The sequence below is a fragment of the Pungitius pungitius genome, chromosome 21, assembly GCF_949316345.1.
Source record: "Pungitius pungitius chromosome 21, fPunPun2.1, whole genome shotgun sequence".
In the NCBI taxonomy this organism is placed as follows: domain Eukaryota; kingdom Metazoa; phylum Chordata; class Actinopteri; order Perciformes; family Gasterosteidae; genus Pungitius; species Pungitius pungitius.
The window spans coordinates 12583430-12826950 of NC_084920.1; the positions used below are offsets into that span (position 1 = coordinate 12583430).

Genomic DNA, 243521 nt, shown 5'->3' on the forward strand with positions numbered 1-243521 from the left:
CCATACATTCCTTTGTTTTCTGGATTTTGTCTTACACATTCTAAATGGTACCTGTGTACATCAACATTTCTTAGAACAAAATCTGATTCACTGAAGTTCATTCTCATCTCAGAGTGAGTAGCCATGCAGTATCTACATATTCGACCAGCACCAAAAGACATGGTAAATCCACCTATCATGTGAGATGACAGATTGTCTCCCAATATTGCAGCTACAGCTCCAAAAACATGCTTCTCCATGCCATTAACAATGATAGTTAGTCCCTCTGATGACAGTTTCTTAAGGTCATCCAGTAATGGTTTCAAAATTACATCTAGACCAAACTTTTTGACATGAATGTAACGAACAAGCAAAGCTAGATGGATATGTTTTAGCTGTGAGCAGTACTTTGAACCTACGTTTCCAACAGTGTAGTAAAATGCACAAAGTTTGTGCTTGTTACGTTTAGAACCCAGTGGATTACACACCTCAAATTCATCCTCATACAGGTGTAACCTTAGAGCATCTGGATTATCTGCAAATACCTTGTGGTCCCTGAAATATAATCCATCTCTATAATCAGTTAAAACATGTACATCTCTTTCACAGTTTCGCTCTCTCTGCATAGAATCCCAAACATCTTCACGGGAGCAGTATTTCTGAAGTACATCACAAATGGGTACATAAGAGTAGCTTCCAACTTTACGACCACTTGGGTCTCTCAGTGCGTAGTCTACAGGTTCAGTCATTGCAAGGTTGGATTTGCAGTAGTTTTTCAACATATGCGGAGACCTAACAAGTTTTGATGCCTCTGAAAAAAAGTCAGAGCACTGCAGAACTTCATAAAGTTCAGGACAAGATTCCACATTGAAGCCATTTTTTTCAAGATGATATTTTAGAAATTCATCATAGTTTGCTTTAAAGAAGTCAAACAAAAAATTTACGTCATCCAGTATTTCTTGTTGAACAGTCTGAGGAAGGTGGTTTTTTTCCCTCGTTTTCAGAATAAAGCCAAAAAGATTCTCTCTAAACTGCACTAACAGTTTATTCATCTCCGGAGGTTCAGGAGGATTGACAGCATCACTGGGCCCCTGCTCCTCCTCGCCCACTACTGTTTCCTGTATGTCATGAGCAGTGGCTCGTCTGGCTATAATGTCTTTATGCTTCCTGTAAATATGTCGTCTGAAGGACTCATATTTAGAAAATGTTGATTGACAATTGTTAAGGCCACATTTTATGGTAAAATGTGGCTCATGAGCATGAACAAGTCCGATGTGCTGGATTAACTTCACCAATGTGAAGGCTCTTCGAGAGCATTTAGGACAGCTGAATGGTGTACGCATTGCTGTTGTTGATCAAGCTAAAATGTTGATGACCCTGGTCACACTAACAGGTAGAGGCTTGTCACCAACCTCAGACATTTTTAGAACATATCGTTGAATGAATATCAGGGTGTTCTTCAGGCGAGATGGATATGCCACGTTGTAGATGAAGTAAGCACAAAAAGCAGCAATAACACCTTCCTCCAAACCAAGCGCCATGCAGACTGACTGTCCATCCAGTTTGACCACTGCAGGGACCCTTCGAGTGAGCACAGTCCTCCAGTCAGCGACAGCGTCAAGTTGTACAGTAGGATATGGCGATGGTGGCTGATCCTGCAAGAGATCATAAAGTAGTTAAATTAAAAAAATCTACCACAAAATATTTATTAAAAAAAAATACTGTTCATATATACACACCTTCCCAAGTATGACGAGAATGTCATTTTTCTCCCTGAACAGGATCGGCAACAGCAGGATTGCAGCTCTGAAATCAATCCCTGAAAATTAAAAATTAAGTAAAAAAAGAAAAAAGGAACTGTATTACGTGAATGTACAGTGTATTTTTTCTTAGTTAGACCTTATCTTGTCTAAAGAAAAATAGAAAAGATATTAAGCTTAAATGGCTCCACAACACTAAGGGTGACCATGGCTAATCAGCGAGTTACTTACCAGGGACATCTTCGGTGAGGGCAGCCTCTCTTTCCTCCAAAACCAGATCTGCAAGGGGAGATTTGCTTTGAGTCAATCTAAGCACTGTGGGTACTAGGACCCTAAAGCCATCTTCGAATCTTCGGCAGATATTCATTTCATCATGAAGCCGGCCCATTTCCTGAAATAGCTGCAACACAGTACAAACAAAAACCATGTCACAACATTATTATAGGATTTTAAAATTAAATTTCAAAGAGAGCCTTTAGTAATTTAATATGAACTCCCAACAAATGTAAGGAAATAAAAAATGTAGACAAACCCCACATGGACTCTTAAGGAATGGATATTTGTTAATGGCTTCTTCGACAGTCATCCCATTGGCGATCTCTCGCCTTCTCCAAGCGAATGTCCTCATCATCCGTTCCTCCACCATTCGGGCATCTGGCTGTGTCTTCCGGTACTGGTCCTGCAGGACTTTCACATGGCTCGCTACTGAGGTATCATCCTCCCCAATAATATCCACCTCCTATGACACAAAAGGATGACAAACCTTTGCTCATTTGACAGTTGCTTTTCCCCTTTTTAATGTTTATGAAAAATGAGCCCTTGATAATAATTTATTACATTTTATAAAGTGCTTTATCATAGCTACTTAAAGGCACTTTACAGGGGGAACTATTCTATACCATGCTGGGTTAAGGGGCTAACCATTGGGCCACACTGTGTGTAAAACATGCACACATAGATATACAACGAACCAATGAAGATGCTCTGACCTTTGATGTCTTGGCTCGTTTGCTTGTGTTTTCTTCGTGTTGCAAAGGCTTTTTGTGATGACCAAATTTCAGTTTCATTCTTCTCACCTCCTCATCATCTATCAGTGGCACTCGCTCATATTTGAACTTACGTTTGAGAGACATGTGCCAGGTATGCTATTTAAAAGAATATAAAATTGAACAATTAAATAGGCATACAAACCACTTGCAGAAAACTGAAAGCACAAGCATGAAAATACATGCAGGAAAACAATGTGTGCATAAAAAAGCAGAAAACATAGTTAATATCTGGACTGCATTAGTACTCTAGGTATAATAAAGGTTGGCAATAAATAATCTGTCAGCTCACATAACCATTGCCTTCTTTGTCCTTTAAGAAAGGGTACTTCAAAATCAGGGCCTTGCACACTTTCACATAGTCATCATTGGTCGGGAACCTGTAACCGATGCAAAAGAAGGTGAGGAATGTAACATCAGACATAGTATTAATAACTCGATTGCCGTAATAAATTTGGGTTTCAAAACTTACATTTTGATCAGGGCCATGGTTTCATACAATGTTCTCACGATTTTGTTCCGATCGGATCTCTCAATATTGCATGGCGGTTTTTGGTCCAATTTTGTCTGAACATCTCTGGGAAATTTAGGAATGATGAAAACTGCTGGGAAGGCTGATGATGGGATGGCATGACTATGGTGAAATAAAAGAATAGTCTTAAAATGTATGGAAAATTAACCACACTGTAACAATACAAGTTTAATTCCTGCAGTGTAAAGTATCATCAGGAAAATGTAGATAAAGTATTAAACCAGTGTAGTGTGAGTAAAGGACCCAACCAGGCATGTTTAATGGTCTCATCATCTCAGCTGGACCGTTATATTGTTGGCTAGTTTACTTTAGAATCAAACATCAGATTTTATAAACTACATGTGTTATGTGTGCAGTAATCTTAATGTGTAAAGTAACTAAAGTAACTAGTAACTAAAGCTGTAACAGATGAATGTAGTGGAGTAAAAAGTCCAATATTTCTTTCTGAAATGTAGCTGAGTAGAAAGTGGCATGAAAAGAAAAGACTCATGTACCTCAACATTTGGTCTGAAGTACAGTCCTGGAGTAAATGTACTTAGTTACATTCTACAAGAGTGTGTACACACTAATGCATAATGTTATACTACATAAATTACCAGAGCCAGGTGAATTCAGATCCAGATAAAAACATTCAGTAGTAACCGTAAAGATAGATTATATGGCTATGAGATTATAGTTATTTTCCATGGTTTTTAGGCCTGACGTTATGACAATCACATAACATAACAGTTACAGGTACCTTGATTCCGCTGTAGCCTTCTCTGAATGTACCGGGGCAGGCTCAAGGGTTAGTGTCACGGTTTCTTTCCACTGCTGAACAAATCGGTTGAATTTGGCTTGCTTCTTAAATGATCCTTCAAAGAGGTATGAAACCATCCTCTCAGTCAATCCATAGTCCACTGCTTCTCCGTCAACTTCATTGTCTAACATACAATATAGAAGAAAAGAAAAAACAGCAATGTTAACCACAACTGTGGTAACAGCATTCAACAATTTAAAAAGGTACATTATGTCAGACTGTAAAGTTAATGTAAGTCAATGGAATAGTTTTGATCCAGTTTGGTTCATTGGGTATTTTTCTCATATTCAGAGGCTTGCCGTTTGGTCCGGACTTTGAGAAGCCCTAATATCCATATAAAAAACACACTGAAAGTATTTAGGCGTAGCTACGCTGGAAATGTGTGTCTGTGTGACACACACACACAGACACACATATATTAATATCACGTAACGTTAGGCCTATCTTGCTTTTTTTCCAGGACAGCGGGTAAAGTATTGAAAAAAGTTAAACCCAATAATGATAGTAATCGGTTTATTTTTTATAACGACAGCTAGCTAACTAGTTAAAATTACTCGAAAGGGAGGTTAACCGTTGGTCTGTTCAGTCAGTTAACCTGACTGGTGTTGTAATTTAAGGTCGGTCTTAACGACATGGTTTTACGAAAATGCTCTAAGACAGTTTGACAACAAAATGAAGACTAAATCATAATTTCAAACCCTCACTGGCAACCGATAGTGCCATTCAGCCCAAATGGCTTTGCTTTAGCACTAAAATATTTCGGAACAAAAGACTGTTCGGCGGCAAAAAGTTTTTTTTTTCCATCGTTCTCTTCTGATCATAGCCTCCATCAGCTAGCTGACGTAAGTCAGAATAAAAGACTTTGGGGCGCCAAAAACGTCTCTCATCCTCTGACGCAGTAGCTTTATAGCTAACGTTAACGTTGTGGAATGGCAATAGGGGAGATAATACTGCTAATGCTTTAACTAACTAGTTAGTTAACGTTAATAATGGCAATCATCAATGTTGAGTCTAGCTAGCTAGCTAGCTAGCTAATGTTGTGTATGAACTTGGCTAGCACTAACAGTAGCTAACGGAAAAAGTTAACTTCCAACTTTGAATATCAACACCACAGACACTGATTAAAAAATCAAATAATTTACCTTTGAATTTACTCCTCTCCTCTTCAGTGACCTCTACTCCAAAACGAAGTAACTCCGTGATTAAATCCTCCGTTGATAAATGGCCAAGCGCCATCCTCCCGACTTTGATCGACGCTGACAGAGACTGATAGTTGGATCACTGTGTATTCACTCATGTATCCTTCCGCGCTGCAATTTTTATGTCTCCGCCGAGTCGAGCTCTGGTTAGCCTGTAGCTAGATCCTTTCAATAGAACACAACTTAAAGCATAAACAATTATCTGTCAGTTTTATTCTAATATAACTAGGGTAACGGGTTTGAAAATCAAATTCTTCAATACTGTTTGTGAATATAAATAATTACACACTCCACCTTAACATGATTAAAAATGATTCAATGGCACACTCCACCAAAAAAACTTTTGCCCATATCTAAAAACTTTAGGCTACAGTAAATAAGTTTGAAAGTATAGGTTAACTTGTGTTTCTATATTGAGAGATTACATTTTCTGCTGAGATGAGCATCCACTAATTCCTGCAGTTTTACATTTAAACATTAAGGTACGAATATGTAAGGAACAAAAATGTACCTTAGACCTTGAAAAGTCCACAATGTACAATGGAAGGTGTGTAATTGTACCTTAAAAGGTGCGTAATTGTACCTTAAAGATACATTTTTGTACTTTTAAGGGTACATTTGCAAAGTTTGTACCTTAAGGAACAAAAATAGACCTGTATTGTACCTCTTTTTCTGACAGTGTTGGAAGTTGGCTGCGGGCCCCAGAAATAGACCCCTTATAAACCGGAAAACTAACGGGGGGAGGTTTGAAGTGTTTGTGATACCCCCCCACCCCCACCCCCATCCCCCATACACCGCCTCTCCCTCCCCGCCCCGCCCCGTGGAGAGCCTTGGACACGGGAGACCGGGGTCTTGGGCGCACCGTTTCTGCTGAGGAAAGGACGCGCGCAACAGCGCACCACCTGGAAACTATACGCTCCGCCAAACGCACCCCCCCCCCCCCCCCCACCACTACATTCTCTCCTCTCTTTGCCCGCTGCCACCCTCTCACCCCTCGTCCCCATTCGTCGTTTCTGCTTCAAACCAACAGGGTTCTTTTTATTCCACTTCAGGCTGGTGTGGACTTTATCCGCGACATAAACTGATCATGCGATGACTGAGCGCGCTTTTGGACATTACAGGTAAGGAAATCCAACGGAGAGATTCTCTCTGCGCTCATTTAGAGAGAAAAATGCATGACAAATAGCTGCTGAAAGAATCCCTTGGCGAGGAATGTATTGTTGCTAGGTAATAGATTCAGCTGAAGTTTGGAGACGTATTGGTGCCCAAAAGAGAGACATTTTTGTTTTTGCAAGTCCCTCGAATTTGGGTGGGCTCATAATACGCTCTTTTCTTAAATAGCCAACTTTTGTCAGCTAATATATACTTTGATATTTTCTATCTGATCTAATCTATTAAAAAAACGTCATTGTAACATCTTGTAACATTTCGTTTTCGTTATGATTGCGTGACGAAGGGTGCGCGTATTTTCATGAAACGATTCGTTCACCACATCTCCCGCCTCTTCGTATACATACAATAGTGGAATTCTAATTTATTTGGAATTTTATGTGAAAGTTGGCAGATCTAGAATCGGATTTAGATTCTAGAATTGCATTCACTTTATGCTCGTCGACTCTATTTACTGAGTCTAATGTTCGATCGCCTACCGCCTGCAGGAGGTGAATGATGGCCGAGGATGGGGGAAATCTCTCCGGCACCCCCGACGCCCGGGGCTCGGAGGGTCGCTCTTCGCTGCCGAGGACTTTCATCCGGCTCAACGACCTGTCCGGCGTCGGGACGGGCGCCGGGGAGCGCGGCGAAGCGGCCGTGGCGGCGGAGGTGGCTTCGGCGGCGGGGCCCGCGTCCCCGGCGCCCGACGGGATCTCCACAGCCGGGGATGAGACGTCGGCGAGCGGCGACGAGAACCTGCCCTACCCGGCCATGGCCCCCGTGATCTTCTTCTACCTGAAACAAACCACCCGGCCCCGCAGCTGGTGTCTCAAATTGGTCTGCAACCCATATCCTTTTTGTTTTACTACTTCATGCGCACACTCCTCCCACCTGTGGCAGGTAAGCAAACACCTGCGCTCCGGTTGACCTCGAGCGGTTTCGGGCTTTTGGAGTCGCCTAGTGAGCGCGTTGGGTGGGCATGCGTGTTGGTGCGTATTGACCTGCTGTCATCGAGCGCATCGGATGCCATTCTGAGCTGAACGTCCTGATCCGAGGTCTGTCTGTGTGACTCCACTGTGCGTATTGGTTCCCTGTGGAGCGGCGCTCACATATTTTACCTGACAGCTTTATTGCTCCCACAATGCGCTCGGGTTCCTCTACGCCTCCCCCTCTCCCTTACATAATTAGTTTATTGACACACACACCTGATTGTGTCTGTTTATTAAGTCTTGCTCTCTTGGTGTGTGTGTGTGTGTGTGTTTGGTTTTGGGGGGCTGTGCTGTAGGAGCGGGTGTTGCCTTTTGGCTCTCTGCCAACACCATCCTTTATATCTTAATTTTTTGGTGTTGGTTGTGTGTGTGTGTGTGTGTGTGTATTAATGTCGTTTCAAATTACTTCAGCACGTTCCTCCCTCTGTTCACTGCCCTCCCACGCCCCCCCCCCCCCCTCCATCCATTCATCCCTCGGGCCCTGCCTATTGCTCGGGCTCCCCTCCTCTCTCCTCACTTGTCACCGCTATGATTGAGATGCTGAGTAAGCCTGTCCTCCTCCTCCCCAGAGAAACAATGTCCGCTCTCCGGCTGCCTGTTGTTCCATGGTCCTCGGCCCGTCGGTCTTTCCCTTTTCTTTACTCTCACTCGGTCTCCGTAGCTGATTTCCATGTCTGTAAATGTCAAATCTTTAAAAGGTCATTCAAATAAACTTTTTTTTTAAAGCAGTCCCTTGTGGCTCCTCGGGGAGCAAAGGCAATCGTGATACTGTTACTCAGGGGTTCTCCAACATTTTCATGATCCCCATGTGATATTCCTCTTAATCAGTTTACCTCCAAGGTTGGACAGTGCAGAGAGGCGTAATTATTGGATCGATGCAATCATTCTACACAAACAGGGGTTGTGAAATCGAATGAATTCTCCATTAATCGCACTGCTTGTCCGGTAGTTGCTGCATTAGAAAAACCTGACACAGGTGCTGTGAATGATCCCGTCAAATATCACAACCCCTCAAAAAGGGGGTTTTAACATGCACTCCATTGCAGACCTTTGCAATAGTTTGCCCTGAAATTGGACCATTCAGAAGTGACAAAGTTAATCGTTTTTGGGCCGTCTGATTCTATCCAAGTCAAAACAGTTTCACGACCCCCCTCTTTGACATTTTTAAGAAGGATTTGCACGCGCGTTTGTCCACGCGTCCCCGCGGCTGGGTCTTGCCCGTAGTGATTTGGGAAAAGGTCACCGCTTCAGTAAGGCACAAATACCGGGATCGATCCGGCTCTGTGTGCCCTCCCGCCCTGTGCATGCACGCGTCCTCTGTGTGCACGCCGTTGCCTTGCGTCTGGAGAGCGAGGCGCAACATTCTTTGAACCTGTCCCCCCCCCCCCCCCCTCCCTCTCTCTCTCTCTCTCTCTCTCTACCTCTCTCTACCTCTCTCTACTCCTCTCTCTCTCTACCTCTCTCTACTCCTCTCTCTCTCTACCTCTCTCTACTCCTCTCTCTACCTCTCTCTCTCTACCTCCACGCTGCCTCGCTCCCCCTCCGTCTGATGGTGGTAGACCCACAGCACCGAGGGTGGCCTGACCGACCAGAACCCATTCTGAACAGGCACACCCTCAACAGGCCCGCGGCCATTTTCAGCAGTCTGAAGTAATTAGGACCCCTGAATGCTAGGTATTTAGAGGTTTTTAATTGAAGACCCCCTGGCGGCGAACGCTGCGAGCGATGTTTTTTCGCGCGGCGCGTTGCCGGTGCAATCTCCCCTCGGCTGGCTCCTGCTAATGATCCCTGCGGCACGATTAGGCAGCGAGAGCCACACACACACACACACACACACTCACACACACTTGCCCAGGACTCCCGTAGGTGTCTCCTCTCTGGTGTGTGGGGTGGGGTGGGGGGGGGGGGGGGGGGAGCCGGATGTTAAGCCAAGACGGAAGGAGGAGGGTGAGGAGGGGAGTTTTGGGAAGGCGTCCAGCGCTCTGTGTCCTCCTCAGAGGATTACACGACTCAGGAACAAGGGCACCTGGCCGTGCTTGGTGGGTTTCTGTCGTACCTTTCGGCTCTGCATGTCAGCGAAGGCTCGTCAGCAGGGAAACGCCACCCTGCCCTCCCTGTTCTGCTCAGAGTTCTCCTCCCTACCCCTTCTCATCCTCCTCCTTCCTCCTGCTTTTTCTCTCCGCCTGTTCCCCTCTGGGCTTTGTTTTCTTCCTGCTTTGGAGTTAAAAGTGCTCATGCTGGCTGGAGAGGGAGTAGATGATCGGTGTGTGTGTCTTTGTGTGAGACATCACTGACAGTCTCCAAAACCAGTTGAAGAAGAAGAAAAGAGGGGAGGCAGGGAGGAGGGAGAATAATACATTTTAACCCCCCCCTTCCCCAGAAGTGAGGCTGTTAGAGAGCCGAGTGGGATTTCAGAGAGCATCCCTTAAGGGGTGAAAAAGTAGGCCCACACCACGCCTTTAAATTTCACTCACCCGACCCCCGGTTCCTTGGAGAGCTTCAGATATTTCAGACTTTTTTGCAGTTTCGAGAGTTTCATCATCAATGACAATTATATGGGATGTTGGTTGGAGGTGTTCTGGTGCGGAGTTCTACCTTTAATAAGGTCCATATGAGTGTGCATTTCTGATAATATAAGAACTGAATATTTTCCTTATCTCACTGAGAGGCTGACATGAACTCTGCACTAAAGGATATATATATATATATATATATATATATATATAATGTGATGTATATATTTATACGTACAAGTGTTGGCCGGATGATGGAATGGGGCTCTTTGTTTTTCACCCATGATTCATGCGACTTGAGCATGTATTTTGCATGTAACTGGCTGCAGCAGGGATGTGTATCCTCAACGCCTACTCGCCCAGCCGACATATTTGTAAGCATCAGCGCCGCCCCTGGTCTTCATATCGCTTGACCCTCTCCTGTAACAGTTAATCAACCCTTGGATTTATCAATGGAAATGACCCAGCATCGAGTAGTATTAAAACCCTTTGAGGTCAACCAAAGTGGCCTTTCATCCTTTCTGTACCCAGATCTAGAAAAAGAGACGAGCACGAAGCTCCACTCTGTGTGGTGGTGGTGGTGGTGGAGATGAGCAGACTAGCCTACACTCCTGTGTCATCGGATGAAAATAAATGCGGGGGTGGCGTCACTTCACCAGGTGAAAGCTTCCATTCACACGATCGCTATGAAATGGAGTAGAAAGAAAAGTATTGCATGAAGTCTTCTGTCGGGATCAGTATCACATCAAGGGTACTGGTAATGGCATCATCAATTTTTTTTTTTGCCTTTCCTGCATGTTTGATCCATGGCTAAATTGCCCAGGGGCGTTGCTTCAAGTTGACCAAAGGACGTTCTGTGAAACAAAGCAGAGAGGGAAAATGGGGACGATCCATAAGTATCCAATGGCACCTTTCTTAGGCCGCACCGTTAAATGTGTTGAACTTCTGGGCACTTCTGTCTCGCACTGCTCTCTAATCCTCTTTCAGATGAAATCGCAGACTTTTAATGAAAGCACAGCCATACAGTGAGCCATACAGGGCGTGTGGGCGTCGGGGCATTCAGAACTTGGTGCTAGTTAGAGGAGATTCATCGCCAAGCCTCTTGCTCTTGGCTTCTCGGGCAGAAGGGAAATTGAGCAAGTGTTCCTCGCATCCTAATCCAGATATCTGCTTGATTGCCGGCCATGTAGCGCGTGCTGAAACCTGCATGTTCCGCGGGCACCACGGGTGTCCCCCACCGTTCAGTGGCGTGCATGTTGAGTCACTATATCTTAAGAAGGATTGATCTTAACTCAACCCGATTGAGCTATTTCATTGTAAACCAAAAGTAACCAATAAAAACAGATGGAAATGAGACATAGAAGAAGACGCAATCCTTCCACTACATTGTTCTTGGTGAGCAAGCCGAAGGGACACAAAAGGGGAGGCTCATTTTGGATGATACACGTCGATCGCGATCCAAAGGCTCTCTGACTGATGATCGATGAGTCGGCTTGGCGACAAAACACTCCCGACGCACTACAAACCATGTGTGATTCAGACACGTAGCAAAGTGCCAATAATCAATGAATAACAAGAGTGATGATTACGAAGCGACGGTAGGAGAGAGAGAGAGGAAGGGAGGGAGAGAGAGAGAGCTCAGACTGCAGCAAGGTGTGAGGAGACGACTCAGTATGAGGCCCAATCTTCATGAGGAGCAACCAAGAAACCCCTTCTTTGTACTCAGCCTGCTGCTTGTTTTTTCTGATTGCCGCACAATAGTTTAACCCTACAGTCAGCTCATTAAAGCCCTTCCGTTCCCCGCGCCGCACGCTGGGTAAAATCCCTTCCTTTGGTGCACACAAAGTGACGTTATTACATTTTACCAAAGGAGCAACATCCGCAGAGTGCGATTCAGGCCAGAAGACCTGGCACAGAAAACCTTAGCACCCGGAAGGCAAACTCTTGCTGCCGTGTAGGAATTGGCTCCTCACGGAAATCTCACTCATAGTATAAATCTGTTAAAAGGTTTGGATATGCGTCTGCTGGGGCAAAAGGCACCCTGTGGTGTATCGATGTCTACTGTACAGTTTCTGGGCGTCACTGCTCCTTTAACTGCTCGCCCTGGTTCTATTGATTTTTCCCGTGCCTCAATATTGGAGACCGAAGAAACAGCACTGTGTCCGCAAGAGAGCGAGTACTGAAAACACATGTACACCGCTGCATTAGTATGTTTACGCGTCACAATGGAAGGTCTGTCTAAAAAAAAAAAAAAAAAGAAGCAAAAAGTGTCAGGTTTCATCACATAGCCACTCCGTGGCTTGTTGTTGCACAGGAAGAACGGTGCAGTGGAAAGACGGTAAGCAATTAGACGTAATGACGACTATTATTTGTGTTGAAAAGAGAGCGCGGGAGCAGCAGCGAGTATGATGTAACTGTGCTGGTGGATCATCACCGCCGTGAGAAGGCCCATCGCAAATGGGTCTCCCATTTGAGATTCCACCCATCCAGTGTTTATTGTGGTAGGCAGCATTTTGAGACACGTTCTTGGTATTCACTCTAGATGAGCATGGAAAGACCATCATGGTGCTCCAATCACTGCTTTGCCAGTGACCAAAAAAGAAAGAAATCTCATTATGCAAGTGCTTAAGTGATTCCTCAGAGGTGTCTGCCTGTCTGGCTTTTACGTCCAATGGAAAACCTCAGCGGCTTGAGGAACGAGGTCTAGTCTAAACACTGAGAACAGATCCCGACCAGCGCTGCCTGTTTTAAACCCGTGATGGAGCCGTGTGGACCGGTGAAGCCAGCGAGGGGTCTATCATTACCCACGTAACTGGGTTACTCTGAGTAACCCACTTTAAGGGCCCAAAGTGACTGAGCTTTAGGTGCCGGGGCTGGCAGCGGTCTGGTGGTGTGTGTGTGTGTGTGTGTGTGTGTGTGTGTGTGTGTGTGTGTGTGTGTGTGTGTGTGTTGGCAGGGGAGGACTGGTTAACCTGATGCACACCTGGTGAGACTCCGACCAAAGTGATTCAGGGGAAAACCGCTAAACTCTGTGAACCGCCAGACAGCAGGAAACCCTCTCACTGTCTCTTTCTCTGTGTGTGTGTGTGTGTGTGTCTGTCAGTTTATGGTGTGTATAAATCTACTCTGCGCTCACAGTTTGATCGTTGGCGGGTTTGTGTGTGTCCGTTTCCAATGTGCCTGTTTGCTTCAGCGGTGAGAGGCCTTTTTTTTGTGTTAAAAAAAAAGTTGTATTCAGGGTTTATTTTTCTTTTTTGTCAGACTACGTTGTACCCGCCCAACTACCCCCCCCCCCCACCCCCACCCCCCCTCCTGTGACTCTAGTGGCCTAGTTAATAAGTGAATGTGAATTCTGTTAAAAACAAACCACAGGCCAGCTCCAAAACGGAGGGGAAAGAAGGAGAGTTTGAGGAAAAGAGGAGCGACGTAAGGGGTCTGAAATGAAGAGTGGGGAGGGTGGGAGGGGGGGGTGGAGGGATAGACTTCTGCAGATGTGTGTCTTACTTGCTAGTGTTGTTTGTTGCTACAGTTGCCTCTCGTGTTGTCTCATCTGAGATGTGCAAAGTCAGCCGTGCACGTTGGTCTCCAGACAGCTAATTTGTCCCTGATTTTCAATTAGTTATTTGTACAGAGAGAGCAATTAGTGCATATAAAACCCTGGGATTAATGACTACTTAAAGAAGAGAAACAGCTTGCCATGATTGAGATGTCGATAAAACAAACGACATAAGATGCAAAGCAACTCTGGTTGGACGACTGGTTCGGTGGACGGGCCGGACGTGATGATGGTCGGCTGCTTGGTTAGCCAGTTGTTCACTACTTAGATGGTGGCCTGGCGGGGGGGGGGTCTGAGAAAGGTAAGTTGACTGGGAGGGTTGGTGATCCGTTTGTTATTCCTTGGCTTGGCCCGGCTGTGGAATGGTAGTTGGGGGTTAACTAGATGGTTGGTTGTTCGATGGGTTGGTAGATCTGACGGCTCGTTGGTTGGTCACGTTGTTGGCTGTAGTGTTTCAGCCTCTTTTTCATTATGGTTTGATGATTGGGTGGTAGATATTTGTGTAGACTGGTTTTGTATTTGATTTGTTAATGTGTTTGACTGGTTTGGTAACTGCCCCCAGACTAAGTGTGTGGGTTTTTAATTAAAGGGTTAGTGGACTTGGGAAAAATACTTTTTTACCCTTTCACATGAAAGTGGGTTTGTAAGCTACAATTTACAGCTAAAATATTTTAAATTGTACAATCAATATATATACTCAGGCTGAAAAAAAAACATTTAAATAAATACAATTTCTAAAAGACCAAAAATACAAATGGCCTGTGCTAACCTGTTAAAAAATAGTACCTAGATCTCCTTTAGTCCTGGAAATAACAAAGGTGTTTCCATTTAAAATGTAGTCTACTAAAGAGTCCACACAAAGCGTATTGAAAGAGGATCTGACCTTTCTAAATTTGTTTTATTTTCCTTCTCTTGCGATGAGCTTCTCTTCTTCGTCCTCAGCCCCCCCCCCCCCCCCCCCTTCTTGGGCTGTTCCGTGAGATGGCTGTAAGTTTATGTAGGACTTAGTCCAGGATTTTTCTACCAGCTTTTTCTCATTAGGGTATTGTAAAAGACTCGGGCTTGGCTGAACAGAGTGACAACAGAAGGGAGGGGTGGGGGCGGGTAATAGAGGAGGGAGGAGCACGGGGGGGGTGGTTGGGGGAGAAGCTGTACACTTACTCTTACACAGCAAAATATCACTGGGTTGTCATCAACTGTCTCACGCCGTAGCCTATACCCCCTTCGCTTCATTTCCTCCTAGACCTCCTAACAGGCTTCCACTTCTTCTCCCCTGCTAGGACGAAATCAATCCGTCACTCTTTCCCATCGCCTCGGCCTTTTTCTTTGCCCCACATTCCCACCCCCCCCCTCTGCTCATACGACCCACGATAACCGCATCTACTCCTTTGAAGCTTCTGTTTTGTTGTGTTCGCTTGGACAGATTAGAAATATGGGCGAACGAGTGGGGATGACATGTCTGACAGAAAGCCTCCTTTTAGACCCTGTGACTAACCGGGGGGGGGGGGGGGGGGGGGAGACTCAGGTGGCTTTGACACACACCAGATCTGACCGCTTGCCTTATCGCATGACCGGCGCACACGCATACACACACTCTCACACACACAAACACTTCTCAAGAGCATCCGTCAAATCGGAGCGCTGAGCAATTGATGGCAATTTCAATAATTCACGCACACAGGAGCACATCTTTCAGGCCGTTTTTGTCTCTCCTTCCGCTTGTGTCCTCGTCCCTTCTTGGCCTCCCCATCTGTATCTCTATCGGTGGCTGTCAAATCATCAGGACACCCATCAAAGATTTTCCCGCAGCAAGGACCAAGGAGTTTGGTGAAGCAGCAAGAAAAGAAAAAGGAGCGGGAGATGTCTTATCATAGATAACAAACGAGGGATATAAATACCTCTTGGGGTGGGAAGCTTACATAAGAGTCATGATTGGTATGTTGGCCTCTCAACTCGCCTGTGCACAATATTTTGTTGGTGTGTGTGTGTGTGTGTGTGTGTGTGTGTGTGTGTGTGTGTGTGTGTGTGTGTGTGTGTGTGTGTGTGTGTGTGTGTGTGTGTATCTCCATCTGTGTGCATATGTGTCCTGACCATAACCATGTTGAGCTATATAGCCCCCAATAATCCCCCTCCACCCACAGCCAGGGCCTTGATCCATCCTAGTAACCATTAAAGCTACATTCTTAACCCCCTTTCCAGCAAAAAACCCTCTTGAGTAAATATACTGAAGACTTAACTAAGCCCAAAGAACAAAACAACCAATCAGTGGCGTGGATATGAAAATGCACAGTTCTTCTTCTCATAGTATTTTTGCCATGCATGAGTATGTGCTTTTGACTTGAGGGAAGCTAATGTATGGGAAGGCCTGTGTGTGTGTGTGTGTGTGTGTGTGTGTGTGTGTGTGTGTGTGTGTGTGTGTGTGTGTGTGTGTGTGTGTGTGTGTGTGTGTGTGTGTGTGTGTGTGTGTGTGTGTGTGTGTGTGTGTGTGTGTGTGTGTGTGTGTGTGTGTGTGTGTGTGTGTGTGTGTGAGAAATGACTGTGGTACATTGAGACCGGTAGATGGGTCACTCAGTGGGCTCCATCACTACGTGACAGATTTCTTTTTTTTCCAATGTAAATCAGAGATCATTTTTTTTCAGAAGCAAAATATTACCCCAAAACATACAAATGATTGCAATGGGCACTAATATTTACTTTACCTTACCTTATCCATTCATGAAGTGAAACCACAGACCTAAGTACCACAGACCTAAGTGGCCTTTAACAAAGTCAGCAGACAATCGGCGGAGGTTATCAAGATTTTTGTGTTACTTTGCCTTAGATGTCCAGTTCCCTTTTATCAGCCGTTCAGTAACCACATCGCCGCACTTCAGTGCACCTTCCCTCCGATCCATTTTGCTGAGGCAGTGCCACCGACATGACGAAAGAGACACACACACACTTTATTGGGCTGCCTCCCTAATGTGCTCGGCCCAAATCACTGTGACATTTACAATTTCGCAGCCATTAGCGCTTAATATCCCCGGGGGGGGGGGGGGGGGACTCGGTGATAGTGGTTGCTCTGGAATCCGATCGCATCACTTTGTCAGAGTGCAGTGCCGGAGCGTCCTTGTGATGAGGCAACACCTGCGGCGGGATCAGCCCGGAGGAGGGCGTGGGATCAAGTCCCGCGAGCCGGAGGCCCACTGGGGCTCAGGTTCGGGTGGAACAGCTGTAGCTGTGGCGTGGTGTACTGGGACGCCGAAGTGGAGCACAGGCCAGAGTTATCTTATTACTCTGCTGTGACCAGTCAAAGCATTGATGAAGCTTTACAGATGCTGGTAGAAGGATTCTGTTACCTTGCCTGTCTCCTAGGTTTTCTTCATATTCATGGATATTAAATCAATTACTCACTTGATCGGAGTCATCTCATTTGAACAAGTCTGTCTCGAGCAAAGCGTGGATTAAACACAGCAGGGTGGGGGGCGTTGGACACTCGGAGCTGAATGAGTTCATCTTTTGTGTGGCTAATGTGGTGTACGTAATATCCACTCTCTTTTTATATCCACAACATACAATGACGATTGATCATGTGAGAAACTGCAGTGTGATTGGCAGGCCGGGCAGCGTGCGGCGACCTCGCCGTTCCCGCTTTGCTTTAGACGGCTGTCGATATTTTGCCACATCAGGCTGCGCAATACTTGGGGTTGGCCGGTAACGGCTGACTTCCCATTGACCGACTGCTTCTCAAAACCTTCATCCGTCTTCTGGAGAGCTTCATCCAAATAACCGCCTCAACGCGAATCTCACGACCACTGCTCAGCACCGCCGCTCCAGAGGAGGTCACGCTGCATTGGTGATTGAATCGCGGGGCGGCCAAGTAATGAAAAAAAAGAATAAGATCCATATATCTCCAAAGCCCACCAGCTATCCCCCCCCCCCCCCCCCCAAAAACACTCCCACGGCTCTCTCGGAACGAGCCGGAACTCCTGCATTACCTGCGTCCCACGCGCGCATGATACCTAAATGCAAGCAGATCCTCCATCACACGTATCGCTTTCCCCCGAGACGCCCGCGCGTTCGTGACAACGGGACAAAATTATTTTTTCTGGGAGAGAGGAATGAATAAAAAATGCGTCGGCTCCACCCGAGGGTGCAGGCCGTCCCACATGCAGGATGACAGAAGAGAGGGCGAGATCTGCTCTTCGTTTTGATTAGTATTTGTTCTTAGTCATTTCGTCCTCCCTGTTCCAACCCCCCCCCCCCACCCCTGCCTGTGTGTGTGTGTGAGTGTGTGCATGGGTTTAAACAAGTGTGCGCACTGCATTGTGTAAGACCTGTTCTTTATTAGTCTTCATATTACTGTAGGCTAACTCGGCATAGCTGGGCCACAAGCTCATGGGGAGGTCTCGCTGCTCTGCTGCGTGTGTTTGTGTGTGAGTTTTGCAATCAACCCTGGGGGGGGACGGCATACTGTTTGCAGATGTAGACAGAGAGGGAAACCCTGTCTGGTCCCTAGAGAGGTTTGTGCGTGCGTGACGTGATGCGAGCTCGCGCTGCCTGTTTGTTTGTGTGATCCGTAATCCGGCGCGAGTGTGTTTACCTGTATTTATGCACTGATTGCGTAGTTGCCGTTCCTTGCCATGTGTGTGTACAGTACGCTGTTTTTTTTTTTTTTTTTTACTTCTTTCGCCGTGTTGTCAGTGGTGGCTCGGATGGCACATGTAGTCTATGTGAGAGCAGGGCCGGGTCCAGACAGGCATGTATGACGGGGCCGCCACAAATCTTGAGGTGGCATTGTGCTCCAGCACCTTTTATGATTTAGTTTGAGGGGGCACAACATTTATTTGAGGGGGCCAGGCCCCCTCTTGCCCCTGCCTAGACCCGGCCCTGCGTGAGAGTGTGTTTTGTACTATTACACCCCCCCCCCCCCCCCCCCACACACACACACACACACACACACACACACACGCTGTGCACACACACACACAGGGTGCAGAGAGGGGAGCCTCCACTCTCGTGGTTTTTGGTGTCCCTTGTTAACGTCCTCTGTTCAGGATTTCCTACAAGATGTGGCTTAAACCATTTCCAGACTCTCTCTTCACTTCCTACTCTTTGCGTTGTCTTTTGAGAGAGAGAGAGAGAGAGAGAGAGAGCAGACTTCTGCTTCTAATTTAAAGTGCTTCTCGACTGTCCCGCGCTGGGTCCTAACTCTCCTCCGGTTCGGGATAGGCCGCCAAGTGCCTCTTTGAAAGAAAACACTCATTCAATTCACGAATAAAGCCGCGATGCCTGCGGCTCGCTTCTTTTTCCTTTTCCCGTCTCACGTGCTTGTACGTGTGGAACAAAAAGCTGCTTTTGTCTTCCCCGCTCTTGATGGAAAGCCCTCGTATGTCATATGAGTGTGTTCAATCTTGTATAGTCATGAGTATCAGATAGCTGGGAGGTCCCTGATGATTGTTACAGACCGCGTGAGGAATGTCTTCATTGACATATGTCACTGTCGTAGGTCTATGGAATGAACTGTGGGACTAAGGAGCCCTTGTGGTCTCAGGGGTGAAACTCTTGATCCTGTGTACAACCATCTCTCTCTGTGCGGTACCTGCAGGGGGTTTGTGTTTCTATTTCCTGTAAAAAAATCTATTTATTTCCCTGATAATATTAAACCTATTTTCCAGGAAACATGACAACATGGAACTGCAAAATCTCAGCAAACACGTTTCTACCATCTAATTGTTGACATTGGCACCATGAATATTGCTTTGCTGATGAATTAAAAAAAACGCTCATACGACCCGCCGTCTCACATCTGTGGTCGGCTCAATGCGGGAGATTGCGAAAAAAAGAAAAAAAAAAACACAAACGTATTTCCTGTCCATCCCATATTCTTGCTGCCAAACATTCATTATTCATAAACTCATTCCGTCACGGCTTTGGTGTTTGGCTTTGTTAAACAAATTTGCCGTATGCTAACATAACACTACTTTTTCGTGGCAATGGTGGATATTTAGTTTGATCTGACAGAGTGGTTTTGCTTCGCTGTCGCATTAACATGTTGCTCACAGGTTTTTACCCGGAAGCTGGATTTGTACCACACAAGTGCTCCATGAAGAAGAGCTCAGATGAATAAACATGCATGCTGCATGGACGAGTCGTCCGACATTGTTTGGATCATGCAATTTTCCACCCAGAACAGTAATTTCCTCCATCTATCTTATCGAAAAAAAGACGAACTCTAGGTTTCCCTGCGCACACTCATCCCATATATAGTGTATATGGCTTTTGTTTCTCCCGGTCTCTCGGGGTGTTTTGATCGATCCCTCTCTAATTCCTTTATCCTACTGCGCCCTCTGGGCTTGTGTATTGTTTCAAATGCGCAGCATGCTGGTCTGAAATTGCTTTGATTTACATTTTTGGGTCAGAGATTGAGGAACAGTGATGGATTCGGCCTTTTTTGGTCTGTCTTACTAGTACATTTTGACACTTTAGCGAGAGAGAAAGCTGTGCGGTGTTAATTAACATGATCAGAAACCCGTTCCTATGAATGCATTATTGATGTCGGCCTGGAGCTCGTTTCTGCCGGTTGAATTCGGTGGTTCAACACATGGGTCATTTCTCTGTAGAGGCCCCCAGGTATCAGTGAGGCCCCTTCTGTACCCTCATGCTGCCGAATTGCTGGGGCCATGTTGCCAACTCGTCCGTGCAAGCAAACCTAACAATTAAAGCGACCATGTACCACACTGTACTTTCCAGTCCTAAAGGACTAAAGGTATCCCAGAAGTATCATCTTTGACGCCTGATCCAGGCTGAGGGAACATGATATTACGACCTGAGTATGATTCTGACCTTCTTCTGACCTCAACAGCCACACACTTGCACGCACACTCGCAAAATGGATTTGTATGTCATTGTGGTTGTATAAATTGAATGAATGGTGCTCTGAGATTGCTGCGAGATTAAAAATGTTAATACAGGTGCGGGCCTTTGGTCCGGCGAGTTTCCCCTCCTCAGCCCCCAACGCAAGCTTTCAGGTCTCAGTGGAATATTTTGACCCGTAGTTTCTAGAAAATACTGAGAGCTAAATCGGAATTAATTCCGCGAGGGATTCGGACCAATTGAGTTTGAAAGGATGGATTCAACTATGGATTTTTGATTTAACACAATCTTATCGAGCCCCACATCTAATTAGGGCGTTTTGTCACATGTCTGTCCTTGTGTGATGGCTGCACACCACTAAACCTAACGCAGCTGTGTTTTAACATTTCTATGCATGCATATACTGTATATGGCAGTGCTTTACTTGGTGACTCTCAGGGGTAGCCTCGGTATAATGAGTATTTGTTTGCTTTAATTAAGTCATCCCATTTCATGAGTATAGGAGAATGGCTTTTTTAATCATACCTTTCCATCCCCCCACTTTAATGCCCCCACGTACAAAGCAGATAGCCAACCTAACTTTGTCAAATCCGTGGTGTGTTTTGGTGTCTCTGAATATTTGGCTTACCATTCCGCACTTGCTTCCTCCTCTCTGTTTGTTGGGGGTTCACAGCCCGGATGGCAGAATCTTTAAACCCGGCAGAAGGCTGCAAAATACCTCTGCTGACACTTCAACGACCTGATGTTCCTGCTCTCGACCCCAGTGATGTCTCATTCGAGGGCCGACGACGTACGGAGCAGGAACAGATTGTGGTTCACGGTTCGACCCCCTTTAACCTGCGCTGCTTTCTGACGTTGTGCAGCAGTTCAGGGACTGGGGCGCCCTGTTGGGTCTAATAAGCTTCAAACTAAATCCTCCGGTTAAATCGACCGTTGCTCAGGAATGTATTATGGGATGCTGAAGTATGGACCCAAACGCACGCTCACACAGCAGGTTAAATCCAACCAAGGGACTTTACTCTCAATGAGGTGAAGAAATCAAAAGAATAATCGAACAAAAGTTGTAGCAAACTGTCCAATGAAATAAAGACGCTCCTCTGGCTCAAAGACGGGAGGGAAACTCCACCAATCTTTCACCAGGACACGGTCTGGTGGACGAGACAATAAGCAGCAGCTGGGGTTCTTCGATCGGAGTACTCCGCGCTACTACACAGGGATCAACGCTAGTAGAACACACACAGCGAGGTTAAAACTCAATTGGTGTTGAGACACATGTGACCTGAGGCCAATCTGGTAACCGTACAGACACACACACTGGGAACAGATTCACAATTTGAGATCATACTAGTTAATTAATTTTTTCGTTTTTGCTGCTTTTTTCAGCCATGACAACAACAGGCTTTAGGGAAACCTTTACAACAGATATCCATGGTCCCTCAGAGGATGGAACCCGCCAACTTGAAGGCAGGCCAAAAATAGGTTTTGGTGAAAAGACCCACCCCTTTGGGGTAAGCTTTACTTGTGATTGACACGTGGCTACGGTTGTGTTGTGCGAGTTGTCTTGGTTTTCTTCCCAATTAGCGCCAACCCCCCTTTAGAGCAGCTAGAGACACCAAAGACTCCTGATATAAGCTGCATGATTTGATTTGGCTTCAACTCCCAACCTCCTTTAGCCTCTCAACCCTATAAATCCCATGTGAACATGATTTACCTTAAAATTACAAAGAAAATAGCTACATTGTTAGTATGGACATAAACCGTTATATAATGAGATCATTATTTTTATTTTACAGGATTTGAAGATATTTTAAGAAAACAGTAAAATAAATCGAATAATTACACTATTTCTTTTGTAAAATATTAGAGAAAAATGTAATTTTACAATTGGACTGTTATAGATAATATCTTTATTTCTTTTTTTTGTACATAATTTAAAAAAAAAACAGAAATACTGTAAAAGTTATTTCCCGTAAAATCTAAGATCTTTTTTTTACAGTGTATTTATTTTCTTAGTAGTCTATATTTCATTTTTCTTCCCCATCTTTCTGGTATCCTACCCACCCCTCACTCAACCCGAGTTGCTATGGTGATGAGAGTTTTCTTTAATTCTTCTTACGATGTTCTTTCCCCCCATCTTCCATCCTGGTGTTTCCCTTTGTGTTTTTTGTCAGGGGCTGACAGCTGTGATATGCAGAGGATGCAGCCATTGTTTGGTGTTGATGCGCCCCCGGTGTTCATTAGCTGTGTGTGAGAAACAGCCTGAGGGTGGCTGTAGGGACTACCAGTACTGGATCTCTTACCTCAACACTAACCTCGACACCCTCCTCCCTTTCTGTCCTGTCACACCCCCCCCCCCCCCCCCCCCACCCAACCTACCTCTATCTCCCTTGCCTCATTTTAGCTACATATCTCCTCCCCTGAACCCTTCTCCACCCGTCTGTCCGCCCACCTAAAGGCTGCTTTCTCTTTCGCAGTCAGCTCACACTCACACCGCGTGTGCAGGTGTGTGTGTGTGAAATTCCCAGGGAGTGCCCAAAGGCGGCCTGCGTTAAGCTATCCGTGTTGCTGGCGGGGATTTTCGCGGGCGCAGCATGCCCTCCGTCGCCACATGGTGAGCAGGTGGTGGAGTGAGGGGTTGAGCAGCGAGGGGAGAGAAAAGGGAGTGCAACGCGAGGGAGATCAAAGGATTTAGGAAAGGAGGGAAACCCCGTCTGTGGAGAGATGTGGGAGACGTGCATTGGCACAGAAAATGAAATGAAGGGAGCTGAGTCATAGAAGATGAGAGTGAGATGAAATGTATTTCTTCCCATCGACGAGATTTGTTTGCTAGCAGCAACAAAAAGAATTACACGGCAAGGAAACTACTGAACAAAATTATTAAAAACCGAAAACATCAGGACATAGAGTAAGCAATAATCTCTAAATGAAATTCATCGGGGGATTAAACAGACTTCAGACACACAAACGCCATGCATGTCTAAGCCCCGCCTTTCCCAAAGCTACTGCCGCTGCGCCTGTCCGTCAGGCCTTTGGTTCTGGCATGGCACCCAAATCCACTTATAGTAAGTGTGCATGTAACATAATACAGTCGATCTGCTGAAATTTGATTGAATTTGAATCTCACGTGTTCTGAATGGTGTGCGTACGCGCCCCCGGTTGGAGCAGAGACGTTGTGTGCTGGTGCGCTGCGAAGGTGAAGACGATGATCCGCCTCTCTGTGCACAATGTTTTACTCATCTCTGCTGCTGCTGCTGCTGCTGCTATGCAGACAGCCGAAACAACATGAAAGGCCTTCTCCCATCAGGCAAACACATGAACGCACCCACGCTGGCACGTGGAAACACACACACACACACACACAAAGAGGGAGCAAGAGCCCGTGATCAAAGCCTGATGCTTGTCTAGAAAAATAAGTTACGGCAGGTGTGGAAACGAAGCGCACGTCCATCTGTTCCCTCAGGTGAACTGTGGTTGGTTTTGCACTAGTAATGTGCGTGTGCGTGTGCGTGTGCGTGTGCGTGTGCGTGTGTGTGTGTGTGTGTGTGTGTGTGTGTGTGCGCGCGCGCAGTCAGCCCATTCAGCAACACTAAAGGCCCTTTAACCCCCCAGGAGGCCTGAGTCAGCAAACCGCTGTCAATGCGCTTGAATATTATAGCGTGTGTGTGGGCGGATGTTATCTTCCTGTGTGTGTGTGTGTGTGTGTGTGTGTGATGGGAGAGAAACTAGTTTCATGAAAAATGCATTATTGTCATGCGAGGGCAGGAATTGAGTACATGTTTGGCGGGATTGCTCTGTGTGTGTGTGTGTGTGTGTGTGTGTGTGTGTGTGTGTGTGTGTGTGTGTGTGTGTGTGTGTGTGTGTGTGTGTGTGTGTGTGTGTGTGTGTGTGTGTGTGTGTGTGTGTGTGTGTGTGTGTGTGTGTGTGTGTGTGTGTGTGTGTGTGTGTGTGTGTGTGTGAGAGAGAGAGAGTCAGGGATTCTCTCCTGTTCCTTTGATTATGCATATTATTTGCTCCACTTCCAACAGGCTGCCCGCACACACGTACGTGCGCGCGCACACACACACACAGTAGCATCAAAGCGACAACAGGCCAAGCAGCATCTGTTTCTGCATAAATTATGGCTGATATGTTGAGATGGATGGGAAGGGCTTTTGTGTTAAATCACGAGGAGGATTTGCGTTAAACGGATGGCTACGCGGTGACTTCAGGGAGTCTCACTGCTGTGCCGGGGCGCCCGCTCAGCGCAAACGAACGCGGGAGATTAGCAAACCCGCCGACTCAGTCACACATTTGTGACGATGAAGTTAAACATGAAGGGGAAGATGGCGTGCTGCTGTATGGCCGCCAAGGCAGAGCTCAACCGGCTTTTTTTTTCTCCCCCTCGCTGATTAACTTAAATTATCATACTCTTATGTAAGGGCTAGTCTGGCAACCTGCTTTATTTTGGTCAAATAAATGACAGAGAAAACCTGGAATGAGATTTCACTGCTTTCAATTTCGTTTGAATGAATAGTTTGAGTGAAGACATTTAGTTTATGTATATTCTGTTTCGGTCAAAGATCATAGAATCTCATCGCACTAATCAGGCTAATAGGTCATATGTTGTTGAAGGTGTTAAGGTGTAAGAAAACATTGTTGCTAGTTGAGCCCAAGTAAATTCTGCTTTATAGACCGACAGATATTTTCTTATATGACAACACGTCCTACTTGAGCTAGTTTTGGAATCTAAAATCTGATGGTAGAAAGTAAAGCGCAGCTGTACTGAAAGAACAAGTCAACTTTCCCCCTAGAATGAAAATGGTATATGGTGGAAACGGTGAAGTAAAGGACAAATACCTCTGGAGTACGCAAACTTTCTGACAGCTAAGAGTTGTGTTACTCTCTAGAAAGAATAGAGCTGTTAATGTGAGATATTGGTCTAGTCTAACGTCATGGGAAAACTATCTGAACCGTGTGTGCGTGTGTGTGATGGATGGCCTCTTCAAGGGGATAACGTAAATCACCGCCAATGAAAATCTGACTCGAACCGCTGTTCCACTGACAAGATGGCTGCAACTGTTCTATACGGATGAGTAAGTATGGAGTCAATTCAGTTCCCTTGAATCTGTGTGTGTGTGTGTGAGGCGACATAATGCTCCATCGCTCCCCACCATGGTACACGTAGGTGTGCGTGTGTGTGTGTGTCGTTACATCCTTCCTCGGGTGTCCCTTGCTGAATGTACCTGAGGGAAGTCGTCGCCGCGTAGGCCCCCTTCACCACAGCAGACATGCCACTATATTTATTTAGAGGGGGGGGGCGGGCATCACCTGCAGACGGCCCTGGTCGACCCCTTGACACACTCGCGCGGCTCAGCGCTAAATGCTACTGCTGGGAACACCGTCATCCATCACACTTAACTACATGCTCACACACATGCGGATACTCAGGGAAATATATATATATATATATATCTATATATCATTCCTATAGACCACCCAAACATAAAGCAGTACTAGGAAGCACTATAGGATGTAACATTAGTGTAAAAGAACACATTCAAAGGCAAATTTTTTTTGCAGATATTAAACAGGCTTCTATTCACTTTGTTCAAAACAAATAATTTAGGTGACTTGTTGTAAGCTGACATACACTTTTGAAACACTATATATATATTTTAAGTAAATGAGTTACAATTTCTGCTCAATTTTCCAAGCCCCCAGAATCTGAGTCGGGCTTTGAAGTGATGGCGTAATTACCACTTCATATCCCATGCTTCAGCACAGAAGCAAAGTACGCAAAACACTCAATATGTTCCAATGACATTCCCAAACCCCCCAAAGTGAGTCTTTTGTATTATCTGCATTTAATCCATTTGGACCGTAAGAAGTTGAAGGGTCTAGAAATGAGGCGTTACAAATGGGAAGCCAGCCAAGGCTCTCAGCCCACTCAACAGGAGCTTAAGGAAGTCAAAGTATTTGAGGAAAGTTAGGGAATTATTGCATAAATCACCTGTTTGATTAATGATTTATTAGGGTTTAACTTGATGCATAATTAAGGGGATTGACACCTTGTGATTGAGTCGCTACCATGGCTTCATTCAGTGCTCAGTTGGACTGAAAGACATGAAATGGTTGTCTGAATAGTAGTTCTGCCCTAATTTGCATTCCAATTAATATCACAATTCAATTGCAGATGAACCTACCAACCAGGCTCGGTAAAAAGTCCAACCCGAGGCAAAGGACGGTCCTACAAATCCCTTCTTATATACTATCGATCCTTTCCTCCCATGACCAATCAATTTGGGAAAAAAACTTGTTGGGCGAGTATGATCCAAGCAGCAAGTTAGGGCAGTAGAAATGAAGGGGAGATATTTGCTGCTGCTGCTGCTAGCCCACCGCTGCTCTGTGTAACACAATAAAAGCCGATGCATGTCTACATTCCTCAGCTGGTTGTAAAACCTGCCTTGCTGGCTTTAAACGAGGGCTCTGCCCGTCGCTTCCCCTACATAGGCCTCTTCTTCTTCTTCTTTCTCCTTTCCTTTGTTGTCCTTATATCTATTCCTGTGTAAGTCCGCCAACAGAGTGTTAAACTCTTTGTACGTGTGCACGTCAGGGTCAATACCCTAACCCTCCCCCTAACCCTAACCCTACCCCTCCGTCCTCTATTGCCCTTGTGGCAATCTCAGTATACCCCCCCCCTCTGTGATATGTGAACGTCGGGGGAACAGTAGGGACCTCGTCCAAAGCGAAAGACATCGAGCGGGTTCGGGCCCGGGCGCGAGTATCACAAGCCGCTTTGGTGTTTCCTCGCTGGGAGGGCGGTGGGCAGCGGGTGAAATACCCTCCAGCCTTGTTTGGGCTCCATTAATGGCCCGGGCTCACTCGTTTGAACATTCCTCTCCTCTCCACTGGCTGCAGCTTCATAATCGGATAGCTATTAAAGTCATATCCCTTCACGGGGATTACGGAGAGTTGAAGTCGTGAATGGAAGGTTTTTTTTCGCAGGTTGTTGCATAATGCCGCTTCTAACCCTGCACTGAAATCCGTGTGGTTTTCTGCAGCTCTTTTTTCCCACAAGCATTTAATTGTTCGGAAACCCAAACCCTTACTGCGTGGTGTCGTTTACTGCGCGTATTGAAGCGAAATGGGAATTCCCCGTTCAAGGCAGCGCATTGAAGGGATCCTCTTGGAAGTCAGTTTACTTGTCAGTGGAGAGTTCGCAGCCCCTCTTGGTCTTGGAGAATCTTTTCTGCTCTCCGAGTATTTCTTTGTCCTGCAGCTGCGGTCTGACATCTCCATGGTCAGTGGTGGCTCCATATGCTTCCTGGTTGACCGTTAAGGGGGGCGGTGCTTGTCCAAAGGCAGCTGTGCCTAGGATCGCACGGTTATCACAACGGGAGCAAAGCATAGCCCACTTTGTGTGTGTATATGAGTTCATGCTTATTTTTGCAGCAACCCCCACACCCCTCCCCCCCCCCCCCCCCATCTTCTCACCCCTCTCCCTTGCTATTTCTCTCCTGTGACCATGCAGCCTTAAATTACTGCTTGCCAATATCCTCATCTCTCTCCTCCCTCCTACCCATCCTCCCTGTACTCTTTCATCTCACTTTCTGCCGTCACCTCGCTGACCGCTCTGGATCCTTCTCTTTCATTCAGCGCTCCCCCTGTCCTTTAGCCACCCTCTCTCTCTTTGCCCCTCCCTCCTTTCCCGTCCCTTTCGTTCCTCTGTGGTTCTGTGGCTTTGCAGGAATTCCTCCTCCAACTCCAATGCACTAATCAATTCCCCCATGAGTCAGGCGATGTCTTTCTCTTCTTTACTCTCAAACCCCCATCTCCTCCTCTCCTCCACACCTATCCGATGTGCTTCTTTCTCCCATTTTCTGCATGAATCTGCAGAGCATCCCATGCCTCGCAGCTCACCTGTATCTCTTTCTTTGTAGCCGTCACAGCTTCCCCCTCGCTGTCCACGCCTCTATGTGCTCTCCCGCTCTCTCGCCCAATTTCTCTCATTATGTCAGCGTTATCCGGCGATTTGCTCCCTCCCAAACCTCCCACATCCCTCTCCTCTTCTCTCTTCTCCGCCGGCTGTGTCTTTTATGGGAACCAGTGGGAGGCTGTGGTGGTCCATCTTGAGTTATAGTTTGTTTTGATGTGCTGGTATAGATAGAGATAGAGGCTCAAGGACCGGAGCACTGGGAGAGGAGAGGAGCGTAAGAAGACAGGAATAAATACATTTATTATAGGGAAGAAACAAGAAGAGAATGACAGAGCAGACCAAAAGGAGAGGAGGAGGTGTACAGTGTGAGTGATGGCTCACGAGTTGACCCTCAGGTTTGACTGCATTAAGGCAGACCTCCAGAGATGCTCTGGCCGCATGGAGGGATTAAAGCTATGGAGGGGAGAGGAGAGGGAGGCAGTGCCCTGCTTGTCTGGGGGACAGAGGGGAAAACCCCCTGTAAGGTCCCAGTGTGGCGTGAGAACCATGTTAAAGCTGCAAATGGCTGCCTGCGAGGATTGTGTAAAGAAGCCAACAAAGCAGACGACTGCGCACAGGGGACAGGCTTTGTTCCAAGGCTTTCGAGGGAATGTCTGACGATGCGTTTTGGTCAATAATTAATGAAAAAATTAGGGTTGGGCACTTGATTAATTGCATGATTGTTCTGTGATTAACAGCGATTAATTGCATTATGAGCTTTAACAGGTGTTCTCGGAGCAACGGCAAGTTCACGTCTGTCTTCTGTTTTTTAGACCGGCAACATTTGTATTTTCACGCGGAGCAGCGTATGCAGCATGCATTTAGCCCCGTCCCTGTAAGAGTGAGGGAAATAACCACTTGTCCACTTGTTATTGACCAGCAAGAGAAAACCCCCTTTTTACAGGGCGTCCACCGGCGTTAGGGTCCTTTTTTCGCCACCGGTTAAGCAAATTCTAACTTCTTCAGAATTACATTTCAAAAAAGTAAGGAGCTTATGCTTTCTTTAATATCCTTTAAATCACTTGAATACATTACACCATCATTTTTATTTTACAATCTAAAAACCAAATTCCCATGTCTCGCAGCGGCCTGATTAGTCCCAAACTGTGCTTTTAGAGAAAAGTCTTTCCCCTCGAGGGCATTTTATGTTTCGGTGCCTTAGCAGTAACTTCATACAAATATTATACGGAGAGCGCTCAATGAACAATGCGCCGTCTATAAACGAGATTGAACTTACTGCTCAAAGGCGGAGCATTTAGGAGAAATTCTCTCACTTTCTCTCACTTTATTTCCAATATTTTTTCCACATTCCACATGTGGTTTGAAATCTTAGCTTTTCAAAGTTGTAAAAAATCTTTCCAACAGTTTTCTTTCTCTGTTAATTCACTCAGTGTTTTTTTTTTTATTTGAGAAGATTTGGAAGTGTAATCCAAACTTTCCCCCGCCTGCCCTTTATCTATCTCCCTCCTTTTTTGGGATATGTTCGTTTCCCCCTTCACTCTCCCCCCCCGCTCCTTCGCTCCATCCACACGCCCAACCCCAGCGATTTGCACCGTCCGTCGCCACCAAAGTCGCTAAGTTCAGTCGGATTTGTGTCCCTAAGAGGGTCCATTAAGTCCCAGCCGCTCTATCTTATTCTTCTTACGTCCCCCCCCTTTCTGCTCTCTGTCTGGCGATGTGGCTCTGCTCTTTGTCAGGGAATTGACATTTCTGCGCCCCCATCCGAGCCGATCCTTTTTTGTCCTCTTTTTTTCCTTCTTCTCTTTCATCCCCCGTCACTGTCTTCAGTCAGTCAGCTAAGTAAACATGGCCAGTTTTTTCATTCTCATTTTTTTTTTTTTTTACGTCAGAGGGACGTTCCACAAGCTGCCTCTAGGGTCACGGGTCATTATTTCTGGTTCTCCCTCCCCAGGAGACCTCTGAGAAGGGGCAGATGGCCCGTGGCCCGACGGGAACAGCCCCTGCCGACGCAAAAGCCACAGCAGACAGCTTCGAAACCAAGTCACTGTGCCCAAGTGCAAAAAGGGGGTCCACATCTGCTTCAGCGCAGCGGGGGCTTTGACAGTCTGAAACAAATCTGTCGACTTGACGTACGGAAGGCGAAGGCGTTCTTTGAGGACCACAGGGAGGGGGAGACTTTCTGAATGAGTGTGGATTTTGAATGGCTTAGTCCGTCCAATGATAGCATATTGCATGACGCAATGCCTAACAATGTATATCATGTTAAGGCATGTATTGGCTTATTTCATTTTTCTGTTGAATTGAAATCTAAACTTGTCCTACAGCCTTTGACCTTGAAGGCAAGCTAAAGATAGTTACTACTCTCAGTGTGCTGGGATCTGATTTATGGGTCCGATTCCCTGGTTTCAATTCTTCTTCAATGCATTTCGGCCCCATTTAGAGTCAAATGAAGCATCGTGTGCCAAAGGGCAGGGCTAGCTCGAGACAGGTCATTGATGCCGTGGTTTTGTTCAACTCGGTTCCACTGGGCCCAAGAGGCGAGGTCGTTGCCGTTGACCTTCCCTGGCGGATGAAGGTTAAAGCAGTCAGATATGAGGGAGGTGTGGCGCTCCGTCGCTGTGTCTCATCACAGGCCTGTCGCCTGTCTCCCGCATGCTGCTGCTGCCGTTTATCTCTTTTCTTTAATCACGGCGGCCTCGACTTAAGTCCTCCACCTCACTGTCCAGACCCGAGAGGCTAGCACAGAGAGACCCTCTGAGCGGGGGGGGGGGGGGTCAGTCTGTCTCCGTTGTGAGTGAGCGAGCGATAAGTGAAGTGGACGTAGAAGTACCGTCCTAATCAGTCGTCGCCCTAATGGCTCTCTTCAGCATCCACTCAAAGTGCCGCCATATCTCCAAAACAAACACGCAGCCTCTGCAAAGAAGGGCAGACGGACCGGGATGCTCGAAAAAACCCAGACTCGCGCACACATCCACGCGGATACCGACGGAGAGAGTGGAATGCGGTGGGGGTTTTCAACAGATCACCTGCAGGGTCAAGCGGATGGCTGCGTCATAGCAGGCGATTCAAGCAAGTCTGAAGAGGGCGGCTCCTTTTAGGCCCATTTCGTCGGCAGTGTTTGTTAGCATGTCACATTATTCATGGCCTTGTGGAACAGTTGCTTGGTTCCGATTTGTTTCAGCTCGCACCAGCGTGATGTGTCACTGCATCTGGGATAAAGGAACCACGATGGGAACAAAGGGTGCAGTCCTCTTTCACGCCAATGGTCAATTATTCGGGTTTCATTTTTTAATACGAAAACCCATGACTGAACATATTTGAAAACGACCCACGGCACAAACTATTAAATTACAAGATTGGTGGAAGACGTGGCCCAAATTTTGCCCAAACAAATGAAGGGAAGATGAAATATTCTACAAGCAAGCTCGTGCACGAGTAAATAAGAGCGACTTGTGTTCGGTTATTTTGGTTCCTTCGCAGTGCTCAGAGGGTGGAGCGTAGATTCTACTGGGTGAAAACAGCATTAGATAATCCTCAAACTGTAACAATTATAGAACATTCATCGCCGAAACCCTTTTGCTGCTCACACACACACACACACACACACACACTCAGACGCACGCGTGCTCACGTCCCCGTCCACCACAGATCAGTGTGGGAATGTTTGTCCCAGCCCCCAGCGTCCTCTGCTGTGTTGATGTTGTGATTATAAGGGGTGTTTAAGGTTGAGGATGACTCATCTCACACACACACACACACGCACACGCACACACACACACACATATCATGCACCCACGGTAATCTAGATAAAGATCATCACTCATTTGCCCTCCCCCCCCCCTGGTCCTCTGACAATGCTTACAGTTCACCAGGATTTATCCTCACCGTGTCACTGGTTCAAACATCTCCGTGTAAAACCTTTTAATTCCGTCACGCCGCTTCGGGGGGGGGGAGGTAAAATATCAGCCAAAAGCAAAGAGTCCAATTGATTTAAGTCGTTAGCGGGGGCAGTTTTAAGGTGGTATTTTATGTTCATAGCTCACCCTAAAGGGAGAGGGTGAGCATGAAGTCCTCCCGCTCTGTTTTTGTCCCCCACACGTACGCCTCGTCCCATTTTTTTCCCGATCATGGGAGGCGCATTATTCACAGGCGAGCCTAAACGCTGTCACAAGGGCCCGCGCCCAAGAAGATGTATTGCGTCCTCGCGCCGGACACTTCTATTTCTGTAAGGCTCTTGTTTTACTTCGCCGATCACGTTCACACTCATTGCGGATCGCGGCTTTATCCAGGCATGTAAACACGGAGCCCTCGCGCTCGACTGAAGCCTCTGGCCTCTGGAAAATCAAATAACAGCTTCAAACATCTTTCCATCTCTTTGTCACCGGTTTTCTGAGCTTCAAAGACGGGTCGGCCTTCTGGAAACACCTGGTTCAGACCCACTGAACCTCATCTCAGAGCCAGCCCTGTTAGCATGGAATCATAGTAGCAAACAGTTATTTACAAGTGGAGCAACATCTGCGTTACATTTTAGTTTCTGCGCATTTTCACCTGCAGTTGCTGATGCTTGGTGTGCAGACTTTGAAATGTCAACTGATTTCTTGATGTGGGAGATCACAGAAGGAGCGCCAGCCTTTCCCAATATCTCACATTTTTAATAACGTTGGCTGAACAGAATGAAGTCGAAAAGGTGCAGAACACAAAGGGAACGATTCCAGGGACCTGGGATGTCCCAAAAACACTCGTGTGATCCAACTTGTGTCGTCGTACGGTTGCAAATGCGTGTGCTGTCTTTTCTGTGTGTGCACGCCCACACCGCGCTGACCAGAAGCATTTGAAAAGGCCCGAGAGGGCGATTCCCTCGAACAGAACCATGGCCCAAAGATCGGAACAGGTTTAATATCTGCTGCGTAGCGATTCCTAATAAAACTACCGTTCTAGTTACCAACTTCCGACTGGGGCTCGTGTTTTCAGAACACTGTTGGCTCATAGACTGCATACGACAACGTTGGACCTTGCCCCGTCACCGTCTTGCTTTTTTTTTTCTTTTAAACAATCGAACCCTGACCACCCGTGATGGCCATGAGAGACACTGAAAGCGTAACGTACTTTTCAGAGCCAGATGTGGCCGCGTGTTGCCAGCTGCGGGGCAGGAACCTCAGCGACTGAGCTGCTTTGTGATGCTGGCGGACATCACTCTAAACAATGTCATCCCTTGTCCAGCTTTTTCTTTCCCTAAATCCCCCCCCCCCCCTTCCTGCGGGCCACAGCCCAATAAGTCCAGCTCGCTTCACTGTCAAGTGCTAAATCAGCCGTGTTGCTCTTTGGAATCAAAAGCAGGCGAGAGGAGAGGAATGAAGGAGAAGGACGATCGGCGCCGCGGTAGCAAGTTGGGGGGGGGACTGGGCCGGGCCGAGTCCACGACAGTGGGGGAAAGTCCACAGGGAGAGATGTGTTCCACTCTCCTCTTGGCGCCCCCCCCCCCCTTCTCTCTCTCTCTCTGTGTGTTTGACTTCCCCGGCTGGGCTGTGATTTGTTTTGGTCTCTTCTAATGAAATGTGCTGCTATTCTCAGAGGCTCAATGGCTACGAAGATGGAAGGTGGGTATACACTAGCCTCGAGTGCGCTGTCACATCAACGCTGCCATGGCTGAGTGTGTCTGTGTGTGTCTGTGAATGTGTCGCGGGGGGGGGGGAAGAGGCTGGAGAGACTTGAGCTGGCTACACTCCAATCAAAAGAAAACTTGACTATCTACTTGTTGACAGTAAATCACAAGGCACCCTGGGATAAAACAAAAAAAAAGACGGCAGCCTTCCCTTTTGCGTGCAGAGATAACGGCGCGTTTTAGGGCGACGGCGAGAGCTCAGCAGCAAGGAGCTCCCCTTCGCGGTGGCAGCCATCTTAGAGCCTCCCCTCTTCACGGTGGCATCGCGGCGCGGTCGGTAGCTGTGGCTTCTTCTCTCTCCGCTCGCCGTGGGCCACTGTGCAGAGACAAGACACCGAAGTGTGTAATATATGACTTTGGAGACCTGTGATGGCTCAGAGCGCACTACTTTATTGCATGTTTTGAATCCGGTGCACATGGTTCCGATTTAGGCTTTTTTTTTTTTTTTTTTTTTTTGCTGGAGAGCAGACACAGACATTCAGCCACACACACACACACACACACACAGACGCAAGCAGGCAAACATGGAGAAATATGCACGCTCATGTACACTCACACACGCAGACACACACATGGCAGATACTGTACACACTTAAGCAAATCAGCCCCTGCAGCATGTTTTCCTTTTAGGATCACGTTAATCCCAGATCCCTGCTCTTTGGCTGTCTGATCCCGCTGTGGCTTTATTCATGATGGCTGCTCCTGCAATTCATTGCCGGTCATGGTCAGTGTGGCCGATATCGAGTGGGCTTGATTGTGTATTGTGTGCAGTCTAAATAAGGAGGAGGAGAAAACAACATTGAGCTGGTCAAGTGAGAAGCAGAGATGTTCAGTGCAGCCGCTAGGAGGGCCGCTCCCAAACATAAATCAAGCAGGCCTTGGAACGGGGGTTTGGATCCGACTATTGTGGTGGCTCATTTTCCTCGTTTTGATGCTAAAACAACGCGACCGTTCACGCGATGAGCAGAAATGTTGTGATTTCTTAGTGCAAAGACAGTAGCTGTTTGTTGTTTTACACAGGCACACATTCCTTATTCATCAGGCGCACCAGAGGTGCAACGTTACTGGCACACAACTACGCCAACGTTGGACCATTTTAAAAGACAACCTCCGGGCCGAGGCTTGGCTAGGTTTTAGGTAAATAAAGCACTGGGCCCTCTAAAGCGTACGCGCGTGGTGGCTTTGGAGGATTTGTATCGCAACATGTCACTGTGAGCATCAGTACAATTTGGCGTTTGATAAAAGAAAGTGAGCGTGCATTGGACCTAGAATAAACCAAGAGAAGTAATTGGTGGAAATGGAGACAGATCGGGTACCCAAAGTCTGACAGCCTCCTTTGGCTCGGACACCAAGAAGCTCTAGGGAGGGATTTTTGAAGAAGAAATACACACGGCTGGGATGGTTTTCACAGAGTGGTCACTGTACGCGCCTGCACTGTTCGGGTATGCAAAGGCACCGGTGCCCACCCAAACTGGGGGGGACAGAGACGGCTTAAAGGCGACGATGAGAAGCACTGCATTCACGGTATGCAGAGCCAAGCCGCAAAAACTTCACACAAAACAGAATCCTGAAACTTGTGCAGCAGCTGCCGTGAGAAACGACGCAAGTGGCACACTCACTCACACACACACACACCAGCACAGCGTGGGATGAATTCCACGAAAAACCAATGCCTCCATAACCGTTGGTGAGTACATTTAACAATGAAATGACAAATACTGCAACTTCAAATCATCTCTCGTCTGTATTCATTGAGTTATCATTTCAATCTCTTAATAATAAGGTATATAATTACATTACATTATCTTATATACATATACACACACATATAAATCAACTGTAAAATATACAATGTCAAATAATGACTATGAATGTTGAGGTTGCTGCTGAAGTATAACAAATTATCCAATCCAATTAGTACACAACATACATGATATATAGGTTTGCTGCATTACTTTGTGATAACCACTTATTATGGATTATATAATAAACCTTATGGTATCCAGCAGTCACATATCACTAAATTAGAGTAATGGATAAAGTGTTGCAGACTAAAAGTAATGCACATGCTTAAATTTCAGTTCGGTAAAATAGCCTAAATAATAAGTAAAGGGTGGAAATAGTTGTACTGTCATGCATGAACAGATAGTAATAGTAAAAGTATCCTTTCAATAGCCCTACAAATACCCCTTCAAATAGTTTTGAAAAGCAAAACATTTGCTAATAATTGATATGTACTTGAAGACGTTAGCTAAAAGTGGATGAACAGCTAAGTTAAGCAAGGTTGGCGGTTCGAATCCCCGCTGCCCCATGTGCCATGTCCCAAGTGTCCCTGAGCAAGACACCTGACCCCTAACTGCTCCCCAGGCAAAATGTAAACCATGGGTTATAATGCAATGTAAGTCGCTTTGGATAAAAGCATCAGCTAAATGACATGTAATGTTCAAAGTAATGAATGTACGGGGCCCATTGGAGAAATATTCAGGTAAAATTAGCAGACAAATTTAATAATTAAATGAGATAGTACCTAATAATCGGTTGATACAGAATTATAATGAAGATCATAAGTGTAAATGAGAATAGGTTCTCAACTGATTCTACCTGGTTAAATAAAAGTCAAATAAAAAAAAAAGTGTTTATATTCCGACTATTTGCATGGAAAATTTAATGAATTTTTTTTAGTGTCAAATAACATGATGGGTGGTGTTGATAGTGGGAACTACGAGTACATCTGGGGGTAATTAAAGAACCACGGATGTACAACATCACAAGCGCCTCACCAGCGCACGCTTTCAGTAAAAAGTTGCGATGTAGCGAGAGTGACGGCGCTTTGGAAAGAACAACGAGAGGTCAACGATCCACAGGCGTGTGAACACCTTATTCCTTGACTTATTCATCTAGGCCTGTGAAATGCGAAGGGGAAGTTTGTTGTTTACCCGACCGCTGATTACCGCGGTGCAGCCGAGTTATTGGCGGGGGAAGCTGTCGCCGTGCTCATTCATTAACGTCTGTCAGCTTCAGCCGACCTTGTTTCCCGGCATTTTCTTGTCAAATATCAGGCCTCTGTTTCTGCGCCCAACAAAGCCAACGCCAACTTCCTCATACAAGTGTGTATTTGTGTTTGGGAAACTTGAGAATACGCGTGACGCATCAGAGGAAGCACACACACACACACACACACACACACCCACACACACACAATCAATGGATAACCGAGAAGTTCCAAAAGCCCCAAATCTGTAGTTTGTTTAAGTAACCCTTGTTTGTCCTGTTTATGAGGAATATAGAGCCGCTGACCTCTTGAGCTGAACCATCATGTCCGCTCTTGAACACACAGCCGGACCAGGCCTCGATGCATAATGCACAACGCCTGCAATATCTTGGTATTATTTGCTTACCTGACAGTCGAAAACGCCCAACCTGCTCTGCTCGGGACGCCAAAGGCCTGTTTCCGACATCCGTATGCCTCTCCACTTCCAACCCACTTTTAAGTCATTCCTTTGTAAATGTCTACCCCCCCCCATTGTTTCCCCTTCACTCCTGCATCTTTCCCTTTGCTTTGAAATCCCTGTCCCCTTCTTGCCTGCCTTTCTCCTTCTGATCTCGACATTACACCAAACCCGCAGCCTCATTGTATTAGAGTGCTCGGAAAGGGCTTTAAAAAACAACACCCCCTGCAGACCCCGGGGGCATTCTCCAAAAAGGCAACAAAAAGAATGCGAGGGAAGCAGCGCTATAGAAAGAACGCGGCTCCGTAAGTATCAAGAAAAGAAACCATTCTCAATAAAAAAAGAAAAGAATTGAAGGAATTACCTTCAACCCTGGGAATTATCTTTAAGAAAATATATAATTGTAAGAGTCTCGGCGCTTGGATAAATGATTGTGTGAGATGCATTGTCTCCCCAGGAGGAGGCGGCTGCTCATTGCGGCTCCAACAGAACATCCGTTTTTTTCGGGCCGGGCGTCACCGCTAAAAGGCAGCAGCACTTACTCGCATTTGTTGGGCGTCGGGGGGGGGGGGGGGCGAAGCGGAAATGGGACAAAAAAAAATGGTTGTCTGCGAAGGCTGGGGCGTCTGGCAAAGCCGCGGGCTACCAGCTGCTGCATTTTTCTGCTTTTAATAAAAAACCAAACAAAGAAAGAGATTTTTTTTTTAAAAAGGCGCCGTGTCGGAGTCAGCCTCCATCCTGGGGGTCCTCCGGCCCTCCGCGGCCCCTCGGCATATTTTGGCATGCGTGCGGATCTCATGGTTTCTATTGGCTCTAATTGGCCGAGGCTCATCCCTCTGGAGTGGGCTCTGATCGTTTGCGTGTCAAGGTCTCGCCTCGCTCGCCGAACCCAAACAAATGAATCAGTACTTGTCTCCATTTATCTCATCCATGTTCATCCACCTGCCCTCTTCTCTCTCTCTCTCTCTCTCTCTCTCTCTACTGCAAAGTGGCTCCACTCGCAGAAGGCCATTTCATGAAACAGGCTTGTGTCATTGTGACGGGGCAGCTTTTTAAGAATAAAGGGAACAGTTTTTAGTGGTTCAGCGATTGAAGGAGGCCCGTGATGCAGGGACAGCTCGTGTGTGGTTGTCGGAGCGCTCGGTCCTTCTTTTGTTTTTGTCAACATGTTGTTTTTGTTCCAACTATACCGTCTAGCTGCATTTTGCTGTGTATGTACATGCGTGTGTGTGTGTGTGTGTGTGTGTGGGGCTGGGGAAGAACGACCATTAGCATGCTCACACCACGTCACAGCAGCTCTCCTCTGGGGCCGATGCCTTCCTAATTCTCCTTGACAAACTCTTGAGTGGGGGAAAAAAAAAGTGTTGAAGGAAAACATCATCGGTTTCTTGTAGAAGCACGTCTTTCACGGCAGTTTCTTTTCATACATAATACCACAGCCGTTTCGTCCCTTTATTCACATAGTTGATTGATAAATCATTTTTTCTCTTGATAGTTCACTCTTTCTTTTACCACTTATCTTCCGCCCCCATGTGCCCGATTTCACCCGAGAGTTCAGCAGCCCGTCTCCTACGTGTCACCTCTCCTTTGGCTCCAGAGGTCAGGAAGCGTCTGCCCAACGGTCCACCGACAAATCACCCACCCGGATATGGATGGCAGGGGGGCGGGGGGGGGGGTCACGGTGTGCCAAGCGAGTCAACTGCACCGTGGCACTCGCTGCCCATCTGCCATCTGAATCATGGCGCCTCAGTAGAATGTAGGGCGGAGCGTTACATCACCGCCGTGTGTAAGTAAGACAGCTGTGTGTCTGTGTGGGAGGAAGAAATGTACCCTCTTATGCTTGACTGCAGACGATGCGTCGGCATGTGGGAAAACTGCATGTGCTAAAACACATGGCAGCAGCGCCCCTTAAATAACTAAGAGTAAGTAAAAAAAAACAACAACAAAAAAAACAAGCTCCACTTGTCGTACATCTTCCTGGAGTTTCATGCAAATGAAAGACCCATCAGAGAGTCGTATCGATATCGACTGAATGAGAAAAGCCTCATTAACGGCACAACGCATTTTTGTTTTGCGTTGTATCCTACTTTACCCTCGACAGATGACCTCCGCGAAGCAGCGGGCTACAAATGTCTCAGAGGAACCAATGCTGTCGGCGGCCAGGGTTGATGCTCAAAAGCCATATTTGTGAGTGCAGTAGGCCTTTAATAAATGATTGGTCTTGCTTGGTTTCATTCAAATTCAGACATGTGCTGATGGATTAATTGGGATATCCAGGTGGATTTGGGATGTAATACTCATTAACATGTTTTCATTAGTGAAACTGAAAAGCTTTGTAATGTCGGGACCTTAAAACGAGCGCTTCCGATCAACATAGGGAGTCTACTACTCTATTCTCTACTCTTGGAAAGGCAGTCTGTAATCTCACTGTAGGCCACTGAAACCTACACACAGTAATAATTCCAATTAAAAAAAAAATCTTTGGGAAGTGTAAGTAAATACTTTATTCAATTTGGTCGGTGTGTCCGGCTGCTGTTGGTTCACACGGCACAGCCTGCAGGCAGCTGTAACGGAGCTCTCAGGCCATGCCGGTGGCTTCCACCTGCACACAGGTAAACTCCTGTCAAAAAGCGGGAGGAAGTCATTTGATTTTGAAATGGTTATTGTTTACATTTGTATACTAAGCAGAGGATCCATCACAGTGGTTCATGAACCATACACACATCTTCATCTCGAGCCTCAGAAACTAAACACACTCCTTTTTTTATTGGCAATTTGAAATTTTGGTCTGGTGCAAAACACGCACCAACGGGCCAATTCCTCGCAGCAGCCACATGTTCTTTCTTGTTTTAACGATTGTTGTTTTTCCCTCCTTTTTGCAGGAACAAATTGTACCATCACTGCAGAAGGATTGGATTAGCAACAAAACGGTTGGCAAAAAAAAAAAAAAGATCTTAAAAAGTCCCGCAAGTTGCTGACTGACATGACGCGAGCAGTTCGTAGTCAGGCCGCAGGTCCCTGACGAGGTATTTTGCTCCCTAGTGTGTGTGTGTGTGGGCGCGTTGGTCCGTCCTGACGACACGGAGCTGTTATTCCATCAGAAGGGAAATCAGGGCCAAATCCGTCAAAATCCAAGCTCACCTGTCGGAATGACTCAAGAAAAATAGCAGTGGCACAAGGGGTCGGGAGGGGGGGGGGTGTCAATGGAGCGGGGGGGGCCTGTAAGAAAGAAAATGAAAGGAGCGCCTCAGTTGATGTATGTGTATTTTCTTCCGTCTCTTAGAAGACCTTTAGAGCTCTTGTAAGCTGCCCTGGTGTGAAGAGTCGTCTGTTACCCCCCCCCCCCCCCCCCCTCTCCTCTTGTTTTCCCCACCATGAATCTTAACATGATTTCCTATATTGGTTTCATCTCTTTCGCTGTCCCCTTCCCTTCTATTTTCTCTCCTCAGTTATCCCCTGCATCCCAACACTGTGTGTGTATATGTGTGTGTCTGAGTTAGGAGGTGGCGGGAGGGAGGGGGGGGGGAGCCGAGTCTGTGCAAACGTCAAATAGATTTAGGCATTTTTTGATTGATGTTGACCCGCGGTGACAACGCCCCTAAATTCAACTGTCGTAGCCCCAAGATGAGAATAGTTTGGGTCCAGCAGACACAAACTACAAGGCATTTTACCTCCTTTAGTATGTGTTTTGTTGGTGCTTTTGAGTGTGAAATTACAGGATTATTATATGGGAATCACAATCAATTGCATTGTGTGCAACCTGTGGCAAACAGTTCTTTGCATCATGGAGTACTGGTGCACTTAATCATCTTGGGGCGAAAAAGGGTATTAAAAAAACAAGAAAAATGCAAATAGTAATTAGCAAAGCTTTTTTTCACATAAAAAGCCAGGAGAGATAACTATTTAGATTGGACGTAGAAAGGTTTTGATCATAATAGGGTGGCATGGATTAGTTTAAGATGTCATAGATATAGCAGATAACTATATGGCTGCTCAACGTTGTCTATATACGTGTCAACGTGGGTGCAGCCCGTCTGGTCGTCTTTCATCAAGATCAAGAAGTGTCTTGATGTTGTGAGGATGTATGAACTGTGTGTGTGTGTGTGTGTGTGTGTGTGTGTGTGTGTGTGTGTGTGTGTGTGTGTGTGCGCGTGGAAACCTTGACTCTGATTCCCTCCAATTTTACAAAGAAAATGCATATTTGCTAAGGCTCCATGGCCAAACGATTCTACCATAAATAACTATAAACGATATAGCATCCTTTCTGATAAATAACATCCAAATGAGATAACCACATTGTAAAGCTACTGGTTTATCTGCTCACTCCTGTGTCGTTCTACTACTGATACTGCAAATCAAAAGCAGGTATAAGAGTATTTAGTCATTCAATGAGCACATGCATTCACACAAATGCAGCCTAATCAGATTAAGATTAATTCATCCATTCACATCTTCGGGAGGATGTTTTTCAGTCTGAATTTTTTTCTTTTTCCTTTGTTGAATCAGTTCAGACGACTTATGTTTGAGCTACACACACTGTAACACAGGACAGCATGGAGGGGAAAAGGCACACACACCCCCCCACACACACACACACACTCACATATTACGGATGCACTTGGGTGAAGGCAGCAGTTATGACCAGTGATGGTCTAGCGGCGGTTCTGAATCGTTCCCAGTGTCTCTCGGTCTCCTCTGTTAGCCTGCGCTGCGTCCCGCTCGCCGTCCACATGTGCCATTATCATACTTTCCATCCTTCTTGGATTAGTAGTGATGGTTCTGACCGTGTGACGAGGGCCGCCACCGGTTGCCAGGTTTGTGGCCGCACTCCGTGAACGTGTGTGTGTGTATTGGTGGTTTTCTAGATGACCTCAGCATTGCGTGCTTTGTGGGTGTTGTGTTGACGTTGTGTGTGGGTGTTTGGAGCAGGCGGGTCTGTTGTGGGGCGAGCGTGTTGTGGTGTCGGATGGCCTTCCTCCAAGGCCTTGTGGCTGTTGAACTTTTATGGAGAGTCAAACACTGCACAGAGCTTCCAGTCAACCCAAGCGCATCGCACACACACACACACACACACACACACACACACACACACACACACCAGCAGCAACCGGGCCACCAGTGGCCAGGCCAGCCTGCAGCCTGACACTTCAAAGCGCTCTCTCTCTCTCTCTCTCTCTACACTCTGGGCTCGATCTCCGATTTACGCTTCTTGGTTTGCTTCCTTTAATATTCTCCCCCTTCTTCCGCCATTTTCATCTTCTCTGTCATTTTCCTGTATTTCTGTCACAAGGACGTTGCACTCGACTCGCCTGTCCTTTGAGATTTAAATACCATTCACCAGACAGGTGGGAATAAAAAGCGTCAGCCGAATGCGCGTTGTGGTGATAGAACAGATGGAGATGGAAGCTGACCTCGATCTCTATTCAGTCCGATTACTGAATGCAGATCACGCGGCACTGATATTAGACAACTTACATGCTAGAGGTGAAACGGTTCATCAACTTAGAACGATTGGTTGGGCCTTTTCTGAGCTTGCAGTTTCTTCCTTTTTTCTTTCAAGGGAAAAAAAAAAAACTGTTTTATTATTACTATTTTATTGTATTTCTGTTTTGTTATTTGTCTCTTTTGAGACCAAGTCATCTTTTTATTTTTTCGCTCTGGGAAACAAGTCCATATTTATGATGTTGATTCATTTGGAAGGCAGCTGAAAATCCAATCAGGGACCATTTGCTATAGACGCTGTGCAAATGAGTGCGTCCCGGGATTCCAATGACAGCTTGAAGTCAAAAGCAAAAGCCGTCAAAATGTCCAATTATCCATGAGGATTTTTCAGCATAATTCACTAACCCTGCCACCCATTCATACGTCCACCACACTCTCACGCGCTGATTGTGCATCTCCGGTGGAACTTTGGAGCCCAACATGGAATGCGGCGTGCGTAAATACGCGGTGGCGGAGCCGCCTGCCTTTTGAACGTACTGATTAAAAGCAGACAGTGAGGCTGGTTTCAAAGGAATATGAATATCTGTTTCTTTTCTGATATGCTCCTGGAATCCATTCACCTTTTACCGCCCACTGGTAGCAAACCTTTCATGTGCCGCTGCTATGCAACTAAATGTGATCAGGTAATGCGTGTCATATCAGAGGACAGAAGGACATGGCTGGATGTCTCCTCTTCCGGTCGTGTTCTCTGGTTTGTTTTTGTTACAAGCACACACACACACAGACACACACACACACACACACAAAGGGAGACAGAGTCACAGGCTGCACTCCATGCATCTCGCTTTAGTAGCCGAGTAGCTGAGTCCTCCTTGGCAGCAGACCAGGTCCCCGATAGCGATTGATCCTGGAGTGGGTCGCTCCCCGAGTAATGGGGGCTCTCAGGCGCTCTAATTCCCACCCAGGGGATGGGTCGGCCGGGAGGGGACGCACCAAGCATGTTGGAATTCGGCACGCATTTTCTGATGGATTTCGGTCCGATTTCCGATTTTGGCGTGGCGGCCCGTGGGTTGTGACTCTGTGCACGATGTTCGCGCCGTTTCTTTTGTTCCCGCTCGACCCCGGTTCTGCCCTGAGCCAACCGCCATGTGGGCCTCAGCTGTGGTCGTCCCTTCGCAGCATCCCTCACACCGAAAGGTTAAAAAAGAGAAAGAAAAAACTCACTCAGGCTTAGACGCAGGGAGACCCCAAATGAGTGTGTGTAGGTGTATCTAAAAGGGGGAGCCGTGCTTCAAATTTGTTCTTTCATTGCAGGAAGCGTTACGCCCACTTTTTTCCACTCTTGGCCAATTCTAACCTAGTGCTCTTTTCTGCGAGTACGAAATTTCTCTCTCTCTCTCTCTCTGTCTCTCTCTCTCTCTCTCTCTCTCACACACACACCTGGGGATATTAATAGTTCTACTAAGTGTGCAAAATATTGAGTCAAAGGCCCATGTCGATGGTACGGACGTGCTGAAAAGGCTCCAAATCAGCTCAACTTTGGAACTTTGAAACTATTTGCTGTTTTTTTTCTTTTTTTCTAAACGTTCCCCCTCTCAGCCCCCAGCTAGGGGTATGTGTGTGTGTGTGTGTGTGTGTGTGTGTGTGATGTGGTGTGTGGGTGTGCTTGAGCATGCATGAGCTTTAGGGTTTGGCACTAAGTCGCCCAATTAAAACCAATGCCGGCAGCAGAGGACCAATGGGAGCAGGGCGCAAAGGCACTTCTCCACCGTCGACGTGGTAACGCAAACCAGATGCAGTTAGGCAGTGTGAGTGTGTGTGTTCGTGCGCTCAAGTCTACTGTATGTGTTTTTGCAAATGCCTCTTTGCTGATACACACATTCTGCTGTTGCATGTACCAGACATTTTTTTTTTTTTCGCTCTTTGGAAAAAAGAGATGCAGAGCTTGCAGATTTGTTTGTGCGAGAACCGACTGGTGCAAGAAAGGAGTGGGATAAGAAAGAAAGAGAAGTATCCCGCTTGCCTCTGACATATCACACACACATGCATTCATATACACACACACGCATTCAAGTTGCCATACTGAGCATTGTTCTGGAGCTTTTGGTCTCACCCAGCGGGTTCATGCAGATGAAAAAAGGCCAGAATTCTAACATATCAGAGGATTTATGAAGGGAAAGGCCTGACAGGGGCAAGATGCTGCTTTGGTGTATTTAAAAACAAAGCACATCGCGTAAGAGAATCCCACCACTTCTCCAAATAATGACTCGGCCAAGACACAGCTGTGACAAACGTACCGTTGGAACCAGGAGATCTCTTACCGACCGACAACCTCTGTGAGGGGGTACATCGGCATCAATCCCCCCCCCCCCCCCCCCCCCAAATGCTAGCTAATAGGTTGGGCTTTGATTCAAACAAAATCTCAATTCAAAGAACCAGTTTGAAGTATTTGAAGGTACCGAGCAGTGAGGTAGCAGGTCACAGCTGACTGAACACACCTGCGCACACCAATCCCCTTTCCAAGTGTGTGGTTTCTATTCAGGCACCGAATGTATGAAAGCATCCCAAACAACGTCCCATTAGCAAATAAAAAATAGACAACAGCATCCCAGATAATGGATTCTATGCTTTTATTTTAATAATAATTTAATACAATAGACCCTTCGTTAAGCCCCCCCCCCCCTCCGACTCAGTCAAACTTGGCACATTTCATTTTTGGGAAAACATAAAGGAGATTTTACACACAAGTAGACAGAAAGCTCGGCAATATGCAATTGAAGAAAGTATACAGGAACGCCAAACTTTGTTCAGCGGAGAAACCGATCAGAGCCAAGAGAGAACACAATAAAACATCTGGATCACGAAATAACAGCATATGACATGAATAGCTACGGCCAGGAGTAACTAAGGTCCGTTTCAGAGCTCTTGGACTTTGCTGTTTGATCAAAACCAAATGTACTGATGTGGAGCTCCCCCCCCCGGGCCCATGAATCTGGATCAAACCACGGAGATGTAGAACAACAAGGTGGTCTCCCTATGTATGGACCTTTCTCATGTAGTTGTGGTTTTTGACTTTGCATACAAGGTCACACAAGGTACCTGAGACTTGAGCTGCACAACCCTAATGAGAGTAAAATACATCAACTTTAGACTACACAACAAATGAAAACCATTCCTATAAAGGCCAGAAAAATATGCTCTTACCTTTTCCAGTAGCAGTATTAATTATTCTGGCAGCATAGGGGATGAAAGTCAAAAGTCTTATCCATTTTTCTCACTCTAGTTTTACTCTTTTTCTTTGAATGTATCACACACCAAGAGAAAGAATTTGACCTCCCCCCCCCCCCCGCCAGACTTTCATTCTGATCCAAGATGGTGTCTGGAGATGCTTTCAGCACCGGGGTACTTTGGGAATGATTAAATCCCTCTTTCTCTCTCTCTCTCTCTCTCTCACAAACACACAAACGCATCAGCTTTCTACTATTTGATGGATCTTAAAGTCCCACAGGGCAGCCAGAATTGAAATAAAGTATATCAATCTGTGTGCGTGCCAGTGTGTCTGTGGATGCCTTTGGCTCCATCTCACCGCCAGTAACACGGGAAGCTGTTTCGGATTACGCCCATGGCGACGCGTCGCGTGCTTTGATTTGTCTTCTCTATCGACGCGCACCATGAAACCAAATAACCTCTCGCAGGTTCACCCCGCCTCGCCTCATTAGCACCGCTGACTGACTCTGCCAGATGATCGATGGGCCGCAGGGAGTCAGGGACGGAGGTTGTCCAAGTCTGAAGCATGCGTTAGATACTGAGCCGGAGAGGGATGCACCGAGAGGGAGAAGGGAGAAGGAAGAAGGGAGAAGGAAGAAGGAAGAAGGGAGAAGGGAGAAGGGAAAAGGAAGAAGGAAGAAGGGAGAAGGGAGAAGGGAGAAGGAGATGCCAAGCGACAGTCAGACGAAGGGGCTCCGGGACTCTAGACTTTGTCAACTCGTGACCTTTGAGAGTAGATGGAAGACATTTTCCTTTACGTCATTTGTGTGTGTTAAGTGGGGACCGTTTGCATTCCTACCTTTTTTGGTGCATTCCCAAACGAAGGGTGTCCATCCGTCCAATACTATGGAGCAAATTCGATATTGATCACAGGGTGCCATGATTCCATAAAGGTGTATTATGGGATATTGATCTTTTTAGGGGGGGTGTAAGCAGTGTGGCTTCATCTTAAATAGCCTGGGTTTTATTAGTGAAGTGTAGTCCTGAATCCATGTTGTAGTCGATAAGTGTGCGTACACGCAGTTTGTACTTGAGCCTCCGTAGAGCTAAGACTAAGAGACTGGATATCAACATAATACTTCTGAAGAGTTAAAGCCTTGGATGGCAGATTTTTTTTCTTGGCCACAGGGGAGCAGCAGAAAACAAACCAACTTTATGTCGAATGAAAGAGTTATTGATCCAACATGGAATGCACGCCGATTATTAATTAGCACTGAAAGGGAGCAAAAGCAGGAGGAGATATGCAGCGTGTGATGAAAGGCTAACAAGGCGTGGACCTGCGGCCTCATGAGACCCCTCGCTCTAATGCAAGTGGTTGATTGATTTGCGCCACTGCAAGTGTGGAGATAATTAACTCTGGGAAGAGCAGTTGTCAAAGCGCTGTCTCTTCCGTCTTCTGTAACTGTCACTTCTTGAACAATATTTGGATGGATTTGTGAAGTTGTTTTTTTGGTATTTTGTTTTACTACGTGCATGTGTTTTTTTGTGTGTTATTCTTAAATTCCCCTTACACCGAGAACCACCAGAGAGGAACGCGGGTACCTACTTGTGAGCGGGGAGGCGGCGGGTGGAGGGTCGCGGGGCAGATAAGCTGTGGCCCCCGACGGGCCCCGTCTGGCATTTGGACGGTGTGCGGTGGAGCGGGGCCACTGTCAATCGATCGGCTCCTTTCTGCCAGCACAAATGAACAGAGATCCCCGCCATTAGACCAAAGACAGTAGGAAGATGACTCCGGGTGTGTGTGTGTGTGTGTGTGTGTGTGTGTGTGTGTGTGTGTGTGTGTGTGTGTGTGTGTGCCTGTGAGAAAGCAGCTGATGAATGTAATTATGTGGCTAATTAGATGAAGAGACCTATTACTGTAACCAAGACAGACAACGTATACTATTTGTTTGTTTGTCATTTCAACAAAAAGTGTAATAAATGATGAGCCCCGCTGGGGCTCAATCAACTAATGCGTTATTAATAAATAATTTGTTAAATTGTTCTTCACACAGCACCCTTATTATAAAAAATTATCTACAAAAAAAAATAACCTTGGTTTGACTGAGTGTGTTGCCTCCTTCTATTCTCTTTTAGAAGTTTACAAAGTGGCCATCAGCTCTCATTTGCGGATGGATCAGTCATCAGGAGCTCCATTAGTGTCTTACGCCGTGTGATCCCTGTGAATTAGCTGCAATCAAGCCGTCTTACTGATGCTAATCTGAATCAACTTAACGGGGTTAGCCTAGCTGCTGCTGCCGGTGCTCCAATTAAGAGCTCTGTGAGTCACACACGCACAAAAAGCAGCAGGAAAAAAGGAGGAAATTGTCACGGTTTGGGTCTGCTCTATGTCTTATTTTGTAGTTTTCATGTCTCTTGTGTTCCTGGGTAACTTCACTTCCTGCCTTGTCTTGTGATTGCTTGGTTGTTTCCACCTGTGTTCAATCACCTGCACCTCCCTTGTGTATTTAAGCCCAGTGTGCCAGTTGTCCTTTGTCGCGTCATTGTCTATGTTCCCGTCGTCGTTGGTGCACCTTCCTCGGTTTTTGGTTCGAATAAAGAGCACCTCTTCGTGAACTCTGCATTTGAGTCCTGCCTTCCCTCCGCACCAGCTACGCTACCTGACAGAAATTGGTGGTTTTGGCGTTGCTGTCCCACAGCATGTGTCCAGTTGGTCAAAGGTGGGGGGTAACCTGCACCTGTAGCATAACGAGCAGTATTTACCTATAGAACAACAGAAAAATAGGTCATGATTTCCCCAATGAAGCCAATAATGGCTGTGGAGTTGGGATCCATCAGCACGTAGAGGAGGACGTGATTATGAGCCGTGTAGAAGGTAACTTACTTCAAGTCCCACCTTTTGTTTATTCCAAATTCTGTGCGTTCATTAATGCAGACAACCGCGCTCACTGCAAAATAATCCCATATACTTATTTCACCAGCTGAAAATGGCCCTTATCCCTGGAGAGAAGGAATCGGACTCTCTCCGTAGCTGCATTCAGCTGGCTGAAGGACGTTTGGATCGATGCATGGAAAACCAGGTGACCAATGGTGTTTCACACAAACGTAGGTTGGTTTCTGCGGTTGATCCAGGGACTCTTTGCAACTGTTGTAAGCATTGAATGCAACAAGAAAAAGTCATACGCGCACCAACCAAAACAGTTCTGGCGTTAGGTGCCAATGCCACTGGTCTGCTGTTCTGAGATGAACGCCGATGCAGATGTAAATAGGTGGTAGATCTGTTCAAATGGTGCCGAAGGAGCCTGAGTGAACAGGCCGTAGCCGAGACTCGAGTGCCTCCATTGTTTGTGCGTGTGCCATTTGATTGTTCTGGAAAACACGGTGTTTATGCGGAGATATGCTGCGCCTGACTGTGCTGTAGATGTGACTCTCGGTCTCTTTGTTTTCTGTGCGAAAGGACGCATTGTTTGTGCCGTGTGCACCTGGGAAGGCGACCAGCTGCTTCCCGCTGCCCCAGAGAGCCGACTGCTCCTCCTGCCTCCCGCAGCGTTTCATTCTCCCACTCAACTGTTTGCTGATGAGCCTCACTGACTCCGTATTTTACTCCCAGTCCTCTTGTCTTCTAGTCCTCCTCCATGTTGAAGTACCATCTATATTATTTTGTTTGTTTTACAACAAAGAGTTCCTACTAGCTCTGTTTGATCGGTTTTACCTCCGACCATAGGCTGTTTATGAGAAGGGCATCACGCTGATCCCGACGTCACTCGTTGCTTTGTGTGTTGCTGTATAGAAGCCTCGAATTCATCTTGGATTACGGAGCCGTCGGACACAGTTCTAGTAGCAACAACAACCTGCCAATCACAGTATAATCTGCTTTAATGGTCCATTTCACGCCAAATGGGCCGTAATTCATCGGACTTCTTTTTGCTACCAGAGTAGTCGCTCCCTGCTGGTCAGTAGAGGGAAGGCACATTTTCAAACACTTCTGCACTGACTTCATTCAGCAGAACGTGCAGTTCCCACATGACTTCAAAAGTGCTCCGGAATCATTTGAGTATCTTACAGACACCCCACCTCAACAATTCCCAGAAGCAGACTGTCTTTTTAAACATTAGTGTACATTACACCCTTGCTTCCAGTTAGCGGTTGGTTTGTAGTCCAGTAAATGACCAAAAAGTTCTCTAAACAACACATTGCCTGCATTAATCAACATAGAATGAATACACCCTCCAAGTGTGCTTGTTGTGGTCCATTTTAGCTCTTTTTATTAATTATTTAGTTGACAGAAACACATCAATACTGTTAGCGTTTTTGGCAATGTTAGCACTATCGTCTGCTAGCCCCATGCTAGCCCCATGCTAGCAGCCCTCTCCACGATGACTGCCACTCACTTGGGTGAAAAAAGGAATTCAAAAGTTCAAAAGAGTAGGTTCTAATTAGGTTCTAATGAAGTTTGAAAGCCGGAAAACAAGTCTTCCTCATTCGTGCATTCAAGCACTTTGATGCATCACTTGGAAAATGTCCTGGAATTTTTCATTTGGACGCAAGCTGCACTACATGACGCTTTCATTTTCATTGCACGAATATTGATTCCACCCACTGCTTTAGAAACTCATTCTCGTCCAATTTCATTTACTCTCTTCTACCTCGATTTTAAATTGGGGTTCTTTGATCCTTTCCACTGGCTTCAGCTTCTCTGTGTCCATTTTTCAAGAGAGCTGTTGTGTTTTGAACCTCCTCACTTGTTAGTTTCCTATTGTTTGGATTTTCCTTCTTTTCCCCAGCTTTCTCCATCCATCTTTATTTCCATGTGCCTTATTTTTTTCCCCCTGACGCTCACTGGTGTTTCCTCATTGCCGGCGGCTGTTTCCTTCTGCACTACCCTCTGAGGAGTGAGTGCGGATTAAATTTGTGCGCGTGCATCTGTGATGTGTGTGTGTGTGCTTAATTTCTTTCTTCTAGTGGAGCTGTTGGCAAAAAAAAAACCATGAGAAATCCTACGTGATTTTCAGCCTTTGTTTTGATTTTCTTACATAAGTAGATGCATGTTCAGGAGGTTTAACTGTAACTACTTGAATTATTAAAAAACATCCCAGTATTTGTGATAGTCTTTCTGTTAAACTAAGAATGAAAACAGTCAATCAGAACACTCAATATTCCTGCCGCATCTCTGCGTACGTGCATTTTTGTGTAATTGCAGCCTTATGCGGCCGCATTCCTGCACTGTACATGTACATCAACATAGTCACAGCTCACGGTGCCCCAGCAGAGAGACGCCCACTGCCGTCACCATAGAAACCGGATCCCAGCAGGGAGTGTAAACATTTTCTCTGTTGCCATTGGAGAAACGGACCATGTTTGCGTGTGTGTGTGTGTGTGACCGTAGTTGCGCTGCCTGAGCACGTGTGTGTGTGTGTGTGAGAGCGAGAGAAGGTCGGTGGGCATCGTGACGTCTTCACACCAGCAGCGATTTCTGGTGCTCACGGTTTGGTTGTCTTGGAGGTCGGAGGAATGGACCCCACATGTTCCGGGGTGTAGGAGGTCTGGCAGAGGTTCTCTCAGGTTGGCGTTTCAGTAACCGTTCGCTCTCGTTGGGGTTCTTCCGCACACACTTGAACCGTGTTGCAATGCAAAGACTGCTCAAAGGAGCTTACGGTTTGAAGAATTAAATTCGCACTTCAAGTCGAGGAATATTTCTTATTTTGAAAGTCTTCCTCCTTTTCTTCCTCTCTCTTTCTAATGATAAATGGGAGAGGCGAACAACAAAGACCTTTTATGTTTTGAAGCTGCGGAGAAAGTTTCAAGTCATCCAACACTTGATATCCACAAGGCATTCTCAGAGATTGGAAAAGCTTTTAGAGTCACTGGGGTTTATGGGCCTTTTCGCCTCCTCAAACACACTCGCTGCTTACCTCGCTCTCCCCTTCTGAGAAGCTATCAGGGCCTATAGCCATGGATTATTTGCTTTGTATAACGGGACGCTCAGTACCAGAGGATTGAGCTGAGGGAGGGAGACAAAGCAGAATTCTGCCTCTGGAGGAATGCTGTTCTGTCTGGGCTTAAGGTTCCCCACGTCTCCATTGTAATGACTGTGTGTGTGGAGACTGACACTTTGAGTGCACTGAGAACCAGATGAGATGCAGAACTCGCCAGACGCTACATCAGGTTAACTGTCCCACGTATTTCAAACTATTAGAATAGCAGAGCGTGTGTGTGAATGTTTGTTTGACTGATGTTGTGGGGACTTCTGCTGGTAGAATGATGAGAAAGAGCAAGTCCCTACAACAAAGTATGTTCCAGGGTTGCCTTCTTGGTCGAAGCTAAGATGGGTTTATGTTAATATCACTGATGTGTTAGGAGTAAGGGATGAAGTTGTTATGATTAAGGTGAGGTTATGTCTTCTTTATGGAAGTTGAGTCATTTCAAAGTGCTCCTAATTGAGAAAACAGCAGTTTTTTTGCGTTTTTTTTGTACAACCAGGAGCATGATGACGACAAGTGAGATTATTACCTGCCAGTCAAGGTATCTTAACAACGATCCGCAATGCACGGATAACTTTGGAAACGATGACTCCCGCACACGTGTTTGCTACTACTCTTATCACGGGAACGTGTATGTCATCTTCTTCCTGTTGACACTGTCACATGGTGTACGTTAAGTAGATGCACTGCTGGCATCGTGGCAACTGGGACATAATATAGCTTCCCTTGAATTGAACCAATAGCAATAATAGACAGGAATCATTATGGACTGTTATGTATTTCTATTATGTATTGCTATGTAGATCTACGTGTCTTTCAATAACTTTTTTTCACATTGTATTAATCAAGAAAATTAGGTGTAGTAGCCATATCTATTATAATATTAATTCTCAATTATATTCAGTTATCTATAACTGATTTCTATATTTAATATCTATAATGATCCCTTCCTCATCACTTTAGGCTGGAAATCAGCCTCATGTCAGTTTTGAGCCTCTGAGTAACCATTAACCGCTCACATAAAGTTCCCCAGAAACTGTCACGAGACCAGCCTGAGCCCATATCTAACCGTATTAGTAGATTAGAAGCTCTCGAGGATTCCCAGCAAAGTGCAAATGTAACGACTGCACTGGGCGAATAGTCTTCCAAAATGATTTTCATCCAGAGAGATAAAGTTAACCCAGGTATTTGCTGATGTTTTCTCACACACACACACACCCATATACCTGTCCATCTTTTATGTGTGACTGTGTGTGAATGTGTGTGCGCTTGCTGTGGTAGTTTGTGCATTTGCAATGTATTTTAGCACCAGTAATAAAAGCAAACCTCCCCAAAGTCTGCTGTCTGTGAAACGTCTCCTCGTCCCACACCGGCCAATCTCATCACGTCGCTGAAAAAGAAAAAAAGAAGAAAAAAAAAACGCTTCTATATCTTCCTTATTTGAAGGGGGGCAACAGAAGGGCCGCTAGAACAAGTTGTTCTGTGTTCCTATAAAAACGCTCAGCGCTTCAGCACTCTGTGTTTCCGTCTATACAGGGTTTTTGTTGTCCGCCACGTGCAGACTGGTCCATTACCACAGTCTAACTGGATGCATTGCACAAGCAGCAGAGAACAGTACGTATTGTAACAATTATATACCCGTTATTTACTGCCTGCATGCTGTTATCGCACAAGCAAAGCTATATACCTGACGTGTGAACAAACCATTGGTGTGTTGCGTTGCCGTGTGCGCGCGTGCAGACGACAGTGGCGTGCCATTCCTTCCCTGATATTAGCCGCCGCCGTGTTCCGGGGGCCCAGATTCGCTGCGTTGATAAGAGTTGACCTCGTATTAATCACGCCGATTCTGGCGGCGCCACTGCATTTTTCTGCTCTCCTCGCTTCCCCTTTCTATTTGCATATTTTTCAGTCGTGGCAAATCCCCCTTCCACTTCTCCGTCTTCTCTCACTGCGTGCGCTGGTTGGCCTCTCGCTGACCTGTCAACGCAGCTTGCGGCGGATTGTTTTTTTTTCTCTTTCGCTGAAGAATGGAGAGCTTATTTGTCCGTTAAACTGGATCTCCTCGGGGCACCCCGCGCACGCGGGGCGGTTAATGCGTTTGTGGCTGTGCATTCAATGCTAATTTTCTCTGAATGGAAGGAGGTCTCTGAATAGCTTGGCTCATGAATGAAATGGCAGCGGTGTTTAGACTCGAGATTCAGATGATGGATTCAGTTGATGCTTAATTAATGAGAGGTTACGGGGACCTGGAACACCGTCTCACCTCCGCCCCTGCATCCAGTCTAGCACACACACACACTTTCTGACAGACCACTCCTGAGAATTTATCTCAGTGCGTGTGTGTGTTGACCCACATCGACCAAAAACAAAGTGGTGAAAAAAGCGATCGATTCTTTATTCCTCATCTCTCCTTCGTTACCTCGCTTTTTGCATGTTTAATTTGCTCTACCCTCACCTCTCAAACTCTGCTTTCTTTGCTTTATTCTTTTATTTTCCATCCACCACCCCTTCCCTGTCTAGTCCCCCTGTGGACACCAGAGATGAGTGTGTGTGCGCTCCAAAAAACGAACGAAATACGCGCACACTTATCGGAGAGATTTCTGTAGGAAATCATCCTCTTTTTTTTTTTTTACACTTCTAATACGCTTTTCTGTTCCTCGGGGCTGTCAGGAGTTCTCAATCACACTCAGGTTTACACGCACACACACACATACAATCTTCACAACCAAACACCTACACGCAATCAAAATGTCAATTAGGATGACGGAATCTGAAAAACACCCGTTTTTTTTTAACTCTGAGCCTTCAGAGCAGCACTTCTGTGTGTTTGTTTGTGAATTACAGTATTGTATATTTCCTTGAGTTTTTAATAATGTGTCTGGACATATTGCTGTTTATTTGGAGAAAAAAAAACTATCCTTGGCTGTCGCACCAATGGTGCTGCTCTTTGAGTTGCTAAGTCTGTGCGGTTGTCATGGTGATAGCCGATTTAGACAGGGAAGCCTGCTTTTACATCTGTGGTAATTCGCCACGAATGGAAAATGTGTCCAACGGCGCAGACATGAGCACAGTTCTGGGACGGCTCAGCCTCTAATCGGACCATCTCTAACTGTTTGTCAATGAAGTAGATCCATAATATGCCAAGAGAAGCCTGAATTGCATGTGGCAAATGTGAGTCTCTGAGCTCAAAATACATTTTTTTTATGATACATATCTCACCGGAAGGTCCAATTAGTAGTTTCTCACATATGAATATTTCTGTGGTTTATCATCAAGTGTTGATACATACAGTTCTGTGACATTTCCTTTGGTCTTATTTATAGTTAATATATGCTCAGGAACAGCGATTCAACTGTAAGATCTATTATTTGAGGGCCAAATGTATCTCCAAACCCAGTGCAGGAAGCAGTGTGCCCTCCACACAGCAGTGTATTATTGACCGTAACCCATAGCCACCAGTAGCCCAGTTTGCGTTTTGATGGACGTTGCTGAGGGAAGTGCTCCCTGCTATCTGCCTCCTGAGTGTGAACAGCGGCTCAGCATCGTCACTACTGAGAGCGCTATTACATTTGCTTGTGAAGATTTCCCCCCCACGATGAAATGAGAGGAAGCCAACGCTGCTGATCCGACAGTTATATAAGCGCAACGGACTCTTTACTGAGCAAATATTGTACTTCATAAAACTATACTGCAGAAACACGCATATTTTAATCTCCCAATGACAGCAGCGTCAGCCGCTCATATCTTGTAGGGGTAGTCTTTCACTTCCACCCTCCTGCTGCCTGATTTTTCCCTAATATTACGTCACCGCGGCAGCTCGGGCTGAAGTGTGAAGTCTCTCTCCCACTCTCTCCATCTTGGCCTGTTGCCCACCCTCCCTTACAGGAGAGTAGAGCAGGTTCCAAGGCTTTCGACACTTGTATGTACTTTACTTCCGCTCCTCAGTCACAATCCTGCTTCTGCGGTCACCCCGCAGACCTTTTCTATGTCGGGCATTTTCGGGCTAGCGGGCTCACGTTGTGGCCGGTTTCTGTGCTTTGACGGTGCCGCCGCACGAAAACACCAATGCGCGTCGGACCACCAAAGTCGCGCCCTCCGTAGCTGCAGGCAGCCAAAGAGAGGTGACTTCACCACACTTTTCCCTAGGAAAAGCCGCCGTTGCTTAGCAACTCTCAGTCCGCAGTGGCAAGAGATACAGGGGTGTTTCCTGGCTTATGTGAGGGATGTGTGTGTGTGTGTCTCTGTGCAGGAAATCTTTTCTCAAGGAACCCTCCAACGCACACATTTCATATACGTTACATCTGAACGCACATAAGGCCTTGGATGCACCGTGCATGAGGACACGATGAAGATGCTTTGATTGTTGACAAGACCCCTCCCCACCCCCCACCCCCCTGAAGATGGATCTCCTCGACACATAGTTCACCCAGAGCGTCCCCATTGTGCCAGCGGTTTAGCCCGTGTTCTGCTCGTATCCATATTGATGAGCGTGAAAGAAGCAAAGTTGCCGTCAATGGGCAGCATCCCCATTAATAATGGAAGGCGGTAAAAGTTTAATGTGGGAGGCTGTCTCCCCTGGGGATACACTCTGTCAGTGCGACTGAGATGGAACAGTGCGTGTTCAGCTCCAGCTCCCTCGCATGCTCCTTCTTCTTCTTCTTCCATCGCCGTCTTTCACCTGTCGCTCAACGTGACATCTCTCGTGCACCCTCCCCCCCCCAACCCATATGGTCGGCACCGATACAGCCGGCGGTAACAATACGCCGCTGTTTCCCTGTGCCCCCTAACTCCCCGGCTCCTGACTCAGGCTACTGATAAGCCGTGTCAGCGAGCAGTTGGGATATGCAGTGTTATACCAACCGCCCCCCCCCCCCCCCCCCCCCCCTTGAGTCGAGGCGCTCCGCTGTGTCGCTGAGGGCAGCTTATTTACAAGCTTAATACTCCATTTAAGCGGTGCAGTTTTAATTAAACCCGCTGTCACTTATTGACAGCCGTGTCGGAGCATAAGCTCCAGCATTTGTCAGGTTTCTGCGCTTCTTCCTTTTGCCTTTCTGGTTTGTGGAAACACGGCAACAGGGGGACACCAGATTTAAGCAAAACCGGATATGCAGTCGTTAAATCAAAATGAACGGGCTGATGTCATCACCCCTTTAACTCGCACGCAAGGTCCCGAGCAAGCCATTTAAACCGCCATTCGGTGACAGCTTTGTATTTCATGAGATGCTTGTGTCACGGTTTGGGTCTGCTTCCTGTCTTATTTTGTAGTTTTCATGTCTCTTGTGTTCCTGGGTAACTTCACTTCCTGCCTTGTCTTGTGATTGCTTGATTGTTTCCACCTGTGTCCAATCACCTCCCTTGTGTATTTAAGCCCTGTGTGCCAGTTGTCCTTTGTCGCGTCATTGTCTACGTCAGTTGTCGTTGGTGCACGTGCTTCGGTTTGGTGATTCTTGTTTTTTGGAATAAAGAGCACGTCTGGAACTCCTGCGTTTGAGTCCCGCCTCCTTCCGCCTGCACCAGCTCCCGCCCTGACAGCTTGAAATGACCCATGTGAAGGTTTGGAGGTGTGGAGGTCGCGTGACGTTGTTGCAGTCCTGCAAAACACCTTGGGCAGGTTCTGCGTGTCCCGTAGGGCCCGTTAACTCCGAGCGGTTTAACGGTGCACACCTGACTCTGAACGTTGAGACGGAATCCCCTGGCAATTGCAAAAACCTTTCATTTAGTAGGAATCTATGTCCTTGAGATTAAAGAATAAAGGAGGAGGAAGCAAATTTGATGCAATTTGGCTTTGAACTTGAGGGAGAAGAATTTGAACCAGCAGCTGGTTGAGATGATTCAGTCAAGATGGACTGCGTTGCAGCAAAGATCAGTATACTTTTCATATCAGTTAATCAGGACTTCCAACACTGATGCCTCTCTGATTACATGCGCTCTAATCCATCTGAGCGGATTGGATTCATTTTGTATCCCAAATCTAGAGACTTTTAGAGTCTTTCAACTGCTTGGCTCTGATTTTTGGCGTCCGTAGTGAAAGCATTTACTGGACCAATCAAATCAAAGAGTCATTCTCAACTGGATAATACTGGTTTGCCGGTTCTGCTGATTAGAACGGGTCATCCAGCCATCAACTTTTCTGATCAAGTGGCATTTCTTCACGGTGGGGGGGGCAAAACGCAGACAACCTGAATATAGACGTGTGACCGTAGACTCGTGCCCCATTATGCGTGCACACATCCAAGCGCAGCGACAGATCCCGCGTTACAAAGGGCTGCGGCAGTCGCCCTTAATATTTCATGAACTTCCTTCTGCTTTCAGTTCTCTTCCCCCCCCCTTTTTTTTTTTTTATTACATTCTGGCATGTTCAGCATACTAGTTTCTATTCTGACAATCCCCGCCCTGAAAATAGCTGGCGTGAAAGGAGAGGGAAAAGAAAGTGATGAGAGGAAAGGAAAAGCTTTGGAGTTTTGGTAAAAGGAGGGATTGATGGGAGATGAGCAGCACAAGGTTAGGAGGCATCCGCCATCTCCGACTCGAGAGATGAAGCTCACTTTCGTCCCCCCCGAGCTACGTTTTTTTTTTTTTTTTGCACACCTGCAGTTGCTGCACTTTCTTTGCTTTTGGGAAACTTTGCCGTTGCTTCTCTATCTGTGTTGACTTCTGGCTGAATCGAGCTAACTGAGCGTTCGTTGGACAAATGGCTCTCGTGGTTGTGGAACTGAGAGAGCGGACCGTTTGTTTGTCGGGAGAAAAGAAGCAAACTAAGTTTAAAAGCGTGTTGGGGGCACCATACCATTGGAGCTCCACAATTGACGGAGCTTCTTCACGTGCCTGAACATAGCCCAACCTTGACCATAGTGGTGTCACAGCGGAAATCCACTTTCCCCTGTGGTTCGTAATGGAACAAACCATGTCGTCGTACTAATGGGGGTATCAACCCTTTATTGTCTCTAGGGATGTAGCAAAAGAACCGCTTGACTTTCATGAAAGCCTGGATTTTTTCCAGATAGTCAGCTGGTCATTCGAGCCTTCACACCTTTTCTTCGTGGGCCTCTCCTCCATCATCCTCTCCTCCATCATCCTCTCCTCCCTTATCTTGTCAAACAGCTCCTCATTTCCTTTAGCTGTGTTCTTCCTGAGGTTCCAGAGTCCGGCGCTGCTCTTTCCTGCACGTCTCGCCGTTCGCTGCCCCCCCCCCCACACCCCCCCGAACCCCTCTGGCCCAGCGTCCCTGCGGCTTCCCGTTGGATGGAGCGGTGGCTCGCCGTTGGTCGTTGAACTCCAGGGCCGAGCGAGTGTTGGGGGCAAGAAGTGGTGCCTTCGCCCATCCGCCGTGCTTTGATCTGGATTCCTTTCATGAGCGTAATGGGGCGCTGTGAAGCCAGGATTTCACCTGGTTGCATCAAGCTGTCTCATTGACTGTATGGAGTGAGCAACAGACATGTGGTTTTCACTTGGGCTCATACATGTTTTTCTATTCCAATGAGTATAGTTCCGAAGCCACCCATTGTTAAGACATGAACCGTGGAGAGATGGGAACATAGAGACGAGCCCAGATGTGGAAAGTTACTGATTCAAAGATTATTGTATTTCAGCTGAAGAAATTCAGGTGCGGAATACCTCTGGTATACATAATGATTGACAGATCCTTCTCTCATTCGGTTCTATATAATCTTCGCTTTACATTTTCAATCTAAAAAATAAATAAAAAATGATCTTGATGCATCCACCAATATTTCACTCTAAATACATTTAAGGAATTCCGCTCTGTTGCGTAACCGTAATGCGAACACCTGGCTTCAAGTTTTAAGTCGTGTACAATAACCTTTCACTGAAGATTCCACTCGCAGTGGGCTTGGGGAAAATAAAGAGCGGATTTGTGAAGGCAGTAAAAGTTCTGCGGTTTCTACGGTTTCGGCGAAGAGTCAAAGTCGTGCGTGTGTGTGGAAATGCAGAACCACGTCCCATGTGAGCTAAAGTAAACACAATGAATAGGATCCATCCAGAGAGGCTGGTCTGTATTGATCGGCCTCGGACTGCGCGTGAACCTCATCTCTTGCCACTGACGATTCATTCCCTGAGACTCATGAAAGATTTAAGAGCTGAGAGCAGAGTTGAAACTTCACCAAAACTTTGCTCTTCCGAGCCACAGTATCACACACGCATATACACATACAGTATACATTATACGCTACACACAGTGGTTTCATTCTTCATCGTTTGTGTCCTACTGTCTGATGTCAGGTGATCATTAGCGGACAGAATCAGAGTAAATCAGCAGCGCGAGGACAGAAGGCTCACACATGATTTTCCCTTCATCAGACAAGACGATGAGGAACTAATGTGAGTGTGCGTGCACCTGTTTGTGTGAGAGAGAAGCAAAAGCTGAAAGAACCCATGGGAGCAGAATTCCTTTGGAGGTGTTGAGGGGGTTTGATAATGTTGCCTCTCCGATGAAAGCATCCCTGTGTGAGTCTGCATGTTTGCGATCACACTTTTGACAGAGCATATCCTTCCGTATCTTTCCTCTAATTGAATCCATCCCTCAGGGCGTCACCACTTGCTGACACCATGGAGGTGTGTGTGTGTGTGTGTGTGTGTGTGTGTGGCAGAACACTCCTTATTGTTTAATTTTAACCCACCAGCTGTAGAGGCAGAGGAAGAGAATTAGGGCGGAGAGAGTCACAGTTATTGATTGGATCAGTCCCATTATTCAAATGTGATGTTTTGCTTCGTCTCCGGCCGCCGTGCCGAAGTTCTCTTCTGTTTCTGCCAATAAATACATTTTATTATCAACACCTTATCGGTTGACAGGGTCTGAATAGCACCAGTAAAGCATGTCTGCGTTGCTCATGCGTGCCTAAAGGGAGAGGGAGGCTGCCGTGTTTGCATTACTTTGCATTCTTTGAAAAAAAGTCCCTTTGTCTTTTCTGCTCTGAAGTAATGTAAAAAAACATTTTCGCCTTTGGTATTTGCCCGCGTTTCCTATCTGGCGCAACTAAGTCCCGGCATTCCAACAAATACCTGACTCGTAGTGTTGGGTGTGCAACATATTTCACAAATTGTCCAAAGTATTGTGCTTCTCAGCAGTCATTTCTCATTCTGTAACATTAGCATTAGCATTAGCTCCCTCAGAGCGAGCCTCGGCGGCCAGTGGCCATTTTTGTTTGGCAGTGGGGCGAGCAGTGGAGCATCTTACCCCCCCCCATAAAGCTACTGCTGATCAAAGCCGTAGCACAAAAAGCAGATTCATTCAAACCGTGTCTTTGTAATAGGAAGTTGTGGTATTTCTTTTCTTTATTCCTGTCTTCGTGGGCCTGTCATCTATATCTATTGATTGTTGTTGCGGCGAGGTAGCAGCGTTGCTAACTAACAGGCCGTATAATGTCTCCAGTCAACCGCTCGGCCCAAAGCAGGTGACGCTAAGGATCCTCATCAGTATCGCCGTTGACGGTTCACCGTGATCACTGTGTTTTTTTTCGGTGACAACCGTGCCGAGTCCACGACACGCGTCCAGCGATGTGAGTGCTTCCCGTTGGCCTCCCGAGTGCCGCACTTGTGCTGCTTGTACATTGTGGCTGTCTCGTTTTCTTTGTATGTATTCTTCTTTGTCTGAAAGCTGGACTTCTGAGAAAAGTCTCCCTAATGAGGAGGGCTTTCGATCGTGCTGCAGACAACGGAGGAACCAGTTTTGCTTTGGTATTGTAAAATAGGGACCAATTACTCCATGGGTTCTTAAAACTCTATTTGTATCAGCAAATTAGACGTTTGTGTTCATTTTTCTTTTTTTAGGAGGTGATTACCGAAGTACACGGTCTGCTTATTATTCCGGTCTTGTGTGCAGAGCTTGGGGCGAGCCAACGCTTCACCAGTGACGTGCTCAGACGAGATCTGTAAAGATCTCCAATTCCACTTGTTCAGTCCCGACGGTGAGAGCGGTTGAAACCGATGTCGGGTCATTCCCTCAGGTTCAAGCGTCAGGTTTTGCCGCACTTTGTAAGCCAGGCATCCGTGGACATGTAGAACTCGCAGTGCACGTAACCAAGAACACGCCACTCTCATTGCCAGATCCAGGCGTTTGAGTCATCAATTAATTACACATTGAACGAATATTTTTATCACCTAGCGGAATTTGAGTTTTCTGGGCACCGATCTCTGCCTCCGAGGAGCTTACATCATCATAACATGGATAGTACACACAAGCTAGCGGACACGTGTGAAGTTAGCTATACTTCATTAAGCAGAATATATAATGATAAAATGTCTCCCCGATTCACTTTGATGGAGGAGGAAAAACAATTACTTACCAAACCAATTTTACGGGATAAGTGAATCTGTACAGAAATGTGACATTGTGTCCAGCGCTGATGGAGCCACGTTAACACAAAGACGGAACATGCAGCTCATTATTTTTAATCAGGCCCATCATCTTAGTCCTCAGCACTGAAGTTTTTTGCCCATTTCAACAACTGTTTGCTCCCATCTAAAACCTCCGGTGCCGCCACTCTCCAAATTACGAGCCTGGAGCCTTTTGTTTCCTGTTTAATGATCCCATTCTCCGTGCTGATTGATCTTTTTAATTGCATCCCTTTGGACCCGTGTGGGACACGATCCCGTGCTGCCTTCCAGACGCAACGTTCATTACCAAGCGTTCACTGTGCTGCAGAGGGGTCTCGTGGTTGCAGTCTTCTCTCCCCCTCCAGCCTGCATCTATTATTCAATATTCCTGTTCAATACTGTATTGGAACGACCTCAGAGTTATCACAATGTAGCCCGGTATCCCTGGGAACCGCTTTGAAAATGGCTGATTCTGCGGCAAATGATTTATGTCCCATGCCGGTGATCAGAGCCAACGCGGGAAGCAGTGTGCGCTCTCTTTAGTGAGATATGAAGCAAACGCTGGCGGAGGAGCACTGACTTTCGTGCAAGAGACAGTAGTTTTCTTACAGTTCGCCACTTAAGGGGAAACTCCTGTGATTTACCACGGCTATAACGTTAGGAGGACAGAGAGAGTGGATGAGAATGATGCAGCTGCATAGGTTGTTTTTTTTTGCTGAACCCTTCTCGGTTGGAGAAAAGGCTTAGGTCTTAGTATCCTTATAATAAGAATGTTCTGGTCAGGTCAGGGTGTTTGTCCTCACAGCCTGTTTGCACACAACATTAACTGGTAAAAAAGAAAAAGCACTGTTTTCCACACTCGGATGACAAAGAGCCTTTTCGGGGTCTAACATTGTGAACCAGGCGAGTGAAGGATGCTGAAAGTGGATCTTTAATATAATTGGGTTGTGTGTGTGTGTGTGTGTGTGTGTGTGTGTGTGTGTGTGTGTGTGTGTGTGTGTGTGTGTGTGTGTGTGTGTGTGTGTGTGTGTGTGTGTGTGTGTGTGTGTGTGTGTGTGTGTGTGTGTGTGTGTGTGTGTGTGTGTGTGTGTGTGTGTGTGTGTGTGTGTGTGTGAGAGAGGGGCAGTATCACTAATCTGCTATTGGTCCAGCTCAGGCTGGCATTTAACCCGAGCGCATTAGGAATGCTCCATTCCACCCCGAGCTCAACGATTCCCACGCGCCATGCATCAGCATGTCTTCACGTGCAGTCCACTCCTCCTGCTCTCAGTCAGCCTCCCGGCCCCTCAGCATCGGCCCCTCTTCTCTTTTGTCTTTGTCTTTTTGCCTTTGTTGCCTCACACAATCTCCTGTTCGTGTCCATCCAGCTCCCTGAATAACAGTTTGAACTTCTTACGATACGATAGTTGGAAAGCCCTTTGCCGCAGGAGTTTGGGCTCTTGAGGGGGTCAATAATGAGGTCATTGGAGAGCACCTAAAGAAATGTCATTTGTCCGTTACTTTTGTCGCCTTTGAGCTGTTGTCACCTGTTGTCTTCGGTGTGTGTTCCTTAACTTGTTGTTCTCTACGTGGTTCGAGCGAGCATCCATGCTGGTGATCCTGCTGAACTGCGTGACGCTGGGCATGTTCCATCCCTGCGAGGACATCGTCTGCAACTCGGAGAGGTGCAAGATCCTACAGGTAAGACAGTTTATAGACTCTAAAAGGGATTTCTTTGTTTTTTTTATGTGAAAACATCTGGTTGTCACTCAACCGGCAGACTGCTGTTTGTGTCATGTGTGAAACCAGAGGTCAGATGCGATTGGTGGATTAATGAGAGGGTGTGTACATCTCTACACACGTTGGATTTGGGACGGGGGTTGTTGCTGTTGTTGGGGGGCGTTTGCGATGTGATCAGGCAACTCATCGGAAGAACTACATCCGCTTTCAAGCATTAGCCACATCCCACGTCTGACCCTCTGTCCCAGGTCCAACGCCCCCCCCCAAAAAATGGCAAATGATTCCCTTTAAGAGACATGCTGACATATTTCAAACCAGACATCACCAGTACATACTCCACTGCTGCTTTCACTCCCTGGTTAGCTCTCCTCTCGGTTATTTGATAGACTTTGACATGCAAAGAGGTGGAGTGGCCTTTTTTTTTTTTAAACCGCGTCAGTCAGTGTTCAGTAAGGCGTACACAAATGAGCATCACTACAAATGAATGACAAATTACCCGAACGCAGAAGCAACATGTGACGCTGGTAGATAAGGGCAACAAATGCCGGGCCAACGGCTGGGAAACGTCGCGCAATGCGGCCGAGCAAACGGCACGCCGGATTATTCACACGCGGCAAAGCAGCAGCAGCAGCAGCAGCAGCAGCAAACCCTGAGCGTTACGGGGGACAATTTTCTAAGCCATTGCATTTGAGGGAGCCACAGAGCGAGAGCGAAAGGGAGAGCTCCTGAAACAATATTCTCCGTCCTATCTGGCCTTCGCAGCTCACATTTGCATTATCTCAGACGGTAAAATAAACAACAACATTATGTGGAGGCGTTTCCACCAATTCATCGACCTCTTTTAACCTGACCAACTCTAATGGGGTGGGGGGGGGGGGGGGGGGTTGCATTGTTTTTTGTTTGTTGTTGCTGCTGTTGTAAAACACCGAGGATAGAAAGTCCTGTGTTTTTAGTTTTTTTTCCGGAGGTGGATTAGGGAATGAAGCGGACCGAGGTGAGGCAGAACAGATGTGTGCTGTCTCCTGAACAGAATGGATTATGTGCTGGCAAAGTGGTTCCGAATTAGATTGAATCAAAACAAAGTCCGCTTATTTTCCCGTCCAGTGACAAAGAGCATTTCAGCAATTTAGTTCCAGAATGAGATAAATCCATCTCTTAAAAGAAAAGGAGCTCTGTCTCAAGGGCAACAACTCATAGCACGAGAGTGAATTTGTTGGGTAAGACGTCTAATGATCCCAGGCATCTTTTTTTGGGGGAAGTAATCATACTTTCAGCTCCTCTACAAGTTAACATGGAAGCATTTTTATTAAATTAAATACATTACATTTGTGAAGGAAGGCAATAATTGAGAAGGAACAAAAGGAAGAAAAAAAAAAAGTCAAGAGGAGTTGGAAGGCAGAGAGACCAATGAAGAGGAGGAAAGAGGAATCCTGAGAGTTTGAGGCTGCTGTTGCTGGGCAGCGAGATGGTTGTTCTCAGGAATATGAGATGTGATGTGATTCAGTGGCTCTCCGCTGTGGAGCGCACATGGATGTACAGCTCAGAGGTTTAACGCATTCGAGTCGCCCCGTCACTCACTGTGCCGATATGTTCAGAGATCGCAAGGGAACTTAAACTACGACCTTTCTTCGCTATTGTCCATGTTTTCCCTTTTTTACATTCAGGGTGTGGACATTCAAATTGATTATAAGAACAACTGTGCCAAGATGGTTTCATGTTGTGTGTGTATTGTGTTTTGAAATGCTCACTACATCGGTCTCAGCTAAAATAGAACGTCTTTGTACTTTAACAAAATACATATTATATTCACCGCATCAAAGTTTTTTTGTGCCATGATCTTTTTTCCATCTCCAAACCTTCATATTATGAAGCTATATTTTGTATATTCCACCATATTTCTGACAGAATCTTCTCCAAAATGATGTCATTTTGGTAAATCTTCTTCTAGTTCAACACATATCTGCACCGGGCCAAAATATATTGGGTTCTTTTTCTTTTTCGGTCAGGGCCTTTGTGTTGGATGACTTTCATTATAAATCGCTAATGCTCTGATTAAGAAAATAAATCTCTTTACTTTTCAAGAGTTTCATTACATTCTGTAAACATATTTTTAGGTCAATTTACTTAAAATGTTGAAATACAGTGCGAAAATGAATATTTTCACCAAACCTTTGGTGTCAGTCTGTCATCAGTCATTGGAGTTTGGTTCACAAAATTCCTGCAATCTGGCAGCGCCACCAGCAGATTTTCATTTGGGGGGGTTCGACTCCTACTAAATAGAATACAGTCCTTTCGTTGGTAAGTGCATGTAAAAAATGACATATCGTGCATTCATGTACAGCAGTTTCTAGTTATTTCTTAGCCACACATATCTGCTAAATTGAAATCGTTGAGGCTCCAGTAACACCACAATGTGTATGTCTGACACCAAACAGCAAGAAGAAAACAGTGCCAGTGTTTTTCCCTATCAGTGGTGTAGCCCCCCTCTAACACTTCATCACATTACGAGATGATGAACAAACCTGGACCGACTGCAGATTGAAGTGTGAAGGAAGACGTCAGTGAAAATAAATTAAAAAAGTTTCCATGCAGCACGTTGTGTTCAGAATACAACAGCAAACACTTAACCTTCCGCCCCCCCCCCACCACCACCCCCCCCAGATACACTAAAGGGACGAGGGAAGGAAAGAGGGAGGAGTTGGCAGGCAGATGCCATCTAAGTATAAATCAACGCGTTTCTTTGTGCGTCCTCCCCATATCTCAGAAGCGCCATCGAATCGACGACGCGCTTGAAGGGCGTGGAGCTGGGGGGGGGGAGGGGGGGGGGCGAAAAAGCAGCGCTGTGTCCAAGGTGGTCGACGCTCGCTGACTGCACTTAGCGTTTGCTGCTTGATGAACTGCCATCACTGTAGGAGCCTTTTTATGCCTGCTCAGGGAAACACAGACACACACACACACACACACACACCCACACACACACACCGGTTCAACCTCGCGTCGGCCCGGCGAGTCCCCCCCCCAGGAAGACCTGAAGCGATGTCACATCTCGTGTGTTTACCCCGGGTGCTGTGAATAGCTTCTGTCACAATGGTCTGTCCCCTCACCTGGGGAGGGGAGGATCTCCCCGTCCCTCACCACACGAGGCGCTGCGCGGTGAAAGCATTTGACCCCTGTGATAACGGCGTTCGGGCTCGTGACAGGCGGAATTAGCATACATAGTGGATGAGATTCATTTTGCCCGGGGGGCCGGCAGGGAAGCGTTATTGCGGAACGGATGGCACCTGTTTCAGCGAGAGAAGAATATATGATGTTGACACAACTTTACAACGTCTGTTGTTGGAGTGCGGCGATGGGCAGTCGTCCAGCTGGGAGGTCCTTTATGCTTAGGGCAGACATTGACAATGTAACACCTGCAGGAGGGATGCTTGGGATTTGACTACAAAATGTAAGGTTTTTTTGTTGGAAAAATTGATAACATTAAATAACATGAAATAACATAACATGTAAATAATTTAGAAAAATATTGTTTCACTGTGGGTTAGTCTATGACTGTGTGAAAGTAGAAAGTAATAATAAGAAAAAGCCTTCATAATTGCTGTAAAGGGTCTGGTTGCCTCCTTGTGAGTTGCAAGAAGACAATCTGCACACTCGGTTGTTGTTGTTCCACTCCATCTTTATGTTTTGCCGGCAGCAAATCAAACTTTGAGACCACGGCCGCCGCTTGATTACTGTGGGTCATGTTAAGCAACGTTGCACAACGCAGGCCCTTTAGTCCGCAGGGGACGCGGCGTGCCGACATTGTGCTCGCCGAACCGCTGGCCCGGGCCAAAGGTCGTGGCCCGCCGCCGGGCTGCCCGCGTGCGACACGTGCTTCGACACTTGATGATTCCGAGTGATCCCGTCGGGAGCCTTTTAAAGTGCACTCGGCATTGGCAATTAGGAAAAGCACTCGGAGCGCAAAGGGCTCCGCTTCAGGAGGCGATGAGAGGGTGCGTGATGTTGGCACTCGCGCCGCGCGTCAATAACACGCGATAGGGCTCGCCGATGTCTGCGTGTGCCTGGCGAACACGTGTGTTTACGCTTGTTCTCAGGCGATGTGCGCGGGAACATAGGCGTCCACACACACACACACACACACACACACACACACACACACACACACACACACACACACACACACACACACACACACACACACACACACACACAGTGCTGTTCAGCTGGCGTGCAGTGTGACTGTTTAGGCCGAGAGGTTCACGCAAGCCTCACGACACATGGATGCTTTATGTGTGTAAATACAGCGTAATGGTGTGTGAGAAACAGACACGCACACGCACACGCACGCACACACACACACACACGCGATTGTATTATAAACATGCACACGAGGAATGACACATGGCAATTGCACATGAGCGCCAACACACGCAAAAGGTCATTAGGGGTGCACCCAGTGGGATGTTGCAAGACGTGCAATCACAGTAGCGGGCGGGGGGGGGCGATACGCCACCGAGGGAGGGAGACAAGGGAGGGAGCCAGTGGGAGAAAAATAAGATAAAGGGAGGATTGGAGAGACTGGAGAGGGAGGACTCTGCTGGTACTGCAGCGGGAGATTAAAGCAACAGAAGGCTAAACACATCATGAATACCCTGATTCGTTTTTTTGTAATTGGCATATAAATGTGCCCGTGAAAAGGAATACAGGAGTGTTGAAATCATCGGCCGGTGGCACTCTGTTGCCAGGCTTGTGAGATCCGCAGGTGTAGGTGGGTTCACGGTTTATCATGATCTTTGGAACTCTCGTGTGTGCTCTGGTGAGCACCAAATCGTATGTAGTGCCCCGCCCTGCGTCTCTGCTCCCTACACTGCTATGCACTAAGGCTTTGGTCATATGGAAGTGAGCATAGTTCAATCCCAACCTTTTTCATAAAAACACGCACGTAGGCTCAGACGTTGGGGTTCAGTTGGACTTAAGCAGTGATTAGTTTAATACGACAATTTTAAAATGGCAATTGCTGTTTTAACCAAGCGTCTGGCAAGTAAGGCTTTTACATTTCTTGCAATATCAACAGCGGTTTGATTGGAATAAATATAGAATAGCCGAGCGGTGCTGTCTACCACCTACACACAATCAAAACACAAATAGTTTACCGTACCGCCAACCTGTTTCAACTGATCCCTGAGAGATGAGAAAAGTCTCAAACCACGCCAGCAATGAGCAATGGACCCTCTCTGCCGTCACTATTGTGACTGTCACACTGAATTAAAGTACATTTTCTAATGAACTTTTTCTAGTTTATTTTTTTGGCATAATGGGAAAATCAAATTATCTTTGGGGATATTCCACAAAAAAAAAAACAATATCCCGTCCCTCTGTGAATCTGCTCACAGGGAGAGAATGCAGTGGAGGGGAGAAATTACAGAAGCGCAGTGAGCCGTTCAGAACAGGTCACTTGTGTCTATTCCCTCTGAGCCCAGTGTGTGTGTGTGGTGTGTGTGTGTTAGTCTTCTCTGGCCTGAACATGGAAGTACAGCACAGTAAAGCACGGCAAAAGTAAAACTCATCCCATACCAACCAATTTCCCTGCTTGGTGCACTCTCAAACACCAGGAGACCTTAGCGATCTAAGCCTTTTCCTCTGCACTTGGATAATAAATCCAATACATGTTCATCAGGCTCAGACAATCTGCTTGAAGCTCCAGGAAATCAATATCCCGATCGCATGGGCTGAGAAAGGCCTCGGGCAGCCATGTCACGTTGACTTGCATGCATTGGAGCCGCAGCTGGGTGCAGGGCGCGTGCTTGTTTGGGGTGAGACTCGCGTGTCGTGTGCGTTACTTACATGCACGTGTAAGGATCGCAGTGACTGTGTGGTCCCCGTCAACCCTGAAGTGGATTCCTACTTTCGGAGGTTCTGCGGGTACGTGGGTTGGAGATAATGCAAAATAGATGAGAGATGTCGTCCTCTGCAGAGACGAGGCGGGACACAGAAGACAACAAAGAGTGCATTCAGGGTGCTATCAGGAGAGAGAGTCATTTCATGCTCGGCATGGCGGCAAACACTTTGTCTCTGCTCCATTCCGCACAATGTGAGCCCTCTCTCGGCCCTGCATCCCGGTCCGTTAGGCGCATCCATAGCGGGGTCCTCTTGTTTTTATTCCAACCGACTGTTTTTATCCATCACGCAAAGCGTCTGCAGAAGGGCTGATATCAAAGGGGGAGCACGGTGCCGCCCCCGTTGGCCCCGCAGGGCGTTTTCATCCAGACAGAAAGCCCTCACACATACTTCATCGGTGTATCTTGCATGAAAAACCCATATTCATTGTAGCAAAAAGATCAGCGAAATGCTGTTTCTTGGTTTTGTGCTGCGAAGATTGATAACGTTCTCATGTCTGTGTGTTATTGTTTTAAATTAAACTGGCGTCTAAAGTTGAACTCAAAGTTATTTTAACATAAAGGTTAAACGGTACACATATCTAAATTGTTTTTGTAAGTGTAAGAAAACAATTAGAGGAATTTGAGTTATTAGCTGTAACAACAGTGGTTTCACAGTTAATTCATGGGGTCTCAGCTAGTTGCCTGGCAACCTCACAGTGACTACAATATTAGGACACTTTTCTTATTGTCTTTGCCTCAACTTTCAAGTCACCCAAAGTTGAATTTGAGGTTAAAAATTGAATGCAAATTAATTTTTCATGGTGTTTTTCTGCCTGCAAAAAAAAATCGCTTTGTTCTTCGTTGGTACAACTAAACGGCTGCCCCCACCCAGTCTTTGATTCCCTCAAATACAACCCCCCCCCCCCCTCCTACACTTTTCCAAGGAGCAGTTTCAGCTGCATTCTTTTGTGAGCTGTCCTGATATTACAATAACACATTGCAAGCAAAAGAAACCGTAGTGTTAGCAGTAAGGACTAACGTGCTGGCATGTGCTTTCTACTTAAATATAAAATATGATCACGTTACATTTTTCAATATCCAATTGACTATGAAAGACGTATTTTCAGTATTTAACCAATAACACCCGTATCATTGTGTCACTTACGTTGTACTATGGCAGGTAGCTGCAGCACAGACAGGTCAGATAACATTTAGGTCAAACACTGAGGTCAGTGCCATGAGAGTAGTGGTGAGGCATCACATTGCGTGAATCTTTGGCGATTTTTTTTGACACGTTGGAATGGAGGAGCACTTTGAGTTGGACACACACACACACACACACGCACACGCTTTCCCGTGTGAACCGCTACATTTCACACAAAGCAGCGAGCAGGCTAGCCTCGTCCTCAGCGTGCAGGATTTGATGTATTTGTACTCTTCCCTGTTCTTGTTTGGATGACTCATCCATCAGTGGGTGTCCTGTGCCTTGATCTCCTTCCAGAATGTTTCTTTTATTTCCTTATTTTTTACTTTGAGCTGCATTCTTTTCCCTCCTCGTCGCCAATTCTGTCTTTTTGAATTATTTCATTGATTTTCATAATTAAGGTTATCTTTTTGTATTTTCTTTAATTCCTGTCCAACTCCCGGCCTCACTCTTCGCCCTTATATATTTTTTACAGTCCAGTCTGATGATGATCGGGAGAGAGAAGCTTCGCCTGACATTAACGAGGGTGGGAACACTGAGCAGTGCAAAATGAGGCTTGTTCCGGGTTATTAGTTTATATTCCTTTGGATCTGGGTCCATTTATCACTTGAGTTAAAGCAGCGAGGTGGCCTTATCGTACATCCAACCATCCTTAAACTAGAGGAGCAATATTACTTAAGTGTCCTCAAGCAAGATACCAAATCCTGTTGAATCCGCAATGGGTCTCTTCTCTTTTCTCCTTTTCCAATTCGGATCCTTCCCACCCAGCAGCAAGGCAAAGAGAAATGATGATTCCTCTGCAGGGTTTAATAAAGTCAAAGGTTCTCATGAGCTGTTTTTACAGATCAAATAGGAAGATATTAGAGCGTGACAAATATATGGATACAAATGCTAATCTTGTAAGCCCACAATCTTATATAATAAGTTAAGAATCATACGTTTCCCCTCGTTAGACGAGTACAATCTTTGACTAAATCAATGGTGGTACATTTAAAAGGACGTTGCAGCTGCCTCCTGGGTGAAAGTCCTGTGTTTGTTCCGCACACCCGACTAAGCGCTCCCGACTGAGGCACACTTTCTCGCTCTTTATCCTAAAAATAACACTGTTTTATTCCTATACTCGCTTCAAAAGTCACTACATCAGTTGATTACGGTGTCTAATAGTCAGTTGACAGCCTGGTGCGCCAATAACAAGCTGCCGTTAATCGACGATTTGAGACTGAAGCGGGGTACGTTGCCTTTTACATAACAAAGAAACTGCAGCGTTGGAACGCAAAAACGTTGCTCCAATGAAAGCAAGGTCTGTCGGGTGGTTGGTCAGTTCACCGTCGTAGTTCAGGCTGAAACATCTCATCAACCATTGGACGGATTACCATAAAAAAACAACAATTATGAAGCGGTCGATGGTCACCATAGGATGAAGCCGACTGACGCTTAAGTTACCAGCGGGTCAAACTTTGAACACGTCCATCTGAATACACATAACATATTTTGCAGACATTTTGCAGACATGCATTGGTTGCCAGTTGTTTAAAGTGAACCAGCAGCTTTCCTCCAAGCGTGGTTTTGTAGATACATTTGTGTTCCCCTCAGGATGAACAGTGATATGTTTATTACCTATTTAGCACCATCATTGTATAAAAGTTGGACATTTTGTTTAAGCTTCTAGTTTCACACCTGCAGACATCAGGCTCTGCTGCACTTTGAGCCGCTAACTTTACGCGACGATGCTAACTCGCATTTTCTGTGTCCGTCTCCTCCCCCAGAAATTTGATGACTTCATCTTCGCGTTCTTTGCCATTGAGATGGTCATCAAGATGATGGCCCTGGGGATTTTTGGCAAGAAGTGTTACCTCGGAGACACGTGGAACCGCTTGGACTTCTTCATAGTAGTGGCTGGGTGAGTTACGCGGTCAGACACACAAAAGCCCCCACACGAAGACACGGGTGGCCAAGCATGGCCATGCTTCAACACCGGAGGCCTGCACCAAAGGCTGCAGACACACATGCGGCACATTTGATTTGCTGTCACACTGCATGGCGGGAAGTGAAACTGATGGGAAGGATTCATGAAAGACAGAAACTAGTTGATGTTTTGCGTAATTGTGACCAGATTTCAACTAGCTGTGGGCTTTTCTTTGCTCGATGCCCCCCAGCCCAGATCAGACAACACAGGATTTGAAGCAGAAACCTGCCACAAGCAGTCCCCTAAGTAACATCAGACTCCTTCCCTGTGCGCTCCACTGACTTTTTCTTCAAATGAATTCACCCAATATCCAGTGGAAGCCATTTAAAATACAAATTTGTAGTAAGTACCCGCTTAAGTTTTTAAGAGCTCAAGAGAGTGAGCTAAAGAGAGTGAAATCATATCAAAGGAGTGAGGCTGCAAATGCAAACTTATGCTTCTTTTTAAGTTGTTCATGTTGCTTTTAACTGTCCTAAGTTTACTAAATAGTCTGTACTTTACTATATAGTGCTTTTCTAGTCTACTTTGACATCATTCAACCATTCACACTCATTCACACACTGATGACAGGACCTACCATACACAGTGGCACCTGCCCATCAGTAACTAACATTCACACACTGTAGTCGCAGCTACAGGAGCAATGCTGGGGCCATGTGCCTTGCCCAAGGACACATCGACAGTCGGGTTAGCCGGGATCAAACCGCCAACCCTCTGATTGGAAGAAGACTGCGCTCCCCACTCACCCACAACAGTCGCCCCCATGGCAGATGGCAGATATTTTGTGCAATGACATGTGCTGAAATGCAGCCACATGCACATGAGGGCTGTGTGCACAAATCTAGACACACAATGCATTCACACATTGCATCGTAACAGACATCCAATATGCATACGGCCTACTAATGCTGTGGGCATAGCGACTTACAAAGTGAGATACACACACGCGCACACACACATTCATGTACACGCTGTAATTTGATTAAAACATGTAACAGAACTCAGCCTGCTGGTTTTGGTCTGACATTTTCATCACACTGCATCCCCTGCTGCTTTTTAATGCCATCCTTCTGCCACAGCTTCTGTTGTCCATCAGTGGGAACATGGCACATCTCAATTCTGTGTGTGCGTGTGTGTGTGAGAGAGAGAGCGTGTGTGTGTGTGTGTGTGTGTGTGTGTGTGTGTGCATGATAAAGCATGTCCTTCAGCAGGAGAGAGGAGACACATTCCACCTACTTGCTATCTACCACTGCCTTCGCCATTTTTCATGCGATGGCAACCCCGGCTTCCCTCCTCGCGTCATACCTCCGTGTGGAAACCTTTTCGGATGGCAGATAGCAAAAGCTGCTTCCCTATTGGCCGTCGGAACACGATGGGAAACACCTTCATGTTTAATAATCAGGCACTAATCCAGTGAGTCATGAGAAGGCCACCAAAGGGAGCCTCTAATTAAAACCACAGCATCAGGAAATGAGAGCGGCTCTAATTTCATTGAGTTACAGCTGCGCTGACTATTATTACATATTCTAGTTTGCCTTCAGATGAAACTATAATGTGCTTGTGGGAAAAATCGGGTCATTCCTGCTGTGGGGGATAAAATATGCATGAAGAGTAGACAATAGACAAACAGTGTTTCAGTGGAATTTCCCAATAAAACACGATTTTTCTCCCACAGCTGAGTTTAGATTAGTTCAGAACCCCATCTCTCCCCAATGTTGGCTCCACTTGCAAAGTACCTACCATCGTTTAGGAGTGATTTTCCATCCAAAACAATGTGGTGATTTTGTAATCCCGTTAATGCCTCATAACCCTTCGTCTCGCTGGATTCAACGATGTTTCATTGATGCAGCCACACGTTTAGGCTGTATTTCCGTCTCCTGGTCTGCACGGCAACAACCATGGTGACTATGGTGTCTCGCTTTGAAAACCCAGCCCAGCAGTGTTCTTGCAGACCCCCACCCAGCCCCACTTTTCTGTCATTCTTCACTGGAACTTGGACAACAATCATTGGCAGAGCTTCTTGTGTGTATCAGATCATGAACAACCTGGAGCGTGACAGAGAACGTGGCACATTTAGTGAAGTCTATCTCTGAATCTACTGGCGTCATGTATGTTGCCATATGAGAGTGTGTGCATGGCGGTGATGTGTTTGTGTAGGTGCTCACGTGTTGTTGTTTATTGGTTGCCATTTAGATCAGGACACAAATCATTTTAAAAGAAGGATCTCATCCGTACAGAGAGTTCCCAGCGGCAAGGAGACAATGGTAACCTAGGTAACGGCTGGTTGTCGAACATTTGCTATATCCCGGCAACAGTAGCAAAGTCGGCGGAAGAAGGCTCTGATCAACTGTTTGTTTCTTTCCGAGAGGGTAATTACAGCGAAGCTGCTTTTTCAGCAGGTCTTTGCCGTCTTCCCATAATCACCTTACTGTCAAGAGGGAAGGATGGAGGGATTAGTGCACCAGGCAGGTGGAGTGTGAGAGGGAGAGGGAGGCACACAGCGAGCCCTTTGGCTGCTGAGTGATGCACTGAGTGCACCATGGATGTCCTGCAGCAAACACGCAATAAAAAAAATCAGAAAGTTTTCGTCTTTCTCGTCGTAGAAAATTGAAAATAAAAAAAAAACTGCCATCGCATGTGATTGAGCAAGCGCTTGATGTCTCATTTTTGGAGTTGACTTTGTGATGCTCGGTTTGCTCTCAGTCATGAGTGTCTTCGGTCCTCATGTGCGAGAAGTGTGAAAAAGCTAAAGACAGCACTCAGCGTTGATGGAAAAATGCACTGCGTGATGACTTGTCAACACTTGTTATTACATCGCTTGCTCTACCCGTTAAGAGACTTGTATCCAATCATCTGTCGGAGCCTAGACTACAGTTGGTATGATATCTGACTTGTTACTTTATGTAAGATGTCATAAGATCCGAGTCAAGGTTTGCGTTCCCATCTCTTTCTCAACCTGGCAATGCCTTTTATCATTGTAGCAATATTACAACAAAATACCTTAGATCATATTCAGAAAACAGAGCCCAAATCTTCTTGGACATTACACAGGGGGAAAAGGAAAATACAGCATGATACTAAGAATACACAAACAAGGAGAAACAGGGATATATCTGTTTTATTGCAGTTTATTTTCAGCAACTCCTGTAGCATGAGTCAGGGGACACTCGGCCCACCACTTTTTCCCTCAATGAAATATCTCATCAACTGTCGGGTGGGTTGCCACGGAGCTTTGTGCGAGTCTGAGTTCTTGGTCCCCAGAGGATGAAGCTTGTTAACTTTTAATGATCCCCTGACTTTCCATTTACAACCATCAGCCGCTTTGAAACTATTTGTTCTTTGTTTTTAAGACCAGTTTCAAATCATTTCATATCCTCCCAGCGTCAGCTGTGTTTTGTGTTAAGCGCTCATTAGGAGATATTAGCATGCCGACTCGCTTAAGTAAGATGGTGAAGTTGGTAAACGTTTTTCCCCATCGTTCATGCAGTGGAGTTATTGAATTCGGCACTAGGAATGCTCTTTAGGCCATTTTTTTTGTCCGGCTGACCAGCTGTGGTACTATAAATGCATGTTTAGCATGTTTTTTTTAATTTCTCAAAGAGGGCAGTTCCCTGATCGAAGCCAAAGACTGAAATACAAAACCAAATTGTGATGAGGGGAACTATTCGGCCACAGAGTTACCAATTGGAAAGTTTATTTGTCTCTAATGCTGTTACATTGATCTATTCAAATTAGACTAGAGAAAATTTTGAAGTCTAAAGTCTAAAGGAGCAAGACTGAACTATTCATATCAAGAAAATGAAACTGTCTTCCAAGCTATTTGCATTAAAAAGAGCTGATTGTGCCCAATTGTTCGGGAGCCAACTTTCTATCTGGACTCATCCCTATATTGACTGACTGGTTAAACAAATGTTTTCATTTATTTATGTATTCATTCATTGATTTGTGCAGCGGAGCCCCTTTCAATAGCCAAAGGGGGTCCAAACAGGGGAGTGTACCAGCACTTACTGTGGGAGACAGACCAGCCCATCCATAGTTCATCGATTTGGCTTAACGCTCCCTCTGTGGCTGGATTACTCCTGGAGAGACACACAAAGGATAACTGAGGAAGAAGGGAGGGGGGGGGTGGATAAGGGAGATGGATTGATAGAGAAAGGCAGACGGGGAGAGGAAGAGAAGCCGAGGCGGTCAGCTCGATAGCGTCCCCTTCGCCTGCGTCTGATATTTGAGGTGATAAATGATTTTAGTCCATTGGTCACTTTTCCTTAACCTGTATATTTCACAGGCTGCAGGTGAGTCATAATGCGTCAAAGATTATAAACCTGGCTACGGCAATGTTCTCAAGATGTCATATTCCTTGTAAGCCTTTAATAATCCCCTGCAGTACACTGCTATAATTCATGGTAATCCATCCAATAGTTGTTGAGATTTTACCATCTGGACCAAAAGTGGCGGATAGTCGTTGCCCAGGAAAGATGTGGCAACAAGTCAGGAAAAAAAACCTATCAAAATTGTGTAACAGTCTGTCTTCAATTATCTGGTGACCCCTCAGAGTTTTTCTGGGACATATTTTGGGCTTACGAAACCAGCCGTGAAGCATAGAACATTCAAATAACAGGCATTTGATGCATTGACCGTTCCAGGTCAGAGATACAGAGTGGACAGAGACTGTGAAAAAGTTACTCTTGTCCAAAAAGGCCTATAGAGTCTGCGAGTTCTTTTTGTTTATCAATGGGTCCAGAACCCAAGGTCTTCCTCCAAGTAGTGGAGGCAGAGGAGTTCAACGATCGATAGTCCTGTGAGAGGAAGCCAAAAGGAGTAAAGGGAGTGTATTCAAAAGTCGAGACGGATACAATTTGGCGGAGGCTGCGTAGCGTATCCATCACCGTGGCACCAATCAGTTAAGGTAATTATATAAAAGCATCACTATCAATTACGGCCTTGATACATTGATATTTAAAGCGCAAGCTTAGCGACTCTAACTGGCTTTAAATATTTAACAAGTCCCCTTGTCCCTCAGACCTGTGACTGAGTCACACTGAAGGAGGTGAGAGAGAAGCACTCAGCCCCTTTTCCCTTCATGATTTATTGATGAACACCTTGATTCGGCTCCAGCCCTGTTTAGGTAACAGCGGTTTGGAGGAATAGGATGCGAGGGTGGGGATGGAGAAGTGGCGAGGGGGGGGGGTGGGGATGTCAAGTGGAAGTGGGAGGTGAAAAGGGAAAATATATTTATTTATTTATTGTGAACAATGAGAAATTCTTATAAATACAACAATGCAATTGCTGTGTAACTACTTTTATACGACTTCATCAATTTCACGCACAGTCCCTTTGAGAATAAAATTTAGGTTGCATTTGGAAGGTTTTAGGAAAACACTGAGGTTTCACTTAAAATAGGTGCGTTTGTTACATAAAATAACTCGCTTTTACACAAAAAAAACAAACCACAGTAAAATTTGAATTAACAGAACAGTGGTCTCCCGGGTTACAGTCCTGTGCTTTTTTTCAACCCCCCCACCATCCACAGTAACCACATGGAGTTCCATTTGAAGTTATTCTTCATGGTTAGCTTAGCTTAGCATAAAAAAGGCTAGCCCTGCTGTGTGCTGAGAGAGAGACAGACTTTTTGAATTAATAATTGTGTTCTTGACGAGAGGGTGAGGACACGGACAAGGACACAGCATCCATGGACAGCGGCGTCCATTAAATAAACTGTCAACTGTCAGGAGTTGAACGATATGTCTCCCTCCCTCCTTGTACTCTACAGCATCTGCACTGGGACACTATGTTTCTCTTGTCCTGGGGGGTCCTTTTCTAGCGTGTCCCTTCTTCATTAGTTAGATCATCGCCCCACTAAGTGGGTCACCGGATCGGCCGTAGATTACCAGCAAGGCGGAGGAAGGGGATGCTGGGGAGATAAAGGGAAGATGAGACATGCCAAAGCTCCAAGCTCAAGTGCAAGCGGAATATTTAAAACCTTTGTGAAGTGGGATGTAAAACTGGGTTTTCATTACCAATCTGGATTACAGTGTAGTAATAGAGAAGAGCCTCCCGCAGCCTGCGTTAATCCTACTTTCATAAGCAGTTAGTGGGAAAGCCTCTCCGCACGCAGGGAGGCACAGCTTGCATACAGCAGGGCTCTTCTTACCGAGAGCGTACTGTGGATTTAACTTCTCACAATCTTGCTGCCTTCAACCTAGAAAGGACAGGGCTGGATTTTTGTCTAAAAGAACACCAAAAAAAAAAAAAACCCACATCACTAGGCGCAGTAACTGCTGGTAGATCTCCGAAGTATAATCAGATGCATGAACAGGTGCTCTTGTTTTTGCATTTTGATGAAAAAACAAAATAATTATCTCTGCAGAGCAGTGACATCGCCATTATCAACAACAACAACAACAAAAAGTAGAGTTTTGAAAAGTCCCCCCAGAAACGCTGCAATCACAGGTTTTGTGGAAGCTCATAACATTTTCTTGTTTAGCGTTCATGTTTAATTTCTGTGTTCCACTGAACATTAGAGCAGGAGGGATTTTGAGTGGTTTCAGATGTTCTCTCTTGAGGCTCAAAGGTATCACGGAAACACAAGGGTTCACGTTGATGGACGTTCTACGCTAAATTGAAAAGCTCTCTTCTTTGCCGTTCTCTGCGGTTAACAAGAGATAAAACGCACTTTGTCGCAATTCCCTTCAGGCACAATTAGCATACTCGCAAGAAATATAGTTTTGTTAAGTCTCCTTTTGATTCTGCTCCTGGGCCAAATGGCATGCGAGAAAGTCACATTTTGCGAGCGCTTTTTTTTTCCTCCCGTCTCACTCTCGCGTGCGACGGGCGCCGTGTCCATGAAACCTTGGCCTTCTGAAGGAGAAGAAGGAGGAGAATCCCCCTCACAAGATACAAGAGATGAGGATGAGATTCAGCCACGGGCCGTGACTGGGACGAGTAAGTTGGTTAACATTTGGGTTGGATAAGCCGAGTGGGTTGATGGCAGAACGTGTTGCTGATGAAAGGCTCTCACTCTGATTCAGCATGAAAACACTCCATCTGTCTGTTCTCTCTGGTGTTTTTTCCCTCCCTCCCTCCTCCTCCTTCTCGTCTCATCAGACTACACTCACTTTGAGAATATCAGACTGCCACCGGTCTGAATATGTGCGTTTATGTGTTGTTGCATTACAGATCTGGGGACAGTTTGCTGCTATGGTGGACGTACTGTGGGGTTTGCTCCTCAGCGATGTTCTTTGTGGAGATGGACAAAAATGAAAAAGAGCCAACAATGCGCCATGAAAAGCAATATCGCCAGAGCGGACAGATGACTGGTTAGTTCATAATAAGCGATACATCATTAAACAGATTATGATGGAGCAATTTGCAGCTACGGCGGTAAATTGGTATAATCCAATAATCCAATAACAAAAAGCCAATTTCTAATTGTAATAATATAGCAGCCATTACCCAATATTTAACTGATGGACTGTACTGTTTAATAGTACTGATAATAACGGGTATTGGAAGGCCTTTTTACTACAAATAATTCCAGTGATAAAAACGGCAACAGGAACAGTGGAGGCAATAACCGCATGAAACAAAATGGGAAACAAAGGGAGGTGTGCTTGTGTGGCAATGGATCACATGTTTAGAAGGTCTGTGGAGTGCAGAGGTTGTGCAATCCGAGGTGCTGGAGTGGGTGAGCAGACTGCAGCAGACTTTTTTTGTAGTCATTTGCGAGTTTTGGTGTCTTGGAGGAAAAGTGTTGCCTCAGTTTGTATTTTTCGAATGCAGATATTTGGAGGTTTTGGACAACGATGAGGCTATTGAAGCGTTAGTGTTCATTTGGTCTCTGTGTTTACTCTTTTTTTTTGCATTTTTTTGGGTGTCCGTTAACTCTTAAAGGAAGTTCTTCTTTAGCCGGAAAATGCTCCACTATGTTCCCCAGATGGTTGCTCACTTTTTAAGTCAGTTCGCATTCTGCTAAAAACTGCAGAATCTGTTGAGTCGTCGTGACCCAATTGCTATTAAATGCATTTATTAATGCAAAATTAAGCACCTTGAAACTGTGTCTGTATTTTAAATTCACATTACTCTGCGCAACCAGACAAACAATATACGGCAGAGTGCCAAGAAATGATCAGCCCTCTATGTGGGATGATCAATGGGCCACTACCATACTGAATACCTTGCAGAATATCCCAAAGCCATTTGTCTTATTCTGCAAACCTCTTTCCAACATTGTTCCCCCACGTAAATTCTTTCATGATACAAACCAACTCACCAGCCTCAAAACCAAGGATGAAAGCTGAGGAGACTCCCATCAAACTTAGTCCATTGCACTTTTCTTTTCTCACTCCATCATGATGCGTAAGGAAAAAAACAAACAAGTGAAGAAAGACACAATGACAGTGTAATAGCGCAGGGAGCCAGATGGATGGGATGACTAGCACTCGTGTGGACGGGACAGGTTTAACATTGGCGGCCTTGCGTACTCCTTATACGCATTGTGTCCCGTGTGAATGCGTGTTCCAAGCTGCCACGTCTTTGCCCTCTAGCTGAAAAAGTGTAAACGCATAACATCCATCATGGGTCCGGCAGCTTTGGCACAAACACCAGCGTTCACCCTCTGCGATATGAGAGGACGAGCTTAGAAGATACACGCTGTGTGTGTGTGTGTGTGTGTGCACTCTTCATAATATATGCACTTTTTTTTCTCAAATGAAAGTCATGACATTCCTTCTACGGATGTCCCCAAGTCGAGATGTATCTTCTCCTGGTGTGCGTGTCAGGATGTAGCACATCATGACGAGATGTAAAGATGTTTTTGGTTGCCCTTGCGTGGCTTTGCTTCGTGCGCTTTTCGTTTGGGAATTCTCCTCACGCGAACCCCCTCCAACGTCGCCCCCCCCCCCCCCCCCTTGTCGGCCTCCAGTTTCTCATTTCTCAGCCCCCACTCCGATTGCCCTCCCCTTGTATCAGCACCATCAGCACTGGCACGGGCTCAGAAGAAAACAGTGTTTCCACCGTTTGTTTGATCCACTTCGTCTCTCCTCGGCCGTTCTCTCCATTTCCAGATGAGGGGAGACGGGTCAGTTTTCACTGAGCACGCCGAACCTCCTCTGGCTCTCATCAAGGGGGGGGGGGGGGGGGGGCGGCGGATGTTTTTGCATGGGCGCCGGTCACCGGCTAATAAGTTTGCTTATGCTACTCTGTGTCTGACAAGAGATGATTCTAATATCTGTATAATATGGCTCTGGGGATTTTACTCAAGCAGTTTTGCCATTGGTATCCTGATGATGTCACCATACATTTCTCGTAGTGACCATTCAGCACTTAAATGATGGTCAATCTGTTGAATCACTTAATTACCCAGTCTTAAAATTCAACAGACATCGCCATGAATAATGTTTTTCGCTTAACGAGGATTCTCTACCTCGCATCTTATTCATTCATTTAATCTTCTCTACCCTTTTTGACGTTACCACTCCATTTTTTTATGGCATTTGTTTGCAATAGTACCGTTACAAATGGCCACAAATCTGACCATCAGGCTGCGTTGATCCAAATGGGAACGTCTGTCCTACTCCAATTCTGCTTCCCTCTTTCCAGGGTCCGACTGCGATTTGCTCTTGCATGTTACTTTTTCTTTAAACTGCCAGTTGATGCCTTTAACCGGGATTGCAGACTTTGCTGAACATCACACAGCCGCTCATGTGGCGCATCTCCTTTCTGTCAACCGTTTACCCATTAAACTCTAAGCTGTGTGTGTGTGTGTGTGTGAATATACCAAACATACAGTATGTGTGTCTGCTGCAGGAAAGGCTTTTTACTAGGACACCCCAAATGCAAACTTTCACTGAAGGAGTTTCTTGCACTTAAGGTGACATGCACGCACATACTCAACTGCACATGCGCTCTGCCGAGATGTGTTGCACATTTGGCGGACAGACAGACAGACAGACAGACAGACAGACAGACAGACAGACAGACAGACAGACAGACAGACAGACAGACAGACAGTCGGACGGATGTGGAGGGAATTCCTTCATCTGAATGGCCGTGCAAGCTGCACATGTGCTCAGCAGCTGCTTCACTCACACACACACACACACACACACACACACACACACACACACACAGAGTGAGTGGGAGGCCAGATGACGACAAACACCAATCAAGGAGCAAGAAAAAGCTTTTCTCAAGCATTCCGCCGTTGCTCGCCTCTCTCAATGCTGTCCTTCTGACCTCGCCTGAGAGAGGCCGCTGAGACGCGTGCGTGCGCTCCGGCTCAAGGTTTCGTGGCCTAAGGATCCGAAGCCGGCTCTTTCATGTACTGCTGTATGCCACATTCTCCTCCTTACTAACGAGTGATTTACCCGCTTTAGACGTCCGTAAGCGGATGCACACATGCCGCAGCTCGCTCCTTTGAGAGGTTGATTGCGCGAGGTTGCATGTGCACGTGCGAGTTTGCATGTGCGCGTTTGCCGCGCTCTGCACACACTCACAAACACCGCAGTATGCCCCGTTGGCTACAGATGTAACGGATGGGCATTGTTTGCCAGAATACACTACACCACTCGGCTTTAAATGCAAAAATGTAAAACAGGACTCTGAACATTAGAGGACTGATTACGGGTTACACGGTGAGAGGGGGAGAGAATGAATTACATTGAATATATAATTGGCTTCACAATATTGCACTCATTTTCTCTGATTTTTATTCCCACATGTTGACGCCGGGCCACGTGAGCTGTGATAGCAATTAAAGCATGTGGTTTGCTGCGGCTGTACCAACACATCAATCTCTCTCTCTCTCTCTCTCTCACATGTTGCAGGATGCTGGAGTACTCGCTTGACCTGCAGAACGTCAGTTTTTCGGCGGTGAGGACAGTTCGCGTGCTGAGGCCCCTGAGAGCCATCAACCGAGTGCCAAGTGAGTGAGAAACCTAAATGAAAGGCCTCTGGGGCGATGACACCCATGACCTGGAAGTGTCTAAGGCTCTTCACAGCAAATGTTTGATGTAGGACTCGGATTGAGTTGTGATGTCCATGCAAACGTAACTGTGTATTTATATAAGGTCTTGATGCTTCAAGGCTTTTTTTCCTTCATCATCGAAGTATAAAGGTGCAAATACAGTCCTCCAACAGTTATATTATTTTGGAAAGTGGATCTAAGAACAGGAATTACCAGCACCAGGATGCCAGAAAATCCTTTATTTTCTGTGTTTTGAACATTTGTAATGTGACGGAACTATTTCGACATGTTCAAAAAATGTACTTCACTGATGTCTTGCTGAGAGTTGATGAGAACATTAATGCAACTCTCGTGTCTGTCAGCCAATGCAGCTGGGGCCAGCTGCGTCTGCAGTCTTTATGCCAAAGCTGCTGGCTTTTATATTTACATTTCAGGTTGTATCATTCATGTATCTCTATGCAGCAGCAAAACTTTTACCTAAACCATTAAGATTCATGAGACCGGACCTTCAATCCGACGTGCGGAATATCAAGACCAAGCTGGTTCTTCATCAACGCTAAGGCTCCACTCAGTTGATTGCTTTCCTAAAAATTTGTCAGGACTCCTGCTTAGCCGTGTCTGAGACTTCAGTTTGTGCCAGTGAACCTTCTTTTAAATACTCTCGTCGATGATGAGTGGCTGATCAGTGTCTTGCCTTCAGATTGAGAAGAAACTCAAGCGTATTAAGTATTAATCAAGCGAATTGTCAGTCTCCCCAAACCATTTTTCCGTTATCTGACATTTAACAACACGACCCAAACATGAGGTGTTGCTTATCTGGATTAATCATGCTTGGTAGCAGGAGACGTTATCAGTATAAATTGACCTCATCCTAATGTATTGGAGTTCAGCTCCTCTGGCGTGGTACTGGCAACAAGTGGCGATCACGCATATTGATCGTCTTCCTAATGTAGGTTAGACACAAGCCCATCCACATAATGCTGCCTCGATTGAGTGTGTGTGTGTGTGTGTGTGTGTTTTGGCTTTTACCAGCCAGTCAGCTTTCCGACAGGTTTATTTGCAGTTTTCCAACTCACCGAATCTACACTCACTCACTAAAAGAAAGTTCCCTATTCCACTCTGCTTTCTTTCATCAGTCTCCATTAGAGTCTGATCAGTGCTGATTGAATTTCAGTGCACACATTAAACATTTATTGTTCAAATAAATCATGAGCATTTTCATACCCACCCTGTGGAATCAGCCTCACCTCGATTGCACCGCCTGCAAAGTGTCCTTAAACACACACCCTAATGATGTCCTCAGCACCCTCAAGTGCTCAAGAGGAAATTGCAGGCAAACTGATCAATGATCCCAGGATGTGTGTGTGTGTGTGCGTGTGTGTGTTTGTGTGTGCATGTGTACACTAAATGCAGGTGTTCTCTCCTGTGTAGATGCGTGAATGGGACATCAACCTCCCATCCTTCTACTGACGACACTATCAAACTAGTTCTGCAATCTCGCCATTGTGTCAATCAAAGTTGTCATAGGGTGCTCATTAGGCCACACACACACACACACACACACAGTCATGCACAGAGACTCGCTCATTATATAGCCAAGCATTCGTCATCCTAATCAGAGGACTAATAGCAGCATTAATGAGTGGATGATTTGGTGTGGTTCTGGCCCTGCTAGGACAGTGTCATGGGGTAGATTTCACCAGCCGAATCAAGTCAAGCGGAGGAGCCTGCAGAATTCGTCATACCCTCCGAGGGAGTTTTTTTTGTTTTTATTGTGTAACTTGACCTACTTCAGGGAAACACTTTTGAATACATAGGCACTGAAGTTCTTGTATGTGGTTAGTTCATTTCCCCACGATAGACTGGATTCATGCCACTGGCTGAGGTGTTTTTCCCGTCTCCATTATTAAGCACTTGTCGGGTTGGTACTGTGGGAAACAAGGCGGAAAGAATTGAACAGTTGCCCTTTCAGAGTTTGCCAAGCGTGAGAGCTTTGACCTGCCTAATTGGCACGGCGACAATACAAAAGACCTACAGAAGCATAGACGTTGCAATGTAAAATATGACGCGCACCCGCAGGTTCACAGTGATGTCGATGCAGTCATACTTGGTGGAGGACAGTTGCCCTGCGACACACACACACACAGCAATAGATCCTGTCTATGCTTGTGAAGAGTTCATCTCTCCTCTCAAAAGGATAGTTTAATCTAAATCCTTTTCAAAAACAATTGTTGTGATGTGGCTTGTGAGGATTGTTTCGAGACGGACCTTAAAAAAGAAAAGTGAACCTGTTGTCCAACCCTGTGTCAAAGACGACAAGTCTGAAGGCATAACGTCAGGCTAACTTTTAGCTTAGCCTACTAGCATTCTATTCAAGCATTAACCTCAAAGTTTGGCATTCAATCTGTTAACACGTGTACTCAGTGCTTGACTAGTGGAGGAGTTGAGCTATTTGTGGTGCTCAATGAGCGGGCCAAGTGATCGGCGTGATCACAACGCGGGTTTAAGCGCTTCCTCTCTGCTTTAGCATAAGTGCTAATGTGGTGTGCAATACTTGGGTGTCGAGCGCCTGCATGCTCCACGGTGTTGACACAGAGCCACTTGGCACGCAAACGGCATTTACTGACACTCAATGAGCGTCCAATATATATTCTACTGCGATGTAAATGAGGATATATTTCACCGGCCACTTGAAAAAGCACAAATGTGCTGTCATCAGCATGGATAGATTTACTGCCAAGAGAAGGATCTCACTGTCGTGAAGGAACTGTTCATTTAAAACCTCATAAATCCCATAATGGGACACGCTGCGTGTATTCATCTCCGTTTTAGAAATGACAAGAGGAAGGCGTTAGTTATTGTGTGTGGTGGAGATGTAGCTTCATTTAATAAGAACAGTCAATTAAATTGTAAACAGACACAGCAAAGATGCGCCTGGCGTATTAAAGCCTGGCTGATTCGTAGACCCGTGAAAGAGCTTAGCTCGTATCTGGGTGCATGTCGGCAGGTTTGGCTCAATCCATCAGTCCAAACTTTCCAGTTTCAGCCCGTTGGTCCCATTTCCTGTTTTTATTTGTGCACCGCTGCCCAGAATGAGCGTCATCGGAACAGGGTCCAGCGGATGTTTAAACTGTTGGTGCTCACATCCCTCCACCTCGCTGTCTGAAGCCCCATGTTTCCCTTTTCACTGACTCTCTGTATTGGAATTGAAGGCTGGAGATCATCTAAAAACACACACACACTCAGACTTTTTTTTACCAAACACATCGTTCCTGGACTGGTGTCCACGTCCTGAGGTCTGGCATTGATGGATTTGGGCTCTTGCTTTCTCGAGGTGACGGATACATTTTTCAGTTTTCGTCCTCCAGCTGTCAACAAAGCCAAAAATCTCCTGCAATGTCTCCATCAGCTCCCCACCCACTGTTCATCCTAACGTCCAGTACCGAACCATATGGACCTTGTGCGGGTCATTGCCTGCATGAAAGCAGACACAATCATATAGGGGTTACCTCTTTGTGAGTGTAAGTATTCAAAGGGAGCGGTTGAACACATTGTATTGTGTTTGCCTGGGTAACATAGGAAGATCCCTCTTCTCTGGAAGACAGAAATCATGTGCTCATTGCATGGAAGGAGATCTGCTGCTATAGAGAGGTTGTATTGGAATGAGTGTATTGAATCACTGAAAGTAGAAAAGAGGGGAAATATATTCTAATTCTAGATAAATTATTGATAAACCCAAATGACTTTTTCCCTCTCTTTCAAAGCAACTTGTGCTTCAAGTGATATTTAGATGAAAAGCAAACATTAACATTTAGAACCTATTGTCAGCAAATGCCTATTTTCTAACTTTAAATCTTCTGCTGCAATATGCAAAGAGAAGTGGGGATCGGCTTTACAGTATTGCGTTTAGTTTCAGACCTCAAGGCAGTTAAACCTAGAGAACCGATTTAAAAATGCTGGAATTAAATTGTTCTGTTTGCTGTTCATGGGGGTGAAAGTGTAATTGTTATTCACACAGAAAGGAAATTACTGTTTTTATCTACGCGATAAAGTGACACATTTATTTCACCGTCCAGTAGATCCATGCTTTTTTTCAGTCAAACACATTTTGTTATTTAATGACTGTGGCTCACCTGGTTGCGTTGCCATGCTACCCAGCTGCAGTCATTATTTTCCGGCTGACTTTGGTTCACGTCTTTCCGCCTACTTTGTTAATAACAATGTCTTAACAACACGACCAGTTCGAGTTAAACAAGTACCAACAGTTTGAAGTGACAGTTCAATGAGAAAACAATATGTCTTTAAACTTAGATGGGAACCCGGCCTGACTAAAGCCAACGACCAAATTTGAGATCTAAACTCAATGCTGCCCATTGGGATCAATATCTTTGTAATCCTCAGATGGAGGCAAATGTCTATTGTTTCTTGAGTCTTGATGAAACTCACTGTGAGCCACGTCTGAGCGAAGGAGCGTTGATTGATAAGCCGTAGGCAGCAATCAATAGGTGATTATGGCAGGATGTAAACCCACACACACACAAATTAACTCACTTAGACACCTCTCCGCCCTAACGAGACTTGGACCAGAATAGCCGTTTCACTCTTCTTTATTGTCACACGTGCCCTTTCCCCAAAGCCTTATCAAATCAACACAAGCGCAGGCAGCGATCGCACTGTTTCTTCTCCTCATACTGTCCTCACACTCTTTCATTCACGTGGACCTCCAACGCGGCGTGTGCGGTTGTTTTCACGCATCAGCAACCTAAAGGGGTTTCATCTTGTTCTACATGCTGTTGGACCTGGTGTTTGAGCAGCGCCTGGTTTGCACGCACCGTCTTGCACATCCACCCAGATGAGGCCCTTAAGGCGATAACGTCAGCTCCCTGCATGCTGATGCCCTCCTCCCACAGTTCTTCTTCATTTTGTTTTGCAAGCCTCAATACTGTAATTAAAAAGTTGGCAAGAGCGTTGTAGCTTCTGTTCTACCAACGTACCAGAAGGTAGCCCTTGACTTGTTGTATTGCTATGCAAGGTTGCGAGGGAGAGCCCAGAGGAGTCAGGGGATGGGTTTATTCCAGGGGAGGCTTCTTATTTGTGAGTGGAGCTGAGGAAATAAGACACTGAGAAGGTTAAAAGGAGTTCAGAAAAGAAAGCAGTTCGCCATAAGCAAAGAATCACAACAGTTTTCTGTTTTACTTGTAGTTTCAGTCTAAATTCATTTTAAGCTTATTATTCTTGAGTAGCTTCAGATTGTTAAAGCTTGAAATTCAAGTTCTTTGATGACTTGCACTTGTGCTGTGGTGCGATGTTCCCGCATACCCTGTCAGGTACGCAGCCATCTCCCCAACTCAGCTGTGGTTCTTCAGAGTGACGGAGCTGTTTTAAGTACTGCTTTTGTGCACCTTGGTGCGCGAAGGTGGAAGGCACAACGGATCATTCTTTTTCGAGTGAACGCTTTAGTCCAAGTGGGATGTTGTAAAAACAGAAATGAGGTATCTTTTGGGGAATTTTATGTATTTGTCGAACATGTATGCTTACGTCTTTACAGAGTGAACAAAGGGCTTCCAACAAAGTGGCTGCTGCTCAGGTCCCATGTGAAACCAGACGTCAGCATCGACTACATCTAACTTGTTGCCTAAGCACCACAGGGGGCTTATGCAGGCACACTGGTTGCTCAGATTTGCAAGTAAACAAAACATAAAAAATACCAAAATGATAGCTTGTAAAGATACAGTTGCATGATTATATGGTGGGAAGCTACATAAAAGCTACTCAAGTAGGGGGACCAAAGTAGATCCAAGAAAAGCACAGAAAAAAACATCCATCCATCCATCTTCAAACGCTTCCAGGGGTTGGGTCTCGGGGGCAACAGCTCCAGCAGGGGACCCCAAACTTCCCTTTCCCGGGCCACATCTACCAGCTCTGACTCGGTTTCCTGCTGAGAACCATGGCCTCAGATTTGGAGGTGCTAATCCTCATCCCAACCTCTTCACACTCGGCTGCGAACCGCTCCAGTGAGAGTTGGAGGCCGCAGACCGAGGATGCCAGCAGGACCACATCGTCTGCAAAAAGCAGCGATGAAACCCGCGGCCCCCCGAACTGTAGACCCTCCTCCCCCCGCCTACGCCTCGATATCCTGTCCATGAAAACCACAAACAAGATTGGTGATAAGGCGCAGCCCTGGCACAGGCCAACCCCCACCGGAAACACCTCTGACTCACTGCCGAGCACAGCTCTCGCTTTGGGCGTACGGGGATTAGATGGCCCCAAGTAAGTAAAGAAAATGTGTGAGGTGCTGCGGGAGTACAGGGTGAGAAAAATCACTATAAGGTTACGATTGTTCAGCAACCAGTTTCCATCAGTGCGTAGACTTATGGAGACAAATATTGTATTTAATTATGTAATATGGAAATGAACATCACCAGTAAATCTCTTAGTTTTGATCACACGTGATTGGAAGTAAAGTTAGAGATGCAATGTTTGTGCTAAAGATTACAATCTCTAACATTCTCTCCATCAGTTTATCATCTTATGCTCTGCATGTGCTCTCCTCTTTGCGGGTCACATAGATCGCTCATGCGATTTCACGTTTGGTCTTCGGGGTCATTTAGTCGTCTCCATCTGGAGCTGCCGACATGGAGCTGGTGACCATCCGCTCTGAGCACATGAGAAGAGACGCAGGTGTACATGGGGCGCCTCGACTCAGAGAGCCCGTTAGTTCACGGAGCTGGACCTCGACAGGTAAGCAGAGGAAGCAGAGCTAATCTGCCTGAAAACAGATGGCTCCCTGATCACGCGCGGCCTCCCGCCCACCGGCCCCGTCGGAGCGGGCGCCCACAGCGAGGTCAGAGAGGGCGCGCAGGCGGAGGTGGAGATGATTGTTATTGAACATGAAGTGCCGATCGGTTGGAATGAGCACGCCATTCAGGTCGGGAGAGGATGGATTCGCTTATCTGGATGAACAGAGGTGCTCTCTGTGATATTCATGTTTGCCTGCGTCCCTGCATGGCGTGCCGTCTTCGCATGGGACTCTAGTCCAGTTGATTTATTGTCCGATGCTTTGATCCCCATCGGAATAGGGTCAGATACAAAATCATTTTTGCCCAGATACCTCCTATCTATAAATCAAGAGCACAGACTCTGCATATATAACGACGATGTGGTGCATGGAGTAGAAAGGGTGTGCTGGGAACCGAAAAGTTCGAACCCGGGCTGGTGCATGTGAAACTGTCCTTTGGGAAGACTCTCAACCCCTAACTGCTCTCCTAGCAAATTTCAACCATGGGTTAAAAATGCAATGTAAGTTGCTTTGGATAAAAGTGTCAGCCAAAAGACATGTAATGGAATAAAGACCAAAGAGCAGTTTGCCTTTCTTTTTGTGACCAAATTTGCAATTAAAGGGATTAAAAGTAGCAGCATGATGGATTCAACACACTTGTTGACCTTTCAAAATACAATGCACTGTATTTTGTTGAGAACATAACTTTTAATTGGAAGTGTGACAACGTCAATCACTGAGTGTCAACACAGCGAGATTTTGCATTACTGCTTATTTAGCCCATCACAGACCAACCAGGCAGCGGTTCTAAGGCAAAGCCTTTCACATTTTTACACCACCTGCAGGCCAACGTTTGGACTGGAATGGAGTCTGTGGAGGGGTAGGCAGTCCAACATTACTACTCAAGGCAAATTAAGTTAGAATTGTTAGTTCTGTCAGATGTGGGCCGCAGTTCAAGTATTAAACCCTCGTTGCTCCGTCGTATCTCCGCTGTGAATGGTGGTGCATGGAGCCAGTTAGCGCGCCTCGGCCCACTGCGGTCGCTAATCCCAGCTGCTGCCACTCAGGCCCGGCTAAGCAGCATCCTAACAGCTCAGCACATTAGGGTGTGTGTGTGTGTGTGTGTGAGCATGTACTGCTTGTTAACGCTTTAGAGAGAGAGATAGCGACGAAGCCGCTCTTGCGGGTAGCGAGTCAGGTCTTTCTGTGCTAAATGTCTGTGACAGCGGCTGCATCGTCCCTCTTTCCCTGTGAGTTCGGGGCAATTAGTTGAACAAATATCCCACAAAAGGGCAAGTGGCGACAAATTGCTCCCTGCACTAGGTTTGGTACCCTTGAATGAACGGCAAGACGATTCCCTCGCAAACAGAGCCGTAGCACAGCATTTAACAACAGTGGCGCTATGAGATATGTTGTCTTCATGACTCTCATCTCACGCTGATTGTATACGCTGTATGCTGTGCTGGTAATTGAGCACCCAGTGCATAATGTGGCAGCTATTACAGGCTTGAAATAACTTGAAAACAGTGCCGTTTGTCATTCAAGAGTTTCTGCGTTCCGACTGCTGGCATCCTCTCACATCAAGACCTTTCTGTTTGACGGAGCGGCGGCGTATCCCTCACTCATTCTAGGGGTCCTTCAGTGGGTTGTGTCCTCCTCATTTGTTCCCCACATCTCGGCGGATTTGCAAATTCCTACTTGTTTTCCATCCATCTGTCAACACCAAAAGTCTCAGTGTGTAATCAGAATCTACAAATAGGAAAAGTTCCTCATGCAGCTCCGTGTGACACTGCCAGATGGCACGGTTGAGTTGAAAGGTGTTAGAACATGAGTTCTTTTTTACAATTCTTTCTGAATAAGCACTTTAAATGCATATAAGGTAACAAGCATTACCATAAGATATGCATTATTGAGTTCATCTGAAGGGGTACCCTTCATCTCTCTCTTTCCTTCCCGCCCCCTCCCCGTTTGGCCCTCTTTTTCTCTGTGTCCTACGCTCCGTCTCATGTGTTTTTTCCCGTTGGCTGTCAGCCTGGCAGAGGAGCTAAGAGATCGCTCCTATATGGACTGTCCCGGCCTCTCCAATCACCCAGAAAACCCCTGATCAGAAGCTATGGTTCTTGTTATCGATGCCTGACTAGCAGGGTGTCTGCCCTGCTGGGTAGCCTGCAAGGACGGAGAGGGAAAGAAAAGTCAGATATATAACACAGTGGATGGATGGATGGATGGATGGATAGATACGTTCAGAGATGAATGGATACATAGATGCATGGATGGCTTGATGGATGAACGCAGTAATGGATACGATAGAAGGATAGCTAGATGGATGAACTGTGCCGTTCACCCGCTGCTATCAGCTTTCTTTTTTTGCTTTACATTCCTTTTTAATTTCTACAAATTAAATATTTGTAAAAAGAACCCCCTATTTATGCTTCACTGGATACCGTTTTCCCATTATACTCTACCTCTGCTAGATGAATCGTTATTAAAAAATGAAGAAACCCAGTGCAAGAAGAGAAAATCTAAGATGCAACAGCGCAGGGACAGATTTAGCAGAGGGAGCGTGTGGGCGGCAGGAAATGTGTGTCTACTTGTGTGTGTGTGTCTTTTAGAAACTTGAGGGAACACTATTCAGAGATGACAGACTCAGGGATGTACTGTATGAAAGGCGGAAAAATAAGCGGGTCTTTCATTGGGCTTTCATTCAGAGCAAACTGTAGATGCATCGCTGACACACTCACAGACTGCTATAACAAATCTCTGCACTTCGGTTTGACTCAGGACTCGTGTTGTGCTATCCGAATGTATTTCAAGGCTTTATTTCTCCAAAAAAGCATGTTGCTGAGCAAATGCTGTTCTATACAATGCCCTGCTTCATATCTGCTCAGTAACACAGTCACACGCACATCTCGTGCAGTGAATGCATGTCGTTTTTAATGGAGCAATAAGCACTACCGTGTACCATTTGCCTGTAGCTGACACCACAACATTACGCTGGAAGGAGCACTGTCATGGGATGTAAAGAACAACGCCCTTTTCTGGGTGCTATTAAAGCAGCAGTGAAAGCCAAAGGCAAAGCAAAGCAATAGGAAACTAATAAATTAAAAACATGAAATGAACTGTATTTTTTCCTTTTTTGTTTCCTGTTGTGTGAAATCTGCTAAATCACCTCCAGTGTTGTCATTTTAGCCAGTGACGTTTGGCCAGTGGGCTGGTCCATAGAGGGCAATGGGTCCCCACCATGAGCGACGGAGAAGAAAAAAAAATTTTTGTTTATTATATTATATATATTGTATTTGTGTTTTTGAACCGTGAATTATGTACCCGGTAATATTTGTAAATTTAGATATCTGCGCAAAATATATGCTTTCCTTTCACTCTCCAATTGTCTCAGCTGGGCTCGGGCCGTGTCCCAAAAGCGGCGGGGTGAGTGAGCCATCACCGATGAAGTTAATGATCGACATTATCATTTATCAGCGTCCTAAAATACGTCGCCGCCCTACGCTGCGCTCACGTCAAGGCGAGTCTAAGAGCGAGGGACGAGACCGGGACCGACCCGGCACTCGGTACGAGAGAAGAACTTTGTCTTTGCCGGAGAAACTAGAGGGAAAAGGGTCGGGAAGCCGCACATATGACACGTGAGATAGCTGGTTAGCTGGTTAGCTGCGTGCTAACGCCGTATAGTCGCACACGTTGCGTCGCTGCCCAGCTCACGGCACACGGGACGGCGGTGACCAGGACGTGGAGGAAAACAGGCACGTTTGATCCAAAATAATTCATTGTGTTGAGGAAAGACCAGGTCAAAAGCCCCACTCACTGATCGGCCGTTTCCCAAACAAACTAGCCTCATAGGTGCATCTCAATGTATACGCATACACAGGGGTTAAATTCGTTGTTATTTCTTGGTGGTACTATGATACAGGTTTAATGCGCGCGAGCGAAAATGTCACTTGGCCTAATTATTTATTATTTAATTATGTGTTTATTTACTGTATTATAGTCTGCTTATCAAGCATTCACTAGGACTTCCTATCACTCTTTAACACACCTGTATCTGTGTTTTTTATTCTGAATCAATTGCAAACACTTGATTTCAACATTTATTTATTTATTTTTTTAGCTGAATAGTTAGAACAGAAACGTGGAACAGAACAGGAAAGGTAAAACACTTAAAATAAATTCCAAAGAGGCTTGAAGTAGCTGTCCTCATCTGCTTGACGACGAGCCATGCCTTGGGTTGAATGAGCAGCTCTTCTTCACATGAGGAAGGGCATCCCACTCCTTACATGGAGGTCCCACTGTGTTTATGAAGAGGAGGTTTGCTGCTTTTTTTGTTGTTGTTGGTTTGTTTCTGTAATCTGTTTATAATGGTGTTCATTGTGCTGAACCCCCTCTCACAGTCTGCATTACTTGCCGACAGTGTGTCCACGGCAATGACCAATTTCCCCCTCAACCTGTTGGGAACGCTTCTTCCTCCACTTGCCTTGAATTCAATGAACCCAAGGTGTGCCTCCTTTTCGTTCAGGTGAAAAGCGTTACACAGATCCCTTACCTCTTCTTCGCCATACCGAGGGCTGTCATGGTCCCATTTGTCAGCACTGCGGCATGTTAAAACCAAGTCTCTGTCTAACGGACTATTATAAACATATTTTTGCTAGCCTCCCTGCTGCAAAATTACACCAAGACAAGTAGAGCTTTTTTTATCCAGTGTAATTTATCACTTACCACTATCTTGTTTTTTATTATCCTCCTGTTCCTTTCTCTTCTTCCTTTTCTGGCTTCCTGAAGCATAATTCCGCCTCATGATGACTGCAGACCGACGAGGTTTTGTATTTCTTTTGTACAGATCATGAGAGGGGCCCCTTGAGGGGGATCCCGATAACGGTGTCATTGCACTTTACTGCATTGACTATCAAAGGGGCGCTCACACAGTTTGTCGTTGCATTTTATTCTTAACCAGTCGCAAGCAGTTGCTTGTTTTGCTTGCCTTGTCGCGACGGGCCTGTGCGCGTGTCGTAATTTCTTCCCGGTACGGCGTACCGGCTTACTTTCACCCCTGCGAATACATGTGTACATCGGTTTGACACCCCTTTTTTGCATTGAATCATACTGGGATTTCTACTGAAACTGATTGGCTGGCCCTACCAACCAAAATCCACCAGCTGCCACTGCGTTTGTGGGCATCAATAAGGGTTCGCACATAGGAGTGACAGGTGTTATTTGGCACTGGAGCATGACTGACAGGCTGCAGAATAGCGGCGGCTTGCCGCTCACCATTCGCTTCGTTTGTAGCAGTTTGTTCAGGAACGTCCACCTGACAAATGGGTGGAGTGAATAACTTGTGTTTGTTAGGAGGCGGACCTCGTATTGTTTACGAGAAACCCACAGCCGCGCTCTTCATCTGCCACAATTATCAAACTGGCTTTGACAGCTGTTTAACTAATGTAAAACACAGGGGGGGGGGGCATGGATTGAGTTCACTCGACTGTTGTGTATTAGGGTAATATTTCCACCGTGCATCAATTTTATTTTATTTTTCCACTTTTAAAAAGCGAGTTAGCATCTGCTGGTAATTTCAACGAATGAAGACACTCAGTAGTCCCCTTCTTCCAGCCAATATGGACGGAAATAAATTGAGAGGTACTTGGATTGGTACTCATTTCAGCCACTCTATTAAACATAACTCCCACTACTCGTATCCGAGTTGAACTACACTGCAACAAACACACCGATCCACACGAGTCCACCGTGTGTGTGCGCATTGGTGAACAGTGTGTTTGACCTCTCCCCCCCCCCCCCTCGTCTCTCCTCTCAGGTATGCGCATCCTGGTGACCCTGCTGCTGGACACTCTGCCCATGCTGGGCAACGTGCTGCTGCTCTGCTTCTTCGTCTTCTTCATCTTCGGCATCGTGGGCGTCCAGCTGTGGGCCGGCCTGCTCAGGAACCGCTGCTTCCTCGGAAACTTTTCCTTGTGAGTTCCACGCTTTGCCGTGGCGACGTTGTGCCGTGTTCCTGCCACTTTGTGGAGAGTTCGGTGCATTTTGTGCTCTGTTTGATGTGAAATGCAGGATCGACGTGGCTAGATTCTTGGCCGAACTGTTATGACCATCCAATATATTTAAAAGTGGACTCAAAATCCTCACGTAAGCTCAGGGGAAAATGTACTGCAGTTCTACTGCATGTTTATTCATACTTTCTACTAGATATGGGTTAAAAAACACTTGATTGTCAACACCAATCAACAACGTTATTTGGACTAGGTGTCAGAAGGCATTAACTGTTTGTCCACATTGTTATTGACTTTGAATCTTGCTGGCATAATGTGCGCTTCCTAGCTCGGAGCTGAGCCAAAGGCTTCCATGAGCTGAGCGCACTAGAAAAATCTCTAGTTGCCAAATTGTATCAAAGGTCCGTTCTATTTACAGGAGCAGTGAGTGTTTTCATTGCATAAGAAACGGGATAGTAATGAGTCCTCCATGTGTAAGCAAACCTTCAGGTGTTGCAAGATCTGTCGTTCAATCATCAACTCTGCTATACATATATCTATATATATATATATATATATATATATATACCTTTATTAATATAATTCGGCTTGAACAACACTCTATATTCCAAAGATACACAAATTGATTGCATATAATCTTTTTTTATCCATGTTTGTCCTATTAGATCTGTGATTAAAAAACACACGATTGCAAACAGGTGCTGGAGGTCCAAGGTAGCCCTGAAAAGTAAAAAACTGCACACAAACTGGGTTACATGTAAAGGTTGACCACGTATCATGATGATGATGAATGGGAGAGCGACGAGCCACCGAATAATGGGAGAGATCATGGAATGTGGAACATGGGCCCCCCATGACTTATTCATGTTCCCAGCGTCACCGTGGCCTCATTACTCTCTGTAGGATTTATGAGCGCATGCATAATGGTTTCGGTGAGCTTTCTTTTTTTTTTGTTATCTTCTATTTAACCCCTGCAAGAGAAAAGGTCTGTATTATAGCATGGGATGGATGACGTGGACATCTGGCTCGATGTCCAAAGACTAAAACCCATCTTCGTTCCTGCCTGCCTTTTGATATATCTTTGTGATCAAATCTGTTGTGGTCCTGAAGTGGAAATGGTCTGATCCCCTCAAGTATTTTGACAGCGGCTAAGCAATTAATAAAAGCCGCCGGGCAGAAGGATGTGTGTTTACAGGCAAGCCAGATATCAGACAATCAATAGACACACAACCACACACACACACACATCACAGGTATTCCAGACAGCGGAGGGCTCTGTAGCAGATGAGCCAAGAGGTGGGGAAGCAAGCAGGCGAACAAACAAGACATTTTTTCTCAACTCACACAATGCACACATGGGGGGAGGGGTGGGGGGGAGTCTCCCTTGTCATTTAGCCCCCAGGTGTATCAACACAATTACAGCTGGCTCCGTTGATTAGTTCCTTATATCTGTTAAAACGGATGGTAATTAAAACCATTAAAAAAATGTTACATTTTTCCAATCGATGCCCAAAATCCAAAGGCAGAATATCAGCAGGTCGCGTTTGAACAAAGATGGTCCTCCCAATGAAAGACATCGTCCTTTTTTGTTCTGGGGAGGAAAGGAAACTAATATTTCAGACTTATTATAGATTTTTATTTTATGGTGTCACAGCTTGTAACTCCTAGCTCTACATTTCTTTTAGATGAATGTATACAAATGCTCTGTTAATGAAGTCCTTTTAATATGAGAACTTTTCTGTTTGTCAAGAGAACCACACCCAAGGATATCTTCTAGCGATATTTGAGTTGTTAGGCAAAACTTCATTCAAGACAATCTACCTCTCAATGAAGACATTCTTGACATCATTGTCCTCTCTTTTTTTATCCCCGTCCCCCAAAGCCCTCTCTCTGTGGAGCTGGAGAAATATTACCACACCAAAAACGACGACGAGAGCCCCTTCATCTGCTCCGAGCCCGGGGGGAACGGCGTGCGGGACTGCGGCTCGGTGCCCGAGGTGTACGAGGAGGGAGGCCTGCGGTGCACCCTGGGCTCGGAGTTCCACAACAGCACGGACAACACCACCTGCGTCAACTGGAACCAGTACTACAACAACTGCACGGCCGGTCTGGTCAACCCCTTCAAGGGAGCCATCAACTTTGACAACATCTGCTACGCGTGGATCGCCATCTTTCAGGTAAACCGTCTACGGACTCTATTGAGATACGTACAGTAGCATCTGGCTGACTTTCAAGACTGTGAAACAAGATGGAGACAAAGTCCTGATTTTCGTGGTGCTGGTGTATCACAGAAAAGGGCGTGAAAGGATTTGCAGGTCGCCGCAGCCAACGCCCTTTTCTCTCCCCAACAATTTGCTTTCTACTTGATCTGCAAAGCCTTCGGTTAAAGAGTCCATTCATCCTGGGGGAGGACAAGAGCCAGATGGTAGACACGGTCACGCAAACATCTGACTGCTTCTCTGTGTGTGTGTGTGTGTGTGTGTGTGTGTGTGTGTGTGTGTGTGTGTCGAAGCACAATAAAGAATGTTGGGGGGTAGTCTTCTGCTGAGTCTTGGAACACCTTGAAATATGGTCTTATTTTGTCCCCATTTTTATTACACCTCCTTGTTTGATATGTCTCATGCCCCGTTTCTGTTTTTCTTACTTGTCCCTCTTCATTCCCGTCCTCTGCCTGGGTTCCTCTTCAGGTGATCACTCTGGAGGGCTGGGTGGACATCATGTACTTTGTGATGGATGCGCACTCCTTCTACAACTTTATCTACTTCATCCTCCTCATCATTGTAAGTGCCACTTTCAGGGGCCCCCCAGGCCGGAGTGTGTGTGTGTGTGGGTCCGAGTGTGTGAATAACTATGTCGCCCCCCCCCAACCCTCCCTTCCCTCAGATTGGCTCCTTCTTCATGATCAACCTGTGCCTGGTGGTCATCGCCACGCAGTTCTCGGAGACCAAGCAGCGGGAGAGTCAGCTGATGAAGGAGCAACGGGTGCGCTTCCTGTCCAACGCCAGCACCCTGGCCTCCATCTCCGAACCGGGCTCCTGCTACGACGAGCTGCTCAAGTACCTGGTGCACGTCGTCAACAAGGGGGCCAGACAGGTGGGCCGTGTCTGCAGGCTGTTGGCTCGCCGCGCCGGCCTCAATATCGCCGCCTCACCCCCACCCGCGGAGCCCCAGCGCAGCCAGAGGCGGAGAAGGAAGTCCTCCAGGCAGGGGTCGGTGTCGCTCCATCAGTTGGCGCACCACCACCATCACCAACATCATCACCTTCACCACCACTACCACCTGGGCAACGGCAGCGTGCGAGGCGCGGCGGGCGCGCAGTGTCTGGAAGGTCGGGATTTTGAGGCCGGTGCGCATAACGACAACGGCGGGGCCCTGGTAGCAGCCACCGGCGCCGGGCATCTGGCTGTCGCCCTGCCGCCTTCGATGGCAGCGTCCACCTCTGACACGGACCTGGCCAATGTGTCCAAACTTCCCGAGGGAGCTGCCAGTGCATCCTCAGTTCGCAGTGTGTTCCTCATAGAAACTCTGCGCTGCGGCCGCTCCCCGACCACCAACCCGGGGCCGACACCGGGCCCCTCATCCGCTGCCCCGGGTCCCACGACGAGGCCAATGAAGAGGAACTCTGTGCCTTTTGCCGCTCCGGGGCCTAAGAACTACCCCACGCTGCAGGCTCGAACCCTGGCGGAGTCCCGGCGAGGGAGTGCTGCCGCCAGCACTCTGACGAACATGAGCTTCAACTTGAACATCCCGCCCGTGTCCCTGGAGAGACGGCCATCGGGCCTGGTGGACACGCACATCTCGGCAGGTAGAAAAATCACAATCAAATGCAATCTCGTGAACGTGTTTGATGAAGTTATCCATTTGCTGCAGTTTGTGATTGGAAGGCAAAATGGGGTTTGAAAATAACAAGAATATATCATTCAGTCAGAAATAAATTGGTAACATCCAAAATTAAGAGACACAGCACTGGATGAATTCCACTTACTGCAAACATCCATGTGGAGTATGGTATTGGTTTGTTGGAATTTAAGCGCAAACTTTAACGTCAACACGTCTATGCGTTTGGATTTCCTTTTTGTTGAGCGACAGAAATAGTGCTAATTAGAGTCAATAAATGTTAATGCCTCATGTCAAACTCACAGCCAGCTCCATCTGGCCCCGGCCAAGTTCTAAAAGCGCAGTGGGCTCGGCAAAAAAGTCGTGCCACGTCTATTCGGGTTGTACAAACTGGCCGCCTGCCAGGCGGTCCACAGAACCGCCTGTTTGAGGCATTACTCACAGCGCGCACACACTGTCCTTCAAACTCACACGCATGCTAAATAGGCCTATTCCATCTGACTTTAAAACGTGTCCAAACCAATTCACGTAATGTCAACTTAATCACTCTCGATATCACGGCATTTCTCCTCCAGTCTCAGTTTCTCCGTCTGACCTTTCCTCTCACTCGGCTGCAGCCCAGCTCTCCTGCCAGCTGTCGGCCCGGGACCTCGGCGCCGCCGCCAGCAGTGGCGCGGACGCGGCCGCCGTGGCATTTGACCCCGAGAGTTGCCCCTACTGCGCCAAGGCCCTTGCCAACGAGTCAGAGGGCAACGAGACCCCCGGAGACTCCGACAGCGAAGGCATATACGAGTTCACCCAGGACCTCCACCACAAGGACAGGAGGGATAGCCGGCAGCCCAAGAAGCAGGAATGCAGCCTGGGCAGATCGGCGGGGAAGGTGGTGCACTTCTGGAGGCTGGTGTGCGACACTTTCAGGAAGATCGTTGACAGCAAGTACTTTGGACGAGGGATTATGATCGCCATTCTGATCAATACTCTCAGCATGGGGATCGAGTTCCATGAGCAGGTCAGTGTGTGTGTGTGTGTGTGTGTGCTTCTGATTGTCACGTGTGAGTGTTTAATTTATAAAAGACATATATTGTCAATCTGTGTTATTGCGTAATTCCCCCGTGTGACCAACTGAGATTCCTGATCTTCCTCTGGCCTTGGTTGTTTACACTGGTCATAGCCATGTGAGAGAGAACGGAAATGAGAGTAGAGGCACAGAGGATAGAGCGAGAGCGAGAGAGGAACAGGGGTGATTTAACGGGTGAGGAGGGCCCTTTGACTTCTGATGGACATTTACTTCCTTTGGGTCCTTCTCAATCTCCAGTCGTCCTCATCGATCCCATTTACACCAGAAGTTCGGTGGCCCAAAGTCCGACACCTTGTTGGCTGAAAACGGCAATTGTTCCAAAGGCGCATGGTCAAACAATACGCAAAGTGACCCCAGTGAACCCCCCGGGTGGCCGTGCAGGTATTTCCCTAAAGTGGCATAGCTTGACCCGCCCCACTCTGCCTCTGAAGGTCTCACCTTAATATTCTTACCCTAGCCTTAACATTGCCCTTTTGGCATGTTTGATTTTGTGTCGAGTTATAGAGCGCAAGTTTAGTGACACACGTGTTGTGTGTGTTTGTGTGTAGAAGAAGCATGTGGCCTTGCCAGCTTTTCTGGGGTTACTTTCGGTATCTGACCTGGTGCCTATGAACATATTCCAGATGGCATCCTCAGCACATCCTTAATTTTCCTGGCAGTTCTCCTTCCCCCTACCCACCCTTTTGTTTCCTTCCCTCTTTTTATTATGATTTATTCCTTTCTTTCTCTAAAGTCTTTCCTTCCTTCTACAACTCTCTCTCTTTCCCTCACCTTGAAGTGCTCTTTTCCAGTTTGAGTAACATGGATCCATCTAGTCTCCAGACAGGCTGCAGAGAACTTAAGTGAGAGCCTACATCGATTGCATGCCCATCGACAGCCAAAGACACGGGAAACCCTCATCCTCTGTAGGTCTCTGTAACTCCGTCCACATGGGGGAGGGGCTGGGTTTCAACTTCCCACACAGCCTGCAGACAAGTTTTGCACTTTGACTTTGTACCCTGTGCAACTCCCACTTTAAGAATTCAGAGGAGTCTAACTCACTGTGTCACGTGCTGTTGCGGCCTTGCAATTCTATTGTGAATTGTCACCACTGTGTCAATGTCAATCGGGTTTCCTTGGTAACACACATCCTTCCTGTGTGCGCATGTGCAGAAAAAATAGTTTTGCAAAAACAATTTTGCCGAGCATTATTTTATAAAGAGACCATTTCACATAATTAGCAAAATTGCAACCGGTGTTTGTATCCGTGCCAGCAGCAGAACTGGTATGGCAACATCAGCATACCTATTCACTCTGTGAAAAGGTCCTCTCTTTTAACATGTCTGATCATGAAAACAGACACACTTAAGCCTTGTACCACGGTCATAGCTCTTAGTGTTCTGCAGATATTCCTTGCTGAGTGTGCCGTGTCTAAACAGTGTTCATTGTTCCGGTGCCAGCGGCGAGATGGATAAATCAAGGACGCCATAACTGTGGGCATGATGCTGAATCCCTACACTTCCCCGAGGGATGAAGTAACACATTTCTCTACATCATCTGCTCGATCTGAAAGTTTTTGTTTAGAGAAAAGTGCCTCTTTTTAGAAATGATGTATCCGCTGAGTGTGACAGCTTTTCGATCAAGTTGACCCTTTTTCCAGCCCCCCAACCCTCCTGCTGCTCTGCAAATGGACGACATAGACACTCTATTATGTGCCATTCAGCTGCAAATTAGGTTGTGGAGATCCCACTGTGCCTTAAAGAGAATTTGACAAGATTAAAATCCACCCTTATGGGTAATTGATGGAGAGAGACAAACACACACCAACAACTTCCACCCATTTTTAAAGGCCAATGTCTTGGCCGGCAATGATTACAGATGATGTACTTATTAATCATGAATTATGCTGAATATTGAAGATCACAGGATATGTGGTCAATTTGTCAAAAAAGGACAACTGCATTTTTTAGATTGTGTTTGTATAACAACAGTATTAGTTCATTTTAGTGTATATTAAATTTAGATCATTAGAATCATACTGCGCAAACGTCAGCTCCCTTTGTGTTCTTTTCTGTGTTTCTCAAATGCAATGTTCATTTGTTACTAAGCTGTTCTCTAAGGTAACTAATAGTTAAACACTTGCGCTTGTGGCTTTGAAGAACGAGCTAGTCTAATGGCAATATTATAATATATATATACATACAATGTACCATATGACCTACGTTTTCTCAGGTGGGAAAACATTTTTAGACATTGGGAAAATATATTAATGAATATATAATATTCCTCCACGGCTCGGTGTGTAGGTCTACAAAATATTTTTTCTATTTACGTGGGTGTGTGGAACCGTATGCTGCGGTGCCCCATGTCCTGAGATATAAACCGGCCTCTCGAGTCTATCAGACGTCCACACAGACAGACTCGAAACACAGACATGTTGTTGCCCCCCCCCCCCCCCCCCTCGACGCAGCCGATGTGTATGGAGCTACGGGGCCCGGACCCCCTCACTGCCGTGACACATGACAGAACCTCCCTGTCTGCTGCCTGTCTCTAAAGGGGACAAATACACACACCCACACACACACACGACGACGAGAATAAAGAGATGATTAAATGGAGCGTTGGAAAGGGTTGACAGAGTGTCAGGACTACGAGGTGAGGGGAAAGCGGAAGGGGATGATGGGGGGGGGGGGGGAAGAGTGGAGGCGGAAGGGTCTGAAGAACAAGAAGGGGGTGTCTGCTCTATCTCTCTGTACGGTTAAAGAGCGCTACCATTTATGGTGGAGCTGATGGAATAGTTGGGCTTCGGCCAACTATGTGACACAGGCCCCCGTAGTGTGTTTACTCGGGAAGGTCAACCTCTCTCTCTTCATTTACATAAGGAACCCCCCCCCCCAGTCGTCCCCGTCTTCCCATCGTCTCCAGCCAGTCTTTCCGCTCCGATGAGCGCCGTCGGTGCCGAAATAGCTCGAAGGAGAAGTTACGAGGCGTAGAGGAGGCGGGGGCGTCAGGGGAGATGTGGTGAAATGCGCGGCTCGTGTCTCGGAACAGTTTTTTTTTGTTTTATAGTGGAAGCCTTTTAGCACCGCCATGAATATTGACTCAGCGTGTAGCTGTTACATGGGCACAGGGATCCAAAGTCACTTTGGGGTCACATAGCCCACAGGCGACAGGTTGACTTTATGGACCTTGAGAGCCAACCACTTGAGAAATAAAGTGCAGTTTGGGTTTTAACAGCGATGCATGTGGATGGTTTGAAGGATCGCCTCGAGAAGGGCATGTTTCTAGGATTCAAGAGTTTAAGATTTGAGAAATAAATCACAAAATGAACCAATATTATAACCGGAATGTGAAGAAGATGCAGCTTGGACGTTATGTCAAAGGCGTTATGTGTGTCCTTCTGTGTGGCGTTCCCCCCGAGAGTCAATATGGAATCATTGTAGCCTCCGGTTCAGGGGTGCCCAACCTTTTTCGGCTCTCGATGGCGCCCCCCCCCCCCCCCCCCCCGCCGGCCCGTTCGCCCCGACTACAAATGAATAATAACAGAGAGTAGTAGCGGGAAAGCAAACAGAACACCGCTGCATACCGCAAGCACAAAACAAATTGATTGGAGTCAGCAAGGGTTCGTTAGTAAGCTTGATTATCTTTTTTTTTTTTTTTATTGAAGGCGATCTACCGGCGATGCGTTGGCGATCGACCGGGCCCCCCTGGTCCCCTGCTTGTCAATGATATATCCTTGTTTTTTTTTTCTTTTGTACTTTTTGTTTTCGGGAGTCTTTGATGAAGCCGTAGCAAAGCCCCCCCCCCCAGCTTCAGCAGACTTTCTTTTGCAACCGTCGGTCAGACCCAGCGCCCCAGCAGCACAAAGTTACTCTCGCTGATGGGGTTTGCGCTAGACAAATGTGAGTTACAGCCGGTGCTGACTGGGTGACCATCTGCTGGATCTGCCCGATGCCAACCGCTCTCCCCCCCTATAGGGTGGTCTTCTGGCTGCGGAGAGGAAGGGACAAAAGTGCTGGAATTTATCTCGTTTCAGCCACGTTTAGTGGCACAAGCCCACAGATGGCTAATGCTAAAGATAGCTAATAGAAAGATAACACTGTATTTTTGCTCTACTTCTCTGTGATAAGTAATCACTGTAAATATAGATTGTATATCAAACTCAACGCAAATGCAACCCAACCCACGCAACAAAAAAATCGATCCAGCTTTGGTTTGCATAGTTTTGATTGGCGTTCTTTCTCCCCGTGAGAACACAGCCGCAAACAATTCTAATGCAATTAGCTATCATTGCTGAACCAGAAGCCAAAAAAAAGCCCACGGTCTTTTGGAAACCACCAGAATTCAGTCACGCTTCACTGGACCTCCACTTTTGTAGTGCGTTTTTCATGGATCGAGCTCCGAAACGGACCATTGGCCATAACAAATCGAGGCAAAACATCCTTTTGAAATCGGAAGCAGAGAATTGCCACGGAACGGAACGGAACCGCGTGGACGTCCCCGTCCCGAACCTCCGTGGCCTATGATGGTCTTCTTCTGAAAAAAGTAATTTCCTGTTGTGACCATGTCTCTTTTGTAAAATTTCCCAGGAATATTCTAATTATGTCATTATTCAAAGAGTGTAATATGTTTAACATTCACATACTAAACACAAATGTGCTTCATGTAAACACAAGTTTCAACTGAGTTTGATGGGTTAGTTCTTTTCGTATTTGTGTGCAGCCAAAGGAGTGGGATAAGAGGAAATCTCTCCTGAAGCTACGTGTAATGAACAGACATAACTAAGGTCGTTGTGGTTTAATTGAATGTCTGGTTTTATGCCTGACCTTCTGCCCCTTTCAAATTGAAAACACCCTGACATTTAAATCTGTGAGGTAGGATTAGCTTCAGTTATTGTAAGGCCCTGAGATTATCATTAGTTAAAGGGGGTGGCGTGTTCCACAGGTTATAAAGTTGATGTAAAGTAGTCTGTGTTTTAAAGGTCTCCCTCGACGTATTCTGAAGCTTTAATGTGCACACAAACACACGTGTACACGTGCACATCCGTGTCAAACCCAGAGACCCAATAAGAAAAGCCTTTTTGTTGCTCGTTTGCTGCAAGCAGAGACAACGTTTGCTCAGCCTTCATCCGTGTGAAGAATGCAGAGTTGGCATCTCAAGGCAGTGGCCTCCTTCCAAGACAGGCCTAAGAAAAGTTTTTTTTTTTTTTTTTTTTTTTGGTGAGACGTGGTCGACAAAAATAACAGCAGCTAATCCGGTTTAGTGGGGTGACTTTTCCAGCCGTGGAATCAAAAAGTAAGAGAATCACTGACGTGATCAAATGTTGCATTCAGTTATTTCCTGGTTCAGTAAAAAAACTTTCTACCTGCATTTAACAAGTTCTCCTCTGTTGCTCTGAATCTACAATGTTACCTCTTTATATTCAGCTATTTGTTTGCCTGCAAGTTTTTTTTTGTTTTAATAATCATTACAGAGAGAGGAACAATTTGTCATTGGACAACCTGCAGTTAATGAAATGGCAGAATTTAAAATGAACCTTTGTGGAAAAATCATCAACACATACTATCCAGTTCACCCAAAAAGCAACAAAAAAAAGCTAGTTAGGTCCAAAATAGTTTCCTTAACGATGAGAGAAGTCTGTTAACGAAATCCATTTATAAATGTGATAACATGTATAATTCAAAATGAAGTGCCGATCAACAGATAACAGGTATCAGATATTGTCAGCAGATAAAAATAGTGACTTCTCCTCCTGTGTCTTTCACAATATCGTAATAAATAATCATTAAAGGGCCAAGAACTGAGATTGGGAGCATTTTAATTGCCTCTCAACATGACGTTCATACGTTGGCGGCCTGCAGCTAAATATGCTAACAGTGCAGAAAGGGGGAAAAAATGCTGACAGCTAACAATGTTCACCTAAGAGGGGGCTGGGGGGGGCGGCGGCGGCGGGGGTGAAACTCGCCAGCCACGAAGTCGCTGGTACGAAGGGCCGATTTTTGGCTGTGGTCGCTGGATGAGAGCAGTGCAGAGCTGACCACAGGGGGCACGCTCACATGCGCTAGTGAACAACACACGTACAGATTATCCCCACTACAGCTTCATGTAAACAGTAGTTGTTTGCAACTCAATTAACGTTCAGAATGTGAAATGAAGCTACTTGCATTTCACAAGCACAAAGTATGTTACTAAATAGAACCCTTGTGGAAAACTTGGTTGTTCCGTATTATAATTAGTATCATCTCTGTGTGGATCTGCCGTGAAATATATTCAAGGGTTGGACGAATCGCTTCAATTATTCAATCGCAACCAAGCAGCCATAATTGTGAGCGTTTCATCCTCCATTTCATGCTGGAAAAAAAGTCCTCTTCTATGGAACACCGGGGCGAACCACTCGATTAAGCAGACACACACACACACACACGCACAGGCGCTGCATCATCTACAGTCCGGGCCCAGCTCCCCCTTTTGGATTGGACCACATCCGATTCGGTGACGTTACATTAGCGCTAACCACGCTACGCCGTTGCTCATCTGGCGCACTTTACGTCCTGAACGCTGCTGCAGCCTCGGTTTGCGATGGAGGAGACCAGGGTGTCTCTCTCGCTCCCCCCCCCCAGCACGTGGACACATCTCATCTCCCTCCAGGTAGTTCAGTCGTGTCTCCTGTCTGATAAGCTATCGGCTCTGAACCTTTGCCAGCGCCGTCTTTTTTTTCTTTTTTTGTTGTAATGTTCCTCTGAGCATTTTTTCGATGTGTGAGAAAGGCTTTTTAGTGCCACGTTCCCTCGCTGAAATCTCGCATGAGGTCTGAGGAATGTCGAATATACAAGCTGGAACAATAGCAGGGCAGAAACAGTGTGGGGGGAAAATAACGACCTGGACCTCAAGGCCAGATGTCTGCAGTCCAAGTCTCACCTCATAAAACCGTTCTTCTCGTTCTGGCTTATCAATCGCGTCTATTAAAAAGCTGTGTGCTGATGCGTGTGTCCAAAGGCCTGGCTAGAGGTGTGAGTCTGTGCAGGGGCCGTGTGCACTGCGTTACGTGCGGGTGGAGCTTCCCACATAGCTGCGTGTGAGGCTATTCACTCCAAAGGAACACACGGTTTACCCTTTCTGTTTAAACTTTTCTTAATCTCAACAATGCGCCTGTCTGGGTTCATGAAGGATTTGGAAGTGGGCAAATGAATGGAGCCGATGAAGCAGCGGGATCAAGACGGACACGAGAGACGCACACTGAGATGAAACGGAGTGAAGCGCGTTTGTCTGGAAGCTGGCTTTGGGTTAAATTTTAGGCCGAAGGGGAACGACGTCACATCGCCCTCTTCTCTGCACTACTGTGCCCATTCAACATTGCACGCGTGTTGCATGGAAGGGCTTCCACTGACTAAACAAGCAGTGTGATGAAACACACGTCTCTTAAATCAGCCCCAATTCATATTAATTATTATTTAATTCATTATTATTAGTATAACTATTTCTCCTTGTTATTAATGCCTGTCATCACATTCAACGGGCCAGCTTAGAACAGCCATGACGCCAGTTAGTTAGAAGGTAGATATATTAGTGACTGGTTGGAGGTAGATAGATTTATTCTTATTATAAAACATAAGGACGCATATTATTAGTGCTAACTTGAAGATCTCATTATGTTCCCATTCATGTAGTCATTGAATTCCCCCAATAACAGTCAATGCCAATTTTATTTAACAATATCCATAATCTGCTTTTAATCATATGTTTATTTCCCGGGTCAGAATACTCTTATCAATCTTTTTTGCAAAGGTCATATGGGTCATTTTGGATGGCATTTGCAACGTATTTACTCTTTTAGGCAAAGACAAGTGGTAGATGATCATAGTGAAGTTCAGGTTTGTCAACTCTGGTGCAATGTTACATCGTGGTGTTGCTGGACCTTGTTTTGTGCCTCAGGGCTTGCTGTTGCGTTGAGGGAGCCATGACTTAATACTAAGCAATGACTTGTAAGGGTTGACTAGTTCAAACTCCGAAGCACTCTAAAGACGCTCTGAAATGAAGTTTTCCGAAAACTCAAACGTTGGATTCTCAGAGGTCCGAAGTTTGTGTCGCCAACTGTTCGTACCTAGTTTAGTGTGAACCAAATATTCTTTTGCTCCAGTGCAACGTGAGGGTTGAATAAAACGAGCGATTTCACTCTCAAATATTTATGCCAAATGGGAAGGTAAGCGAAGCCCTGCGTTTAGCATAGAGCTAAATCCATATAGCTAAATCTCTTCATTTAAAAACTACAAATCACTATGTGCTAAGTCAAGCTGGCTTTAAAGCTTCATATTTAATGCACACATCTTTTTCTCTTAGGAATATTGTGTCTCCATTTCATTATAAATCATTATTTTTGAGGGGGTGTGTCGGAACGTGACCCGGATGATGATTCATAATAACCGACTCCCTGTATTTTTGGAGCACCAGACAACGTGGTGGCGCGATGCGAGGCGCGAGGAGCTGTTATCCTCTCCCTGTGTATCCACGCCCGTGTTTACTAATCGCCGCTTAAACAGTCACGATTAGTGGCAGCCCACCAGGACAGGCTTAATGGCACGCGTTGTGTTTACGTTACATTTCATTACCTCCTGCTTCTTCCTGGGTATAACGGCTCTGGTGGGACGAACTCCATTCATGCTCACAGAGGGACATTGAGACCGTTAGCGAAGGCCCGTCACGAGCCCGTGTGTACATGCATTCGCTCCGTCCTCAGTGTAGTTTCCCTTTGAGTTGTGTGAACTTTCGCTTGGAGATCAAAGGCCCCGTAGGGCCCGTCTGGGGTGTCACACACCCAGCAGACACACAACAGCATTCCCACCGGCTCCTCTTTCCTCTCCGATAATTACGGATGCTCCCCATAGATTTACATACCATGTCGTATTGGGATGGGGGGGGGGGGGTGCCTTTTATCTTTTGGGTTTGTGTTCTTTCTTTTCTCTGTCTATATTGCCTATTTTTGTTGTTGTTCTTTATTTTTTTTCTGCACACGCACACCGGTTGTTTGATCTAGGTGGCAGCCCAATTCTCTTTTGAGCTTTGTACAAGCACATTCAGCAGCGGTATTGTGATGGCAGTGTATGTGTGTGTGTGTGTGTGTGTGTGTGTCCCTGTTTGAGATAAAGGTTGGGTGTGCATATTGTATTTGACCGTGAAGGGACAGTTTTGTCATATTTGAATTGAATTTAGCCTTTGGCATATTTGCTCTCCACAGCAGGTGTCGTCGCTGTAGTCGTGGAAGCCTTGACTCGTATACATGCACGTCCAGTGAAGTTCAAAGGGTGGCAAAAACAAGATCTATTTTATTTCAGAGATTGTAACGTGTCCATCTTTTTTTGGTCCTCTGTCTTGTCTCCAGCCCGAGGAGCTGACCAACGCGTTGGAGATCAGTAACATTGTGTTCACCAGCCTGTTCGCTCTGGAGATGCTGCTGAAGATTTTGGTCTACGGGCCCTTCGGCTACATCAAGAACCCCTACAACATCTTCGATGGAATCATCGTCGTCATCAGGTGAGCCGCAATGAAGGATTTCCTGAGAAAGCCCTTGAATGAACCTTTTCCTCCCGTCTCTCTCTCTTTCCATTTTTGAAACAATACCACAGGGAACGCATTGCCTAAGGGCCCCCACCGCCATGGCTGTTACAAGACAACCATGATACTGCAATACAGAAATCTTGGCTCTCTATCTGACAGAATTTTCCTCTTGTGTCAGAAATAGTTCAAATGGATAAAGTGTAAACACTGGTGCTTCATGATACCTTAACTGGGCACTGTTTTGAGAATAATCGTCTGGAATTTTGTCAGATTGAAGTCTGTTAACTTACTATGACAGGAATTTTGAAAACCCATCGGTTTGAAGGCGATTAGGACCATGGGAGCCACAAGGCTTTATATCCATAGTTCCTGTGTAGCCAAGACTTCCGTTTCCTCTTCTCATTGTTTACGCCTTGATTGGCAACATGAGAGGACACACTCGAGTTGCAGTTGAGGCAGCAGCGTAATCATTATCGGTCATCAGTCGGTAGGCTTGAGATTGCATTTTGACCCTTGAGTGAGAACAATTTGTCGCTCTCCACACTGTCTGCTCACCCGCACGGGAACGTGATTGTCCTCTACCGCTTGACGTACAAAACTGCTTCTGACACCAAAACGTTGCCTCCATATTTTGCATATTATTGCAGAATTGTATTGTAGCTATGAACATGAAGATGCATGTGTGTGTGTGTGTGCGCCTCTCTCCTCTCCGGACAGCGTGTGGGAGATCGTGGGTCAGCAGGACGGCGGTCTGTCGGTGCTGAGGACCTTCCGGCTGATGCGGGTGCTGAAGCTGGTCCGCTTCATGCCGGCCCTGCAGAGGCAGCTGGTGGTGCTGATGAAGACCATGGATAATGTAGCCACCTTCTGCATGCTGCTCATGCTCTTCATCTTCATCTTCAGGTAGGCAGAGGAGTGGTGAGCAACCTTGCAATTTTGCCGTGTCAAATGGGACGCGTCCAAAAAGAACGGGTGAACTGTCAAAGAAAGTTGAAATAGAAAACAAAAGAGGTAAATTGAAAGGGAGTATTATCGGCAATTTTAAAAGCATAGTGGTGTGGATTGAAAAATAGATATGAACATAATAATACATTGGTAGATCACTACATCGTTATGTCAACATTGGAACCCAGGAGCAGAGAGAAGCCGTGACCAGTACGGACATCAGAAGGAGAGATCAGTCGATACGGGGAGAAAAGTTTTAGTCAGCAACCCTTCTTTCTGCCTAGTTACTTCTGTAGTTGAGCTCAACACAATCAGCATAAATGTGGAGGCTGTCAGCACACACACACACACACACACACACACACACACATGATTGTGCTATGCTCAAATCTCTTGTATTTCTCTGTAACAAAACACCATCTTGAAAGAAAATCCTCATCTTGTATTTATCATGTTTAACCCTCAAAACCAGTTCTAATTTAGTTCCCAAGAGGGGTGAGGTTTGATTGACATTATTAAAATGTCATGTTAAACAGCTACCAGTGACTGCGTTAGCAAAAACAATACGGTCTCAGTGTAAACGGACACACGCAGAGTTCCAAGATCCTTGTATAGGCATGGATGTATGAATAGCCTCTGATTTGATTGAAGATTTGCCAAGTGGACTCCGCAGAGCACATGGATCCCTCGGCTCAATGTCTGTGTTTCTTGATAAGGGACTGCCGTTTCCATCATAGAAACACACCATGGATTAGCTGGCTTGTTGTATGTAGCGCTGAACCTTCTTGCTCGAGTAGTTTTCACACCGTACTGCAATTCACAGATTATACAAATCAGACGTGTTCTCCGTACTTCTTCTCACCTCCCTCTGAATGAAAGAAGATATTGTTGAAACCGTTCCTTTAATTTACAAAGTAGTGTAAACACCTCCATTTGATTGAAACTGTGCCTTTGTTTTTAAAGCCATGAGTATAAGGTGTCACTGACATGGCTTGTGCCTCTCTCCATGGTCCTGAACCTGGAAAACAACGCTTTTTTCTCATTACTTCCACAAGCATAATGGGCCAACTGTTTATGAACCAATTACTGTGTGTCGCCTGACTGAAAGTAAATGGCGTTTTTGTTTCCTTTGCTTCTTTTCGGGAAAGTAAAAATAACGTGAATTGCCATTTATGTCCACTCTATTCTGCCTGAGCTGCCATGCAAGCAGCAGGTATTAACAGTGGGCTGGTGTCAGAACAAGTGCTTTCAGCCGGTTTATTTGTACTGGATCTAGCGTGTTGGCCTGATGCAAACATTCACCCCTTTTGTTTCCTGTTTGTTTTCTCCCGGCGCTCTCCCTTCCTGTGTCAGTATCCTGGGGATGCATCTGTTTGGTTGCAAGTTTGGATCCGAGGGGAATAGTGGAGACACCGTGCCCGACAGGAAGAACTTTGACTCCCTTCTCTGGGCCATAGTCACTGTCTTCCAGGTGAGCATATGCCCTTTTTTTAACCCTTCCTTTCCTCCATGAAACGCTCACAATTCCCTACGTTTTTTCCCCCAATTTAGCTGTAGCACAACGCGAGGCGTTTCAGTCAGTTGAATGACAATTAAGGGGAGGCATGACCTAAAGCTATGCAACTTTATGGGATTCAAACCTTGTTTTGATCAAACTACACCTGCTGAAGTGCCCTCACGCAACCAGCATCTTCCCTGCTTCATCTGCACGGACTAAAACCGTCCCCATCGGAGGATGAAAAGACCAGTTCCGCCTGAATAAATAAAATATATCGCATCAAATATTTCTCATCGCTCTCCCTCCCTGTCTGGCCTTTATCCAGAGCCCTCATTTTCTTCGACTCGATCTAATTCCCATTTGCAAATAAGTTATAGGTTAAGTAGGCCAGCCACTTGCATCATGTCACCTTGGAATCGTGATTAGGCCTTCAGTCAGGTCGGACCAATTCATCCATTATATATCTATCCCACTGCTTGGTATTTATCAACCTTAATATAGAACCCATGTATAATTCAGAGAATCATCTGATCAGGGACGATGTCCCGCTGCACAGAATATTGTACCATTATGCACGTGTTTTCGATGGGCGGTTTAATAATAATACTGCAGTAAACCAGTCTACGTTGTCTTCAACATCAGCATCCCGTTCTATAAAATGAAGACTTGTGGTGCATAGAAATTTGACACAGACCGTGTCCGTATTGTGTTGTGCAGTAACAGTAACAGCAAACATTTCTGCATTAAAGGTTTGAGCTTTCTCAAGAACAATAAAAGAAGAAAACAGGAGCAGAAGTGTAAGGAATATATACAACATAAGTTGTATGTGTCATCATCTACTAAATGTTGCCCTCAAAGCCAAATAGCATATTGAAAAGATGCACTATTAGTCTCTGTTTTGGAATGTTTTTAGAAAGAATTGTGATGACCCGTGTCATTAGCTTAGCTAGTTAGCTTTAGATGATGGAGTCAGTCAAAGGGACCAGAAAGGAGACACAAAGCGGCTACAAAGACACACAAAAAGTCACAAAGAGCTAAATTGACCATAAAGATATTTCCAAAAGAGACAAAACCACAGAGAGAGAGAGATGTTTATAGAGTGCAGAGAGAGTTTATAGACTATAGAGAGTTAAAAAAAAAAGAGAGCCAGACCGTCACAAAGTCTGCGTGTGTTGAGCCTACGTAGGAGAGATTGAGGAGGCCTTTTGCTTGTTGACCTGTTGGCCCATTCGCTCATGACCTGTGTGTCTGTTGTCACCTCAGCCGTTGACGTCATGGTTCCTAGCTATAGAATAGAAACGGCCTGCTTTTTCCCACCAATGAAATGAAAGTCCACAGTTATCAAGAGTCCCCAGAGCTTGTGATGGTAAAACTACCACCATTAAAAAGTTAAACAACATGAGTGCCTAGAAGAAAAGATAACGCGACGATTGCTGATTCAGAGCTGAATCCTTTTTCCTCACCAGATCCTGACCCAGGAGGACTGGAACAAGGTGTTATACAATGGCATGGCCTCCACCACTCCTGTAGCCGCCCTCTACTTCATCGCGCTCATGACCTTTGGCAACTACGTCCTCTTCAACCTGCTGGTGGCCATCTTGGTCGAGGGTTTCCAGACCGAGGTATGATGCTGCTGGTTGAGCCATTTCGTCACAACTTCAGAGCCTCTGTCAACAAATGGGCCACCAGGTTGAGATCATTTTCGACTTGTCATGGTCAACTTGTGGAATCTTGCACTGTTATCTGGCTTGCTTCCAAGCTTTTAACATTATTTCCTTAGAGGAAGTATCTTTGAAACTGTCATCTTCATCGTTCCGCCCTGCTATGTTTTGTTTGTTGTTTTAAAAATGACATTTTGAGGGTAAACTGCTCTCTTTTGAATATTTCCAATGCAGGTACACATAACGCTAATGGATGACTGATGTTCCCCCCACACACATAACCCACTCACACACTCCAGGCATTAACCTGCACCCTTTCTTGCACTCTCTGTGGCGGTTAATGGGAGAACGTGAGAACGCACGCCGATTCAGCGTTTCATGTCTTCCCGTCACCTCTTCACCCTCACCCCGTTTGTCAGCCTCTCCTCCTCCCACTCCTTCTCTGCATTCACCCTCCTTGTTGTTGTTGCTGCTCAGTTGCCAAAACGGTCGTGAAGCACACCATGAGAAAACTATGTCTGCTATGACTACACTGTGCGTCGGCCCACCTCCCTCGTTTCATCGGTCGGATGACTTCTTTTCATGACTTCTCAGAGCAACTCTTTTTGAGGGATGTTTTCTCCACCACCCCACTGTGTTTTTCGAATTCTTCTCTGCGACAGAGCGAATATATTGCAGAGGCTGGGTGGAAAATAGGTTTTCCCTGAAGAGAAGAGAAGAAGCGGAAACTCACCGAGCAACGTTTCTGCTCCAGTGGGACGAGATAGAGAGAGTAAATCACACGAGTAATTCGGCTGATCTCTAGCTGTCTACTTGTCTGCCTCATCTCTTTCTTTCATTAAGGGGCGACGGCACCTATGCTTTGATCTCCGGCGCTCTTTGGCTCGTGGGCTGAGAGCGGGGAGAGAACAGACGATTGGTTGCAGGGAGAGAGCTTGACAGGCTCATAAAATATGGATTTATTTCAATGGGCTTCTCCTCCTATTGTTCTCATTCGCACTACAGATATGCTTTGCTCTGGTAAATGGAGCCACAGAGGAGATGGGAGACAATGACCAAAGCCGCTTAAATATGAAGGCTTTACATGGGGGCCAAGACGGGAATGAATGCGTTTCTGGGGACTTTTAAAAGTCCAACTGACGGCAAAATGAGTTCTTACGTGGTTTGGGATTTGTGTTCTTATTAAGTTAAAGACGTATGAAAAAGACGCAATGAGACACAGCATTCTCTTGATTGAGAGAGAAAATGTCAACAACCAAAAATGTTTAATTTCTCTAAAAGGGGGCTTGCATTTTATGGTGATAACTTGTTTTTGAACTGTAATTTGCTGAAGATATTCGCCCTAGATATGTGTGGAAGAAAGGATGAACCAATAGTTAGAATTATGCCGTTTGTCGACATCATGAATCTGTGTTTGTTAAAGTATCATTTTATTTCGTGCGATTCAGCTCTCGTCTTGACCCCCCCCCACGTGGTCATTACCTTGGAACATTTCACTTTGCTAGAATGAGGTCACATTAAATGTACAATTCTAAACACTGCAGACTTTCTTTGCCTTTCAGCTCGTTATTTTGGCTTCCAGCCTGCAGCTGTTTAGGCCGGCCTCCATGCGTCCGTCCCATCGTCTCGGTTCCAGCTGCAGTATTGTTTTGTGTATTTAGCACAGATCCTCTCCATGCTACCTGCTTGTGAAATCTTCCAGCACATACCGAATGTCATAGGTCAAATAAGACCAAAAAGTAGAAAACCCCAACTGTATTGTTCTCCCCTTCTGCTCTTGATCACATTGTTTGCGCTTTAATTCTCCCTCTCCTTTTAAATTGACCTCCTTTTTTTTCGAACCGAGTTTATTTTTAGTCAGCTAAACTTTCCCTGCGTAATGGTTGCTAGGTAACGGGGGAGTTTGAATGATGTGAACCAAGCCAGGAGACATGTGCAGGCTCAAGACACAGAAATACATCACTTCCAATCCTCCCGTATTGCTCTGGACATAAAGGCAGAGGGGAAATCAAGTGATGGACTGTTTGGTGGTGGTGTAGTCGGTGAACCCAAATGCACACCCCGTGGTACTCCAGGGCACGGGGGGGATACAAAAGCAAGCACAGACAGGTTAAGGGTACATTGACAGAGAGATCAACGGACTGACGACGAGGGGTTGGAAAAAATCATGAGCACAGACAGGAAGAAGAAACAGAGGAGCACACAGTAGAAGCAGACATGGACCCTAACGATGGAACACGTTGATTTCAATCCACTTTAGCCTGCTTCTATTTTCTTGATTTAACTCCTTTGCCCATCCTCTTTTTTTTCCCTCCCCACACTTCCTGTTATCTATGTCTTTCTTTCACTTTTCAGGTTGTGACAGAATCCAAATTCCATCCAGAGAGAGGGCTGTTTTACTTTTACGCAGACCCATTAACAGCAAAGACACCAAAAGCTGCTCTTCCTTTTCTCTTGTACCTCTCAGCAAAAACAAACAAAACCACATTTAAACACATTTAAACATGCACGATTCACGCGCACTCGTCGGGCCAGCCGCACAGGAATGCATCCGGGCAGAGCACATTGTGTCCTGAACGGAGGTGAAAACTTGGCCGTGCTTTTCACCTCTGGACTTTGCTGTCTTGACTTGTCCTGCTTTCGACCTGTATTCAAGTCGCTGAGATACTGTGGTTCAGGGCGGTTGCCCGGGAAACGCTGATATGTGTTGCACGGGAAAGTCGAAATTTTACCACAGGCTGAAATGTCCTTTTTTTAATTCTCTCCCTCTGCTCTTGTCTACTGCTGCCGTCGCTCCGCCTCTCACCTCTCTGCCTCTTTTCCTCCGTCCGCCTCCCTTCTCCTGTCCGGCTGCAATGATCACTTCCACTATAGGAAGTGTCCAAGCGGGACGACGTGCATGTCCAGCCGAGCGTTATTCAGCTGCCCGTAGACTCAGGGGTATGTAAAGCACTGCAGCTCGGCCTTTCCTGCACCCTCCCTCCCAGCACCTCCCCTCCACCTGTTCTCCTCACCATTCCCTGTTGAGGCTTTGCTGTGATGTGTCCGATCTCTCAGTAGCCGCAACAGGAGGTTGACTTCTTGCTCTTAATATTTGAGCGTGCAATAGGATACAACACTACGGTCATGAGCGCTGCTTCGTGTGTCGAAAAGGGGGCGATCCGCCTGAAATGACACTGTATTTTCTAATTTGTAGTCCGTGATATTGCACCTTTCAAATAGTTTTAATTTTTTCAAAGAGGTTTTCAGTTTTTTTCCACTGCTTCTGCTCCCCAATCAATGTGTAGGTAGTGTCTCATATTTCAGCTCCAACAGCATCATGCGGCTCGCAATTGGAGATCTTCTTAAATATTTCTTTGATCCACATTATTAAACAAGGACAAATGTACAAGCCTTTGAACAATGAAATGAGCAATATAGTTAATATTCAATCCCTTAAATCTTAAATCAATGAAATCGGAAGCTAAATATTAGTCCTTGGATAAATCAGATATATTAGGCCGTTTAAATTGATTCACTTAATTTGTTCGAGGTCATTAAGACGTTTCCAGCAACGGATCACCAGCATCATGAATTTAAACTCGAGTAACTTGCCCAACACATGGTTTGCGTTAACAAATTGTAGCACTTTGTTCCCAGTCACTTACTGGGTTCTCCTCCAGCTGGAGCTTATGGGTATATTTACTCTCGCAAAAACAACAACAAAACAAATCAAAATTAACATGATTTTCCCATGTTGAAATCCGATAACTGCAACCAGACACAACCGATCCATCAACATCCACAATAAGTAATTGGTCAATTGTTTCATGCGCCACAAACAAAGTCAATTCACGTGGTCTGTACTGTGGTGATGGTCTCAAAAGTTAAAAGCTCAAAACCTCTCGTGAAGCGGCATGGCCAAATGCAAATACTGCATGCCGGCATCTTTTTGTGAAAGAGTGACCGCACTAGAACTGTGCGAATCCCTTACGTTGCCAGAAGCAACCCACCCCCCCTGCAACACGGCTAGCAGAGATTATGTCACATCACCAAAGAGTCCTCCAAGCCGCCTCCTGCACGATGCCCTCGCTGCTCAAACCGGCCGGCGCAGCATCCCTTGTCCTGTGTGTGTGTGTGTGTGTGTGTGTGTGTGTGTGTGTGTGTCCTCTTCGTGTTCGTTCTGAAAAGCGGACTCTGCGTCAAAGCTCAGGTTCAAACACTCACCTCCCACGAGGCTCTCCACCCCACTCTTTTTATTTATTTATTTATTTTATTTTTAGCCTTGGGGTAGGAGCGCTGTACCGGTGCAGCCCAAAAAACTCCCTCTCCCAGTGTTTGCTCCTCTTGGCTGGAGGAAAGAGATGTGGTGAAAGGGGTGGGGTCAGGCAGCGGGGGGGGGTGGGAGGGGGCACGGGGATCTTTCTTTGGGGAGACAAGAGGATGAGCCCTACTAAAAGGCATGGGGAGATCAACTGTGTTTGCAGGACTCAAGACTCGGGCCTCTCGAGTGAAATGTGAACTTGACAAACAGATGGTTGTAGGTCGCGTCCTCTAACTTCACTCCGTCGAACCCTCTCCGGAGATCAAGCACCAAATGGTTTAAACACAGCAGGTTGTATTGGGGAGTGCATTCTGCTCACTGGTAATAGCTGCTGTTATGATTTGATTTACTTTTATTGCCTCTTAAAACTGTCATCACTTTGCATTCATTGTATGTGCTGGGCGCCCACAGACCTGCCATTATTAAAATGAAGCAATTCAATCAAATTAAAAAGAGAACTCAGAATTGTATGGTGCGCATTATCTTATACATTTAAAAAAAAAATGTCATTACCATCATCATTATTTTCATTTTTGAAATGCTTTTAAAAAATGGCAGAAGAATTGATAATGTAGTTCCACCCAATATTTGATTTCCCCTTCGGGAATGTATTGCTAACTAACAAAAGGTAGCATGTAAACTTAATGCAATGACTGGTGAATACAGTCAGCTCCAAACTCAATAAACATCCGATTGTTCCATCTAGAGTGAGTTGGTGCTAGCGTGCTAACATGAGCACCAGCTCAAAGCCCAGCCTAGTACACCTGCTATTGTGAATGCAGACTCACTTTCATTTTTTATAAATAAAATAAGCCAAACTGATGACATTATTGAAATGAGTACGTAAAAGTGTAGTTTGTGGTGTTTATAGGAATTAAATAATCATGATTGTGGCAAATATGATCAACGTAACAGGTGAGACTTAATTTGTTTTTTTTCAATAGTTACTGTTCATTTTTTTTTTGTGCATAAAAGGAGAAAATTAAATTGTAATTTGATGAAATTTAGATATTGGCAGCACTGGACTTCCATACCTGTGTCGTTTTGGCAGTCGTTGCTTGTGTAAGTTACACGTTTGCCACAACGGCACAGCTAACGAATTATATTCACCTCTGGTAGGATGCAATTTTTGTGCACACACACACACCCACACACACACACACACAATTACCCCCTTACCCCCCTATCAACATCAACTCGCTGCCACATCCACACCGTTTTAAAAGCGATGTAATTGAGCCCCCCCCCCCCCCCCCCCCCCCCCCCCCCTGTGCTGCTGGTGTCTATTAGAGTCTGGCTATCAGCAGCAGGCCTGGTCTGGCCTATCTCCTGCAGCCGCCACCATCGCCAAATTGGGGTGGCGGAGTGTAAACAAGCCATCCAAATTACCGGACTATTTCGGGACGAGAATTTCCCTCGAGTCCCGACTCCCCCGTCACCCCTGCTCCAAAGCAATCATCTCCACTTTTGCTTTCACCTCTGAAACACTTCTCCCACCCCCCCACACTCACTGATCCTGGCTCGCCGTCTTCCAAATTAAACATAACAAAATACAAAAATATAATCTCTCTCTCTCTTTATATATATATATATATATATGGAAGACACGTGGGCGAGGGTGGATGGGTCATATTGATTAAACGGACAGCCCTGGAAATAACTCAAACAGCAGCCAGCTGTTGCTCAAACTACAAGATCCTCACAAATGCCCCAGCCTCGCTTTCGTCACGCTGATTCTTACACTGACCTCCTGCCAAAGCGAGCCCCCAACTGACAGGAAAAGAAACCACCACGAGGGAGGGAGGGAGGGAGGGAGGGAGGGCCGATGCTCCACCGGGAGGGTCCTGTGTCCGCCGTGCTCCCCCATTGTCTCTCGCTGTGGTTCAGGCTGCTTTTGCTTGCCGTTGGGTTTTGTTGTGATTCCGGGCTGTGTGTGTGTGTCTGTTTAGCCGTGTGTTAGCGTGTGCTGTATGATCTTCATGGCCACAATTTTTTTTTTCTAAAATAGGGCTTGAAGTCGAGTAGCCTTTTTCTTTTTCTTCTCAATACACAGAACAAACCACTAGTAATAAGATAACATACCGCAGTCCATAAAATGAATGGTGCTGTTAGATTGCTGCTCTAGTTTCTTTGTGTGCCACTATTTGTCTTTAGTGACAATGTTATGCGCCAACAATATTTTGTTGGATAAAAGTCATTTTTTACTTTTTGCCTTAGATTGTACTAATAACATCTGTGCAGGGTGTGCATTTTTATTGTGTTAATGTCATAAATGAAGCTTTGAACTTCAAACTATTCATTGCTACATAACTACACAAGTATCAAAATGATTACTAGAATAAAAATGTCTCCGATTCAGATCATGGTATATCTGAAAGTGCTTAGTCAAAGACAGCAGGCTTCTTATTCATCCAAAAGGCTCCTTAATGTTGAATTCCTTTTATTCTTTAGTTGATTCAGTTAGTTTTACCTTAAACAAATGAAACCGGCACTATATCCACCCGCCCCGTGTCTTTCTGTTACACTCATTGGGGGATAATGAAAGTCATCCTGTTCGTGTAAGAAGTGCACGCCGATTAGGTGTGCCACAGAAGTCTGAAGCGCCGGGTCGGCCTTCCTTTCATCCAGCCTCCACCTGGCGCCCCTCGCGGGCGCATGAATGCAGTCTGCAGGCTCTGGCATGGCGCAGAGAAATCCATCGCCAGCTCAGAGGCTTCGCCGCAGTCGATGTGCGAGTGAAAGCCTACGGGAAGCAAAGGGTAGAGGAGAGTCATTTAAAAGCCTGCAATAGAGATAAACCCAATGCTAAACGACGCTAGCGAACTGAACACGGAATAAGCAGTTTGGTGATGGCCGCTGAATTCACAGACTGCTTCACGGCACAATGAAGAAACGTCGGTGTGTGTGTGTGTGTGTGTGTGTGTGTGTGTGTGTGTGTGTGTGTGTGTGTGTGTGTGTGTGTGTGTGTGTGTGTGTGTGTGTGTGTGTGTGTGTGTGTGTGTGTGTGTGTGTGTGTGTGTGTGTGTGTGTGTGTGTGTGTGTGTGTGTGTGTGTGTCGTGTGCTCGTGTTTAAGTGCGAGGATCGAAAAACCTAGCAACCACACCGAAGCTCGTTCCTATTCCCCCCCCCCCCCCCCCCGCTGACGTCATGAAAAGTGATTCTCCGTTGCGTTGGTTGAACTTCAGTGTGGTTTCTCTCCAGACCTCCTCGCCGTCCTTGCATGGCCGCACTTCCGACATCTTCCTCACCGTCTGTCCGTACCGTTTGGTTTATCGAACACTCCAGATCTAGGGGCACCACACCCTCCGCCACTTGCCCACAAAGAGGGAGGTTGCCTCTAGGGACTGATCCAGGGTCCGATTTGAGCGGTGAGCCTTGTGACGACCGAGATAAAGACGAGCGGGGATCTGTGTTTAGAGGCAACTTCAGCCCACGCGCGCTCTGTGAACCACACAGACACGTGCTCCTTTCTGACGTCTTGTGTGTGTTTTTGTGTGTCAAGGGCGATGCGTCTAATTTGGGCTCCGAGATCGATTCCTGTGCGCGAAGCATGGAGGACGTCAACGGCAGCAAGAAGGATCTATCCGCCTCTCCAGGTGAAATATACAAGTGTCCACAGGCAGCTCATATTGTGGCGCCTCGAGTCAATAATGCTACAAGAGGAATTCAAAAGACTGAACTCCTCTATTGACAAAACTTGCAGAGTCTGTGTTGGCACATTGCCTCTCTAATCTCTGTAGATTACACGCTGAGTGGTCTTTCTTACAGAATCCATGTACTAGCTTGTGATACAGCAGCAAGTTAGGCCCGAGGCGTCTGAAGTATACCCTGAGCAAACATACCCCGCCTGTCTATTGTCGACCCATCAGTTGCTTCTCCAGCCGCACTCGGTCGGCGCTTTATCAAACCAAAACAGCAGCCTCATCCATTATTCCTCACACGCCAGTTACCCGCTCCGTCTAATTACCGTCCGTGCGGCCCGTTAAAGCCCAATGGAAACGCTGCTGTGTGGAGCGCAGCTCCCAGACGTACGGTACCATCTCCCCTTCGTCTCTTTCCGAGGATCTGTGTGAAACGGCTTGCGTAGCTGCAAGAGCCTAAAATACGTCTCTTGGGCCTCAGAAAAGGGTGGAAGGGAAAATAATTAGTAAATTTGGAAGTAAAACTCTGCATGTTAAATACTTGCGTTGCTGCCAAATATCCTATTCTGTTGCATATATCCCACAAGATCAATGCCACACGGAATTATCCATGTTGCTCCGAAACTGACTTTTTCACTCTTTGGTCCGTCCCAAATATCTCTCACCTGTGTTGCTTTCATCGTTGTCCTTACATTGAAATCCTGGTCCAACTTAAAAAAAAAAAAACAGTGGCCCCAATATTTAAGCTATGAAGCTCTTGTTAAGCACTGGGCTTAGAACTGTAGATTCACACCATCTGAACTACTTGGTTTGGCTTTGAAAAAGATTGTGGTTAAGGTATGTTTAGGTTACGTAAGAATATAAGGTCACATGGGACTGTTTTAAAGTAATGTTTCAACCAAATATTTATACTTTGTCACTTGCTCCGACTGTCTCACACAGATATAGATGGGTTTGAATTGTCTTTTAGTTCAGACGCTAAAGGGTGCCTCTGTGCGTCAGTAGCAGACGCTGATAGGCGCCAACCAGGACTCGGCATGTGACGAGCAGGGAGTGAGAATGGGATCGCTTAATTTCCCCCCCGCCCCCCCCCGCCACTGCTCCCACCCCCTCCGAAACCACGAAACGTACTAAATGCACTTCCTTCATCCCGATTCTTCACTAGTAGTGCCCGTAAACGGCCACGTGGACCTGAAGACCAGTCTGACTCCGCCTCTAATCACCCACACGGCTGCCACCCCCATGCCGGTGCCCAAGTTGCCCGCCGCAGGGGACGCCGCCTTGAGCTACGAGCCTCGCCGAGGCAGCAACGTCTCCGTGGACCAGGCCTGCTACGACAAACCCCCGGTTTGTGTATTCATTGTTATCTCACGCGCATCACGTCGATTACACATCCATCAATACACATGTGAGCTGCCGGGAATCACGCAACCAAACCCCCCCACCGCCACCCGGCTGTCATCCGAGGTTCTGTCTTCCATTGGATGTGTCCCCACGGATGTGTGGAAGTCATAATGATCGATGGTGACAAATGTGACGTGCCGACGCCGCCGCTCTTCATTTTCTACAAAGTGATCTGGATAAAGACACGAGAAAAATGAGCCCAGATCTCGACATCTTCCCCGGTCTGCGTGTCAACATGACACTCGATTCAATTCAGCTCGCGTCACGTCGAGTCAACCCCATTTAGCGCGGGTTTATTTGCCTTCAGTCCATTGACACACTGTCCCTCTGTCCTCCATATTGTCACTCTGCCCCCTTCTCTTGTCCCCCTGACGGTCTTCCCGCTCCAGGCCGGTGCTCAGAGCTCCTCCCCTAATGCCCCGTGGAGCTCTGGGAGCGGCTGGACCAGCCGCCGATCCAGCTGGAACAGCCTGGGCCGCGCGCCGTCACTCAAGCGACAGAAGAGGCAGTCTGGGGAGCGGCGGTCTCTCCTCTCCGGGGAGGGCGGCTCCAGCTCCGACGAAGGTGGCGGAGAAGGAGAAGGAGGAGGGTTGATGGATGAAGACGACGCCTCACTGGTCGGGACGGACTCCGCGTCCCAGTCCCAGAGACGGCCCCAGCACCGGAGGATGGAGTCGGTGGAGACTCGGAGCTCCCTGGATTTGCCCCCCGATGCTCTGCTGCAGGTAGATGGCGCTTTGACCTCCTGATGAATCGCGTTATTCAGAGCAGCACAGCATGGTGTAAGATAATGGGACTACAGCATCCCTGTGACATACGCAACTCCATTCTTGTCCCCGTGTAGGTGCCCTACTTGAACCGCTCAGCCAGTATGCACAGCTCCAGGCCCCCCTCACAGGGACAATTACTGCCCCAGGAACACAGCGGCTGCAATGGGAAGGGCTCTCCGTCCACCCTGGACCCCTCTCACGTCTCTCTGGAAGACACCACGGAAGAGGAAAATGCCGAGGAGGAGGCCAACCTGGTCAGTCCGCTGGCGTGTGCATGTGTGATTGTTCTCGTGTTATGGTCAGTGACGAGGAGCTCCGACTTAGCGGTTGGGGGGTACAGAAAGTGGGAAAGAAGCATAGTGTTTTAGTGATCTAGATATTCTTTTTTATTGGAGATGTAAAGCAAATGGGCTCTACGCTTCCAAACTGAAACAACGGATGGACTTCACTGCATGAGTTGTACTGATCCTATAGACGTTCTTTTCCAGGATTTTCAAATCAATATGCCCACTCAGCCGTTAGCAAAAAGCAGTTATGTAGGTTAACAATATGAGATAATCAATAAGGAGAAGACCTTCTGCATATAATTCAACATTGCTGGATATCAGTGGTCCCTTATTTGACAAACCAGGCTTCATGAATATGTGGGAAACAGTTTAGCAAGAGCAAACAAATCAAAAGCATCTCTCCGTGGAAACAGTGAGCATGTGAATAATGAATGTTCTGTGCCCCCCCCCCCCCCGACCCAGAGTCGTTTTGCCAGAGTGGTCCGCTGGCTGGAAAAGAAACAGCCAGAGTGGTGTCGACAGAGGGACACCTGGTCACTCTACCTCTTCCCTCCAGAATCGAGGTAATATTCAATCAAATCTTTTTCACTCAGCCGCTCTGTTTTTTCACTTTTCACTTTTCTTTGTTATGGGCAATTTTTACATTCACAGATGTTGTTGGTTCACAGTACTCTAAAACAAAAAGGCTTATGAACCAGATGGTCCTGTAGCAGTCTGGTTATATTGTTGTGCATTGTAAAATTAAATAGAATTAATGAAAAAAGTCCACAGCATCAACAACAACAACAACAAAATATTTTTTTCTCTGCAGTTGACTGATTCCCAGCGTTTTTTACTTCTGCAATGTCTGCAGAGCATTTTTCTTCCCTTGCCCTACTCACTCCTTCCCCCTCCCGCAATCTCACTTCAGAAGTCTCTTTTATCTGAACATTTCTGCCACGTCAGGGGTGAGTAAGGAGCAGAGGGAGAAAGCGAGCTCCTCCCTCTGACTGCTGCATGCTATCTCCGCCATGTTTCCCACCCTCCTTTGCCCCCTCTTCCTTCTCCCCTTCTGGGGGCTTTAACCAGCGTGTTTCTGCGGCCTATTCGGAGGATGTGGCTGTGAAGGCAACACGCCGGCCCCAGCCTGTATCAACGTGATACTATTGAAATGTCATTCAAAAATATAGGTTAGTGAAGGTTAGTGAAGATTATATCACGTGCCGAATATGAACTTGCATGATCTACGCCACTTCTGAAAACTTGGCAAACGTGAAAATAACGAGAAGTTTCATGTTCTTCCAAAAAAGCCAAAAGACTCATCTCGTAAACATGGTATAACACAAGCCCATTTGTTTCTACTAAAGTCCCCCTGTCTGATCATCTAAGGGAATATCAGTTTACTCTACAGAGTAAGATCATTGGCAGGATGCTAACATCAATATGCTGATGTTAGCATCAGAATGAGTATCGACTACACAAACAGCCTCCAGTTTGATCTTTTGCAGTTTTAGACATTCTGGTTGGTTCTGCTGTTTGTCAGCCGTATTACGTGATTTGAAAAAGGTTAACAAGAAAATATCCCCAGCGGCTGTTATTGTTAAAAAAAAAAACGGAGGGGTCTTTGCTCGGGCCGGGCTCCTTGCTGCAAGGTGTGACTGTCGCTGAGAGTGACACCGAGGTCACGGGCTCTGCGTGACACCGATGCTGCCCTTGAACCACCGCGGACGCCCCGCCTGTGCTCACAATCGCATCAGGAGGCAGCAGCTTGGTGGGAGGCCAGAGTCCCGCCGCTTTCACAAGGACCCGAGCTCACCCCGACCTGCCTTTGTGCTCTCTGTTCCTGCTGCTGTTCCTGCTGATGATTGCCGCGGGGGGACGTTTTCAATGGGAGCAGCAGTGTGCCGGGCCATGAGAGCGTGTGTTCCCTGTAAAACAGAGCCTCGTCGGAACGGTGGAACACCAACACGGGGACCTGGGGACTCGCTGAGGACTGGGCACTCGGTCCCTCGTACAGAATAATCAGATTACCAGTGTCAGGCTCTTCTGCCTGGGTGCCGACAGAAAGCCGAACTAGAAACTGTCACACTACCTTCTACACTGCTGAAGAAGTTTAGAAACGTACAGCGGAAGGAATATTAATTAAGAGTTGGTTTACCGTGTTAAAATCAGCACATTGAAAGAAACGAGTCAAAATGCACAGACATTTTTGAGGTATTTGAAAGAATAAAAATAACAGTAATCATTTTTTACAAGTTAGTAATTTGAACATTTACCAGGTACAGATACTGATGCCTCTATCAGGAATCAGGAACATTTATTTCTATTTGAGCCTCAGAAGTAAACGATGCAACAAGAAGATCTATTTCTATTTAGAGGTTTTCTGAAGGGACCCGGTGCTCGGAGCATTCCCACTTTTGTCCCCGGGCCAAATTCAACACAAAGTTCCTCACAGTAACGTAAAGTCAATAAGGTCAATTGTCATTGAGAAGCAGATGAGGCATCGGTGCCAGAAACCCCTTAAAGCAAAAAGCAAACACAACATCTTGTCATGTAAACATCCATTCATCGGGTTTCTACGCGTTTTATCCCAAGTCCCCACATTAAGGGGCTTGAGCGTGTGGTGACAGTTTTCCTCTTTTTTTTTTTTTTTTTGTTGCTTTTTGGTTTTTGGTGTGTGAGCTTGTGAGTCTCGGGGGGCCTTTTGAGCATCAAAGTACCCAGCTGGCCTTCAAACCGCACAGGGGATCTGGCATCAGAGGCCTGCGTTCAATGTGTCCTCCCTCCCTCCCTCCCTCCTGCTTATTAATTCTTCATCACCGATGTTCTGACATGCAGATATCAAAAGATGAATTAGCTCTCCCATTCCGTACACTGTGTGCCTAATGATCATCACAGCCAGATGCACACATAATCAGCGAGCGTCGACACTCTGGTGTCGAAATACCCAAATAAAACCCATACTGTCTTTTTACTTTTTCCACAGTTGTTGGTGCACATGTTTTAGTTGCATACATACGTATGTGACAAGTCAATTTCCAGTGTCGCATAAGACTTAAATTGATCTGTTCTTAATGTGTTTCCTTTCGTCAGGTTCCGATTTCTGTGCAACAGGATCATCAACCACAAGATGTTTGACCATATTGTTTTGATCATCATCTTCCTCAACTGCATCACTATCGCCATGGAGAGGCCTCGCATCACCACTATTGTGAGTCTCAGAACGTGCCCCCGGTTAAACAGGTTTAACAAAGAAGGATTGGGATAATGGCAATAATGATAATAAACTACTGTCATAGTAAAAAATGTTAACCTTTTTGTCCTAAAAGTGTTATGTGTCATGTATTTAATGTCATCCCAATATATATCTCTATAATATGATGATTCTTTTTTAGGAAAAAAATAGACACAATATGAACTCAATAAATAGTTCCATCCAACAAAACTGCAAAGGAGACTGGGATCCTTTGCCAGGGTCTTTTGACTTGGATCCCCTAGGAACCCTAATCATTGAGGGGTTGAGGCACAAATGAAAAGAAAAAGAGAAATCAATGATATAACATCGGTCAGATGATCGGTAGAGTCAAATAATTTGAAAGACGGATCGAAATACCTGTGAGACACAACAAAAGAGCCTGATGGGATCTCAGCTGGGAATGAACACGCAACTCACTATTCAACTATTTTCTCTGTAAAGTTTGTCTCGGAAAGAAGCAACTCAAGTGTGTTGCCCTCAGAATCTTCACTTAGAATCACGGTAAGAAGTTGCACACATACGGTAACTCCAAGAATCCAAACTGAAAAGGCCGAAAGTGGCTTTCAGCAAGACCAACCATGATGGCAGTTTAAAGCATAGATTCCAACACACACAAACAAACAAATACACAGCATTTTGATTTCCTACTGTCATTAGTGGATCACTGGGGGCAGGGAACCACTCCTGTTTGACAGCCAGCCAGTAGCTGTGGGTAATGTGTGCCGTACGGCCCTGTATCTGCGGCAATGCATCACCTCCTCAGGCACCGTGCCTTTAAATAGAGGACGGCTGGTGGAATGCCTCACGACACACACACACACACACACACACAGAGAGCTGTGACCGCTACAGCAGCAGAACTGCCGCTGCATGCATAAACACGATAATTATCACTGTTTGAGTTTCCTCTGTCTGTTTTCTCTGTCCCTCACCGAGCGGAGAGCTCCACGGATGAACCTAATTGCGGTTGCGTCTTGCTACAGCGCTCCGTCCTGCTTGTTTTGCAACTGAAACACAGAGCGCCGTCGTAATTGATTCAATTATCTGTTGGCTGTTGTACGCGGCTAATGTCCAGGGAAGGAGATGTTTAGCAAATGGAGGCCGACCCCCCCCCCCCCCCCCTCCAGGCACCCTATCCAGTCAGCCTATCCAGGGCAGAAGGATCACACAGATGGGAGGATTGTATTAGCCTCTCACTTCAGCACACACATTTAAACACCATGCACTTAAATGCAGGCTAATGCACGGGGGGGGAGGGGGGGGGCACACATGCATTCATCCACACGCTTTGCGGTGAGCAACCTGCCGTTGTACCTGAAATTAGGTCAAGAGCGGCAGATGCTTATTGCTCCAGATGTCATTTGCCGGGCAGCATTGCATGATGTCATCATTGCATGATGTCATTATTGCGTGATGTCATCATTGCGTGATGTCATTTCCTTATCCGCGTGGGTTGTTTGAAGTTAATGAAGCTCACTGGGAATCAAATTTCAATCCTCTGATTCAGTTTTGTCTGTGTTTAACAACAGGTCATGTTTAATGTATCCGTCTCCTCCCTTCTCTTTAGAACTATGGTGCCAGCATGAAAATGCCCACCGTATATTCTTTAAATGTATTTATAGAAATGGTGTTTGAATCAATTGAGTGGGGGATTATCAGTTCATCGTCCTGGTCACACACTTTGCAGTCCACTGCTGTTTGGGTTTTGGTGCTAGACGTTGCCTGGATACTGTCTTCCTGTTGAAATGATTGAGGATGATTATACCACCTATTATGATTTATTATTTCTAATTGAGCTAGGGGACAATACATCACCGTCTACAGTTCTAAATTGAGTTATATCACCATCGGCAGTGTAAAACATAATCAATCTTTGGTTTTCACCAGCTTCAGACAGCAGTAAGATGGAGTGATAAAAGCTCTGCAGGAGGTTCGGCATGATTTGTGCGGCTCAGGAATACAGGAAGTGTTTGTTGTTGCATAATTGAACGTTGCATTAGGCCAGATTTTTATGTCACACAGGTCTGCGAAAAGGTGCTGAATTATTGCTATCATTGTACAGCTTCTTAAGCTTCTTAAAAGATTAAAGGATACTGTACTGTACCAGTGTACAATTCCTTGTGCATGCGTTGTAGATTAGGCCTACGCCTGCTGAAAGTGTTTCCACTGGCGCACAACTAAACAACGTCTGTAGTCTGCAGCTCCTGGTCATGGTAAAACAAAGTGGGGACTAGATATTGAACCGGGAATAATAAAAGAATAACAGAATAATAACATCCTCAGAGTCAAGGGACGAGAGGCAGGCAAGAGGGATGAGCAACTATCCAATTTCAGTTTTCTGTTTATTGATCATTTTGCTCATTTAAATTGGCTGTGATTTAAAAGTAAGTATCCATATTCAAAAGGATTTTGAGCTTAATTATTCTGTGCTTAATTATATCCTAAATGGCTAACTATATCAACTCACGTTTTTTAGCTAACTGTGCCGACTTGATGGCAAATTATCATTTGTTTTCCTTTCAGTTGGTTAACACTGAGATGGGTTAGTTTTACTCACTGTTTATTATTATACAAGCACACAAGTCAAACAAAATAGAAAGTGGATTTTATGCTTTGTTTTTGCAGGCTCCATATAGAAATTGGTCAAATTACAGAAAGCAGAAACATTTCAAATTTGATTTACATTTCTTTTTTTTATTTGCATAATTTGGCTAACAAAGTATATTTGAGCGAGCTGGTTTTTCACTAAAGGTAACAGTTGGTACACAGTTGGTACACTTCAACTGGCTGTTTTTGGACAGTGGTTTGAGGCAATCTGTTGACTCTGTAAATTCGCTCTACCGCACAACACATGAATCTTCACCTCCGTATCCCCCCCCCCCCCCCCCCATCACCCCAGCTTCTCTAGCCCATGCCCAGTTGGCTCCTGATGAATGGGACAGGAATGGCCGCTGTCAAGTCTGGAATTTATAAACCCTCTAAAACGGCAGCATTCCCAGTGATGTCATGCCTGACATTCCCAGAGACCTCACAAAAAAACAAAACGCTGTGGGACTTCCATCTCCGTGTTTGTCTCTGTGTGTGTGTGTGTGTGTGTGTGTGTGTGTGTGTGTGTGTGTGTGTGCGTGTGCGTGTGCGTGTGAGTTCCGTGTTCCGTGTTCCTCGGGGAGGGACGGTGATGGTCGTCGGAGGCCGTGGGAAAGGCAGCCACCTACACTCGCTCACACACACACACACAGACATCCGCAACGCATCCGATACGTCGAGGGTCAGTGGCAGGACGGGGGTTATGTCGTCTCAGACTGAGGGGACGGAGGGTAAACAAGCAGTCCAAGAGGGGGTCTTATTCTCGCTGGCGTGCTTGTTTTCTCTCAGTCCTTGTTTGGCCCTATACATAGGATCCCATCGCCCCCCCCCCCCCCCCCCGTGCATGCATCCACAGCAGCAAGCGACACTGGCTCGGGCTGAAGGGAAGCGTTGTATAAGTAGTGCGGCGATGTGGCTTAATCCTGATGGCGTTGAGCTGCAGACTGATGGTAGTTGCTTTCTCAATCCACCGTTTGTCTCCGATGAAAAATGCAAAAAGACGCTGTTGTTTCGCCGGAAACATGTTTCTCAACGCGTCTCGCCAAGTGTCCTACAGGTGGTATAGTGCCACAGTTAATCCGAACCAGGGTATTAGTGTAACAAGTTTATTTGGTCAACACAAAACCAAGACCGTCTTTTTTTCTGGGGTAAAAGGAAGGTTGTTACGATTTTAGTGATTAGATGCCCTGTTTAAATCGTCCTGCAGCGCGAATGAAAAGTAAACTTTGTAATTGCCTGCCAGCCATCATTAGTGAGTGCAACAGGGAGGTTCATACAACGATGCCTTCAGATAGTGTGTGAAGACAACAGCTCCCTCATACATTATTCAGATCAATTTTCGAGCAAACAAAGAACAAACAAGATGTAGAAATGCATGCTGGGAACAAAAAATGTGCATTAGCACGTACCTAGACTCAAACAGGTTCCTCTTGTTCACTGCAGGAGCGGATCTTCCTAAAGTTGTCCAACTACATCTTCACGGCGATCTTCGTGGCTGAGATGGCTATAAAGGTGAGACACTTTGGATTTCCAATGATATATTAGTATAGGAATATTTGTTCTTTGGGAATAATTACTTTCCAAAACCCATTATGTGAAAGATTTTGGTGAATTGTGCGTATGCTTCAGTCATAGTAGTAATAGGTACATCTTAGCTCCTCACTGTTTATTCACCTCTAATGCCAAAAAATATGAGTTGGCGGCTCTGGAATTGTTTGTCTCTTTGGGGGAAACCAGATGAAACATCCGTTTTTCACTCGCAGTACACACATTTTGGATGAGAAATCTAGCGGCAGACCCTCCGAAAAAACCAACTAAGACACTAAGCCGTGTAGTGTGCCTGATGCCCACAGGCACCTTAAGCTCAGAAAATACCAGTTAAGAGGCAGGAGGAGGAGACGTGCATACGCAGGGCAGTTTCATAATGCTAAGCGGAGGATTGTCTCGCCAGTATTTAGATACTGGAGCAGCTTCGGATTGGTAAGCGGCGGCGTAGGCCGGAGCCAAGCCGAGGCAGAGGGGGAGTAAAGTTCACAGGTGTCACTCATGCACTCAAGCCTCCGTCTCTGTGTCTGGTGTCAGAGCGGCCTCACGAATGCAGGACCTGCTCACACTGGTACACACAGACACATCCAGTGTCGGTTGTATCATTTAAATCTCAAGTTTCCCCTCTATGTGTAGTCCAAAGTTGTAAATTGATCCTATTTGTTTGGGTTAATTGCAGCTTAGAGAAACAAATATGAAGCAGAAGAAGTGTTGAGTTCTCTTCTTGCCTTCCGCAACTCAATATGTATTGTGTACACATGTGCATTGGGAACCACTGGATGTTTTACCTACTAAGCTAAGTACACCTCAACTAGCCAAAACTGTAAACATCTACCTGTTGATGCATCCATATTAACTATGTTTTAGTTATCAACCCGGCTCCGTTCAAAACTGGTGCCTCGATATGATTCTCACAAGTAAACCAGTCCACCAGGGAGCAGATTGTCTACTTGTATATAGTTCTTCTTAATTTGGCGCTCATTGAGAAGCGCTCACGCGGGGCCCCTCGGGCGGCTCCCAGACCCCTGCAGTCTGAAGCTGTTGGAGAGCTCTGGGCGGCTCCGCCTCCTCCTCCTCCTCCTCCGTCCCGCTGATTAAAAACATTGGCCCTTTTCCTTCCGCTGTGAGACAAACTGGGTGCTTTTTGCAGTGTTGCCTGGGAAAAGGGCAACCTCTGAGAAGTGAGATAAAAAAAAAAAACAGGGCTGTAATGATTGGTTACGGGTGTTACCGAAGAGAAAAATACTTCTAGAGAGGATGCCTTTTCACACGTGGGTACTGTTCTGCTCTTATCACATGACGCGGGTTTGGAGGATGACTCACATGCGCAACACTTATACTGTGTTAAGATCCCTTTTCCATTTAACATAGAGGCCTATATAACAAAGGGAAATCACACAAATAAAGAGCAAAAGGAGAATCCAAGTTCAGAATGTAGGAATCAAATATTGATATAAAACAATATATGAAAAAGTTATATCATTTGAGGGACACTTGATATGGTCAAATGAGTGCAAACAGGAATGCAATAATATGTATTCCATATATATTGCAAAGTGTGAAGGTGCAGGCCAAGGATTATGAGCAGAAATTCATAAATGAATGGGAAATGCAGGGAAGAGTGCTTCAGTTAAGGCCATCTGGACTGGCAGGGAGAGAGATGTGTCTTTATTCATGAGGTGTGATCAGCCTCTTTGATGATCCCCACATATATATATATATAGCAAATACTGTGATGCATTGATTAGCATCAACTAATGTAATTCATCCTCTCTCCATCTCCCTCTTTCTCTCTCATCTCTTCAGTTACATTAGATGTTAAGAAATGCATGATGCAAAAATAGCTGTCGTGGCCTGATTTAATTTGTTTTCAGCTACAATAAAAACAAGCCAGCCAAACTCTATTATTTTCAGGAATGCAAATTGCTTCATGGGCAGAATAAATGATGAATGGAACCTATGGAATTGAAAATGAGGTTAGAAAAAGCTCGCAGCTTTCACAATTTTCGCTGCCAAGTTCCAGGTCAACGATCCATTCACAAAGTCAATAAGCAGCCGCCTCTAAAGATTTCTTGATAACGAACGAATCTGCGGACACAGACCCATGTTTAGATATTGGATTATTGATTAAAAAAAATTTATGCTGTTCAATTAGAGGATATATTTGATTTCAAATACATTCCGTACTGGATTTACACTTTGTTGCAATCTGCTGTGACTGCTTCATTCATCACGTGCCTCTATGTCCAATTTGGTGTCCAGATTGTGGCTCTGGGCTGGTGTTTGGGGAACAAGTCCTACCTGAGGAGCAGCTGGAACATTCTGGATGGGATGCTGGTGTTGATCTCCGTCATCGACATTCTGGTTTCCCTCCTCTCCAACTCTGGTACCAAGATCCTGGGCATGCTCAGAGTGCTGCGGCTGCTGAGGACCCTGAGGCCCCTGCGGTGAGTAGCATCCAGGGACTCCTCACGATACTTGTCAAAGTCCACAGCTGGCTGTACTTTGTGGCGGGCATTAGAAGGCCGGTTCTAACCGCCCACACCTTTTGAATCTCTCCATTTCCCAGTCTGGGATGACGAAAGCCTGACGTGAATATGTTATATATATATATAAATATATCAAACAATGAGGTATGGTACCTGCCAGCTCATATAAAATATTCACATCAGGCCCTTTCATATATATCTATATATAGATATATATCTTGGAGGTGCAAAAGACTGTGCTTTCTTCCAGCTCTTTAGCTTTTGGGAGATGTGTGTGCGTGTTTGTTTTTTCCAATGTGTGTATTTTTGCCTGTCCAGGCATTTATTTAAGTGGCCATTCATGTCTGTGTTGTTATCTGCGCGTGCAGAATTATTTACTTGAGCGGAAATCACCAATTTGGGGACTGTGTTAATACTCCAAATGTGTGTGTGTGTGTGTGTGTGTGTTTGGGCCCAAAGGGAGAACGTGAATGTGTGTCTGCCTGACTCTGCTCACATGCTCCGTGTCTCATCTGGGGGAGGCAAGCTCTCCAGGCTTTGCCCTCTCTGTGAATATTCATAATGGTCCTCGGGAAGAGCGCACAAATCAAATATTCATCTTCTGCCTGCCAAACGTACCCACTAAACACGGCTGATATTTCCTTTCTTTTTCTGAAGCTTTCACCTTCGACATGATAGTGAAACGCTTCTGCCAAGACTTGGTTTGGTTTATAACACAAAACATGAACTTAAATGTAGTGGAGAACAGGACTGGCTCAGCTGGACCCTGAATGCAGCGAGTTGAGAACATCAAACAGCTTTTAACCCGAAAGGATTCAGGGGAAAAACACTACAAGCACCGGCTTGAGAAGCATAATTAATTTTACATTTAGAAGTGGGCTTTTGTTTGGGGGGGGAGGGCTGATCATAAGAAATACACATTTAATGCAACATTCATGTTTTTGTTGTTCAATGAAAGAATAAAGTTCTACAAATGTGTTCATTCAAAAATGTCCTTTTGAAGTTTGGGTTAGAAACGTTAGCCTGCTATGACAAGGTAAATACAGTTAAATTACCACAAAATGTCCTGTTTACTCCTGAATATTCCAGTTTTCAACTTCCCTCGTTACTGTCCGGGGGCAGATTCAACAATATCATATTTTAAATGTTATGTAAATGTTAACCCAGAGCGCACGTATTCATCATCTAACTGCGGGAATCTATTCAGACCTGACTAACCAATTCATTGATCAATTAATCAAGTGCAAACTCAAGTACCGTCAGTATGAAAGTTTTGACAGGAAGGAATGATGTGACAAATGAACGAATACAGAGCAACACCTGAATTAAGGATTTCATTCAATGGTCAGGTTTTTTTTTTTTTTTTTTTAGAAAGCCTTCAGCATGCCCGATGGCCTCAACATTTGTGGACATAGTTTGATGTGTATGCTTATTTTACTGCCGGCTCCCCCTCTCTTGGCCTGGGACATCGTTCGTGTTTCTAACGGTGTTAACCCACCGCGTGAATTGAGAGGAGATTTGGCAAACGCTGCAATGTTAATCCCACCTCCAGCGGAGATGGAGGGTGAACTGATTACCCAGACCGGCCACTTCAAAAAACATCCATCTTCGTCTATTTGACTCGCTTCCTGTTTCAAGTTTGACACATCGCGCTCACTGCGGAGGCAAAATCTGAATCGTATTGACGCGAGAAGCATCACACAAGAAAGCAGATGATTCAAGCATCATACTCCTACGTACTTCCCGCCTTTGGTGCCTGATCACCGCAGTCAAAGAGCTGGGAAATGAAATGTTAATGTGACATTAAAGGGTGCACTTGCTGTCAAACAAGTGGCTTTCTAATTAGATCTGGTGCAAGTACGAGTGATTGAACACTTGAAAAGAGCACCTCATTTTGACTGCGTAATCTCAGTTAATCCCCAGGAGGCGGCGGCGAGGCTGAACCTGCATTAATGTTGAGGATGGGAGGAAGATGCATTCTGGCAGAAAGAAGTGGGATTAGGAATACTGTACGAAGACGAGCGGAGGATGAAACGGGAGGGGACGGGAAAGGAGAGAGCAATAAGCCCGAGCTCGGTCCGCCGAGGCTGCAGACGAGCTACGGGAAAGCAACGCTGTTACAATAAATAGATTTTCTATTTGCTATGGTAGTTATTAACTTTTGGTAGTTATTAACTTTCAATCCAAAAGGAGCGGCGCAGCCTTAAAGGCTACAGCATATGGAGCTGTTAATGTGCTTCTGTGGGTATATTATACGGCTTGGTAACTGTGTACTGCCGGTACTTAAAACGCCGTTAGAGATAATTCAGTCTGGTCAACACAGTAAAGAATTATCGCTCGGGTTCCATTAAAGCCGTGTTTCTTTTTAAGTAGCGATTAAACATTCCTTTGGGAAGCCACGAGCTTCGAGCGCTTGAGCCAAACTCAACGGCACCGACGTGATCTGTTTATTAGAACGGTTGGACCTTTTGGATTTGTTAAGTTTCCTTAAATACACCGTGCAAGCTGGGGCAGGTGTTTATGGGACAAGTGCGTATGACATCGTTGCAATGGGAAGATCTTGACACAAAGAGGCATCGTACTGTGCGTGACCAGGAAGAGTGGGTGCTCTTGCAATACTAATCGTAATAATAGGCCAATTTGTGGCCAATCAAATCAGGTTCGACCTAAAGTCTAAATGTCTTTGAAAGATGTCATGTCTGTGACAACGTTGTTCATATTGCGGCCTTGAAGGCATGTTACGGTACAACAAAATGGGGTTCTTTGAGTTTCGTGTATGCAGGCAGTATATTATTTGCAGTCGCCACTCTACCACTGCCACCATTGGCAAAGTTGAAAGAAAACAAAGAAAAGGCAAGCTACCACAGGCTCATTTTTTGTTTTTTTTTGCATCAATATCCCTGCTAAACACCAGCCCTCCACCCCTCCCGTGTTCCCCATTTACCCGCGTCTCCTAATTACACCCTGTGTCCGCACTTGTGGGCCGACTTGTTGTTCCCTCGTCGTGCCGGTGCAGGAGGGAGGGAGAGAGAGGGGGAGAGAGAGGGAGGATGCGTGTGCGCAGGCTGTTGTGCATCAACAGGAACTTCCCGCTCCTTTTTGTATAGAGCACAAAACAAGGGAGGCTGCTGAGGGAATTATGCAGAGGGGCAGATGAGGAGAAGCGAGGCGGCAGCTTTTCTCCCCCCCCCCCCCCCCCCAGGCTTCCTCTGTCCAGCTCTTGCTCGTCCAAGCCATCCTTTTTTTTTTGTGTGTCATATGCAAATGGGAGTTTGTGGAGAGGAGCCCCTTTCGCAGTGTGTGTGTCGCTCCCGCGCTGCAGCATCCGAGGGTGTTGACTCCGAATGAGAAGGCTCCTCCCCCCCCCCCCCCCCCCCCCGTCGTTCCCCTCCTTAATAAAACCCTTTTTTCGCGTCAGGGTGTTTGTCAGAGCGGAGCTCAAAGGCAGAACAGGATGAAAAAACAAAAAGGTGTGGAGGTTGGCTCTGGGGTTTTCTAGTGCAGGAGCAGCACAGCGTGGAGGGGATCTGAGAGACTGAGCTGCAAACCACGAGTTTCTGTGCTTGATGGACCCCGCAAACTCACTTACTTTTCCCTTTCTCACTTTCTAACTTTATTCTCTTAGGCAGGTTATTTTTTTTTTTTCTCCTCACTTTTCTTTCTTCAACTTTTCCACTCGTTTAGGGAGGCACCCGCCCGCATAAAATGTTGAAGTTGAAAAGTGAAAATGAAAAGTCGAGAGAGATCAGGAGCATGAAACGGATTCCACGAGCGCCTGCGACCGATTTGCGCTGTCTTTTTTTGCGTCTCTTGTTCCCCCCGTGTCGAGACATGTCACAACTGCTCCAACCGAGCCGTCTCCAGACATCAGACCGCGTCTCCCCGCCCGATGGAAGCCGATCCATACGTGCTCCTCAGAGCTGCACAGCTACGTCTAATAAGGAGGCAAGTGCAGCTGCAGCTCTGCAACACTAGTACTCTCTATAGCCCGGCTGTGGTACTGCGTCCCAGTGCGCTCCACAGTAGAACGCCACGGTGCATCGGCTCGTTATTCGCTGATCGGGGCCATTGATCCGCCGCGGTCGTTCCTGGTCCTTTAATTGCGTCGTCATCTCCTTCCTCTTAATGTGCCATTGACTTGTCCCCAAAAAGCGCACAAGTTCAACTGAGCGATTTATAGAGGCCTCTTTCTTTCCCGTGTAGCATTTCCTTTTCTCTTTCACCTCCAAGTATCTTGTTTGTGCATCTGTGTGTGCGCGCATCGGCAGCTTTTTGTTTGTGTGTGTTTCCCCCCCTGTTGAAGAAGCTCAGCTGCAGTGCTGTGCAGGGTGCCATGCTGCCACCACCTAAACATCAGTCCCTCGCCTTAATAGGCGTTTCCTTGACTGCAGAAACAAATGGCGAGAGAAACACTTTTTTTTTTTTGTTAAAGAAGAGCAGGAGCGGATGATAGCTCACCTTGCCTGTAAGCCAACGGGGGGGGAGGTGTATCTGCCCTATTTGTACTAATATGCAATGCCATGCTGTGTTTCAGGGTGATCAGCAGAGCCCCGGGGCTGAAGCTGGTGGTGGAGACTCTGATGTCGTCGCTGAAGCCCATCGGCAACATCGTGGTCATCTGCTGCGCCTTCTTCATTATCTTTGGCATCCTGGGAGTACAGGTGAGAGGGGAGGAGATGACATGGTATCCTCCTAGCCTTCTCCTAACACGCCGCAACAGCTTTACTGTGATGTCATCAGTTTTTCTCACTCTCCTCCGAACTACTTGTATCCCGGAAACTAAGCATTACGAATGCTTTTTTTCACATGCACTGCTCACAGTGCATTTCATACAGCAGCACATTTATGTATGCCAGGTCAGAATGGAGAGTTCACGTCTAAAAGCCCAATCCTTACCAACAAGCTTTGGGCTTTTGCGTACTTCAGGCTCCTGCCCATCAATATGTTCATGTCCATGAAACAGATGCAGAAGTAACAATACCATGAAATTGGATTGGAAGTAAACCTCGAGTGTGCTGGCAGTACAAATGTGGTTTCTCGATTCAATGAGAAAGTGTGTCCAAACTTTTGACTGGTACTGTATGCACCCAGCAACCGGGTAGCTGAGCTTAGCCCCGGTCTGGATGTGACAAGATCTTGAAATGAGGTATAACTGGAACACGTTCCATGTTCTGGGAAAGTGTCTCCACTCTCCACTCTTGCATCCGGAGCAGTGACACCTCTCACTAACACTGAAGTAACGGAGCTGAACTTTAAATTATAACTGGTCTCACTGAAGTAAAGAGGATGGTAGTCTGATGATAGAAGACCTCTCTAAAACCAAACTTCCCACAAAAAGAATAATTGGCTATTATGAATCACTTTTCTTTTTAGGTTCACTGTAAAATAAATGGAATCTTTGTGCTTGTTCTCTCCAGCTCTTCAAAGGGAAGTTCTTCGTTTGTGTCGGAGATGACATCATGAACATCACCAACAAGTCAGACTGTTTGCTCAACAAAAACAAATGGGAGAGACACAAATACAACTTTGACAACCTGGGACAGGTGAGGCCTCAGATGTGCCCCAATCTATTAGATGGGTGAATGAATGTTTTGTTGAGCTGCCTGAATATTAGGTTTTTGCAAGGATTTAAATGTTGTAACTATTCTTTTATCACAAAGCGTCTTCCTTTGTCCTCTCTCCTAGGCTTTGATGTCTCTGTTTGTTCTGGCATCAAAAGATGGCTGGGTTGACATAATGTATAACGGACTGGACGCTGTCGGAGTTGACAAACAGGTAAATGACTCACCAAAACACACCCGAACTGAAGTTCCGTGGCCCGTATCGCTTGGCTTTTGTTGAAGCAAAGCATTTGTGGCCGTCCACCAAAAAGAATTACAGTAACAGTTATTTCTATGTTAAATTGCACTGTTTCCACTCGAAATGCCAACATAATCCTCTTGTGTCTTGTGTGTGTGTGTGTGCGCTCCTCAGCCGGTAATGAACCACAACCCGTGGATGCTGCTCTACTTCATCTCCTTCCTGCTGATCGTGGCCTTCTTTGTGCTCAACATGTTCGTTGGCGTCGTGGTCGAAAACTTCCACAAGTGCCGGCGCCACCAGGAGGCCGCCGAGGCCAAGCTCCGGGAGGAAAAGAGACTGAAGCGCATGGAGAAAAAGAGACGGAGTAAGGAGAAGGAGCTTGCTGGTCGGTAGTCTTTCCACATCTTTCTGAGTCCTGCTTGATTTGAGCCTGAGCCTTTTTTTCTTTCGCTTCCTGATTTGGTTTGGCCGAATTCGGAAAAGAAACGCAATTAGCGAGCCAGCGCCAGCTGCAGAGGCTACTCTGTGGTAAAACCTTCCCCCCTTTCCCCCTCGACCGTCCTCCTTTCCTTGTAGGCCCTCCGGCTAGTATGTGTCTGATGGTCACCTATTGTGGCTCTGCCGACTCTGGCGCCGAGTGTGGAGGCTTTTGTTCGAAATCCAGCGTTCGGTTCGTCAAGTTGGATTTGAGGAAAAGCTTCCATCATCAGACCGGGGTGGCAGAGCTAGGACAGTTGACCGCCTGGCATTGTCCCCCCCCCCCCCCCTTCCTTCCCTCCTCCCTTACCTTGCCTGATCTTCCGCAGACAACGTGCTTGGGATGACCCCCCCCCCCCCCCTCCCCCACGAGCATGCCCAGTGCGAGCTGCTGACGGACGGGGGCTTGCATGGTAGCGGCTATGCAGAGCTAGAGGGAGGGGGGAGTTGTTGATCATGTAATTGCCATGAGCGAAGACGAGACGACCCCCCCTCCCTTCCCCTCTCCTGCATGTGGGGGTAGTACAGCCGAGGGGGCAGGGATGGACTCAAATCTGGAGGACAACGAGCGAGTTTCTCGTGTAGATCCATTTGGGTGAGGTTCGTAGGAGTTGGCGCTAGTTCCCGGCCCCTTCCCCCGTTGGCTGTATAGGAGTTGGTGACAAACTGCTTGGTTTGGTTTTTATACTTTCCACTGCCTCCTATATGCAGAAAAAAAAGTGCTACAAGTGCTAGCGAATGCTAGCAGCAGTCCTTTTGGGGAGTGCCGTACTTTGCAGCATTTGACCTGCCTAATCCAACGGCACCTTATTCAATTTCTACAAGGAGCGGTGGACTTTATTGTTTCCTTAAATGTCCGTCTTTAGGACATGCTCGTTTTCTTTGACAATAGAAATGTGTACATCTATCTCTTGAGAAATACAGATGGAAATTGATCTTCCTTTTCCAGGAGGCGTCTGCCAAGGGTATCAAACCAATTAGGAGACTCGCCCAGACCTTTGCTCACTCAGTGGAACACATTTACATCTTGAGGCCCCTTGTTTTGTTTTTTGTTTTTTTCAAAGAACACAAAACCTTTCCTATTTGCGAATTAGTTTGTTTTCTGTCTTGGTATTTATGCCAGGAAAGCTTTTTCCAGTCAGAGTAGGGTTCACAGAGATGGTTTAATAGCAAAATAGCAAGACATAGAGGCTGGTTGATTTATATAAAGAGTCAGTCAAACACAGTTTATTAGGTGGTTGTAGATGTTTGCTTTGGTTCACAAACTTCTGTTTGAGGTTACGGGGCTTCCTGGTTGTGACAAAACAAAAAACGTGTTAATCCAAAGAACTGGACTCAGAATCACTGGAAAGATAAACACATAGGAACATGAACCAGCTTAATCTGTCATCGCTTCCTTCTGGCCTTACTCCATCCCTCTTTCCCTCTTTCTCTCTCTTTGACTCTCTCCTGTTTCAAACTCAGTCAACCTTCCTTCCCAACGTTCTCCTGCTTCTGTCTGACTAACACGGTCTCATTCCTCTAGATTTATTGGTTCCTGGGGTGAGTTGGGCCCTCTCTCAAGGCACACTGAAAGGTACAGAGTCTTCAGCATGTTCTGTGTGTCCTTTTCGAAACCCTCACCACCACCACCACCAACCACGACCACCCACCATGGTGGCTATGGCTCTAAGCGCTATGATCACGGGAGGTAGGGCCCCATCCCGCGTTCCCGCCCCCCTGCCTCTCTCCCATCAGCCTTTCAGGCCGCTGGACATGCTGTTACCTGTTTTCTCTGTCGTGGCTTTGTCTTTCACAGCACTTTCCACACCCTCCGCGACCCATCCAAAGTCCACGGCAGTGCGACGATGCACCGCCGCCACGGAAGCAAAAGAAACAGACTCTTATCGTGATTGGTTGGCAGGTAGAGCGAAACTGACTTTGTTAGGTAAAAAGGATTCCAGGATTCCTTTTTATTTTAGCAGTCGTGTGGAATTTTCTGGAATTGCAGGGCAAGACACATGGGCACTAAGAATATTCCATCTGTTGAGAGATTTTCTTCAGCAAGAGAACGATTCTGACCTGCATGAAAGGTTAAGGCATCCCCCCTCATGGCATTGCAGTTCCTCTTGGAACCATAGTGTTGTCAAGCTAAGGATGAGATAAATTGTTTTCATATAGATGCTAGCCATTTGCTTCCAAAAATGTTTTCTCTTCATGCGATCTGTCAATCAGCATCGAAGCAGCGCCCGCTCTAACGCGATTGGTCAATACGACTTTGACTACAGACGGTCAGCGGGAAACGAAGCGCTTCGGATACCAACATCTTGTCACGTTGCCTTCGGATTCTGGATCCGTATGCAGCTACGTTAATCGTGATTACCACTTTATACATATATAATGTGAAGCAATATCAGTAAACCTAAGCTTAACCATCTACTTTGCCCTAAAGCAAAAAGATTCGAGCTGAGGTTGATGGTTCAGGCAGTAAGTTCAGACCGTATTTAGCCTTATATTTCTGACACACTGCTCACTGAGAGACAGAGAGATTAGACATTAGGTTGTAAAAGTGGTGCCCTCTTAGATGAATACATTCTCCCTCTTGCTATAATTTTCTTAAATAACATTTTCTTTTTAAAAGTCACTGGCCTCCATTAAAGTGCATTGAACCACAGGAATTCAATCAAGAGCCTTCTGTTATTTTCCCTTTGAGCCTGTGCTCAACTTAAACGCCTAATTTAAGAGGCCCGACGCCACCATATGTTAATTTAATCACAATGAATGGAATTACAACAAACTGCTTGAGTATATAATTAGTTTTCTATCTCCGATCCACAGTTTTTAGCCTCAAACCATGAGGGCTTGAACGATTTCTTCGTTAAAGAACGATCTTGTCCTAGTTTATCAGACGTGCTTCGGTAAGTTACCACTATTGAGTCTCGGGCAGAAATAGAGTTAGCGCTCTGGCCAAACTGCATGAATTGATCCCCTCCTAATGGCTGATTCATAAGAAACACTGTTTAAAGGTCACCGCAGTACAAGTTGTTATTAAGCCACACCACAGCTGCCTTGTGAACAGCGGTTGGCTCTTGTTGGGCTGGAAGGTCACCTCGGGTCAGTGTGAACACTCTGACTGGTTTACTGGCACGCGTGGTTGAACTGTTGCCATTTGTTCCCATGGCGCTCAGCTTCAGGTATTGTTATGAAAGGTTAGAGCTCCTGAGTAGTTTGTGAGAGAATGATGGCCAACTTTCCTAGCTACTGAGTGTTTGTGCGCTCGAGGTTATGCAATGTCTGCAAAAAGATTCCCTTTTTCCTGGAGGGTGGATTTGTGTGTGTGTGTGTGTGTGTGTGTTAGGGGCATATAGTTGCCGGAAAGGTTGTTAAATATGCAGAAGCGGCTCTCATGCACAAACCCTCTTGTCCTCCCAGGACCCCACACCCCCTGTTGTTTATCTCAGTGTTTGCAGTATTTTGTAATTTTTTACCAAAGGTAAATTACGGAAGTGCCAAGAACACTAAACACACTGAGAGAATACACAAAGTGTGTTACTTGTTTATTTGTGTTAGGATGGGCATGTGCGTATGTATATATATCTATATATATCTATATATATCCTTTATATTGCCGTGAAAGCATTTCCTTCAATCAAAAGGATTAGGTTTGAAGATTTGAACACACCACATTCTTTTCTTAAGTTACCTTGACCTAAAACTTATTTTCTACATAATGGAGCTTGAACAAATCATCATATACATCACATATGCTAACAGCCAATGTCGCGTAGCTTTCCTCCTGCCTATTTTCTGCACACAATAATAAATAATCAGTGAAGAAATAAGTACTCTTTTGGAGTCTAGAGCCCCCCCCCCCCCCCCCATGGCTGCGAATTCACAGCAACTCTGAGCGTGCAGACTTGCATCTTTAGCTGCACACAATAATAAATAATCAGTGAGGAAAGGAGTACTCTTTTGGAGTCTAGAGCCCCCCATGGCTGCGCCTTTACAGCAAAAGCAAGGACAGTAACAAAGAGGTGAGGAGAAGACGGAGGAGGCACATTAAGATTTTGAGTGAAATGATGATGAAGATGATGGGGGCGGGGGGGTAGATAGAGTTGGTGGAGTTGCAAAAGTCTACACAGAGATTCGAATTGGGACTTTGTAACTGTAGACGCATGGGGTGGAGACATTACAACTGTGTGGACTTTCTGCCACAAGTAAGTAAAGTACAAGTATGTAAGCTGAAGTATAAGGTCAGCAGGCTAATGTAGTCAAAATGACAATATTAAGATGCCGTGCAGGAATGTTTGCACCCAAATCGGCAATTGATTCAGAAGTTTCACATTTCATCAGCCCTGTGATGCCGACGTGTCACCAAAATGTCCTGACAATCAATCCAATAGTTGACGTTAACATAAAAGTGAAAAGTCCGCCATAAGTTCGGTTTCGTCCTCGGGAGACCACGCAGCTCGATGCCAAATGCCCAATGCACTTCACCCAAGTGTTGAATGATGCACCAAACGACAGACCGACAGACATACAGGCGCACACAGACACACACACACACACACACACACACACCTAGGACGGTCTAGTGTCCCTCAGGGTGAATGAGAAGAGTCTCCCTTTTCGAGTTGACTTGTTGTGTTGAGTCATGCATTTTGCATTGAAAATGCTGCTGACGGACACATCCGGAGAAGCTACACCAGACTGCACTTTGTTTATGCCACAAATTGTAAGTGCAGTTTGGTATTTTTTTTTTTCCACCCCTCAGTGAAGGCACGCTGGATGTTCTGACCGACAGCAGCTCGTGTCAGGGTAATGATGCTCTCACTGTCCCTGCACTAGTCCGGAGGCTTTTGGCGGGTGTGTGCAGGAGCAGCAGTGCAGATGGTTGGAGATTCTCAGAAGTGTAAAAACTCAATATGCAAGGTAGAACATTACAAAAAAAATGTTTTAAGTGAATAAGGAGTTCCTAAATGTTCGTGCAGCGTGGAAGTGTCCTCTTCCATTTGCTTATTTAAAAAAACTGACACTTCTTTCATAGTATGTAAAATATATAATACACATTACATCACAAGGGGTAGGGTAAAAGATGATGTCGGTTGAAACACAATTTTATAGAATAAGTTAACGTTGGCGTATAAGAAATCACACTATCATCATATAGTTTATCTCCAGGTGGGGCAGGGTGTGTTTTTACATATAAAGTGAGATTGGATCACTGATGCTTAAAATGTTGGGATGTGACACTGAACTGTACGACAAAACGGACAATTTTTTTTGATCATTATTTCTTTATTTCATCATCGTTCCATCCAGACAAAAACAGGATCTCCTGTAGAATCCGCTCCTCATTTGTTCAGCCGCTGAGCGTCTTTAATTACCGGCGTACCAGATGTCCTTGGAGACGCCCAAACACACACGTGGCACCCAGCAACTAGCACTTCATTATTTTGCCTATGTGTTGGTTATGTTTTTTTAGATAAAGATAGCATCGGGTCCCAAAGGACGTCTCTTACAAAGGTTTATTCAAGGAGACGCGGTTGGGGAAAAAAAAAGAACAACCACAGCCACCTTGTGCTGTTTTCACTTTAAAAGTTGCAGTTGCAGAAAGTACTTTAAATAGAAAAACTATAAAGTAGAACAATAACGTAGAGTTGATTAGTTCTAGCTTTGAGCATTTACTCACACTGTCCAAATCATATAAACTATGGAACAACTGTATTCATTTAATTTGTTCATTTGCATATTTGGCGTGAGCGTGTGTGTGTGTGTGTGTGTCTGCGCGTGTGTGTGTAGCAGCATGCTGGTTCTCCTCCAAAAAGTCCGTCAGAACTCTGTAGCTGTGCCATGTTACCAGATGGCGCTCGACTTCCCGAACAGGCTGAGCAGATCGACTGCAGCTCCGGCAGGGTCAGCCCCCACACAGATGAGATAGAATTAACTGCACCATAACACTCTCTGCTCACATCCCGCCCCGAGCACGCGTCTCACGAAGGAGTGCACGTGCGCGTACGCACACTTCTTCGTATTTACTGTGCGAGAGTGTCGCACTACGTTCGTTGTTTTTCCTTTTTCTTCCGTGATTTTTTGAGACCCTTGAACTGGTGGATTGTAGCCACGGAATTCAAATCGTGTGGGTTGCTTTTTGAGTCGGCTGCATTTAAGTGTTGTCGCGAGGCACAATGGTGGGGCCACATCTTTCGTGCTCTTGCCTCCAGTGCTGTGTACAGTACAGAGGGAACTGCAGTCAGTCCTACAGCTCGCTGTAAATAAGCCTCCCATTTCAACAAAAAAAGCTCTTCCCTGCTGTTCTTTTTTTTCAAGCTGTGACGATGTTACCAAGCGAAATGCACATAGCCAGTGACCGCATTGGAAACACAACCCTGAACATGCCCCGGGGACATTTGTCAGGCTTTTATATGTACATCAACAGAAAAAAATAAGATTTGCATTCACTATTTCTCACCGAAACAAAATTGTGTTCATCCGGGAGACCAAATCAAACTGAGTGCATTTCCTTCTGGATAAAACATCTGCAGAGCCATTTTTTGGAAGATCTTGATAACAATTATCCACGTTTATCTTTTTCTTTCATTGCTGCCTTTCATGAAATCATCTATAAGACTTTGAATGGCATTGCCGATGTACGAACAAAAATGGAAACCAATTGAGCAGCTTCAAGCGTGTTTTGACCAATAGAAGCACCGGTAGGTGATGTGAAGGAACAGCCATGTTTTCCACAGACCAACAATTGGAGGCAGTGACATGTCCAGAAACTAGGGCTGTCAAAAATAGCGCGTTAACGGCGTTAATTAGCTGTTTGTTGTTAATTACGTCAATTTTTTTGACGCATTTCACGCATGCGCAGTGTGACAAATTATTCAGGTCCGGAAAGAACCTCTTCTTCTAGGGAATGCACTTCATCCTATACAACACATTACTGCCACCTGCAGGCATATGTCAGGCCGTCAGGTTCAGCAAGTTGTTTGCGCCAGAGACCCGCTCCCCCCCCCCCCCCCCCCCCCCCCCCCCCCCCCCGTTCTCGCGCAGCAGAACAGAGAAGAAGAAAAGCTCCGCCCAGCAGAGCAAGAGCAGCGCTGTTCTGAAACATGCGGAGGAAGAGAAACCAATGCGATCTAAATCCTCCCAGGTATGGGAATATTTCACACTGAAATGGGGGGTGGTAGCGGATTTCTTTGCAGCGCCAGTCGTTCTAATCGCCGCGCTCGACTTTAAGGTGTAACCTTTATTATTGTTCGGTCTGAAACGGCGCGCCCAGTGACGGGTGGTGCAGCAATATTGTTGTTCGGGTGGAAATCGGGAGAAAGGTCGGTCCGGGAGATTTTCGGGGGGGGCTTTGAAACATCGGGAGGGTTGACATGTCTGGTCATGTCTGGTCATCGCAGGAGCACAAACTCGCAGCAGAGTGGGATAAACTGCAGAGGCTCGAGACCCTTCTAGAGCCATGCAGGGAAATCAGTCTGTAACTTATCAAATAACATTGATTTGATTATTTTCTGGAATGAATTAAAAAATCAAATATCAATAACATATATTTATGTAAAAAATAATAATTATGATAATAATAATGATAATTATGTATCTGTGTCCTGTTATTTATCTTTAGTATGCATTTCAGAAAGAAAAAATGGTTAGGATTCAGGTGTGATTAATCATGATTAATCCACTGAAAATTCTGATTAATTTGATTAAAATTTTTAATCATTTGACACCCCTACCAGAAACACAGCAACTCCAGTGAAGGCAGGGCTATCTTACAGTCTTCATCCCTTTCTGATGCGAATAATGAGCACTTTGAAATGAAAATGGCTTGGAAAATGTTTTATTGGGAAAGAATGGCTATTTGAATGTTCTATTTTGATAGGGATCTTTAGGGGTGAGGCACGTTTATGTTGTCCAACTATATTTTGTGTGTTCCCTGTTGAGTTTATTCCCACATTAAAAATGAGGGAAATATGCTGATCAAAGCTGTTTTTGAGTTTAACAAGCTTATTATGTAGCCGAAAATTGGCTGAAATAGTAGCGTGTTATCTTTGCTAGTGGATTTTATGTATTTATGCAAATAAAAAATATGAATATTGACCAAGTAAAAAAGTGATGAGTTAACCAAATCTGCTCATATTAAACCTAATTAAAATTCCCCATTGTTACATTTAGGATTATAGACTTCACTGTGGAAGGAAACATCTTTCTGAAAGTTTAGTAATCCCAAATGCGGGTCAGATTTACTTTAAGGTTTGCACAGTTTTCCAACCCTTCAAACCCTTTTGAAATCCTCGAGGAAAAAAAAAAAAAACTAAATCTTAAGCTAAGCTGCTATACAATGTGTAAGTCTTTACATCTCAAGGGAGTCACTTTTACAGTATGTAAGAAAAGGGCTTTAACCTTCTAGAATGTCGTCATTCGCAGAAAGTGAGTTTACAACTGTGGCGTGAGTGGAGTCATCAGCTGATGTGAACAATGTGACTGGTAATCTCCAAGAAGATTCATAAATCCATCATCACCTCGAGGTCCTTGAAAACACACACACACACACACACACACACAGACATCAAAAACACAAGTGTGGATAAATGCATAGCAGCTTGACATCCCATGGATAAGCCGTTCTTCATCTACTGGCTCGCTCACCTACACACACACACACACACCTACACACACCTACACACACCTACACACACCTACACACACCTACACACACACACACACACACACACACACACACACACACACACACACACACACACACACACACACACACACACACACGAAGCAGCCGGTGCCTTTAGCCGTATCTGGGTCAGACCTAACGGAGATGAATCGGAGGTTTCCCACTGCTCTCCTTTCTTTCTTCTGTTCCTCTGTAATTAATAACACCAGTCCTTTAGGCGGGGGAGTGGGGGGGACACAAAAAGTCTCAGAGTATCATATCGCAGGGTGTAAAAGTTAAATGCCACATGGTGTGGGGGGGGGCAGTGTGAAGTGAAGAGCCAAATGTGAGGAATCCTTTCCAATGTTCTTGCGGTAAGCGGCGACCGGAAGTCTTGTTCCTGGAGCCGTTGGGGGTGTTGGGGCACAAATCAGAGACCAGGCTAATGAAGCCAATTTGCCTCCTGGAAACATTAAATATATAAGGCGCCCCATGAACACAGAAAGGATTGATGATGAAAATGTGCTGTGACAGAAACTGATGGATGCTGCCGATGTGCCTCAACAGGAAAAATCGAAAGTAATATAATAACTAATGAAGCAAATTAGTTTACACAAAAAGTAATGTTGTAATATTAATAACTGCAGTGCAAGAACATTCAGTAATTAGTGAAATTGATTAAAAAAGCTGCTGTATTTTGTCGTAGGAAAAAAACAATCTGACTGCTCGCTATGAATGTTTCATTCGGGGGAACTTTCTCTGTGAATATTTCATCTGCAGGAATGTCAGAGAGAGAACGGCACAGAGCGCAGTGGCAGACATGCAGACGTGAAGCAGGCATACGCTTTGGGATGCCTGCATGCTACCATTTGCTAACTGTGCAACTGAAGCTGCTTAGAACGTGGTCAGTGCGGTCATAAGTCATTAGACGAGTGGTGACAGAAGATGAGAAGTTCCAGATTCCCGAGGTCGGATCCGGTAACCTCTACCCAATGGTGGTGCCACAGAGGAAAAGTCAGGGAATTGACTTAGGCGCTATGCTTAATACATTAGCATGTCAAAAAATGAAAAACTCCTTCATTTAAGTTCAATATTGTTGACAAAAATACTATATGAAAAGATATGGTGTTTCTTTTACTGTCATTATCGTCAAAAAAAGAGACATAACAATGGACTGTTTTCTTTTCACCACAGCAGCTCAGTTCCCAGTCGTACTAAAATAGTTAGTCCTTCTATGACAAAGTTTACAGTAAGATGCTCAGACAGGATGAGGTTGACTAAATATGATGAAGATTAAAGAGAACATTTGACACAGGACTAGGACAAAGGCCGCGGTTACACAGCTGATCGTCTCCCAATCCATCTCTGGCCTCACACTCAATGAGTCCAAAGTACCCATGACCTAAGACAAAAGGAACACTAATCCATCTACTAGTTGCTGAGATGATCTTTCTGGACCAAAGACCTACCTCATCATCTCTAGAGTCTCAACACATGAGATATAAAAAATCGTTTTTTGATGGATGTGAGCTTCTGCGTCGGTACAGCACGTTCATTTTTGTTTTTCCCGGGATACAACACATGCGGCTTTGTCATTTGTTGTAGACGATTCCTGTCTGGTTTGTAGTTTTAAAGGTGAGGTTGTGTTCCTTAGCTGTCGAGGATCGTGTTGATATTGTTGCTCTGGTTATAAACTTGGATTTCCGTAGAGGGAGAAAGGAAAAATCACCTTGTCACTGTACTGTTAAAAAGCTTCCCATCGTTCGTACCTGTCATTACTGTGATACCTGTTGCTCCGCCCGCCACTCACACCGTCCAATCGCTTGCCTTCACCATTCAGTCCCCCATTTCAATTGGTCCATCCTGCTCAAGTATGACTCAGAAAGAAGTGTGTCAGTCTACTACGTGAACCAGCACTATGTGTTTGTGTGTGTGTGTCTGTGTGTGAAAGAGTGCAGATAAGTGAGCGTGTTCGTTTGTGTGTGTGTGTGTGTGTGGGTTTGCGTGTGTTTTATCATGCCGTGTCATTTTGAATGATGTCATGTTTCCTTGTTTCTTTGCCTGTTTTCTTCTGGACTCAATTTGCTCTGCTGCTCTTCTCTGTTGTCCCCCAGTTTAACTCATTTATCTTTTATATTGTTTGTCTGTGTTCACTCTTTATTCGTGTCGCTTTCTCTCTGCTGGGTATTCAAGCCAGGCGGCAGAGCCCTTGAAATTCCAGTTTAATCTCGTTTTGATTATTTTACAACAACTGTTTGTGTTGACAAATGTTTCTCTTCTTTTTTTTTTTTTGACTCAGTGTTTGTTGGATTTCCAAATTGGACGCCTGTTAACATTGACACATTTTTCCTGGGCAGACACTGAGTCTCAAGGTTTACTACTTAGCCATTCATTACGGAGGACAGGGGCGTAAAGGCAGCCGCAGCATCCAACCAAACGGCCGCCTCAGAAATATGAAAGAAAATATATATATATAAATATATATATATATATTTCTATTTTACAAAATTCTTTGTAATAATGGAACTACCAAATCCACACAGCCTTCAGAAACGCACCATTGCACCAATGAGTCGAAGCTATAGCGGCGTCATGTGATGTTTTGTTTTTTGTTTTTTTTGAGAGTCCTGGTGAGGCCTGCCTTTCATTGGACTAGCTGGAAACCGCATCCTCTCCACTTCACAACCTACTGCAGCAAGCTGCAGGTCCACTCTGTTCCCGACCCATTCTCCACATATCCAATCCAACCCAACCCACGCTCACCCTCACAGTACAGCACAGTATAGCACAGTGCTGTACTGTGCCTTCCCTACTCATTGGCAAACCCCCAACCGAGGAAACCTTACCGTGTCTGTATTTCCCAACAAAGACCGCCTCGGAAATGTACGCATTATGTTTTTGAGCGTGGCCGCATCCGAAAGCAACTCCCAGGCCTGATCTGCAGCCCTTAACCTTCACCCACCAGGGGTGAGCTAAGAATAGGCCAGGTGAGTACACTGGAAAGGCAAAAGAGGCTCTTGGGGTTGTTTTTGGACTGGGAATTATTTCCGCCTGTGTTTTTTTTTTCTAATAAGGTTTTTGGTTCTTGTCGGACTTCAGGCAGACTTTCAATGGGGTTCCTCAGATCTCCTTACTGGTCGTAAAGTCAAGCGCGAAACCTAGAACGGAAAATGTCCACGTGATCCAGCTGCACGGCATTCCAGTTGCTCGCTCGTGGCGCCGTCCCTTTTTCATTAGCCTGATACAGTGTGTAAAAAAAGTAAAGACTAACTGTCCCACTCCTTCCCAGCTGTTGGCTTGGATCTTGATGGTTAGTTTTATTTGAGTTTATCAGCCTTAAGCTCAGGAACAATTGAAACCCATTTGGAGATTTTTAATAAATCTGGAATAAATACAAACAACGGGTGAGTGGAGAGCACGGTTGTCCTCCAATCAGAGGGTTGGCGGTTCAATCCCAGGCCCGGCTAACCCGCATGTGTCCTTGGGCAAGACACTTAACCCCAGCATTGCTCCTGTAGCTGTGGCTACAGTGTGTGAATGTTAGTTACTGTATGGTAGGTCCTGTCATTAGTGTATGAATGATGTCATGTGGTGTTAAAGCGCTCTGAGTGGTCAGAAGACTAGTAAAGTCTTACAAATCCATTTACAATTTATAAAGATCTGTAGAAGCTAGGAAATAAGGAGAGATTATGTCCCTCATGTCCACAACGTTTAGAATTGGCCATGAAACGAAAAATCTGATCTTTGAGGAAACAACCAAACTTTGTCGGTCATCTAAGAATGCAAACATGTTGTTGTTAACACAACAAAAGATTGTGCAGTTATTTAAGGTAAGGAGATCTAAGTCCCCATGAGAGGATGGTCCTGTACCGTCTGTCAACTGGACACTGAAATGATGCAGAGAGCGAGTTTGTGACCCGCTCTTGACTTTGGCCCCCGCCCTCCTTCCCTGTGATTTTGTCAGAGCTGAGAGAGGAGGCTGCCGCCTGGGGGGGGGGGGGGTGTAAAAAGTAGGAGCTAAATAATGTATTCATTCCGCTCAATACCTCTCTTTCTCAGAAAGAGTAAAACAAACTTTGGTGCCGCATCAACACCGTTCCTCATTAGAAGCATGCTCACGCACTTCCTCTGAGGAGGAGAAGAGATCTGTAGAAATAAGAACATGAGAAATGGGGCAGCAGTGTAATTTGGTTTTCTAAACATTCACCTTTCGCTTTGTTCCCTTCCCTCTCCTCTAGAGACTAGTGCGCCTTAGTGAGCCCTTCTGTTTCCTCCGCCCTAAGCCCTTACGTCTTGTTCACTCTTGCCCCCTTTGCACCATACATAATATTCAAAACCTGTTACATTTACAACATTCAACCTTTTTTTTTTTTCTTTCTAAAAGGCTGTAGATGAAGGTGCACAAAAGTGTGCAAGACAATTGGATAAATGAGGCGGTGGAGGGGAGACCGAGGGCCTGCTTTTTTATGTATGAGCGCGGCTCGCCGTGCACCTGCAGTAAGTAGAACAGAGTAAAAGAATAATGTCTGCTGGAGCGCCTCGTGAAAACACAGGGACTCCCAGTGAATGAGCCGTGAGTCGTGGCATTCCACAAGGGCGATACCCAACTGCCCCGATTCAAAGACATGCCAGACTTGCCCCAGGTGCTTTAGATTGCCTTTAACACTGTCTCCTCGGTGCGGAGGAAACGTCCCCTGAAAAAAAAAAGTGTGTCCTCATTAATAAAAACGGCTGACAACACGAGTAAGTGTTGCTGCAGAGACGATGCCAGGACGAGAGGTGTCGAAAAGCCAACAAAGCAGGTACCTGAGCATGTCATCCTGTGTTAGTGCAATGGGTTGAAAAGCCCGACCAAGCACACCAGCCCCCCCCCCACTCCCCCCTCCATTTGTCATCTCTGAAGCAGCTCCAAAGCATTCAGAATCCAGCTGCGCTGTGGTTCAGCCAACCACCGCGGTTCAAGAATAGAAAAAAAATGCAAAATGATCTTTCAGCCGAGATAATCCTGATGACAAATCAAAATATGAACTTGACGCTCCGCAGCAGCGCAGGCCTAGTGCTTAATTCAGTCAGGTCTAATATTTATAGAATATAACAGATTTTCTTTTGTTTCTTCTGTTTGCTGATCTCCCCTCGAAGGGACTAAGTTGCATGTAGTGTATAATATACAAGGCCCCTCTTTGATGAATTTGCAATGATTAGTGAACACAGTATTTATGTTTACAAAGGGAACAGATTTAACATTTATGTTCTCAGCCCAACCGTCAAGAACCCTCATTCGTTATGTTTCATCATGAAACATAAGAGAGAACAGTCATTTCAGGTCAAGGGGGCGTCTTGTTGACCAATTAAAGAGTGAATCGATATTATTACTGAGATTTATTACTGGAGTGTGTCCTTATCTCAGGAGAGGAATTTCCATCCCAAACAATGCAGACATGTACAGTATATTCAACATCAGGAATGGATATGTGTTCTGTTGATGGAGTCCACTTACTCGGCTCTACTGTCTCTTTCCCTGCTCCCTGGGGGGGGGGGGGGGGGAGTAACACAGAGACGATAACGCTCAGTCCCCCCACCCCACACACACACACACACACACTCGTGGGATTTGTTCCAGCCCTGCACAGCTGCAACCGCCACAGCGGCACACCTGGTCTAATTGGGCGGAGAGGCAGGGATCACAGCCCCCGGAGGTGTGTAGCCCTGGAGCCTCTCCTCCACCGATAAGGTGATAGATAGGGCGAGCCTTCTCTCTCTTCCTCGTCCTCATCTCCCGGGCCCATCAATCCATCCTCTCTCCGGAGGGAGGGCAGAGGTGAGGAGCAAAATGACGGATTGGAGGGTGGGAAACTTTTTTTTTTCCTGGGTTACGTTCTTTTTTTTTCCTGGGTGGGGGCGACTGCTGACGGACAGAAAAAAAGAAAAGACTCTGGGACGGGAAAGTCTAGACAGCAGCCTCCTCCCCAGGGTCCTTCATTCACACACACACACACACACACACACTCACACGGCTTGAGCAGTGTTGTGTATCTCCCATCATTCGGGGGGGGGGGTAAATTAAACAATTGTTGATCAGGGGAAGGGCAATTTGATTTGTCTAGTCATGACAGCTGACCATAGGAGGGCTCGGCTGGAGTCTCTTTTTTTCTCTCTGTCCATCATCTGAGCGGCCTTCCCCTTAATAATCTCTCTTCACAGACCTGTTTTTTTTTTGAGTCCTTTGATTGTGAGTGGGTGAGTGGGTGGTCGTTGTTTTGTTCCACTAACCACTTTTTATCCAAGCGGCTTTGGATGTTCCCGGGTCGGCAACACACCAGGTCCACTGTACCGTGTCCCAGTATGATGCCGCCTATCTCACTTTATGAACGCTACCCCCCCCCCCCCCCCCCCCCCACTACTTCCCCCTTCCAACAGAAGCTCAGAGTAAGCCCTACTACTCAGATTACTCCCCCACTCGCCTTGTCATCCACAAGATGTGCACCAGCCAATACCTGGACCTGTTCATCACCATCATCATTGGGCTCAACGTCATCACCATGTCCATGGAGCACTACCAGCAGCCCAAGGTCAGACCTGGGGGGGGGCGAAGAGGGGCTCTTTGCTTTGGATGTTCATTCCTGTGCCTATAGTATACCAATGTAATCCATATATAATAAGCATTTCTAATTGGTCCTGGAGTTTGCTTTAACATATTGTTAAACTTTTGTATTTACGTTGGGCATCATGGATGCTATTGCGGGTTATTTGCATTCCGTGTCAGTCCTACAAAGACCTTTGTTTTCTCCTGTATAACAATGCTATTATCATTGTTAAAATGTTAAGTCTCTAGTTTTAGCATTTTCACCCCTGCACAATTCAAATTCAGTTGAAAAAACCCAAATTCATCCTTTTCGGCACAGAATAGTATCTGCTTTTTAAACCAAATTTCCGTTGAATATCAGTTTAAATCCTCCTAGAACTAATTAAATGTAAATCATTTCAAACTGAATTAGATGGAAAAACACTGTTACTAGTTCTCTAAACAAGGGCAAGAAAAGCAACAGATTAAATTAAAACTGGAATTGGAAAAGCCTTCTCAGAAAGGCAATGAGGAACGATAAAAGAGTTCAAACATATGATTATGACAGTGCCAATAAAAGAGTGAAAGATACATTCCTGGTTTGCCTGAAAGGTGAAACAAACCATGAGCGTCCTCAGTATCCACACAAAGGTCTGCTATGAATACTTTGGATTTATCGCCACTGGGCAGCTGTTCCAGCTGGGATAGAAAGGTTTCTATTGCTTCAACATATTGTTGGCCACCTACTCAGAACTGATTGAAACCCTAAGTAAAAGATGGCTGAGGGAGGTGGAGTGAAAGTTGTTTTTTTAGCAAAATACCTCAAGAATAAATGACACAAAGCGATGCAGCACAAATGAAAGGTATAGGCAGAATACAATAAGGGTTACCGGGATGTTAGGGGGGTAGTTGGGCATCGGAGCTGTGGTCGGGTGGGGGGTAGTGTGGCTTGTTGGGTGGACTGCAAAGTATGTGGGTATGATGCAAAGGTTTAAAAAGTGTTTAAGAAAGTCTTCAAAACCTTTAGAACATTGAAAGACAATTGCTAATAAAAATGAGATAGATAAAAAGAACCCAATACTTGTTGGGTTAAGTCTCTTCCCTATTTGTAGCAAATGGTTTTACAGTTAAAAAACGATTGCTTTGTTGAACCGAATGTCTCCAGATCGAATTAAGGATATTTTATTTCATGAAATCCCCGTTGGCCAAATGTTCTCTCCCTGTCTCGCTGCTAAAGGTCATTTTTTAGACGCAGGTGGGAACTGTGAATTCTCCCAAAGGCTAGAATGGACACTTTAATTCTAATGGCCTTTCCGTGGATGATGAGGCATTGGCAGGACGATATGAGCGATCCCCTGAGGGAAAAAAAAAAGAGGACAGAGTTTAGATGAACACTGAGGACTGTGAACTCGGGGATAATTTCATTTCAATCATTAGACAACAAAAATATCCAACGTAGCGAGTCACTTAGTTAACAGGTAAAAGGTAAGAAATACATGAAAAGGTCATTTTATTGATTTTTAACAAAGTACATTTCACACAATAAAAAGGCAATAAAATCCACAAGACACCATACAATCTAATGCTTGCCTAACGTTTCAAGATGGATACTTGTGAAGTTGAATCATCTTTGATATTTCTCTCGCTGACATCCTCAGGAATTGAAGAAGGCACTGACCATCTGTAACTACATCTTCACCATCATCTTTGTCCTGGAGTCTGTCTTCAAGTTGGTGGCCTTCGGCCTACGGCGCTTCTTCAAGGACAAGTCAGTATTTAGTTGATCCGATGCCCTTTAAAGAAACCATAGGTCTAATTAAGTGGGATTTATTGACAGGAATGGATTGTATCATTGACGGTTACATTTAATAATATAATAATAAATAAATGATAAGACCAGACAGAAATCCTAACAAAAAGCTGGTGGGCTTGATATTGTAACAGTGGTTAAAGGTGCGTTCTTTTACCTCTGAGTCATATGGAAAATCTGAGGTAAACGTGCTCCAGTGGATGGTTCTCAGTGAGGTCTGTATGAATACAAACATCCTCGTTAAAAACCCATAAAACACGCTCCCTTACATGATTTCATAGCTTTCAGATCCCTGGCTCACTGCTGGAAAACCACACAAACACACATGTCTACTGCCACACATCACATGCACAAAGACACACACACACACACACACCAGTGGAGGCGTCCACTCTCTTTACCAGAGTCAACCATTAATCCCTTTTCTACATGGCAGAAATCCAGTTTGATAAAACCTTTATTTATACACATAAACTCAGCCGCTGGTTCACACAAACACAACATCCACCTCATTTAAAAATCAAATGGGGTTTGGAGTTAATGGTCCTGTGTTGATTCCCCCACTCTGAGCATTCAGGATGTTGAGGATAAGCCACGGATTGAAGTCTGAGAGAAGAAACAAAGTGTATTTATGAACCTGAATAGTACGACCATCCGCCTTTATTCTGTCATTTTGTCCCAGACATTTGTTCAGGACACGTTAATAGATTTATTTATTAGATGTAAAACACTTTGGAGTCAGGTTACCATAATCTATTCTTATGATACAATGAAATGAAATAATGCTTTTGCTGCCTAAACACCAAACAATGTTCCGTATACTCGCATGCACTCAATAATTGGTCTCTAAATTTAAAGTTTATGTGATTAGTTAACTGTGGCTATAAAAAGTTGTGCGCTCCCTCCCTAAAGCACAGCAGCAGTTGGCTCCTTACGTTCATTTCTGTTCCATTGAATTGAGGTGAAACACTTTCACATCAGAAAGAAAGGCTTCAAGTTGTCTACGAGCTCTAAGCAAACCACCCGTGCACCATCCATGCCATTATGATCATCTTTCAAGCAGTCTTACATTCACCAAGGTAAAGCATAAATCATAACCCCCCAACTGCTGTTTGTTGATCTCATTGAGTGACAAAAAGATAAATTCATTTCAAATTAAAAGGACCGTGGAGATACCGGATTAGTAAAACACACATTTTCTGTTCACATGACGTCTTAAAACCAAGAGCTAAAATGTGTTCGGTTTAAGCTGGTGCTAAAATGAAATTGACTCCCGGGGAGTCACAACTTATTTGCTCTAAAGTCGAAAGTGATACATTTTGGGTCTCTTGATCCAAGTTCTTTCGACTCGCATCACCACCACTTTTTTTTTTTGCATCTGCTTTTGCACCTCAGTCTCATTCATCATCGCTTTCAGGGGAAAAAAAGTCAGGGACCAACGTGTGTGTGTGTGTGTGTGTGTGTGTGTGTGTGTGTGTGTGTGTGTGTGTGTGTAGGTGGAACCAGCTGGATCTGGCCATCGTGCTGCTGTCCATCATGGGCATCATCCTGGAGGAGATTGATGGCAACGCACTGCCCATCAACCCGACCATCATCCGCATCATGAGAGTGCTGAGGATCGCACGAGGTACGAGCCCCCTGCCTCCTCTTCAGCATCGTCCATCCATCCAAAGGCCTACCTGACGCGCTCTCTGACAGTCACACACGCACGCTCTCGTCCTCCCGTGCCGTTAAACAGCCACGTCCCTGGGACTCCCATCTTCCACACAGTATGCTGGGCATAGCACAGCACTGAGAAGGAGCCCAGTGTGAACGATCGACTCAAAGACCAAGAAAATGGGAGAGAAGGAGAAATATAGCAAAGGACAGGGGAGAGTCCAAACACATTACAGCAGTAATTGAATTCAATTTTGTGAACCAGAGACTAGATACGGAGGGTGTGAAGGAGAGGACACAGGGAAGACAGGAGAAACAAATGGGGGGGGGGGGGGGTGCATGGATGCTTCATGACTTCTGTTCTGGAAAGAGATTGTAAGAAAATCGAAAAAGAGAAAAAATGATGCCCGAGGTAAAAAAGTAGGAGGTACATGTATCAAGGGAAAGGTATGCTGAGGGGTAAAAGAGAAGCAGGGAGCGGAGTTTATCTGAAAAGAGAAGAAATGCCTTGGGGCGGGGGGTGGTGTAGAACACGCAGGGTCGAGTTAAATAGGAGGAGAGAGGAGTAGAAGCCGAGCAGAGAACTGACCGCGTGTGTCGCGCTGATTACTGTCCGGGTAATTAAAGATTACAGAAGGTCAGAGGGGAGGAGACGAGACCGACAGGAGGGCTGCTCACCTGTTTGGTCTGATTACTGGATGTGTAAGAGAAGAAGAAGCATGGAAGTCGTTAACAATTACCATCCCACAGGGCACGAACCCATGCTCTAGTGTGTGTGTGTGTGTGTGTGTGTGTGTGTGTGTGTGTGTGTGTGTGTGTGTGTGTGTGTGTGTGTGTGTGTGTGTGTGTGTGTAGCCGTGGTTTGGGCTGGGTACAGTAGTCAGCTCCTTTCTGTCTCTTATGTTCAGAATGCGTCATTTAAACACTGTAATCACTTTGGAACTACTTGAACATTGATATAAGCTGCTGTAAACTTTCACACTGATATTTCAAGAAGTTCTAACTCATCTCTGCATGTAGCAAATCAGAAAAGTCTGAGATGTTAGTGTGTTGTCCACCTTTAGAGACAGCATTCACCTTATATATTTAAGTGGTAATGATTAACAGCCCATATGGCTTATTTTAGCACACATTGAGGCAGAAACATCTGCAGACAATATCCTGTCTTTTTCATTTATATTTGTTTAAATAAAACATCTTGGTTTCTTGGTCAAGGCCAGTGAGCAGTGAGTGTAGTCATCACTGTGGGGTTGCTAGGCAACAACTTTTTGGAGGTTGCCCCAGGCCAAGAAAAAACCTCGGTGTTTTGAGCGTCTCTACTTTTCCAATCATCGTGGTGCATTATCTGTATCTGAGCCCTGTTGCCACATCAGCGCCTTAACAGATATAAAAGGACACGTGTCCCTCAGCTAAGAGAAGAATTAAGTCGGTAAGTAAGGAAGATATTGAGTCCATTCAATTTCAAAGAAGGCGTGATGGTCCCTGTTCTGTTATGCATAACTCAACAATGTTAATATTGGTTTGACATTTCTTAATTTTCTGTGTGTGTGTGTGTGTGTGTGTGTGTGTGTGTGTCTGCAGTTTTGAAACTCTTGAAGATGGCGGTTGGGATGAGAGCTTTGCTGGACACCGTAATGCAAGCCCTGCCTCAGGTACACAATCAGCTGTGTCAAATAACACCGAATTCCGTCTCCCTCGCTAGTCCTTGTTTTTCTGCATGGAACTTTCATAACACGTCCCGGCGAAGCTGTCCCTAAAAACGACATCCCAGAAGACTTTCTTTTTTAGTAAGTAGTCTTCCGCTGCAGGGCGTCGGCGTTTCCCTTGAGCTTTTTCAGCAGACTCTAGAGACCCTTTATTTGCATGACAAACCCCTGCCGGGGTTCTGCAAGTGGGCGTAGCTTCAGGTTATATTTTAAACAGCAGTGGGGGGGGGGGATTTCAGGGTTGGAGGGGTTAGTAAATTAGAGCAATTTCTGCAGTGCTGTTGAGACGGGCCGATAGTGCTCAGTCCAATGTTCCCAGAATGCTTTAATATTACAAGTACAACTGATATTCTTAGTCTGTCAATCCCAGCTAATTCCTCCCGGAGCCTGTCAGAAGACTTTATGATTAATACATCTCATATTAGTCGGTGGTCGGGAGCAGGTTGCCACATGCTGATTAGCATTGACGGCCACACATCGTAAAGCTTTTCATGACCTAAATCCACCTTGCAGTGAATAGCTGTTTCGTATCATCGGCCCCAGGGTTACATGTCTTTGGGCTCAATATACTTTACTATTACTACACCTTAAGAAGACCTTTCAAAAGGGTGTTATGGTCTGAGTAATGATTATATCCTAGGCCAGATGTTCAATGTGTGTTTCCCTGAGTCGGTTATCTTCTAATCAACCACTAACAGCTTTTAGTTTGCTGATGATATATACTTCACGTCCTTAAAATCACCCGTCAATAGAGTTTTCTTGACTCAATTATAGTTAATGCTACACAGATAGTTAGCACCTCAAATAAAATGTACTGTTTTTGGAAAGGGAGGATAAGAAAGAGATCATCATCATCATCAGAGACTCTTTAAATGGGGCGTATCCCTCTGACTCTCCGTGCCAATGATTGACAGGCCGGCCCGTGCTTAGTCACAGTCGCTAAGCTATAATTGGACAGTCGTTGTTAGCAAAGGGTCATTTGCGAACGCTTACATTTCCTCTTAGCCGCTTCATCCCCGACCCTCCATCCCTTTTCTCACTGGAACGTTTTGTTTGTTGTCCCTCGTTATTGGTTTATTTATTTTTTCCCAGGGGTTTCTCTCCTCTGATTAATCCCTCTCGCTTCCTGTTGTCTCTCTGCAGGTGGGGAATCTGGGTCTTCTCTTCATGCTTCTCTTCTTTATTTTTGCAGCGCTCGGGGTGGAGCTGTTTGGTGACTTGAGTAAGGGACACGTGTAATCTAACGAGTCACACACAGACACACCACTCAAGCACGCTAAGAGTATTCTAATTCTCCCCCCTGTGGGTTTAATCTATCGGACGTTAATTACTTTTCAAAACCCTGTGTTGAAATGTCATTGATTTCTCTTTTTCACATTGTAGCTTCCAGCTTTCAGGCTAATGAAATGCTTATACGGATATTAAGATTTAATTGCACAGCCCTTATGTTGTTACAACTCTCTTTCTCTCCATTTGCCTGCTTTACTGTCTGGCTATCTCCCTTCTCCTCCCCTCCGTGCTGCTCCTCTCCCCAGTCTGTGATGAATTACATCCATGTGAAGGTCTGGGGCGCTATGCAACGTTCAAAAACTTTGGGATGGCCTTCCTACTGCTCTTCAGAGTTTCCACTGGAGACAACTGGAATGGAATAATGAAGGTGAAACTACTACTGAAGTCTGGGAACCTGCAAACGTACATACACCTACTGCACATCGATTAGACGGAGTGTAAAAAGCAAGGTGTATTTAGTGCTCTGGCAGATCACTACAGTTCAGTGCTTTATTATTAAGGTTATTCACCACTATGCACCTTGATGAAGCTGATTATTTTCCACCAAGGGCCAAATACCAGTTGGTTTACCATTTTTTAGCACTACATTTGTAGAATTTTCTGGCTTAAGATAATGACAGAAGTGACCATAAAATGATTTGTTGCTCTGTGGTCCATATTGAATTTTCTGGTAAAATCCCTGGAAACATTGATAATGTAGTCTGACAGAACCGGTTGCTGTGATGTGAACTTTATGCAATGATGCAGAAAGAAAGAGCACGGAGGCCGATGGGAGGGATGGAAATGCGATGCGTCTGACTTTGACATCATCTGCAGCTTAAGTTATCTATGTGTGGATAAAGACACTATATAAGGCTGCACTAGCTAATGCCCAAAATAACATGCTGATGTTCAACTAATCTGAGACTGATGGGGATGTCATAGGTTGTGTGTGTATATATATATTTGATGTAATGGGGCTCAGGGATCAGGTGACAAGCCGAGTGATTACAGTTCCTTCTGATAGACACGTATGTTATTCATTACGTAACAATTCTTCCAACAACTGGTGGCTCGAAAGAGTCCCTCAAGTCAATGAGTCACAATCACAATGTCAATCCACCATCTTCCCAAAGCATTGTTGCGGTTGAGTAGCCTGACGGTCTCTTGCTTCTTCCAGGACACATTAAGGAACTGCGGCCAGAACAGCACTTGCTACAACACCGTGGTCTCCCCCCTCTACTTTGTCTCCTTCGTTTTGACCGCTCAGTTTGTCCTGGTCAACGTCGTCATTGCCGTACTGATGAAACACCTGGAGGAGAGCAACAAGGAGGCCAAGGAGGAGGCGGAGTTGGCCGAGGCGGAGCTGGAGCTGGAGCGCCAGGTGCAAGGGGGAGACATGGCGACGAGGTCGCCCCAGATCAACCCACTGGCAAGGGCCACGGACAGGTTGAGCTCAGGGAGTTCCCCCTTGAGGGCCGCGGGCGTAGGGTGCGTGGACCAGGAAAGAGAGTGTCCTATGGGCCTGCCCACTGCTGATATAACCAGAGACTCTGTAAACATCAGAGCAGACCCCCCTTCGAGCCTGGAGCCCACGCTGGAGGTGAGGAGTCTTTATGCATGCATTTCACTTTGAGCGTTTTCGGTTGTTTTGTGATCATTTTCCTGGAGATAGTCGCACTGCCCCCCCCCCCCCCGTGAACGAGCCCTCACGCGCCTTAGCTGTCAATGACCTAATGCGCTGATAAGATCCAGACAGCTGCACACAAAGTGAAAGCGAGACAAGCATTCAGATGGTTTCTCGGTCAGATTGAGTCTCAGAGGTGCACTCATCGCATACGACACGACATGAAGGAGCCTCTGAGGTCACTTCCTGCCGGGGGGGGCCAGGCTCTGAGGCCAGCCGGTCGAATGACCCCCAAGTCTCCGGTCATTAGTTCTGACTCCGGTCCAACCCATTAGTCTACTCTCTGGCCCGTGCTGAGGGACACCGAGGATGCTGGATGGTATCTGAGATAATAGAATGTCTATCTGCTGTCTAAAACCTTACCAAACCAACTTGAGCTTTATTTATTTTATGCCCTAACGGGACATATTCACTAGTAGATGCATCCCAAAACGGTCACGATAGAAGTGTAATATACACTGGATATGCAATTGTGTTATTCTGTGTAACCCAAAGTGACCCAAAAAAGCCCAGTCCACAGCTTGTTGTGCCTGACTGCGTGTGTGTGTGTGGCTGGTCCCTGTAGAGGACATGCCAGTCAACGATAGGTCACAGTGCCATGGGAAAGCTGGACCACAGGGCCTTGTTGTTCACTTAAACGGCTATTTCCAGTCAGCGGGGAACTTTTTTTTGGGAGGGGGGGGGGGTAGGAAGTAGAGGTCTCGCTGTCCTTATGTTTCCCTTGTAAGATGTTATCCTCCCTCCTGCAAAAACATGTGTGGTTAAGCCGCAATCTCCCCATCGGGTCCTGTGGGACACCAGCTCTCCTGCAGCACTGCAGTGCCCCCTTGTGGGTTTAACTGGTAACACACAGGAGCCCGTGGTGGATGGATGGTTAAGAGGAGGCTATACGTTCTGTTGCTGGATGAAAGCCTTGGATTATCAGGTCTCAATACACTGAGACAAAGTGTGACACATGCTCTAGTTCTCGTGATGTGTTTATCTATGCACTCTATGTCCACATTTATTCCTCTGTCTCTGTCCTTTCTACAACTTCTTCCATCCCCTCCTTCTCTTTTTTGTTTGTGTGTCCGTTGGCTTTTCCCTCTCCATTATCTAAGTTTGTCCAGCGGAGAGCACAGTTTGACTCGGTCTCCCTGGTCATCCGGGGTTCAATGGAGGGAGAGTTGAGTTTGATGGACAACCTGTCCGGCTCCATCTGCTACTTCTACGCGCTGCCCGCCAGCCACCGACACAGCAGGCACTGCAGCGACAAGAAGGTTGATAATCGCCCCAATGACGACTCACTTCCTACATTTCATATGTCCAGTGGGTCTTATTCAGTTTTAAGACCATTACAAATCTGAAGTTGCAGCTGTAATTTCTGATAATGAAGTACAAACCCCAAAACATTAGAGCCTCTTGAAAATACATCACTTTCATATCAAATCATAAAATGAATAACAAATTGTGCTTTTCTAGATTACATTTATTTCCCAGACATAAAAACAGCAAATTAACTCATGATCGAAAGAATCCAAACTCCCTGAGAAACCATCAGGGATCACAACCAAAAATAGTTTGGAGACGCTGTTCTATGTTAAAGTACAATTAAGGATTGATGAACTGATCCTTTCGGCTACAGGGATATTTTAACCAGATATCTTACTAAGCCTAAAAATGTCTGAGCATCATTTAAGAACTAAATGTTTAATGTTAAAACGCCTATTTCACTTGTTTCGTTTAAGTCACTCTGAGCTGCTGTATTTTTGGCTTCGTACCCGTTTTACAGAGAAAGTGCTATCTTACCCTCTGAGGAGAGAGAGGGGGGGGTCAAGGCCCCAAACTCGATGGGCATTTCTGATAATGTGCCCGAAGGGGAGAGGTGTCCTATGGGGCGTCTAATAATGACCCGTTAAAAGCTTTTAGAAGACGGGCCTCTGCGATGCTGATGTAATTTGCCTTCGGAGGAGGAAAAGAGGTCCCCGGGTGCATCGATCGTCGGCTTGTCGAGCCGTTGCTCTGCAGATTCTGTGCCGTGTGAGGATGGGATCCATTCTCGTCAGGAATTGCGGTTTCACGGGCTTTGTGGGGACCGTTTTTTTGCGCACGGTGTCCAAGCGGCCCGCCGAGCTGCGCAGAGGAGCCCGGGCAGACTCTGCGTCACTAAGCCCGCTGAACCAGACCTGAAAGCCCGCCAAGCATGAATGAATGTGAAGCGAGCGAGGACAGGGAGCGGGGGGGGGAATGAGGTCATAGTTGAGCCGCACTGTGGTGGGGCTGCTCGTCTGCTTAGGAAGGCGAACAAATATTCAACGGGAAGGAATGCCAACGCATAATAGGGAATGGCTGCAGGGCCGCAAAATACATGCAGAACTTTGCAGGATTTTTCATGATTTATTTTTCAGTGAAGTTCCACAGACTTTGTAGGCCAGGGATTCATCTTTAAGCGATTTCGTCTGGTTTCGAGTCATACAATGTTTATTTTTCATAAATCGAGTGGTAAATTCTGCCAATGGCGGTGAGATAATTTCACCTGGGCTCAATAAGGATGTTTTTCAAGCGTCAACCAAACTCATCTACGTACTCTTTTTCTAATCTTTATTTAAAACAAACAAGATGACGGCCCAAAAACGAACAAAGCGCTGTGAGTCCTGGCTGTGATGCACCAAAACATGATTGTTCCATTCTTTGGATGTCTTTCAGAACTCTAGTGATAGTAAACCTGAATCGTAATGCCGCCTGCTATACGTGATGCTATACGCTATGCTATACATTTTTAAAAGAGATAAATTTGCATGCACACATCACAAGTATCACCGTAATCAGTTGCTGATATAAAACACTCTTTAAGCTATTTTCTTCCTGGCAACAGAAGCAAAAGACCTTTTTTTCCTCTTTTTTTTCTGATCCAAATCATCAGCGGTTTTGGAAATGTCTAAAGGTCTTCCATCCAGTTTCCAGCCTACACATTTTGAGACGCTGGGCTAAATACCTCCAGTTTCATGAAGTTATAAACGTGTATTGTCCTTTTAGCTGCAGCTCTTATCTGTGTGTATCGTCCTCAACTTTGTATGCTGCGCTGAGTGTGCGCTTGTTGTCTATGCTCACCGGCCGTTGTCTCTCCCTGCCTAGATCCCTCTAGCGGAGATGGAAGCTCTGTCTCAGGCCTCTGAGACATCCTGGTCCCCAGCCCTGACAGACGCCTCGGCCCCTGGCCATTTCAACTCCCTCTTTCTAACCAGTCCGGAATGCAACGTACTGAGAGATCCTCTCTTTCTCTTGTCTCCTCTTCCGCTCCCGCAGTATTTTGTAGTGGTTTCTGTCTTGGGGAACTTCCAAAGCCGCGTGCACTCCCACTCCTCTCACACACTTGGGTGAGACAGGTTTACATTGACAGGAGGAAACCAAGTGGACGCTCAATTAGCTAAACAGCAAAAGTGCATCGGTAGTCCCAGCGCAAATAGAAATATTGTCAGCGCTGTAATGAGCTTTTTTTCTATTAAAAAGTGGCTTTATTGCGTTACAACTCGTTGTGGTGGTATTCCTAACCCGCCACGCTACTGATTAACTCTCAGTGCTCTCAACATTGAATAGGCCAGAAGTATCAAACCACGGCTACACAATGAAGTTATGTGTAGTTTTTTTTTCATACAGGTCCAGTAGTTTCCTATAATTTACTTCATGTCATTTTGGATCACAAAGACAATGTTGGAAAAACCTAGCAGCCAATGTACTCATACGTGTATCTGCGTGTACTTTCTAAATAAGTGTCTAATTGGCTTACGTAAAAAAAATGAGTCGGCTCTGTTATGTGGTTATGCGCATAATGAGTCAACACTAATTCCATTATTGTCTCCTACCAGGACACTTTGTCACGCATTCAGACCGTTATGTCATCCTTCCCCACGATTTCCTGCCCCAGTGGATTCTGGAAATAAATCTGAAAAGGTCATCTTTCCACCTAAATTGCAAATTAATTAAATGTCACATGGCTGTCAAAAACCAGTGTGGCACCTTAATGACGGCATCACTCCCCTGTCAGTCACATGCCTTCATAAGAGAGGGCCATTGCCACCTTGCCAGTCTCACACATGGATGCCCGAGGCTGTGGGGGCTGTTACAGACACAAGACATAGAGTGTCTTAGGCCTAAAAAAAATCGAATTTGAGACGTAATCTGTAGCAGCTGTGGGCCAGTCGACTCCAACATGTAAAGATCCCCTCCGTTTTCTGTAAGCCGATGACCACTGCCTACCTGCTCACATGGTGTCGTGGACGTGTTTTGAAGCCCCCCGATTCGTCCGGCTCCAGAGGGACCCTGACTCCCTCGTCTCTCTTTCCCCCAGCCGGAGCAGCTGGATCCTGTGGAGCCGCTGGAGGAAAACCTGCTGAGTGTCAGGAAGCCCGCGGTGGGACGCACACACTCCCTGCCCAACGACAGCTACATGTTCTTTCCCCTGCAGCCAGTGGGCAACGCGGGCCCGACTCCAGCAGGGACACAGGAGCCTCAGCGCATACTAGGAACCCACAGCGGCCAATCAGGTACTCATATATGCAGTATTTATTTCACTTCAGACTACTGTTTTTGGAATGAGTAAGTATAAGGACAGACATGCGAGGCCTCGTAACACTTGGAATTTTTACCTTTTTACCATTTTTAGATGCAGGTTGTTTCTGCTGAGAACTGAACACACCAGCTGCAGCTGCTCTGTTGTCCTCTCATGTTCTGTGCAGGTTCCAGCAGCTCAGTGCGTTCCCAACCAGAGGAGCGTTCCCAGCAGCTCAACGTCCCCGCAGACCTCTTCAGACCCATCAGCCCCATCGGCCAATCCGACTCGGAGATCATACCGCGCCTCCCCCCCCCCAGACGCGCACACACGTTCAGTCGAACGCTCCGCAGACAGGTGACTAAATCACCCCGTGTCATATTTTCAATTAACTCCCAAATCCCATTAGTGATCTTCGCCTGTCTGTGTCTGTACTGTATGGGGTGACACTTCTGTCCAAGTTATTCAATAAAACACCACTTTTTTCAAAACGATTAAAGTCTGTGTTTTCCCCAACAATTGTGGCCTTGTGCTACTTTAGTCCAGAGAGGCGAGTCAGAAAAAAATATCTAAATTGTAAAAAAAATTGTGTTGTGAGGGTCATTGTTAGTGTAATACTCACTGTGGCCACAAGAGGCTGAAGTGCACTACTGCCTTATGTTCTAAAAAGGACTCAGGAAAGAATTTTTTATTGTAATTTTTCCATGCACTCGATAATTAAGATACATATATTGTGTGTCAACCAGTTATTTTACAATACTCACATGTATTTAATTTACCTGAGTATTTTGAATGAAAGATTATTCTAGAAATAAGTGTTTTTAAGCTGTTCTTAACCTTTCATTACAAGAGACAAAACACTTCTGATCAGTCTTAGAAAGTCTTATTTTTCCTCACTCGCTTCTCTTGGGATCTGCAGTGACACCTTGTTGCAGAGGAAAATTGCTTTCCTCAGAGCTTTCCTAAATCTCTTTCTGTCTTGCATGCTCTAAAACAGTGTGTTATTACCTATTGTGTTATCTGCTGCCTCATTGTCCTGAGGGAATCTGTTACCTTCTGATCTATGCACAGATACTCCTGCTGCTGAAACAGCAACAAACCACATAGTTCAGCCACCTTTCGGAAACAATGGACTCTCTCTGTGTTTATCTTCTCACCCCTTTTAACATACAGGCTTCCCTCCCCTCTGTCACTCTTTTGATTTGTGTCACCTGCTAACCATCAGGCACAATCAGGCACTTCTAAATCTCTGATTGCTTGGATACGTTGATTGAATATATTCAAGCCAGACAAAGATGCCATATAGGCTTGTACAATTTCCCACAATGCAGTGCACTTACTACATTGCAAACTATACAGCTCAGGGGATTGCTAGAGAACAAACAGTGCTGTCCAAATGCATTTTTGAGTAATAAAGCACTTTCTATTGTCTAATTTAGTGCCTTCAAGGTATATAATTAAAGACTTAGTATAGCAGTTAAGGCAGTTATTGCAGATCTTGCTTAAAAAGTGTGACACAGTGATTTGTTACTCAGTGTTTTATACCAATGTAGCTGTTACGCTGGTCTGTGATATCTTTGACCACAAGGTGTCTCTGTGGCCCCACCACTCAGCCTGAGGCAGGGACACCATTGAGGGCAAACATTTCTCAGAGGCCTGTGCCTCTTAAACTCATAAATCACTTTGTCATTCCTACATATTCTAGTTTGTAAGGAACACTATGTTGTTTTAAGCGACCCTGGTGCTTACTAAAGCTTCTACAGGTGTGGTTACCCTCTGGCTTCACGGCCTCACACCCCGTCAACAGTTTTGTTCAGGGATGATGGCGCAGAAACACTGATCAGAATTTGGTTGTTAATGTAACTGGAAAACTGTGCCGCCATTGGGTTACAGGGTGTTGAGTAAATGGTCAAAGGTTAAGGGGTTAGGTGGTCTGGTTCAGAGTTCACTGTGTTAGCCACCACTTAATCTGATGAGTCATTTTGTTCAACATCAGAAAGAAGAAACTTTACTGATGATAAAATAAACAGAGCTTCTGACATGGAAATAGTCAGTTGTTACCTACTACCAACACCCTGTGACATACTACATTTTAACGTGACTTGATCCCATTCATAATTCTTACACAACAAAAATGGAGGGAAGAATTTATTAATATATACTGTATAGAATATTAACCATTGTGAACCTTCAAAGTGCACCTCCGGCCTGATTTAAGGTCATAAAAAATATTAATTCCCTTTGAATAATTATTGTGTCTGACATGGATTTTGAACAGGAAGAGATGGTGGTCTTTTGTTAAAAGCTTTGAAAATAAATTCTAAAATAATCCTTCTACCATATATAAAATATCCAGAATTTCTGATAATGCAAATGTTTTGTATCTGATTCTTCCACTACATCGTTCCCCGAAAGTATAACTAGGATATTCGATTAGGAATGTCAAAGTCCTCATGGGACAGGCATGTTACATGTTGAACGGAGGCTTAAGGTGAGCTTAACGCCTGCACAGAGAAATGGAGGAGTCATTCCAAAGGATTTGAGAAAACCATATACTGGCTCTGCCTCAACACAATTATTGGTAAAACAATGCTAAAAGTTACACAAGGTACTCTTGACAGATCGCAATATGGCAACTCTTTATTTTCATATTAACATTTATGGCCAGAGGTCGCAATTGTTATTCCACCCGATTCTGCTGTTGAGAAGTACATAGAAAGACTCTGGTGACCTTTGACCCAAACTACTGCTTCATCCTCATTACCTCAGACTAACTTTCACCCCTCTCACCTTCCCTGATCCTTGTACCCTCGCAATTCCCTCTACTCCTCCCCCTCCATTTTTTTCACCCCACATTTACCTCCAACTCCTTTCTCTCCGCCCCCACATGCCTCGTTTTCTAGGTCGCAGTGTCTACTGATTCTCAGGAGGCCCTGTGCTCAGACGGAAGGGACAGCAACGAGGGACTCGTGAACGTGGCCTCTCTGGGCCCCCCTCCATCCCCCTGCTCTCATCATTATCAGCAGCCTGCTCTGTGCCGGGTCCCCGGCGCCTTGCCTAAACCCTTGCGGCCCAGCAGCGTGCACACGCAGCTTCATGACCAGCACTGCCTCGCCGCCCATCTCCCTACCTCCCCCTCGCCTCCCCCGCTCTTACCAGCCAGGCCGCGCCAACCGGAGGAGGCCTCGGTGGATCAGGAGGTGTCCCTCATCACCGATGCAGCGTTGGCCGGCAGCGACGACGTGACAACGGAGGCCGGAGGCCACGCAGGTGCTGAGGCCTACAGCAACGGTGCCGGCTGCCAGGAGAGCCGCAGTCCGAGCCCGAGGCCGCTGAAGAGGTTCCACAGCGCCGAGACGCACGGCCCGAGCGGCCCGCCGCCACGCCCCCGCCCTTACTCCTGGTTGGACGACCCCCAGTGTAACTCTGTTGAGGCGCGCTCCTCGGCAAGCTCCAGCCCCCGGCGCGACCCCACGTCCACCTCCTCTGGCTTCGTGTCGCGTGCCAATAGCCTGCAGATCCACAGCCAGAACCCCGCTCCGAGCTCGCTGCCGTCCCCCCGACACAAGAAGAAGATGAGTCCGCCGTGCATCTCTGTGGACCCCCCTGACAGACAGGAGGGCCCCTACCCGGGCATGGGGCTGGGGGGTTTAGGAATGCCCCCTCCTCTGCCCAACAGGGACACCTGCCTGAGGAGGAGAGCGCATTCCATGGACTCCAAGGACTCCTTTGACATGGGAGTTGGAGAGGGTTCGGGACAGGACGGAGGCTCGCCAAGCCCCAACGCCAAGCTACTGACTCTTCCTAAAGAAGACAAGCCCTGAGCACTGAACACTGATACGGCAACACGAGGAGACACACAAACACGCACACAGCTGGACGAACCATTCTCACACACAACACACACGATGCACCCTGTGTATCTGTGATGGTGATAGTTCTAGTAATAATGCTGTAGAGAGTAATAAAGGTCAAACTACAACAAATGGTAAAAACATCCTTGGTTTCATAAGGAGTGCAGTACTGTAGTAGTGTGACCATTTCTTGTCTTTGTATTGTTACTGCCAAAAGAGTCAGAGAAGAAGAGAACACAGGAAACAAAAAATCAAACATGACTGTTTCTCTTTTGCTACGTCTGCATGCCACTGGCTGCAGCTTGACCCCATAACCTCTGGTGTGACATCAGCCCCTGTGATTTGGCGCCCTCTGAACTACCCGGTGTTACACAGGAGCGGCTTTGCCCGGTCAGTGGAGGTACAAAGCAATATGAACGTTTTAGAGACACTATTTTCTTAAATTATTGGGCCATTGTGTTTGTACAGGGTGTTGTTTATTTTTATTTCATTTGAATGTTTTTTTCATGCATTTTATGTGCTTTTTCTTTTGTCAAAATGGTTCGTCCTTGTCCTTTTTTAATGTAGGATATTTCTATCTTTCTTGGTTTACTGAGGAAAGTGGACGTTTTTGTGCTGAAAACCATGTATTTGTAGGAATAATATATAAATATGTATATATATATATATATATCCAAACTCAGTTTAATGACTTTTTTATATATACATATATATATATATATATATATACACATATGTATATATACACACACATATTTATGTGTGTGTATATATACATATATATATATATATATATATATATATATGTGTATATATATATATATATATATATGTACACACACACACATATATTTATGTGTGTGTATATATACATATGTGTATATATATATATATATATATATGTATATATAAAAAAGTCATTAAACTGAGTTTGGATTTTTAAGCACACGCTTTAGACTCTGGTGATTTGATTGTTAAAAGAAGAAAATATCCTTTATGAATATTAGTGGGTAAATGATTCTCTGTATTTAACCCATCCCACACGGTGGAGCCCGGGGAGCAGTTTCCTGCTCAGGGAGGGACACTCGGACACGTGACGTGTAGCAGCCGGCCCTGCGGTTACCGGCGCACCCTTTCTACTCCATGCACCACAGTCTGTGTTAGAGGAAAGAAGAGGTTACACTTGAAGTTCTGTCCATTGATTCCCCGATTACACTGAGACCGCCACAAGATCTGCAGGTTGTGAAGAAAGACAAAAATTATTTAAGAAAACAGAAATACAAGATTGATTCCAGTTGTTTGTTTTTGTTTTTTTAACCCTTTCTCCATATAAATTGACTTTTTGTTTAGCTGAGTCAACCGACTAATCCAACTGACACAGTTGCACATAATCCAAAACTAGGAAAATCGTTTGCTCCTCGGTGGGACCGAGGGTGCAGGTCTGGGTTTGGACTCAACAGAGCAGAAAGCTAGCAGACTGCTGTCACTATAAGCACCCAGGCCCTCAATTATGTCTACATGGCGACAAATTCTTCCCATATACAGTTGTCATGAAGGGAGAGATTAACTATAGAGTTATACAGTTACAGCTGTACAGTTGAAGTATAACTCCCTTGTAACATTCACATGCACTTGGCTCAGTCATCTCCCTTTGTGATTATGAAATCACTTGTGTCCGTGTTGGCTAAATATGAAGACAATAAAAAAAGCCCCAACCGCAACACACATCAATCTCAGATCCAACTGTTGCTGCATCAATGTTGTTATTTCTTTCTTCCATTTTGAGTTCAACAATTTAGTCGAGTGCAATGTTAAATTGACAATAGACTTTGTCTGATCACATCGTACCTCCAGTGGGTACCATGAAGTGAGCGTTGTGTGCACGCATCAGGGCACAACTGCCGTGCGTGGTAAAGAAAATAAAAATGTTTAATTTTCAGTGGAGGAGGTTATTTCACTCACATACTTTGGAAACTGAAGTAAATGTTCCCTGTTAGATAGCTTATTGAAATACATTTATAATTTAATTTTCCTTGCAAGGTTTTGAGACTGATGAAGGCTGCACAGAGGACGCAGGAGGATGTAGCCGCAAGCATCCACTTATCTTTACTTAATGATCATTATGAGTTCTTATAACAAGTTGGCAAAATGATTCACTGGGAAATATGTATCTGAACGACTAAGCATTGATTCAAACTAAAATTTATATATATATTATATATTATATTATATATATATTGACCATACATATAGTTTTTATAATAATTTACCTATTATTTAAAAAAAATCTTTTCTTTTTTGACCCTACATATTTTGACTTACAATATTTTTTTTCCCACGACGTGACGAATGATCTTAGATGGAGCAACCTACACGTCCCTGTCACTAATGCCAAATGCCCCAAATTTCTGTACTTTAAACCTTATCTGGGTTCAACGATCAAGGGACATGGTAGCTCTTCCTAAATCCTTTTTTAGTTTTAGGTAACTGACATAATGGGATATTGCCCCAGAGACGGATTGGTGCATCTTGGAAGATCAACCATGCTATTCATCCTTCCTGCATTGGTAAAGGCACAAGTGAGTTGAATTTGAATGTAACAGAGAATTGGAGGGTGGATGTACTAAAAAGAGTAAACAAATCTACACCCTGTGTCAGACTGTCAGTTTAAGGTTGTCCACAGGATAACCTGAAGTAGACAAACATGTGATTGTCTTGAAAAATGCCCTCAGAGGCTGTAATAAGTTTCATGTCAGTGTGACCACTGAATGAGACACATCTGCTCATCTTTACTGACTCATCCGGCCTTCTCTCCCGTCAAAAAGGTGGAACCCTATAGGCTACGTAGCATGGCTAATAAGCAAAGCAATTAACATCAAATTTAGTCAATTCATCATCATTCAAAAGATTCTTCATCATTCTTGACAATGCCATCATAACCCAAGTGAACGCGCCTTGTGTTTCTGCATAACCCCCAGGGTACACTTCTCTGAAACAACCAGTGGGGACAATGCCCCCACAACTACCTCCGCGGTAGTGCGCTCAAGACTTGGCAGGAGCGGGATTTGAACCCACTGGCGGCGCTTACAGAGGCTTTCGGCTCCTTCTTGCACCCCTACACTACCAGTCCTGGTCACATTTTGGCAACTTTGATTCTCCTATTTAATCTTGAGCATGTGAGCTAAACCTCAAAACTCTTTTTAAATGCTATTTCCACATCTGGGCTTGAACCCACAACCTTCAAGTGCAGTGCAGGGGCTTATGTCAGCAGCTCTTCCGCTGTGCTACTTCACCACACACTAACCGACCCTTTGTTTGTTGTATTTAACCTTGAGATTGCTACTCAAACCTGAAGTAAAGCCAAAAGCTCAAACCCAAGACTGGGCTTAAACCCACAACCTTCAAGTGCAGTGCAGGGGCTTATGTCGGCAGCTCTTCCGCTGTGCTACTTCACCACACACTAACTGACCCTTGAACCCACAACCTTCAACCGACCCTTTGTTTGTTGTATTTAACCTTGAGATTGCTACTCAAACCTGAAGTAAAGCCAAAAGCTCAAACCCAAGACTGGGCTTGAACCCACAACCTTCAAGTGCAGTGCAGGGGCTTATGTCGGCAGCTCTTCCGCTGTGCTACTTCACCACACACTAACTGACCCTTTGTTTGTTGTATTTAACCTTGAGATTGCTACTCAAACCTGAAGTAAAGCCAAAAGCTCAAACCCAAGACTGGGCTTGAACCCACAACCTTCAAGTGCAGTGCAGGGGCTTATGTCAGCAGCTCTTCCGCTGTGCTACTTCACCACACACTGACCAACCCTTTGTTTGTTGTATTTAACCTTGAGACTGCTACTCAAACCTCAAAACTCTTTCAAAGCAGAAGTGATGTCTGCATGAAGGGGCATGAACCCACGACCTCAGACAGCAGGTTGGAGCCTGCAGCCCTTCAGTTGTTCCCTTGTGCTATTCAAGCACATGCCTCATTGTGTCCTCATTGTGTCCACACTGACTAAGCGCTAGAATAGAGAATTAGAAAGAGCACATTTGTGGAACACACTTGATTGGGTAAACATCTAAACTCTACTTCCTAAACAACTTGTGGTGCCTTCTTTTCCTTGTTGGTTCTTCGTCTCGAAATTTAAACTTTCCCATGAATTGCCTTGATCAACTTAAATGTGAGCATAATATCTAATGGAGATTCTGGGGATTGAACCCAGGACCTCATACATGCAAAGCATGCGCTCTACCACTGAGCTACATCCCCTGCAATATCTGCAGAATTTACTTTTCTTTTTCGTGATATATTTATATATGTATATTTATTGAATTACTTACTATAGGAGAACTGAGGAGACTCGAATAAATAGAGACATTCCCAAAGGCAAAACTTAGTGTGACAGTCTGAAATCGATTTTGTGAGTCTCATTCTACCGCATTGAATGTATTCTTGTTTTTTGAGTTTGCAAGTAGAACAGCACACGTTAACTTAGGCAGAATAACAAATCACTCAAAAGTGGTAAAGACAAGTTCGTTGCCGGCAGGTTTCAAACCTGCGCGGGGAAACCCCAATGGATTTCAAGTCCATCGCCTTAACCTCTCGGCCACAACAACCTACATACTGTGTGTTTCCTGCTTACAAAACTGTTTTTTTTCCAAGGAAAAGTTAAAGTTCAAGGATCTACTTTCACCCATCCTTCCTCTCTACTAAAGCCGCGCAGGTAGGTTAGCACACCTAATGACGATCAAAAACGTATAACATTTTCAAGTACTTTCCTTGCTCCATTCTGCAAAAGAATTTGTAAAAAAAAACACAAATTGTGTCCTTTGAACGGGCTAATTGAAAAGACCCAAAAGACAACCCTGAATGAAGAATACATACCGCTCAGACATTTTTAGTGGAACATATTTATGCATAATTGGATCATTACACTTTCTTCATTGTGTTGGGAGCACTTTTACATTTAATATGGTCCTAAAACAAATAAACACTTCTTTCCTACATGTGCATTCGAAGTGTAACTGTCAACTGTTTAAATCATATTACCAACATGTTTTAGTTTCATGAATACTACATGGGGGTTGAGTGGCTAAAGGTATTGGTTTTCAACACAGGCTCTATGGCAGACATGGGCAAACTATGGCCCGCGGGCCACATACGGCCCGTTAGGCTTTTTAATCCGGCCCGCCGAACTTGTCCAAATTATAGTAAAAACCTCCTTTTTTCCCGCTTTCCCTGCAATGCCCACGTTTCCCCAATAGATGGCGCACTCAAAACACATTGACCGTTGTTGGAGTGGCGCGTATTTTCACTTCGTTTCACGTCGCCATTAAGCCCTTCTGTGAAAATGAGCGGACCACAGAGAAGGAAAGTGGACAGCGAATGCCGAGTGTTTAATAAGGAGTGGACAACAAAATAACGGCTGTATGTCTGATATGCCAAGAAGCTGTTGCGGTTTTCAAAGAGTACAATATCAGCCGTCACTTTGCCACGAAGCATGCAAACTATGCTAGCAAGCAGTCAACACAAGAACGGGCGGCTACTGCTCAGAGGTTGGCAGCTAATTTACAGAGTCAACAGAACTTTTTTCACCGACAAACTGCAATTCAAGAGTCAAGTACCAAGGCAAGTTATTTGCTGGCATTCAAATTAGCAAAGGCTAGCAAGCCTTTCTCCGAAGGCGAGTTTTTGAAAGAGTGCATGGTAGAGACAGCAGGTCTCTTGTGTCCGGAGAGCAAAGCCAAGTTTGAAAAAAACAGTTTGGCACGCAGGACAGTGACTCGCCGCGTGGAACTGATTGACGAAGATATAGTCAGCGAGTTAAACAAAAAGGCGGAGTCCTTTAAGTTATATTCACTAGCACTGGATGAAAGTAACGACATAAAAGACACTGCTCAGCTCCTAATTTTTATCCGAGGGATTAACGACAGTTTTGAGATAACGGAGGAGCTTTTGAGCATGGAATCACTGAAAGGGAAAACGCGAGGCGAGGACTTATATGAACAGGTGTCTGCTGTCATCAAGAGAATGAAGCTACCTTGGAGTAAACTTGCCAATGTCACCACGGATGGATCGCCAAATTTAACTGGAAAAAACATCGGGCTGCTGAAAAGAATCCAGGATAAAGTGAAAGAAGAAAATCCTGACCAGGATGTTATTTTACTTCACTGGATCATTCATCAGGAGTCTCTGTGCAAGTCTGTATTGCAGCTTAATCACGTCGTGGATCCAGTTGTAAAACTTGTTAACTTCATACGAGCAAGGGGACTTAATCATCGTCAGTTCATTAGGTTCCTGGACGAGATTCGCTCATTTTTTAATTAAATGGGGAAATCCGAAGAATTCCCCGAGCTGAGCGACACAAACTGGCTTTGTGACTTTGCGTTTGCTGTGGACATATTTTCACACATGAATGAGTTGAACGTGAAGCTACAGGGGAAAGATCAGTTTGCGCACGACATGTACACAAATGTGAGAGCCTTCAAATCCAAGCTGGTTTTATTCTCCAGGCAAATGTCAAACAAATCTTTCGCACATTTCCCTACACTAGCCGTGCAGAAAGAGCGAAAGCCGAAATGCGAAGAAATACTGCAAATCACTGGACGATCTGCACAGAGAATTTTGCCGTCGGTTCTGTGATTTTGAAAAAATTGACAAGTCACTTCAACTGGTGTCCTGTCCCCTGTCACAAGACCCCAAATTCAGCACCGCAGGAGCTGCAATTGGAACTGATCGATCTTCAGTCTGACTCCGTCTCAAAGGAGAAGTTCAAGTCTCTTAAACTGAATGACTTTTACGCTTCACTTAACGAGACCGCGTTTCCAAACCTCCGGAGGACGGCGCAGAAGATGCTGGTGTTGTTTGGCTCGACCTACGTGTGTGAGCAGACGTTTAGCGTCATGAAAATCAACAAAGCCCATCACAGATCCAAGTTAACTGACCAACATCTCAGATCTGTATTAGCTTAATTAACACGCCGCATATCGCTCTTAATTTAAATTAAAATTTTCAGCTGCAGGTAGGATATTTAATACAGCCTATGTCTGTGTGCTTGGCAACGATACACGTGTACTGTTTGCGCGTGAAGGCGAGGGTGTCCGTGGCGAGTTTGTAGAGCGCGCGGTCAGGACAATCCATCCATGATTTTGCGGAGTTTAACACAAGTAGATATTATTGAGCTTGAGTATTTCGTTGTGTAATATGTTTTGAATGTTGAAAGTGATTCCATTTTTCAATAAATGTTGATTTCTTTAACTTTGCACCTTCGATGGAAACTTATTAAAAACAGACGCAATCTTGATAAATCACAGTGCGTATGTTATTTTAATCTATTTACATTTCCTTCTCCCAGTATCTGCGAAATAGTATGTAAATGCCATATCTTGCATATTCCTTGAGACAAATTTATTAACTGATAAGGGCTATTTTTCACATTTGAAAGACAGTTAATAAATTGGGTTGTAGTGTTCTTACTGTGCTATGAGGTTTGCACACACTACATTTAATACTTTAGTATATCCGGCCCAAACACTCCCTCCAAATGCTCCTGGCCCGGCCCCTCTGTCAAATTTTAGAACCCATTGTGGCCCGCGAGTCAAAAAGTTTGCCCACCCCTGCTCTATGGTTAAATATGGAATTTAACCGTTAAAAAAAACATGGACAAATCTGTTATTTTTACTGTAAATCAATAGTGGTTTACTTTTGTATAATGTAATCTATGGCATGGTATATATTACAACAGTTTGGCTCATAATATTAACTGTCAAGAGAAGCTAATAATTAAGTGTCAAGTAATAAGTATAGCAACGGGTGGACTCAGATTAACCCCTCAGGGGAATGGCTGTCAAAGTCACAGGTGGTTATATTTAAAGACATGGTCAGGCAAAGTTTAGTACTCAGAAAATAGTAGACGCTAAAGTGAAAGAAGTCAGGCAGAGACAGAGTCCAAAACCATAATTAAGGTCATATAATTCATTAAAAACGTATTACACTAGGAAAAACCGGTGCGGGCATACTTTAGGAACAGCACAAGATATACAGGTGACAAACCACACAGTGCGTCACTCAAATACACAAGAGAAAGGGTGAGTCACCGAGACACTATCGGGAAGGGGAGCTTAAATCAGTTCACGGGGAAGACAAGACAGCCGAGACACAAGAGGGAGATGTGGAGAGCTTAATGAAATGAAAGTAAAAACAGGTGAATAACCTGAGTATTTAATCTATTTGATGATTCCTTACATACAGTTGAGAATAAAATTTGAAAATGTCAAACTTTAGAGTCCAGTGAAAGTGTGAAAAAAAGAGTTTGATCTTTGCCTTTAATTTAAAAGTTAGCAGGAAATGTTGTGCTTCCAGACTGCCCTTGTTAATGGAAGTTGAGTAACTAAGCCTTGTAATACATTTTCATGTTTCGGTCATATAATTTTAAATTCTCAGTTCAAGTTTATTTGTTTTAAACATCCATCTTTTGTATTTTTACTTAGAAAATACTAAAATAATTTTATTTATTTATTTCTATAAATAATAGAATATGAAATGCATTTTTGTATTTATATACAGACTTTAATACATCCCATATCACCTCCTAACTAGGAAGTGCGAACAGTTCCTTGTACTCATTTCATCTCATTGAAAGATTACGGCCGAATAGGTTGGCAGAGCAACCGATGATGTCTGATGACCGTAAATGCGCTATGGTGAATTGTTCCAGTGGTAAATGACATTGATGCTGGCACTGTCCAGTTAAAATTAGGAATGTGGTTGAATGTTTTTTTCTTCTTTGTTAATAAGAAACCCTCCACCTCTATACTAACTGTGTAACTATCTCCCTGATGTTTTCCTACTAGTCTACCTCTGGTCCTTCACTAGCCACTACCCCCCTTGTCTAGTATGTTGATGCTAGCCTTGCTGGCTCATTCTGGTCAGTTGACCATATCTCGCTGCGACCCCCACCCTTCTGTCTTCTAGCCCCTACATACACACTCATGAGACCTTTGCCCCACTGCTAGTGTCCCTACACTCTTCCTGATGTTTTGCAATCCTTAGTGTGGCAAAGACTCTTATGTCTCCATATCTGTACAACCTTGCATGTCTGGCATAGACTGACTGTGGGCTTCCTTCTAGCTCGCCCTCTCTCTCTCTGTCGAATTATAAAACATTATTTGCATATCTACAGCCATATCCCTACTTAAATAACCCCCTAGAAATTATAATGACGTGAGTATATGTAGGACAATATAAAAACATTTTTCCTCTACAGGTGCGTAATGTGTCTCAAGTCGTAGTGTTGCATATCACTTTGTAGCACACACACTGCTGCGTGGAAATAGAAGGCACAGAGGTTAGAGAGAGAGCAGAATGCATTTCCCGCATACCTCTCTTGCCCGTTCTCTCTGTCTTCTCCCTCCCACTTTGGGCTTCTGAGCAAGAGCGCCTCACTGGCAAAGCGCTCCTGCCTCTCTTTCTCTCTTTCTCTCTTTCTCTCTCTCTCTCTCTCTCTCTCTCTCTCTCCCCTCTCTCTTGCATACTCTATACCTCTGGCACACCGCACTATCTTGCTCACTCGTTCAGCACACGGGGTGGATTCTTCATAACCAGTTGTAGCTTAATGTGATCCTCCCTTCTGATTATTCATCATTTCATTGATGTTCTCCTTTTTTTCTTTTTTTGGGGGGGTTTCACATCTTGTCTTCTGTATTAAATGTATCCGCTGCCGATGTAACAGTCGCCAGTGTTTGGGTGCTCCCAAGGTGTAGAGGGAAAATAACTTTTGTAGTCTTCTTTTGAATCCAGATACTTTGGATGTTTTTTTTTTGCTCAGTGACTAGTCAACAATGGAGGGATTTTTGTTATTGTAGTGGATGACTCATTGAAATGATTCTACCCCCTCTGTACTGCTGGATATAGATTTTTCATTTTCCTTTTGTTCTACCTGCTTTTTTCACTTCTCAACAACTCTGAAGAATCTACTTTAGAGTGTGACATTTTTTGCAAGTGCAAACTTTGGAGGAGTGAGACAGCATGGCTGATGGACGCACAGCTGATTGTTAAACTCTTCTGTCCTGCGAGGCACTCCCAGGTAAGACACCAGATTCTAAGATTCCAGATTAAAATTCACTTACATGGCTGGATTTTATTTCGATGCACGCCCCAGGTCTCTTGAGCCCTTCGGGCAGGCTAATCAGTTAGGACTTAAATGCAAAACCAACCGTGTCGTCTCTGTCCCTGGCGCTTTTGGGAGAAGTCGCATAGAAAGGACACTTTTTCAATTATATCTGTCTGAATTGTTACATTTTGGTATCAAATAAAGGCAAAGAGGTCTCTGCAAAATATATGTTTTCTTTTAACAGTTGCATTAACTAGAATACATTTGGTATCTTTTCTTTTTTTAATAAACATACTCTTTGGTGAGTCTATTACAAGAGATGCCTAATTTTGTGAGGATGCATTTCCTCATCCTCATCAGTCTTCTGGGATGTTTCATATTGCTGTAAATAAAAATGGAATGTAATAAGCTCAAGGCTATTTTAAGAGTTGCTCTCTTTATCCAAGTCAAATGAGGGATTTCATGTTTCCCAGTATTGTTAGGTTAGTCATGGTAGACTCCCACCTCTACAAAATGCAAGTAGTAGGATTTTGCAAATTAAGCTAACATGAGCCATCAAGCTCAATAAAGCCTTCCCTAATTACTTATCTAATATTAAAGAAGATTCTGAATGAAATTCTACATTCTCACAATATATATTTCCTTATTTATTTTCCAAACTAATCTAATGACAAATAAGACAACAGCAGTTGATTTACAAATGTAGATTTTCAACCCTCGTCCTTCTCATGTTTTGTCCCTACGCATCAAGATATGACCACGGTGTCCATGGAGCCAATGGGAGTCTTTGTGGAAAGAGGAGCCAACGCCACCGAAACACCACTGAGCACGCATGAGTACACAGCCGCAACCTTTACCATCGGAACCATCCTCTCCCTCATGTGCTTCGTTGGAGTTTCAGGGAACATCTACACCCTGGTTGTCATGTGCCACTCCATGAGGACTGCAGCCTCCATGTACATCTACATCATAAACCTAGCTTTGGCAGATCTGCTGTATCTTCTCACCATACCCTTTGTAGTCTGCACACATTTCCTGAAAGGCTGGTACTTTGGAGATGCAGGGTGTCGGATTTTGATCAGCATGGACTTCCTGACCATGCACGCTAGTATCTTCACCCTGACAATCATGAGCACCGAGCGTTACTTTGCTGTCCTCAAGCCACTCGACACAGTGAAGCGGTCCAAAAGTTACCGGAAGGCCATTGCAGTGCTGGTCTGGGTTGCATCTCTAATCCTTACCCTGCCAATGATTGTGAGCATTCAGCTGATGACAGTGGGAAAGAAGGCTATGTGTCAGCCCACATTGTCGCCACTCTCCTACAAGGTTTACATCTCCTTCTTGTTTTGCACTAGCATTGTCGCTCCTGGACTGATCATCGGCTATCTCTACATCCAGCTTGCACGCACTTATTGGATTTCACAGACTGAGACGTTCAAACAGACAAAGAAACTACCCAATCAAAAAGTAAGTAACAGTGTATTCTTTCTACTTCACTCAAGCTTTTTTTCTAATAGAACTTTTTGGGCTTTACTACTCATCTTCAACAATTTGCGGTTTACATTTGCATACAATTGTTTAGCCATATATGACAAACCTCCTCAAATCACAGCAATTTGACGATTCTTCCATTAAACTATTTTGTGGTCTGGCTTTTTTAAGATTTGCTTCGGCTTCTGCTCTGACAAGACTTGATTAGTGGCAGAGTTTACCATAACGATTGTAGTTTTAAAGGATGGATATTCTTTTAAAGTATGTTTCTGTAGGCTAACTAATTTGAGCATTCTGTTATCAATCCTCTTTTGCAGCAGGTTTTTCATTGGCCATTTGCTAGTAATTTATGCGGCGACAAAACACGTTCTAATTTGCTTGATAGCAACGATGGTTCATTTTGTCATATCAGTTCATTTAATGACATGGTGAATACGGAAATTTTCTTCAATTAAAAAGCCTTTCAAAAAATGTGTTAACCTTAACCTTGGACCAATGTAGACTGTAGACTGACTAATAAATATGCTGCTTTTTGCTACATAAGTAACAGTAACAGTGCATTTCTTGTTTTGACAAGGGGCAACATGTTTGATATCCCATTCTTGATTTCCATGGTTCTGTCTACTTTATGTTACTATTATGACAGTAGTGTTTGCAATATGTTATATTTCAGCCAATAATCAAATGTTTTGAGTTTTTTCATGTGTTGATAATCAACAGGTAATCAAAGCATTCGGCATCACTATCTGGTACCTTACTGATTCTCATTATTGTTTCAACTCTTATTTTGCTAAAGGTGCTGTACCTCATCTTCACCATTGTACTCCTGTTCTGGGCATGCTTCCTGCCCTTCTGGATCTGGCAGCTGCTGGGTCAGTTCCAGCCATCACTGCCCCTGTCAAATAGAGCCAAACGCAACATCAACTACCTGACAACGTGTCTGACGTATTCTAACAGCTGCATCAACCCCTTTCTGTACACGCTGCTCACCAAGAACTACAAGGAGTACCTGAGGAAGAACAAGCGGTCATGGTCAGCTGGTAGCTACTTCAACCGGAGGAGTCGCTTTCAGCGTTCACCGCGCAGGTCGCCATCTTCCAGCAGTCAACAGTGTACGGAGAGCTTTATGCTCACGCACACAGCTTCTCTGCGAGCACATAACAGCAGTTTGTAAGGTAGGAGCATATTTCTGACAAAGACAACAAAAACAAAAGTAATGCAATCTTTTCCCTAAACACAGCTGAGCACTGCAGTTATTTCTACCTCCCTACCAATAATTATGCATAAACAGCCTGAGAGCCAGTGGATGATTGAGACTTGGCGACTTTGTTGGATTTTTTTTCTTAGATGAAGGACTTCTGATGGGTTATTTAGTTACAGATGGCTTTGAATTCTGGCAATCTGTAAACCTGGTTTGCAGTGTGAACATGTGCTCATTTGACAGGCAGGTTCTCTTGATGTTTATGTATGGAAATGGGTGAGCTGGAAAAACATTTTTTTCAAATAGTTTTCTGAGAAATGTCTCTGCCTGGAGCAGCAGGAAGCCTGATTTAATCAAATTCACATAGATATCAACACAAGACAAAACTTTTCCTCTAACTGAAAAAAAGCATTTGATTTGGTTTAACTTAAAATATCAACAAATCTTGATTATTCCTGATTTTGTTTTGGGAGTATGTTGCCACCCTACAATACTAATGTGATTGGACCATTTATTACACAGTAACACACTTAAAATGTCCACTTACTCATAGTCTGAATTATATAGTGGGTGACAGGCAGTGGCGTATCCAGAACATTTTTACTGGGGTGGCCAAGATGGGACACAAAGCTAGTGTGGGGTGGCCATGGTAGACGGCGCTGTCCCCATTTAAGCAGCAATTTAACAGAACCTATATACTATCCGTTGCATATATATATAAACAATTGTAACAAAAACCAAACAAATCTTAACTCCAAACAAAGTATATACTATGAAGTAATGTAATGTAAACCTTTAAACTCTCATGAACAATAGAGGATTCTAATAATAGTAACAACGTGCAATAGAGGTAGCTAGTTCTTGCTTTTGCTCATTCTGCTGCTACAAAATGCTTTCACGTAGGGCGAAGACCACAAGACAAGACTTAAAGTCCAATGCAATGCCACCAGACCAAACATAACTAAAGGGTTAAGGTGCTTCTTCATAATGTAACTTGTGAAAATTGTACATAAACAGTTGTAACATAAACCAAGCAAACCTTAACAACACAAAAACAAGACCATTAGACAAACTCTGGGTTCATCCATCTTATCAGATGAATTTGCCTGTTTTGGTGATTGCTAGCAAAAGTTTAATAAATTTGTCCATGTCAAGTGACTTTGCTCTTCTAGCCTCAATGCGGAGAACACCCAGGTTGCTAAGTCTGTCATCTGTCATTGTTGTGCGCAAATGGGTCTTGATGAGTTTAAGAGCTGAGAAGCTGCGCTCACATGCGGTACTGCTTACCGGGAGGGCTATGGCTACTTAAATCTAGACTGTCACACTATATTTCAGACACTGTTAGCTCTATTGAACACACATCTGCAAACAAACACGTTCACTCTTCAGTCCAGAAAACAGCGTTTCATATTTCATAGCGGTATCCTAATAATTTAAAAAAAATAAAATGCTAACGTTCAACGCTAAACTTGTTTTGCAGGCTGCTAAGCTAGCCAGCTAGTGCAGTGTAGTTCGACTTTTAGCTGCTACTTAGTGCTAGATAAAGTTTTCCTACACATTCAGAGGGAACAACGATATAACTAAACATTAAATGACCATACCTCTCAGTCGACAGATTCCGGCGTTTTTATCGTTGTTGTATCGTCGCTGTAGTAAACTGTGACCGTCCTCGTGTTTCACGGAGCAGCGGCAGGTGCAGCCCAATCATCTCGTGGGTCACGTGACCTGCATGGCCAAACGTCCGCTGAACAGAAATCAGCTCTCACAGCCTCAGTACGACATTACTGTGTTAGTTAAAAATGTAAAACTGACCCTAAATCAGTTGTTCAGCTGTCATCGATTGATTGACAGCATTTCTCTTGTTTCTTGTGTTGACGAACTTGACCAACTACCTATCAGATCTGGGGTGGCCACACGGGTGGCCATCCCCCAGAATCGCCACCGGTGACAGGGATGAAAAAAGGTCACGATCCCAATTTGAAATGCACTTAGTTGTAGTTAATTAGAATTAATGGTGAGATTTACATCTCGAAAAATTTGGATTTTTCTGCATGTAATTTACATTTGGCAAAAAATTAATATGTGCAAGAAAAAACAAAAATGCATGTGAAAATGTATTTTTTTCTTTTTCTTTCTTGAAATAGTAACTAAATAAATATCTTATCTTGGCACATAATTAAGTATTGTTAATCCATATCAATATTATAGAAAAAGCTAGCGTGTCAAGTAAGTGAATGCTCGCACATTTTTTGGAAAACTAGATAATCACAGCATCAGTATAGGTTTGTCCAGATAGAAGCTCTGGGACAGGGAATCACAGTTGTGAAAATGGCTGTCCTTAACCCGTGAAGCTAAAGTTAATCCATTGGAGATGTTTGCAGTCCGGTATCTGTATTTTCAGGTATACCTTTGCTTCAATAAAATTAGTAATATATACAGCTACGTTAGAGACCATATAAATATTTATTTTCTCATGAAATTTAGCAATGCAGATATATTTCACGATCCCTAGAGAACAATGATGGTATAAACAGCAAAGAAAAAACAAAATTTCTGTCCAAAAATTCCTAAATATATAATTTTCCTCAAATCTGTAGGGACTCAGACTGTCACAGAAACATTTTATATTTTGGTCAAATTTTGTCTCCTGGTTTAATGTATTGATGGTTTTTGTGTGCAATATCAATCCAATATCTTTCGGGATATTATATTTTTTTTCGACACCCACCTTCCTGCTGAACAAAAATTACGTTTTCATTTTTATGGATGAGTTCTTCAAAAGCAATGAATGGGTTTTGGATGTTGGTCGCAAACACCTAGTGCAGGGGAAGCTGGAGGACTGAATCATGGTGCAGAACAGGGGAATGGATACACTAGAGGCACACATTGTCCACTAACTTGCAACCAGGAGGCAACAGCTTTCTTTGAAAAGAGAAGCCTATGTTTAAAGTACCGTAGACATTCATTCTTGCAATCAGGTTCATTTCCTTTAAACTTCTTTTCTAAAGAAGTCTGATATATAGTAGTATAGTAGATTATGAGAAAATGACCCTTGTTCTCGCATGGAAAAGTAAACATTGTAAACAATAATTCATGGTCTCAACCACTAATTTGGAGTTTTTTAGTAAATGATGGTCACATTTAGAATAAAATAGAGGACAGAGAAGGTTATGTATTAGGGTAGTCTCCCTTGTAATTGAAAGGTTGTTTTTGTTTTTATATTTGCACAAATGCCTCTCCTAGTGAAGTTTATGTTCACTCTATCTAAGTAAAACCTTCCCTGTGTGTGTTAGTCCACACATTGGGCGTATTACTTTAGATGTGTTTTCAGCCTGGTATCTCTAGGTTTTATAGGGCTTGATACCCTGTTAGTGATTTGTATCAGGTGATTCTCAAAATGTGAAGGTTTTTGTGTGTTATATAACATATAAACTGATTTTTTTTCACATTAGAATACTCAGAGGAGTTCATCTTTTTCCAAATTGACAATGCAGTAGAAAATGGATACTTTTGTGCGCATGCACACAGGGTGACACACACTAGAGAGAATTTCTCCGATCTCCTCACCAATTCTGTCATTGAATTAAAAAAACATTGAAGTTAATGGAGGACTGATTTAAATATTTGTCCTTATCCAAAGACCTGTTGGTATCCACAGTCTTTCATAATGTTTAAAAGGAGTTGTGTTACTTTCTGTTTTTTTCAGTTGGGCTCACAGCCCCTGGTTTTACGTGACTGACGTAAAAATCCTAAGTGAGACCAAAATAATATCTCCATAATATATCTCAATCAAAGACGGCAACATTCAGAACAAGGTACAATTTACAATGGTCATTTTTTTATTTCATTTTTTAGTTAAACATTTGGTAAAAGTTAAGGTTGCTGTCAATGGTCAGGGGGCTTCTAAAGCAACATTTTCTGACTATTTGCTCACACCTACTGTTACTACCGGCTCAAAGGGTAACAAAGAAAACCGGACAGAGGGTGGTAGATCATGTCCAAGGGGTTTAATGGTAAAACGCAAAACGGGTACAACTCAGTAATTTCATTTTGAGCCCCTTTAAAGGCACATATAATAAAACAGTACTGGGCAACAGAGCTCACTTATAATGTATTAACATACCTTTATTGTTAAGTAATAGACAATAACGGATTAACCTAATCTAATGCAATTTGCCAACACTGGATTTTCTGAAATTACATATGTCACATGTGAACTAAATATTTAGCATAACTGTTGAGTGACACATATGCAAATATACCCGCCTGTGGCCTAATTTGGTTTCATTTCAATCAACAATGGGGGAGGGGATTATACTGCAGTTTTGATTCATCAATAAAAAGTATGAGATTTTAATTCTCATGACATTCAATCCGTTTATGTGCCCTGGAGAAATAGTAGGATTTTACAGGTATTGCAAGATGACAACCATCAGCTGAATAATCCTCTGATTTGCTGTTATGGTGCAGGAGATTTGGGAAAAACAAGGACACATAAATCCAATTTAGAGTTTGGATTAATTTTATTAAATACTCTATTAGACTGTAAATAAATGACCCGAGGTGACGATAACAAAGATACAACTGCATTCTGTAAGGATGAAAAACATATAATTTGCTATTTCTCTGCAAAGAAAAGGAAAAAAGGTTTCTATTCGTGATAGATGTATGTTTAGCTGACTAATACAAATATATAAAACGAGGCAAAAAAGGTGTCTTTTTCTACTCTTCCACAATCTTTTTACTCATTTATTTCATCACTGGACCGCAGCAGCTACCTCTCTCTTCCTCCAGCGCTCTGCTGACTTTCGGTGACTGCTTGAAAATGGTGCACGGAAAGGCCAGCTGAGGGACACTTTACCAAATTCGCTTATAGAATAAATGAGCTATTGAGAAACTCAATGGCTCAATTGTATGTTTAACATTTGTTGCACTCTCTTGTACCTTTCTGTGTAGATTTCTTTCTCTTGTGTAGAATAGTTCCTCCTCACTTTGATTTGACTCATTAATATGAACTCTGAACTTATTTGGAGAACCGCAGGACCGATGTTGCTACTTGCACTATTATGCATTGTTTTGCTAGAGTTGTGTTTACAGAAACCTTCCAAAAGAGGTTGAAATTGTAGGTTCGGGCCACAGACACTTTATGTGTTCAGTCTTTCACAGACTGTTAAAATTAATTCAAATAAAATTGTTTTTTGGTTTTATTATTGTTTTAAAATTATTTATTGACTTTTATTAAGCCAAAATGAAGGGAATGAGAGATTAGGATGAGGCAGATAGATGGAATTTGATTGCCAGTAAAAGAAATAAAAGCCATATTTGCTTTACATTGTTTAAGACTTTTAAGTGATGAAACAAAAGAGAACACTGCTTTGGATTTAATGGAATTAGTGATATGCCTCTGTGTGTGTGTGTGTGTGTGTGTGTTGAATTTTGGGACTGGCCCAGGACAGCTGTGTGTGTTTATAGTCGTCAGATCCTGTGCGGCACACATGCTTGTAAAAACTCACCCTCTGACCCTTGACAAAGGTGTTGGGCATCTGTGCACAATTTAGCATTGCAGTCTGGTAGGGGGCATTAAAAATCAGTCCTGCATATAACCATGTTAGCGCATGTCTACTGTGCTAAAAACCTCTGACAACTTACATTTGATGCTGTTCCCCCCTTATCCTTTTCTTGTCGTACTCCCGGCCAGTTTTTGTAATGGGAATGTTTGTGTGATTTTGGCAGAAGATGCAGGGTTTACATTACATTACATTACATGTCATGTCATTTAGCTGAGGCTTTTATCCAAAGCGACTTACAATGAGTGCATTTCCACGTAGAGATACAAACTCAGAAGAACAAGTAACAAGAAAGTACAATTTTCATCAAATAAGCAGTTTCAAAACATGCAGCTCAGCTCAGCTACAGCTCAGCTCTCACAAAACCATCTAATGCAGAAACGTGGCGAAAATTTAGAATATATCACGTTTGCATTCTCTGATTAAATGCATTCTGTGAATGGAAAACTACCGCAGCGGCTACAACCCATACAGCCGGGTTTGCCTGTGCAGCTCGTTCTCAACAGGACGGTGGTGCTAACAGCATGAATGATGCTAACAACGGGAACACTGCTGACAGGGCTTACAGTCGTAACCGGAGGGAGAACCAGCAGATAGGTAATATGCTTCCTCAGTCATGCCGTCCCGACGCTGCATTGGTGGGGTTGTCATTACCACCGGTAACCACTTTAATGAGCACAGCAATTAGTTACCCAGTGGTATTTTCATGTATGCCGAAGTATTTTAATGCTGGATGTATTTAAACTTTTTTTTTTAAGAAATGTGTTGGCTATTTGTTAGAGGCGGAACAAAAGTGTACATGTAGAGAGTGAAGAGTCAGTCAGTGGGGAACCCGGGCTCTTTTGAGGAGCCCGACTGTCAACGGGAAGAGACTGTTAGTGTGGCGGAAGGTCTTAGTCCTGATGGACCTCAGCCTCCTGCCGGATGGAAGGGGCACAAACAGGTTTTATCTGGAGTGAGAGGGGTCGGCAACAATCTTTCTAGCTCGCTTCAGAGTTCTAGAAGTGAACAAGTCTTGGAGAGATGGCAGATTGTAGCCGATCACCCTCTCGGCAGAGCAGTTGACACGCTGCAGCCTGCCCTTGTCCTTGGCTGTGGCTGCAGCGTACCACAAGGTGATAGAGGAGCAGAGGATGGATGGAGAGGATGGATGATGGCTGTGTCTTTGGCAGGTTGAATATCTTCAGCTGTCTCAGGAAGAACATTCTCTGCTGAGCCTTTTTGGTGATGGAGCTGATGTTCAGCTCCCACTTAAGGTCCTGGGTGATGATGGAGCCCAGGAAACGGAAGGAATCCACAGTGGTGACGTGGGGGTCACACAGGGTGAGGGGGGAAGGTCCATAACTCAATTATACAATGTATATAATATTATTATTAGATACCTGCTTTGTTATATTAAGGCAAATAAAACATGCTTGAATTTAGAAAACAAGACAGTTTGGCTTAAAATACAGATGATTTCCCCAAAAACATCCAACTTGTATCTTTGGAAGTCTAAGCACTGCACAACATGGCAGAAAAGCGCTGGGTCTTAAGTCATGCTTTTGTCCAGAGACGGCTGAAACAATCTAAGCTTGTTTTGGAATAATGAGGAACACTCAAGCACACTCTTCTTCTTTCACAGGTGCTTCTTTCATCAGGTGCTTTCCACATTAGCTGACTGACAGTTGGGTTTGAGCCAATCTGGACAAACGATGTTGGCACACTGCAGCTCCTCACACGGACCTTTGAGCCTCACACAACACATACACAAAACCTAAGAGACATTTTTCCACAAGGTTTTTATCCGGATGATCAATACTAATGGATATATTCATGCTTAGTGTCCATCAGAATCTAACGTTGAAGCTTCTCAGAGACTAATTGAGTTGCGACAATTATTTGCGATTGCATTTATGACTTTCTCAAATACAAATACAAGGCTTTACAGGCCAAGAGTAAGTGCCTCGTATTGTCACACATATACGCACACGCACACACCTATGCCTGCAAATCAAAAATCCCAAATGCACTCAATCTTTGAAATTTTAGTGCGGTTGGAAAAAAAATTGAACAATGAATAACTATTTAAACTCATTCCCTCAAGGGTGAGAAACTTTCACGTCAACAAGACATTTTGCTTACTTAATCTCAATTTTTTTCATTAAAATGTGTCCAAGTTAAGATATTTTCATCTATTTCCAGTACAACCTTGAACAATTTTCTTAATCATGATAGAAGAAAAACTATAACTATGAAATTACTTAACATTACAGAGTGACTTCTAGGGTGCTGAAGTAAAGAAACTCAGAGTAGCTCGGCCCTAAAAAGATGCAAGGCCAAGACTGCAGGATCTGTACTGCTTATAAAAGGCAGGAGTACAGGGTAGGTGTCGGCACAAAGACACCTGGTTTACATCTGCTCCCCAAGTCATCTCCTTCCTGTTGTTGAAGAAGAGTCAATCTAATAAACACAAATGTGCTAAACAACTTAAGAAGCCCCCGTGACTACGTCTGGCCTTTAATCATCTTGTTTAAAATGGGGTGTCCTAAAAATGTCTTATTACAGGTAAAATGAAAGGGTCTAAACAAACAGGAAGATTGTCCAAAAAAACACAACACAGGCGGAGTAGGGATGTCAGAAGCTTTAACAAGTTGAGAAAAGGCTATTTAAGCACATCACTCGTGTGTCTCTAGGACCAGAAACATTTCCATGCATGGATCTGACTCTGTGAGAAACAAGTCAGACTGAGTCCTCCAATACGTTTTTTGAGCATTCCAGTCTAGTGACATGTAATCTTCACAGACAGCTTGAGATTTTTTATTGAATTACACAAACAACCATGGGATTTTGTCTGGTTTCCACTTGGGATTTCTAGTTTAAGTTGGCCTGAACTACAAAGTTTAATTATACAAAATCAAAGGCAAATGTTATTGACTCTGAAGATAAGGGTCGGTGAAAAAACCCTTCATCCCAGTAGCCCCAGTTTATTTCTCTTCAAATAAACTTCAGTTAACTGAGGTTGCAACTTTTGGATTTCTTTTTGATGAAAAGCCAACTGTGAATTACATCAACCAGCCAGAGCACTAATGGGGAATGGCTTGATTTGCAAGAGCTCTGCAATCCGAGAATTTAAAGGAGTCAAAATATACAGTGTGTAGCATATTGTAATACCTTATTATCCACTTTCAGGAATTTCTGCCGCTTTATGAGAAGCCAAACAGCATCAAGTGACGGAGAAGGAATAACATTCAACACAGAATGTGTGCCATAGTTGAAAGGACATTTCAAGAACATCCTTTACACCTATGCCTGCAATGACAGCGGGGTCCTAGTTCAAGTCCTTTAGAGATTAAAAGTCTTTACACAGCCTGATTACGGCAATAATTTCCTGGCACTGTGGATTACTTGAAATCAGACTGAAAGCATGCGTGTCATAAACTTTGCATATCGATAATCATGTTAGCGTGCAGCGTTTTGCATCTCAGTTACGGCCGTGCAGATTTGGCATTTGCACTGGAATATTCTTGTTTTCAACCCAGGGGTGATGAAATGTCATAAACCTTCTGTCAGTCTTCAACTGGCCTAGATCAATAGATTAAGAAAATAAGTTGCGAATCAAAGCAGCTTGACATGATGGGACCAGATGCATGCAGTGGACCGAGCCTTTTGGGAGATAAGCATGCAGTAGGAGCGAGAAGGGTAGGTGGGGGGGGGGGGTTGGATATGGTGGCCAGATGCAGGGCTTATTAAAATCCGATCGCAATCAGTGAAGGAGGGGCAGACATCAAGGAACTTTTCCGAGCTCCCCGCAGGGATTTCTTTAACACCGAGCCAAAACACAATAAACAAACAGGAAAAGCGCCCAGCTGCTCATTCATGTACATTTGAAATGACCGGTGTTTCATCCGAACCGTTCAAAACTACACTGCTCTCGAAGTGATTGAAAGACCCTGACAGCAGGTTTACCTTGAGAGCGACCAGAAATAGCTTCTCTCAAGCAATCGGGAGCTTTTCCACTTCCCGTCATCCATTCAGCACAGCCTTAACACCTTTCATTCATTCAGTCCTTGCTCTCCTTCTTTGATGATTATTTCTACACCAGGCATCTTTCTACACCACGCATCTTTTTTTCACTTTCTAAATCAAAGTACAAGTAAACTTGCTTTTCTTCTTTTTATTACTTTTTTTTTCAAATTCCGGATATCATGAGTTAAATGATGAGGGATAAAGTTTAAAAAAAAACTGCTGGCACAGTCAACAACCCGAGCAAGGAAAAGTAGCTTCAAAAACTTTTGTGAGTTCCAAACTCCCTGCAGCTTTTGACAGCTATCTGATGGTATAACAATAGGCTGTGTCACCACTTCCCATACAACTTTGATCGTAGAGAGAATAAGGGAGTCAAGAGTACACGTTGTACTGCGCCACAGGTGTGTGTCACAGGCAATCTCTATCCAGTGGTATTCTCAAAGTCATCCTCAGTGCCTTTGCATTGATCTAGTGGCATAACCAAGCTGCTTTCAGGACAGCTTCTTTTTCCTCTGCAGGCATCAGACACCAGGTCTCCGAGGCATAGAGCAATTCTTCATCTGCACAGTCTACTTCAAAGATGCTGAGTTCAATGAAATCAGGCCTTTATCTTTTATTAACTTGGTATGTTAATGATTAATGTCACTACCTCTCTCTTCCAGAGATTTGAATCAATACAGTTGTGACAAAGACATAAGGCTACAGTGCATTTGTGCAGGTGTGCATGACCATGGTCCTCTGAAATAGATGACGATCTGAAGAGAATAGTAGTAGAACTGAGCCAAAATGTTTCATTCCCATCAAAGAGATGAACATGAACTTAATTACAAAGCTGCAGTTTGATTAAATCCGGTACACTGCTCAGTATTCATCATTTTGGCGGCTGATCTGGGAAATTGAATTACCTGGAAATAATTCATTCAAATCAATCAAGTGAATGTACATCAATGAATAAGAAATAGTTAATTTCACAAAATGAAACTTTTATTTGCAAGCTGTTATTTCCTCCTTTGTTGAGCTGTAACCAATGTTTATCCAAAAGTTAATTTCTTAAAAAAGTGGATGTCATTAGCATGAAATGCATGTGAGCAGCAATAATCGCTTGCATTGTTGCACTTTTCATAAGGCAACGGTGGGAATCAGTGTCATCCGTCAATCATCCCAAGTAAATTCAGGTACATATTTGAAAGAATGTGCTGGGGCAGTCCGTGGCCGGGCATCAAGAATCCTGTGGACATGTGATTTACACAAGTGGATTAGGGCCCGACACAGGGTCAATGACTGCCTGAATATTTTAGCCGCTACTGAGAGTCAAGCTTGTATTGACATGTACATGTATACATTGTTTTAATCCCCTGAATAACCTCTATCTTCCTTGGTAGGCTGGAAAGTTCTTGGCAATGAGCATTAAATCCATCCGACGACACAGTGGGAAAGTTATCAGTGTGGAGCATACTTTGTGCTATTTAAGAAAAGAGCAAGGTCACCTGCAGAAAGACCTGATATTATTTAAGAATACAAACCTCTTTGTACATGCATGCATGCAGATACCCACAGATTTAATTGTGCTGTTAGTTGAAATGTCCCTAGCAGATAACTCAGAAATAGAGGGCAGGTATTTTCTTGTATGACAGAGAGTCCTTGGAAAGGTTATTTACATAATTACCATTACCATGCCAGCAAAGATGTTTTGTAAGGATCTGAAGTGTGTGAACAAAAAACGTTCTTTTGTTACAATTAAGAGAAAGACACAAAGAATTAACGAAAGGCGCAAGCTGATAGGAAGACTAATCCCAAAAGTAAAAGCATGAGGGCTACAATGAGAGGTGTCTTATCAATATACATGAAATACAACGTCCTAGACTGACAGAGAAAGAGGTAGACAAACACATGCAATAGCTTGTGAGGCTTTACAGCAAGGCACGTAGCAGCAATTGATCACAATCTAAAGGAGTGAGCTCTGCGTCTAATGGATTAACAATGAGGAACGAGAAGGCATTTCCTTTTGGTTACCGATTCAGACTTTTGCTGTATCTTTTCCCCTCCGGCGAGGGAGCAGGATCCCCTGCAGTGTGATGGAATTTCTACACATCCTTTTCAATGCTCTGGATAAGACGTGATCCCAATCATAACTACACTGAACAAACATTCAAATATTCTCCGCAGCAACTAGTCACATCTCACTTCATTTGTGTTTACACACATTTTTGTACTCACCACAAATGACATATATCTGATCACACTGAGAATAAGTTGGTTGCAGTCTTGATCTAAACCCCATATGTGAATTTACAGGGAAGAGCTCCTTTAGTCCAAACTATGGGATAGGGGATCTATTTCATTGCATCCTGAAAGTGCCGCTTACCTTCCAAACCAAGTTATGCTTTATTCATGTTAAGCTTTCAGAGGATAGAGTAGTCTAATGGAAAATGTTCAAATGCTGGCAATGCAACTTTCATCCGTCAAAGGCATCAACCCTACTGACACAAACATGAAATGAGACCTGCGAAAAAAGGAGAATTGGTCATTGCAAATGCATTATTGAAAATCCTAGAGATAAGAGCAGAGTGTAATTTCACAAAATATAATTGAGGATAATTCAGAGTCATTGTTGTACAAAACATTTGTGTCATCAGAGAATGTTTCTCAAGCACTCTTCAGTAATTGTCCACATCTCAAAACCGATTACAGCGTGGCCAGTCAAAATGAAACGCCAACAAACAGATTGAGTCCACGCTCGCAATACTGTTTCATATTGAAATCTGGCCAGGATTTTCTTCACAGAAAACAAAAATAATTGTACGGTAATCCTGTCAATAGACAGATGCAGATGTAGCTTTGGGTACATCTGCTGCAGCGGGTCCATCTGCCTCCCAATAATCATGGTGCAAGGAGAATCAAAAACAACAGAGAAACAAAAGACTACAGTCAAAACTACAATATTTGCAACATGATTGGGTTGCCACTGCTGGCTGTGTAATAAAACGAAAAAATAATCAAAGTGCAATTCCTGGGAAATGAATTGTCTTGGTCTGAAAGGCGATCAAGGTTTCTAAAGTGTGTGCCTTGCACTCTCAGCCCCTTTTGACGTTTGGTGTGTAATGCGACACGGTGATGTAAAGATATCCATGCTATGCTATACGCTTTCACCTTGACACGAATAGCCAAGGAGAGAACTATGAAATTGACATGCACACACACGTGGAAGATTGTGCGATAGAGCAAAGAGGGGGAAGAGAGGAAGGAGAACCAACAAAGCCAAATGTCTGAACTCCTGAAATTCAATTGTTATAAAGGAAGTAGAGAACACTTCAACACGTGTGGAAAAAGAAGTAAATGGAGAAGACAAAAGACATAACGTTTTCAAGCAAACCAAGAGAAAAGTGAATCTCGGCTCCTTGTTCATGTTCATGCTACCCTTAGCTTGCCTGGGAATTCAGGCACTACATGCAGTCACGACATACTGTGAATTGTTTCACAGTTTGGTAGACCTTTGGCGAGGTGAAAGCAGTACTGCTAATCTTTTAAATGCTCCCCTGCTTTCAAACAAGGTTACTGAGAGGTCAAGATTGATATTCTATCCCATACTTGAAAGGGAAGGCATAATCTTCATTGCCTACTGCGTGACTTTTGGGTGTGAGGTGTTGGGGAACACGGAGGACAAGGCTGATGTGGGAGGGTGGTAGGCAAGAGGGTTGAATAAGTGTAAGTGAGACTGAGAGCTGCCTGTAATAAACAATATGTGTTCCAATGGCACCATTAAAATAGTACACTCCAAGATACAACGTAGAAGTAAATCATTATATTTAAGTATATATTTTTTTATGAAGACTAGTTTACAGTGAATCATTTCCTAAATCCAATGCCAATCCAGCTCTGAACAAATGAAAATGATCAGGTGCAAACACAAAATGGGTAATGTGAATGGGGTTGTTTATTTATACACAGAGAATCTTTTCCCCTCTCAGTTCCCCCATGTAAATAAAGCTCATTAGTGTGTTTTAGTTCTCCTACTTGTTTGGGTTGGTATAATAAAAGCTAACCTTAATTTAGCTCGTTTAAGCTAGATATTACTGACATTTCTAGGTCGTGTTGCTGACATTCTAGTCTTTTATATTTGTGGCTATTCAACGCTACTTCTTATTATGTCACGTTCCAACATTAAATCTTCACAAAAAGACACGTGTGTTTCCTGCTGTTTTAATTTCCGTTTTTAATATCATAAACATAATATTATAATAATAATAAAATATGTACAGTTTGTTTAAGCTAAAATAATAAGGTCTATCAATTATTAAGCTAGTGTCTGCAAACTTTATTTGACTCTGACTCTTGCGCTCAGGGACTCATAAATCATAAACGCAAAAACAAAGTCTAGGAATGTTTTGAATTCATACGGGCGGATCTCCAATGAGATTCCCTTTTGCTGCGGCATTGTTTGATGATGTCACATTTCAACATGCGACAGGATCAGAGAGATGTCCCTGTTGACGACGTCGAGGGCTTCTCTTTGACATTCCCTGAGTGGAACAATCCTCTTGGTATCACTTTTGAAAGGAAGTTTCTCCAACGACCTTTTTGTTCTACAACAGAACGAACCGCCAGCTATACTGTCAAAAGGGTTCCTATGATATACTTCTTTAATGGGAACTGTTCAGGCTCATGGAAGAGACATTATAACGGCCCTCTAGTGTGAGACATGGAGTCCCATGAGAGCACCTGGCAACCTCAAACAAGCACATGGGACTGCACGAAGACATTACAATTCAATTAAGTGGGAACCCCCGAAATTGACAATAACTTTATTTCATTTATATAACATTGAAATTCTTTCTTTGTTGATTTGGCGCCAGTTCTGCTCCGGCCGAATACCCCTGCAGTCCAGACACTGGTGGTGGTGAACCAGTGGGGTTTTTTTGTCCCTTAGAATTTTCAGTTAATGGTAATTTGGCAACATCTTTGGTTCATTGTGGCAATGCCAAGTGCAGTTGACTTCTTCAGGAATTCAACGGAAGAGCAATTAGTGTGACAAAGCAGCCACACAAACTCACAATGTTTTAATACAGAAGTCATTCCATAATTGGTTAATGATAGTTCCTCTGAATGCTTAACCACAAAAAGCCAATCAGTGTCTAGATTTAAGGGAACTGCTGGTTCAATGCTTTGACTGGAATTATTTGGCTTGCACCAGCTATGTGGTATAGCGGATAGTAATTTATGCACCGGATGATTTTAATATATCTACATACAGTATAATATCAATGAAAGTCATTAAAAAAAAAAACATTCTGAGTTTAAGCACGCATGTGTGAACAGAGCCGCGTGTGTGTGAATTCAATATTGACGTAGTGTCAGTATTAGTGGTCTGTGTGCATTGCTGTAATTGTGTGAAAAGGCCTGCAGGTCTGTATAAACAGGCCTGCAGGGCTGCAAGCCGAAGATAAGAACCCACCAGTGTGTCAAGCCAGGTGGGACAAGCCAAGTCTGAATGTCCTGCCTGAGAAGTGAGGGACACTGACAAAGGAGACCTCCGGCTGCAAGAACTGGAACACAAACTTTCAACCGAGAAACTTTCTAACACCCAGGCCCAAACACACTCCCATACGCACAAGATTTCACTCTCTCCACCTCTCAAGACATTTTTCATCCAAATATAATTAATTTGTTCCAGAATTTGGGAAATACATAACAATAAATGCTTTCACTCCCCTGATAGGAAAGTTATCAGCCGACTGAACGGCTGTAATCAGTGCTTATCTCCACTGAACAGGCCAATCTAATCGATATGTGGTGAAGTGAAGCTAAAGTTTGTGGATATAAAGACAAAAACTTATAACGGCAAAAAAATACCCGTAGCAAGGTTTGGGAAAAAAAGATTGCGGTTGGACATTAAGTAACTGTAACAAAAGAACGGAAAAATAAGATAAGCGGTCTCCTCGAGTCCACCCAAATAACGCACACTAGGTTGTTACTTGTTTTTCTTGCTAATTTGCATTCCTGCTTTGCTCCTTTAATAAATACGGCTTACAGAGGCCGACGTTGTCTTCTTGAATTCGTATCGGTGAACAACCATGTAAATGGTTGACAGAAGCTCTCAGAACTGTTACAGAAAACATCAGCCTTACTTCCTTATCATATTGATATTATACTATTATTCATGGTCTCTGATGAGCTTTTGGTCAGGATGCCTTGGCTAATCTGCAAGTGGGCCGTGATGTGGCTTGGCTTATATTGACAGAAGAAGGTAGGCTTCTACTTCTACCTACAAGCCTACGTGATGTGAATTTGGTACCCTGCCGAGGCGTGACATGCACAAAGTCTGATGCTGTGTGACAAAACGGAAAAATCAATATTCTCCGTCAGTATGTGTTTGTGTGTTTGTGTGTGAGTGTGTGGCCGGCTCGACCCTAAGGTGGAGTTGAGCAGGTTGAACTCTATGGCTGTCAAAATCTCAGTCCTACGTCCCAATTTGAAATCATCAAAACAAAAAAAAACTAAAAGAAACTAATTAAAAGGGAAATGTATTAAGCAATAATTAATTCATTTTGTGCGGAGACCATCCTCCTCATTAATCATCAATGAGATGGATCCAAAACTTGTCCTCAAAGGTTTTCAGGTTTGGCACAAATCATTTCCGCATCAGATTAGAAAGTAATCCTGCCATTCAAACATAGAAACTGCACATCCTATTGCAACCGTTCATGCTAGTTAAAGAGAAATATATAATTGGTGTTGGGAAAGAGGCACAAAGTACAAAGTACTTTTTTTGTGTGTTGCTGTGTACTGGCTATGATTTAAAGACAGCCTCCACATTTACAGGGTAGAGGGATGCTTGATGTTCCAGTGAAAGAGGCCTGTGAATTGGATGTGGAAAGAGTGACGAGAGAGTCACTCTTTCCACATCACAACAGCCTCTGCTCAAGCCAGCCCACACTTCTACACGTACACAGTGAGACACCTTATGTCAGTTGAAAGTGTTGCTATGGTCCCCATGCTATCAGCAACACGTTACAGTAAAAGATGCCGTCGCTTGTGTGGGGTCTAGTTGTTCTGGTAAAAACAATCGGACATCTCACATATAAAATATGTTTCAGAATTTTCCAAGATGAAGAATTTTAAGCTATGCCAGATGCTAAAAATCTACTTGATGGACACGATTTTTTGGACAATCATGATTCCCAAAAAGTGAATTATACTACCTAAAGTAAAAACGTTCATTTGGTGCAACCATCATGTCACATTCTTAACGTAAACCCTGTTAAAAAACATAGAAAATAATTTGTCTTTTGTTAGTTAGCTGATTTGCATTGAAACATGCCACATTACAACAGTTGGCATTACGCATAGAGTACCAGTCAAAAGTTTGGACACATTTTCTCATTCAATGAGTCAACTTTTGACTGGTACTGTAGACACAAAAGCTTTTGGGCTTGAAAAATTGTCAACTGACTGGCGGAAATCTTTGGTTGTTGATGTGTCGCTCACATAAAAGCAGTGGTGGGCTGTGAGGAAGTGACAACAAGAAGACTGAGTGGCAGCTTAATCTAGTTCCCTTAACACATCCGTTTCTCTACTTCTAGCACTAACATTCTGGAATATCTGCTGGCTACCTCACTCCCAGCCGGGAAATACTCCAGTACATAACCCCCTTGGAACGGCAAATTTCATTTTCATGAATCAGTTTTTACTAGAGGGTCTTAGCTCTGAGCTTAGTTAACATTTTGTAGTCTCCCAGAACATATTGTACTTAAAACATATTAATATGTATTGACATTGTTCAGTATGCCAGATAAGGGTGTTTCTTTTGGAAAAGGCTTGTCAAAGATGGTAAATTTGTGAGTTAAAAACTGCTTAATAGGCATCTTTATTCAACTAAAGAAGGAGGATATAGAGACATTGTTGAAATGGGTATTAAAAAAAGTAAGGATTGTAAAGTACCACTCACAATACAGCTGCATTTGCCATCTCATTTGTACTTAGTGTACCAAATCAATGAGCAATGTTAAAAAAATCAGGATCTTAAAAGTGTTATTCAAATGACATGGCATTGATTATTCCCTGATGATCAAGATTATGAATAATTTGAAAAAACAAACAACAACTTCTGAATTAATTAATTACTTCATAGAACTGCACTTCGCAAACCAAATCATACACCTGAGGTTTCATTTATTGCATTTGGATTTTATTCAGCCCACAAATTGAAGCAATAATAGCTGCTGGGAAAACAAGGACCTATTTGCATGACATATCCTGAGTCCTGAAATGAGACCTTAGCGAGTGAATGAATCTGCAGCCGACCTACTTCCATGCGACTTGAAGAAACTCAATGACACAAAAATGATGTAGACAGACTTCATCCCAGATAGACCTAGTTCCTCTAAAGCTGTAAAACATGATTTATGATTATAAACTGTGTTTTGGTGCGACGGTGACATAATGATGGCAATAAAATCAAAGACACCGCGGCAATGTTCACATTTAATGTGATACTGCCAAGAAATCTTGTTAACTAAGCTCTTTAAATCAGGCAATAATGATTGAAAATGGAAAGCTGTGTGTGTGTGTGTGTGTGTGTGTGTTCGTACGTGTGTGTGTGTGTGTGTGTGTGTGTGTGTGTCTCTGAGTCTGTTCCAAAAATTACAAAAATAGCTGACCTTTGTGAATGCATGTAAGAACTGATAACTACCTTCTTTGCTATTTTTACATGTGGTTACATGCTCTGTAAGCAGTTGGGATGTTGATGTGTAGGTGTGTGTTTTGAGGATTTACGACCACACTATTAATAGCCTCTTCTGTGTTTCCCCTGATAGATGTGGCTGAGATGTGCTGGAAGAGAAAGAAAAGAAAATCTAGATGCTTTTTAGAGGAACCCAAACACAAGTAGACATCGACCTCCTTCTCATCACACACAACTGGAAGACAAGATGCCCATCGAACCCACTTCGGTATTTGCATTTCAATGCAAGTGGACCAGCACCAAACTGCTGGTTTAAACCACGGGCCGAACCAATCGCCTTCACGTCTGCATTTAATTGTCACTCTCAGAACTTCCCGTGGCATGAGGAGAAAGATCAGCTTCTTACATAACAAAGATTTTGACTTTTGTGCGTTCTCAGCAGCCGGGCAATGCTGACGCTAGTGTGAGTTAAGGGCAATGTTATAGAGTGTGTATACAGTGGTTTGATTTGCAAAACTAAACAAAAGGAAATTATTTTGTGGAAGTGAAGAAAACAAACGTGACTTGCAGGTGATATTTTAATTTTTTGACACGGTTGTACAGGTGGAAATATTCTTTATTACCATGAGGTTGGATGGTGTATTTTTTTATCTAGTAACCCACAAATACGATTATATTTCAAGTTAATTCATATATGAGAGAAGTTACTGATATATTTAATCTTTACATATTTGAATTTCTTTACATGCCGCTATTTCATATTATTATGCTTAAATATTTGTAAAACTGTGTTTTCTCAGAACACTGAGGCCCCTACTGTCGTCCTAGTCCAATTTGATCATGCTATGGATTCAATTCTGGCCAATGGAAGGATACAAGTGTAAAAGTAGAAACCAAGCTGTTACACATTATTGAGTTAACACTTGGACCAGCAGGAGACAAGCTGCAAGGTTTGCCTACCTGATACATTATGTATCCCTTTACACCCTCTCAAAAAAATGTTGTTTTGATATTTGAGAGCTTTCACATGCAGGAGTGAGAAAAATGGGAGAAATTTACACAGATCTCAGTTTGGTCTAGAGTTGGTTAATTGCTTTTGTAGATGTAGATGACTGGCTTTCAGACCAAATACACTTTATAGAGACACATGTGAAATCCAAACTGGTTATGCGTATTTGCAATGGAGTAAAGCCAGATTTCATACCCTGTGATTGAGTCCCCACAGCTATGAATAATTTACTGACTAGAGATGGAACAGCATGTCAGCCAAAAAACATGACTAGGTTTGGTTGTTTTCTATTTTCCTTAACTGAGCAAGATGTTACTTGGAATACATATAAAGCCAAGGATCCACAAATAGCTATTGTATAATACGTTGTAATGTAATATAACAAAATCACATTCAAGGTTTACGTTATTACTAATGACGGGGACTGTTAATAATGCCCCTATTGCAGAGGAGTCTAGAGTTTAAATGGTGGGAAGCAAACCTCAATGCAAAACTCAAGGTTCCTGCGCAAACATGTCAGCAGAGCTCATACCTGTCATTAGCACAACAAATACTTTAGTCAACTTTTGTTGAATCTAACTCAATGTCTACTTATTCATGAATAATAAGTCAATATTATTTTACTTTTTAATGAGAACTGTTCAAGACATGATAAATACCGACCCATTGGTATTTCCCACCCCCATTGCTACACCGGGTTTAGATGCGGGAGCCCACACTGTCACTAACTGCACTCCCAAAAGAACATTCGTGGAAAAAAAGTGTATGAGAGAGAAGCAGACAATAAGGCATTTAAAAGATCTATCCAGGATAACAGAGAAAAGGATACGGTTCAAGCTAAAGCTTGTAGTGGTTATTTCAAAGTGTGTGTAAGGTTTATATATCTACTAAATCAAACTTGGGTGAAGTTAATCACAGTTTAATTCTCTGTTACTCAAGCCATTCAGAACCTGGGTGGTATACTCAAAGCAGACCACTCTTTAGCACTGTGCGTACGTTATCCTCAACCTGCTTAAATTGTTATCATGAAATAAGGGATGCGACACACAGCACCAGCCATGAGAGGGTTGTCTGCCCTGGGCTGATGTTGTATTTATCTTTAACTGGTTTCTCCTTGTGGGTAAGACAACACCTGGAGCTCTAGTAGAAAATGGATGCTTTTGTTCTATATCATTTTGGTCGCAACTAAAGACAATGTGTGATGTAAATGACTTGCACTGTTATTAAAAATAACAGTGGCTTTTCTGACTCTGGCTCTGTGTCCTTGGTAGAATAGATGTTAATCAGTGTAAATAATTTGGTTAATCCTACTTTTTATTTTAAGGCACCTGCTCCACATTACTAACGATCAACAAACAAAAACCTATTAAGCACTAGTGAAAGATAAAAAGGTAGAGTGGCAGCGGGACAATAAATGGCAGAGGGCTGTCGCCCCACCGACAGCATTCCTCCTTTATCCCAAAAAAGAGAAAAGATATTATATTAAAAAATGTCAATGTCATTGTGTTTCTGAAATATGCACTGTACAAACTAAATGTTAAATATTCCAGCGTGAAATATTTTTACAACTATTGTTTGTGTTGTATTAAATGTGGAATATTGAACTACAAATTGGTATTGGGTTTTTAATACCTTTACGGCAGTCATTCTGAGATATGTGCTGAAATTGATTGAATAGCCCTACTACCTTGAAACACCAGCCACTACTGATGCAAACAAATATATCTATCGATCAAAGCTAGACAATACAAGCTTGTTCAATTTCAAACAAGTCTAAAAAAATAAAACCTGTGTGACTTGCAACGTCCTGACCGGTCCTGTTTATTCCGATAAAATAGTTTTATTTAGCGGGGAGCACCTCCAAAGTTCATTGTCTAGGGTATGGGATTGCTCTGGTCTCCAGTTTAACGATAAAAACAAAACAAAAAATTGAGTCATCTTCAATCAAGATTTATCCTTTATCTCCCTGATAAAGCTTTTTTTCCCACCTACATAATCGAAAGTGAGGCACTTTTCAATGTGATGCAGAAAAATCAGTTCAAGCATTTACTTCTAGACTAATGAAAATCAGGCTGCTCTAATAAGTCTCTTAAGACAGTGCAGCACAATGGAATTAGAACTGAGAAAAGATTTGATATAAATAACTGATATCATATTTCTCCTGTATTAGCTTCAGTCACCACATGTAACACTAGGCTCAATACTCCTCTTTGATGATGATTCTAGTTAGCCCCTTCTAAACAAGTTAGTGTTCAATTATTGCAAGGCACCAATTCAACTGCTCTCCCGACCCCACACTGCACGCCGCCCTGTTCGTAAAGTTTCTTTAGAACTAAAGAATGTTACAAGTTTAACTGCTTCTATTGATTATTAATAAAACATACTGTTCCCCAAAGATTTGCACACATTTAAAGTTTTAGATCGATGTATATGGTAATCCACACATACATGTAAATACACATATATATAATTCACATGCCCATACAGTATATATTGTTTGTATCAATCATAGCCCAAAATTGCTAATTTTCCTGACAGGGCTTCACAGTGTGTACAAATGCAACATCCTCTGTACCGAAACCCTCACACTGGCAGAGGAAAAACCCTTCGACGGGGAGGAAAAAAAAAAGGAAAGAAATCTTTGGTCTTTAATTCCTTATATGCATTCACGATCATCTCCTGTTTGTCAGCGGAGAAAAAAGAGGCTCTTCCTTTGCGTTAATTTGCCGCTGTACTGTTAAAATCGTGGTTTTGTTAATCGACGCTTCTCCCTTTTTGAAGTAGGACAGCCACGCACAATCATCCTGATTGAGGTTGGCTTTGCATTAACGAGATTGTTTGAGTGCGGATACGTGTTTTGAAAAACTGAGATGATTTCAATCATCAGGTTAATTCAAGAAGGGTAATTGGCAGTAACTTAGTAATAATACCACGGACTTGATTTCAGCCGTTCAATTAAATGTGGGAAAAGTGAAAATTATCATATACGGCGGAATCAACAAAAGGATTTTTTCTTAGGTAGAAAAAAGGCAACAATTCATTTTGCTGATGGCAGAGACAGAACATTTAACTATGAAAAGATTCAGAGGTTACTCTTCCCCCCCTTGAATGAGTTGAATGAGATGTACATATTTACTCTATCTCATTGAGAGTATGTAAGATATATTCTGAAACTAAAGGTTCTACAAAGTTGTGTTGCAATGTTATTGTGCATATTTTTCAGAAAGAGATGGAAACAGTTATGTTGGCACTCTAAAGTAGAACAAAGGGTGACCAACAGAGAAGCAACTCAGTTATTTTGACTTACACTCCGGTTTGTTTAACAGGGGTCTTAGTTCTTTTGTGTTTGTTTTGGAGCGATGAAAGAAACAAACGTGACACTTGACATCTGTCAATCAATTAAATTCAAAATGAATGAAAAGTATTTGATGTTATTTACATTGTATCATTTGGAAAACTCAATTCAATTTCCATCCTCTTTACAATACATTTGCATAACTCTGCAAAGCTCTCGCATCTCTTTCTCTTGGAAACAAGTAGAGCCAAACTGCACATTTTTGCATAATGCAAAGTGTTCTAATTTCTATGCCACAAAGTGCGTAATCTTTTCTCTCTCTTTACTAAACGCAGTCTTGCAACCGGTGTCCCAGGGGATCCTGTAATCCTACAGCACATAACATCTAATGAATTTAGATACATTGCTGGTTCTTTACCTCGTTTATAAAAAATTCATATTAATGTTTTTTTCTTGTCTATAGACCTGAAAGGGAAGATCAAAATTGGAGCATAGATCAATGTTATTTTTCAGTAAGTGTAAGTGACTGCCAATCCCAAATTGAGATGATAAATAATTCAGTTGCAGCGCTAATGAGCTGTTTCACATCAATAGTGAACACTCTTCCACTTTCCTGGAAAGAATACTCTTTCTAAAATGCTTAAACTTATAATTTATTCCTCAATAGATCTTCCATCGATTCGTGTGTCACCGTGTGTCTATAAATATGTGCCTTCTCTCGCTGGCCCTCAGGTTGAATATGGTTGCCTTGGAAACAAATACCATACAGAACATAGATTTCTGAGCAATATAAACGGCTGTCCGACAAAAAAGGGAAGATGAATTCTTCAGAATAAATGGACAAGAAAAAAACTACAACCCGCCTCAAGCCTGTGAAAGTGAGGCGCTCCAACACCTGGCTGAGCGGATTATTGCCAGTAGGATTTAATGCAAAAAAAGGTTATTAAACACGCATTATTACTTTGCAATTAAATTAGTATTACTAAAAGTGGTAAATCAAAGCCTATCATAGGAGGGTATATCTTCCATTCCTTCCTTCGTTTTCCCCATTTCTTGAGCCTTAAGTCATACTAACTGATAAATGCAACATTTCTTGAGTTTTATGATCAGACAGATAGACAAATGTTTGTCAAAAGAATGGCTGAATCTCAACGAGCACTTACTCTCTGGAGAGAGAGCCAATCAAGGCTGATCAGCAACACCTGTGACACCTGCAGACGACTATATTTACCTGCGACGTGACTCAGTTTGCATTTTCTGTTGGTGACTGAAGTAATGGGAGCTTTTTGGGCCTTGCTTGTTGCTCTGCTGACTGTCTGGTTTACCAAAGGTAATTCTATATGTTCGGTTGGAGACTTCTATTCAAGAACTTTGCAGTGGAGTATAGTAAATGTAGGGGTGGAGTAACGCTTGATTAAAAGCAACTGCTCTGTCCATAGGCTCTGGTTTGCCGGTTGGTGGTAAGGATGAAACGAGTGATAATGGGCTGGAGAGGACATTGAGAGGTAAGAATATTGGTGACTTCATATTTCAGGAGGTTCTTAACTTGATTTTTATCTTCCTATCGATACTTGCGATCTGTCTCCTAATGAATTCTCCATAAATGGCCTTGCACTTTACCAGTCACTTGAGTGTCTTCGTGCAAAAGTATAAAGAATGTTTCTGCTTACCCCTACTGGATAATGTTTGTCAAGTTATGTATAATTCTTGAGGCTTTTGGTAATTGGATTAGATTTATTGTCTTTTCAGTCCATCTTGAAACCACTGAAGCGCAAGTTGCAACATCTGCTGTCTACCTGCCAGTTGTTGAACAGGCGCAGAACAAAACCAGCCTCCTTGACGCATCGGGCAGCGACATTGGCCACAACGGCAATGTGGGCACCGACGACCACGCGGCCACCGAGGGAAGCAACGACATCCTGGCCAATTATTTTGACCGCTTTGGCGGCGGCTTTGGCCGCCCGAAGAGCTATGAAGTCCACAACGGGACTCTAGGCGAGAGCGACCTCTCCGACCGCATTGGCGGCCACGGCCTAGGTCATAAGGCCAGCAAGGCAGGCCTCAACGGCACTCTGGGGGCCAATGACTAAACGGGCTACGACTGTGTCAAAGGCAGCAATGCTTGCAGTCTGGCAGACCCCTTCACTGCCGACATGACGGCCCACTAACGAGTGCACTATAGAGCCAATTTGCCCTGCAATTGCAACTTGCAAGCAATATGCTGTTTAGTTGCATCTACTTTAAATAAAACTCTTAATTGATATTTTGGCTTCCTCATCTCTGTGGGCAGGGGAGGTGGTTCGCTGCAGCATTGCGTTAGGGTGATTGATTAAGTCAATGGAATGTTTAAGGTATGGATATTGTATTGGACATTGAAAATAAGTGTAGGTTTTTGGTATACAGTACATTTAAGCAATATATAAAATAAAAACCTGCACAACATTGGAAGAATATGTCCCCTTCTCACTCAAAGCAGCACAGGATCTGGTCCTCTCCACTGGACTATTGTAACTCCCTCCAGGCAGGTCTCGCTGCTAGTGGCGACTAATGGGTCCAGTCTACAACCACAAGCCGGTGTAACGTCTAATCAGCAGGACCAGATGGCGAACTGACACTCCGGATCCGTCCTGGAGGTGGGATAAGCAGGGTTGATCCGGTGCTCATGGCCAGAGTGCGACATTACAGGGGATGTGCCAACACGAGGGCGAATCCGCCCCCCGGGTCGGCTGCTATGTGGGGACAAGGACTTCACATGTTCTATAATGTCCTCCCGACTTTTCTTGTGACAGGTAAACTTAAAATAACCTTAGGAAATGATGCGTCTGTGTTCCTTTTAGTTGTATCAGGACTGCCTTGCTTATCTTTGTCAAATTATTTGTCGGTGATCCTGGAAAATTATCTTTGGCCACCTGCATGCAGCTCTGAACTTTTTCGATTCGAACAAGCGTGGCCAGTCTCCAGGGATCTCTTTGCAAAAGAAATGGCAATGGCATAAATAATATTCCTAACCTATTAACTTCCCAGGACTAAGTTCTTTGTTATTTTGGAGTGCCAAAAACAAATTTAACCAACCCTATGCTTTAAAGTAAGATTTAAATTAGCCTTTAAGAACCCCCAAACACTATTGAGTTCCTTTACAGTTCTTTTTTTTTTTCTTCCATTCAACTATGCAATGTTATTTCTATTTATCTACACTGTTCTAACCATACTCAATTTGGCTTTTCAACTTTTAATTTTACAAAAAAGTGGATGCCTTTGTTGCAATAAGAAATATACCTTACCCTGGAAGTTTGTTTTTATGTGAACCCCCCTTTGTTTCATTCTTGACAATTGGCCAATTCTGCAAAATGTTTTTCCTCTAGTCCGAACAAGACATTTACCAGAATTCACCAATAAAGTCATACATTACTGCTATGCATGGAACAAAGGTGAATTTGGTGCATGTGTGGTTCTCGAGGCTTTTGGTAGCGTCTCAGTTTTATTGTTTCCTTTCAGCAGCATCAGGAAACCTAATTGCTTCCCACCAAAGAAGGGAAAACTGAATCCATTCACATATTCATTCAGAGATCTTTTAACAGAGCATGTCATATTTTTCAGATACCCTCACGATGCATATACTTTAATGTGTAACCTTAGCTTAACCTGCAAATGCTGAGGCTTCGAATATCCGTTTGACAGCGGTTAGTTTAAAGAATTTGCTAAAAAGCAGAACATTTCCTTTGTCCAGCCCAAAGCAAAGTCAATTATCAAACTACTTCCAGGAACTTTCCAACCCACTAAGCTCTGTATGGCCTTTAATACTGCTTGGTCTCCAATTAAACTTTTATGCAAAAAAAAAAAAAATTGAGCTTGAGAAGACAGACACGGCTGAACACCGTCAAAGAGGACCTGCAAAGACGATGTGAACCGACTCTTTCACAGACATAAGAGCAGGACAGCACCAGGCCCAGACTGTGTCACCCAACTGCCAGAAAGTCTGCTTACGAGCTGGCCACCTTCTGCCCCATGCTCCACCATGAGTTATCCTGGTCCCCAGGAAAACCTCAGTCACAGAATTAAATGACTACAGGCCTTTTGCCCTGAAGTCGGTGATGAAATTCTTTGAGAAGCTGGTGTTGACCCTAAAGGCAAGTGAAACCCACAACTGCCTATTTAAATTGTATTGGGGGAGCTGAAGCCCAACGCTGTGTTGACCCCCTTCATTTTAACGTGCCTCTGGTTTGGTGTTGAACTTGTTTTCAAGCCATCACGTTTGCAGCTTCTTTGCAACGTCCAGATGAATTGCCTGTCAGTGCGTGCTTCACGCTGTGCAGTAACATAAAGCCACACAAAGCTGAGCTGTGATCTTTAGGCCTAAAATATTTCTTCATTTATTTATCTGGTCTTTTCATGTGCACACCAATGAAAACAGTTATTCTCAGGAGGTGACTTAGATACAACAATAGCAGCGGAAGAGCTGTTGACGTGCCAAAAGACTTCCAGTCTTCATAATGAGAAAAGTCAATACTCAATAATACATTCATGGAGTAAATCAAAATGACGTACTCAAGCGTTGTATAGATTGAGAATAATAGGAGAAACAGCCCTCTCATTCACCATAAAATCTTTACAGTCACTTTCCTCATCTTGTGAAAACAAGAAAAAGAAACTAATGATTCATTATTAGATAAGTCAATCATGACTTCTCCTATTATTGACCCTCCGTTAAACTTCCACACAATGCTAGCTAGGTTAGAATGAAATGAGGTAAAAGACCTGTGGTCAGGATTTAATTAATTGATTTACTAACTGGATGTCCTCTCTAATCAACAAATGTGAAACGTTCAAACGAAATATAAGACCTGTTATTTTATTTTTTTTGTCCAAAAGCGCAACCATGCAGTAGTTCTCTTAGCTGTTATGACCCAAATGGGATTAACTTTCTTTTTAACTCTTAATAATCAAATGACGAAAGAGGGTCACACGTGTCGAGTTAAGAAGATGTTGTAGCCATCAAATATCAACAGAAGGCACTGATATACAACTGAAACAATAATCAAAATGACTTTAATATATTTCTCATTGAACAACTTCTTCAAAACTTGATGTTTTTCACAATATATTTGGGAAGTATAAGCATCAAGAAATATTTAATAGAAATCATTGTGCATAATAGTGCGTAGAATAATCCATAATTTTCTAATTACGATTATTTATCAAGGAATTGTCTACATATATGAATGATAATCCAACCGAGTTTTGCAGTATTTATATCAAAAACATTCAATCTGGCATTTCTGTTAATCAAGAGAGGGAAGGTTTGCACTGCACCCTTTTGCTAGCTAAATATCCAAATGTTTTTTAAGTTTTCTAAGCTATTGAAAATGAGTTTAAATGAACACTGGAACCATTACATAGCCAAGTAATCAGGTTTGTGTTCTTTCATGAACACTATTATTGTATGAAGAGATTAGTTATTGTGTAGAAGCTCTTAAATCAGCACCGACGGGAGATAAAAGTAAAAACAGAGCGAGTGGTAACAGATGCTTGTTTGCATTTTCAACCTCCGATGCTGCATATCCTGTAAATTTCCCCGCTCCAGGACTAATAAAGGATTATTTGATCTAATTTTATCCAATCTGAAGGCGATTCACAGGCTTAATGCGGAAAGTCTAACTCCCTGACATGCCAAAAATCGGAACATTTGCATTTGAAGGGGTAACAGGTAACGCAGCAGTAGAGGTAAGATATGAGGAGGATCCGATATGATCTGACAGCTAGAATAAAGTGGATTACAAGTAGTGTACGGGTGTCCGATCAAAGGCCACGAAACAAGGACAATTTGAAGAAGAGCAATGTGAGGGATTAGTTGGTAAAGTGTGGCAGAAAAGAAGATAACTGAAAGGAGGCTGAGGACATACACAGGCAGGAGAAGAGAGGGGGGGCGACGCGCAGCAGATAAGCCCGGAGAAAAGCTTAGAATTCAAGGCCGACTAAGGTTAAACTGTGTGTCAACTACACCGTGTGGACTGCAGACTCCAAACTAATGTGGGGAATCAAGTCCCGTGGCACGTTCCATCCACCTAATGCATTGGCAAGCATGTATGAATCTGGATTATGATTGCACATACCCCCCCGTTGCAGGTGTTCACTCTACATGCTGATTGTCCACTTATTTGAGACGATGCGACATGACACGAGTGAGGGCAGAATAACAAGCCTTTAACACGAGAGATGTGCTCGCAGGCTCCGTCTCACACCGTCGTACTGCCCACATTGAATACAAGAAAGATTCAAAACCACAGCTTAATGAAAAATATAGCTCGAAGTGAAGCCTTGTTACACAGTGTGGAGGCGCTCACAAAGAGCTCTTTCATAACCACAAAACCAGCAAGCTGTCACACACAGATTCAAGTGAAGTCCAATATTGTCGAATACAGCAGCTGATTTCAATGAAACCACCTTGATCAGATCTGGAAGGTAAGAATAAAAAGTGCCCAAATACACCTTCCGTGGATATATATATACTTCCCTGTGATATGTTTTAAAACAGGGTAGTTCTGCTTTTTAAGTGCAATGTCTCAATATTCAACATTTATGCCCAATACAATTACAATTACATAAAAGACTGTTCTTCAGGAAATGGCGAAAGCTAAAATTTGTAAGCGCTGTAGTGATGAAGTGAAGTTTTAGAAGTCAGATGATGTCATTGGGGAGGAAAAGTCCAAACATGGTGGAGATGAGACTTGAGGGTGGGTGGGTCAAAACAAACGTTAAATCAATCTTTGTTTCCTGTTTCTTTCAAAAGGTTCCCATCTATAACCCATAAGTTACTGTATTTTATATCAATAAGCAGATGACTAATGCTCATACAAAAAAATTGTTGTTGAATCTGGTGGTGCCTGTAGTAGTTTTTCAGACCATCCAAGTAGCTTTGGGGGTCAGAACCGAAAGCCACCAAGTGAACCTGCATCATTTCAACAGATTTTTTTCAAAAATGTATTGCCCAAAAAAGAAGCATTAACAATTTTGTTAAAAGAAAATTGGAAGAAAATTACGAGCAGACTTGAATTAATATTAATGTTTGTTTCACATCTGACGCCCATGTGATCAAAATACAGAAAACACAAAGGTGAACACAGGCTTGGACTGACGGTCAGTTGTATTTTAACTTTGACCTACTTTCTCCATTATGGAGGACCCTCATGGCTCTATTGCACATTAGAAAAATAAATTGGTCCATTTGGTGTTTCAGAGGTCACAGCCAGTGACAGAGAAGGCAATCAACAGCTTCATCACTGCCTTTCCCCCATAATAAACCATAACACAGTTGTATACTATACGCCTCATATAATGCAAGCCAAGGAGAAAACGAGTGACCAAATTAATGACCGTTTGAGGTAGCTGTATTTCAATTTATTTTTTGAGACACTTAAATGTGTAGACCACTAAAGAATTTGACAGCTGTTGTTACTCATCAGACGTTTTTTACAATAAACTTTATAGACGGTCTTTAAGGGAAAAACATTTTGATGTATTTATTGGTTGTTCGACGCTTGGATTTCCTCTGGCATATTTCACAGTTCTGCTGTAGGCAAAAACAATGTTATGGCCTTAAAAAGGCACTTTAAAAAGTTTTTTTTTTTTCCATGGGTACTTTTACAAAGAACAAGAATAATGTGTGGCTTATAATGGAAATTATTCTCCATAATAAAAGCCCCAAATAGTGCCTATTGTTGACCAGCGGGGACTCAAATTCCCTCACAGCCTTTGCCTTAAAGAAAACTAAAAAAAATTAGCTCACAGCAGATAAGGCAATGCAGCAATTCACTTCAGAGAGACAAACAGACGCCGCTCTGCGTCAACAGGGTCCTGATTGTTGTCCTGCTTTGATCTATAGCAACCAGCTATTGATAAATCACGGCATCACTGCGTAATCATTTTGATGCGTAATATTCATAGGCGATTATATAAAAACATTTGTGTGATATTTTGCCTTAGTCTCAATTGTTCTTCAAGAGCCACCAATGTTTAAAGGCCTGTATTGTTATGTGTTTTCTGTTTTACACAATCCTTCTGACAGCACTGCTTTTATTAATTCAAACATACAATACAGCAGTGGTCCCCTGGCGGCCTTTCTGAAAAACAACCCTCGTTGCACCCGATACTACGCATAGCATCAAACAAAGCCCCATCCTTTGGAAGACGGACAAAATGTCTTCAATCTAAAAAGTGATGGTTTTACTATGGAGCCAAATGTTTAATCACAAATGGACTTTGTTCGGGGGGGGGGGGGGGTTTGTGGATGCAGTACAGGAGAAGCATGTATCGAGACGTGTACTGCCTCCTGCCCCAGGCCCTCCTGACCCTCCCATCGTCTCTCTGGGCTGCAGGGCCGAGAGCAGAGCTGTACTTGCACAGAGCACGGCAGCTTGCTCCAACGCTGCGTAGACGCTGGCTCTCTGCCCTCGCCACTGTGAGTCCCCACGTCACTGGCAAATGAATCATCTCTCTGACGCATTATTCCAACCTTTTGCTGTGTCTAAAACCTGATTGAGGGATCTGCACAGGAAATGTTGGGGCACAATAAAAAGTGGGAAGGAGCTTTTGTTTCCTTACTGTGTGGATCGCTCAGCGGTTTGTGGATCAGGGGGAGATCATTACGGCATAATCTTTCTTCATTTTGAATGTCTTTCACATCTTAACGACCTCAGATGGCAGATAAGGCCAAAAGTCTGAATGTGAAAAAAAACGAATAGGGAAAAAAACATTTGAAACTTGAAAATATAAGATTTTATCTGAAAAAATGAAATCTGCAACCAAAAAATACAATTCACCGAATATCTAAAAATATGTATAAAAGAAAAAAATATATAGAACTCAGGTCAAAACTATAATATAACTGAAAATCATTTTACTTTGGTTAATTTTATTTTGAATACATTGTATTTATCAATGTTCAAAACCAAAACTTAAACTTTGAGATTCACAGTTATCACAATCTTCAATACTTTTGGCGTGGATTCGGCTGCTGGGCTGTGTTTTTAAGCTGGTTTAGCCAGTTTACAGTCCACCCCCATGATTCAAGTCTCTATTCACTTGATTCTCAATCTTAATTCTGTATTCCCAAAAGGTTTGCATACCCCAATGGTGAGAGTCCTAGTTAGGTTTAAAAGCCTAATTAGCATTTTTTTGCAGCATCTTTGCATCTTCAAGGCTGCAGTAAGGTACCATGGGACCCAGGACTAAGACTTCAGTTTCTGGTCAGGCTTCCTGTGGTATTAGCATTCAAATATCGGGAACATCTCCATAACACAACATCTCCACAACATTCCCACTTGATCAGTGAGCAATAATGTAAGCTCTGTTATGTGCACTTCAATTTAAAGACACTTAATACATTGTGCCCAACAGTCTGTGGATGCACAGTTTGTCCCTGCATTCATATTCTGCAATCTGTAGCCGATCATTACGATGGATGTGGTTGGATAAAAGAAAAATAAGCACATATGCAAAGACTTTGATGAGGTGCAGTCCAAAGACAAACACCTCTTCTGTTTAGAGTTCTTTCCACTGCTGTTAAGTTTAATGGGCAACATCATTGTGACTCATCTTCTCCACCTTTGCATAAAAGTCGAGCCACCTGGACTTTCTTCAAAGAAATTCTCTGAGGAGTAGGAAATTAAGACCACCCTCCCTAAAAGATCAGTTGTTTAAACTGATAATCCGTTAATCTGGGGTGGATTATTTTAGTTTTTTTCTCTGTTGAAATAAATAATACTATCCTGATCTAAATAGAAGTTTAATATGAAAGCACCAATGAGGTGTTAGCTACACCTTTGCACAAAGACTGTAAATTGAGGAAGACAGCTGACCTTCCATTTTACTGGGACTGTGCACAACCTTTCCTTGGCCACTACCAATGGCAGCACGTGGAAAGTTTTTTTTAGGTAGTGCTATCCCGATTTCAGCAAATATCTGTGTGATTTGATGCAAAACAATTAAGGTATCAAAATGGTTAAATATTTAACATTTATTCCAAAACGAATAAAAGCAGTAAATAATAATTATTTTTGTCACTGTCCCAGACAATTGAGTATAATTTACCTTATATAACATATACTAATATTCAGCAAAATATAATTTATGTATATATATTCGTGCTCTTCACTTCTTTCGAACAGCATGCAGTCTAGCTCGTCATGTAGTCTTTGAGGTGCCTTTTAACACACTAGCTGGCTGCGTCAGGTGCTTCTCTAGCACAACATCCAACCAATCCCCTAAAGATGCTGGGGTTTTCCGGTGAATCTGTTTGGTCGAGTCCAGTTGCATCTTTCTTATGAACTCTTTAAAATCAAATCAGCGCAGATTTCGATTTCTTTTATGGCACAGCCATGTTGTTCAGAGAGCACTGAGAAACAACTAGTCTTAAAGACATGACACATTGAGGAAGTTACTCGCTGAAGCAGGACAAATGGCTCGGTTTATTGTTTGTCATCAGGAATCATGGAAAATGAACTCGCTCATGTGTTGTCAGGAACTTATAGGTAGGCAGACGTTATATGGCTGTATTAAGCCTTTTCATCAGCCACTCACAATTAATTGTAACTTCAATAAAATTCAATTATAGCCCCTCCTCTTATATTGATTTCTCTGCCTATCACAGGTAAAAGTTGATTTTCATCTGTTCCACCTTTGATTAAGTTAATAGGCTTTTGCAGCCAGTGTCCCTTGTTTCTCTTTCCAAATGATTTACTAACACATCTGTCTCTACGCTCGCTGCATCGTCAATGGTACCTTGGAGAAACATTCATTTCAGTTTCAGTGTGTACTTGTCATTGTACTAACTTCAGTACGAAGTAAAATCTTCTTATCATACTGTTGGTTGAAAACATCTTTTGTTCAGATTTTCAATCAGTCCGATCTATCCATCTACACACAACGGTCCTGGGAAATAGCCCAGCCTTGAGACCACAACTTCCCTCGATAATTCTGTATTTTCTTTATCTCTGAATCCAGCAAACAAGGACAGGAAGCATGATGAACTAAAATAATGATAGATAATGAGTAAGTTCACAAAGCTGACTATGTTACAGTTAGAACCTGGCATTAGAATACCTCTTGAGTGACCCATTGTGATAACTATCCTGGAAACTAAGAAAAGAAGAATAACAACTCAAAGTCAACCGAAGGCTGAGGATGGCAACATTTGTTAGTTTGTCATTTAGTTCATCCACCATTTTTGATTGGACTGCAATGAAATTTGGAAAAAAAGTTTGTGGTTCCAATAGATCCTGATGACTTGACCACAGCAATATCCCCGGTTCAAGTACTGTCCAATAAATTTGTGTATTCGCAAAATACCTGCAACCCTGTGAACTAGGCTGATGTTTTCTTCACGTGACTTGTCATAGCTGTAACAGCCAAACGCGCTGCCCTCATAGGCCTAAGAATGCCCCCGCTACGACAGTATTCTCATCGCTTGTTAACCTTGAATGCAAGTAATGTTAAAGGTTTGTTGAGGTCCCCTGCTACAGCCAAACTGCAAAACTTAAAAAGCTTATTTTGTATGTTCACACACATAATAGATCAAAATAAAAATTCTCAGCAGTTTCCAACCCAAGACCCATTAAATCATTTAAAAGTAGATAGAAAGCAGAGAAGCATATTTGTAAGAAGCAGCTGTCTTTCTCTGTTTCAATAAATGTAACAATTTCCATGCGTGTGATCAAAATCCTATTTCAGGGCTACCTTTGACATTTTTATTATTTTTACCAGCACATTACGTCGTTGTGTGTCCCTGACAGGGATTACACCTCCCTTCTCCAGTCGCATCTCCGTGCGCCAGGATAAATTTTCATCTTCATATCATCTCTTAAGGAGGCAACAACACACATTGTTCACGAAACGATCTGGGACAGATTCATGGCCATGGCCGTATTTTCCTTGGTATATACTTTATTCCCCCGTGGAGGTGCATTTCACTCTCTCGCACATGCCGTCTCCTTTTTCAGTTTACAAGAGCCAAGTTACCAGGGGACCCTGGCACCAAATAAATTGTTTCCTGATGTGAATCAGGTGGATATTTGTGGTCGCGAGTAAATATGTGAGATAAGTGATGGACCTCATTCTGTGCACATGCCACATGAAAGGAAGGCAATCAGCTAAGCTTGCACGACCACCCCCCCCACACACACACACACTGCTCCTAAGGTTGTACAACGAAAGCTAACTACACAAAATGTGTGTTGCTTACCGCTTGTAACCGCACAACAATCCTGGAAACGGGTTTTCAAAAGCATTTAAAGAAGAAGCAGGACAAGAATGGGCTATGTACTTGATTTTTCCAGAGACTCTTGGGCACCGGGAAAACCTTTTGGCTTTCTGGGACTCTCAAATTTGGGTCTCGGACCTCGCGAGACCCCTGTTTGTCAAGCTTTTCAGATGTCCTGGAGGATTCCTTAATCCACCACAGCAGGAGAGTCCTGCTGTCCTACTCTCAAGGCTCTGCAAGGACATCTGCGTTTCATTGTTTAGGAATGGATCCTAATGAAAACATTGTTTGTTTTATTCTTTTATTCTTGGGTGCAACCAGAACACTCGCAGTGCATTAACTTCAAAGCAGGGTTCATCCGTGGAATGTGCAATTTCGCTTGTGGGATTTCTTGAGCGTCACTTAAAATGCCGCCCCCAAAGGATACGGAAAAGATGTAGATTCCCTGCAGACATGGAGAAAGCAAGGTGACCACCATCAGCCACAAAATCTGGAGATTAACGCTTTTATAATCAGATACTTTCTATCACAATGCAGAATCTATAAAATGCTACTCTACTTGAACTAATTTATTTAAGTTCCACGACCATCAGAATCTTTATGGAAAATACATACAGGTTTGAGAGACTTGGATGCACTTAATAAGATGTCTATGACCTTAGTATTGTAACACAAGAGCTCTGTTGGGATGGTAATGATTTTCGAGAGAAAGAGATGTGCTTCGGGCTGCATGCTCTCTCATGTCTCTGGTTATTGATCCTTGTGAATAATTGACTCATTGTTGTCAAATCCTGGGGGTGATCACACATTTTTCAATCACCTCTACTCGGGGAAGTAATGGATCCGTAGTTATGTTTGAATGAAAGCAGAGACTCACTCTACTCTCCCTAAATCATTCACAAGGATGACATTATAAATATGGACTTGGTAATTGTTCTCTCTGCAGAGATTGGTGCTGTGAAAGTGTCTGTGAAATGTCACCAACAATCAAGGGTCATTATACATTGTGTGGGTCTCGCGTTGCCCCACTTTCTCAATTTTTCATTACCATTTTCTTCCGCCTCCAGCAGACATCCGGATGCGGTTTAGTCATTGTTGCTCATTGGACTTGGATTATTTTGCGGACAGACAGCAGGATTGGGGAAATGTTCCAGTCCAGTTGACTTGGTTTCAGTGTCCATTAGGAATAGCTGTACTTCCCATTTCCATTCAAGGTACTCTACAACTACATTAGGCCACCAACTGCCTTGTGTTGATCTTAATTCCTCAGGCTCCTTTGTGCTAATAGAATGTGTCTCTTGAAAGACAAGGCAAGGTGTGTTTCCACATGCCGCCCACAGCCATAACCACTGGCATAATTTTATTCTTGATCTTATTACGAATAACGCTGTGATTTATAGAGGTGACAACTGCTCTTTAAGGACACCAGAAAACTTCCCTTTATCTTTTCTAGAAAAGATTTTCGTTCTTCGAGGATTATTTCAAGACGGACACTCTGCTCCTTTGCCAAAACAACAGGACTCACTCAACAGACTGTATGCACTCACAGAGTGCATGCCTAGTCCAGCCTTTACTATATGACACTTTTTTTAAGCTGGTAAACAAAAACATCTTGGAAATATGACACTCTGAGAAGTATACAGAACCATCGCAGTAGATAAATATTTTTCCAGATGGAGATCTAGTAGCCATCAGCTCGGCCACAGTCTGGACCTTTTTTTCACTCTCTTCATGTGAACGTGGGGAATGAACACCAGTTGGTAAATCATAGCAAAAAGCACAAGGTCTCAACCCTTCTCAGCTGAAGTGACAGTTATCAGAGTTAGTGTTGTTTTGACTCCAGTTCTCTGCTGAATGGATTCTACACAGCTAGAACACGGATTCCAATTACTTTTCTATGAGGTTTCAGACAGTTTATGTAACAATGACACCACCAACTCTCCGTCTTCAGTTCCCCATAACAAAAAAAACGCTATCTGACATCATGGTAAAGCGGTGAAAATATGATGAATATGGATTGTATACTGGAGTTCTTTACATTGATCTGTTGCACACGTCCACACCAGCAAATTCCTATCCTTGTGTGCTGCTGCTCCTGTCTGTTTCTAAAGAAGCAAATACACTGACTATAGAAAAGCCGCTCACACCACCTGACCTTCAAAAGAGCTAAACCATCCTTTCATTAAGCATTTCCCCCCCATTCTGCCAATCAATGGATGTTTTTCTTTTCGTCTGTGAACTACAGACTGTCGTGCCGTTGAAAAGCGGTCCTGAAATTATTGACATGACTGGCAGCAACAATTATTCCACGGTCAAAGTCTCTTCAATCCTATTTCTTCCAAGATAATAAGTTGGAACCGCTGCTGAATTTCAGAGCATTTAGCTGCTGCCACATGATCTGCCCATGAAATGAAAATAATGAGGTTTGCAGAGAGCATATCTTGAAATGGTATTTCAAATAAGAATACTGAAAGAAACTTTGGCTTAAAACAGAGTTTGGCTTAAAGTAGAGACAGACGTTAAAGGTTGGAGGTTGGAGAACAGTCAAATTCCAAGAGATGTTGAAGTGGTGGCTTAAGAGTGATTGATAGAAGAAAGTTTTGTTTTGTTGGTCCAAGGTGAGACCCGAAAGAGTTCAACTTGCTGATGTATAAAGAATCATTGTCAGAGAATTAAACATGATACAATGGAAGCACTTTTCAAATTGAAAAAAGTTCAAATGTTGGGTGATGTGTCATCACTGAAAGCGGTTAAATTGTCAGCTGGTAACTTTCATCACCTTTCAGTGATTGGAGTGGTCGGATTTCATTTGAACTCACAGTCCACACACTTGAACTGTTCGCTGCTGCTGAAGACCGCTCATGTGTGTAGACTGCAAGTTGTTCAAAGCACATTTGTTAATCCTTTGTCTGGAAAGGTGCTGTGAAGAATTTGATTGATCACAAAAGCCCTGGTTTAATCAGTTCTTGATAACGATCTTCGATGTTTTTTATATCTTGTGAACCTCATCCAATTCTGGCGCTGTAGAACGTTTGATTTATTGTCCGGCTTAAAATGTTGCTTAAAACAGCAGTTTACACATGATAGGAAGTTTGACACATAGATAAAATGCAAATAGAGTTAAGCAACTGCTGGAAAATACCAAACTTTCAACGCCGGATTATGCCTCAATAGATCTACCGAGTTCACCTCCCCGCCTCTATCAAATGACTCGCATAAGAGATCTGCCAAAAAAAAACTCAAAACGACCGGTGCACCTGACAACTCCACACCTGAGGACATAGTGATCTGGATGCCCTTCAAGTTGAAGCGAGGAACATCCGTTTTGGAGAATTTGTTGAACATACAGCGAGTAATGTTCCCATCAATCATGCCTAGTCTTACTTTCCTCTGTGACAGAAAGGAATCACACCAAGTCGGAACATGTCAAAAAGTAATTGTTAGCAGCCACCTTTTTAATCATCAATCTCAGATGCATATGAAATATTCATACATCAGTTAATATACCTAATGTATTTTTATCTGAATTAAACCCGTCTTTTTCACAAGTTGTTCTTATGTCCTGAGGGGAGGACAATGCCCCCATTCTAAACTTGCTATAAAAATACCATACATTATTATTCATTTCCACTTTCGCAGAGTGAAACTTTTTAACCAACCTCATTACCAATCAAATGTCCGAGGTATTCATTATGTTTCCTCATTTTAACTAGTTAAAGGCTAGTTTGTTCAAACCCACCTTTTGGACAATGTATTTCTGTCTATTAAAAGCAGGGGTTTGACGGTCTGAGACAGGTCCATGCTTTTTGTTATATATGCTGTAAAACACAGATCCATTAATGTGGAAACGCTCAGAGCCAGATTGAGAAACCACGCGTTGATTTACTGATTTGATACACCCGGTTTGTGGGATCGCAGTTGATATGGTCAGTTAGGCCAGATAACCACCAGATAACCCTCAGTCAGATGAACTGGATTTGTATTACTGGGCCCTGAGTAATTCAGAGGCTTCCTACACATTTCGGTATAGTTAATGCTTTTTTTTGGTTCCTGCTGGTTATCAATCAAATTTGGTGATTGAGTAATTGATAAAAATAATGAAGGTTGATGAAGCGAATGACAGATTGGGGCTTACAAAGTCTTTACTGACAAGGTGTTTGTGTAAGATAAAGACACAAGTACCGGTAAGAAATGTTGTTGTTAAATGACTTCTAATTAAATACCCATAGAGTAGTAAGAAATTATTTATAACATAAAATTAGTTGAGTAGTAGTTTAAAGTAACACAAATTGTTCTAAACTCATACAAAAATGAATGCTTTACTTCCAAATCTAGACTTGTTTTTGACGTCAACTGTCCCTATAAGTACTGCACTTAAGTGCATGTGCTTAGTAATACCTCCACTGTGTGGACCTTTCATTTTCCCCATGACTCAGTCCTTTGAACTACCTAATACACTGAATCACATGCCATTTATGAGCCTGTCCACTATGCATGTCAATATAAGTGGACCTCATTTGGAGTAGATGAAGCCAGACTGGGTTGGCGTATTAAAGCCCCGCAGCCCGATGCACCGCGGCTCATTTGGCCTGCGAGTCGCTCAACGTGAGTCAGAAATGTAACACTTATTAGACTGGTCTTTGGTGCAAAGAGAAAATATTGTCAACACAGTACCAGCCAGAAGTCTAACACGCTCCAGTACTATTTCTCTCATCTGGTGACACAGAAGGTATAAAGGCGTGGGATGTCACGGATCACTACGCACTACACTGGCACAGACCCACACAAATCCTGAGAACGTTACGGTTCCAATTAGTGTTTTCTGCACAAAAGTACAGGCTTGTGATGTTCCAGGTCTTCGGGTGTTTGAAGATTGAAAGGATGTTGCATTTGAACATGTATTGGCCCTGTGTTGTGATTGCGTCACAGTGAACAGAAAGTGGAAAAACACAGCAAAATAAAATCAATACATACTCCAGTATGTCCAAATTAGTAATCACCCGAGGGCACATCTAGCCAGAGTAGGTGTATTTAGTGATAATGGTGAGCTGAAGAATGAGTTGAGAAAAGCATTGGTAACTATGGCAACTGTACCCCAGAGAGCAACGTACATTTCCCATCAGCGAGTATGTCAAAGCCTTCATTATCATTTCGTAGAGACAACATCATAATATGGAAGGAATAAGAGCAGAAATATGGAAGGACAATAGGTAGTTCGCCAGTAGTATTCATGGCCTCACCTTGGCAGTGGCATGTGGGACTAGCACAGTCTAACCGTGATTCAACACATGGGGAGGAAGTGCATTTTGGATGCACATGTCCAACTTGATTAAACTAGATTCCATCACACTACGTTCTACTTCTGCTTGTGCTCAGGACCTAAAAAAAATATCATGTCACAGAATACAGATGGCAACTATCATATAATGACTTCCAGACTTCTATGTTTGTTTGAATGAAATAGTGTTTGAATATTTGAATAGATAGTGGCAACACATATCCTGTGGTTAGTTTGGAGGCACTGCTTTCAGATTTCTGTTAGTAAAAAGGGAAAATTGATTGTATAAAAAAGTTAATTGGAGCTCAGATCCTATTCACACTAGAGGGTCTGTCAATGGTAGCAAAAAAGGCTTCAGTATTGTCATTAGTTCATAGTTAAGATGTCAGAAAATTTCTCAGTTCCAAATTAGATTTGAAGTCTTCAATTAATAATTAAATTAGGCTTACTATTTAAATAGACTCTCTTAATGAAATGATAAGGAGCTGATGAAATATGGTTTGCTTGAGCGGAAATGAGAGCACCGTGGGTCTGAACCTTACCAGCGGGGACCAGGGAAGGATTGAGGAGGTAACAGAAAGCCAAGCAATGACCAAAAAAGACAACCTTTAGGGCTCCGGAATGTGCAAGGCCATGCCATTACTTGACTGACTGCATAGTGAGGAATTCAAATAAACCACCATCTTCCTCTTTCATCCGTTGACTGAATTTGGAGGTTTTCGTTGATAAAACTGGGCCGCTAAGTTGGGTGTAAATGCAGAGCCGCCGGACGATGCCCAGCGACTCACGACCCATTGCACGCTCAGAGGATAGAGGTTTGAAAACAACGAATCAAATCCGTCACACTCTTTATGCTATAGTACGGTGGCCGAGAAGGTTCAGACAAATACAAAAGCAACAACACAACCGCAAATGCCACAACGCAACACGAACGCCACAACACAAAATACAAAAGGCACATCACAACTGCAAATGCCACAACACAACACGAACGCCGCAACACGAAAATACAAAAGCCACATCACAACCGCAAATGCCACAACGCAACACGAACGCCGCAACGCAACGCGAAAGCGAAAACGGAAGTAGCTGCCCACGGGAGCGAGCGTATTTTGGAGGAACGGAGCTGGAGGATGGCAGATCGTTCAAGAAGTAAGTGAAACATGATTCCTTACTTTAACTGTAGCCGCAAGGAATCATGTTTCACTTACTTCTTAAACAATCTGGCATCTTCCAGCTCCGTTGTTACGTGCCTACTGGTTTTTGAACCTACTGGTTTGGCTACGCGTTTAGATGTTATTAAGAGAGTAATCCTACTTGGGCAATGTGCTAGAAAACCTGACAGAACTATGTATTTCACGCTACGCCACCAAAAACCAGTTGTCTTTGCTCACCCTGAACCAAAAGATGTTCTTGCCACTGACGATTTGCAATTTCATGATAAGTAGTAAAATCAGCAGTGGCATTTGACAGCTTGGTTGGCCGACGGTGTAGCGCCAACGTCTTATAAAGTTTTGCTATTTTGCTCGACTGCATGGGTTCGAATCCAGGTTGCGGCAATCTTTTAATAAATGTATGTTCTTTCATTTATTTCTTTATACGTGGCAGTGATGTGGTGCTCACTTATACAATCATAATCGCTGCATTGGATATGGGATGCATTTTGAACATTTTCAGCAATATGTTTGCGAATGTGTGACGGATCAGGTGACCGAGGCAGACAACATCTGCCGCTGTCGGGGCAAAACAAACACGCACGCGTAGCCAAACCAGTAGGTTCAAAAACCAGTAGGCACGTAACACCGTTGGTCAAAAATACGCTCGCTCCCGTGGGCAGTTACTTAGCTACTTCCGTTTTCGCTTTCGTGTTGTGGCGTTCGTGTTGTGTTGCGGCATTTGCGATTGTGTTGTGGCTTTTGTATTTTGTGTTGCGGCGTTCGTGTTGTGTTGTGGCATTTGCGATTGTGTTGTGGCGTATAAAGTACAAAGTGTTGTGGCATTTGCGGGTGTGTTGTGGCTTTTGTATTTGTCTGAACCTTCTCGGCCACCGTACGAACACCTCCTCACCGCCCCCCCTGGAAGTGTTTTTTTTTTTAATAATGCGCCGTAAAAGGCATTGCGTAGCCACGCTTTCCCAAAGAGACACTCAAATCTTCGCAGAAACGAATAAACGGAAGGTCTTCTACAGTCTCTGATAGAAGATTATGAAAGAATAACGCCTACTTCTCGCTAGAAATGCCATCGAAATGCATACAAATGCTGATGCTTTCTTAAAATATTGTGTTTTTCACAGAGAATATGCTGACCGTCCGCCATGTTTTTCTTTTAGCTGACGGTAAACTTGATAGTCACGTGACCTATTTGCAAAGCAATGTAAATGAATGGGCCAAAAGAAACGTAACATAGTAACGTTATTTTGGGGGGAAACGTAACACGACTACGTTGATCACGGTGGACCAACGCTTTTTTTGGAGACTGGGTTGTGACCCTCTGTTGTTTGCAGTCCGGGAGGTCCCCCAGGCCTCCACGGGATTTTCTCCCTTTGAACTTTTGTTTGGCAGGACACCGAGGGGGGTGCTGGACCGTATTAAGGAAAACTGGGAGGAAGGTCCGATATGGAAGTAAATCTGTGCCATCGGGGGTTGAAATAAAAAGTTGATTGAATTTCTAGCACTGAATATTAATGCATTGAAATTATGTACCTGAATGTTTTTCAACATTAAAACACCGCAAAAAAATTCAACCTAAAAAAAAAAAATGTTGAAATATTCGAAATAGAGGTTACAATATTCAACCCAAAAAAATTGTGATTTTTTTTGCGGTGTTTTAATGTTGAAAAACATTCAGGTACATAATTTCAATGCATAAATATTCAGTGCTAGAAATTCAATCAACTTTTTATTTCAACCCCCGATGGCACAGATTTACTTCCATAGTCCGAGCCCCTACAAGAATGAGATCCAGTACGTCCTGGACCTGCGAGCAAAGCTCCACACTCTCGGAAGGATGTCACGTGAGAATTTGCTCCAGGTCCAGGAACGGCAACAACGGCTGTACAACAGAGGAGCCAAGCTGAGACAATTCACACCGGGAGAAAAGGTACTTGTATTACTTCCTTCTTCCAGCTCTAAACTCCTGGCTAAGTAAGACGTCGTCTCTGAGGTGGTGCGGTCTGACAGGGGCGGTGATACACAGATATACCACCTAAACCTCCTCAAAGCCTGGAGAGAGGCGGAGTCTGTTTCTCTGATTTCCTCAGTATCCGAAGGAGAGGACCTGGGGCCGGAGGTGCAAAAAACGGCCAATCCCACCCCGCTCCCGTGTGAGGGCCGTCTCTCTGAGGGCCAGAGGACGGACATTGCCCAGTTGCAGAAGCAGTTTGCTGACGTGTTCTCCCCCCTGCCTGGCCGGACCCGGATAGACCTGAACCAGCGCAGTTTTTTTTTTTTAGCATAGGAAATTGGATGGGTGCCGTGAGTGCATGTGAAAACCTGCAAAAGCGTGCATGTCACATGGGAAAACGGTGAGAGTGGGCTTGACAACAACTTTCCTAACAGTCCAACATCAGCAAGTGCAACACAAGACAGCAAATAAATTACTGAATAGTCCAGCGGAAATATATACATGCAAAATAACCTACAATTTCACTCATGTGGGCCTATGTGATCATGAGGTCAGAATGCACACAGAATGGTACCAAATAACACCTGATGCAATTTTCATATACTTTCATAGTGTTCTGTCAAATGTTCCTTTTTCTATATTGTGTCAAACCCACTGGAAAAGCAGGTTTTCCCATGTTATTAGATGTAGTGTGTCTCCTTTCCTGTGTTGTTTAAGCTGTGTTGCACAACAAGCCCATTTCTGTTTAACCACATTTTTACAGCATGCCTCTGTTTTCAAGTTAATGAAATGAATTCACATACTTCTGCGTGTGTTTTCAAAAGTTCTTTGAACAGAAAGTTATACACTATACAGCCTAAATAGCAGAGGATTCATTTTGCTGTACCAGCAGTTAAGGGGTCTTTTTTGTTGCATACAATAACATTATATGCATTAAAGTGGGATAAACACGAAGTACTCGGAGAAAACCCTTTACGGTTATACCTTTATAACCATTATCTTCTAATAAAAGGAGCACTAGTGCTGCTCCTGACTCCTGACTCTTCATTCATCAAAGCTTTCTGGAATACAGAAAAAGCCAGCCAACTGTCTGCCCACGGCATTGCAGAACCTGGTGAAACGGGGGGGTTTCTTTGGCTTTATCATGTGTATTACTAGTTGTGTACAGATTTCATCCTCCAAAATCTTGTGATCGCGCATGATCATGTTCTGCATTTTTCTCATCCAGCCAACTTCCAGCACAAAGTGATTGTAGGCTTTCTTGCCAGCCCTCTTGATGTTGTGTCTTCGCGCCTCGCCGGGCACATGAACATGTTGTAGTTTTTCCAGGAGCCGCTGGGTCATTGAATCAACTGTGACTTTGCTGAGGTGTTTTGGCATGTCACCCACTAGCAGATCCAGCAGACTTTCCGCCACGGCCCTGCATCCTGCTTCGTCCCACCGATTTTGTGGGTCACTCTCAATGATGATGGCTGATGTTTCTTTCGTTGCAGTCAGAGTCGAATGGTGGCTCTGACTAGATGTTGAACTAACATCTGACAATGTTTCACCTTCCACTGCTGTCGAGTAGTGGCTCTGACTAGATGTTGAACTAACATCTGACAATGTTTCACCTTCCACTGCAGTCGAGTAGTGGCTCTGACTAGATGTTGAACTAACATCTGACAATGTTTCACCTTCCACTGCAGTCGAGTAGTGGCTCTGACTAGATGTTGAACTAACATCTGACAATGTTTCACCTTCCACTGCAGTCGAGTAGTGGCTCTGACTAGATGTTGAACTAACATCTGACAATGTTTCACCTTCCACTGCAGTCGAGTAGTGGCTCTGACTGGTTGTTGGACTAACATTTGACAATGTTTCACCATCCACTGCAGTTGAGTAGTGGCTCTCCAGACTAAATGTTTCATCGAAGTTAGCATTTAACCATGCTTTAACTTTCATTGCAGTCGATTGTTGGCTCTCCAGACTAAATGTTTTACTGAAGTCAGCTTTTAAAAATGTTTCTTTTGTTGCAGTCAGAGTCGAATGGTGGCTCTGACTGGTTGTTGGAATAACATTTGACAATGTTTCACCTTCCACTGCAGTCGAGTAGTGGCTCTGACTAGATGTTGAACTAAAATTTGACAATGTTTCACCATCCATTGCAGTCGAGTAGTGGCTCTGACTAGATGTTGAACTAACATTTGACAATGTTTCACCATCCATTGCAGTCGAGTAGTGGCTCTGACTAGATGTTGAACTAAAATTTGACAATGTTTCACCTTCCATTGCAGTCAAATAATGCATTTATTTTTATTGAATACACTTAAAATCCTTTACTAGACAAAAAGCACAACCTTTGTACTGATGTCTTCAGTTCGATTTGATCAAAGCACTCTGTTCCTAGGCACTTGGTCACATGTCGTGACGTTGGTAATGCGTCACCACGGTGACCACGGTTACCGATTCCAACGTAATCGCCGTGACGGCGGTCATTAACGTGTCACGTGAACGTCCCAGACCGCTCGGTCACTGTGGGGCAGCGGTGGTTCTTGTGCACCGATACGGACCGCGACGACTATTTTACGCTTCGGCGAGTCTGAGTGTGCCCTTCCTTGGTTTAGCTCAGCTGTCTCAGTTTAGCTAACTATTAGCAGTCCAAAGACGCGGAACTCCAGAGACGATGTGCGTGGAGACGAAGACCCGTTTAACAGCTCGGGGCTGGGCGGCCAGCAGAGAAGTTCATGTGGACCTGGCTGCTCCGTTTGCTGGTGCCGGAAGTCAGTAATTCGAGACACGCGCACTTCAACCAGTTCAGACGCCACATCTTGAGAATACGGAGTTTTACCGTCTCGGCCACCGTACGTTCGTTACTAAGGAACAAAGAACGCGGGAGAACACGTGACAGGTGGAGGCTTTTGATAGAACTGCACAGGGCAGGTGAATGATGTGACGGCACAGAGCAGGTGGAGGAAAACCCGGAGTCATGAAACCAAAAAATAAAGAGAAGAGAAAGAAAGAAAAGACTTCAATAAAAAGTGGGGGTCCAGTTGAGAATGGTCACACATCGAACGTCTCACTAAACTGACAAGCAGCTATTTATGCTAGAACTTCATACACCAACTGCTCCTCCAGTCAACTAGATGTATTTTACCATTGAATATGAAGTGAAACTTCCACTAATCATTTAAACTTTAAAAAGAAAGCTGCAATAACAGAAAATGTGGGCTTTTCCCTCAAACATTGTAGTATTTTTGGTGGTTACTGCCGAACGCCGCGGGAGGGGTGCAGGCCGAAATTGAGAGGGTGGTAATGGAGCAGTTCGTGGAGGGGCTCCCGGCCCAGACGGCAGCGTGGGTCCAGTACCACCGCCCTCCGACTCTGGAAGCGGCCATCACCCTGGCGGAGGACCCCAGCGAGCCGAGGGACCGAGCGAGGACGCCGGCTCATTATAACCCGATGGCGGGCCAGATGGGGTACGAGAAAACACTAGACCGGATAATGACCCGATTTTATTGGCCAGGCATCCAGGGGGACACGCGCCGCTGGTGTGCGTCCTGCCCGGAGTGTCAGTTGGTTAATCACCCGGCCATCCCGAGGGCGCCGTTACGTCCTCTACCATTGGTTGAGGTTCCGTTTGAACGCATCGGGATGGACCTCATCGGGCCATTCCACCGGCACGCACGCGGATATCGCTTTGTGTTAGTCCTCATGGATTACGCAACCCGATATCCGGAGGCAGTGCCATTGCGCAACATCTCGGCGAAGAGTGTCGCGCAGGCTCTGTTTCAGGTCATCTCCCGGGTCGGAATCCCGAAAGAGATTCTGACGGACCAGGGCACATCGTTCATGTCGTGTACACTGAGAGAACTTTACGGGTTACTGGGCATTAAGTCCATTCGTACTAGTGTGTACCACCCGCAGACAGACGGGCTGGTAGAACGTATGAATAAGACACTGAAGTCCATGATCCGTAAATTTATTAGCAAAGATCAACGTAATTGGGACAAATGGCTTGATCCTCTGTTGTTTGCAGTCCAGGAGGTCCCCTAGGCCTCCACAGGATTTTCTCCCTTTGAACTTTTGTTTGGCAGGACACCGAGGGGGGTGCTGGACCTTATTAAGGAAAACTGGGAGGAAGGTCCGAGCCCCTGCAAGAATGAGATCCAGTACGTCCTGGACCTGAGAGCAAAGCTCCACACTCTGGGTAGGACGTCACGTGAGAATTTGCTCCGGGCCCAGGAACGGCAACAACGGCTGTACAACAGAGGAGCCAAGCTGAGACAGTTCACACCAAGAGAAAAGGTACTTGTATTACTTCCTTTTTCCAACTCTAAACTCCTGGCTAAGTGGCAAAGGCCCTTCGAGGTCACACGCCAGGTGGGGGATGTTGATTATTAGGTGGTGAGGTCTGACAGGGGCGGTGATACACAAATATACCACCTGAACCTCCTCAAAGCCTGGAGGGAGGTGGAGTCTGTTTCTCTGGTTTCCTCAGTATCAGAAAGAGGACCTGGGCCTGGAGGTGCCAAAAGCGGCCAATCCCACCCCGCCCCCGTGTGAGGGCCGTCTCTCTGAGGACCAGAGGACGGACATTGCCCAGTTGCAGAAGCGGTTTGCTGATGTGTTCTCCCCCCTGCCAGGCCGGACCAACCTGATAGTTCACCACATCGAGACTCCCCCAGGGGTGACGGTAAGGTCACGACCCTACAGGATGCCCGAACACAAAAGAAAAGTGGTTAGGGAGGAATTAGCGGCTATGTTGGAGATGGGGGTAATAGAAGAGTCCAACAGTGCCTGGTGTAGCCCCATCGTTCTGGTGGCTAAGAAGGATGGGGCTGTACGGTTCTGTGTGGAGTATCGCAGGGTGAACGACGTGTCACGATTCGATGCCTACCCAATGCCCCGGGTCGACGAACTCCTGGACCGGCTGGGCACTGGACGTTTTTTACGACCCTGGATTTAACTTAGGGCTACTGGCAGATTCCCCTGTCGCCAGGGCAGGGGAATCTGGCTCTACAGCCTTTTAACTTCAAGGTGGTCCATAGGCCGGGGACGCAGATGGTCGTGGCAGACTTCCTCTCCCGCCCTCTCGAGGGAGGAGGGGGGGAGTGGGCTAGGCCGGACAGCTCCCCGGCCTAAGTCGAGCGGTGGGGGTATGTGGTGGCGGGCGTGGTTTCGGCTCGGCTGCAGGGGGGAAGAGAGGGGGAGTGGTTCCGGGAACAGCGCCAGGTGGAGGAAATAAGCCTCAGCTGGGGGGAAATAATGATCAATTGTGTCCCCATATAAGTTCCAGGGAGGCGGCGAGCGAAAGAGACGAGTGACCGGGACGCCTCTCAAGTGGAGCACGAGCTTGTCACAAATAAAACTTATATTCAAAACGGTATGTTCCGCTGCCTTCTTCTGGAGCCCTGACACCCACACCTTACACTTTTGTTTACAGGACTTAAATTAAATTAAATTTTCTTATTTGTGCTTTCTTTTAGTAATATTTGCTTTTACCTACTTCTGCCAATTGACCTATGTCTTCAACATTCCTGAAAAGTAAAGCTCATTTTAGGGAAAACAGATGGCCAGGTTCACAACATTGGACATTTGACAAAATAATCTTAACTGATGACCCACATGCTGGGTTTTCTGAAGCTTTGAGTCTTATTATATAAACTGTGAAGTATAGAAGAAAACAATCTGCATGGAGTTTCCCTGCTAGTCACTCTCATACACACATTTGTTTGCATCGGTAAAGAGGACAATGTTCTTTCTCTTCCCTGGAGATTCCATTCAATTAGTTTTATTTTTATTAAAATAAATTTGACATTTACCATTTAAATGAGAGACAAACCGCAAATACTTTCAGGGAGTATGTTTTTGACTGAATTCATTGGGTGAGGCCTTTTTAATGCCTAAATTATAGTATTAAATATTCAGTATTAAATCAACATATGTTATATTATATTACTTTTTTGTAAATTAATCAATGAACTCATTCATTTTTACTTCTCATGTTGTGGAACCTATTGTTCTCCATTTTAAATAGTAAAAACTGACACAGGTGATACTTTTGACTAGAAAATCCAACGTAACCGTTCTGTTTCTTTTGTGTGTGTATCAGAAAAACAAAAAGGTGAGGAGGAGCCTACATGCACTTGCCTTATACTATCTGGCCTTATATTCAAACCAAACATATGGAATGTTACAATTTTGTTTTCATATGGTACCATGACATATTTGCTTTCTGTTGTATATTTCTGACATTTAAATAGTGCTCAATTTCTACTAATGGGCCCAAAATATGCCAACAAAATACCCCCAATGCCATCTCAGCAGAAGCCTGAACGTTTTATACAATCAGGATACATCCATTCTTTCATGTCAAATTATAACCATAATATCAAAATGTTGCAGCAATAATCGAGACTCATCTACGGTGGCCGAGAAGGTTCAGACAAATACAAAAGCAACAACACAACCGCAAATGCCACAACGCAACACGAACGCCACAACACAAAATACAAAAGGCACATCACAACTGCAAATGCCACAACACAACACGAACGCCGCAACACGAAAATACAAAAGCCACATCACAACCGCAAATGCCACAACGCAACACGAACGCCGCAACGCAACGCGAAAGCGAAAACGGAAGTAGCTGCCCACGGGAGCGAGCGTATTTTGGAGGAACGCCCACGGGAGCGAGCGTATTTTGGAGGAACGCCCACGGGAGCGAGCGTATTTTGGAGGAACGGAGCTGGAGGATGGCAGATCGTTCAAGAAGTAAGTGAAACATGATTCCTTACTTTAACTGTAGCCGCAAGGAATCATGTTTCACTTACTTCTTAAACGATCTGGCATCTTCCAGCTCCGTTGTTACGTGCCTACTGGTTTTTGAACCTACTGGTTTGGCTACGCGTTTAGATGTTATTAAGAGAGTAATCCTACTTGGGCAATGTGCTAGAAAACCTGACAGAACTATGTATTTCACGCTACGCCACCAAAAACCAGTTGTCTTGGCTCACCCTGAACCAAAAGATGTTCTTGCCACTGACGATTTGCAATTTCATGATAAGTAGTAAAATCAGCAGTGGCATTTGACAGCTCGGTTGGCCGACGGTGTAGCGCCAACGTCTTATAAAGTTTTGCTATTTTGCTCGACTGCATGGGTTCGAATCCAGGTTGCGGCAATCTTTTAATAAATGTATGTTCTTTCATTTATTTCTTTATACGTGGCAGTGATGTGGTGCTCACTTATACAATCATAATCGCTGCATTGGATATGGGATGCATTTTGAACATTTTCAGCAATATGTTTGCGAATGTGTGACGGATCAGGTGACCGAGGCAGACAACATCTGCCGCTGTCGGGGCAAAACAAACACGCACGCGTAGCCAAACCAGTAGGTTCAAAAACCCAGTCGGCACGTAACACCGGAGCTGGAGGATGCCAGATCGTTTAAGAAGTAAGTGAAACATGATTCCTTGCGGCTACAGTTAAAGTAAGGAATCATGTTTCACTTACTTCTTAAACGATCTGGCATCCTCCAGCTCCGTTCCTCCAAAATACGCTCGCTCCCGTGGGCGTTCCTCCAAAATACGCTCGCTCCCGTGGGCAGCTACTTCCGTTTTCGCTTTCGCGTTGCGTTGCGGCGTTCGTGTTGCGTTGTGGCATTTGCGGTTGTGATGTGGCTTTTGTATTTTCGTGTTGCGGCGTTCGTGTTGTGTTGTGGCGTTTGCGGTTGTGTTGTTGCTTTTGTATTTGTCTGAACCTTCTCGGCCACCGTACTATAGGCTAACCGGCAGCGTTTTACAAAAGAACTCTACAAAGCTTCTCTAACCTTTCAACTACACGAACGCTTTTACACTACATGTCATCATTCACCTATTCAGGGCTAGATTTGACTATGTATGAGTCAAATGACTAAGTTTATAGAGCTTTTTTTGGAGAGCACTTTGGGGTGTCTTGCCCGGGGTTGTCTTGTATGTTGCTCAACTGAAATAGAGAAAGGAATCAACTGATCTAACTTTGAAAGAAAGCTAGAAACCCCAAAAGCATCAAATGAGTTAAGAGAGAGGACAGAACTGTTGGCTTTTTTTGTGTGAGGCAGACTCAGGACTAAATCTACCTCCTTAGCACGGCACAAATGGGGTATTTAAAGCCATTACTGTAGGATATGAATAATTGGCTCCTCCATGCACAGTCAGAGACAACAACTTCAACACTTTTTGTTTTTTGTTTGTTGGGCGGGTCGGCGGCTTTCCGCCTCAATATGATTCTCCCCGTGCTCATGCAGCCTAGCAAGGAAATCCCTTTGGTTATGCTCGAGGTGTGCATTATAATTTCCACCTTCCGCTTCTCTTTCCCTTCCCGCGTTATGAAAGCAACACTCCCAAGCTCGGCTCCACTTTTTCAATTATTATTTTTCTCACAGCTTCTCTTCTTCACTGTCTTTCTACTCTGCTCTCTCTCCCTCAGAGCCAGGCAACTGTGAGATATAACGTACAGGTGTCCAAAGGGCATGTTATGCGTCATGCAGATGAGCAACATGCGTAAGTACCCCAGTATGTAATAGTACTTTAGAAACTTTGTTAATTCCTTGTTTTCAAAAGAACAACCACCTGCTCAATTCGCTTGATGAGTTGGTCTGCTTCCTTTGAGGTAGAACATTTCCTATCTTGCAGGCGCAGGTGGTAGATTGGGTGCTGAAAGCAGTACTACACCCAATCCCAATTTTAAAACAGTTTTGTCTCCGCAGAGGGAAATTTCCACACCAATTGATCTCTTTTTATCTTTTCACACAGAAGATCCCAATGCGAGCTGCAGGGTTTTGAACCCTGAATGAAAGTAGGCTACTAACCACCAAAGCCTTCCTGCACTTCCAGCCTGTTGAAATATTAATTATAATATAAAAAGCTATGCTTAAGGTTTGGTAACAAACAAAATCAATAAAATCTAAAATACACATGTGCATTTTCTTCTATGAGGGATTAAAATGAATGGAATGCATTACTCCGTGAAAAAAATAAATATTTTAAGCCCTTCTCCTAGTCTGGTAGGGAAAAGTTTGGGGGGGATCTAGAAGTTGAAAACAATGCTGACACATTTCCATGTGATCTCCTTCATGCAGAACTCGATCACACTTTACACAGCATATGTGTCCGTCCTTGGTCAGTTCATCAGAAGAGAGTTGATTGAGAATCAAACCAAAAGTGTTTTTCATTCATTTTCATTGTGTGAGGTTTCACCAAGGATGAAGTCAGAACAAAGGGTCAGGGTCAGTACAGCGTGTGTAAATGGTAAAAAATGGGGGGGGGGGGGTGTATCTGTCCTCCTGCACCCACGTAACCTTTTGTGTGTGCCTCACTGTGTAAGGTGCAGAATGTACTGAATAAAGCGGCATCTTCTACTTCTTCTTCTATAGCTGCAGTCCCTGTATGACCTTATGGAGGCAGACCAACATGGAAAGAATAGGGGGGGAGTTTTGCAGAAACATACGTTTTAAATTGTCAGGATGATTATTTAAACATTATTTGACTTCAGTCTCGTACCTGATTCTATGGCTGTAAATAAACCACCAGCGTCGGGGCTGGCTGCAGGATCACTGATTTGCTAAGAATGGAGGATCATAAAAACGTATTTAAAAAGTATTACGGTATTATCAGAGTAGAATAAGTCGGCCCTGAATGAACACAATGCTTGGGTAGCACTCCCCGACCGTGAGCTAAGAAGCGAGGTAATACAATCTACTCTCCTTTAGAACTGCTCTGATGAGCAAACCGCCTTCCGTTGCCTTTCAAGTTTGCAGGTTTGAGTTCACCTGACAGGGATCCAATCTAATTGCAGTTTTTGGAAGAGAAGCACAAAAGCGACTGGTGGACCTTTGAATCGCTGTGAGCCCCCTTTATCTGATTTAAATGAAATATTGAAATAACGACAGAGGCTCACGCCGACTGAACGACAGCTGGGTTGGTCTCTCGCGCCGTCTACGCCTCATTGAAGTGTCACATTTTGCCACAGTGAGAGTGGAGTTGTGCTGTAATTAGCATATGGTGAGCGCGTGGGAACATTGGGTGTCCCAGATATCAAATGAGGTGCAAATGTTTGCCTCACGGCACACACCTGTTCCAATAAATACTTGGTGCTGCACGTTAGATCTGTCTCTTCTTTTTTTCTTTTTCATTAACGCAGCAGTTATTAACAGCTGGGGCTGCCTCACTGGAAGATGGCTAACTATTCCATCTTCCGCTAATCTTGTGGAAAAAAACAAAGGTGTTCAAGAGCTGCTTAACCGCGTTATATTTAAAGGGTCAAGTACATAAAAGCTGTTGATTTCATCTCAGAGGACGGAAAGTAGAGCTGAACTCCAAACTGCCTGGCTTCCATAAAGTAAATACAAACTGGTAGATTATCTGGGTTAGGGTTTTCTTCTGCTTTTTTTCACTAGTTTATTAAAAAAAGATCATGTATCAAATTCATGATCAAGTATCATGAATTTCTGGGGAACGCCTTGCCCCACTCTAGAAGGTCAGGTTAATTTTGTTTAATTGTACTGTCCATGTGGCACCAGATCACAACAGAAGTTTATTTAAGCCTACCTTTCCCACACGACAGGTCTCCATCTTGTTCTTTTATCATTCAGACTAAACAGCCTCATGTCATCCATCTTATTTACATGACAGCACATCATTTCTGTATCTACGTGATCGCAATGACCTGTTATAATACCTCCCTGTGTAGAACCCTATTCCTTCCTCTCATATTTAGGATTAATAATAGGATATTCAAAATAGCTTGATCTAATTTACTATGTCTCTGTGTGCACTTTACCTTTGCTAATGTAATCCCTTGAATTTCACCCGCTGTGGGACAACAAAGGGATTATCTTTTTTCCTTTCATCTCATGTATTTAAAGGAAGCCCTTTTACGTGCTCTATAACAGACAGTGACACAGGACGTCACTTGTAGTGGTGGATGGGTATAGAGGACAGGGGGTCTCAGAGAGGACAGCAGGCACCAACACATAAAAATCCTAGCAGCAGCTCATTTGAAAGAGATAGAGATTCAGAGAGAGAAGACACCGAAAAGAACACTCCAGCGAGTGAAAGTTATTTGACAAACACACACTGAGAGAAGACGCTGTTGTGGGAAAATAACCATGTATAAAGTACAGTATTTCGCAATGAAAACCCACACCTCAAAAGCTCACAATTCTTACAATTCATGGCCTTCTTTTTTTAGGTAATTTAAATGATGACCATATGGCAACATGTGCCCAATTTCGTTAACAAGGGACTACTCCGCTCGACTTACCCCCCCTTTGGTTCTCATTTATACTCATTTATTTCTCCCTCTGACTGCATCCTATTATCACATTAGTGACAAAGGAGGAGTGGGTGGCATGACGGGGAATGTCTCATTCCAGGTTGTGAGACGCTCCCCCAGGCACACCAAGTTGTAACAGTTCTTAAAATAACCCAATTATATTCCATTACCATACCCCATCACTGAAGTTAAGGAGGTGCCAGTATGGTGACACCTTACTCTAAATAAGTGACAGCAGTTCTGCTTTAATGTTTTTCGTGTATTCACCGATGTCACTGTGAGTTCGGGAACGTCAGCCGACAGGCCGCCCAAGTGAAGAGTGAAGCGTCTCGAGCTTTTGACGTGTCAATTAGAGTAACCCTAATTGATTAATGGATGCCAATAAGTGGAGCGGAAGTCAGCCTGTCCAAACATGTCGGCCGTGTTTTAGGCAGAGTGAAGTAAATGTGAATTAATCTTAAGTGTGCAAAGCCACTACGTGGAGACTTTACGTTTTCCTCGCTCCTATCATACACACACACACACACACACACACACAAACCTAATAGCATCAACTGCTCAGAGAACATTCATAATTAGTGACTAAATCCGTCGCTTTGCTCTGGTATTAGCTGGTTTAATGGGTGTGCTGGAGAGGTTGGCGAGCTCTTCTTTGATGTGTAAATTGTCAGTTTCATGTAACTGCTCATTGGAGCAACGACCCCGACGGGGATTATTCCGCTTACTTTTTCCAGAGCCGGGCGTGTTATCGGCTCCGACAGCCTCACTCCGGTTGTGGCTGGATGATAGTGTGTGCTGGTCTCTTCAGTGTTTACCAGAGGTCAGGGACGGGAGGAGAAAATGAAGAAGGCACAGACAGTAAAGACCGCGGATCAGGACCCCAATTTCCACCATTCAGAGGTCAAGCTGGATGCTCTTATCCTCCTTTTTCTCTCTCTGCACTTTGGTCTCCTGTAAAAGCGCCACCAGTCATGGTGTGATATTTAAAAGAACATTTATTCCATCTCATTGAAGTGAACATTTGAATATTTTATCTAGAGAGATGTTTGGGGACATGTTTCATCAGTTCAGCACACAAGAGTCCCAAAGCCATGTATGGACAGAAGAAGAATTCATGTTCCAGACTCCATCTCAAAGGACAAGGTTTGGGTTAGGAGGGACATATTCAAGTGAAATATACAATAAGTGTGTAGGCAAACCTGGATTGAAGGTCAACTGGATTTTAGACTGCTATTCAATTGAATTGAAATTTGAACACTGCTTTATTATAACAGGCATACATATTGATATTGCAATGTTGTTTAGGGCTTGGACTCCATCCTCCCGTGGGATAGAAGAGGGCCCGGGATGCCAAGCCAAGATGAGGCATATCCCCCCCCTTTGGGAGTCCAGACACTGGTGGTGGTGTTGGTAGACAATAAGTAGCTCCAATTTCCTGATGTGCCAGGTTCTGCAGTAGATTGCAGGTGTCAGGGGTGGTGGCGGGTCGCCTTTGGTGCGTGCTGAAAGGACAACTCACAGCAAAAGAGAGAACAGTCTTTTATCGTTTGCTGGCACTGATGCAATTGGTTTACGGTAACGTCGCCCACGTCTGGTTGGCTGGTACCACCCAACCCCGCCCCAAATCAGCTGGCCGTGCGAACCCAGGGGGAGAGGAGGCCACCAGGGAACGGCACTGGCTATCCAGTCTTCCTTACTGAATTTTTGCCTAAGATTTATGTGGATATTTCTTCAATAAGATCCCAATAATACTCGACAACTCTGATATTCGGCTGCCAATCCAATGAATGGCTAAATCGTAATGACGTGTACGGGTGTCTAGAATCAACAGGAGGGACGGATATCACTCCTTCAAATTATATTCCCTTATTTGGGAGTCCTGATAATTGTTGGCGAGCGCTGCCTGACACATTTTCCAAATTCCATCCTGGGTATAGGTGGGAAAGGCCCCCCGCACAATAACGAAATCAGATTCACAATTCAGAGAACTCTTGTGGAATCACTTGTATTCATTTTTACACCTACTTATTCAGGTTTTTCTGCCTAATTTGTCACCCTTCTGTATCTACACGACTAAAATACCGCTAGGGGTTAATGGAAAACTGTCTCTCCGTCATTGTGGTCACGTGACCATTCAGTTGTTGGAGACTGTTCTAAAAATAAAATTGCATTTCTGCTCGTGATTAGATTCAGGCTTCAGCTGAGCTGCCTGGTGATGACATTTAATTCATTATTCTTGTTATTGACATTTAAACTACCGGGATAAATTAGAACTGAGCTATTATTAGTCGATAGTATTACCTAAAATTAATTAGTATTACTTGGAGATCTATGTATGTATATATGTGTATTATTATTATTAGTCACCTAAACATCCCATATCAAATAACAAGATTTTTTTTTTAAACACAGTTCCTATGATAATATACTGTAAGTACCCCATGAACCTGTATCTCCTCAATTCCGTGGGTTCATTTTGAAAAAGATAACAAATTGCAACAATATTTTA

The 243521-nt window shown here is 44.5% G+C and overlaps 2 protein-coding genes, 1 long non-coding RNA gene and 2 other non-coding genes across 6 annotated transcripts; 2 read left to right on the forward strand and 3 right to left on the reverse strand.

Moving 5' to 3' along the window:
• Positions 1-1490: 1490 nt before the first annotated feature.
• Positions 1491-2344, reverse strand: LOC134107884 (uncharacterized). The gene is made up of 4 exons (XR_009942859.1): positions 2272-2344; positions 1971-2139; positions 1719-1798; positions 1491-1634 (listed from the first exon to the last, which is right to left on the reverse strand). It is a non-coding gene; the product is annotated as an uncharacterized LOC134107884 (long non-coding RNA).
• A 3790-nt stretch (positions 2345-6134) lies between these two features.
• cacna1g (calcium channel, voltage-dependent, T type, alpha 1G subunit) lies at positions 6135-174354 on the forward strand. 2 transcript variants are annotated; one of them, XM_062560054.1, is made up of 39 exons: positions 6139-6436; positions 6974-7314; positions 63936-64048; positions 72934-73067; positions 83957-84054; positions 96690-96846; positions 98765-99059; positions 99570-99662; positions 99766-100687; positions 101337-101728; positions 111153-111304; positions 112046-112231; positions 113627-113744; positions 115238-115393; positions 118307-118372; positions 123239-123332; positions 124543-124724; positions 125171-125506; positions 125626-125805; positions 126301-126401; positions 128911-129028; positions 133103-133171; positions 135467-135651; positions 140228-140354; positions 141111-141236; positions 141379-141468; positions 141667-141859; positions 143498-143548; positions 157046-157197; positions 158849-158958; positions 160497-160627; positions 162238-162308; positions 163506-163584; positions 163898-164019; positions 164812-165234; positions 166419-166577; positions 169646-169841; positions 170034-170203; positions 172750-174354. In XM_062560054.1, the coding sequence occupies exons 2-39, from the start codon at positions 6981-6983 to the stop codon at positions 173668-173670; spliced, it is 7602 nt and encodes a 2533-aa protein (XP_062416038.1). In that variant the 5' UTR covers positions 6139-6436; positions 6974-6980; the 3' UTR covers positions 173671-174354. The 2 variants fall into 2 exon arrangements, with proteins under 2 accessions (XP_062416039.1, XP_062416038.1); XM_062560055.1 differs by lacking the exons at positions 169646-169841; positions 170034-170203; positions 172750-174354 and adding an exon at positions 168433-169639 and having other exon boundaries at positions 6135-6436.
• Positions 174355-177891: 3537 nt separating this feature from the next.
• Positions 177892-177963, reverse strand: trnaa-ugc (transfer RNA alanine (anticodon UGC)). Its single transcript has one exon. It is a non-coding gene; the product is annotated as a tRNA-Ala (tRNA).
• A 265-nt stretch (positions 177964-178228) lies between these two features.
• trnas-uga (transfer RNA serine (anticodon UGA)) lies at positions 178229-178310 on the reverse strand. Its single transcript has one exon. It is a non-coding gene; the product is annotated as a tRNA-Ser (tRNA).
• A 4757-nt stretch (positions 178311-183067) lies between these two features.
• On the forward strand, positions 183068-205528 carry LOC119213350 (urotensin-2 receptor). The gene is made up of 4 exons (XM_037464591.2): positions 183068-183778; positions 184557-185272; positions 186093-186471; positions 204886-205528. Exons 2-3 carry the CDS (start codon positions 184559-184561, stop codon positions 186468-186470), a joined length of 1092 nt encoding a protein of 363 aa, XP_037320488.1. The 5' UTR covers positions 183068-183778; positions 184557-184558; the 3' UTR covers position 186471; positions 204886-205528.
• The last annotated feature ends 37993 nt before the right edge of the window (positions 205529-243521 follow it).

Excerpts from the sequence above, each read along its gene's own strand:
- cacna1g (XM_062560054.1), top strand. The coding sequence starts at position 6,981 with ATGATGGCCGAGGATGGGGGAAATCTCTCCGGCACCCCCGACGCCCGG. Across the intron at positions 162,309-163,505 it reads TAATGCAAGCCCTGCCTCAG|GTGGGGAATCTGGGTCTTCT; the intron begins GTACACAATCAG and ends GTCTCTCTGCAG. Across the intron at positions 170,204-172,749 it reads GTCGAACGCTCCGCAGACAG|GTCGCAGTGTCTACTGATTC; the intron begins GTGACTAAATCA and ends CTCGTTTTCTAG.
- LOC119213350 (XM_037464591.2), top strand. The coding sequence starts at position 184,559 with ATGACCACGGTGTCCATGGAGCCAATGGGAGTCTTTGTGGAAAGAGGA. Across the intron at positions 185,273-186,092 it reads AGAAACTACCCAATCAAAAA|GTGCTGTACCTCATCTTCAC; the intron begins GTAAGTAACAGT and ends ATTTTGCTAAAG.